General features: G+C 43.6%; 2 protein-coding genes across 5 annotated transcripts; one reads left to right on the top strand and one right to left on the bottom strand.

Annotated features, from left to right (window-relative positions):
• Positions 1–62716: 62716 nt before the first annotated feature.
• Positions 62717–198029, top strand: LOC138363882 (uncharacterized). 4 transcript variants are annotated; one of them, XM_069323351.1, is made up of 4 exons: positions 62717–64853; positions 65958–66067; positions 66526–66593; positions 196772–198029. In XM_069323351.1, exon 1 carries the CDS (start codon positions 62789–62791, stop codon positions 64442–64444), a length of 1656 nt encoding a protein of 551 aa, XP_069179452.1. In that variant the 5' UTR covers positions 62717–62788; the 3' UTR covers positions 64445–64853; positions 65958–66067; positions 66526–66593; positions 196772–198029. The 4 variants fall into 4 exon arrangements, with proteins under 4 accessions (XP_069179452.1, XP_069179453.1, XP_069179454.1 ...); XM_069323352.1 differs by having other exon boundaries at positions 65949–66067; XM_069323353.1 differs by lacking the exon at positions 196772–198029 and adding an exon at positions 176131–176236.
• LOC138363970 (tigger transposable element-derived protein 7-like) lies at positions 68057–120469 on the bottom strand. Its single transcript, XM_069323423.1, has 3 exons — positions 120333–120469; positions 76129–77626; positions 68057–68197 (listed from the first exon to the last, which is right to left on the bottom strand). Exons 1-3 carry the CDS (start codon positions 120467–120469, stop codon positions 68057–68059), a joined length of 1776 nt encoding a protein of 591 aa, XP_069179524.1.
• Positions 198030–229629: the final 31600 nt, after the last annotated feature.

Here is a 229629-nt window from a genome sequence, read left to right as displayed (position 1 = left end):
TCCCACCTCCTTCTCCTCGACCTCCTATTCCTTCCTTCTCGTCCTCCTCCTCCTCCTAGTCCTTCTTCTAGTCCTTCTAGAAGGACTAGTCCTCTATCCTTCTTCCTCGCCCTCTTCCTCCTTCCTCCTCCTCCTTCTTCCTCCTTGCTCTCCTCCTTCTCCTTCCTCCTCGCCCTCCTCCACTTCTTCCTCCTTGCTCCTCCCCTCCTTTCTCCTCCTTCCTCCTTGCCCTCCTTCTTCCTCCACCTCCTTGACCTATTATTCCTTCCTTCTCGCCCTCCTCCTCGCTCTCCTTCTTCCTCGCCCTCTTCCTCCTTCCTCCTCGACCTCACCCTCTTACCTGGAATTCTTCCTCCTTCCTCCTCGCTCTCTTTCTCCTCCTTCCTCCTTGCCCTCCTTCTTCTCCACCTCCTTCCTCTCTCCCTCCTCCTCCTCCTCTCCCTCCTCCTCCTTCCTCCTCGACCTATTATTCCTTCTTTCTCGCCCTCCTCCTTCTTCTTCCTTTCCTCGCTCTCCTTCTTCTCCTCGCCCTCCTCCTTCGTCCTCGCCCTCCTCCTTCCTCCTCGCCCTCCTTTTCCCCCTCCTTTCCTCGCCTTCCTCCTTCTTCCTCCTCGCTCTCCTCCTCCTTCCTACTCGCCCTCCTCCCTCCTCCTCTCCTCCTCCTCCTTCCTACTCACCCTCCTCCTCTTTCCTTCTTGCCCTTCTTTTACCTCCACTTTCTTCCTCCTTGCTCTCTTCCACCTCCTTCCTCTTCGCCCACCTCCTCCTTCCTCGTCGCCTTCCTCCTTCTTCCTCCTCGCCCTCCTCCTCCTCTTTCCTCCTCGGCCTCCTCCTTCCTACTCGCCCTCCTCCTCCTCCTTCCTCTCCTCCTCCTTCCTCCTCCCTCCTCCTCCTTCCTTCTCCGCCTACTCCTCCTTCCTCCTCGCCTACTCCTCCTTCCTCCTCGCTCTCCTCATCCTCAACGTCCTCTTTAACTTCCTCCGCTACCTCATCGTCCTTCCTCCTCTGCCTTGACCTCCTCCCCCTTCCTCCTCGATCTCCTCCTCCTTCCTACTCAACCTCATCCTCTTACCTGGAATTCTTCCTCTTCCTCGACCTCTTCCTAAAAAAATGAATGAAAATGATGAATTAACCTTTATTATGATCTTGTTTCTTTTTACTAAATGTAGAAATATACTTTTATATTTCTACATTATATAAATAGCAGCAATAAAAAACTACGTTTATGAAACATTTAAGGTTGCCACAAGGTTTCATTTTTTTTTTTAGCTAACGTTTAGTGCAATACGTTTTAGAAACTTATTTACATCCACACAAAATTAAGCATCTAATGCGTGAAAACAAACGTTGCCAATACTTCCAACACTTTCCAGATACGTTGTGGCAACCTAAAATTGTTTCCTGGGAGGTGTTCTTGGAAGTGGAATTTCAACAATGGCACTGCAAGAGTTTGGATCTGGCTTGTTACCGTCTAAGCTCACCTGGAACTCCAGAAACTTTAATTTTTGAGCTGCCAGAGTGCACTTCTGAACATTTAATTTAAAACCTGCTCGATCTAACAAAGAAAGTCTCAGTGGAGTCTCATAAGTGTTCACCAAACGTCCAGGCATATATTGCATCATCATCCAGGTATGTAGCGAGGGCCTTCCCAAGACTGGACTGAGTATGTAATTAATGGCCCTCTGAAATGAAGGGGGGTGTCTTTTGGTCAAAAGACATCCTACAAAATTGATAAGGTTGCCTGCCCTCAGGAAATGCTGTTCTTCCCTTTTTCTCAGCCACCGGTATTGCCCAATATGCAGACTTAGCATAAAGAGTGGAAAAGTATTTTGCTGCCCGGAATTGTTCTATTATATCCTGAATTAGAGATTAATTATAAATATCACCCTTAGTAATTTTGTTCACCTTCCAGTAGTTCACACAAAAATTGTAACTACCATCTGGTTTACGAACTAACACAATAAGAGACAACCATATCTTGATGATTTCGAGGCTTAGTGTTCCCGCGGCCCGGTCCTCGACCAGGCCTCCACCCCGAGGAAGCAGCCCGTAACAGTTGACTAACTCCCAGGTATCTATTTACTGCTAGGTGACAGGGACATCAGGGTGAAAGAAACTTTGCCCATTGTTTCTCGCCGGTGCCCGGGATCGAACCCGGGACCACAGGATCATGCGTCCAGTGTTCTGTCCTCTCAGCCACCGGCTCCCACCATAGTGACATACTAGGCTCTATCATGTCCTGTCTTAACATTTTCTGGCACTCATGCTGGATAACATTCTTTTCCTGTTCCGTGAGCCCATTGCCGGGTGAAAACAGGTGCATAGTCACCTGTTGGGATGGTGTGATCAGTTATATCAAGGAGACCAATCTGGTCATCCTCGGTTGCAAACAATTTTGGAAATTTCCATGAAATCCCTCTTAACACTTTTATCTGTCTGTGGAACATGCTGCAAATCTAGTGCTGATAATAATTTCTCTACATCTTGTATAATATTTTAACCTTTACTCGTTTATGTTCTTCAATGGTCTCTTACTCTCGGTAACATTTAATGCACTACATTGTGCTTTGATAGTTCGCATTTCAGATGACTCATGGTGCAAAATTTCTGAAGTGTTCACCAGAGATTCCAGAGATATTCTATTACCTGCTCTGAAGCAATAGGTTTTGTGAAAGATGTTGACTGGAATAAGTGCATCTTTATCAAGCACTACAATTAGATGGTGAGGATTTAATAACCTGTCACATCTCCCCCTCCCCATCCAGCCCGTTGACGCCATGAGGGGGCTTGGTGGCCGGCTGCTGGAGTGTGATGCTCCACGGGACGATCTTCTGTCCTTTGATAAGGCAGGAGCCTTATGCTCCTGCTGCTGTCTTCTCCAATTATACCGGATCGCTTTTCCTTTTCCTTATGTTTCGTTTTTCTCCCCCCCCCTCTTCTCCTATCTACTTGTCGTTTCCTGCCGATCTTTTCCTAGTTTTGATTATTCTTTTGGACTTCTTCTATTTTGACATCCAGGTGCTCTTGCGCCTGTAGAACTGTAGTACCTAACGTCGAGAGCGAGGGAATTTTCTTTTATTGTCAATCCTCCTTTCGTCACTGAACGCGATCTCGACGGACTGACGGTTCTTAAGGTGGCGTGTGTGGGGCGTATACTCACGACGCACCCCTAGGGGACCCAGACATGATCGGCGATAGCTTCTTGTTGGGTGTCCTGCCTCTAATTGTGGCTCCATGGTGGGTGTAGGGGCACATTCGTGAATGAATGTCTGACTCCAGTTTCATGTCAAATTCTGTTGTTCTTATCCCTTCTCAGGCTCGTGGGGTGGGTGACCAAGCCCCCGAGTCGGTCCATGTTGGAAGACTGGGCTCTGTAGCCCCCGCTGTGTTGGGCCCCGACTTTTCTCCTCCTCCCGACCCTCCTCCTCCTCCTCCCGACCCTCCTGACTACTCCCCTCGGCTCCTCTCCCCCCTCTGTTTGGATCGAGCCTCAAGCCCCCAGTGGTGACCACCTCGTCCCATGGCACAGCTCAGTCTCTAGTAGTGACTACTGCGCCTTTTAACTCCTCTCTCTGGGGGTTCTCAACGCCGTCCTCACCACGGGCCACGCTTGCTTGATTCCTTCCTGTACTGATGCGTTTCAAGCCTTGTTTGGTCCCGCTTTGGGGCCAAATACTTTGATCTCCTCCCACTTGATTCTACGCCTCCTGACGATTTCTCTTCATAGGCACCTTGTTGATTCAGTAGATGCCTCTGTATCCTTCAACCCCACCCGTTTTGGTACACTTGTCATTGCTGCTGCTCCTCAGGATGCAGCCTCCTGCTTGGCCGCCTTTTCCTGCATTGGCGAGACCCCCGTTCAGGTCTCCATGAACGCTCGGTTAAATGCCAGTGTTGGCACTGTTCTCCTCCCACACCATGTTGCAACCGGTGTTAGGAATCTAAAAGACTGCCACGAGGATATCAAGCATACCCTCGAGGCCCAAGGTCATTCTGTCCTTCAGGTGGATACGTTCACTCGTCCCCCTCGTGGTCGTCGCCGTCTGCCCCTTCGGGTTGTGAAGATTACCTTTAATGGTAGGACCCTTCTGCCCTCCTTCATTCTTGCTGGTGCCAGATGCTCCGTTCAGGGATATATTCAATCTCCTCGGCACTGCAATAAGTGCTGGAGGTTTGGGCATGGTGCCCTCAAATGCTCTAGTCCTGTCTCCCTCTCTCTGTCCCATGTGTGGGGGCGAGGGTCACTCTCAGTTGGAGTTCACTTCTCCCCAGGCTCGCTGCCTCAATTGCGGTGAGGCCCACCCTACCTTCTCCCGCACGTGTATACGTTACAAACTTGAGGCAGCCGTCCTCAACTTGAAGCACCGGGACAGTTTGTCTTTTCCTGAGGCTCGGTGCAAAGTTCATTGTCTCCCTCCTTTCGTTGGCGCGTCTTATGCTCGCTTGGTACACTCTTCCTCTCCTCGTCCTTCCCATCTTCCTCAATCTCACAACCGTCCACAAGCCTTAGACCCGGACACACCCAACACCACCTCCCCTGTTCCTTTCCATTCTGTCCCGGAGGGTCCCCCTCCTGGTTCTCTGTCTATGGTTCCCCTTCTTTCTACCCAGTCTGTCATGTCTTCTGTGTCTTCTTTCTCCTCTCCCTCTAGTCCTCCTTCCCATCATTCTCTTCCGTCTCTTGGGTAGCCACCCCACCTGACTGTGCGGGCCGATATCCATCGCTTTCCTGGTGATCGTGTTGTTCACTCTCGTTCTTCTTCTATTGAGACGCTAGAGTCTGTTGCCCAGTACATTGCTGCTGGGACACCTGTGTTTCTGAGTCACAAGCGGAAACCTGGCTCCTCTCATTCCTCCTCCCCGGCAGGTAAGAAGGCTTCGCTTTCTTATTCGCTCCCTACCTCTGATTCTATCGTTCCTTCCCCTCCTGCTTTGGTGGTAGAGCCCCATGTTCCTACTGTAGAGGTTTCTTTGGCCCCTGGTTCCGTCTTGGTTACTGCCCTTGCTGAGATGCGCTCCCCTCTTTCTGCCACTCCTCCTCCTGCTCTTCTTTCCCGCCCCTCTTGGTTGTCTCCTCCTCCAGACCCCTGCTCATCCACCCTCTGGCCAGTCCTCCTACTCCTTTCCCTCCTTCTTTACTCGGTTTACCCATCCCCCCCCCCTATCCCTGACTTCGCTGACCCTGTGCTTCTTTAACGTGCTGTGTTTCTTTTTCACCTTTATTTCTTCTTTGTTCTCTGTTTGCTGTCCTCTATTTTTTTGTCGATGTCTATTCTTCAGTGGAACATCCGTTAATACCACGCCAATTTTCATGACGTCCAACTCCAATTTTCAGTTTTTGCCCCTTTATGTCTGTCTCCAGGAGCCGATGCTTGGTGCTCATCCTGGTCACTTCCGTGGCTATTCTTTTCTCCCTCTTCCCCCCCCCCCCCCCGCTGTTGCTGGGGCCCATAAACTCTTCTGCTCTCTTGATTCGCTCCGATGTTCCCTTCGTCCCCTTACTTTTTTCAATGCCTCTCCACTGTTCTGCTGCCCGTGTCTTTGTGCGTAAATGGTACACGGTTTGTTCTATTTATCTCCCCCCCCCCCCCCACTGTCCCACAGTCTCTTCTCGATCTTAAACACCACCTGGACTCCTTGCCGGAGCCTGTGCTCCTGCTGGGTTATTTCAGTTGCCGACGTGCACTTTGGGGTGATGTGCTGACAAACACTCGGGGTCGCCTTCTTAAGCCGTTCATCCTCTCTTCTTCCCTGTCTCTTCTGAATTCTGGTGAGCCCACTCATTTGGACTCTGACTCGCTCCCTTTCCTGCCTCGATCTTTCTCTGTGCTTGTTATCATTTTACTTTGATTTCGCGTGGCGGGTCCTTGATGACCTCCATGGGAGTGATCATTTTCCCATCCTTGTTACCTTTTTCTCTTTTCACTCTCCTCTCTCCTTCCCTAGGTGGCGGTTTGCCGAGGCTGACTGGCACCTCTTTACCCTCCGTGCTACTATTTCCTACCTCTCTGTTCTGCCACTCCCTCGCGCCCTCTTTCTTTTTACATGGCACTTGTCGGAAAATCCGACACCATTAATATATCATACAGACAGATAATAATTGCCTGCTGTATTACCAACAAGTTACCCATAGAAAACGTAACTTGTAGTGGAATTACCGTCTAAAGAAAACGGGATATCATCACCACATACTATTATATTCACCACCTATTATGGTGGGAATTATTCTTAAATACATTAGTCTTTGGACTTTACCATCATAAAAACATCTCATATAAATTAACTTAATTATCAATATTAAAGTAGAGTAAATGTGACCCTTCTATCACTTATTGACATCTGGACAATGTAAGCTAGGCGTCAGGGTGAGGGAGGGCAGCCTTTGTTGTTGTTGTCACCTCCGAGACGCGTGGAGCAAATTCGGCTCCTATTATATCTGGACAATGTCGGCCAGTAGCGTCAATAGTATGGAGTGTTAGACATAGCCATTGTTTATACTAGACCAGAGGCACACGGGAGCAAATACGGCTCCTGTTAATTTTTCTTGGACGTAGTGTTATGGAAACCAAAGGTGTACCATCTTCAACACGCTGTCAACAAATCAAGTTAAGTGTTCTTTCCGAAACCCATTATCTATCATTAGTGGCCATTAATGTCATTGGGTAGGGTTATCCGGTTAGAGCACGAGATAGCCTCAAACTAAAGGTAATTAAGCCAGGTCTTCATTGTTCCATGTACAGTGTTTTCTCTGAAATGCTTGTCATATATAGGATTCTGGCTTTACAGCTAGCGCCCTTTTAACAGGTCAAGACGAGGAAGCAAGACTTTGTGCACCAGTTACTGGGTGATGGAAGCTACCTCAAAGAGAATAATTTGGTGTCTACACCCTAGTTATACCTGGTGGACTAACCTGCTGTACTATAAGATAAGGAACCTCTTCAACGTATGTAGTCTATTACTGTAGTTTGATTGGCTGCATATATATAAATTAATATAAACCCCCCCTAATGTGTAGAGGATCGATTTGTGAGATTATGAGATTATTGCAGAAATACAGTCCACTTATCATTATACAAATTGCTATCGAAGTATATAAATTAACGTAAATATAAATTCATATAAATTAAATAAATATAAATCTCACAGGTCGGTTCCCACATTATTTGGTCCTTCGAACCGGATGACGGATTATTTGATCCTTTGAACCCACATTTGGTCATCTTAGTACCTGATGAACCAGTTAACCAGTGGATTCATTAAATATACTAGTGCAGTGTGATTTAAACAAAGCCAGCAGTCAAGACGGCGGCGTTGACTCGTGCGAGTTCACGAGCCCCGCTCAGTTCAGATCAGCTTCGTCAGTGGTTTCATGCACACCCACAGATATTTGGTGGCGTGTTATTCTGTGAAATGACAGCGCTAATATAGTAGCCAGCCAAATTAGTGACTGTGTCGCGAGATTGTTCACGGATTTCGTGGTGTTAAATTTCGCGAGAGATTATCCACGAATTTTGTGGAGTTTATTTCGCGAGGTCACTAATAATATTTAATACTTCTAGATAATATTAGAAGTTTCATAGAGGCTAATTAAGAGGCTATTATCAATAATTGTGTATATTATCTCTCCAAAATAGAGAATTATTTAATATATATTGCTCTAGTGTTCACAATATAATATTTACTAATTGCCAACCCACAACAGGGTAGGATATTTACCATTGACTAGTTGAACTATTATCGTTCATCCTAGTCTCATTATTACCATAGTCAGTTGAACTATGTTGAACAACCTAACACCATTAATGAATGGTCCAGACCCTATTTTGGGTGTAATTTGTATCAACTCGAGTTGAGTTGTATATATAATAATTTACTTATGATCATTACACCTTTGAGTGATTAATTAGTGTCTCTACCATCCTAGGGTGATATAGAAGAGCTAACCCAAAGGTACTTCCAGTGACACTGGTTTATCACTCAAATCATTAGTGTGTATGATTGTATATATATAATGTGTATTAATTTTAAGTGCTAACCTCTAGTAGAGGTAGGATTATTGCCTAGTGAGTGCAGAATTTGACCCTAGGCTACCATCAGTGCTTGTTCAGTATTATGAGCAGCCCAAGTACAAGCCCCACAAGGCTTCACCAACGAGCCAGTATGGATAATGCAGGGAGAATGAAAAGAACCCTTGCAGGTCTTAAAGGCCACTTAACAAGACAGATCAAGAAATGTGAAGATTTGTCACAACAATCTCAAGTTCATTATGCTGACCTGGAAAGCTATTATCAAGCAGCTGCAGGTAAATTTGAGCAAATCAAATGCCAAATAGCTCTCCTTGTGGGGACAGATTACTACCATCAATTCATCGGTAGCCCTAGTAAATATCAGGGTATAACCATGTTAAACTCTGCAGGAGGTAAATTACTCTCAGGCCCAGTATCAAGCCTGAGGAGACCAATGCCTGCAGATAAACAATACCAATAGAAATCTAAATTTGTCAGCTGATTATATTTCTCCAGTAGCATTATACTAAGGAGATTACAGCTGACTATACCAACAGAGGTTGATGTTAGTATCATCATTTAAAGCTGAAGATGAGTTCATGAGGCCTCAGTGGCAAATCAGTGAACAGTAGCCTAAAACAGCTACAAGTCACTGCGACCAATGTCACTGAACCCACTGCAGTCTCAGAACCATACTTTACTTTAATGATGAGCTATTCAATCTTCTGAATCAATTAACTAAATTAAACCCCAATAAATCTGATGACTGATTTGATACATTTATTATTTAATCAAGATGTATTCCATGGGCCTCAGTGTTTATATATCAGTGACCAGTTACCTGAACAAACTTCAAGTTATATCTAATGTCACTGATCTCATTGCAGTCCCTGAATCATACTTGACTGTAGTACTTGATCACATTCAGTCTTCTGGGTTAAATAATATGTATTTAGGCTTGAATATTAGCCTTTCAAGAGTTGACAGGGAAATGAAATCGCATTAGACTTCTAACCCCTGCAACTCTAGTACGGGACATCCGTCCTGTACGAACAGACACACAAATGTGTGATTACTAACTACTAACATCAAATTAATCTAATAATTCGAAGGAGGAGTATCGGTGTTTGTCTGTTCTAATTAGGACTTCGACCCGTGAGCAGCCCCTGGGGAATTATGTCGGAAAATCCGACACCATTTAATATATCATACAGACAGATAATAATTGCTGCTGTATTACCAACAAGTAAAACATAGAAAATGTAACTTGTAGTGGAATTACCGTCTAAAGAAAACGGGATATCATCACCACATACTATTATATTCACCACCTATTATGGTGGGAATTATTCTTAAATACATTAGTCTTTGGACTTTACCATCATAAAAACATCTCATATAAATTAACTTAATTATCAATATTAAAGTAGAGTAAATGTGACCCTTCTATCACTTATTGACATCTGGACAATGTAAGCTAGGCGTCAGGGTGAGGGAGGGCAGCCTTTGTTGTTGTTGTCACCTCCGAGACGCGTGGAGCAAATTCGGCTCCTATTATATCTGGACAATGTCGGCCAGTAGCGTCAATAGTATGGAGTGTTAGACATAGCCATTGTTTATACTAGACCAGAGGCACACGGGAGCAAATACGGCTCCTGTTAATTTTTCTTGGACGTAGTGTTATGGAAACCAAAGGTGTACCATCTTCAACACGCTGTCAACAAATCAAGTTAAGTGTTCTTTCCGAAACCCATTATCTATCATTAGTGGCCATTAATGTCATTGGGTAGGGTTAGCCGGTTAGAGCACGAGATAGCCTCAAACTAAAGGTAATTAAGCCAGGTCTTCATTGTTCCATGTACAGTGTTTTCTCTGAAATACTTGTCATATATAGGATTCTGGCTTTACAGCTAGCGCCCTTTTAACAGGTCAAGACGAGGAAGCAAGACTTTGTGCACCAGTTACTGGGTGATGGAAGCTACCTCAAAGAGGATAATTTGGTGTCTACACCCTAGTTATACCTGGTGGACTAACCTGCTGTACTATAAGATAAGGAACCTCTTCAATGTATGTAGTCTATTACTGTAGTTTGATTGGCTGCATATATATAAATAATATAAACCCCCCCTAATGTGTAGAGGATCGATTTGTGAGATTATGAGATTATTGCAGAAATACAGTCCACTTATCATTATACAAATTGCTATCGAAGTATATAAATTAACGTAAATATAAATTCATATAAATTAAATAAATATAAATCTCACAGGTCGGTTCCCACAACACTGTCTTTGATGCTGCCCTCGGCTCTATTCCTCGCTCTTCGTCTCGGGGAACGAGGAAGTGCGTTCCCCCGCGTGGAATATGGACTGTGCTCGGGGTGTCCGCTGTAAACGTGCAGCCTGGAAGACACACCGCCACTGGCAGATGGTTGAGTCTTTTCCTTTGCTTCCGAAGGTGAGTGCGGTGGCCCGTAAGACCATCAGTATGGCTAAACGTGCAATGCTTTATGTCTTATTTCTTCACCGTTACGTCCGAAACTCGTCTGCGACTGGTATGGAAGCGTATCCTCATGATAGCGGGTAATTTCGTTCCTGATACCTCGCCGGTCCTTTACCTCCGTGGTGCTCTTGTGGCGGACCCGTTGCAGGTCGCGATCGAACTGGGTTTCCACTTTTCATCTGTTAGCTCTGGTTCTCATCTTGCCCAATCCTTCCTTCTTTCCTTCCTTCGTAAACCTATTCTTAAATCTCATCCTTTAGATTTCTGTACCCATCTTCGCCTTCCCTATAACGATCCCTTCTCTCTCTGAGCTTCAGTCTGCCCTAGCCCTCTGCGGTTCTACGGCGGCAGGTTCCGATGCCATTCATTATGAGATGCTTCGCCATCTGAGTCTGTACATTCGGATCTGGGAGTCGTCGTCAGTTCCTGAGGACTGGCTCGATGCTGTTGTCCTCCCTGTTCAGAAACCAGAGTTTCTTGGGTCATCCCCCAAGGACTTCCGCCCTGTTGCCCTCATGAGTTGTCTGCAAGCTCTTTGAACGTATGGTTAACGTTCGTTTGATGTGGTTCTTAGAGCACTATCACCATCTCTCCCCTTCTCAATTTGGTTTTCGCAAGTGTTGCAGCACAACGGATGTCCCAGTGAGCTTGGAGGTCTATATTCGTACTGGTTTTGCTGCAAAAACCTCCGTTGTTGCCGTCTTTTTGACCTGGAAAAGGCTTACGTCAGTACCTGGCGGTATCATATTCTGTCCCAACTTTATTCTTTTGGCCTTCGTGGGAATCTCCCTCAATTCCTCCAAAGTTTCCTCTCTCATCGTTCCTTTCGAGTGAGTCTTGGTACCCCACTCTGCCCCTTTTAGGCAGTATGAGGGTGTACCCCAGGGAAGTGTTCTGAGCACTCCTCTTTTCTAGTTGACCTCAATAGTCTTCTATCCTCTCTTCCTTCTGGCGTCTTCTCCGCTCTCTTTGTTGACGATCTTACCCTTTGCTGTCAGGGTGATGATTCGCCTCTCCTTCAACAGCGGCTTCAACTTGCGATTAAATGCCGTGTCATCTTGGGCCACCGATCATGGTTTCAAGTTCTCTGCGTCTAAGACTTGTGCTATGACTTTTACACGGAAGCATGTCGTTCTTCGTCCCTCTTTTTCGCTTTATGGTCATCCCCTTGTGTATAGGGACTCCGCTAAGTGTTTAGGGTTAATCTTTGACACTCGTTTGTCATGGTCGCCCCATATCTCTTTCCTCAGAGTTTGAAGCTCTAAGGCCCTTAACCTACTAAAGGTTTTGTCCCATACTTCTTGGAAAGCGGATAGGAGCACGCTCTTCTATTTGCACTCCTCTCGTCCTGTCTAAACTCGATTATGGTTGCACTGCATACTCTTCAGCTTCTCCTCCTCCTCATCGCCGTCTTGATGCTTTGCACCATATTGAGTTGCGTCTCGGCTCTGGTGCCTTTCGTTCGACTCCCGCCCTCAGCTTGTATGTTGACACTGGCTTCCTATCTCACCAGGACCGCCGTGATCGCTACTGTCTTCGCTATCTTGCGAGGTCCTTACAACATCCTTCCTCTCGCCTCTGTCGTGCTTTAACTTTTACCCCTTCTGTGGTTCCTGTTCCTCCTCATCGCCTCCCACTTTGTCCGACTATCTCGTCTACAGGATTCTCTTTCCGTTCGTATTTCTAATGTTTCTCCTCGTATTGTTCCTTCCTTGTCTCCCCTGTGGAGAGTCCCCTTTCCGAAGTTTTGTATGTCTTTGACCCATATCACTAAAGCTTTTACACTTCCTACGGTTCTGAAACGCCTTTTTCTTGAGCACTTTTCTTTGTACTCCCACTCTGTTTCCATCTTCACCGATGGGTCTAAGTCTGCGAACGGTGTGGGCTATTCTGCTGTTTTTCCTGACCGCACTTATGTGTCTCCTCCCTTTGGAGGCTAGCGTCTTCACAGCAGAATTTCATTCTATTCTCTATGCTCTCCGTTTCTTGCTTTCTCATTGTCAATCCTTCTTTGTGGTTGTAGTTGACTCTCGTAGTGGCCTCATGGCTCAAGGGGTCCTTTAATCCTGTCCATCCGGTGGTCATAGAGATTCAACATTGGCTGCTTCTTATCTCTAGTAAATTTAAATCTGTAGAGTTTTGCTGGGTTATCTTGAAGTTATCTTGAGATGATTTCGGGCTTTAGTGTCCCAGCGGCCAGGTCCTCGACCAGGCCTCCACCCCCCAGGAAGCAGCCCGTGACAGCTGACTAACACCCAGGTACCTATTTTACTGCTAGGTAATAGGGGCATAGGGTGAAAGAAACTCTGCCCATTGTTTCTCTCCGGCGCCCGGGATCGAACCCGGGACCACAGGATCACAAGTCCAGTGTGATGTCCACTCGGCCGACCGGGGTTCCCAGCCATACTGGTATTTCTTTAAATGAGTGCGGATGCTGCCTCTAGAGAAGCTATCCATTCTTGTCCCATCTCCTGTAAAGGTATTCCTTATTCCGACTTTTATCCAGTTATTCATTCCTCCATCTTTGCCCGTTGGCAGCGTTGTTGGTCTTCTGTAGTTGGTAACAAGCTGCGTACTCCCAAACATAGTGTATCCCCGTGGCCTGCCTTCCTGCCACTGTAACCGGTGGTGGGAAACGGCTCTAGCAAGGTTGCACATTGGCCATACTCGCTTAACTCACGGTCACTTAGTTTGCACAATTAGGAGCAGGGAGGGGCTCCATTGAGTTGTCCCTCTTGCAGTTGTGTATATCCTTGTTGAATATCCTGACTTCCAGGACGTGCGTGTGCCTTGCTTTCCGACAGTCCCTTGTGGTCACTTGTCCCTCGCTAGAATTCTTGGTGAATCGAATACTTTTGATTTCGATTACCTAATGCGTTTCTGTTCTCGTATTGGCATTCTTGGTGATATTTAGCGCCCTCAGATTATTTTGCACTTTGATGGTGCTACATAGCCTTCCCGGTTTGGTCCCTTCTTTTGATAATTACTTACTCTTCGCTGACCTCACTAACCTATACACTTGTTGACCGAATGGACAAGATGCGTGAACACCAAAGATTAAACACAGATGTGCACTATTGTAACGGGTACCGCCCTCAACCTTCAATTCTGGTGAACGCTGGCCGTTATTTAACCAATCTGTTGTTCATTGTTTTATTCTTACTGTAACCTCTAGCTCAATGATTCCTTGTAACCTTGGTGGTTGATCACAAAGGCGCCACAAAACGAGGACACTGTACCTTTCATCTGCAAGTAAACTCACTAGAGACTTTAATAGCTGCCACTGCCTTACTTCAAAACCCACTGAATGCAATTACCCCAACTGACTGCAAAGCAGGAAACAGCCAATTGGTATAGAGTCGCAGAAAGGACATCTGTAATATGTTGAAGGGGGATAGAGTTTGCTTTAAGTGCGGTTCAATTTAAACAGAAAGAGAATAAATATTAAATAGACTAAGGGGTATTTATAGAGCTCACAAGAGTTTTTACAACACTTACTCACAAGAGTTACTTACAACACAAGAAATATATAAAATAGGGAATATTTACTAAACAATTCAAATCACTTTATTATTTTGTACACAAAATAGTACCTGAACACCCCCTAAACTGAAGTATCTCTAGCTTGAGGCAATGGTTATTTACTGTGGTTTACTATAAAATGTATTTAATTCAACAGACATTACCTTAATTACAAGCCCAGACCAGATGTTAAGCCTTTGCGTCTGGAGGTGGTGTTGACCACCAGGATCGTGCCAGCTACATTGATATCAACCTCCTTGACCTCCAGCAAGCAAGCTGACTCATGGCTGGTTGCCAAAAAAAAATTCAACGATAATTATCTAAGCTAGACTCTCCTGCCCTGGGTCACTAAAGGTGACTGAATCCATTTTCCCAATTGAGGTTCAATTATCTCTGTAAATTACCAAGGGTACTATCAATTATCCTACTGAGTAATAACATGAACTTCCCAAATGTAAATGAACTGACAAACAAGTTGATCGGTAGTCATTTACCACCACTGAGGCTGCTACTGAGCCGCGAGTTTGTCATACGTCTACCAGAAACTAGTTCACTTATTCTAATGAGTCATCTGCACTTGTCCCAGAATCCTCGTCACTTTAGACAAAACTACTACATAGTTCCTTTCTTTGTGAATAGCTTGGATCAAGTCTCCAATATACAATACTCTCAAAATTAAGTAATACCCTTTCATATAGCAAATTAACTAAGATGGAGTCTCGGAGTAGAAAGGTTTTGAGGAGAGGGTGGGGGTGAGGCTGCGTCCCTGGTGACCTGGCTAAAGTCAGTGTTGCCGCCTCAAACGTCAAGCAGCTCTGCTGTGTACTAAATTCCCGGCTGAAAACCTACCTGACTATATACTACTTAACTCCTTCAACATACAATTAAGGAGTACACAATCTATTCTTTGAAAGGGCTACTTCAAGATGGAATTTTACATACGAAACTACACGTGACACATTTTTAATCTCTACCCTAGCACTGAGGTGTTATGTCCTGGCCAAGCTGGAAGTTCAGTCCTGCAGTAACAAACGTGCTGGCGTGTTTATACAATCCAGTTTATTAAGAATACATGATTATGAAGTTAGGTTGTTACAGTGGCTTGTCTGGCCTTGATCATGCTCTGTATTTCGGCTTTCCTAGCAGTGCAGTCCGGTGGAAGGGCAATATGGGCGTCTCCACATAGGTGACAGCATGGGAACTCAGCTTGACAATTCCTGTAGTGGGAAGCAGGCAGAGGAAGAGACTTCAGTGGTAGTCTCGACCACTGACAGACGCAACAATTAAGGTGTTTTCCATATTTCTGGTAGGTCTTCCGTCTCCAGTGACCTACTATACACTATGGAGAGTGGCAGAGTGCTGCTGCACACTTTCAATACCCATGGTGAGTTTTCGTCCGTGCCATCGGCCTTTCTCACGTCCAGATCCAACAGATGCCTCGACGTGAGAGGCATCAAAAATAAAAAAAAAGACAGGAACAAAATCAGTTCCTGTCTGATTTTGGCTCTGTTATCTGTAAAAATGATGCTACTACCTTTGCAGCTTCTCTGTGGTATGCTCGGGTAGAGCGATACCACATCTGTTAGTACTCAAATTGTATGACGGTTGGGATACAGCCAATCACAATCGAGTAGGTCTCTGACGTCCTTCCCTACAGAGCTGGAAGTGACCGCTCTGGAGGCAAGGTCAGTATTCTCACAAGCCCAAAGTAGGTAGGACCTCGGCAGTCTATAACTATACACTGTTACCTTACTCAAACTGTTGAAGTGATCTACTGTGTATTCTCTACAATCCAGCAAGAACCATACATCAAAAAGGTAACGAATCCATCCATGGAGAAAAGGTAGGCCCCTCTCAGGACGGGGCCTCTAATTTCTGCACTTTTGTTGAGGAAATCTGTCGTATCTTGGATTCTTTCCGGCAGTAGACGTAACAAGGGATTCAGGAGGGCTGTGCAGATCCAGTCTACCGGCCTTGTTGGGGCCTGGCAGCCGCTTAGAACCGGTCTCCATTGCCACGTTCCTGTTTCTTCTAGTGATTTATGGAACTTTGGTAAAAGGTAGAGGTGGGGAATGATAGATTCAAAAGCTAGGAAGAAATCTCTCGCCCCTGCCTGCATGAATCCTCCTTTCCCGTCCCTAGTTTTGTTTTCAAACAGCTTGAGGACTATCCTTTTACTCCTCGTTTGGGGGGTTTCAAAGCGCCGCATCCTGGTTGTGTATCAGTTTGTAGGCTGCAGTGTCTGTTAGGTGCCACTGCATCTCGTGCCTGTAGTTGTTCTTTCTCCAGACGACGACAGCACCTCCCTTGTCCATCGGCTTTATCACAATATCCGAACGTCCCTTCAGCGTTGATAGGGCGTCCCTCTCATCCCTTGCGAGATTGCAGTTGCGTTGGTGTTCCGCACCGCACTTGAGCTCCACCCTCACATGCTGGATTACCGGTTTAAGGCCTACTAGGTTGTAGTTTGGGCACTGGACTGGTTTGTTGTGGAGGAGGTACCTGAAAGAGAGGGAGAGTTTAATTCTTTTAATTGCTCCCTGTGACTTACCTTGCTCCGGCCAGAGGTTGCTCCAAATTTGGTTGATACTAGTTATCAAGTTGTTGCAAAGATCTTCTATCATATCTCTTCTTCTTATGCGCCGGAGGAAGTATCACGAACACGAGTCCCCTTTCCAACAGTTTCCTCTCCTGTTCAGTTAAGGGTATCTCAGAGACAACTGTCTGTTTCAGTTGTCCTCTTCTATGCTTTAATTTGTGTCGTTTCATGAGTTTCTCCGATCTACACCATTATACCCTCTGTCTCTGTCTCCTCCCTGTTAGTCTCGGTTCATGCTGTTCCAGCGCCTGAGGTCTGTTGTTGTTCTCCCAGATTGTTGCCTCTGCCCCTGTTTCTGAATTTTTTGTAGCCCCTATTATTATTATTACCTCCCTGTCTGTTGTGTTATTGTTGTTGTTCCAGGAGGAGTAGTCTATGATGTTATTGCCTCTGTTGTCGCCTGGGGTGATCCTGTTCTAGCATCTGTTGTCGCCTGTCCCGTTCCTGTTACCCTAACTTCGGTTTTCTCCAGATCTGTCTCTGTTGTTTCTCGCTTGGTTGCCACATGATTTCTCATGATGAATCTCTCCATCCGATTCGTGATCTGTCTGTTATTCCTACCTTGCCTGTTGTTGTTCGCCAAGGTGTCCCGTTGGAACACCTCGGCGGATGGCTCCATCTGTTCGGGTCTCTTCTGGGTGGGAAGGGAGGTTGTTGTAGGACAGGCCTGTTTAGAATAGGGGATAGAGGGATATTGTCGTCATTGTTCATCAGGAGCACTGAACGTAAGGGGTTTTTGGGCCACTTGTTTTTGTTGTGGCTGTGGCTGCACCTGTTCTAGGGCTTTGTCCACTGCTGTAGTCAGGCAAACAGTATACCTTTCTGAGGGTTTTAGAAAAAAACTTGTGTGACGTCTGTCCTGAGCGCATCATCAGACTTCCTTCATATGGTCTTTCGAGGGGTCCTTGGTTTCGGAGTTGTCTTTCGTCTGAAACCTTTTCATTAGGTTGTACCTATTCTTACCTGGTCCCAACCTCGTATTAGGAGGCGGGCTACGATGAGCTCGATTTTGGCCATTTCTCTTGTATGTGAGGCTTTGAGGAGGAGCGTGTATGTCGCCATAGACGCTCTGGGGCCGTATTCAGGAAGGTACTTACGAAGGTTTTTCTTCTTAGCTACGAATGTTTTCCTTCTTAGCACCTTCGTGGCGGCTACGGCGGTATTCAAGTAGCTACACTAAGTGGAAAAACCTTCGTAAGTTCATTCCGGGATCTAAGTGTGGTTTCGACCACTCGTAGCTTTACATAAACTGGATATAACTCAATTTTTCTCTACTACATAACACTGGGATCGATTTTAAGATTTTGGAACATAAACAAAAGATTATAAAAATTGAATCTAGTGAAGAGGAGTCCTTCGTGTTAGTTATATATGCATTATCTGCTTGAAACTTAAAGTAAATATATCTTTTACCCTACCCCACCCTACCCACCCTACCCATCAACATTGGTGTTCCCCAGGGCAGCATACTTGGCCCTCTCCTCTTTCTCATCTACATTAATGACCTTCCAAATGCCTCACAACACCTCAAACCAATTCTATTTGCTGACGCCACAACCTTCATTTACTCCAGTCCTGATCCCCTTGCTCTAAATGCCACAGTAAATACTGAGCTAAATAAAGTCCATCTGTGGCTAACTGCCAACAAACTCACCCTTAACATTGACAAAACCTTCTATATTCTGTTTGGCAATAAATCCTCTAATCAAATAAATCTCAAAATAAACAATACCCAAATTTGTAACAAATTAGATGGCAAATTTCTTGGCATTCTCATTGACCACAAGCTGAATTTCCAGGGACACATACTAAACATATCAAAAAAAGTTTCAAAAACTTTGGGCATTCTTTCTAAGATCAGATATTATGTACCACGCCCTGCCCTGGTGACTCACTATTACTCCCTTATCTATCCATATCTCAACTATGGTATTTGTGCTTGGGGCTCTACTACCCTAAATCACTTACGTCCTCTAATTACTCAACACAAAGCTGCTATTAGGACAATATCCAATTCTGGCCCCAGACATCACTCGGTACCCCTACTCAAATCTCTGAATATGTTAGACATTAAGTCACTGCACATTCTCTCATGTGTAGTATACATATATAAAACGCTAAACTATAATGCCAATCCTGATCTCAAAAGCTTCATAGAAGGTTGTAACAGAACCCATGAGCATCACACCAGAAATAAATACAGTTTTGATATTCCTAGAGTACGTCTTAATCAAACTAGAAATGCTCTACAAATCAAGGGGCCCAGAATGTGGAATGACCTTCCCAACCATGTTAAAGACTGTACCTCTCTCAACCAGTTTAAGTTAAAAGCGAAGCTATACCTAATAAATTCCCTGTAACCTACCTTACCCTTCTATTGTCAACCAATGTCTGTTTTTTTCTTTAAAGAGCGCTGTTTGTCGACATATTTGTATTTGTGCTGCTTTTTCATCTATGTTTTCATTTCTTGTTTTCATTCTACTCATTATGCTCAATTAGTATTAAGCTTGTCATTTAAGTTTATCATGCCCGAAACGCTTTGCGTAATAGTGGCTTTAGGAATTGTATGTACTAGCTCTACCTATAAGTCAACCAATCCTTGTAAAAATTTATTATATGTATGTACCTTACCTAAATAAAATTGTATTGTATTGTATTGTATTGTATTGTATTTTATGATAGTAGAATTAGTTTTATAATAGCAAGATATTATACCCATAGTTATTAAGTAAATAAACACTGCTGAACATGAAATATGAGAGAAGGTGATGATCCCTGCCTGATGGGATCATTTACTATCACCAAATGCCCCTGTTCACCTAGTAGTAAGGGTGTACCCTAGCTATACATACCCATTTCTAATTTATTTAGTTTGGTTTTATTTTGAAATTAAATCTGGGTGAGACATAAACTAAAAATATGCTGCACAAATGATGTTAGGTAAGGAGAAGGGTAAAATGTCAAAAACTTTATTCATTGAATACTTAAAGCTATAATTATGACTATATAGACTATTAAAAAAGAGAGAGGGAAGTAGGGGTCCAAGACCTCTTCCTGTTATACAATTTGGGTGTGGAACAAGTAATTAACAAAAGAAGACACCATGCCGGGAAGGCTATGTAGCAGTAAGGCAGTGAGGTGAGGCAGCTACTTATTTGAGAAATGCTTATTTTATTTACCTTATAAGCTGAGGCAACTTATTTTATTTGAGGAATACTCAGCTGATTCCTCTACATTTAGCATGGAACAAATTTGTGTCCAAGACCTCTTCCTGTTACACAATTTGGCTGTGTGTAACCAAACTAGAAGTGCTCTACAAATCAAGGGACCCAGAATGTGGAATGACCTCCCGAGTCATGTCAAAGGCTGTACCTCTCTCAACCAGTTTAAGAGTTAAACCAAGTACTGCCTAATTAACTCCATGTAACCTAACTTGCCTCCTAAATGTCAACCCATGTCTTGCTATTTTTTAAACAACGCTGTTCACCAACATGTGCAATTACTGATTTATGCTATGTTAACCCCCCTTTTTGTATTTTTTATTCCTTCTTTCAACACAATTTACACTTAATCCCGATTACTATTAAGTTTTAGTCTGTGTTTTTTCCCCACACCTTGCCCGAAATGCTATGAGTATTAGTGGCTTTAGGTATTGTATGTACTAGCTCTGTCTATAAATCCAACATCATGTTTGTAAATCAACTGTATGTACTTTTCCTGAATATAATGTTATTATTATTTTTTTTTTAATCAGTAAGTATTAAAAGAAGGCACCAAGCTGGGAAGGCTATGTAGCACCATTGTGTGTAACAATAAACCAAATTTTTTTTTAACAAATAATGCACCTGTGTGGTAAAACAAATCCTGTCAGCTGTAAAAATATTGATGCAGTTATTTAAATGAAAAATATAATGAAAGAAATATTACTGGTTTATTTTTAAATTATCTTTTTGTACTGTACAGTATATCCAAGGAAGTGAAAAATTGAGACATATTGCACAATTTAATGAATGATTAGCATGGATTAGCAGTTCAAAAGAAATATGACTATTACATATCAACATGAGATCTTAATGATCCATGGTCAACATGATTTAATAAGGAAAATACAGTACTGTATTTGTAATAATACAAACTATAATTTAAAATCTTTATTACTGATTTTTTTTATTAAGAAGATTAGGTATACACAGCAATGTGCTGCTACCCTATTCTATATAAAAAAAAATAAAATGTTTATTTAGGTAAGGTACATACATACAATAAATTTTTACAAAGATTGGTTGACTTATAGGTAGAGCTAGTACATACAATGCCTAAAGCCACTATTACGCAAAGCGTTTCGGGCATGATAAAATTAAATGACAAGCTTAATATTAATTGAGCATAATGAGTAGAATGAAAACATGAAATGAAAACATAGATGAAAAAGCAGCACAAATACAATTATGTCGACAAACAGCGCTCTTTAAAGAAAAACAGACATTGGTTGACAATAGAAGGGTAAGGTAGGTTACAGGGAATTTATTAGGTATAGCTTCGTTTTTAACTTAAACTGGTTGAGAGAGGTACAGTCTTTAACATGGTTGGGAAGGTCATTCCACATTCTGGGCCCCTTGATTTGAAGAGCATTTCTAGTTTGATTAAGTCGTACTCTAGGAATATCAAAACTGTATTTATTTCTGGTGTGGTGCTCATGGGTTCTGTTACAACCTTCTATGAAGCTTTTGAGATCAGGATTGGCATTATAGTTTAGCGTTTTATATATGTATAATACACATGAGAGAATGTGCAGTGACTTAATGTCTAACATATTCAGAGATTTGAGTAGAGGTACCGAGTGATGTCTGGGGCCAGAGTTGGATATTGTCCTAATAGCAGCTTTGTGTTGAGTAATTAGAGGACGTAAGTGATTTTGGGTAGTAGAGCCCCAAGCACAAATACCATAGTTGAGATATGGATAGATAAGGGAGTAATAGAGAGTCACCAGGGCAGGGCGTGGTACATAATATCTGATCTTAGAAAGAATGCCCACAGTTTTTGAAACTTTTTTTGATATATTTAGAATGTGTCCCTGGAAATTCAGCTTGTGGTCAATGAGAATGCCAAGGAATTTGCCATCTAATTTGTTACAACTTTGGGTATTGTTTATTTTGAGATTTATTTGATTAGAGGATTTATTGCCAAACAGAATGTAGAAAGTCTTGTCAATGTTAAGGGTGAGTTAGTTGGCAGTTAGCCAAAGATGGACTTTATTTAGCTCAGTATTTACTGTGGCATTTAGAGCAAGGGGATCAGGACTGGAGTAAATGAAGATTGTGTCGTCAGCAAATAGAATTGGTTTGAGGTGTTGGGAGGCATTTGGAAGGTCATTAATGTAGATGAGATGGGAATATTACTAATATGGAATATTACAGTGTAGATAAAAAACTAGCTATAAGTTTATCTAATACTCCCATCTCACAGGATGGTTAGACATACTGTACATGGAATCAATTTAGAAAATACCAGCCTCAATACAAAAAACAAATCAATCTATCCCTTTTTTAAACAAAGAAGATTCATCACTCGAAAAAGGCGGGCAGACCTCGCATCGACACCACCAAGACCTGCAACCAGGACAAGGTGGAAGATTTTGCTCACGTGCTCGAGGAAGCTCTCCCTGGACCAGCTGGGGTCACTGCCTGTAAAAGATGGGAGCACTTCAGAGACGCTGTGTTCAACGCTGCCATTTCCACCTTTGGCAAGAAGACCAGCAGGTCGGCAGACTGGTTCGAGGCTCACTCGGAAGAGATGACACCTGTAATCGAAGAGAAGAGAAACGCCTTGGCAGCCTACAAAGCCTGCCCAAGTCAGCGCAACTTACAGATCCTTCGGACCGTCCGCTGCAAAGTGCAGCAGAGCGCCAGGCGATGTGCCAACAACTATTGGCTCCAGCTCTGCTCCCAGATACAGACTGCAGCGGATACAGGCAATGTAAGGGGAATGTATGACGGCATCAAGCAGGCCCTCGGCCCAATCCAGAGGAAGACCGCTCCTCTGAAATCTGCCACTGGCGAGGTGATTCAGGACCAGACACTGCAGCTGAAGCGCTGGGTCGAGCACTACTCTGAGCTATACGCCAGGGACAATGTGGTCACCGAAGATGCTCTAAGCGCCATTGAGTGTCTGCCTGTGTTAGTGGAGCTCGACAGTGAACCGACCCTGGAAGAACTCAGCGATGCCCTAGACTCCCTTGCTTCTGGTAAAGCTCCTGGCAAAGATGGCATTCCTGCTGAGACCTTGAAGTGCTGCAGAGGTAGCCTGCTCATGGAGCTGCATGAAATTCTCTGCCTCTGCTGGGAAGGAGGAGAGTTGCCACAGGACATGAGGGATGCCAACATCGTCACACTGTATAAGAATAAAGGTGACAGGGGCGACAGGGGAGACATCTCCTGTCACACAGGGTGCAGTTGCACCTCCACAGATCTCCAGTATCAGCTCTCGATACTGGTAATGGTTCAAATCGGCCACCACTTACGGGCTATTCATGCCCGTGCCACCTTTCGGGTGGCTTAATCTTCATCAATCAATCAATCGGGCGACTGCAACAACTACCGTGGAATCTCCCTCCTCAGTATTGTCGGAAAGCTGTTTGCTCGAGTCGCATTGAAGAGGCTCCAAGTACTTGCAGAGAGAGTCTATCCAGAATCACAATGCGGATTCAGAGCTGGCAGGTCCACCATCGACATGGTCTTTTCCCTCAGACAACTGCAGGAGAAATGCAGGGAACAGAAGCAGCCACTCTTCGTAGCCTTCATAGATCCGACGAAGGCCTTCAACCTCGTCAGCAGGGATGGCCTGTTCAAGATCCTCCCCAAGATCGGATGCCCACCCAGGCTCCTCAGCATCATCAGATCTTTCCATGAGAACATGAGGGGCACCGTGGTCTTTGATGGCCTAACATCAAACGCCTTTGACATCCGAAGTGGAGTAAAGCAGGGCTGCGTACTGGCTCCAACCCTATTCGGGATTTTCTTCGCAGTTATGCTGCGGCACGCCTTCGGATCTGTCACGGAAGGCATTTACCTCCTGACCAGGTCGGATGGAAAGCTCTTTAACCTCGCCAGGCTGAGAGCCAAGACGAAGGTTCGGCTGAGGTGTCTGCGCGACTTCCTTTTTGCCGACGACGCAGCAGTCACTGCCCACTCAGCTGAAGACCTCCAACGGCTCATAATCCGCTTCAGCGAGGCCTCTCAGGCTTTTGGACTCACCATCAATCTGAAGAAAACGCAAGTCATGGGACAAGGAATGGACTCCCCACCTGACATCGACATCTCTGATTCCAAACTGGAAGTCGTTCACGACTTCATGTACCTGGGCTCCACAATCTCTGACTCCCTCTCTCTTGATACGGAGCTAAACAAACGCATCGGTAAGGCATCTACTACCATGTCCAGACTGACAAAGAGAGTGTGGGCCAACAATAGGCTAACTGAGCATACTAAGATTCAGGTTTACAGATCCTGTGTCCTGAGCACTCTCCTTTATGGCAGTGAGTCTTGGACACTCCGCGCCCGTCAGGAAAGACAGCTGAATGCCTACCACATGCGCTGCCTTAGACACATCTTGGACATCACCTGGCAGGACAGGGTGACAAACAACAACGTCTTGGGGAGAGCAAGAATCACCAGCATGTACACAATGCTGAAACAGAGACGAATGCGCTGGCTCGGGCACGTTGTGCGAATGGGCGACGGCAGGATCCCAAAGGATCTCCTGTACGGAGAGCTGAGGCAGGGAAAGCGTCCAATAGGCAAGCCCCAGCTACGGTACAAAGACGTATGCAAAAGGGACCTGAAAGCCATGGACGTCGATCTTGATATATGGGAGACACTGGCTGCAGACCGTTCAGCCTGGAGGCAGTCTGTTCAAAGAGGTCTCTCCAAGTTCGAGGAGTCACTTGCCAAGGAATCGGAGGCAAAGAGACAGAGAAGGAAAGCCGGTAGCCGGGAAGACAGACCAGAATCGGACTTCGTTTGTGCTCGGTGTGGGATGGACTGCCACTCTCGGATTGGCCTCATCAGTCACACCAGATGCTGCACCAGGATTGACAACTAGGGCGCAACTCCATAGTCTCCCAAGACTGAAGGATGCCTACTACTAGATAAAAAACTAGCTATAAGTTTATCTAATACTCCCATCTCACAGGATGGTTAGACATACTGTACATGGAATCAATTTAGAAAATACCAGCCTCAATACAAAAAACAAATCAACTCTGACTAAACAACTCTTCGCGATTTTCACAAGAGGTAAGCACTGAATCATGGAAACATTATATAATAATTACTTTTACCAGTTTCTACAAGACTCCTCTCAAACAATGTATTTTTAAACATGTTTAGGTATACACAGCAATGTGCTGCTTCCCTATTCTGTATAAAGGACCACACATTGTAGATCAAAAACCAGCTACAAGCTCATCCAACATCCTCACCTCACAGGATGGCCAGTCATACATGGAATTAGGAGAGAACAAAATACTTAATGCTGATCTATTAGCCTCCACTGGCAAAATCTGGGTGCAATACAAGAATATCTTCCAATATTCCTGAGTGTATGAAGTAATTACAGAGCTCAAAATACCTCATACCATTTGGTATGAAGTCACTGATAACAGGGCAGTCACAGATATAGTGTTGGAGAGTATGTTCTCTCAAGTAGGACTGAAAACAGATGTTTTTTTTCCCACCAAGAGGGCTATAAACCAATGGAACTGCCTACCCGCTGAAGCCGTGAATGCCAAATTCCAGCTAAAAAATAAATATCATTAAGACAATTGGCGGGCCCTTTAACAAGCCGCCGGCTTTCTGTCCTCTTCGAGGCCACTAGATAGTTAGTGGCCCTTGGGTAAATTCAGTAAATATATACAATAATTGTCAGCGCATCTTCCAAGCAACAAGGACAGCTACACAGTATCTCTTAGAATTACGTAGGTAAACAACAAATGTAACACATTTGTTTACTACAATGTCGGTGCTGGCTGTAGAAGTTGAAAAAACATTGTTTTACTTCGAAATATACTAATTTTATAAGAAAATTCGACGTAAATAGGAGGCAGTAGAGCTCCGATAAGCCAGTGCTAAATCTTCAATATGAAGAATGTTGCTGCTCTCTGATTGGCCAAACGAAACACAGTAGTGACCTCTAACGGCACGCAGGTGAACCAACAAATTTCTTCCTAAGTGGACGTTATTGAATTGCACCTAAGCATCTTCTTAGGGCACACTTAGAAACCTTCGTAGCAAACCCACTTACGAAGAAATACACAGAGCTTCCTGAATCTAGGTCCAGGCCTGTTCCATGTTCACTCTGTTTAGACAGCTGGCTAGACCTGGTAGAATTGGGAGACCTGCTGAATAAAAATGGGAAACAAACCTGTAGGGCAAGGTATTCGGAGACCGTGTTTAGCCTCACTGTCATTGGGCAAACGTCAACCTCTCTTTTAGATATTCTATAGTTGTAAAAATTGGTTTTACCAGGGCTATAATTTCTAAGTCCTCCTGTTGGAAAAAACTGTTAACCTCATAGAGGTCAGGTCTTTTCATAGTCTTGTGCACTTGGACTGCTATATCACTCTCCTGGAGGAGCTCCTCCGTATTTGGGGTGGTGGGTGGGGTGTTCAAGTGCCGTCGACCCTGGTCCCGTTACTCTCCTGTCTCTCAAGATTCCCTGGAGGGTGTCTTCAGGAAGTTAAGGTCTCTGTTTGTATTTGTGCCAAGATCTAAAGTATTCCATACTCCCACTCATGTTCGGAGGTGCTAGGGAGAGAATCCTTGAGAGCTTCCGTAATTGTTCCTGGTAGGGACTCGGAAATAGTTAACTCGGCCCCCACTGGCCTCCTCGCTTTCGATGTCGAGGGTTGGTTTAGTGAGGCTTCTCGTGTTCTCTTCGTTCATACTGCGTCAATCTCTATTCTGGCTCTACAATGCAACAAAACTTCCAACACTTTTAACACTCAAGAATGGAAAAAAAAAGTTATAGGTTTTTTCTTCTCTTTTTGGTCCGTGTATGTGAGAAAAAGTCTCGAAAAAAGCATAAACAGTATTTCTCTCTGTAATGGAGTCACTCTCCCTTGCCCCCTGGGGGAAGGGGAAGTCCTTCTACCAGAAAACTGAGGGGAAAAGCCTTTTGTGTCCTGGTATTTCATCTTTCGATGTCCCCCCCCTGGTTAAAGGAGAGGAAGTATCGTTAGGGCAAAATGCTACAACGGGTACAACAGACCGTTTCGTAGGACCTTAGTCGTTTTACTCTTTACTTTACTTTACTCTTCAGCCCGTAAAGTAGAATTGTTTTGTCTGAGCCATGTTGTTGTTTTTATATTTAGCTACTCAGAACGAAATGTCTCTGTAGCACGGGATATGATGAGCCCGTAACTGAGTTCGGGTATCTGCGATAACCTTGTTACTGTGATATTTGGGTCAAAGTTTTAAATGTAGGTGGGGTTTCCTCCTTTTTCCATGTTTGTTTCTTTCGCTTCTGTTTTAGTGCACTAGTTTTACCCTTGTTTTAATAACATCATCTTGGTGGCGGAAAGTAGTGTAAAAGGAGACACATGGGGAATAAAAATTTTCAGAAACGGTTGGGCACTTCCATGCCCCGGGGGCGGCGGATTCGACCTACAACTGATTTTAAGCGGTTAGGTTAGGGCATGGTCGGCGCGCACCTGGCTTGCTGGCGGGGTGGGGTGGTGGTCTGTTCCCCCCAGGGGTCCCCATGGCCCACTACCCAGGGTGTACCTGAGCAACTCGTGCCCTATCCTAATCTGTTTTTTCTCGATACGTCGCGTGCTTTTAAGATGAGTCTAAGGCATCAAGAAGGGGGTCCCTACTTATGAAAGGTACAGAGGATGAATGTTCAATAGATTCAAACCAAAAAATACACTGGTGAAAGGCATATAAACGTTTTTTGAGTATTTAATAGCATGAGCAAAATTCACGATTTGGCCCGGGGTGTAACCAGAGTACTACAGTATCAATTTGGGGGTCCCTACTTATGAATGGATCAGAGGGTGAATGTTCAATAGATTAAAACCAAAAAACACAGTTGAAAGCGAATATAGAAGTTTTTGGAGTACTTTAATGATGCTATGACTGAATAGCATAGGGAGCCCTTGGCACAGCTCCATTTTCTGTAATGGTCAGAGGTGAGCGGAGAGAACGTGGCGCGATTTTTTGACCAATCAAGGAGAAAAATTCTCTTTCCGTCCCGGGTCATGGGCCAATCAGGTGAAATTTTCCTTATTTGTCATGGGGTGTCACGTGACATGACGTCGGCAATAGGGACCCCCTACCAATGATTACCCCAGTGGGGACAAGCATACAAGGGGGGGATCAAGATTCCTTACAAAGACCAAGTTGGATATTTAGGTGTAGTAAACCTTATCTTGAATTTGCATGATACTGTGGGGTACATTGACATGAAGGGCGAATCATAGAACAGGATCTGCATGTGAGATGGGTCATATTAGGGTTTTAATGAAGTTAAGATAGCTTTAAAGAGTCCTGTGTGCTTGATGGTGGGTAAATGTTCAATCAATAATTTTCGTGTTTTTAATCTGAATGAGGGGTTCTAGTTTGCGTTCTAGTCGTAAGATGAGTTCCTTAGTATATTTGCTATGTAAGATGAGCTTTCAGTACTCTATATAATATGAAATGAGGTCAAGAAAGACATGTTTATGTGCGAGAAGAGTCAGGTTGGAAACTGTTTATTCCAGTCATCCCCCCTCGGCTTTGCTTCGTTTCCTGTAGCCAAAGTAAAGATTCCATTTTCTGTGAAATTCAGTTAAGAACTGGTGATTAAGGCATGCTTGCATTTGTATGGTTCTAACTTGTTTATAGATTTTATAGATAAATTTGTCAAGCCTCAAATTAAATTTTAATATGAAAAATAGCATCAAATGTATGTCTATCTTTTGTAATAAACGGTACAAACATTAAGATTATCTGTGATATTTAATAGAATACAAAAAGAATGATAAATAGTGGGGCCTCAGCCATATTGTGTTGGGTATGACGCCCCATTGGACATTATTAACACTTGTAACTATGAAGGAAAATAATTTAGTATTTTGAGTAATTTAATATAAACTAGGAATCTGTTCCCTGTTCATATTCCATATGAAATTGCATTTTTTTTAACACCTTAATAGCTCACAGCTATTGTGGTGGGGGCCCCAATAACTCATGTAATGCGACTACTGTTGCTATGCAATACTTTTTAATATCATGTGTAAAAATTTAAAAGTCGAATCCATCAGTTGCCTTTTTTGTCAGTGGTGGTATATCAAGCGCAAAGGTTTTCAGGAAATGTTAGACCTCCACCTTTTGAAAAGTGTGAAGATAAATTCATGCTAGTAAGAAGGGCTAGCAAGAGTTAGTAAGAAGACAGCTAGCATGAGTTAGTAAGCAGGGCTAGCATGAGTTAGTAAGCAGGGCTAGCATGAGTTAGTAAGCAGGGCTAGCATGAGTTAGTAAGCAGGGCTAGCATGAGTTAGTAAGCAGGGCTAGCAAGAGTTAGTAAGCAGGGCTGGCATGAGTTAGTAAGCAGGGCTGGCATGAGTTAGTAAGCAGGGCTAGCATGAGTTAGTAAGCAGGGCTGGCATGAGTTAGTAAGCAGGGCTAGCAAGAATTAGTAAGCAGGGCTAGCATGAGTTATTAAGCAGGGCTTGCATGAGTTAGTAAGCCGGGCTAGCATGAGTTAGTAAGCCGGGCTAGCATGAGTTAGTAAGCCGGGCTAGCATGAGTTAGTAAGCCGGGCTAGCATGAGTTAGTAAGCAGGGCTAGCATGAGTTAGTAAGCAGGGCTAGCATGAGTCAGTAAGAAGGGCTAGCATGAGTTAGTAAGAAGGGCTAGCATGAGTAAGTAAGAAGGGCTAGCATGAGTTAGTAAACCGGGCTAGTATGAGTTAGTAAGCCGGGCTAGCATGAGTTAGTAAGCCGAGCTAGTATGAGTTAGTAAGCAGGGCTTACTAACTTTCGCCAACTGTATCAACAATACATCAGAGAGAAATTGTTTCGCATTGGTATTATATTTACTTTATAAATTTCCTCTATAAAAATGAAATGCCATTGCGCATTATGATCGCTTTATATTGAATATTGCATAAATACTTATGAGATTTCATAAAAAAATATTTTAATGAGCCAGGTTTGGAAGGCTTTGTTTTTTAAATTATTATTCCCTTTTTTTTTAATAATAAAATTATTAACATTGACAAAGATTTCCTCTTGAAAAATATTGTCTTTTATGACTTTTATGTATTACAAAGTTTTTGAGGTTTTCAATACTTAGAGTACCAATCGTTGAAGTTTTTTTTTTCCATCACAAAGAAAATCTTTCTTTCTCCCACATGTTTCATCATTTGCACTGGATGCTGAGCAACCTTCGTGCAAGTCCTGGCTCAGTTCCCCAACATCCAAACTATTGGATATTGCAAATTTCACTAAATGATGCGGTATCTTAGTTGCCCCCCCTCTAATTAGAGAGCTTTTAATCTCTAAACATTTGAGTGGCAAGAACGACTCTCGTGCAGGCTCGCAGTTCAGTTCCCGACGTTCAAGCTTTTTAGCTATAGTAAATTTCTCTAAATGCCCTGACTAACTGTTTTTGCCCTGTTTTTTCGTATCTCGCCCTGACCAACTGTTTTTGGCTCAATTGTAACTCATCCAGCCGCAGTCTGCTGGATAGAAGGACAGTGGGCCTGATAAAAACATAAATTGTTAGATCAGCCTCTAAATGAAGCCGTATCTTGCCCTGACCAACTGTTTTTGGCTCAATTGTAACCCATCCAGCCGCAGTCCGCTGGATAGAGGGGCAGTGGGCCTGATAAAAAAAAAACATATAAATTGTTAGACTAGCTCTTTACATATGCTAGTTGTTTAATTTAGAAACTGCTACTAATGCGATGATGCAAGAGGAGATAGTACACATCTATGGATCAACCAATAAAAGCAGCAGACTTCTAGATGTTACTACTGCTCAGCTTAGGCCCCTCCACTGGATGGGCAGCGGTGCGCAGGAAAAACATAAATTATGACACTAGCTCTCCACATATCCCAGTCTTGGTTTTCATTTAGAAACTGCACTTGCGGTCTTTCTCGTGCCCCATTGTTGATGTGTGACAATGACCATTGGATTTTGCTAAACTAGCTCATTAAGATTGCGAAAACTTGCTTTAGCTAAATAAATTGTGTAGGTTCTGACTCTGAGGCCCATTATGCATCGCTGCAGCCCTTTCCGCTATTGCCCGCAAGATGGTAGTAGGGGCTGCATTAATAAATGAATTAAAACTAACATTCAATTATATATTCTCAAACTTATGGAAAAAAAAAAAAAAAACTTATCACATTTGCAAACTTGCACAAATTAATTGTGGCAATTTCGTTTACCCATTTTTTTGTTTTGTTTTCTTGCTTGAGCCAAAATGAATTGTTGGGCTCATTGCCAGAGTCCATTACCCGCCGTGGTAACCCTTCCCACTACCCGCCCCACAAGATGGGTATGGGATTCATAATATATGAACTAAACTAGCATTCAATTATATTCTCAACAAACTTATGCAAACCCCATACAATTACATTAGCAAGCTAACACAAATTCATCGAGCAAGTTTAACTATTCGCATACTTTGCGTCATTATATAATGGAATATGAAAAGAAAATTCGCAGAATTCAGAGATAACACCATCAATGGAGTCCAAGAAATACCCAAGTGCTTCATTCATAATGGTGCGCTGCCAGGAATCTTAGCAAAGTAACCAAAACATTTGCTTACTGTAGGTGAAGGATGCACATGACTCTCCGGTTAGGCGGTTGTGGGGTGAGACCTGCAACTGCAGACTGGCCATAGATGTAAAAGTGCCTTGCATAGAGACCGTTGCAAGCCTCTTGTTGAATCACTTAGGGTGCATATATGTGTGTGTGTGTATGTAGCAGTGACAATCGCGTAACGAGCTTTCAAGAGATTGTCACTTGCATAGCTAAACAATATGTAGGGTTCAGTTTCCAAACCAATTATGCGGCTCTCGAACCCTTTTTCCCCGCTATATGCAGGAGATCCCTTTTATACAACCTTACCTTGAGGTTACCTTGAGGTGCTTCCGGGGCTTTAAAACATCCCCAAGACCATTTCATAAGAGTTAGTGCTGCACCTCTCCAGGTAATTTCATCAAATTAAAGACAATTTCTCCCAATTTTACCTAAATTTTGTTGTGTATGGCACAACCAAAAGCCCAGTTTCCCAAAGCTTAAAAATAACAGCCCAAGCTAAATTTATTTAAATTTACTCCAGTTTAAAGACACGTCCACCAAAAAGTTATCTCCAATTATAAACAAAAAACTAAAACTGAATTTAAATGTAACTAATCAGGGGCTACACATAAGGGGCATAACTGGCAATTCCCTCACAGTATTCAAGAGAGAACTGGATAAGCACCTTCAAAGGATACCTGATCAACCAGGCTGTGACTCATACGTCAGGCTGCGAGCAGCCGCGTCCAACAGCGTGGTTGATCAGTCCGGCAACCAGGAGGCCTGGTCGACGAGCGGGTCGCGGGGACGCTAAGCCCCGGAATCACCTCATATGATTACCTTATATGATTACCTCAAGGTAATCATATAAGAACCAAAGGTAAATTTCACTGTCCCTCCTCCCCCCCCCCCCCAACCAAACCCCTACCCCACCCCAGGAATAGGCCTGATTTGTTCAAGCCAAAGGCCAATTCACCCGAGTTTTCTCTATCTCATCTAATAATAACGTTCATTTCCAGTGCCCAGTATCCAGCCACCACATATTCCCCATTCCCAAGACCATTTCATAGTGTTAGTACTGTGGCCATCTACCTAATTTCATCCCAATTAATGACAATTCCCTATTAAATATAGAGGAAAATATGTCAAATCATATCACAGCTAAAGCCCATTTCACCCAAGTTTCACCTATCCCATAGAAATTTAGTGTGCATTTTCAATATCCAATATCCAGTTGCCCCATGTCACGCCCTATTCCCAAGACTATTTCATAGTAATAGTGCATTGTCCTTCCAGCTATTTCCAAATATCCAGATGTGCTTATATATCATCACTCCTAGGAAACCAGTCCTATCCTAATGCAGCCAAGGCCAAATTTAACCAAATGTATCCAAATTTACGAGAATTTCCACCTAATTTATGACAATTTATCCCAATTTAATCCAATTTCCACCTATTTTTGCCCCATTTTATCCTAATTTAGTCCAATTTCCACTAAATTTACCAGAGTTTGTCCGTTTCATAGCGTAACCAAAGCCTAATTTGACCAAGTTTCACCTATCCCATATAAATTTAATGTGCCTTTTCAATATCTAATATCCAGGTGTCCTATGTCACGCCCTATTCCCAAGACCATTTTATAGTAATAGCACAGTGTCCATCCAGCTATTTCCAAATATCCAGATATGTTTATATATCTTCAATCCTACGAAACCAAACCTAACCTAACACACAGATAAATATAAAGATAAATTTATCCAAATAAAGATAAATTTAGATAAATTAAAGATAAATTTACCCAAATAAAGAGCAACATTAAACAAACTTGGAGAACAATTTCTCAAATATTGGGATCAAAGAAGTCTTTAAATAACAAACCGACTTTCCTGTCTAATAACGATGGTCAGCTTTCAGCCTCTGATTCTGCTATTGAGTTCAATAGGTTCTTCTCTTCCATTGGTTCATCCCTTGCAAATGATATTCCATCTTCCAGTACAGACATTAATGACTATCTTTCAGGTAACTATCCACAGTCTCTGTACCTAAAGCCTATTAATTCCACTGACGTCAATGAGATAATCCTTTCCCTTAAAACCAAGTCTGGTGCCCTTGAGGAGATACCAACTTTAATTTACAAAAAAGCCTCCAGATCTTTAGCCCCTGCTATTGCTTTGCTCTTCAACAAGTCACTTGAACTCCAAACCTTCCCAGATATTCTAAAAAAAGCGAGAGTAACGCCTGTCCACAAATGTGGTAATCTCACAGATGTTAACAACTACAGACCTATATCTATCCTGCCAAACTTGTCAAAAAATTTTGAAAAACTAATCTATAAGCAGCTTTACTCATATCTAGCCAAACTCAATATACTTAGCCCTTGCCAATATGGCTTCAGACCCAAAAAAAGCACTAACGATGCACTTATTAGTATGCTTAACTCGATTCATACAGCTCTTGATAAAAATGAGTTCCCTGTTGGGTTATTTGTGGACCTGCGTAAAGCTTTTGATACTGTCAACCACCATAACCTTCTTCTTAAATTACATCATTATGGAGTCAGAGGACACTCCCTACAATACCTCGAGTCCTACCTTACTGACAGGCTCCAATATGTTTCTGTGAATAATACAATTTCTCCCACCCTACCCATCAACATTGGTGTTCCTCAGGGCAGCATACTTGGCCCTCTCCTCTTTCTCATCTACATTAATGACCTTCCAAATGCCTCCCAACACCTCAAACCAATTCTATTTGCTGACAACACAACCTTCATTTACTCCAGTCCTGATCCCCTTGCTCTAAATGCCACAGTAAATACTGAGCTAAATAAAGTCCATCTGTGGCTAACTGCCAACAAACTCACCCTTAACATTGACAAAACCTTTTATATTCTGTTTGGCAATAAATCCTCTAATCAAATAAATCTCAAAATAAACAATACCCAAATTTGTAACAAATTAGATGGCAAATTCCTTGGCATTCTCATTGACCATAAGCTTAATTTCCAGGGACACATTCTAAACATATCAAAAAAAGTTTCAAAAACTGTGGGCATTCTTTCTAAGATCAGATATTATGTACCACGCCCTGCCCTGGTGACTCTCTATTACTCCCTTATCTATCCATATCTCAACTATGGTATTTGTGCTTGGGGCTCTACTACCCAAAATCACTTACGTCCTCTAATTACTCAACACAAAGCTGCTATTAGGACAATATCCAATTCTGGCCCCAGACATCACTCGGTACCCCTACTTAAATCTCTGAATATGTTAGACATTAAGTCACTGCACATTCTCTCATGTGTATTATACATATATAAAACGCTAAACTATAATGCCAATCCTGATCTCAAAGGCTTCATAGAAGGTTGTATCAGAACCCATGAGCATCACACCAGAAATAAATACAGTTTTGATATTCCTAGAGTACGACTTAATCAAACTAGAAATGCTCTACAAATCAAGGGGCCCAGAATGTGGAATGACCTTCCCAACCATGTTAAAGACTGTACCTCTCTCAACCAGTTTAAGTTAAAAGCGAAGCTATACCTAATAAATTCCCTGTAACCTACCTTACCCTTCTATTGTCAACCAATGTCTGTTTTTTTCTTTAAAGAGCGCTGTTTATTTGTGCTGCTTTTTCATCTATGTTTTCATTTCTTGTTTTCATTCTACTCATTATGCTCAATTAGTATTAAGCTTGTCATTCAAGTTTTCATGCCCGAAACGCTTTGCGCAATAGTGGCTTTAGGCATTGTATGTACTAGCTCTACCTATAAGTCAAACAATCCTTGTAAATATTTATTGTATGTATGTACCTTACCTAAATAAAATTGTATTGTTGTATTGTATTGTACACAGCTAAGGCCAAATTTATCCCAATTTACACCTAATTTGATCCAATTTATTCTAATTTAATCCAATTCCCACTAAATTTACCTGAGTTTACCATTTCATAGCACAACCAAAGCCCCAATTTGACCAAGTTTCACCTATCCCAATTAAATTTAATGCGCATCTTCAATATCTGGTCGCCGAAAGTGATGTTTTTGCATCAACCCAACCGCCCTTGCCCATACCTCTGATACCAAGATCTTGATTCCATATATGGTATCTTATTCTTGGGACACAGCCAACCCATCCCAACCTAATCTCTATTAACTATGGGTTTAATGGCCATTTTTCTCTACATCAGTTCAAACACAACCCAACCTCATATAAATTGATTTGAACTCCATTTGTACACATGTTCTTAGGAAACATGATAAGATTCGCCATATCTCTATCATTAAATAATCAAATTGTCCTTAACCTAGCCTATAACCCCCCCCCCCCCCCCACCCTGCCAATTGGGACAAATTTGTGTTAAATTTGGGTTATATTAAGCTAATGTGAAAATATATTCCTACTTTAATTCTTTAATATCCATAATTTAATAACGTTCTTGGCACTCAAATGTTTAGAGATTAAAATCTCTATAATTAGAGGGGGGGCAACTAAGATACCGCATCATTTAGTGAAATTTGCAATATCCAATAGTTTGGACGTTGGGGAACTGAGCCAGGACTTGCACGAAGGTAGCTCTGCATCCAGTGCAAATGATGAAACATGTGGGAGAAAGAAAGATTTTCTTTGTGATGGAAAAAGAAAACTTTAAAGATTGGTACTCTAAGTATTGAAAATCTCAACAACTTTATAGCACATAAAAGTCTTAAAAGACAATATTTTTCAGGAGTAAATTTTTGTCAATGTTAATAATTTTATTATTATTAAAAAAAAGTAAATAATTTAAAATCAAAGCCTTCCAAACCTGGCTCATTAAAATATTTTTTTTATGAAATCTCATAAGTATTTATGCAATATTCAATATAAAACGATCATAATGCGCAATGGCATTTCATTTTTATAGAGGAAACTTATAAAGTAAATATAATACCAATGAGAAACAATTTCTATTTGACGTATTATTTTAAATAAATACAGTTGGCGAAAGTTAGTAAGCCCTGCTTACTAACTCATGAGTTAGTAAGCCCTGCTTACTAACTCATGCTTGCCCGGCTTACTAACTCATGCTAGCCCTTCTTACTAACTCATACCAGCCCTCATGCTAGCCCTGCTTACTAACTCATGCTAGCCCTGCTTACTAACTCATGCTAGCCCTGCTTACTAACTCATGCTAGCCCTGCTTACTAACTCATGCTAGCCCTGCTTACTAACTCATGCTAGCCCTGCTTACTAATTCTTGCTAGCTCTGCTTACTAACTCATGCCAGCCCTCATGCTAGCCCTGCTTACTAACTCATGCTAGCCCTGCTTACTAACTCATGCCAGCCCTGCTTACTAACTCATGCTAGCCCTGCTTACTAACTCATGCTAGCCCTGCTTACTAACTCATGCCAGCCTTCATGCTAGCCCTGCTTACTAACTCATGCCAGCCCTGCTTACTAACTCATGCCAGCCCTGCTTACTAACTCATGCCAGCCCTGCTTACTAACTCATGCCAACCTTGCTTACTAACTCATGCCAGTCCTGCTTACTAACTCATGCTAGCCCTGCTTACTAACTCATGCTAGCCCTGCTTACTAACTCATGCTAGCCCTGCTTACTAACTCATGCTAGCCCTGCTTACTAACTCATGCTAGCCCGGCTTACTAACTCATGCTAGCCCGGCTTACTAACTCATGCTAGCCCGGCTTACTAACTCATGCTAGCCCGGCTTACTAACTCATGCTAGCCCGGCTTACTAACTCATGCTAGCCCTTGTTACTAACTAATGCCCCTGCTTACTAACTCTTGCTGGCCCTTCTTACTTGCATGAATTCATCTTCACACTTTTCAAAAGGTGGAGGTCTAACATTTTACGAAAACCTTTGCGCTTGATATACCACCACTGACAAAAAAGGCAACTGATGGATTCGACTTTTAAATTTTTACACATGATACCAAAAAGTATTGCATAGCAACAGTAGTCGCGTTACATGAGTTATTGGAGCCCCCCACCACAATAGCTGTGAGCTATTAAGGTGTTAAAAAATATTAATTTATTACAGAATATGAACAAATTCCTAGTTTATATTAAATTACTTAAAACACTAAACTATTTTCCTTCAGAGTTACACGTGTCATGTCACGTGACACCCCCGCGACAAATAAGGAAAATTTCACCTGATTAGCCCATGACCCGGGACGGAAAGAGAATTTTTCTACTCGGCTCCTGATTGGTCAAAAAATGGCGCCCCGTTCTCTCCGCTCACCTCTGACCATTACAGAAAATGGAGCTGTGCCAAGGGCTCCCTATACTATTCAGTCATAGCATCATTAAAGTACTCCAAAAACTTCTATATTCGCTTTCAACTGTGTTTTTTGGTTTTAATTTATTGAACATTCACCCTCTGATCCATTCATAAGTAGGGACCCCCAAATTGATACCGTAGTACTCTGGTTACACCCCAGGCCAAATCGTGAATTTTGCTCATGCTATTAAATACTCCAAAAACGTTTATATGCCTTTCACCAGTGTATTTTTTGGTTTGAATCTATTGAACATTTATCCTCTGTACCTTTCATAAGCAGGGACCCTCTTTTTAATGCCTTAGACTCATCTTAAAAGCACGCGACGTATCGAGAAAAAACAGGTTAGGATAGGGCACGAGTTGCTCAGGTACCCCCTGGGTGGTGGGCCCTGGGGACCCTTGGGGGGAACGGACCACCACCCCCCGCCAGCAAGCCAGGTGCGCGCCGACCGTGCCCTAACCTAACCGCTTAAAATCAGTTGTTGGTCGAATCCGCCCCCGGGACCCAAGTCGGCATGGAAGTGCCCAACCGTTTCTGAAAATTTTTATTCCCCATGTGTCTTCTTTTACACTGCTGCAGAAGTAGATGCAGAATGTTCACTAGTGAGTCCCATTCTTCAACGGCTTTTCTAATCATTGTAGTCGCTGTGGAATATGCATCTAATGCAGTTGCTGTCGTTGGATTAATGTTGGGTTTCATGCACAGTGCTTCAGTAGCTTTAATTTCCAGTAAGTAGTGCAATCGTGGCATCTCTGCTTCTGTTCCACAGATATGACACACTTTAACTATTGCGTTTATTACCTCCCAGCAGCACTTGTAACAAAGTCTGAGACTGTGTATGGCCACTGCAATGTCTCTGGATATCTTTTAGTCAGGCTTGAAAGAGTAGTACCCAGTGGCTTGTTTGTACCATATTGCAGTGGATCTTCTTTCTGCTACTTTGGCTCTGTGGTGACTTTTGGTAGTTGGCAACGTTTTCTTCTTGATTTACTCCTTAATCTGAGAAAAAACTTGGAGGTATTTGAGCCTGCACAATAGGTAGAGCAGTGGCAGTTTTTGCTAGTGAGGCTGCATTTTCATTACCATCTATGCCAATGTGACTTGCTACCCAATTTAGGGTGATTGACAACCCTACATTATAGGCTTCTTTGTTGACCAGACCACAACCTAAAAGGTGAAGGGACGACGACGTTTCGGTCCGTCCTGGACCATTCTCAAGTCGATTGTGAGAATGGTCCAGGACGGACCGAAACGTCGTCGTCCCTTCACCTTCTAATGTGTGGTCTGGTCAACATAATTTAGCCACGTTATTGTGACTCATCGCCTGCATAGGCTTCTTTTCCTATATGTTTGATTTCTGTGAGGAGTCTCTGTGATCTCTGTGCTGACTGGATAACAATGCCTGTAGTGAAGATTTAGTCGGTATGAATGATGATATCATGTAAATTATTCTCAATTGTATAGTATATGGCCTCCTTCAGGGCATATAAATCTGTTTGCAAATGTTGAGCACCCACTATTAATTATCCAGTAAGCTTCATGGTTGTTAGTGTAAACTGCTGCCCCTGCAGAACCTTTTTCTTGATCAACTGATCCATCTGTGAAGATGAGTCGTTGTAGGTCTTGAGATTGTTTCCATTTGTTGTTCTATGACTGCTTTGAGCCTCTGCAAGTCACATGCTAACTTTTTAACGGTAATCCTTCAATGATTTTCTTCAGATTCGATTCTACCCATGGTGAAGGCTGCCGAAAGTATTTATATGGTCTATCTATCTATCTATCTATGTTTTTAAAGGTTCATTTCAAGTCCACTTTCTCTAGAATCTTGACCAGATTATCTATCCATGCACTTGTTCTATATTGAAGGTTTCTCTGAAGCGATCTGTGTATGCTATCTTTGATTGACAGTCAGGCAGTGGTTTTAACAAGTTTTGCTCTTCTGGTGGCTATCCTTTGACCCTGCTTTCTAATGCTGGTAAGTTGGTTTTCATTCTTAGTCTCTCGACGCGTCCGTATAGGTGCTCCCAGCAATGTTCTGTGAGCATCATTTTGAGACACTTCCAGTTTCTCCCATTGATTATCATTGAGGGATGTAAGAGCAGGAGCAGCAATAACTGTTCTAATTAACAATAAATATCATCGTAAATAACTGCTTGAACGTAGTACATTTTGAGCACTGGTAGAGATGCACCATCTCTAAGACGTGTCAGGGAGCGCAAAGCTGGAGTTTCTGGTTTTACAACGTTGCCGAATATATTCAATTTCTTGAGTGAATTTCAACTGCCTGTCTATTATGACTCCTAGGTATTGAAAAGAGGTAATCCACTCAATTTCATGAACTTGTATTGTGATTCTGATATCTTGTTCTCATTTTAACGGCCATTGTTTTGGTTTTATTGCTCTTTATTTACACTGTTATGCGTTCCGCTTCCCTGCTGATATTATCTAGGCATTTTTGTGCAGGGTTCCTGGCGCCTTTGCCATTGATGATGAACACAAAGTCGTCTGCATAGTTAAGAAGTTTGGCTTTTGGTAACTTGAGCTTTATGAATTGTTCCACGAGACAGTTGAAGAGGAAAGCGCTTCAAATCAAATCAAATGTTTATTTAGGTAAGGTACATACATACAAGAGAGTATTCCTCCCTGCGGAGTTCAATTTTCCAGCCTCTTTGAGGTCGATTTTTTTGGGGGGGAATTTGTCTTTAGCTTCTCGGTTAAGCAGGCTTTCTTTGGCAAAGGCAAGAGCGTGTCCTTTAATTTCCTTTTCCACAAGGCAGCACAGTGTAGCTGGAGCCTTGGCTAACTTGAAGGCTTTTTCTAGGTTTAGAAATATAAGGATTCCAGGTTTGTCATTGATTTGATCCAGGAAGGAGGTAAGGATTTCTGTGGTTCCAACACCTTTTCTGTAAGCAAACATATTTTGTTGTAGTGGATTGGCTTTCCATTCAATTCGATTAAGAGCCTTCTTTCTGCGGTTTTGGCCAGACAGCTTGTTAATGAGATGGGTCTTGGATTTCCAAGGTCTTTAGGTTTTGGAATGGGAACTATAATTGCACTGTTCCAAGAGTGGTCGAGCTCATGTCACCCATACTTCGTTGGTGAGATTCAAGAAGGCTTCTTCACCCTTTTCTCTTAGCTTGGCCAGCATGTTGTGATTTTGTTCTCACCTGGATCTGTGTTTTTAGTTTTTTTGTAGCTCTCCTGAGTTCTTTCAGATTGAATGGTTGGTCTAGTTCGTCAGGTAAGGCTAAAGCATCATCTATTTTTTCCAATCTTGCTTCTTTGTCTTTGTTGGTGAGTCAGAGTTGCTTGAGGAAGTTTAGTTCCCTAAACTTGCTAAATATTAATTCCCTCTACACATTCTCTTGTGTCAACTACATTTACAAAACCCTGTTCTTAAATGCAAACCATGCTCTGAAACTCTCCCTGGACAGATGTAATAGGACCCATTATCACCACACCAGAAATAAATATCTCTTTGATATCCCCAGGGTCAAACTTAATCTGTGTAAACACTCTATGCAAATTAAGGGACCTAGTCTATGGAACTCACTCCCTAGTGAATTGAAAAACTGTAAAACTTTTGCCTTATTTAAAAGCAAAACCAAAAAGTACCTAACTTCATCTTCTTAGTTTCCTACACTGAGCTTTAAATTTGCTCTGTACCTAGTGTTACCCAATCTCCTAATTTTTATGTAACATCAAACAACCTTATCATTGTGTTCATTGCTGTCTTCTTTTATGTGCTAGCCATATGCTGTATTGTGACTACCAATTTTTGTCAACTACCATTCAAGCTGTCATTGCAATCAATCTTATATTGTTTCTGCTGTATTGTGCCTACCAATTTGTTGTCAACTACCATTTTAAGCTGTCATTGCAATCAATCTTAGTTACCTATGTGCTTTAATATACTGTACCTACAATTTTCTCTCATCTTTTTTTTTCATTTCATGTAATCTGTTATCATTTTTTTGTCTATAAATTTTGCAAGTATTTACCTCCTTAAAATTTTCTTAGATTAAGGACCTGCCCGAAACGCTGCGCGTGCTAGTGGCTTTACAAGACTGTAATTACCATATTTGTATCCTCACATTAATTATGTACATTCTTGTATATGCATAAATAAATAAATAAATAGTAGAACTAGCTCTTGAAGCAAATAGATTTGCTAACCTTTCTGCTTCTTGCTCTGGATGAACACGTGGCAGAGCAGGAGGCGATTTGCCTTTGGCAATGTTGATCTGTCTCCAAATGTCGCCCAAGGATGTATGCTGATTTAGTTTGGCATACCACTCGAGCCATTTTCTTTGATTTTGGCTGTTTCTTCGTGCACTTGATTTCGGACAGCTCTAACAAGTCCTAGATTAGCTTCGGTTCTATCTCTTCTGAAACTCTTTCGTGCACAATTTAGTCTGTTATGTAGATCTTTGATCCTATAATAGTAATACCAGTGGTCCTTATGTTGTTGGGGAATTGTTTTCCTCTTGTGGATGGCGTGATTTGCTGCTCTGTCTTGCATTTACCAAATCTTTTTCCTTTTCTTCAGTGTTGTCAGGAGGAGTGTAGTTTTGGTGCCAAGTTTCGAGAGCTTCCTGAAACTGTCCAATTTGCTTTGATAAAGTCCCATCCGGGCTCGGGAACTGGAGGTCTGGGAGGTAATACAATATTAATAACTGTTTTTGTAGCAACGGGGTCGCTAGTCAGAACATGGTCAACTGGCCAATGTCAACTCATAAATACTGGTGGAGACAAACGTGAGATCAAGCACCCCCCCCCCCCCCCCACTAATGTGGGTTGGTTCCGTCGAGTTTCAACCAACGGAAACGGTTGAAACCGTTCAATCATTTTCCTGGTTGAACACCAGAAAAACGATGTTTTCCTTTTCCTCCATGATGACGTCGATGTGAGCAACATCAGAGTTCGCCGTCAAGAGGGCCAGAATCTCGGCCTTGGTGTAGGTTCCTCGGAACTGAACCTTGATGCAGTGGAACATGATGCTGTTTGGCTAGCACCAGGAGCGAAGACAAAGCCCAAGTCGTTCAGCTGACTTCCCCTTCATCGGGTCGCAGTGCCGATGGAAGAAAGCTTTCTATCTGGATTGTGTTCTGATCGCTAATTCACATCACTGAAGAAGGCCTTCCGTCTCTTCCGGTATAAAACTCCAGACGGGAGTGGGGCTGACATTCTAAGAGTAAAGCGGTTTGAGAGAAATTATATATGACAGACCCCCACCCTATGTCATCGCCTCGCTTTACTGTGGTCAGGTGAAGATCGACGAATCACGAGCCTGCCTTCCACACTAAGTAGGTCGTTACAATTTGTAACTACAATATATAAATATGGGTCTAGTTTGTACAGGTCAGTGCTAACATTAAAAATATTGGGACATTAGTTAATTGGGCCGACTTGATCAAATTGCGTTCAACAAAATTCCTGCACTTAATATATGTATTGGCTCTCTCCAATTAATATAATGATTATATAAACTGGCATATAAATACAATGCATTAGATTGTTTGGCCCCATTCTATTCACACAATGTTGAGAAAAATACGAACTTAAATATTTACTAGTTTGTCTAAGGTTGACACACGAATCGTTACAAGGGATCGAACACACACACACACAAAGGGCATGGAGGAACTTCCGTAATAACAGAACACCAGAAAGTAGAGAGAGATACCAGAGAACCAGGAACGAGTATGTTAGTGTGAGAAGAGCAGCTGAGAAAAGGTATGAAAATGATATAGCTAATAAAGCCAAGACCGAACCAAAGCTACTACACAGTCACATCAGGAGGAAGACAACAGTGAAGGAACAGGTGATGAAACTTAGGGTGGGCAAGGACAGGTACACAGAGAATGACAAAGAGGTGTGTGAAGAACTCAACAAAAGGTTCCAGGAGGTCTTTACAATAGAACAGGGAGAAGTCACGGCGCTAGGAGAGGTGGCAGCAAACCAGGTGACCTTGGAAAGGTTCGAAATTACAAGAGATGAGGTCAAGAAGCACCTATTGGAGCTGTATGTGAGAAAAGCTGTTGGGCCGGATGGAATCTCACTATGGGTATTGAAAGAGTGTGCAAGAGCACTTTGCTTGCCACTCTCCATAGTGTATAGTAGGTCACTGGAAACGGAAGACCTACCAGAAGTATGGAAGACTGCTAATGTAGTACCAATATTTAAAAAGGGTGACAGACAAGAGGCACTGAGCTACAGGCCAGTGTCCTTAACTTGTATACCATGCAAGGTGATGGAGAAGATTGTGAGAAAAAACCTAGTAACACATCTGGAGAGAAGAGACTTCGTGACAACCCATCAACATGGGTTCAGGGAGGGTAAATCTTGCCTTACAGGCTTGATAGAATTCTATGATCAGGTGACAAAGATTAAGCAAGAAAGAGAAGGATGGGCGGACTGCATTTTTTTGGACTGTCGGAAAGTCTTTGACACAGTACCCCATAAAAGGTTGATGCATAAGCTGGAGAAACAGGCAGGAGTAACTGGTAGGGCGCTCCAGTGGATAAGGGAGTACCTAAGCAATAGGAAGCAGAGAGTTATAGTGAGGGGTGAGACCTCAGAATGGCGTGAAGTCACCAGTGGAGTCCCACAGGGCTCTGTGCTTGGACCTATCCTGTTTCTGATATACGTTAATGATCTCCCAGAGGGTATAGACTCATTCCTCTCAATGTTTGCTGACGACGCCAAAATTATGAGAAGGATTAAGACAGAGGAGGACAGCTTGAGGCTTCAAGAAGACCTGGACAAGCTGCAGGAATGGTCGAACAAATGGATGTTAGCGTTTAACCCAAGCAAATGTAATGTAATGAAGATAGGGGTAGGAAGCAGGAGACCAGATACAAGGTATTACTTGGGAGATGAAATACTTCAAGAGTCAGAGAGAGAGAAAGACCTGGGGGTTGATATCACGCCAGACCTGTCCCCTGAAGCTCATATCAAGAGGATAACATCAGCAGCATATGCCAGGTTGGCTAACATAAGAACGGCCTTTAGAAACTTGTGTAAGGAATCTTTCAGAACATTATATACCACATATATCAGACCAATCCTGTAGTATGCGGCTCCAGCATGGAGTCCATATCTAGTCAAGCATAAGACTAAACTGGAAAAGGTTCAAAGGTTTGCCACCAGACTAGTACCCGAGCTGAGAGGTATGAGCTACGAAGAGAGACTACGGGAATTGAACCTCACTTCGTTGGAAGACAGAAGAGTTAGGGGGGGAACATGATCACCACATTCAAGATTCTCAAGGGAATCGACAGGGTTGATAAAGACAGGCTATTTAACACAAGGGGCACACGCACTAGGGGACACAGGTGGAAACTGAGTGCCCAAATGAGCCACAGAGATATTAGAAAGAACTTTTTTAGTGTCAGAGTGGTTGACAAATGGAATGCATTAGGAAGCAATGTGGTGGAGGCTGACTCCATACACAGTTTCAAGTGTAGATATGATAGAGCCCAATAGGCTCAGGAACCTGTACACCTGTTGATTGACGGTTGAGAGGCGGGACCAAAGAGCCAGAGCTCAACCCCCGTAAGCACAACTAGGTGAGTACCTGCAACAGATCTTGAAACAACAACTGAATTTAATAGCTTCTTTTCATCGATTTGTGCTAACCTTGCCCGAAAAATCCCAGAGACTCAGACATATGTTACCACATATCTTTCAGGCAGCTATCCAAACTCTCTTCTCTCTCCGGTCAGCCCTACAGATGTTGTGTCCATCATTCACTCGCTAAAAACCAAAGCGGGGAACATTAGTGAAATACCATCGATGGTATACAGGAGTGCCCCCCCATGCCCTTGCACCACCCATAGCATTGCTGTTCAATAAATCCCTAGAGTGTCATACCTTCCCTGATATCCTTAAAAAAACAAGAGTAACGCCAGTTCATAAAGGAGGTAACACGGCAGACATAAATAATTACAGACCCATATCAAATCTACCTATATTATCAGAAATATTTTAATTTTTTTTTTCAAACAGCTCTACTCCCTTATAAAATTCAATATACTAAGTCCTTGTCAGTTTGGCTTCCGCTCCCAAAAGAGTACCAATGATGGTATTGTTAGTCTGCTTGACTTAATCTTCTCAGCCCTCGACAAAAGTGAGTTTCCAATTGGACTCTTCATTGACCTGAGAAAGGCTTTTGATACTGTTAACCATAACTACCTCTTACTTAAACTCCACCAATATGGAATCCGTGGCCTTGCCCTGAACTATATCCGATCCTATCTTAGTAACAGACACTAATATATAGCCATCAATGATATAACCTCTCCCACTCTACCAATAACTGTATGGGTGCCACAGGGCAGCATCCTAGGACCCTCCTGTTTCTTATATACATCAATGATCTCCCTAATGTCTCTAACATACTTAAACCTATATTGTTTGCTGATGATACTACTCATCTACTCTGACCCCAACCCACTCATGTTAAATAAGGTTATAAACAATTAATTAAAAAAAGTCTACTTGTGGATGTCAACCAACAAACTCACACTAAACATAGAAAAGACCTACTACATCTTATTTGGAAGCAAATCAACAAATGCAATTCAGCTTCAGATAGATAATGTAAACATTAGCAATAAAAATGATGGAAAGTTCCTTGGCCTGTACTTAGACAAGAGACTCAACTTCAGCACCCATATACAACACATAACTAAAAAGGTTTCTAAAACAATTGGTATACTCTCTAAGATACTCTCTAAGATCAGATATTATGTACCCTACGCTGCTCTCCTCTCACTCTATTATGCACTTATCTATCTCTATCTTACTTATGGTAGCTGTGCTTGGGGTTCAACCTCTGCAAACTACCTCAGGCCCATCATCATCCAGCAAAAATCTGCTATCAGGACAATAACTAACTCTACTTTCAGACAACACACAGCTCCTCTGTTTAAATCCCTAAACATGCTAAACATAAAGTCAGTTCACACATTCTCCTGTGTAAATTACGTTTATAAAACCCTTTTTCTAAGTGCAAACCCTGTTCTGAAACTCTTCCTGGACAGATGTAATAGAACACATGCCCACCACACCAGATATAAATATCTCTTTGATATCCTCAGAGTCAAACTTAATCTATGTAAACACTCTATGTAAATAAAGGTACCTAGTCTATGGAACTTACTCCCTAATGATTTGAAAAGCTGTCCAACTTTTGCCATATTCAAAAATAAAACCAAAAAGTACCTAATTTCATCTTCATAGTTTTCTACCATGGGCTTTATCTTCACACTGTATCTAGTGCTACTCAATCCCCCAATATTTGTACCTAAACCATATTACTTTAACATTGTAATCTTAGATATCATTTGATATCATGGTTGTTGTATTGAGTGCATTTTCTACTGCATTATTCCTTGAAACTTTTCCTCGAAATGATCCTCATATTGTGCTTCAGTGAACCAATGTATAACCCTGAAATGCTATTCTCATGTATCTAGTAATCCTTGTTTCTTTATTGTGTATTATTCTGGACCTAGATTCAGGAAGCTCTGTGTATTTCTTCGTAAGTGGGTTTGCTACGAAGGTTCCCAAGTGCGCACTAAGAAGATGCTTAAGTGCGATTCAATAAGGTATACTTAGGAAGAAAATTGTTGGTTCACCTGCGTGCCGATAGAGGTCACTACTGTGTTTCGTTTGGCCAATCAGAGAGCAGCAACATTATTCATATTGAAGATTTAGCGCTGGCTTATCGGAGCTCTACTGCCTCCTATTTACGTCGAATTTTCTTATAAAATTAGTATATTTCGAAGTAAAACAATGTTTTTTCAACTTCTACAGCCAGCACCGACATTGTAGTAAACAAATATGTTACATTTGTTGTTTACCTACGTAATTCTAAGAGATACTGTGTAGCTGTCCTTGTTGCTCGGAAGATGCGCTGACAATTATTGTATATATTTACTGAATTTACCCAAGGGCCACTAACTATCTAGTGACCTCGAAGAGGACAGAAAGCCGGCGGCTTGTTAAAGGGCCCGCCAATTGTCTTAATGATATTTTTTAGCTGGAATTTGGCATTTACGGCTTCAGCGGGTAGGCGGTTCCATGGGTTTATAGCCCTCTTGGTGGAAAAAAAAACAACTGTTTTCAGTCCTACTTGAGAGAACATACTCTCCAACACTATATCTGTGATTGTCCTGTTATCAGTGACTTCATACCAAATGGTATGAGGTATTTTGAGCTCTGTAATTACTTCATACACTCAGGAATATTGGAAGATATTCTTGTGCTGCACCCAGATTTTGCCAGTGGAGGCTAATAGATCAGCATTAAGTATTTTGTTCTCTCCTAATTCCATGTATGACTGGCCATCCTGTGAGGTGAGGATGTTGGGTGAGCTTGTACCTGGTTTTTGATCTACACTGTGTGGTCCTTTATACAGAATAGGGAAGCAGCACATTGCTGTGTATACCTAAACATGTTTAAAAATACATTGTTTGAGAGGAGTTTTGTAGAAACTGGTAAGAGTAATTATAATATAATGTTTCCATGATTCAGTTTCCATGACTCTTGTGAAAATTGCTTAGAGTTGTTTAGTCAGAGTTGATTTGTTTTTTGTATTGAGGCTGGTATTTTCTAAATTGATTTCATGTACAGTATGTCTAACCATCTTGTGAGATGGGAGTATTAGATAAACTTATAGCTAGTTTTTTATCTACACTGTGTAATATTCCATATAGAATAGGGTAGCAGCACATTGCTGTGTATACCTAATCTTCTTAATAAAAAAATCAGTAATAAAGATTTTAAAATATAGTTTGTATTATTACAAATACAGTACTGTATTATCCTTATTAAATCATGTTGACCATGGATCATTAAGATCTCATGTTGATATGTAATACAAGTCATATTTCTTTTTAACTGCTAATCCATGTTAATCATTCATTAAATTGTGCATTATGTCTCAATTTTTCACTTCCTTGGATATACTGTACAGTACAAAAAGATAGGATAAAAATAAACCAGTAATATTTCTTTCATTATATTTTTCATTTAAATAACTGCATCAATATTTTTACAGCTGACAGGATTTGTTTTCCCATACAGGTGCATTATTTGTTAAAAAAAATTGGTTTATTGTTACACACAATGGTGCTACATAGCCTTCCCAGCTTGGTGCCTTCTTTTAATACTTACTGATTAAAAAATAAATAATAAATACATTTTATTCAGGAAAAGTACATACAGTTGATTTACAAACATAATGTTGGATTTATAGGCAGAGCTAGTACATACAATACCTAAAGCCACTAATACTCATAGCATTTCGGGCAAGGTGTGGGGGGAAAAAAACATGGACTAAAACTTAATAGTAATCGGGATTAGGTATAAATTGTGTTGAAAAAAGGAATAAAAAATACAAAAAGGGGGTAAACATAGCATAAATCAGCAATTGCACATGTTGGTGAACAGCGAATATGAAAAGAAAGTTAGGATTGGCCTAGTTTCAAAGGAAGTAGCTAAAAGGTACTCATCAATGCTTACCAGTATCATAAGAAAGGCAAAACTTGCATATTATGTGAATAGATTCAATGAAGCAAAAGGCAACATGAAAAGCACTTGGAAAACTATCTCTAGTATCCTAGGAACTAAACAACACTCACATAACCAAATAAAACTCTACAAGGATGGGGGTATACCGTCAACTGACTTAGAAATGGCAAATGAATTTAATAGTTTCTTTTCATCGGTTGGTGCTAATCTTGCCAGTAAAATCCCACAGACTCAGACACATATTAACACATATCTCTCAGGCAGCTATCCAAACTCTCTTCTCCTTTCACCAATCAGCCCGGCAGATGTTGTGTCCATCATACATTCTCTAAAAACCAAGGCAGGGAACACCAGTGAAATTCCGTCCATTGTGTACAAGAGAGCCTCCCATGCCCTTGCCCCACCCATAGCACTACTGTTCAACAAATCTATAGAGTATCACACCTTCCCTGATATCCTCAAAAAAGCAAGAGTAACGCCAGTCCATAAAGGAGGCAATCCGGCGGACATAAACAATTATAGACCAATATCAAATCTACCCATTCTATCAAAAATATTTGAAAAAATTATTTACAAACGGCTCTATTCCTACCTCGTAAAATTCGACATACTCAGCCCCTGCCAGTTTGGCTTCCGGTCCCAAAAGAGCACCAATGATGCAATCATTAGTCTCCTTGACATTATCTACTCAGCCCTTGACAAAAATGAGTTTCCGATTGGATTCTTCATTGACCTAAGAAAAGCCTTTGATACTGTTAATCACAACTACCTCTTACTTAAACTCCAGCATTATGGAATCCGAGGCCTTGCCCTTGACTACATCCGATCCTATCTTAGTGACAGACACCAATATGTAACCATCAATGATACAACTTCTTCCACTCTACCAATTACCGTTGGAGTGCCACAGGGCAGCATCTTAGGACCTCTTCTATTTCTTATATATATAAACGATCTGCCTAATGTCTCTAATATTCTCAAACCTATATTGTTTGCTGACGATACTACCCTTATCTACTCAAACCTCAACCCACATACACTAAATAATGTTGTGAATAATGAATTAAAAAAAGTCCACTTATGGATGTCAACGAACAAACTAACATTAAACATCGAAAAGACTTACTACATCTTATTTGGAAGCAAATCATCAAATGCAATTCAGCTACAGATAGACAACATTAACATCAGTAATAAAAATGATGGCAAGTTTCTTGGCCTATTCCTAGACAAGAGACTCAACTTCAGCACCCACATTCAACACATAACTAAGAAAGTCTCTAAGACAGTTGGTATACTCTCCAAAATCAGATATTATGTTCCTAACTCTGCTCTCCTCTCACTATATTATGCACTAATCTACCCCTATCTTAATTATGGTATCTGTGCATGGGGGTCTACCACTGCAAACCACCTTAAGCCCATCATCACACAGCAAAAATCTGCTATCAGAATAATAACTAACTCTGCTTTCAGACAACACTCAGCTCCCTTGTTTAAATCCCTAAACTTGCTAAATATTAACTCCCTCCACACATTCTCTTGTGTCAACTACATTTACAAGACCCTGTTCTTAAATGCAAACCATGCTCTGAAACTCTCCCTGGACAGATGTAATAGGACCCATTATCACCACACCAGAAATAAATATCTCTTTGATATCCCCAGGGTCAAACTTAATCTGTGTAAACACTCTATGCAAATTAAGGGACCTAGTCTATGGAACTCACTCCCTAGTGAATTGAAAAACTGTAAAACTTTTGCCTTATTTAAAAGCAAAACCAAAAAGTACCTAACTTCATCTATTTAGTTTCCTACACTGAGCTTTAAATTTGCTCTGTACCTAGTGTTACCCAATCTCCTAATTTTTATGTAATATCAAACAAACTTATCATTGTGCTCATTGCTGTCTTCTTTTATGTGCTAGCCATATGCTGTATTGTGACTACCAATTTTTGTCAACTACCATTCAAGCTGTCATTGCAATCAATCTTATATTGTTTCTGCTGTATTGTGCCTACCAATTTGTTGTCAACTACCATTTTAAGCTGTCATTGCAATCAATCATAGCTACCTATGTGCTTTAATATACTGTACCTATAATTTTCTCTCATCTTCTTTTTTTTTCATTCCATGTAATCTGTTATCATTTTTTTTTGTCTATAAATTTTGCAAGTATTTACCTCCTTAAAATTTTCTTAGATTAAGGACCTGCCCGAAACGCTGCGCGTGCTAGTGGCTTTACAAGACTGTAATTACCATATTTGTATCCTCACATTCCTTATGTACATTCTTGTATATGCATAAATAAATAAATAAAGGTACATTGTAGCATGATTTGAGATTAAAGGATTTAAGACTAACACGTTTAGAAACAATAATAATAATAATAATAATAATTTTATTTAGGTAAGGTACATACATAAAGAGATTTTACAAAGTTTGTTGGCTTTATAGATAGAGCTAGTACATACAATGCCTAAAGCCACTATTACGCAAAGCGTTTCAGGCAGGAAAAACATTAATGACTAAAGCTTAAAACTAATGGGTAAAAAGAATAAGATGTGTTGAGTACAAATAAAAATAGAGGTAAAAGAGGGGGGAACATTGTTGAAAAAGCAGCACAAATACAATTACAAATTATTACAGAAAATTACATTCAAACAGCGTTGATTTGAAAAACAAAAAAACAAAAAACATACATGGGTTGACAACAGAGGGGTAAGGTGAGTTACAGGGAATTTATTAGGTATAGCTTCGTTTTTAACTTAAACTGGTTGAGAGAGGTACAGTCTTTAACATGGTTGGGAAGGTCATTCCACATTCTGGGCCCCTTGATTTGCAGAGCATTTCTGGTTTGATTAAGTCGTACTCTAGGAATATCAAAACTGTATTTATTTCTGGTGTGGTGCTCATGGGTTCTGTTACAACCTTCTATGAAGCTTTTGAGATCAGGATTGGCATTATAGTTTAGCGTTTTATATATGTATAATACACATGAGAGAATGTGCAGTGACTTAATGTCTAACATATTCAGAGATTTGAGTAGGGGTACCGAGTGATGTCTGGGGCCAGAATTGGATATTGTCCTAATAGCAGCTTTGTGTTGAGTAATTAGAGGACGTAAGTGATTTTGGGTAGTAGAGCCCCAAGCACAAATACCATAGTTGAGATATGGATAGATAAGGGAGTAATAGAGAGTCATCAGGGCAGGGCGTGGTACATAATATCTGATCTTAGAAAGACGCCCCCGCAGGAGGCTATTATTTGTTATGCACCCCATACTCAATCAGTAAGTAGTGGAGCAAAACATAGATTACATGGTCATAAAGTCTTAATCAGACCAATTCAATTCTATTTCTTTCTTTATTATGCACCCCATACCTATCCCGTGGGCGGTGGTGTAAAGGATTACAGAGGCACATAATCGGTTCAGGAACTGAACCCTCTAGTTCGTTTAGCTAAGCAAATAACAATTTGTGACGCTAGTTACAAAATTATTAATACTATATATACATGTACACACTCTCATACATACATGTACATATATATATACGTATACATATATACATACACATACATATCTACTAACCTACACAAATACACACATCAATAATCTTTGTGTCACAAGTGATCAACAAGAGGCTCACAACAGTCACTATACAAGGCACTTTACATCTATGGTGAGTCACACAGTTACTGTCTTGCTGCACACCCACTCAACTGGGCGGCAGCTTTACAGTCATGTGCTCCACACTCACCCAACTGGGCGGCAGCTTTACAGTCATATACTCCACACCCACTCAACTGGGCGGCAGCTTTACAGTCATGTGCAGCATTACCTACAGTAAGCAAATTTTGGATACTTCGCTAAGATTTCGAGCAGCACATCATTATGAATGAATTAGTACTTTCACATTTCTTGGACACTATTGATGGTGTTATCTCTAAATTCCGCGATTTTTTCACATTCCATTATATAATGACGCAAAGTAAGTGAATAGTTCTGCTGACAGAGTTTACATTTAGTCAAATCTACATCAGCAGTGGTCTAAGCCTAGCAGTGGTAACATCTAGAAGTCTGCTAACATTATTGGATGACCCATAGACGTGCGGTTCTTCCTGCATAATAGAATGATGATAGATGGAGTAACTGGTGTGAATTTCACTTTGCTTCAAGTCTCCGAAATTTAGTTGATGTTCCTGGGATATTGCTGCCCTCAGGCTGCTCAAAGGCAGTCCAAGTTTGTAATCAATTCCCTCTTTACGAGCAAAAGTCTTGGGAAACTCATCAGTTCTCAGTGGCTATTTTTACATTATCATTTACAACTAACTTAAGTTAAATAACAACCAGTAAACAGACTGCTGTTTTCTAATTCTAGTTCAGGCACTTCCTGGGATAAAACGCGAATATTCCTTGAGGAACTGTGAGGTGCTTATCTGTTTTTCCTCGTAACAGTCCCAAAGCTTCCACAAATGTTCCTGTTTCTCTTTATTGCCCTTGCGGCGACTGGACTTTAGCTTTTGATCAGAAACCAGTTGGTATTGCAAGGTTACCAGGGACGCCTCACGGAACAGTAAGGGGATTAAAATATATAAAGCCAAGTTGTCCCTCACTACCCTTTGATTCAGACGCTGGTGCCATCCTTCTACGTCATTGTTGGTCCTCACCAGTCGTCTAAATGCACACCAGTTCCCCAATTCCCACACACTGTTGCACAGCCACGTATTTTTTTATGTAATGAGTTAATTGTGTCGTTAAGGGTGGACTGCTAGCCGACTTTTCTAATTCAGCAAACGCCTTACAATTATGTAGAACATATACGTACCACATAAGTACGTGTGTGTTATACACGTACACACACACACACACACACACACCTTGTCAAAGACAAGACGAAGCGTGAAAAAGTTTAATGGTATGCCAATAGGCTAGTCCCAGGACTAAGAGGCATGAGTTACGAGGACAGGCTGCGAGAAATGCACCTCATGACACTGGAAGACAGAAGAGTAAAGGGAGACATGATCACTACCTACAAAATTCTCAGAGCAATTGATAGGGTACATAAAGATAAACTGTTTAACACGGGTGGTAGGCGAACAAGGGGACACAGGTAGAAACTTAATACCCAAATGAGCCACTGGGATGTTAGAAAGAACTTTTTCAGTGTCAGAGTAGTTAATAGATGGAATGCATTAGGCAGTGATGTGGTGGAGGCTGACTCCATACACAGTTTCAAATGCAGATATGATAGAGCCCAGTAGGCTCAGGAATCTGTACATCAGTTGATTGCCAGTTGAGAGGTGGGACCAAAGAGCCAGAGCTCAACCCCCGCAACCACAACTAGGTGAGTATACACACGCACACACACACGTACACACGCACACACACACACACACAGACACAAACATACACACACAAATGCCTCTATTCACCTTGCAGTAAATAGGAACCTGAAAGTCAGGAAGCTGCTAAAGGCTGCATCTTGGGGATGTGTGTGTGTGTTAGATAAAAATATATGTTGTTTAGATATGATGGAGGGAAAGGGGCCGAGAGTCGGTACATTAGACAACCGACGCTTAGAAAGGCGGGGTCCAAGAGCTAACAGCTAAATCTTGGAAATAATAAATTAAAATATTTAATACACACACATACATGTTTCACATGAATTTGGCTGAGGGCACACTGAGGGCTGATGGCCCCGTCGACGGGGCAGGAAGTCGGTGGTTGATCAAAGGCCTCCCACATCCTCCACATACCTGAGGATTATTCCGGCTTAATTTTAAACGGAAGTAATGTCTTGGTATTTACGGCTTCAGCGGGTGGGTGGGTCCGTGGGTTTATTACACTATGAGTGAAAACAATCGCCTATTCTCTATTTTATATTGCCGCTTGTAGAGCTAGAAGCTGTTGCCTCTTGTGTGCGTTGCACAAGGGGATTAATATCTGGATTAATATCTTTCAATATTTCCAGTATTTTTAAAGGTATCGCTTAAATACCGAAGATACTGTTATTGGACACCGCTTAATTGGCAATGTCTCAACAACGCAGGCTGAAGATGTGCGTGGCTCCTGCTATTGCAATGATCCTCATTTGCTTTTCAATGATGCGCCTTAGTTGTCCCCTCTCTAACTTACCGTTCTAAATACCCCTTCTCCATCTCTCGCAAACATTCCCCCTCATACATCTCCCCCCTTTCCTCCTGTCCCCCTGTCCCTCACTTTGTCCCCTTGCCCACATTTTCTGTCCTCTGTCCCCGATCCCTTTCCCCCTGTCCCCTTGTTCCCCCTTTCCATTTCTCTGTCCCCCTGTCCCTCTCTATCCCATTGTCCCTCTCTCTGTCCCCCCCGTCTCTCTCTGTCCCCCCGTCTCTCTCTGTCCCCTGTTCCTCTCTGTCCTCCTGTTCCTCTCTCTGTCCCCCTGTTCCTCCAGTCCCCCTATCCATCTCTGTCCCCTTGTCCCTATCTCTGCCCCCTGTCCCTATCTCTGTCCCCCTGTCCGCCCTTTCTGCCCCCCGGTTCCTGTCTTTCTCTGTCTGTCCCTGTCCCTCCCTCTGTCCCCCTGCCCACTCTATCCCCTGTCTCTCCTCTGTCCCCTCTCTCTTGGTCTCCTGCCCCCTCTCCTCCCTCTGTCCCCCGGTCCTCCTCTCTGACCCTGTCCCTCTGTCTTTGTCCCTCTGTTCCAGTCACTCTGTCTCTGTCCCTCTGTCTCTGTCCCTGTCCCCTTCTCTGTCCCTGTCTCCCTCTCTGTCCCACTGCCCCCCCCTCTGTTCCCCCGTCCCTCCTCTGGCCCTGTCCGTCTGTCCCTGTCCCTCTGCTCCTGTCCCTCTGTCTCTGCTTCTCCTCGTCTCTGACATTCTCTGTGTCAGCCTATCTCTCTGTCTCTTTCCTCGCTCTATCTCTGTCATTCTCTCACTGACTTTGCATATCCTTATCTATCCGTCTCTGTGTCTAACATTCTCTCCCTGACTCTGTCTATATCTATTTCTCTGTCTCGGTCTTCATCTCTTTCTCTCTCTTTCTCTCCTTACATACATACATACATACATACGTACATACATACATACATACATACATACATACATACATACATACATACATACATACATACATACATACATACATACATACGTACGTACGTACATACATACATACATACATACATACATACATACATACATACATACATACATACATACATACATTTATTTAACACATGTGGTACACGCACAAGGGGACACAGGTGGAAGCTGAGTACCCAAATGAACCAGAGAGATTATAGAAAGAACTTTTCAGTGTCAGAGTAGTTAATAAATGGAATGCATTAGGCAGTAATGTGGTGGAGGCTGACTCCATACACAGGTTCAAATGTAGATATGACAGAGCCCAGTAGGCTCAGGAATCTGTACATCAGTTGATTGACGGTTGAGAGGCGGGACCAAAGAGCCAAAGTTCAACCCCCGCAACCACAACTAGGTTAGTACATACATACATTCATAAGATATAAAACAGTGGAGGATTCCCAGGTAGAACAATCAACCACAATGCCCATTACCCCTTTACCCTGTTGTCCTTAACTACACAACTATACAAGAGTCATTAACACGTGTAATGGCTGATCCCCCATCACGATAGCATGAAGACCAATTGCCTGACCCGCAGTCCGTCTTGCTCCTCAAATAATTTTCGGGTTAACATGAAAACGTCTCTCGAGTTTATCTCTCTAATGTTGTTTTCCCATCTTTCATTTTATCAGTTTAGTTCCTTTATTATGCCCCAATTACTCATCCATTGAGCGGTAGTTAAACTGAACCCAAATTTAAAAAAAGTTCCTTTTGCTAAGCAAGCTACAGTCTTGATAAGTCAGATATATTGTTTGTTAACACATTTCTCAACAATGAACAGTCAGTTTTATCAAGCTAACATATCCTAACACAACGAGTGAGAGTATTAACTGGTCTAATTATTTTATTAGACCAGTATATATTATTAGATTATACTGGTATAATTATATATATATATATATATATATATATATATATATATATATATATATATATATATATATATATATATATATATATATATATATATATATATAGAGTGCCTGTTCATTACAACTATTTAACACTGGGAAGGGATCAGGATAAGGATTTGGGACGGGATGGGGAGGAATGGTGCCAAACCACTTGGACGGCGGTCGGGGATTGAACGCCTAGGACTGCTGCTCTGCATTTAAATTACTAACTTACCTGAGAGTCTATATCCCTACATGTCAATGTTTGTGTATACTGGTAATGTGAGGAACATACAGAAGATAAGGGTAGCTGAACACCACAAAATGCTGATGGACAACTTTTTTTAAAGTTGCATAATGAAATGTGTAAGTACTTCATTCATAATGATGTGCTGCCCGAAATCTTAGCGAAGTATCCAAAATTTGCTTACTGTAGGTATTGCATGCACATGACTGTAAAGCTGCCGCCCAGTTGGGTGGGTGTGCAGCAAGACTAGTAACTGTGTGACTCACTAACTATAGATGTAAAGTGCCTTTTATAGTGACTATTGTGAGCCTCTTGTTGATCACCTGTGACACAAAGATTATTGATGTGTGTATTTGTGTAGGTGATTAAATATGTATGTGTATGTATATATGTATATGTATATATATGTATATATATGTATATATATATATATATATATATATATATATATATATATATATATATATATATATATATATATATATATATATATATATGTACATGTATGTATGAGTGTGTGTACATGTGTATACAACATTAATAATTTTGTAACTAGCGTCAAACATTGTTATTTGAATTAGATAAACGAACTAGAGGGTTCAGTTCCTGAACCGATTATGTGCCTCTGTAATCCTTTACACCACCGCCCACGGGATGGGTATGGGGTGCATAATAAATTGAAATTGAAGAAATTGAAATTGCATAATACGGTTATTGACATTCAATAATAGTAAGATAAAGCAATGAGGACCAAATGGGAGACCAGTGATCAGATGAATATTACAGACTCCAGGGAAGCCTTCTCTTCTTGTATATAAATGAAAAAACAAATTCGTTTGTTTAATTCTAATGCTTGTAGGCGAGAACAGTTGTGAACGCCAGCTAGCGCACAAGTTCATGAGCGCCCAAAATACTTTTACACAAAAGACATGTACAGACAGGCGTGTGGCTTCTGACTTCTTTTTTATTGATTAATATTAATTATTAGGCGCTAACCTATAATAGTTATCATTTTATACATGTATAACTCTCACATAATAAATATAAAAGAAGTTTATCCAAAAACTGACAGAAGTGTTGTGTTTTGTGCGTTGTATCGTGTTTGTGGGCATTCGGGTGTGTTGTGTTTACGCTGGCGGGCGGCGTCCTTACCAACTCCGGATTATGTCTATTACATCACTAAACTTCATTTAATAACTATATGCCTGTTAAATAAAAGATTTTAATTGTTAATAGCATTATATTGTCGTTTTAATATGGAACACGTACACATATGCGAAACGTCGAAAGCTGGTGTCTCCGTGGTGCAGTGGTAAGACACTCGCCTGGCGTTCCGCGAGCGCTATGTCATGGGTTCGTATCCTGGCCGGGGAGGATTTACTGGGCGCAATTCCTTAACTGTAGCCTCTGTTTAACGCCTCTCTAATAGTTGGGCAGGGAAGGTCGGCCATCTTGGCGCGCGGATTGAACGCTCCTGGCTGGACTTTCTTTCCACACCTTACCTGGAACTCATCTTTAATTCAGCTGGCTTCTTTGGGCCAGTGTGTGCTCACTGCAGCTACCCAGGGGCTCACAGGACCGGGGGAGGCCGGAGCCTCCCAAATGGACGCCTCCCCGAGCGGGGGCGCCATGGATGTTGACAGCAAGTCCCAGAGAGGAAAACGTCTGCTAGAAGATGAGTCGGCTGATGCTGCCCCAGAGCGAGATGCTAAGAGGATATCCTCCCCTTCAGAAGACCTTAGTCTTGTGGTACCCCGTTCCTCGTTTGTGGTAGTCCTAATCCAGTCAGAATCAGGTCAGTGCGTCTTTGCAAATCCTCAGTACCTTAGGTGCAGCAATCGAGGCTTCCGTATTGTGGCCACATTGCCTGCCTGAGACCATACGTACCCTGGGTAGGGGTGCAGCACTCAAGCTACATATCAGAAAGGAGGCTCTATCACACATCTGTGTATCCGACATTAATAAGTTGGGGGACTGGCCTGTCAGGTGCCGACAGGTATTGTCGCAGGAGGAGGAGTCTCGGGCCCGGTATGGGAAGATTGGCCCAATTGACCAGAGTGTAGATGTGGATGACATCCAGGCCGCTCTGCAGGTATTAGGGGGTGCATCAGTGAGATTATTGGAAGTTACCAGGATTCGCGGAGCAGCAGGGCCGACATCCATGGTCCGTGTAAAGTTCGATGGGCACCTCCCTGACCGAGTGGCACTACACAGGACCTCGTATCAGGTTCAGCCCTACAATTTCCCTGTTTTACGATGTTACGCTTGTCATCTATTGGGCCACAGTCGCCTGACCTGCCGTAATACAGCACGGTGTGCAAACTGCGGCAAAACTGGCCATTCAGACAGAGATGACGGTGGGTGCTCTGCTGCACCCCGCTGCTTTTTATGCCATGGCCATCATAAGGTTACGTCTAAGAGTTGCCCTGTATATCTTGAGGCCCTCCAGTTGGACATCGATCACAAAACAGCGGGGACACCTCGACATGAGCTGTTCCAGAAGTTGCGTACCCTCAATCAGCCTATCGCTTCTTCTCGCCTCCAGGTTCCCCCTGGTCGGGCCTCTTCACAAGTAGGAACTAGCAGACGCTCTTGCCTGTCCCAGTCACATGCCACATACGCCCAGGTTGCTAATCGATTTTCCCTCCTGGGTAGCCTTGACACTGACGGAAACTCATCCACGGATACAGACATGGACGCTCAGTCTCGGCCGGAGCCTAGCACTCGTCACCCTCCTGCCTTTCCTCAAAGAAGCCAACACCGGCGTCGTCGACACACCCATCGATCAGGAGGTACTGCTCCAACAGACAGCCCTGATGATCCTCTGGTCCCCCAGGCACTTTCCGAAGGGATTGTGACACCGGGGGAACATGAGGCCCAGAGTGAGGCTCCCACCAGTCGCAGACGCCGTCAAGAGAGTTCGCGAGCCGACCACCGCTTTCGTCAGGCAGAGAGAAACATAGATCAACATCCTCTTGACTGGAAGTCATTGATACCACATATTTTACTTACTTTGTATGAAGGTTTTATGGCTTTTTCTAGTGGTTCCCCCTTTGGAGACGTCTGTGCACTGGTGGTCAAAAAGTTAGCTGTTGTATTTCAGGGATAATGGCGCCCCATCCTGAGAATACTGTGGTGTTTTGGAATGCCCGCTCCCTTTTTAAGAAGACGCAATTTTTACGCAATTTTATCGCCAGCGCACCACCGTTGATCGTGGGACTCTGTGAGACTTGGCTTACAGACGATCTTTCCTTCACAGTGCCGGGGTATTCTGTCTATAGACAAGATCGGCCAGTACGGGGTGGAGGGGGACTTGCCCTCTTGGTCAGGGCCTCAGTTCCCAGCTCCTTGCTCCGGATTCACTCCTTCCCGGGTGGACATTTAGAATTCTTGGCAGTGAAGGTCGCCCTCTCCCATGGGTGGGGCACCTTTGGAGTTCTGTATAACCCCTGTCTACCGGTAACGAAGAAGGAACTAGAACACTATTTTGGTCAGATCACAGACACCTGCCTCGTCATGGGTGACTTTAACGCTCGGCACTCATCATGGCAACCCATGCTATCGGGTCGCCACCACAACATGGCTGGCCGAGCCCTATTTCAGTTTCTCCTTGACTCCCCAGACCTCTCCTTACTGACTGCCGCCAGGTTTGGGAACTCGGATAGACCCGCTAAATGGCCATACTTCAACACTCGATCTTTGCATTGGAAGAGGCCCCTTCACGATGGCGCAGATATGGACCGGGCCGTACCTGGGTAGTGATCACCTGCCCATCGTCATCTCCTTCGGGGGCACTGTTCGTCCTGCTCTGACCTCCCGTAGATCCAAATGGATCTTCTCGGAAGAGGGGTGGCATGGCTATGAGGCGGATGACTGGTTGACCCTTCCCCCAGTTACTGCAGATCTCCATGGGTCAGCAGATGCTCTCTCAGAGTCCCTCTTCAGTGTAGGCTCTCGGCATTTCAGGAGGACTAGTGGCCAGACAACCAATCCTTCCCGCCGTGGGGCACCGTGGTGGACTCCTGAATGTCGGCAGGCAGTACTGGACCGGCGACGTGCGTGGAATTCGTGGCGGCGCCACCCTACTCCACTGCAGCGGCAGACCTTCCGCAGGGCGGACGCCAGGTGTAGACAAACAGTCCTCCTTGCCAAACGCAAGGCCTGGGCTAATTACTGTGCCTCTCTCCGATTCGACTCCTCCTCTGCGGGAGCCTGGGCCTTTGTTCGTAAGATGACAGGTAGATACTCCCGGCCTACCATCCCACTCAGAGACCCCAGTGGTAATGGGGGCCTAGGGGAAGTACAAATAGCCGAACTCTTGGCTGACCACTTTGAAGATGTTTACCGTTCCCCGCTCCTCTCTGTGAGTTCCATAGGTTGGGGCTCCCGACAGGGTATAGGACTAGCTCAGGACCTGGATCGCCCATTTACATCTGTTGAGCTGAAGGACGCTCTGTCACTCTCTAAGTCGGGCACTATGCCAGGGATAGACAACGTCTCATATGAATTTGTTCGGAGGGCACCCAAGAGCTTTCAGTCCCACCTCCTTTACTTCTACAACGCCTGCTGGTCCTCTGGTGTCTTCCCTGCCCCTTGGAAACACGCCATTCTTCTACCATTGGCCAAGTCAGGGAAGGATCCGTCTGTCCCGACTTCATATCGGCCCATAAGTTTGCTTCCATGTCTCGGGAAACTGATGGAACGTCTTGTTCACACCCGGCTACAATGGGTGGTGGAAACCTCAGGTCTCCTACCTGAGGGTATCAGTGGATTTCGGCCGGGAAGAAGCACGATGGACTGCCTCCTCTCCTTGGAACATCGAATAATGGACACTTATCGACGGAGAAGAGTGCTCCTTGCAGCATTCTTCGATATCAAGAGTGCATTTGACTCTGCTTCTCATTCTGCTGTCCTTCAGAGTCTGGCTCGACTAGGTCTCTCGGGTCCGGCGTTAAGGTGGTTCCAAAACTATCTACAGGGCCGCTCATTCAAAGTGGCGGTTGGTGGAGTCGTCTCTACGTCCCGCCCTGTCTCGCGTGGTGTCCCTCAGGGAGCGATTCTGAGCCCACTACTATTCTCTATTCTTCTGTCTGATCTCCCTGTATTCCGGGGGGTCCAGGTTTTAGCCTATGCCGATGACGTAACCCTCGTGGCGGATGGTGACACTCTCCTAGATGCACAAGGCTCCCTGCAAAATGCCGTGACTGTGTTCTCAGCAATTGTGCTGGGGAAGGGGCTCTCCATTAACCCTGTGAAAAGTTGCGTCATGAGCTTCACCTGGACCCGCCTACCAGACCAGCCAGTGGTGACCCTCGGGGGCTGTCGTCTCCCGATCGCTACCGAACACAGGTGGCTGGGGGTCGTTCTAGATGGCCCTCGGCTGACGTGGAGGCACCATGTCGACTACCTTCGGGCCTCATGCCTTCGTCGCGTGAACATCATGAAACGGGTCTCTGGTGCGGCTTGGGGGGCTTCACGGGAGTCGCTCCTAGCTCTCTACAAGGCCTTCATTCGTAGCAAGATCATGTATGCGAGTGAAGTCTATGGCTCAGCAGCAGCATCTGTCTTGGCAAGGCTGGATCCCATTCAAAATGGTGCCCTTCGCTCAGCGTTAGGAGCTATGCCCTCCTCGCCAGTTCTTTCCCTTCATGCCGAGTCGGGGCTATGGCCCCTGAGCTTTCAACGTCTTAATCTTGCCCACTGCCGCCAACTTCAACGGATAGTGCGTCTCCCTGCTACCCATCCACTTACTCGCCTCCAGCTCGAGGCCAACTGGTGGAATGTGCCGGCTGGACACTCCAGACGTCGTCAATTGCCTTTCGTCGTCCGGGCCTTGGATGCATATTCACAGTTTTCCCTTCCCGTCCCTGTACTCATCCCCGGCCCGATCATCTCACCGGTGCCTCCGTGGGCAGAAGAGATCATTCGAGTTTCTGTCGACTTTTCCAAGCCTCCTCGTCGGAAGAGAGATTTAGAGGGTTTGGCCCCTTTAATTTTTGCAGACCTACGAGCCTCCTTATACTCTGGATACTTAGAGGTTTACACGGATGGGTCCCGCAAAGATCAGCCACCATCTACATCTGCGGCAGCATACTTTGCTCCTTTTTCTTTCTGTCAGACGTGGAAACTCTCCCCTGCTCATTCGTGCCTGGCCGGGGAATTGTTTGCAATCTTACTAGCCTTACGACTCCTTCGACAAGTTTCAGGGCCCTCTGCAGTGGTTATCTACGTGGACTCAATCACAGCCCTACATCTGATATCATCTCGGCGTCCACGAGTCCATCGTCATACTGTGTCACAGATCCGTGGAGAACTGCTGTCATACTCTGTTACTCCAGGTTGGTCCATCTATCTCCAATGGGTTCCGTCACATGTCGGTATTAAAGGCAATGAGGTAGCCGACGCAGCAGCAGGGATGGCGCATGCTCTCCATGACACTACAAATGTGCCTCTAGACCTTTCCGAAATTCTCCCGCAACTCCGGGCGGCTTGCCTCGTGAGTTGGGAGGCAATGATGGAGCCAGCACTCAGGTCCTCCTCTTTGGCGGGTCTACGGGAGGATTCCTCCCTGCGTCCATGGACTCGTCATCATTCTCGACTCCTCGACACTGCCATCACTCGTCTCCGGATTGGGCACACTTGCCTGGCCGCACATCTCCATCGTCTACGGCTGGTAGATTCCCCATATTGCCAGTGGTGTCCGACCCAGGAGGATACAGTGGAGCACCTTCTACTTCACTGCCCTCGATTTCATAGCGCTCGCGTCAGACTACAGAGTTCCGTTCGTAGGCTGAATATTCCCCGCCTCACAGTTCCCGTTCTCCTTGACGGGGCAGGTGCGAGAGACGAAGACGTCCGTCATGACATCCTTCGCCATACCTTCCGCTTCATCCGTCATGTCCGCGGCCTGAAGAGACTGTAAAATTTGTCGCCTGAGGAGATTGTAGGGTCTATGGCCTGAAGAGACTATAGGGGCCCCATCCCTTCGCTATTTCCCGGTATCGGGCAGCCGGGGCGCATCCGATCCCACGATCGTCGTCGCCCCTAAATCAACACAACAACATACATCACTAAACTTCATTTAATAACTATATGCCTGTTAAATAGAAGATTTTAATTGTTAATAGCATTATATTGTCGTTTTAATATGGAACACGTACACATATGTGAAACGTCGAAAGCTGGTGTCCGAAGTGGTAAAAATATTAGTGTGCGATGTTGTCAATGTACGGAGTGTCTTGTATCCCCAGGAACATCAACAAAGCGGTCAGTTTGTGGTCCGTGCAGTCAGCAAGAAGACAAACACTTCATGCAGTCACGCAAATATTATCGTAAGTAAACACTTATATTTTATAATATTATTAGATTCTGGTGCTGGCTATAGTGCTGGTGTATTAAGAGGTGAGGAGCAGTGGTGGTGTATTGAGAGGTGAGGGGAAGTGGTGGTGTATTGAGAGGTGAGGGGCAGTGGTGGTGTATTGAGAGGTGAGGGGCAGTGGTGGTGTATTGAGAGGTGAGGGGCAGTGGTGGTGTATTGAGAGGTGAGGGGCAGTGGTGGTGTATTGAGAGGTGAGGGGCAGTGGTGGTGTATTGAGAGGTGAGGGGCAGTGGTGGTGTATTGAGAGGTGAGGGGCAGTGGTGGTGTATTGAGAGGCGAGGGGCAGTGGTGGTGCATTGAGAGGCGAGGGGCAGTGGTGGTGCATTGAGAGGCGAGGGGCAGTGGTGGTGCATTGAGAGGCGAGGGGCAGTGGTGGTGTATTGAGAGGCGAGGGGCAGTGGTGGTGTATTGAGAGGTGAGGGGCAGTGGTGGTGTATTGAGAGGTGAGGGGTAGTGGTGGTGTATTGAGAGGTGAGGGGCAGTGGTGGTGCATTGAGAGGCGAGGGGCAGTGGTGGTGTATTGAGAGGCGAGGGGCAGTGGTGGTGTATTAAGAGGTGAGGGGCAGTGGTGGTGTATTGAGAGGTGAGGGGCAGTGGTGGTGTATTGAGAGGTGAGGGGCAGTGTTGGTGTATTGAGAGGTGAGGGGCAGTGTTGGTGTATTGAGAGGTGAGGGGCAGTGCTGGTGTATTGAGAGGTGAGGGGCAGTGCTGGTGTATTGAGAGGTGAGGGCCAGTGGTGGTGTATTGAGAGGCGAAGGCCAGTGCTGGTGTATTGAGAGGCGAAGGCCAGTGCTGGTGTATTGAGAGGCGAAGGCCAGTGCTGCACATACAGTATATAAAAACAGCATAATATTTTAATCACAAGCAGGGTTTCCTAATGGCTCCTTGAGATTTATGTGCAAAGTACTTAACCCAGTTATAAGTTCCAAATCATGTGTGTTGTATTATTAAACATCTCTTTAGAAAGCTGATTTATGTTATTTCTTAGTGTTCACTACTACTAGGTAATGATAAATATGTATCTCACTGATATATTAATTATATTCAGTTATTACAGATGATTTTGATGCTGCCAACCAGAGATGCATAGCTGTGGAAAACATGTCTGAAGTGGAAACTTAAAACGAAGCTTCAGATATGAAGCAAAGAATGCCAAGAATAACAAATGTAAGCATTGAAAACCTAGTTCAGTAATGAAAAAAATTCACAAAATTGACATACTGTGCATTATTTCATCTCATTGTCAATCATATTTAATGATTTTTTGTTTATGGAGTAATCTTTGCTATGTTGATAGTGTTCGTTGTGTGTCTGCAGGTGCATTCATTGTGTGTGTATGATGCCAGGTGTTAAAGTATTATTTCTTACTCGTTCATGCACTCATTTAGATGTTTGGCCTCGATGAGGTTCAGTCTTGTGTGGCACGTTTCTGTTGAAATGTAGTCTTTTCGAGACTACATTTCAAATATTACCTAACATGCATGGCTACTCCCTCTCCTTGTCTAATATATCTATCTGTGTGAAATAGATTAAATCCATTTATTCGATATTCAGCTAATAGTTCTCTATTTTCTACATTCATCCATTTTTTGGTAAGTGCAATAATATGTATTGTTTCATTGCAGATAAGAGATTCCAGATTTCCGAAGTACTGAAACGCACACCATAAAGGCTTGGTGGATCTAGGTGCAAGGTAAAATAATTTATTTACTTGTATAGTATATATTTTTAGCTAATTATCAGTATATAAAACCACAGGACTTAATTTTATCAGTGTCAAAGACAATTACATCTTATTCATAAATACCATTATATACCTCACTTGTGGTAACATATACACACATTAAGTGTATTATGTAGTATTATCTGTAATACAACTAATTTTCAGAGCTGCTCTGAAAATAATACTCTTTAAAAAAGTGTTTCTTAACAATAGCATTTCGTTACAATATATCCATAATCAACTGTATCAAACCCTATTACAGGTAAAACCAGTAGGCTTTCTACTGTATTTTATCAAACCCTTATTAGAATAATAGATCTTGTAATGATTTTGCAAAAATAGTGCCATATACTATTTTTAAAATATTATTAAAAAATTTACCGATATGGTGCATTCGGATGACAAACCAAATTTTTCACTTTTGACAATTGAGCACCTGCTACATCCAGATTCCAGGGAGGAAAGGAAGGACGATCTTTGGAATCATTACCTAAGTAGACAGGAAAGCTCATTTATCAAAATTCATTAACATTATACATATTTGGATCAAAATAGAAAATATAAACGGAAACTCCGAAACTCGGAAAAATCCAGATGACATCTACAAACAAATCCCCTTTTCCTAGTTCTGCATCTCTCCTTTGGAATAAATTTTGTTGTGCCTTTATCATATATTTCACAAAACTTGACATACATCTCATTCACTTCATGTCCTAACAGCAAGTGTTTGTCAAATTCCTTAAGGAAATATCAGAGTTCTCCATAATGACCTCTCCACAAATCAGGTTTTTCAACTGCTTCAAGCTTATTTTCTAACAGATTATAATGCATTGCATACTTTATTCCCCAAAAGACATGGTCACTTTTACCCAAGGGAGGGAGGTACTGAATGACAAATATCTCTTCCGCTTTCCTTGTAAATATAACATCCAGAATGGAGGGAACATCCCCTTCCTTCATCCTCGTAGCTTGTTTAACATGTAGAAACATGAATGTTTACAGGATGAGGTTTACAAATCTACAAGTCCAAAAATCCTCTGTTCTAACTTAGCAAAGCTTAGCTTAGCCTACTATATTGAACTTTAACTTTATAACAAAACCAATCAAAAGGGTTTGCAATAATATTAGTTGAAAAATTCTACCATTTTTGTTTTTCAGTGTTAATAGTAAAAATGCTTATGTTTTTATTGTTAAATTTCAAAGTAATATCAGTTTGAAGATATTTAAGAATAAATATGGCTAGGTCCCTTTAGTGTATAATTGTATATTATCCACCAAAATATTCACACAAACAAAAATTGTTAATTGTAACATAAACTTTTTCTAGTATGTGTCCTGAAGTAAATTTCTATCAAACCTCACTGGAAAATTCATTGGGGTTGTATGTTTATTGTTAGTATGATATACAGTCTACTGATCAATTGAACTTGGTACTATTTATCATCCAAATGCACCAATATGTCTTCATTCTTCCCAGATGAAGGAACTAGGTAACGTTCATCATCTGAATGCACCATCTGCAATGCATCATCTGAATCTTTTCCCACACTCATGACACACGGGAGGTTTATCAGCTGTATGCACAATCCTGTGAGTTTTTATAAGTCGCAGACGATTGAATCCCTTGCCACACTCGGGACATTCATGAGGTTTATCATCCGTATGCACAGTCATGTGACTTATTGTACTGGAATGTTTCCCAAATCTTTTCCCTGCATTCAGCACACTTGAAATGTTTAGCACATGTTTGTAGTGTCCTATGCACATATATATATATATATATATAGATTCAGATTCAGATGTTTATTCAGGTAAGGTATATACATACAAGTGATGTTACATTAATGGATTGATATATAGATAGAGCTAGTACATACAATGCCTAAAGCCACTATTATGCAATGCGTTTCGGGCAAGAAAAACATTAATATCTAGAACTTAATACTAATTGAGCATAAAGAATAAAAAGTGTTGAGAACAAATACAAATAAAGATAAAAAAAAAAGGGGGGAACATGACTGAAAAAGCAGCACAAATACAATAGGTTGACAAACAGTGTTGATTAAAAAAAAAAAAAAAATAAGACATGGGTTGACAATAGAGGAGTGAGGTAGGTTACAGGGAATTTATTAGGTAGTGTTTAGTTTTTATCTTAAACTGGTTGAGAGAGGTACAGTCTTTAACATGGTTGGGAAGGTCATTCCACATTCTGGGCCCCTTGATTTGCAGAGCATTTCTAGTTTGATTAAGTCGTACTCTAGGAATATCAAAACTGTATTTATTTCTGGTGTGGTGCTCATGGGTTCTGTTACAACCTTCTATGAAGCTTTTGAGATCAGGATTGGCATTATAGTTTAGCGTTTTATATATGTATAATACACATGAGAGAATGTGCAGTGACTTAATAGTCTAACATATTCAGAGATTTGAGTAGGGGTACCGAGTGATGTCTGGGGCCAGAGTTGGATATTGTTCTAATAGCAGCTTTGTGTTGGGTAATTAGAGGACGTAAGTGATTTTGGGTAGTAGAACCCCAAGCACAAATACCATAGTTGAGATATGGATAGATAAGGGAGTAATAGAGAGTCACCAGGGCAGGGCGTGGTACATAATATCTGATCTTAGAAAGAATGCCCACAGTTTTTTTAACTTTTTTTGATATATTTAGAATGTGTCCCTGGAAATTCAGCTTGTGGTCAATGAGAATGCCAAGGAATTTGCCATCTAATTTGTTACAAATTTGGGTATTGTTTATTTTGAGATTTATTTGACTAGAGGATTTATTGCCAAACAGAATATAGAAAGTTTTGTCAATGTTAAGGGTGAGTTTGTTGGCAGTTAGCCAAAGATGGACTTTATTTAGCTCAGTATTTACTGTGGCATTTAGAGCAAGAGGGTCAGGACTGGAGTAAATGAAGGTTGTGTCGTCAGCAAATAGAATTGGTTTGAGGTGTTGGGAGGCATTTGGAAGGTCATTAATGTAGATGAGAAAGAGGAGAGGGCCAAGTATGCTGCCCTGAGGAACACCAATGTTAATGGGTAGGGTGGGAGAAATTGTATTATTCACAGAAACATATTGGAGCCTGTCAGTAAGGTAGGACTCGAGGTATTGTAGGGAGTGTCCTCTGACTCCATAATGATGTAATTTAAGAAGAAGGTTATGGTGGTTGACAGTATCAAAAGCTTTACGCAGGTCCACAAATAACCCAACAGGGAACTCATTTTTATCAAGAGCTGTATGAATCGAGTTAAACATACTAATACGTGCATCGTTAGTGCTTTTTTTGGGTCTGAAGCCATATTGGCAAGGGCTAAGTATATTGAGTTTGGCTAGATATGAGTAAAGCTGCTTATAGATTAGTTTTTCAAAAATTTTTGACAAGTTTGGCAGGATTGATATAGGTCTGTAGTTGTTAACATCTGTGGGATCACCACATTTGTGGACAGGCGTTACTCTCGCTTTTTTTAGAATATCTGGAAAGGTTTGGAGTTCAAGTGACTTGTTGAAGAGCAAAGCAATAGCAGGGGCTAAAGATCTGGAGGCTTTTTTGTAAATTAAAGTTGGTATCTCCTCAAGGGCACCAGACTTGGTTTTAAGGGAAAGGATTATCTCATTGATGTCAGTGGAGTTAATAGGCTTTAGGTACAGAGACTGTGGATAGTTACCTGTAAGATAGTCCTTAATGTCAGTACTGGAAGATGGAATATCATTTGCAAGGGATGAACCAATGGAAGAGAAGAACCTATTGAACTCAATAGCAGAATCAGAGGCTGAAAGCTGACCATCGTTATTAGACAGGAGAGTCGGTTTGTTATTTAAAGATTTCTTTGATCCCAATATTTGTGAAATTGTGCTCCAAGTTTGTTTAATGTTGCTCTTTGGGTAAATTTATCTTCGTAGTATTTAGTTTTGGCTCGTCTAATTATCTTAGATAGCAATAATGAGTAATTCTTTGAGAATTCTTTGGAGACAATTCCTAACCTATACTTCTTCTCAAGGTCGTGTTTTTTGTTAATGGATTTAAGTATTCCCTTTGTAAGCCAAGGATTGTTAAGCCTTTTGCTTGTGACTTGTTTTGTAAGCCTAGGACAGTGGGTGTTATAAAGGCTAAGAGTTGTTTGTAGAAAAGATTGCACTGCTAGGTTGATGTCCCCTCTGTTACCTAACTCAGACTCCCAGTTGACATTATCAGCAGCAGTTATAAAATTGTTTATAGCAGTTTCATTGTGCAGCCTAAAGCTTAACTCCCTTGTTTCTAGAGGTGGTTTGCTAATGTTAGTTAAGAGAAATGTGGGGTAATGGTCTGTAGTGCTATCGGTGATTATACCTGAAGTAAGCGGAGAGGTTATGTTGGTCCAGATGTGATCTAGAGTCGTGGCAGTGCTATCAGTGATTCTAGTAGGTCTAGTGATTAAGGGTATGAGGAAGCAGGAATTCATACAGTTGAGGAAGCTAACAGCAGTAGGGTGTTCTGGCTCGCAGAGGTCAATATTAAAGTCCCCTGCGATAATTAGGTGGTTTTTGTTCAGTCTGTTATCAAGTATTAGATTTCTAAGGTTTGAGTTGAATTCAGACACATCAGTGTTGGGAATTCTATAGACTGCACCCACAGACAGGACAGACTCGGCACCCTTGACTCTGAAGCTGGCGAAGATATACTCCCCATAGCAGTCTCTAGTTCTAATTTCTTTTAAGCATGTTAGTTCTTGGTGGTAGTAAAGAGCAGTGCCACCACCTCTCTGAAGTTGACGACAGTTGTGAATTGCTGAGTAGTTAGGCATGTTAAAGAGTTGAGTAGTATCCTCTTTCAACCATGTTTCAGTAAGTATAATAAAAGAGAATTTGTTGCCAATAGTTTCAATCAAGGCACTAACATCATCGAAGTGTTTACCTAGGGATCTAACGTTCAAATTGATTACAGAGATATTGTGATTATGAGTTAATACATTGTTTACATCATGTGCTGCAAAATATCTGCAATTTAGATCATTAAAGTGATTATTGTCATAGATAGTGGATAAGAGGTTAAGTTCTTGGTCTATACTTGTCTGCATAAAAAAAGCTGATTGCAGGAAAAACAAGGAAAGAAAGGCAAATTACAAGGTAGAAATAAGCTATAAAATAGGGAAAAATATATACACAATACTGTACAAAACAAACACAAAATGAAAAAAAAAGAAAAAAAAAAAAAAGTTAGCTTACAAGGGGCTTTGGGGGTACAATGGAGTAAGGGAGTATGGCTAGGCTAGGCAACCTAGGTAATAAAAGAGATTAAAGAAAAAACATATAAACATGGACTATACAAAACACAAGATATAGAAATACAAAACAAAAAAATATAAGCAAGACTAAGCAATACAAAAAACAAATTGAGCAAAAATGAAAAAAAATGAGGTAGATTGCTTACGAGTACTCTCAGGTACACTGTAAGTAACAATTTGCAATTTGAGATGCAGGCAAAGCCAGGGGTACAATGGAGTAAGGGAGCATGGCGAGGCTAGGCAACCTAGGTAATAAATGAAATCAAAAGAAAAGTTGAATAATAAACATAGGCAAATTTAAGCTAATGATTAATAACTATAGATAGTTCAGTTATGACTGTATAATTAAAAAGACCTGAATAACTACTTAATACACTCAATTAAATAATTTCCTTAAATGACTAGGTAAGAGTAAGTTAAAAATTAAGTCAGAAAATTAAACAAGGAGACTTAGGATACCTAGCCCCACTAGTTGACAGGGGGTTAATTAAGTTAATTCATTGGGAGTGATAAGGTGAGACAAACCACATAGGGAGAGGAAAGTGTTGAGGTTTTCTTCTTTAGTAATTGTAAACATTTTGCCCTCTGCGGTTTTTCTCACCTTTATCAGACCATCTCTAACGAAGCACTGATGAATCGCATCTGGGTTTTGTTGACGGATTTGACGCAGGCGGTAGAGGAGTTGCTGTCTGTTCCTGGTCAAGCACTCGTTGATGTATAATCCCTTCCGTTGGGATGCAGCTGTCTGGACTAGATGGGATTTCGTGAACTGGGAAGACAGCTTCAGGCAAATTTTCCGTTGGTTTTGACCTGATGGATTCTTTTTGCCTACTCTGTAGGCAGCAATAACGTCAGTTTTGTTTAGACTGAGCTGCAATTTGTTTCTTAAGAGATCCTGAGCTATTTCGACACAATTTTCACCTTCATGTTCCACAGGTATATCTTGGGACGACACGATAACAGAGTCTAGCAGCTTTTGCTGGTCTTGTTCCTCCTGGGAGACGGAACGTTGGTCTGAAAATGTACTGATACATGCTGTCATTTTGCTGAGAGCTTCCTCCTGTTTTTTTATGGCTTCATCAGTTTTCAGAAGGTTGTTTTCCTCACGGAGATCATTCAAATCATGCTGTAGTTGGTCTTGGCTAGCCTTGCAGTTTCTAATATCCTCGCGGAGGAGGGTTATTTCTTGTTGTTGTTGTTGGAGATTAGCGCGGTTCGCTAGATTCTCATTGAGAAGACTCAAGATGATAGTATTTTGTGACTCGAGGACTAGGCACAACTTTTTGAACCACTGATTCTCGGTCCAGTTAGTGAATTCCGGTGAGGGACCGGAAGCTCGCTTGAGTTGCTTATACTGGGATGCTAGCATGTTCATAGGAGAGGGTTGAGAGGACTCTGCTCCCTTGCTCAATGGGGTGGAGGGGAGGGCAGCCCCGCCACCCCGGACCCCAGAGCTTCCAGACGGAGAAACACGGATATTGTTAGAGTTGGCCGGGATGGATGCCTTGTTAAGGGGTTTGTTGCCCTTATTTCCCTGCACAGTCACATTTTTAGGAGACATGATTGGTTAGAATGGACTGGGGGGTATATGTTGTGAAGAAACTTGCGTCAGGCAGCGCGGTGGCGGCAGCATGCACTGGTACTCACAGCCGTAGAGGATTGTTTTGAAACTTATTTGAGATGGAATGAGTTGATTTTGGTCTGTTACTTTGGTTTTGCTATAACATGCTTGGACTCCATGTACTTAGCTGCCTGTGGGTGGCGGTCTACATCATCTGGCGTAAGTTTAAGGGCTGATATACAGCTTAGAGTGAGGAGCGTAGCGTGCACGTATACTACGTAGCGAGCGTAGAGTCCTATCTGATACCTATATATATATATTTATGATCAATGTTCCCTACGGGAATCTTAATTTTATGATGAATAGGAAAACCAGGGATATACTGAACATCTTGTATCAGAATCTTTACTTTAAAAAACATAACGTTTCGAATACTTCTCGTATTCATCATCAGATCTAAAAGAAAAAACAGAAATCACAATCAAATAGCTGGTAAACAAAGAACTCATACTGAATATAATTGCCTATCAAAGAAAGGAAAATGCTTAAAAAACAAAACACTTAAGCGCACTTAAGTGATCAATACAAATAAAACTTATTAACTGTCACATATATTAAAACTTATTTAAAATCCATTAACTACAAGATGAAATTTATAACTACTAAAACAAACAATTCTATTAAACTTACGTGAAGTGACCAGAAGTGAAACTTGATACCTAACACATGGATACTAAACACTATAACAAATATTTATATAATGACTACAAATCTACAAAAAATGTATGTAAAATACAAACAGAATAAACGACAATTATAAAGTACTAACCAAAATCTTATAAAAAACTCAAAAATTAAATAAAATTAAATACCAAAAAATGTATTATATATCCTAAATAAAAGATTATATTAATGTACAATGTTAAGACTTGAAATAAGTAAGAAAGGGCAAAGACATGGTAAACTAAACAAAATTAAACTACCAAAATAAACAAAAATCATATTACAGGGCCTACTGTGCACTATACAGTGTACAATTGAACAGCTGAAAGGTTGTTATTTAGCAGAGGCCGCAGCTCCTTTATATATAAGGATTCCATTACTCTCAAATCTGACTGGCCATTCATACAAGTGTCCAGAATTTTAAAATCAGATTCCAGCAGAGAATGATCAAACTCATAACAATGGTTTCTAATCTCCGAAAATGCTGGTTTAGACAATGGTAATCCAGTCCTAAAAGATAATCCCCGGTGCTCAAGTATCCTAATCTTAAAGTTCCGAATGGAACTCCCGACATATCCAGCATTACAGCTGGAACAATTATACATATATACGACATTTGAGCACAAGGGGGTAGGCACTTTATCTTTAAATTTAAAATAAGAGCCTATGGTATTTGTGTTGACAAAAATAAATCTAAAGTCTACTTGAGGATAACACTGCTGCAACAGTCTCCTCAAACGACTCCTTACAGAAAAGCTAATACTGCCATAAAATGGTAATTTAATATATTTAAGATCCCTTTCCACTGTAGTAATCCTACACGATGGGTGAAACTTGAGTTTTGAGTTTTTTATAAGATTTAGGTTAGTACTTTATAATTGTCGTTTATTCTGTTTGTATTTTACATACATTTTTTGTAGATTTGTAGTCATTATATAAATATTTGTTATAGTGTTTAGTATCTATGTGTTAGGTATCAAGTTTCACTTCTGATCACTTCACGTAAGTTTAATGGAATGGTTTGTTTTAGTAGTTATAAATTTCATCTTGTAGTTTAATGGATTTTAAATTAGTTTTATTATATGTGACAGTTAATAACTTTTATTTGTATTGATCACTTTAAGTGCACTTAAGTGTTTTGTTTTTTAAGCATTTTCCTTTCTTTGATAGGCAATTATATTCAGTATGAGTTCTTTGTTTACCATCTATTTGATTGTGATTTCTGTTTTTTCTTTTAGATCTGATGATGAATACGAGAAGTATTTGAAACGTTATGTTTTTTAAAGTAAAGATTCTGATACAAGATGTTCAGTATATCCCTGGTTTTCCTATTTATCTTAATATATATATATATATATATATATATATATATATATATATATATATATATATATATATATATATATATATATATATATACATACACACACACACACACACATACACACACACACACACACACACACACACACACACACACACACACACTCACTCACTCACTCTGTCTCCACTCGATCATCCGGACTATATGGGAAGGACCCGCAGCCGGATTAGCACGTTTTTAAGATAATGGTACTTTTTCACCTACGAGTCCAAAACTAACCATTTCCAACTATTTTTATACTACAAATAACATAATTTGAATAGACATGCCACATATAATTATTAAATATTCAACTAGAAACCTCAACTTACCTTTTTGTTGTTCGTCTTCTTGATTGATGACTCATCTTGAAGTTAAAAATTCTTGACAATTTACGTAACTTATAGTAACGCAACACTAAAATTAACACTTAAAATTACTGTACAGTTCATTAGGCAAAGTTAGTTCTCACTGTCTGCTGAGGATGCCTCACTTGTTGAAGGCGCTTGGGTTGCGCGTGCCGCCTCACTTGTTGAAGGCGCTTGGGTTGCGCGTGCCGCCTCACTTGTTGAAGGCGCTTGGTTTGATTTTCGTACCATATATGAATCAAGTGTTGCTTGCCTTCTGTGTTCACTGGCCAGTTGTATGATCAGCTCTTTTGTTCGCCTAAGGTACGGATACATGTTTCCAACCTCTGGATGAGCACAATTTGATGAAAAATTTATTAATCCGTCAACATACGTCATGAGTACACTGTATTTCGTGGTCATTGGTGTTGGTTCTTCACTGCCTTCATCCTCTTCGTCCACCTCACCAGTAACAGACTGTAGAATCTCGTCTTCACTCATCACACCATATCCTGGATCATTGGCATCTTGTTCAAGCCAATCAACCACATCCTGTCTTTCTAAGTTTTCGCCGGCATTTCTAAACATTCCATGGATTTCATCTGTAAATCCTTCAAAATCCATTTCTTCATCCTCCTCATTTCTGACCGTAGACGTGAGGAGTTTTTTCCAGGAATTTTTCAAAGTCGATTCCTTTAATTCACTCCATACCTTGGCCCAGTTATAGACGGCTTCCTTGATTGTATAGTTCTTCAAATTCTGAAGGTTTTTTTTAGCCCTGTTATCCACACCGAGTTCAATATCTTCCGGAAGAGGCAAAACCACCAAAACTTCGTTTAGCATTTTTTTGGTGTACAACCTCTTCGTAGCACAGATAACTCCCTGATCCATAGGCTGAATGAGAGAGGTTGTGTTAGGAGGAAGTGCCATACACATTATCTTGCCATCATGTGAGGTTAACGTGTCAATTCTGGGGTGGGCAGGCGCATTATCAAGCAACAGTAAAGCCCGAACTTCGCTTGGCCTTATTTTGAGTTTCTTAATTTGATAGGCACGAACTTCCCTGCAGAACACGTCATGAAACCAGGAAAGAAAGATCTCCTGTGTAAACCATGCATTTTTTGAGTTATAATATTTGACTTGCAGTCTGTCCATGCAATGTTGCAAGGCTCTTGGTTTCTTAGATTTGCCAACAATTGCACACGTGATTCTGTCTGTGCCGTCGGCATTCGCACACATCATGGCTGAGAGCCTGTCCTTGCAAACCTTACGTCCTGGCACACAACCCTCACTCCTCATTGCTAGAGTTTTTTCTGGTAAACTCCTCCAATACAACCCAGTTTCATCTGCATTATAAATTTGATACGAATAAATATTATTTGCCACAATATATTCTCGTAATTTACGTTTAAATGGTTCTACACTGCTTTCATCTGCACTCAGTTTTTCACCGACAATTTTCCTCTTCACAATATTGTGCCTACCCTTGAACCTTGCAACCCACCCTTCACTCGCTTCGAAATTCTTTATTCCAAGGCTTTCAGCAAATCTGCTTGCAGCATTTTGTATTTCTGGGCCGCGAATTGTCACGCCAGCTGTGCGGTGCTGAGCAAACCACTTGTACACTGCCTCATCCAACTGCACATGCGTCGAAGTTTTCATAGTTTTTCTATTACAACCTCTGCTAGTGCTTGCACCTTCACTTTCACAGGTTGAAATGAATTGCATAAGTTTCTCTTTTTGTTTCCTTATATCAGAAACAGTACTAGTGCCTATATTATATTCCTTGGCAACACTTGAGGTCGACCGGCCATGTTCACAAAGTTGTATAACACGTAGCTTGTCCTTAAGTGTTAGGACAACCTTCTTCCTCTTACCACCTCCAGAACGATTCATGCTGCTACCAGACATAGTCTTGGCCAAAAATGTTCAAAGTTACTATGAAAATAAAAAAGTTATTTAAAAAAATATTTCACTAATGGCGCGGCACTGTGGTGTAACACGAGGCTAGAGAGCACATGGCTTGACCAGGCCTGGATGGGTCCAGTCGGGGCAGGGAGGAGGCACGTTACGTAGGCCGCCAGGAGGAAAAAAAAATATATATTTTTGAAGGAAACTTCAGCCTGTGCAAATTGTTTTTAGGAAACTTGTATGGAATTTTTTATTACATAATTACTAGTATTTCTTTTGATTTTGGCTATGATGAATTGTTCTAAAATTTATAGTAATTACTGTACTGTAGTGTATAGGCCACTCCCCATCCCCCCCCTATTCCCCCCAGGTGGTCCCTCCCAACGCTCCCCTCTCTCCCGACACCACCCACCCACCCCACCCCCACCTACACCATGCGCCTCGAGTCTCGGGCAGACGGGATTAATACCGTATGGCCCGCCTCATGTTTTCATATACGGACAAAGGCACGATTATCCGGGCGACTGACTGGATAGTGTAATTTCTGCAGAAAATTAACCGGGCCCCAACATTTTATCCGACTAAACCTGCTTTAATCCGGTCCCTGTGGCTATTTTGGCCGGATATTGTGATAACTTTATCCGATCGCGATTTTGGCCGTATAAGGGCGTTTTCCGGATGTTTGAATCCCGGATAATCGCGGGGTTACAGTATATATATATACAGTATCCACTCAATTTAACGGCCTATATGGGGCTGTACCCTGGTCGTTATTTCCGGAGTTCTGGTATTTCCGAAGTTAAGATGTCGGTAATTTTTCAAGTAACATTCAGGTTGTTGTCTCCACTCGACTATCCTGACTATATGGGAAGGACACCCAGCCGGATTATCACATGTTCCGGATAATAGTACTTTTTCACCTATTGAGTCCAAAAGGGACCATTTCCGACAATTTTTATACCACACGCATGATTTGAATTGACACACTAATTAGTGTGTGGGGCTGGTGCATGGGTGGTTAGCTGCCTAGCTGGTAGGTGGGCAGGGAAAGTGGGTGGGCAGGGATAGTGGGTGGGCAGGCAGGTGGGTGGGTGGGCAGGCAAGTGGGTGAATAGGTGGGTGGGTGCATTGACAGGTGGGTAAGTGGGCATGCAGGCATGTGGGTAAACAGGTGGGTGGGCAGGGAAGTGGGTGAACAGGTGGGTTAAGCAGGCAGGTGGGTGTGCAGGTAGGTGGGTGGATGGATTGACAGGTGGGTAAGTGGGCGTGCAGGCAGGTGGGTGGGCAGGGAAGTGGGTAAATAGGTGGGTGGGTGAACAGGTGGGTAAATGGGTGTGCAGCCAAGTGGGTAAACAGGTGGGTGGGCAGGGAAGTGGGTGAACAGGTGGGTGGGCAGGGAAGTGGGTGAACAGGTGGGTGGGCAGGGAAGTGGGTGAACAGGTGGGTGGGCAGGGAAGTGGGTGAACAGGTGGGTGGGCAGGGAAGTGGGTGAACAGGTGGGTGGGCAGGTAAGTGGGTGAACAGGTGGGTAAACAGGTGAGTGGGCAGGGAAGTGGGTGAACAGGTGGGTGGGCAGGGAAGTGGGTGAACAGGTGGGTAAACAGGTGGGTGGGCAGGGAAGTGGGTGAACAGGTGGGTGAACAGGTGGGTAAGTGGCGAGACTGGACGACACGTGTGATCTCCTGCCTGGTCAACCCCCCCTCCCCCACCTCACGCCAGCCTTCCCATCTCCCCTCCACATGTGTCGACAGACACGTGGGTGTTGACACGCGCTGTACGATGCGCCGTAAGTTCTGTTAAATCCCATTTTATTTTATTGTAAATATTTAAATGAATAAATAGCAAACCAAATACAGTACTGTACTGTTCATCTATTATAGTGTTATTTAATTAATATTCGGAACTAGCTCTCCACAGCAATAAGAAAACAATATATTTCTTGCAACACCGCCAACGCCACCTTCGTTAGGCTTAAGCGAGTCCCATACACACCACAATAGTTTTTCCTCCTTCCGTGACCAACTCCCTCCCTTCCTGACCAACTCTCTCCCTTCCTGACCAACTCCCTTCCTCCCTTCCTGACCAACTCCCTCCCTCCCTTCCTGACCAACTCTCTTCCTTCCTGACCAACTCCCTTCCTCCCTTCCTGACCAACTCCCTTCCTCCCTTCCTGACCAACTCCCTCCCTCCCTTCCTGACCAACTCCCTTCCTCCCTTCCTGACCAACTCCCTTCCTCCCTTCCTGACCAACTCCCTTCCTCCCTTCCTGACCAACTCCCTTCCTCCCTTCCTGACCAACTCCCTTCCTCCCTTCCTGACCAACTCCCTCCCTCCCTTCCTGACGAACTCCCTTCCTCCCTTCCTAACCAACTCCCTCCCTTCCTGACCAACTCCCTCCCTCCCTTCCTGACCAACTCCCTCCCTCCCTTCCTGACCAACTCCCTCCCTCCCTTCCTGACCAACTCCCTCCCTTCCTGACCAACTCCCTCCCTCCCTTCCTGACCAACTCCCTCCCTCCCTTCCTGACCAACTCCCTCCCTCCCTCCCTGACCAACTCCCTCCCTCCCTAACCAACTCCCTTCCTGACCAACTCCCTTCCTCCCTTCCTGACCAACTCCCTTCCTCCCTGACCAACTCCTTCCCTCCCTTCCTGACCAACTCCCTCCCTCCCTCGCCAACGCCCTCCCTCCCTAACCAACTCCCTTCCTGACCAACTCCCTTCCTCCCTGACCAACTCCCTCCCTCCCTCCCTTCCTGACCAACTCCCTCCCTCCCTCCCTTCCTGACCAACTCCCTCCCTCCCTCCCTTCCTGACCAACTCCCTCCCTCCCTCCCTCCATCAATCACTGCCTCCCATCCCTCCCTCCCTCCCTCCATCAATCACTGCCTCCCATCCCTCCCTCAAGGCCTTGGAGGTCGGTGGCCTGTTGCCACGTGAGGGGCCGCCGATGCCAAAACAAACTCAATACCGACCTTCCATAATATCGACCGCCAGACTGGTATATGAGGGTCCAGATACCGATCTCCTAAACCGGTCGTTATTACCGGCAGATCGGTATAAAAGAGGCCGTTAAATTGAGTGGATACTGTGTATATATATATATATATATATATATATATATATATATATATATATATATATATATATATATATATATATATATATATATATATATATATATATATATATATATGTCGTACCTAGTAGCCAGAATGCACTTCTCGGCCTACTATGCAAGGCTCGATTTGCCTAATAAGCCAAGTTTTCATGAATAAATTGTTTTTCGACTACCTAACCTACCTTACCTAACCTAACCTAACTTTTTCGGCTACCTAACCTAACGTAAGCTTAAAAGATAGGTTAGGTTAGGTTAGGTAGGGTTGGTTAGGTTCGCTCATATATCTACGTTAATTTTAACTCCAATAAAATAAAATTGACCTCATACATAATGAAATGGGTAGCTTTATCATTTCATGATAAAAAAATTAGAGAAAATATATTAATTCAGGAAAACTTGGCTTATTAGGCAAATCAGGCCTTGTATAGTAGGCTGAGAAGTGCGTTCTGGCTACTAGGTACGACATATATATATATATATATATATATATATATATATATATATATATATATATATATATATATATATATATATATAACTTTAGAAACACTTTCCCACCAGGAGACTCGAACCCTAGCCAGCACAGAAGCCTTCCAGCAACTGGCATAACAGGTATGCCTTAACCCACTCCACCACCTGCTCAGACCCTTAAAAGAGATGGTAATTTCGGAGTATTTAACACTCCAAAGACCACCACCTCCCAAGAGCACTAGAGCAAGTGAGGGGCCATTTTTACGTTTTTTTCATCAAGTCCCTGTTAATATGGAAGAACACTGTGTCTATGCTTAAGGCACAACTCTCCTAAACACGAGAGTGAAGTATACAACTTTAGAAACACTTTCCCACCAGGAGACTCGAACCCTAGCCAGCACAGAAGCCTTCCAGCAACTGGCATAACAGGTACGCCTTAACCCACTCCACCACCTGCTCAGACCCTTAAAAGAGATGGTAATTTCAGAGTATTTAACACTCCAAAGACCACCACCTCCCAAGAGCACTAGAGCAAGTGAGGGGTCATTTTTACGTTTTTTTCATCAAGTCCCTGTTAATATGGGAGAACACTGTGTCTATGCTTAAGGCACAACTCTCCTAAACACGAGAGTGAAGTATACAACTTTAGAAACACTTTCCCACCAGGAGACTCGAACCCTAGCCAGCACAGAAGCCTTCCAGCAACTGGCATAACAGGTACGCCTTAACCCACTCCACCACCTGCTCAGACCCTTAAAAGAGATGGTAATTTCGGAGTATTTAACACTCCAAAGACCACCACCTCCCAAGAGCACTAGAGCAAGTGAGGGGTCATTTTTACGTTTTTTTCATCAAGTCCCTGTTAATATGGGAGAACACTGTGTCTATGCTTAAGGCACAACTCTCCTAAACACGAGAGTGAAGTATACAACTTTAGAAACACTTTCCCACCAGGAGACTCGAACCCTAGCCAGCACAGAAGCTGGCTAGAAGCTATATATATATATATATATATATATATATATATATATATATATATATATATATATATATATATATATATATATATATATATTATTAAATATGACCGAAAAAGTAAGATTAATAATTCTAACACGAATTTTCTCAATATTTCGTACATTACGCTTCACTGTTGGAGTGAAGTCTCCAAAGGAATTTGTGGACTTACTGCGGGGCACACGGGCCACAGGGATAAGAGCCTCGTTGGACGTAGAATCGCTGTTTACCAACGTACCTGTGGACGAGACAATCGGAATGATAGCCGACAGAATATATCGTGATCCAGCCTGTACTCCTCTTGACATGCCAGAAAGTATTCTGAGGAAACTACTCCAAGCTTGTACTAAAGAGGCACCCTTCTTGAGCCCGGATGGGCACATGTATAAGCAAGTAGATGGGGTCGCCATGGGTTCTCCCCTAGGTGTCCTGTTTGCAAACTTCTACATGGGTACCATCGAGCAAAAAGTCTTAGTCGACATGAACTTGAAACCGGCCATATACTGCAGGTATGTTGACGACATTTTTACACAGGTACCTGATGTCAGACATCTGCAGGAGCTGAAGGAGGCATTTGAGCAGAGTTCCGTGCTGCGTTTCACTTACGAGACGGAAAAGGATGGGAAGCTGCCTTTTCTAGATGTAACAGTCATGGAAAAGAGCGGAGGTTTCCACACTGCAGTCTACACTTAGGAAACAAACATAGGAATGTGCCTAAATGCCAACAGCGACTGCCCTGACAGGTACAAGAGGAGTGTTGTTAACGCATACGTCGACCGTGCTCTCAGCCACAGCTCAGAATGGAAGCAAGTCGACGAAGAACTTTGTAGGGTAAGGCAGGTTCTAGTCAATAACGGCTTCTCCAATGGTTTCATCGAAGACATCATAAGAAGGAAAGTGAAAAGCCATGCAACCTCTGAAGAGACAACTAACACAACACCTATACCCCCTATTAGACTATTTTACAGGAACTTCTTTTCCACAGCTCATAAAACGGAGGAAAGGGTCCTGAAAGATATTGTTAATAGAAACGTTATCCCTACAGACAAAAATCAGAGGATACAACTGACGATTTACTATAAAACCAGAAAAACGGCCAGCCTACTCATGAGAAACTCTCCAGACACAAAACAGAACGCTTTAAAAGAGACTAACGTCGTCTATGCCTTCAAATGCCCACTTGGGGACTGTAAGCTCCAAAAAACCCAGTATATAGGCAAGACAACAACATCTCTTTCCAGGCGTTTAACAATGCATAAGCAACAGGGCTCCATTAAGGAACATATAATCTCTTCCCATAACCAAACCATCGCCAGAGAAATCCTAGTAAACAACACAGAAATCATCGATAGATACAGCGATAGCAGGCGGCTTGACGTTTGTGAGGCGCTACACATCAAGAAGTCAACACCAGCAATCAACAGCCAATTATTGCACAACTATATTCTACCCACCTCAAGACTCCGCTCCAATATAGAAGCATCAAGAAATATGGACCAATAGGCTTTCTACAAACACTTCTATTCAATACCCATTGTTTCTGTTCTGTCTTGTGTTGATACTTTTAATACCCTATTAATATCCCCTCATGTTCTGTCTTGTGTTAATGCCACATCATCCCTCCCACCTCACTCAAATGTAGATATAATAGCAGAGATACGTAAGTTCTAATCAGTTGTGTATTTGTGAAGTCTTTGAAAATGTAATAAGTTTTACGAAACGCGCCCGTGTCGCGTCAGACTAGAAATAAAAATGAATTTTGGAGAAGTGATTTTTTATTTACCTCCAACAGTGAAGCGTAATGTACGAAAGATTGAGAAAATTTGTGTTAGAATTATTAATCTTACTTTTTCGGTCATATTTAATAATATATGTCTACAGGAAAGACTGCTACCAAAATATACTTATATATATATATATATATATATATATATATATATATATATATATATATATATATATATATATATATATATATATATATATATATATATATATATGTCGTACCTAGTAGCCAGAACGCACTTTTTGGCCTACTATTCAAGGCCCGATTTGCCTAATAAGCCAAGTTTTCCTGAAATAATATATTTTATCTAATTTTTTTCTTATGAAATGATAAACCTACCCATTTCATTATGTATGAGGTCAATTTTTTTTTTCTTAGAGCTAAAATTAACGTAGATATATGACCGAACCTAACCAACCCTACCTAACCTAACCTAATCTATCTTTATAGGTTAGGTTAGGTAGCGGAAAAAGTTAGGTTAGGTTAGGTTAGGTAGGTTAGGTTGCCGAAAAACAATTAATTCATGAAAACTTGGCTTATTAGGCAAATCGAGCCTTGAATAGTAGGCTGAGAAGTGCGTTCTGGCTACTAGGTACGACATATATATATATATATATATAAATATATATATATATATATATATATATATATATATATAAATATATATATATATATATATATAAATATATATATATATATATAAATATATATATATATATATATATATATATATATATAAATATATATATATATATATATATATATATATATATATAAATATATATATATATAAATATATATATATATATATATATATATATATATATATATATATATATATATATATATATATATATATATATATATATTGTGACGGTAACGCGTTGGTGTTCGGCTGTTTAAGGCTAGGGGTATGGCCTCGTCACATAGTTATAAAAAAAAATAGAAAAACTGGAACTTCGTCTGTGGTAAGGTAAGGAGAAGACACACAAAACACAAGTAAACTTTAACAATGAAATTTTAATTACGTTAAATAAATCAAAACATGAAAAAATGGACAAACAAATTCGTATAATAAAATCAATCAATCAAAATAATAAGAATACTTAAATGACACAATGAAAAGTTACGTTAAGGCAAAATAATAAGAAGTGCAATACAAAATTAAATGGGAGGTGCTGGAATATTGGCTTTAAGCCACCACTTCTCTCAGTACACGCTAGCGTCTAGCCGGGAGGAGTGGTAACAACGAGAGCACCGAATATTCTGAGGTCTGAGGTCGTGGCGACCCCAGACATCAAGTAGTATGGGGGGGGGGCGAGTGCAGGTGCAGCCAGACCGGCGACCAATCAGCGGAGCCGGTAGCGATCAACATGTAGTTTGGTGGTTTGAGTCCGAACAGGTGGCTGGCTGCAACGTTTTGCGCTCTGGCAAGCCTTGCTGGTGTTGTTGTCGTTGTTGGACATGTCTTCCATAGTCGTTTTATATAATTTCAACGACGTAATTATGGAGGGAAGAGCAGGCTCAATCTCTTGAAGGAGATTATCGTCACAACTCTCCCCCGAAGCCTGCGGTTCTGGAAGAAGTACGTCGTTATGTGGTGGAGTAATGGATGGAGTCGCTTCTACTTCATAAACTCTGGAGAGGGCATCGGCTAAGATGTTGTCAGACTCTTGGTATAGCGTGTCTCCAGGTTGAATTTCTGCAGGTAGCAAGCCCATAGTAGAAGACGTTGAGATGAGAAGTGGGCGTGCTGCAGGAGGTGTAGGGTGGTGTGGTCCGTATTGATGGTGGACCGAGCACTTTTCAGGTATGGAGTGAAGTGCTGAAGCTTCAGGATGAGGAAGAGTAGCTCCTTGCCAATTGTTCCGTAGATCCTTGTAGCAGTAGTCGCTGACAGGTGTATTCTTCTCGCCTCGTTGCTGCATCACGACACCACCAACGTCGGTACCATTGGCGTCGACATGGAGGATGAAGGGCTTTTCTGACGAGGTGAGAGTGGAATTAGAAGAGGGCAAAGGAGCACGATTATTATCCTGAAAGCATTTGGGAAGATCATTAAGGATTTCGGAATTAGAAAGCGCTGACTCCTTGTCAGTGCTTTCGGGAGGAGAAGCTGGGAAGGTCTCACTGTGGATGTAGGGTTCTGTGAAGGTAGAACAATTAGTCAAGACAGTGGGAGGAGTACCATTATATTGCTTCAGGAGGTTGACGTGGCACAGCTGGGTCTTCCGCCGCCTATCTGGAGTTTCTATTACGTAATTGTTATTATTCCTGCACTCTTTGACGCAGTAGGGTCCTGAAAACCTGTTTTATAAAGGTGAACCTGGGATAGGGAAATAGGCAAGGACGAAGTTTCCCGGCTTGAATTTTCTTACTTTGCTGGTCTGGTCGTAATGAGTCTTCATTCTCACCTGGGCTTTCAATAGATTATCATGGGCAAAGCGGTGGACTCTCTCTAGAATGTGTTGAAGGTTTTGAAGAAACTGGGGCACATTCTGATGCTCACTGAAGGTGGCATCTCTGAGAGAGTCTTTGAAAGCCTTAAGGGGAGTACGGCACTTACGGCCGTAGAGCATCTCATAAGGAGATACTCCTAGGGACTCATTGGGGAGACTTCTGAAAATACACATTATAAGGTCAATCTGCTTATCCCAATCCTTCGAGGTTTCACTACAAAACTTTTTCAAGAGTGCTTTGATGGTCTGATGACTACGTTCAAGAGAACCCTGTGAAGCAGGATGATAGGGGCTGGACAATACCTGTTTGATGTTGAACTCCTCCAGTGTCCTTTTGAAGAGATCACTGGTGAAGTTGGTGCCACAGTCACTTTGAATCTCCCTGGGAAATCCGTATTGAGTGAAGATCTTCAATAGATGTTTGATAACCGTAGCAGCCGTGATGTTCTTCACTGGAACTGTTATGGGAAATCTGGTGGTAGGACACAGGATGGTTAGGATGTAGGCGTTACCTGAACTGGTCCGAGGTAAAGGACCAACACAGTCTATTATGAGTCTGTGGAAAGGTTCCGCAGGCACCTGTATGGGAATCAGTGGTGCTCTGGGAATGGAGACGTTCGGTTTGCCTGCCATCTGACATGTATGACACTGTTTTACGTACTGTTTGACGTTATTTACCATACCTGGCCAGTAGTAGTCTTGACGAATCCCATGGTAAGTCTTGTTGAAGCCGTAGTGGGAGAATGCTCCGTGGGCATTCTTGATAATCTCTTGAAGGAGATTATCGTCACAATATATATATATATATATATATATATATATATATATATATATAAATATATATAAATATATATATATATATATATAAATATATATATATATATATATATATATATATATATATATATATATATATATATATATATATATATATATATAATATTTGTATATTTTGGTAGCAGTCTTTCCTGTAGACATATATTATTAAATATGACCGAAAAAGTAAGATTAATAATTCTAACACGAATTTTCTCAATCTTTCGTACATTACGCTTCACTGTTGGAGGTAAATCAAAAATCACTTCTCCAAAATTCATTTTTATTTCTAGTCTGACGCGACACGGGCGCGTTTCGTAAAACTTATTACATTTTCAAAGACTTCACAAATACACAACTGATTAGAACTTATGTATTCTCTGATTTTATATCTACATTTGAGTGAGGTGGGAAGGGTGATGTGGCATTAACACAAGACAGAACAAGGGGGGATATTAATAGGGTATTAAAAGTATCAACACAAGACAGAACAGAAACAATGGGTATTGAATAGAAGTGTTTGTAGAAAGCCTATTGGTCCATATTTCTTGATGCTTCTATATTGGAGCGGAGTCTTGAGGTGGGTAGAATATAGTTGTGCAATAATTGGCTGTTGATTGCTGGTGTTGACTTCTTGATGTGTAGTGCCTCGCAAATGTCAAGCCGCCTGCTATCGCTGTATCTATCGATGATTTCTGTGTTGTTTACTAGGATTTCTCTGGCGATGGTTTGGTTATGGGAAGAGATTATATGTTCCTTAATGGAGCTCTGTTGCTTATGCATCGTTAAACGCCTAGAAAGAGATGTTGTTGTCTTGCCTATATACTGGGTTTTTTGGAGCTTACAGTCCCCAAGTGGGCATTTGAAGGCATAGACGACGTTAGTCTCTTTTAAAGCGTTCTGTTTTGTGTCTGGAGAGTTTCTCATGAGTAGGCTGGCCGTTTTTCTGGTTTTATAGTAAATCGTCAGTTGTATCCTCTGATTTTTGTCTGTAGGGATAACGTTTCTATTAACAATATCTTTCAGGACCCTTTCCTCCGTTTTATGAGCTGTGGAAAAGAAGTTCCTGTAAAATAGTCTAATAGGGGGTATAGGTGTTGTGTTAGTTGTCTCTTCAGAGGTTGCATGGCTTTTCACTTTCCTTCTTATGATGTCTTCGATGAAACCATTGGAGAAGCCGTTATTGACTAGGACCTGCCTTACCCTACAGAGTTCTTCGTCGACTTGCTTCCATTCTGAGCTGTGGCTGAGAGCACGGTCGACGTATGCGTTAACAACACTCCTCTTGTACCTGTCAGGGCAGTCGCTGTTGGCATTTAGGCACATTCCTATGTTTGTTTCCTTAGTGTAGACTGCAGTGTGGAAACCTCCGCCATTTTCCATGACTGTTACATCTAGAAAAGGCAGCTTCCCATCCTTTTCCGTCTCGTAAGTGAAGCGCAGCACGGAACTCTGCTCAAATGCCTCCTTCAGCTCCTGCAGGTGTCTGACATCAGGTACCTGTGTAAAAATGTCGTCAACATACCTGCAGTATATGGCCGGTTTCAAGTTCATGTCGACTAAGACTTTTTGCTCGATGGTACCCATGTAGAAGTTTGCAAACAGGACACCTAGGGGAGAACCCATGGCGACCCCATCTACTTGCTTATACATGTGCCCATCCGGGCACAAGAAGGGTGCCTCTTTAGTACAAGCTTGGAGTAGTTTCCTCAGAATACTTTCTGGCATGTCAAGAGGAGTACAGGCTGGATCACGATACACTCTGTCGGCTATCATTCCGATTGTCTCGTCCACAGGTACGTTGGTGAACAGCGATTCTACGTCCAACAAGGCTCTTATCCCTGTGGCCCGTGTGCCCCGCAGTATGTCCACAAATTCCTTTGGAGACTTCAGGCTGAAGGCGCAAGGAACATAAGGAGTCAGCAGGCCGTTGAGTCGCTTCGCCAGTCTGTACGTGGGTGTGGGTATCTGGCTAATGATTGGCCGAAGTGGGTTTCAAGGCTTGTGCGTCTTGACATTTCCATACGCATATCCAGGTTTATATTCCCCAATGATCTTTGGCAGGTGGAGTCCGGATTTCTTGGCGTTCACAGTTTCGATCAGTTTGTTGACCTTTGCTTTTAATTCGGCTGTAGTGTCCTTCGTTACCCTTTGGAACTTAGTTTGGTCAGAGAGTATGATGTTCATTTTCGCCAGATATTCGTCTTTTTTAAGAATGACATATATTGACGACTTGTCACCTCTCCTGACAACTATCTCCTTGTTCTCACGAAGGCTTTTAGCTGCCGCTTTAAGCTCGGGGGACAGTATGGTGCTTCTGTAGTTGCCTCGATTCTTTCCTCCTTCTGCAATAAGTTCTGCTTGTAAGGTATCTTTGGTAGTGACCTTCTTTTGTGTCTCGAGGTCGAATATGTCGTCCAACAGAATTTCCAACTCTACTTTCCGGGCCATTTCACTCGGTCTGGACATAACATGACAGTTTATGCCCAGATTTAGGAGAGTGACTTGGTCCTCAGTGAGGTTTATTCCTGCAAGGTTCAGGAAGCCATCTCTTGGTCGTGGAATTGCCATAGGTCCTCCATATAATGTTGTTAGTTTCTTGATAATCCTTGTTTCAGTGCTGAGGTGATGTTGGTCTGTGAGGATGTCGAGGTGTTGTTCAATGCGGGTACGGATACTATGGTCGATGTTGCTATTTCTCCACTCGTTTGTAGCATGAAGTAGTTGCGTTTTGTTGTCTTTGATTTCATTCTCTGCCTTGTATATCTGATCACGAATCAGATCCTGGCGATATTTTATCGTGAAGGCTTGATTCCTTGCTGCTGGGTCGTGCACTTTAATATTAGTATATTTTGGTAATTTTGGAGAAGTGATTTTTGATTTACCTCCAACAGTGAAGCGTAATGTACGAAAGATTGAGAAAATTCGTGTTAGAATTATTAATCTTACTTTTTCGGTCATATTTAATAATATATGTCTACAGGAAAGACTGCTACCAAAATATACTAATATTAAAGTGCACGACCCAGCAGCAAGGAATCAAGCCTTCACGATAAAATATCGCCAGGATCTGATTCGTGATCAGATATACAAGGCAGAGAATGAAATCAAAGACAACAAAACGCAACTACTTCATGCTACAAACGAGTGGAGAAATAGCAACATCGACCATAGTATCCGTACCCGCATTGAACAACACCTCGACATCCTCACAGACCAACATCACCTCAGCACTGAAACAAGGATTATCAAGAAACTAACAACATTATATGGAGGACCTATGGCAATTCCACGACCAAGAGATGGCTTCCTGAACCTTGCAGGAATTAACCTCACTGAGGACCAAGTCACTCTCCTAAATCTGGGCATAAACTGTCATGTCATGTTATGTCCAGACCGAGTGAAATGGCCCGGAAAGTAGAGTTGGAAATTCTGTTGGACGACATATTCGACCTCGAGACACAAAAGAAGGTCACTACCAAAGATACCTTACAAGCAGAACTTATTGCAGAAGGAGGAAAGAATCGAGGCAACTACAGAAGCACCATACTGTTCCCCGAGCTTAAAGCGGCAGCTAAAAGCCTTCGTGAGAACAAGGAGATAGTTGTCAGGAGAGGTGACAAGTCGCCAATATATGTCATTCTTAAAAAAGACGAATATCTGGCGAAAATGAACATCATACTCTCTGACCAAACTAAGTTCCAAAGGGTAACGAAGGGTAACACACTACAGCCGAATTAAAAGCAAAGGTCAACAAACTGATCGAAACTGTGAACGCCAAGAAATCCGGACTCCACCTGCCAAAGATCATTGGGGAATATAAACCTGGATATGCGTATGGAAATGTCAAGACGCACAAGCCTGGAAACCCACTTCGGCCAATCATTAGCCAGATACCCACACCCACGTACAGACTGGCGAAGCGACTCAACGGCCTGCTGACTAATTATGTTCCTTGCGCCTTCAGCCTGAAGTCTCCAAAGGAATTTGTGGACATACTGCGGGGCACACGGGCCACAGGGATAAGAGCCTCGTTGGACGTAGAATCGCTGTTCACCAACGTACCTGTGGACGAGACAATCGGAATGATAGCCGACAGAGTGTATCGTGATCCAGCCTGTACTCCTCTTGACATGCCAGAAAGTATTCTGAGGAAACTACTCCAAGCTTGTACTAAAGAGGCACCCTTCTTGAGCCCGGATGGGCACATGTATAAGCAAGTAGATGGGGTCACCATGGGTTCTCCCCTAGGTGTCCTGTTTGCAAACTTCTACATGGGTACCATCGAGCAAAAAGTCTTAGTCGACATGAACTTGAAACCGGCCATATACTGCAGGTATGTTGACGACATTTTTACACAGGTACCTGATGTCAGACATCTGCAGGAGCTGAAGGAGGCATTTGAGCAGAGTTCCGTGCTGCGTTTCACTTACGAGACGGAAAAGGATGGGAAGCTGCCTTTTCTAGATGTAACAGTCATGGAAAAGGGCGGAGGTTTCCACACTGCAGTCTACACTAAGGAAACAAACATAGGAATGTGCCTAAATGCCAACAGCGACTGCCCTGACAGGTACAAGAGGAGTGTTGTTAACGCATACGTCGACCGTGCTCTCAGCCACAGCTCAGAATGGAAGCAAGTCGACGAAGAACTCTGTAGGGTAAGGCAGGTCCTAGTCAATAACGGCTTCTCCAATGGTTTCATCGAAGACATCATAAGAAGGAAAGTGAAAAGCCATGCAACCTCTGAAGAGACAACTAACACAACACCTATACCCCCTATTAGACTATTATACAGGAACTTCTTTTCCACAGCTCATAAAACGGAGGAAAGGGTCCTGAAAGATATTGTTAATAGAAACGTTATCCCTACAGACAAAAATCAGAGGATACAACTGACGATTTACTATAAAACCAGAAAAACGGCCAGCCTACTCATGAGAAACTCTCCAGACACAAAACAGAACGCTTTAAAAGAGACTAACGTCGTCTATGCCTTCAAATGCCCACTTGGGGACTGTAAGCTCCAAAAAACCCAGTATATAGGCAAGACAACAACATCTCTTTCTAGGCGTTTAACGATGCATAAGCAACAGGCTCCATTAAGGAACATATAATCTCTTCCCATAACCAAACCATCGCCAGAGAAATCCTAGTAAACAACACAGAAATCATCGATAGATACAGCGATAGCAGGCGGCTTGACGTTTGCGAGGCACTACACATCAAGAAGTCAACACCAGCAATCAACAGCCAATTATTGCACAACTATATTCTACCCACCTCAAGACTCCGCTCCAATATAGAAGCATCAAGAAATATGGACCAATAGGCTTTCTACAAACACTTCTATTCAATACCCATTGTTTCTGTTCTGTCTTGTGTTGATACTTTTAATACCCTATTAATATCCCCCCTTGTTCTGTCTTGTGTTAATGCCACATCACCCTTCCCACCTCACTCAAATGTAGATATAAAATCAGAGAATACGTAAGTTCTAATCAGTTGTGTATTTGTGAAGTCTTTGAAAATGTAATAAGTTTTACGAAACGCGCCCGTGTCGCGTCAGACTAGAAATAAAAATGAATTTTGGAGAAGTGATTTTTGATTTACCTCCAACAGTGAAGCGTAATGTACGAAAGATTGCGAAAATTCGTGTTAGAATTATTAATCTTACTTTTTCGGTCATATTTAATAATATATAATATTTATATATATATATATATATATTATTAAATATGACCGAAAAAGTAAGATTAATAATTCTAACACGAATTTTCTCAATCTTTCGTACATTTCTTTTCACTGTTGGAGGTAAATCAAAAATCAATTCTCCAAAATTCATTTTTATTTCTAGTCTGACGCGACACGAGCGCGTTTCGTAAAACTTATTACATTTTCAAAGACTTTAGTTTACAAATACACAACTGAATAGAACTTACGCATCTCCGATTTTATATCTACATTTGAGTGAGGTGGAAGGGGTGATGTGGCATTAATCAACACAAGACAGAACAAGAGGTGGCATTAATTGGGTATTAATTTCATCAACACAAGACAGAACAAGGGGTGGCATTAATAGGGTATTAATTTCATCAACACAAGACAGAACACGAAACAATGGGTATTGAATAGAAGTGTTTGTAGAAAGCCTATTGGTCCATATTTCTTGATGCTTCTATATTGGAGCGGAGTCTTGAGGTGGGTAGAATATAGTTGTGCAATAATTGGCTGTTGATTGCTGGTGTTGACTTCTTGATGTGTAGTGCCTCGCAAACGTCAAGCCGCCTGCTATCGCTGTATCTATCGATGATTTCTGTGTTGTTTACTAGGATTTCTCTGGCGATGGTTTGGTTGTGGGAAGAGATTATATGTTCCTTAATGGAGCCCTGTTGCTTATGCATCGTTAAACGCCTAGAAAGAGACTCTCCTTCTAGGCGTTTAACGATGCATAAGCAACAGGGCTCTATTAAGGAACATATAATCTCTTCCCACAACCAAACCATCGCCAGAGAAATCCTAGTAAACAACACAGAAATCATCGATAGATACAGCGATAGCAGGCGGCTTGACGTTTGCGAGGCACTACACATTAAGAAGTCAACACCAGCAATCAACAGCCAATTATTGCACAACTATATTCTACCCACCTCAAGACTCCGCTCCAATATAGAAGCATTAAGAAATATGGACCAATAGGCTTTCTACAAACACTTCTATTCAATACCCATTGTTTCGTGTTCTGTCTTGTGTTGATGAAATTAATACCCTATTAATGCCACCCCTTGTTCTGTCTTGTGTTGATAAAATTAATACCCTATTAATGTCACCTCTTGTTCTGTCTTGTGTTGATTAATGCCACATCACCCCTTCCCCCTCACTCAAATGTAGATATAAAATCGGAGATGCGTAAGTTCTATTCAGTTGTGTATTTGTAAACTAAAGTCTTTGAAAATGTAATAAGTTTTACGAAACGCGCTCGTGTCGCGTCAGACTAGAAATAAAAATGAATTTTGGAGAATTGATTTTTGATTTACCTCCAACAGTGAAAAGAAATGTACGAAAGATTGAGAAAATTCGTGTTAGAATTATTAATCTTACTTTTTCGGTCATATTTAATAATATATGTCTACAGGAAAGACTGCTACCAAAATATACTAATCTATATATATATATATATATATATATATATATATGTCGTACCTAGTAGCCAGAACGTACTTCTCAGCCTACTATGCAAGGCCCGATTTGCCTAATAAGCAAAGTTTTCCTAAATTAATATATTTTCTCTAATTTTTTTCTTGTGAAATGATAAAGCTACCCATTTCATTATGAATGATGTCAATTTTTTTTTATTGGAGTTAAAATTAACGTAGATATATGACCGAACCTAACCAACCCTACCTAACCTAACCTAACCTATCTTTATAGGTTAGGTTCGGTTAGGTAGCCGAAAAAGTTAGGTTAGGTTAGGTTAGGTAGGTTAGGTAGTCGAAAAAACATTAATTCATGAAAACTTGGCTTATTAGGCAAATCGGGCCTTGCATAGTAGGCTGAGAAGTGAGTTCTGGCTACTAGGTACGACATATATATATATATATATATATATATATATATATATATGTCGTACCTAGTAGCCAGAACTCACTTCTCAGCCTACTATTCAAGGCCCGATTTGCCTAATAAGCCAAGTTTTCCTGAATTAATATATTTACTATAATTTTTTTCTTATGACATGATAAAGCAACCCTTTTCTCTATGTATGAGGTCAATGTTTTTTTATTGGAGTTAAAATTAACGTAGATATATGACCGAACCTAACCAACCCTACCTAACCTAACCTAACCTATATTTATAGGTAAGGTTAGGTTAGGTAGCCAAAAAAGCTAGGTTAGGTTAGGTTAGGTAGGTTAGGTAGACGAAAAAACATTAATTCATGAAAACTTGGCTTATTAGGCAAATCGGGCCTTGAATAGTAGGCTGAGAAGTGCGTTCTGGCTATTAGGTACGACATATATATATATATATATATACACACACACACACACACACACACACACACACACACACACACACACACACACACACATATACATATACATATACATATACAGGCATACCTCAGTTTAAGAGTTTAATTGGTTCCTGGAGACGCCTCGTATTCCGAAAACTCGCATTCCGAAGCTAATTTCCCCATAAGAAATAAAGGGAATGAATTAATCCGTTCCTGACTACCCCAAAATACCCACATCAAACTAAATTTTTATACCTAATTCATCTAGATAAACCTACAAAACTATGTTCCAGTTTTTACTTACCTTGCTGTCGAGTGCTGTAGGCGTATGGAAGATGGTGAGGAGGGGGGAGGAGGAGAGGAGTTACTGTTTGGAAGGGGAGTCCCCTTCCATTATCACATCAGGCAGTGAGGACTTTTCTGGTGTGCTCTCCCTGGGACGTTTTATCTGAGTGCCACTAGGTCCTGGTTGAGGCTCGCTGCTCGATTTCCTCACCACAAATCTGTCCATGGAAGCTTGCTTTTCCCTTCTTCGCAAGCTCTCTCTGTAGTAAGGCATCACATTGTCATTGAAAAGATTAAGACAACGGCCTACTACAGCTTTCTCTGGGTGAGTCTTATCAAGAATTGTTTGAATCTCTTTCCACATCTGACACACCTTCTTAATTACTGCAGAAGGGACATTCGCTGCTGCTGCTGCCGCCACCTCCTCCACTGCAGAATCATCCGCTGCTGCGTTGGCTTGCTGTTCTTGTTGAAGGGCTAGGAGTTCTTCGGTGGTCAGTTCTTCGTTGTGTTCTTCCACCATCTCCTCCACATCATCACCATCCAATTCCAAGCCCATTTGCTGGCCTACACTAACAATTTCCTCAACAATAGGCGCATCATTTATAGGCTCAAACCCCTCAAAGTCTAGTTCTCTCACACATTCAGGCCACAATTTTCTCCAGCCAGAGATCAGGGTTCTTTGAGTCACTTCTTGCCAGGCTTTGTCAACGAGTTTTAAAGCACTACAAATGTTAAAATTCTGTTTCCAGAACTCTTTGAGGGTGAGGTTTGTGGCTTCAGTCACTTCAAAACATTTCCGGAAAAGTGCCCTTTTCATAAAGTTTCTTAAAATTCGCTATGATTTTCTGGTCCATAGGCTGAATTAGAGGAGTGGTGTTAGGAGGAAGGAATTTAACTGTGAGGAATTTATTGTATCTGGGCAACAAATCATCTTCCAAGCATGGAGGATGAGCAGGAGCATTGTCTAGGAGAAGCACGGCTTTGAGTGGCAAATGTTTCTCCTGCAGATATTTTTCTATGGCAGGGCACAGCACTTCATTCACCCACTCCGAAAAAATAAGCCTAGTCACCCATGCTTTTTTATTAGACTTCCACATCACACACAAATGGGTTTTCTGCACTTTATACTGTTTGAAAACCCTTGGATTTTCAGAATGATAAACTAGCAAGGGTTTAATTTTCAAATCGCCACTCACATTTGAACACAGCACAAGCGTAAACCTATCTTTCATAGGCTTGTGTCCAGGCAAGGATTTTTCCTCCTTGGTAATGTATGTCCTCTTAGGCATTCTTTTCCAAAACAGTCCTGTTTCGTCACAATTAAACACTTGTTGCAGTAGGTATCCCTCAGCCCCTGCAAACTCTTTAAATTCGTCAATAAATCGTCCAGCGGCTGGTTTGTCTGAGCTGGCTGCCTCCCCATGCCTTGTAACACTATGGATACCACTTCTCTTTCTAAATTTTTCAAACCAGCCCCTGCTTGCCTTAAACTCTTTCGTATCTGCATCACTCGTTGCAGGGGTATTCTTTAGAAGGTCTTCGTGCAACACCCTGGCTTTCTCACAAATAATGGCCTCCAAAACACTATCACCCCTTAACTCCTTGTCGTGTATCCAAATTAATAACAACTTTTCCACTTCTTCAAGTATTTGTGGTCTTTGTTTCGTTATTGTTCTTACTCCTTTTGCCACTTTAGCACCCATAATCTCATTTTTCTTCTTAAGTATAGTGCATATTGTTGATGTGGCTTTGTTGTACTGCTTACAAAGTTCAACAACACGTGTACCGTTCTCATGCTTCCGAATGATCTCTTGTTTCTCCTATACTGTCATCCTCGCATGAGCTTTCTGGCCTTTATCCTTACCACTGGCTTTCTTGGGACCCATGGTGAGATATATAATAACAAATTGTATAGAAAATCGCCAAAAATCCAACAAAACACTGAAAATCCGCGAGAAGAATTGATGTGGGGGTAGTCACTGAGCGCGAGACAATGGTAAACAGAGGGGCGGCGGGGCAGAGGGGTGACGATCGCCGAACCACCACGCGCTAGGTCGGCCTGTACGCGTATCGACAAACTCGCGTCCCGAGGTAACCCTTGCCTTCCGAGACATATTTTTGGAGGAAATCCTGCTCGTCTTCCGATAAACTCGCATACAGGTACACTCGCATTCCAAGGTACCACTGTGTATATATATATATTATATATATATATATATATATATATATATATATATGTATATATATATATATATATATATATATATATATATATATATATAACTGAAAACTCACACCCCAGAAGTGACTCGAACCCATACTCCCAGAAGCAACGCAACTGGTATGTACAAGACGCCTTAATCCACTTGACCATCACGACCGGACATAATGAGGTGATAGCCGAGGCTATTTGAACCACCCCACCGCCGGCACTCGGATAGTAATCTTGGGCATAGCATTTTACCAAATCACCTCATTCTTTGGGGCACACGTGAGGAACACAAATGCGAACATTTGTTCGCACTGTATATATATATATATATATATATATATATATATATATATATATATATATATATATGTCGTACCTAGTAGCCAGAACTCACTTCTCAGCCTACTATTCAAGGCCCGATTTGCCTAATAAGCCAAGTTTTCCTGAATTAATATATTTACTATAATTGTTTTCTTATGAAATGATAAAGCTACCCTTTTCTCTATGTATGAGGTCAATTTTTTTTTATTGGAGTTAAAATTAACGTAGATATATGACCGAACCTAACCAACCCTACCTAACCTAACCTAACCTATATTTATAGGTTAGGTTAGGTTAGGTAGCCAAAAAAAGCTAGGTTAGGTTAGGTTAGGTAGGTTAGGTAGATGAAAAAACATTAATTCATGAAAACTTGGCTTATTAGGCAAATCGGGCCTTGCATAGTAGGCTGAGAAGTGAGTTCTGGCTACTAGGTACGACATATATATATATATATATATATATATATATATATATACACTGTATATATATATATATTAAATATGACCGAAAAAGTAAGATTATTAATTCTAACACGAATTTTCTCTATCTTCTTATGTTTCTTTTCACTGTTGATGGTAATTCAAAGATCAATTCTCCAAAATTCATTTTTATTTCTAGTCTGACGCGACACTTGAGCGCGTTTCGTAAAACTTATTACATTTTCAAAGACTTTAGTTTACAAACACACAACTGAAACTGAATAGGGCTTTGCACATCTTCAAGTTTATATCTACATTTGGGTGAGGTGGATGAGGTGAAAACGAACTTTCAACAATGGGTATTAAATTCAAACACAAGACAGTACACGAAACAATGGGTATTAAATGGGTATTAAATTCAAACACAAGACAGAACACGAAAGAATGGGTATTGAATGGAAGTAAGTTGTAGAAAGCCTATTGGTCCATATATCTTGATGCTGCTATATTGGAGCGGAGTCTTGAAGTGGGTAGAATATAGTTGTGCATTAATTGGCTGTTGATTGCTGGTGTTGACTTCTTGATGTGTAGTGCCTCGCAGACGTCAAGCCGCCTGCTATCGCTGTATCTATCGATGATTTCTGTGTTGTTTGCTAAGATTTCTCTGGTGATGGTTTGTTTGTGGGAAGAGATTATATGTTCCTTAATGGAGCCCTGTTGCTTATGTATCGTTAAATGCCTGGAAAGAGATGTTGTTGTCTTGCCTATATACTGGGTTTTTTGAGGCTTACTGTCCCCAAGAGGGCATTGAAGGCATAGACGACGTTGGTCTCTTTTAAAGCGTTCTGCTTTGTGTCTGGAGAGTTTCTCATGAGTAGGCTGGCCATTTTTCTGGTTTTATAGTAAATCGTCAGTTGTATCTTCTGATTTTTGTCTGTAGGGATAACGTTTCTACTGACAATATCTTTCAGGACCCTTTCCTCCGTTTTATGGGCTGTGGAAAAGAAGTTCCTGTAAAATAGTCTAATAGGGTGGTATAGGTGTTGTGTTAGTTGTCTCTTCAGAGGTTGCATGGCGTTTCACTTTCCTTCTTATGATGTCTTCCACGAAACCATTGGCGAAGCCGTTGTTGACTAGGACCTGCCTTACCCTACAGAGTTCTTCGTCGACTTGCTTCCATTCTGAGCTGTGGCTGAGGGCACGGTCGACATAAGCGTTAACAACACTCCTCTTGTACCTGTTCGGGCAGTCACTGTTGGCATTCAGGCACATTCATATGTTTGTTTCCTTAGTGTAGACTGCAGTGTGGAAAACTCCGCTCCTTTCCATGACTGTTACATCTAGAAAGAGCAGCTTCCCATCCTTCTCCATCTCGTAAGTGTAACACAACACAGAATTCTGCTCAAATGCCTCCTTCAGCTCCTGCAGATGTCTGACATCAGGTACCTGTATAAAAATGTCGTCAACATACCTGCAGTATATGGCCGGTTTTAAGTTCATGTCGACTAAGACTTTTTGCTCGATGGTACCCATGTAGAAGTTTGCAAACAGGACACCTAGGGGAGAACCCATGGCGACCCCATCTACTTGCTTATGCATGTGTCCATCCGGGCTCAAGAAGGTTGCCTCTTTAGTACAAGCTTGGAGTAGTTTCCAAGTAGTTAGTAGTTAGGAGCGGAGTTTTCCACACTGCAGTCTACACTAAGATTTTGTGTTTGAATTTAATACCCATTTAATACCCATTGTTGAAAGTTGGTTTTCACCTCATCCACCTCACCCAAATGTAGATATAAACTCGAAGATGTGCAAAGCCCTATTCAGTTTCAGTTGTGTGTTTGTAAACTAAAGTCTTTGAAAATGTAATAAGTTTTACGAAACGCGCTCAAGTGTCGCGTCAGACTAGAAATAAAAATGAATTTTGGAGAATTGATCTTTGAATTACCATCAACAGTGAAAAGAAACATAAGAAAGATAGAGAAAATTCGTGTTAGAATTATTAATCTTACTTTTTCGGTCATATTTAATAATATATGTCTACAGGAAAGACTGCTACCAAAATATACTAATATATATATTATATATATATATGCCTGTATATATATATATATATATATATATATATATATATATATATATATATATATATATATATATATATATATATATATATATATATATATATATATATAAAGATGGTACATTAGGTTTATTTGAGTACATAGCATTGATGTTTTTAAATTATTGTAAAGCAATTAACACCCATAGGGCTTTGGGCAGGTCCTTAATGAACAGATAATTTTAAGTTGGCCTGGTTGGTCCGTGAGCCTGGTTTGTCCGGCACTTATAATATTAATATTTATTACACGTATAATATTTGACTGGCAGTCTGTCCATGCAATGTTGCAAGTCTCTTGGTTTCTTAGATTTGCCAACAATTACACATGTGATTGCCTGTTCCGTCAGCATTCGCACACATCATGGCCAAGAGCCTGTCCTTGTTGACCTTATGTCCTGGCACACAACCCTCACTCCTCATTGCTAGAGATTTTTTTGGTAAACTCTTCCAATTCAACCCAGTTTCATCAGCATTATAAATTTGATACGAATATAAATTGTTTGCCACAATGTATGCTCTTAATTTCTGTTTAAATGGTTCTACACTGCTTTCATCTGCACTCAATTTTTCACCAACAATTTTCCTCTTCACAATATTGTGCCTACCCTTGAACCTTGCAACCCACCCTTCACTCGCTTCGAAATTCTTTATTTCAAGGCTTGCAGCATTTTGTATTTCTGGCTGCGAATTGTCAGGCCAGCTGTGCAGTGCTGAGCAAACCACTTGTACACAGCCTCATCCAACTGTACATGCGTCGAAGTTTTCATAGTCTTTCTACCACAACCTCTGCTAGTGCTTGCACCTTCACTTTTACAGGTTGAAATGAATTTTATAAGTTTCTCTTTTTGTTTCCTTATATCAGAAACAGTACTAGTGCCTATATTAAATTCCTTGGCAACACTTGAGGTCGACCGGCCATTTTCACAAAGTTGTATAACACATAGCTTGTCCTTAATTGTTAGGACAACCTTCTTCCTCTTAACATCTCCAGAACGATTCATGCTGCTACCAGACATAGTCTTGGCCAAAAATGTTCAAAGTTACTATGAAAATAAAAAAAAGTTATTTAAAAAAATATTTCACTAATGGTGCAGCACTGTGGTGTAACATGAGGGTAGAGAGCACATGGCTTGACCAGGCCTGGACGGGTCCAGTCGGGGCAGGGAGGAGGCACGTTATGTAGGCCGCCAGCAGGAAAAAAAATATTTTTGAAGGAAACTTCAGCCTGTGCAAATTGTTTTTAGGAAACTTGCATGGTATTTTTTATTACATAATTACTAGTATTTCTTTTGACTTTGGCTATGATGAGTTGTTCTAAAATCGATGGTAATTCCTGTACTGCAGTGTATAGGCCGCTCCCCCATCCAACCCTTATCCCCCCAGGTGGTCCCTCCCAATGCTCCCCTCTCTCCCAACACCACCCACCCACCCCACCCCCTCCTACACCATGCGCCTTGAGCCACAGGCAGACGGGATTAATACGGTACGGCCTGCCTCATGGTTTTCATATACGGACAATTCCATGATTATCCGGCTGACTGTCCAGATAGTGTAACATCGGCAGCAAATTAACCAGCTCTGATATTTTATCCGGCTAAACCAAATACAAATACAAATATTTATTCAGGTAAAGTACATACATACATGGTAAGATACAAAAGTTGATGGATTTATAGATAGAGCTAGTACATACAATGCCTAAAGCCACTATTACGCAAAGCGTTTCGGGCAGGAAAAACACTAAGACTAAAACTTAATACTAATTAAGATTAAAGTATAAATTATGTTGAGAAAAAATAATGAAAAAAGGGGGGAGGGTAAACATGGAAGAAAAAAGCAAAAATACAATGTGAGGATGACAATAGAGGAGAAACAAGAGATCATTCGGAAGCATGAGAACGGTACACGTGTTGTTGAACTTTGTAGGCAGTACAACAAAGCCACATCAACAATATGCACTATACTTAAGAAGAAAAATGAGATTATGGGTGCTAAAGTGGCAATAGGAGTAAGAACATTAACGACACAAAGACCACAAATACTTGAAGAAGTGGAAAAGTTGTTATTAATTTGGATACACGACAAGGAGTTGAGGGGTGATAGTGTTTCGGAGGCCATTATTTGTGAGAAAGCCAGGGTGTTGCACGAAGACCTTCTAAAGAATATCCCTGCAACGAGTGATGCAGATACGAAAGAGTTTAAGGCAAGCAGGGGCTGGTTTGAAAAATTTAGAAAGAGAAGTGGTATCCATAGTGTTACAAGGCATGGGGAGGCAGCCAGCTCAGACAAACCAGCCGCTGGACGATTTATTGACGAATTTAAAGAGTTTGCAGAGGCTGAGGGATACCTACCGCAACAAGTGTTTAATTGTGACGAAACAGGACTGTTTTGGAAAAGAATGCCTAAGAGGACATACATTACCAAGGAGGAAAAATCCTTGCCTGGACACAAGCCTATGAAAGATAGGTTTACGCTTGTGCTGTGTTCAAATGCGAGTGGCGATTTGAAAATTAAACCCTTGCTAGTGTATCATTCTGAAAATCCAAGGGTTTTCAAACAGTATAAAGTGCAGAAAACCCATTTGTGTGTGATGTGGAAGTCTAATAAAAAAGCATGGGTGACTAGGCTTATTTTTTTGGAGTGGGTGAATGAAGTGCTGTGCCCTGCCATAGAAAAATATCTGCAGGAGAAACATTTGCCACTCAAAGCCGCGCTTCTCCTTGACAATGCTCCTGCTCATCCTCCTGGCTTGGAAGATGATTTGTTGCCTAGATACAATAAATTCCTCACAGTTAAATTTCTTCCTCCTAACACCACTCCTCTAATTCAGCCTATGGACCAGAAAATCATAGCGAATTTTAAGAAACTTTATGAAAGGGCACTTTTCCGGAAATGTTTTGAAGTGACTGAAGCCACAAACCTCACCCTCAAAGAGTTCTGGAAACAGCATTTTAACATTTGTAGTGCTTTAAAACTCGTTGACAAAGCCTGGCAAGAAGTGACTCAAAGAACCCTGATCTCTGGCTGGAGAAAATTGTGGTCTGAATGTGTGAGAGAACTAGACTTTGAGGGGTTTGAGCCTATAAATGATGCACCTATTGTTGAGGAAATTGTTAGTCTAGGCCAGCAAATGGGCTTGGAATTGGATGGTGATGATGTGGAGGAGTTGGTGGAAGAACACAACGAAGAACTGACTACCGAAGAACTCCTAGCCCTTCAACAGGAACAGCAAGCCAACGCAGCAGCGGATGATTCTGCAGTGGAGGAGGAGGTCGCAGCAGCACCAGCGAATGTCCCTTCTGCAGTAATTAAGAAGGTGTGTCAGATGTGGGAAGAGATTCAAACAACTGTTGAACAGACTCACCCAGAGAAAGCTGTAGTAGGCCGTTGTCTTAATCTTTTCAATGACAATGTGATGCCTTACTACAGAGAGAGCTTGCGAAGAAGGGAAAAGCAAGCTTCCATGGACAGATTTGTGGTGAGGAAATTGAGCAGTGAGCCTCAATCAGGACCTAGTGGCACTCAGATAAAACGTCCCAGGGAGAGCACACCAGAAAGGTCCTCACTGCCTGATGTGATTATGGAAGGGGACTCCCCTTCCAAACAGTAACTCCTCTCCTCCTCCCCCCTCCTCACCATCTTCCATACGCCTACAGCACTCGACAGCAAGGTAAGTAATAACTGGAATATAGTTTTGTAGGTTTATTTAGATGAATTAGGTAAATTAGGTATAAAAATTTAGTTTGATGTGGGGTTTTTGGGGTAGTCAGGAACGGATTAATTCATTCCCTTTATTTCTTATGGGGAAATTAGCTTCGGAATGCGAGTTTTCGGAATACGAGGCGTCTCCAGGAACCAATTAAACTCGTAAACTGAGGTATGCCTCTACTGTACTGTATATTAAATACACATGAGAGGATGCGCAGTGACTTAATATCTAACATATTCAGAGATTTGAGTAAAGGTCATTAATGTAGATGAGAAAGAGGAGAGGGCCAAGTATGCTGCCCTGGGGAACACCAATGTTGATGGGTAGGGTGGGAGAAATTGAATTATTCACAGAAACATACTGGAGTCTGTCAGCAAGGTAAGACTTAATGTACTGCAGGGAGTGACCTCTGACTCCATAATGTTGTAATTTAAGAAGAAGGTTTTGGTGCTTAACAGTGTCAAAAGCCTTACGCAGGTCTACAAATAACTCATTTTTATCAAGAGCTGTATGTATCAAGTTAATCATACTAATAAGTGCATCGTTAGTGCTTTTTTGGGGTCTGAAGTCATATTGACAAGAGCTAAGTACAGTGGTACCTCGGAATGCGAGTGTACCTGTATGCGAGTTTTTCGGAATACGAGCAGGATTTCCTCAGAAAATATGTCTCGGAACGCAAGGGTTACCTCGGGACGCGAGTTTGTTGATAGGCATACAGGCCGACCCAGCTCGTGGTGGTTCGGCGATCGTCACCCCTCCGCCCCTCCACCCCTCAGTTTACCATTGTTCGCGCCCAGTGACTACCCCACATCAATTCTTCTCACGGATTTTCAGTGTTTTGTTGGATTTTTGGTGATTTGACTATACAATTTGTTATTATATATCTCACCATGGGTCCCAAGAAAGCCAGTGGTAAGGATAAATGCCAGAAAGCCCATGTGAGGATGACAATAGAGGAGAAACAAGAGATCATTCGGAAGCATGAGAACGGTACACGTGTTGTTGAACTTTGTAGGCAGTACAACAAAGCCACATCAACAATATGCACTATACTTAAGAAGAAAAATGAGATTATGAGTGCTAAAGTGGCAAAAGGAATCAGAACAATAACGAAACAAAGACCACAAATACTTGGAGAAGTGGAAAAGTTATTAATTTGGATACACGACAAGGAGTTAAGGGTGATAGTGTTTCGGAGGCCATTATTTGTGAGAAAGCCAGGGTTTGGACAGATTTGTGGTGAGGAAATCGAGCAGTGAGCCTCAACCAGGACCTAGTGGCACTCAGATAAAACGTCCCAGGGAGAGCACACCAGAAAGGTCCTCACTGCCTGATGTGATAATGGAAAGGGACTCCCCTTCCAAACAGTAACTCCTCTCCTCCTCCCCATCTTCCATATGCCTACAGCATTCAACAGCAAGGTAAGTAATAACTTGAACATAGTTTTGTAGGTTTATTTAGATGAATTAGGTATAAAAATTTAGTTTGATGTGGGGTTTTTGGGGTAGTCAGGAACGGATTAATTCATTTCCCTTTATTTCTTATGAGGAAATTAGCTTCGGAATACGAGGCGTCTCCAGGAACCAATTAAACTCTTAAACTGAGGTATGCTTGTATATTGAGTTTGGCTAGATAAGAATAAAGCTGCATATAGATTAGTTTTTCAAATATTTTTTGACAAGTTTGGCAGAATTGATATAGGTCTGAAGTTGTTAACATCTGTGGGATCACCACATTTGTGGACAGGGGTTACTCTCGCTTTTTTTTAGAATATCTGGAAAGGTTTGGAGTTTAAGTGACTTGTTGAAGAGCATTGCAAATGCAGGAGCTAAAATTCTGGAGGCTTTTTTGTAAATAAGAGTTGGTATCTCCTCAAGGGCACTAGACTTGGTTTAATGGAAAGGATTATGTCAGTAACATCAGTGGAATTAGTAGGCATTAGGTACAGAGACTGTGGATAGTTATGTGTAAGATAGTCCTGAATATTAGTACTGGAAGATGGAATATCATTTGCAAGGGATGACACAATGGAAGAGAAGAACCTTTTGAATTAAAGAGCAGTGTCAGAGGCTGAAAGCAGACCATCATTATTTGACAGGAGTATTGGTTTGTTATTTAAAATCTTCTTTGATCCCAATATTTGAGAAATTGTGCTCCATGTTTTCTTAATATTGCCCTTTGTGTGGGTAAATTTATCTTCATAGTATTTAATTTTGGCTCTCCTAATTATTTTAGATAGCAATGATGAGTAATTCTTTGAAAATTCTTTGGAGACGATTCCTAACCTATACTTCTTTTCAAGGTCATGTTTTTTATTAATGGATTTAAGTATCCCCTTTGTAAGCCAAGGCGTGTTTAGCCTTTTAGTTGTGACTTGTTTCGTTAGCATTGGACAGTGGGTGTTATAAACGCTGAGAGTTTTTTGAAGAAATGATTGCACTGCTAGGTTGATGTCCCCTATGTTACCTAATTCGGATTCCCAGTTGATATTAGCAGCAGCAGCAGCAGCTATAAAATTGCCTATAGCAGTTTCATTGTGCAGCCTAAAGCTTATCTCCCTTGTCTCTAGAGGTGGTTTGTTAATGTTGGTTAGGAGAAATGTGGGATAATGGTCTGTAGTGTTATCAATGATTATCCCTGAAGTGGAGAGGTTATGTTGGGCCAGATGTGATCAAGAGCCGTGGCAGTACTGTCAGTGATTCTAGTAGGTCTAGTGATTAAGGATATGAGGAAGCAGGAATGCATACAGTTGAGGAAACTAGCAGCAGGAGGGTTATTAGGCTCGCAGAGGTCAACGTTAATGTCACTAGAAATAATTAAGTGCTTTTTGTTCAGTCTGTTCTCTACTATAAGATTTCTAAGGTTAGTGTTAAATTCAGTCACATTAGTGTTAGGAACCCTGTAGAATGCTCCCACAGTCAAGACAGCATCATTACCCTTGACTCTGAAACAAGCAAATATATACTCTCCATAAGGGTCTCTAGATTTAATTACTTTTAAGCAAGTCAGTGCATGGTGGTAGTAAAGAGAAGTATCACCACCTCTTTGTATAGGACGACAGTTGTGAATGGCTGAGTAGTTAGGTATGTTGTAGAGTTGATAAGTGTCCTCTTTTTAACCACATTTCAGTAAACACAATAAAAGAGAATTTGTTGTCTACTGTTTGAATCAGGGCATTAACATCATCAAAGTGTTTGCTAAGAGATCTTAAATTCAAGTTAATTACAGAAACATTGTGATTACACGCTAAAACATTGTTTACATCATGTGCTGTGTAATATCTGCAATTTTGATCATTAAGGTGCTGATTGTCATAGATACTAGATAAGAGGTTAAGGTCTGGATCTATAATAGTTTGCATAAGAAGGGCTGTTTTACAGAAAAGCCAAAAAGACAATGATAAAAGAACTTGCTATGAAAAATATATATATATAAAACTATATACAAAAATGAGGTAGGTTGCTTAAAAGTACTTTCAGGTACACTGTAGGTAATTATTTGCACTAATGATCAAAATTGCACAGGCAAAGCAAAGAGCACAATGGAGCAATTGTGGTTGGGTTAGGCAACCTGGGTTACAAAGAAAAAGTAGAATAAAAATTTTAAATTAATATAAACTTAATGGTAATTTAAGTAATAAAACTTAATGGGAACTTAGGAATGTAAAAAATGAACTAAAACAATTAATAATAATAGATGACCAAAAAAGTAAAAAAACAATTATGAAATCTATAAAATGAAAAGCTTGCTTACTTTACTATTATAAGTACACTATAGTTGAATACTAAATTTACACTAAAACAAAATGAGGTAGTTTAAATAGAGATACACTGAGGTACAGTGGATAATGAAGTTTATACTAGAGGGACACAGGCAAAGCCAGTGTACTATGGAACATGGGAGTAAAAAGAAAAAAAGACAATAATAAAGATAATTTTTTTTTCTGGGGGGAGCCCCGTCGGCTCCCCGGAGCTATCCAGGCTGAATGGATATGTATAACTTTCTGGCATCAGTCAAAGTGCTAGGAGTTCTTGCCTACCGGGGACCACGAGCCAGAACCTGGCCCCCTCAGAGAGGCACGAGGAGCAATGGCCTATAGAAACCCCCTTGTGATTGGGAGCATTCTATGTCTGCCATCGACCGGGACAAGCACCCAGAAAGGTAGGCGCCCCAAAACAAACCCCTATTCTTGTGAAATTATTGCTACCGAAAGCCGAATGAGTGGACAGAACTCCCCAAACAAAATTATCAAACTAGCATGACGTGATCACGTCGCAGCACCACTGTCTGCACAACCCCCCCCCCCCTCCCCAAGAGGGGGAAGGGGGAGCCCCAGACCCTCCACGCCGGCGATCCAACTGGCAGTTCTTGCCTGATGGTGTTACTGGCTGGTCGAGTGTCTCTGACTCCGGTTTTTGTTTCAGTTCTGTGCCTTGTGGTGTGGACTGTCTCTACCAGTGGGGTGTGAGTCAGGAGTAAGATTCCACAGTACTCGGGCTGCATGTGCCTAGGGCTATCTTCCCTAGGTGCCCTGTAAGTACTGCCTTTGGGGCTTAGTCACCTTGGGTTCTACCTCCGCTGTGTCCTTTACTGCTCGGTACTGGGCCGCCCTTGGAGTCGGCTGGGGTTTTGTTGCCCTGGTTTGTCTCTGGGTAGGTGGTAGTTTTCGTCACTGGTAGGGGCGCGGGGTACTGCACAGCTAGTTTTCACCATTAACAGCGGCCGGCTCTGTTCCACCTGGGTACGTTGTCCTCTTGCGGGCTTTTTCTTTTGTTTTTGCCTGGTGGGGTCTGCCTTTACTATGGTCCCCTTTCCTGTTGTAGGTGAATTTCTTTCGAATTCTTCTGTTGGTGGTACTCCCTGCTTGGCCCCTGTGAGTGGACATGTCCCGGGGGTTCAGCTTTAGCAGTTTGTTGATAGATTTGGGTGCCGGTTCGCGATACCCTGCCTGGGCTTCCCTTAGCGTGTATCAAAGGCTAAGGGCCCTGGGAAACCCCACGGGGGCTCCGTGGTCTTCTAGGTGTGTCCCCAGAGTCCCCCCTCGCAGTGTGCACTGCGAGTTGACGGTTGATCTGTCCCCTTGTCTCAGGGTGACACTCACTGGTTGTGCCTCCGCCATGCTGCCTGTTGGGTCCTTGTTCTTGTGACCCGGAGTCGTCCGATGATTGTTGTCGGTACGCGCTCTCCTTCACCCAGGCCACTAGTCTTGATAATCGGGTGCAGGCGGCTGCGGCATTGCTTGCTGGGTGTAGGGTGCTGCAACGCTCTTGGTTGTTTGCAGCCCCGGATGCCCCGAGGCTGCCCCGTTTTGGTGGTTGGGGTCTGGACTTGGGGGTGGGGGTCGCTTCGGCTCTGGCTCCTTCCGCTTCTTGTTCCTCCCCTTCTGTTCTACTCACTTCCTCCCTTGCTTCCTGCTCTGAACCTTAGGCGGGTTTCGGGGTTGGGGCGGGGTCTGGTTGGGTTGAGACTCTGGCGGTCTCGGGGGTTTTCCTCTTCCGGGGTGGCGGCGGAGGCATTCGAGTCGGTTTGTCAAGCCGTGCCGTATGGGTCTGACCAGTGGGCTCCCTTCATTAGTGTTTGCACAGCTGCCCCGGCTTTTCCTTGTTAAGCTGGGTCTTTGGGGGTGCAGCTCGGCCCTGGGCTATGCCGTAGAGGTTCCCGGGGTTAGGGAGGGGTTGCCTGGGGGGCCTCGGCCCTGTTTGCCCCTCTTGGGTCCTTGTACCTTTGGTGTGGGGCTGGCAGTTTCTCAGTGGGGTTGTTCCTTCCCTCTGTGTTCCTGTTGTTTTCGGGTATACCCCTCCCTGGGTTCGGTTCCGTGTTCCTTCGGGTTCGTCGGCCCCATCGTTCCTGGGGGTGTTTTTCACCCCCTTTTCCTTAACCTTTTTGCTCTTATGTCGCGATGCTGTTCAAAAAAAAAAAAAAAAAGTGTTCAGGTAAGGTACAGCCATACAAGGTGTGAAACAAACATTGATGGATTTCTATATTGACCTAGTACATAGTGCCTAAACCGCTTCGTATCGTTGTACCTGCATGTTCCTTGGTCAGGGGTGCTTGTCGTGGTTCTAAATACATAATACAAATAAATGAATGTTTATTTGGGTAAGGTATATACATAAGAGATTTTACACAGAATGATGGATTTATAGATAGGGCTAGTACATACAATGCCTGAGGCCACTACAGTATTACGCAAAGCGTTTCGGGCAAAGCGTCCTCGTTGGTTAGCAAGTCTCTTCGTACCTTCCAATATTATTGGAACGTCTGTTGATTTTCGATGTGGTTTCCATCGGGTCTTTTGTCGGCCTTGTTGGTTCCCTTCCATCATCTGTCTTCTTTTGCTTCGTTTTCGCCTTGTTTTGATTTCGCGTCGTCTCTACTTCCAGTTTCGGCGTTCTTTGTCTTCATTCTGCACGCCTTCCTGGTGTTTGTACGATGTCTGTACGTTGTGTGTACGATTTGTGTGTCCGCCTGGTGTACGAGCCACGCCTCCCGGTGGATGGGTGGTGCGTTTCATACCTCGAGTTCTGGGGCTGCGGTGTGCATTTTGTTTACGGGCGGTATGCTCGTGTGTTCGCGCCATTTCTCGTGGTTTTTATATGGCTTGCTCGTTTCTCCCTCCAGTCGTGGCCCTCTGGATGCTGAGGGTGTTTTGGATTTATATCTGGGGGTGTCATGTTGTTCTCCCTCTGTACTGCTTCGTCTTCTGCAGCGCACGCACCTTTGGCCGTATTTCTCCTTCGACCTCGCATTTTATTCAGGTAACGATACACACTATGCCTACTGCCTCACGTCTGCATGACTTTCGGGCACACCTTTAGCGCTGCTCCTGGTATGTTACTTGGCTCGCCTGTGTTGTGGCATGGTCGTGTGTCTGCTCTGCAGGTGAGGTTGTCTTGTCTGGCGCTTCTGTCGGCCTAGTTCTGGTTCTCACTTTTGGTGGGGTGCTTGCCTAGTAGTGCTTGCGAGGTTGAGCTCTCGCTCTTGGGCTCCGCTTCTCCTGTCAGTTGACGGTTGTGCAGTTTCCTGAGCCTTCTGGGCTCTGTCTTCACGTTTGCTCCTGTGGGTGGCGTCTCCCTCCTCCACATGGCTTTTTGGTGCTTTTCGCTTCCTCTCCCTCTGCCATTAATCAGGTTCTTTTTAGTGTCTGTGGCTCCTTTGGGTGCTTACTACCTCCTGTGTCCCCTTGTGCGTACCTGCATACGGACATAAATACAGTGGACCTGCGGAGGGCCTCTTAGCCCATGCGAGGCTGCTACTCTTTCTTACCATCCACTCCCACTCACATACATGTCCAACCCGCCCTTGCACCAATCGTGGGGCCCCACCTCCACGTTACGTGGTAATTGGTTCAGCTCATCGCCGGGCCTGTTACCGTGCCGGTCGTTCCGCCGGTCTTTCCCGATTCTGCACTTATCCCTTTTATGCCCATTGTTTCGTGCCCACAATGTGCCGCAAGGGTGGCGTGTGCCATTATCCCAGTTTCTATTGTTTCGTGGAGATTGGTCAATAACCACAAACCCTAAGGAACTGCTTATCTTTTGTTGTGTATACAGTAGTTGCGGGTGATAATTGGCGGGTAATGGTGCAGGTTGGGCGCACTGAGTGTCGGTACGGTGTCTCGCATGTCTGTTCTAGACCACACTTGCCGGTAGACTAGTTATTATTCGCTACTCTGCTGGTTATATGCTTGGGCGCCGCCTCAGTTCTCCACTGGATGGCAGGACTTTTCGTTGGACGTACGGAACGGTTTGAGTTCCATCGTTGGTACTTTGTAGAGCTTTGCTTCTCTAGTTAGGCTCATGCATTTGGAGCGAGTATCTTCTTGGGATACTCTACTCACTCCGCCACCCTTGTTCACTGTTCCATCCTTGTTTACTCTTCCCCGCTTGGCGGGATTGCGTCGATGGCTCCTGACTGGGGTGTTTGGTGTGGTATTTGGTCACCTTGCATGTGTCTTTAGTGCCTTTTGTCCATCTTTTGTTCTTTGTTGTCCTGTGGGGCTCTGCCCCGCATTTCGGTGCTTTTGTTTTCGTTGTAGACCCCTGGGTCTTTTCCCTGTCTGGACACTTCCTTGCCTATCTTCGGTGCCTGACTGCACCCTGCTGTCCGTGAGGTCCCTCAGGTATGTACGCGCTCCTCTACACATTTTGTGGTTGGTCGTGTGCGTTACTTCCCGGCCGCTCCTTGGGCCGTATTCGTGGTTTTCCTTACCTATTTTCGTTTTTCCTCCCCCATGCTACACTTTTTTGTGTATCTGGGTCAGTGCTACTTGATTATCCTGTTTGGTGCTCCGGTGGACCTCTGTCCATGTTCCACGTCCTGCTTTTGGACTTCTCCGGTGTTCCGTTTTGGTATAGAGTTCCTGCGATTTCTGTGTGGTTTTCTGCAGGCTTTGGGTTGCGCTGTCTGTGGGGGATGTGTGGACTTTTCAGTCTGCCGCTCCTGCCTTCCTGGTTCCTTTTCTTGGTACCGGGTTTGCTGGGTTCTGGTCCTGGTTTCGGTTTTTCTTTGTTCCTTTTCCGGACCTGGTGTGTTTGCTTTCCTGCGGTTCTCGTCCTCGGTAGTTCTTCTCTTGGATGCCTCGGGGATGCGTGTCTCATTCTTCCCTGCTGGAGCTGGTTCTCTTGCTCCTTTGGGTTGCGCTGTTTTTAGATTCGCGTTTTGCGCTTTTGATCGTGGTGTTCGTTTCTCCTCGTTTGTGTCGGCACAGGTGGGTTCGTTGTTGGTCTCCCACCTGCATCTTTCGTCTCGGGGGTGGTGTGTGGTTTTCCTATCACTGCGAAGGGTCCTTCGGTCTTTGATAGAGTTGGCTTGTCTTCCCTTTGGGGTTGTTCTGGGACCGTTATCTGGGATTGTCCTGCCACCTTATGTTGGGTGGTGCTGGCAGAGCCGCTCCTGCTTGCGTTCAGTGTTGTGGTTCCTTCTGCTCCATTCCACTTGCTGTCCTGGGCGTTGTTCCCCTCTGGCCTGCTCTTGAGTTTTGGGGCCGTCCTGGTCGTTGACCTGGGTGGTCTTTTTCTTCTCGTTTTGGTCTTTGATTTGTCTCTGGTTTTGATTGGTCAGTTAGGATGTGTGGTATCCGCCTCCCGGTTCCTTCCCAGTTTTATTTACCTTTTGGTAAAGTAGCTCCGGGGAGCCGACGGGGCTCCTCCCAGAAAACCAGCGCTGAATGTAATGAAATGCCATTTTCTGGGTGAGTCCCGGAGGTCCCCCAGCATCCCTCCCTCCTTCCGGTCGGCGGCGTTTTTCGCGTATTTTGACATCCAGCCTAAGAACTGCCAGTTGGATCGCCGGCGTGGAGGGTCTGGGGCTCCCCCTTCCCCCTCTCGGGGAGGGGGGGTTGCGCAGACAGTGACACGGCGACATGATGACGTCATGCTAGTTTGATAATTTTGTTTGGGGAGTTCTGTCCACTCGTTCTGCTTTCGGTAGCAATAATTTCACAAGAATTGGGGTTTGTTTTGGGGCGCCTACCTTTCTGGGTGCCTGTCCTAGTCGATGGCAGACATAGAATGCTCCCAATCACAAGGGGGTTTCTATAGGCCATTGCTCCTCGTGCCTCTCTGAGGGGGCCAGGTTCTGGCTCGTGGTCTCCGGTAGGCAAGAACTCCTAGCACTTTGACTGATGCCAGAAAGTTATACATATCCATTCAGCCTGGATAGCTCCGGGGAGCCTCCGGGACTCGCCCAGAAAATGGCGTTTCATTACATTCAACGCTGGTTTTTTTTTAATAAAGTTAAAACCTTTTGAAAGGAAAGGCAGAGCTAAAGTACACAATGGCAGTTAAATGAGATTATAATTTGAATTCTGGCTATACAGCAGCTCTCCCACAGTCACTCAGGAAAGAATTAAGGTGAGCTTTAGTGGTTATTGAATAGGTTTTTCCAGTGTCAGTCCTCCTACGTAACATAACAAAGATAAAGACAATGGGCCACAGATTAGGATTTTTTAAAATAGACAATTTAATACATGAAAATACGTAATAATCCAATACTATGGACTCACAAAGTTTATTACCAAATAATGCAAAACTCAGGAGCTGGGAAGCCAATGCCTTATAATACTTCAACTCAATATAAAAAATAAAAAATACTGGACTGTGACTGTGATGATATAAATTTACAATAATTTAGAACATAATAAATAACGACAATAAGCCACGGGGAAAAATGCGGATACTATGTAGAGTCGAACTGAAACGGTCAAAGTGCAAAGATAGGATTGGATAATAACTAGAGAGCAGGATTACAATTTATAAGCAATAAATAGTACATTGCAAATATAACGTGAAGGTTCCACTAAGAAGAGTGTAAAAGAGAGACATAAGAACATAAGAACAAAGGTAACTACAGAAGGCCGATTGGCCCATACGAGGCAGCTCCTATTTATAACCACCTAATCCCACTCATATACATGTCCAACCCATGCTTGAAACAATCGAGGGACCCCACCTTTACCACTTTACGTGGCAATTGGTTCCACAAATAACAACCCTGTTACTGAACCAGTATTTACCCAAGTCTCCTAAATCTAAACTTAGCCAATTTACACCCATTGTTTCGTGTTCTCTCTTGTGTTGATACCTTTAATACCCTATTAATATCATCTTTGTTATGTCCATTCATCCACTTGTAAACCTCTATCATGTCACCCCTAACTCTTCGCCTTTCCAGTGAATGCAACTTAAGCTTTGTTAATCTTTCTTCATATGAAAGATTTCTAATTTGGGGAATTAACTTAGTCATTCTACGCTTGACACGTTCAAGTGAATTTATATCCATTCTATAGTACGGCAACCAAAACTGAACTGCATAATCTATATAGGGCCTAACCAGAGCTAGATATAGCTGAAGAACCACACCAGGTGTCTTGTTACTAACGCTTCGATTAATAAGTCCCAGTGTCCTATTTGCTTTATTACGAACATTCATGCATTGGTCCTTTTGTTTTAAATTCTTACTAATCATAACTCCCAGATCCCTTTCGCAATCCGACTTCGCAATCTCAACACCATCTAGCTCGTATCTTGTAACTCTTATCATCATTACCGAGCCTCAAAGCTTTACATTTATGAGCATTAAACTGCATCTGCCAATTCTTTGACCATTTCAAAACCCTATTTACACCAACTTGAAGTGATAGTGAGTCGTCTTCCGTATTAATTTCCCTACCGATTTTTGTATCATCGGTAAATTTGCAAATGTTGCTACTCAATCCTGAATCTAAATCATTTATAATAATTATAAACAACAGAGGTCCCAGGACAGAGCCTTGAGGCACTCCACTTACAACATTTTCCCACTCTGACTTGATTCCATTTATACTAACTCTCTGTTTCCTTTGGCATAGCCATATCTTGAGGTTATCTTGAGATGATTTCGGGGCTTTAGTGTCCCCGCGGCCCGGTCCTCGACCAGGCCTCCACCCCCAGGAAGCAGCCCGTGACAGCTGACTAACTCCCAGGTACCTATTTACTGCTAGGTAACAGGGGCATTCAGGGTGAAAGAAACTTTGCCCATTTGTTTCTGCCTCGTGCGGGAATCGAACCCGCGCCACAGAATTACGAGTCCTGCGCGCTATCCACCAGGCTACGAGGCCCCTAAGCCATGCCCTAATCCATTTTAATATAGCACCTCCAATACCATGAACCTTTATCTTTTTAATCAGTCTTTCATGTGGCACTGTATCAAAAGCTTTGCTAAAGTCAAGGTACACATCATCACAATCCTTACCACTATCAACTGCCTCAACTATGCTAGAATAAAAAGGTAATAAATTTGTTAAACATGAACGGCCATTTATAAAACCGTGTTGCAACTCCATTATTAATTTATGTTTTTAAAGATGAAGACGAATTTTATTTGCAATTATCGATTCGAGTAACTTTCCCACAATAGACGTTAGGCTAATTGGGCGATAGTTTGACGCAAGCGATCTATCTCCTTTCTTAAAAACTGGTATCATATTAGCAACTTTCCATAACTCTGGCACTCTGCCTGACTTGATTTATTAAATATGGTAGACAGTGGGTCGCAAAGCTCCTCTTTGCATTCTTTAAGCACCCTGGCAAACACTTTATCCATCCCTGGGGATTTGTTTGGTTTGAGTTTTACTATTTGTTTAATTACATCCTCCCTGGTAACTGCTAAACTAGTCAACCTGTCCTCGTCACCACCCAGATAGACTTGTTTGGCTGAAGGCATATTGTTAAGTTCCTCTTTAGTAAATACAGATATAAAATATTTATTAAAAATACTACTCATCTCTTTATCACTATCTGTTATTTGACCTGTCTCAGTTTTTAATGTACCTATCCTTTCCTTAATCTTTGTCCGGTATAATTGGAAAACTCTTTAGGATTTGTCTTCGCTTGCTTTGCTATGCGAACTTCGTAGTTTCTTTTTACTTTTCTTATCTCTTTTTTAGTATTTCTAACCAGTTGTACAAATTCCTGTTCTAAACTGACTTCCCCATTCTTAATACTTTTGTACCACGCTCTCTTTTTACCTATTAAGGTTCTTCAGATTCTTTGTTATTCACTTTGGATGATTAGTATTCGATCTATTCAATTTATATGGTATACTACATTCCTGGGCTTTGCTTAGAATATTTTTAAATAGGTTATATTTGGAATCCACATCGAAAACCCCTTTTATGTCACCTATCGCTGGGTTCACGTCTAGCTCCATGAACGGCCCACACCCCATACCCAAGACTTTCCAATCTATTTGACCCCAAAAAATTCTTACGCTAATGACATCAGCTTTTCGAAAATCAGGCACTTTAACAGAATTTTCTCTTAAAGATCTATTCCATTCAATGCTAAATCTGATTTCTTTATGATCACTGTTCCCTAGCTCACTCCCTATTTTGATGTCCTTAATTTGTTTCCCTGTTAGTTAACACTAAATCTAAAATATTATTTTCCCGCGTTGGTTCCTTAATGTGTTGCGTAAGAAAGCAATCGTTAATTAATTCTAGAAAATCTGCTTCATTATTCCCTGTTTTGTTCAACCAGTTTATTCCACTAAAATTAAAATCACCCATGACATAAATACTGTTAGATCTAGATGCTCTAGATATTTCATCCCATAGATGCTTTGCTTCCATTCTGTCTAAATTTGGTGGCCTATATATAACTCCTATTATAATAATATTTGCTTTTTCGTTCAATTCTATCCAAATAGTTTCTGTATGTGGCTCAGTTTTGATTCCCTCTTTGAGACTACATTTCAAATTGTCCTTTATACTAGAAATAAGCACTAGAAGGATAAGGTTAAGTGCAAATACTCCTTCCAAAGTACTAGGTCGCAGGACCGTTAGCCCACTAACAGGGCGGGCCCATTCAGCTTAAGGCTCCACTGGGGTTCCAGCTAAGGGGTTAACGGACTGTCCCAGCTAAGGGGCCTAGGACAGGGCCGTCCGAGGGGCATGACTGATGTGCCCAGCTTAGGCCCGTGACTACGGATGCCTTTGACTAAGGAAAAGGCAGGACTGCAAAAAGTGCCTCACGAAAGGGGAGGCAAGTCGGTAAAGAAAGGGAAAGTAATAATATAGTTTGAGAACTAATGCCGCCAGCATAGCACTCATTACCATATAGGCCAAAGACCGTTATGCTAAATAAGCATAAACAATAACAGAGCCGTGATCCAGAGAAAACGATAATAACAAATAAAGCAGAGGGAGGGTAGAAGTAAGGCAATTAAAACCCGGACCGAATAATAAAGAACTTAATTAGTAGTAGTATGATACAATAATAACAACATTCATGGCGTTATGCGAGGCCGGAAGCCAAAAGGGGAATTGACATGAGATCAATAACACCAAAAAGTGACTATAACTAACATCAATAGCAAATAGTAACAAGTTCAAATTCAAAATTCAAATGTTTATTTAGGTAAAGTACATACATATAAGGGGTGATACAGATATTGATGAATTTATAGATAGAGCTAGTACATACAATGCCTAAAGCCACTATTACGCAAAGCGTTTCGGGCAGGAAAAACACTAAAGACTAAAACATTATACTAATTGAGATTAAAGTATAAAATATGTTGAGAAAATATAAAAATAAAAACGGGGGGAACATGGCAGGAAAACAGCAAAATATAATTTGGTCGACAAACAGCATTGTTTAAAAATAACAGACATGGGTTGACATTATAGGGGTAAGGTAGGTTACATGGAGTTAATTAGGTAGTGCTTAGTTTTTATCTTAAACTGGTTGAGAGAGGTACAGTCTTTAACCCTTAAGCTGCGCATCGCATCATATGATGCTTTGACCAACTTGCAGTAAATTGTTCATTGCTTCATATGGTGCTTTGGAGTACTACGCAAGATTTAAACGTCCCGCGAACACACGGGGTTCACCACACCTTCATCAGGGCTCCTGTAAACAGATGCCATTTTTTTTTTTTTAAATTGTGGGCCAAATTCCCGGGTGTTAGAGGCCTCAGTATTGAGTGAGCTACCAAGCCTGATGCACGCAGCATGAGCTCACAGCACTGCTGTTCAGCTTGTGACCACAGCATCGCCTAAAAATGCCATTATATACTTGTTCATGCTATTATGTAGCAATGATATTATTACAGAAGACCCCTGACTGTGATAAAACTGACCAGGGTTCTGATAATAGCAGGATTGTGGTGATATTTAGCGCTTTGCTCCATGGAGGGAGGAGTAATGCTGTGGGAGGGGAGGGTTCTGGCGTCGTCTTCTGACTGTGTGTGGCCACCTTTTATTGACTGCACTCACCATACCAGCCTAGTGGTTTGCTATGGTGAACACAAATGTAGATACTTATGTATAACGAGTGTATAGAGGTTATAAACAGCAATAGGAATAGGTTGGGAACCGCCATTTTGGTGAGGGAGGTGGCGTCGTCTGCACGATTTATCATGTTTACTGGTGACCACTATGGTCTTTGGGCACCATACCAGTTTACTTGTACAAGTATGGTGAATAAAACTGGTAGATACTTATATATAATGTGTGTATATAGCGTAATAACACCACAAACAGTATTGTTGGAGGAGAAATATTAGTGCATCTGGCCTTGAGGGCGGCCGCCATCAGCTAACTGTGTGAGTAGCTACGTCTTTGTGCCTTTACTCACCATACAAGCTTAGATGTACAGTTATGGTGAACAAAACATACTGTCTCCACTCGATCATCCGGACTATATGGGAAGGACCCCCAGCCGGATTAGCACGTTTTTCGGATAATGGTACTTTTTCACCTACGAGTCCAAAACTAACCATTTCCAACTATTTTTATACTACAAATAACATAATTTGAATAGACATGCCACATATAATTATTAAATATTCAACTAGAAACCTCAACTTACCTTTTTGTTGTTCGTCTTCTTGATTGATGACTCATCTTGAAGTTAAAAATTCTTGACAATTTATGTAACTTATAGTAACACAACACTAAAATTAACACTTAAAATTACTGTACAGTTCATTAGGCAAAGTTAGTTCTCACTGTCTGCTGAGGATGCCTCACTGGTTGAAGGCACTTAGGTTGCGCGTGCAGCCTCACTTGTTGAAGGCGCTTGGGTTGCGCGTGCAGCCTCACTTGTTGAAGGCGCTTGGGTTGCGCGTGCCGCCTCACTTGTTGAAAGCGCTTGGTTTGATTTTCGTACCATATATGAATCAAGTGTTGCTTGCCTTCTGTGTTCACTGGCCAGTTGTATGATCAGCTCTTTTGTTCGCCTAAGGTACGGATACATGTTTCCAACCTCTGGATGAGCACAATTTGATGAAAAATTTATTAATCCGTCAACATACGTCATGAGTGTACTGTATTTCGTGGTCATTGGTGTTGGTTCTTCACTGCCTTCTTCATCCTCTTTGTCCACCTCACCAGTAACAGACTGTAGAATCTCGTCTTCACTCATCACACCTATATCCTGGATCATTGGCATCTTGTTCAAGCCAATCAACCACATCCTGTCTTTCTAAGTTTTCGCCGGCATTTCTAAACATTCCATGGATTTCATCTGTAAATCCTTCAAAATCCATTTCTTCATCATTTTTGACCGTAGACGTGAGGAGTTTTTTCCAGGAATTTTTCAAAGTCGATTCCTTTAATTCACTCCATACCTTGGCCCAGTTATAGATGGCTTCCTTGATTGTATTGTTCTTCAAATTCATGAAGGTTTTTTTTAGCCCTGTTATCCACACCGAGTTCAATATCTTCCGGAAGAGGCAAAACCACCAAAACTTCGTTTAGCATTTTTTTGGTGTACAACCTCTTCGTAGCACAGATAACTCCCTGATCCATAGGCTGAATGAGAGAGGTTGTGTTAGGAGGAAGTGCCATACACGTTATCTTGCCATCATGTGAGGTTAACGTGTTAATTCTGGGGTGGGCAGGCGCATTATCAAGCAACAGTAAAGCCCGAACTTCGCTTGGCCTTATTTTGAGTTTCTTAATTTGACAGGCACGAACTTCACTGCAGAACACGTCATGAAACCAGGAAAGAAAGATCTCCTGTGTAACCCATGCATTTTTTGAGTCATAATATTTCACTGGCAGTCTGTCCATGCAATGTTGCAAGGCTCTTGGTTTCTTAGATTTGCCAACAATTGCACACGTGATTCTGTCTGTGCCGTCGGCATTCGCACACATCATGGCTGAGAGCCTGTCCTTGCAAACCTTACGTCCTGGCACACAACCCTCACTCCTCATTGCTAGAGTTTTTTCTGGTAAACTCCTCCAATACAACCCAGTTTCATCTGCATTATAAATTTGATACGAATAAATATTATTTGCCACAATATATTCTCGTAATTTACGTTTAAATGGTTCTACACTGCTTTCATCTGCACTCAGTTTTTCACCAACAATTTTCCTCTTCACAATATTGTGCCTACCCTTGAACCTTGCAACCCACCCTTCACTCGCTTCGAAATTCTTTATTCCAAGGCTTTCAGCAAATCTGCTTGCAGCATTTTGTATTTCTGGGCCGCGAATTGTCACGCCAGCTGTGCGGTGCTGAGCAAACCACTTGTACACAGCCTCATCCAACTGCACATGCGTCGAAGTTTTCATAGTTTTTCTACCACAACCTCTGCTAGTGCTTGCTTGCACCTTCACTTTTACAGGTTGAAATGAATTGCATAAGTTTCTCTTTTTGTTTCCTTATATCAGAAACAGTACTATTGCCTATATTATATTCCTTGGCAACACTTGAGGTCGACCGGCCATGTTCACAAAGTTGTATAACACGTAGCTTGTCCTTAAGTGTTAGGACAACCTTCTTCCTCTTTCCACCTCCAGAACGATTCATGCTGCTACCAGACATAGTCTTGGCCAAAAATGTTCAAAGTTACTATGAAAATAAAAAAGTTATTTAAAAAAATATTTCACTAATGGCGCAGGCACTGTGGTGTAACACGAGGCTAGAGAGCACATGGCTTGACCAGGCCTGGACGGGTCCAGTCGGGGCAGGGAGGAGGCACGTTACGTAGGCCGCCAGGAGGAAAAAAAATATATATTTTTGAAGGAAACTTCAGCTTGTGCAAATTGTTTTTAGGAAACTTGTATGGAATTATTTATTACATAATTACTAGTATTTCTTTTGATTTTGGCTATGATGAATTGTTCTAAAATTGATAGTAATTACTGTACTGTAGTGTATAGGCCACTCCCCATCCCCCCCCCTAATCCCCCCAGGTGGTCCCTCCCAACGCTCCCCTCTCTCCCGACACCACCCACCCACCCCACCCCCACCTACACCATGCGCCTCGAGTCTCGGGCAGACGGGATTAATACCATATGGCCCGCCTCATGTTTTCATATACGGACAAAAGCACGATTATCCGGTTCCTGTGGTTATTTTGGCCGGATATTGTGATAACTTTATCTGTTCACGATTTTGGCCATATAAGGGCGTTTTTCGGATGTTCGAATCCCGGATAATCGCGGGGTTACAGTATAAATACCTATATATAACGTGTGTATATAAAAGCAAAACAGTATGGTGAGAGGAGAATGGTGTCAAGTCAGGTGAGGGAGGGAGGGAGGGAGGGAGAGGCAGCCAGTGGCGGGCTGCCACTGATACTGCCACTGCCACTCAACATACCAACTTATTGGTTCGTTATGGTGAACACGAATGTAGATATTTATATATAGCGTCTGTTAATAGTGAATAAAAGCAAAAAAAGTATTGTGGGAGGAGAATGTGGGTGAGTCAGGTGACTTGAGGGAGTGAGGAAGTAGCAGCCAGTGGTGGGCTGCCACTGGCACTGCCACTCAGCATGCCAACTTAGTGGTTCGTTATGGTGAAGAAAACATGCAGATACTTATATATAACCTGTGTATATAATGTAATAACCGACAAAGTATTTGTTCACTGCTTGATGAACATAATAATTGAATCAACAATATGTGCACCATATTTTTGAGTACAGCGATGATTTACTCATTTTATTATATAAATATATCACACTACACACTATTGAATAATATTACAGCAAAAAAAACTACGAAAAATCAACCAGAGACATTGAAATAATTAGGTAATTATCTCTTTGTCGCAACTCCGGCTTGACAGCTGGGGAGCAACAGACCATCTGGGACGCACGCTGAGTCAACGCCTGTTTTTTTGCTGAACTTCCCCGCCCTATAGCAGGCAATATATGCCACTTACGATTTTATTATTATTTTTCCCATGATCAGTGAACACAAATTAACAGGTTAGGAAGAAAAAAGTTTTTTCTTTTTGTATGCGCCTGTGGGTGTCAAATGGTATATAGCCATGCGCCATTTAACCCTCAAACCGCGCATATCATATATAAATGATATCAGTGACAAAACCGAAACCACGCACATCATTTATATATGATTTCGTGTCTAGCGCTATAATTTAAACTCCCCGCCTGGGATAGGGGCAGCTATAGTACAGCCACGACCGATAGTTGCCAGATGCCACCTAGAAAAAAAATCCAGGCCAACATTCTTGGGTGTGAGAGCGTCAGTATTGAGCAAGCCACCAAGGCTGGCGCACGCAGCACGAGCTCACAGCACCGCTGTTCAGCTTGTGACCACAGCATCGCCTACAAATACCATAATATATATGATACTGCTATTATTTAGCAGTGAGAGTATTACTGAAGCCCCCTGACTGTGATAAAACTGACCAGGATTCTGATAATAGCAGGATTGTGCTGATATTTAGCGCTGTGCTCCATGGAGGGAGGCGTAAGGCTGTGGGAGGGAGGGTTGTGGCGTCGTCTTCTGACTGTGTGTGGCCACCATTTATTGACTGCACTCACCATACCAGCTTAGTGGTTCGATATGGTGAACACAAATGTAGATACTTATATATAATGTGTGTATATAGGGTATAAACAGCAAGAGGAAGAGGTTGGGAGCCGCCATTTTGGTGAGGGCGGTGGCGTCGTCTGCACGACTTATCATGTTGTTTACTGATGACCACAATAGTCTTTGGGCACCATACCAGCTTATTTGTTCAGGTATGGTGAATAAAACAGGTAGATACTTATATATAATGTGTATATAGCGTAATAACACCACAAACAGTATTGTTGGAGGACAAATATTAGTGCGTCTGGCCTTGAGGGCGGCCGCCGATCAGCTGACTGTGTGAGTAGCTACGTCTTTGTGGCCTTTACTCACCATACAAGCTTAGATGTATAGTTATGGTGAACAAAACATGTAAATACGTATATATAACGTCTGTGTATAGTGAATAAATACAGAAAGAGTATTGTGGGAGGTAAATGAGGGTGAGTGAGGTGGTGTTGAGGGAGTGAGTGGCTCGCTGGTGTTTGGCGGTCACTCCTCGTTGCTTTTTGACTCACAAGACCAACTTAGTAGTTCGTTATGGTGTACAAAACATGCAAATACTTATATATAACCTGTGTATATAGTGTAACAACAGCAAAACTATTTGTTTATTGTTTTATGAACATAATAATTGAATCACTAATATGCACACCATAATTTTGAGTACAGCGATGGTTCACACATTTTATAATATAAATATACCACAATTCACTGTATGGAATAATATTACTGCAAAAAAACTAAGAAAAAATCAATCAGAGACATTGAAATAATTAGGTAATAATATATTTGTGGCAACTGCCGTCTGACAGCTCGGGCGGAGTAGACCTCGTCTGGCGAAGGCTCTGCCAACGCCCTTTTTTTGCCACACTTCCCTACCCTATTGCGGCTAAAATATGCCACTTACGATTTTTTTGTTATTTTTTCCGTGATCAGGGAACAAAAGTGAACACTTCTATAAAATGAAAGAATTTTTTGGAATTTTTTTTTTTGTTGCGCCTGTGGGTGTGAATTCCATTTGGGCCCCTAGCGGTTTGAGGGTTAAGGGTTAACATGATTGGGAAGGCCATTCCACATTCTGGGTCCCATGATTTGTAGAGCATTTCTAGTTTGATTAAGTCGTACTCTTGGAATATCAAAAAGGTACAGAGTTGGATATTGTTCTAATATTGTCCTTCTCCTAAGTGGAGAATAACTCAGCCAAATCTGCCAGTGAAACCAAAGACCATCAGCAAAGTAGGCTTAAAACAATAATATAGTAGCAGAAAAAAAAAACAGAATAAACTCAATAATTACAAATACTAGCAGAGGGAGGGAGGGGATGGTGAAGTGAGGAAACCAAAAACCCGAAGTGAATAGAAAAGAACTTGAATAAATATATAACATAATGTAATAAATAATATATTGCCACCAGTCAACATGAAAAGCAGCTAGGAGTCGTCTGGGATTCGTCCTGAAGTCGTCCTGACGCCAACTGGAGATCATCTTGTAATCATCCTGGAACAGGAAGGCGCCAACAAGAAGGCATCGTGCAGGCATCAAGAAGTCGTCTTTTAGTCAACACTAAGTCACCTTGCTGGTGATCGCAGACATTCACTACTACAGGAAGACCTGGATAAACTGGAGGAAAGGTCTAGAAAAAAGGCTGCTAAAGTTCAACTCAGAAGACATTGATAAACTAAAAACATATTAACAAAGTTTTCGATTGGGCAGCAGAAAATAACATGATGTTTAACGGTGATAAATTCTGGGTACTCAGATACGGCAAAAATGAGGATCTTAAACATAATACAGGGTACAAAACACAATCGAATTTGCCCAAAGTAGGAAAACAGCATGTCATGGTTTTGGGAATAATCATGTCCGACGACCTAACGTTTAGGGAGCATAACCAAGCAAGTATTGCGTCAGCCAGAAAAATGATAGGATGGATTTCGAGAACCTTCAAGTCCAGAGATCCCATCACAATGGTTGTACTCTTCAAATCGCTTGTGTTGTCCCGTCTTGAATACTGCTCAGTACTCACTTTCCCCTTCAGAGCAGGCGAGATTGCTGAAATTGAGGGAATACAGAGAACATATACGGCACGCATAGACGAGATAAAGCACCTAAATTATTGGGATCGTCTCAAAGCTCTCCAAATGTACTCACTAGAAAGGAGACAAGAGAGATACCAAATAATATACACATGGAAAATACTGGAGTGACAGGTCCCAAATCTGCACAGTAAAATACTGTAACAACGTACTGGAGTGATCGACATGGAAGAAAATGCAGAATAGAACCAGTGAAGAGCAGAGGTGCCATGGGCACAATCAGAGAACACAGTGTGAACATCAGAGGTCCACGGTTGTTCAACGTCCTATCAGCGAGCATCAGAAATATTACGGGAACAACCGTGGACCTCTTCAAGAGGAAACTAGATTGTTTCCTTCAAGGAGTGCCGGACCAACCGGGCTGTGGTGGGTATGTGGGCCTGCGGGCCGCTCCAAGCAACAGCCTGGTGGGCCAAACTGTCACAAGTCAAGCCTGGCCTCGGGCCGGGCTTGAGGAGTAGAAGAACTCCCAGAACCCCATCAACCAGGAAAGTGTAAGGTAAAGAAAATAGGCGAAGGCTGCAAATTCACAAGGCAAGACAAGAAATATGAGTTAAAATTAAATATATGAATATAGTAAATAACATCAACGGTGCACTAGGAGAACCGCAGCAGAAGTAGTATGTCCAACTGTAAGCAATTGTGCTCAAAATAAGACTGGAATAAGCTGTCAATTAAGAATAGTCAAAATTAAACAAAAAATTATGTAATAAACCAATACTACAAAATTGCAAAGTTAGTACAGCACAAAGCTTAGGCTGGAAAGGCCAATGTCGCGGGATAATTGCGCTCATAATAAAGAAACTGGACATTAACCGTAATGATATGACAGTATTAACAATACCACGTAAAATTTAGCAGCACTGGAGACAGTCATTAAATGATAAATCCAAGATGTGAAACATTGAATTTGTTAAATAATAAATTTAAAACATCGCTGAACAGGTCCAAACGGGAAATGACAAGAGTAAGGTCAAGCACAACATAGAAATCACTGTATAAATATAAATAAGGAAACGTCCCACACTGGGGCCGGGAAACCTTAACCTTAACATTAAACCAACATTAACGTAGCATGTATAACACAAACACCAATGGCAAAAATCGGCAAAATAAGGGATTAATATAAACAACCGTTGCCAAATGTAAACTGCAAAATCCTGCCCCGGAACATCAGCAGCTGTACACCGCAGCTGGAACACCTGCAGCTGGACATTGGCAACTGGAGCATCAACATCTACTGAAGATAAATAAATAGCGGCAACAGGCTACCAGGGAAATCTTCAGTGGTAAGTAGAAGTCCAACTGCAAGAGTATTAGGGGCCATTAGAACCTGGGAGCTAGCGTTAAGGGAACGCCGGGAATGAACTGAAGCTAAAGCTGAAGCTTTCCCTTGCCAAAAGGGGCGAGAATATCAGCAGCTAGCACGTCAGCAGCTGGAATCACAACGCTGAAACAGCAACAGCTGTAACATCGATGGCTGGGACAGCGACAGCTAGAACGTCAGCAGCCGGCACCTCAGCAGCTGCTGAAGATACAAAATTAGCGGCAACAGGCCAACGAGGAAACTGCCGTAGTAAGGAAAGGCAACTGCAAAACAATTTATGCTCAAAATAAGGCTGGAATATAACTCGTTAGAGAACAGGATGAATACATGAAGCTGAAAATAAAATGCAATCAAATACAATAAACTGAAAAGGAGTGATAATAATAGGCACGACAGCAGGAACGCTTCAGCTGGAACCCCGCCCGCTGGAACTTCAGGGGCTGGAATGTCAGCAGCTGGAACAGGAGCAGGAACGTCCACGGTAGGAACCTCGATAGCTGGAACGCAGTAGCATGGACGTTAACAGTCGGTACCGCATCAACTGGAACATCAGGAACAACTTCAGCCGGAGCATGGCAGACGAAACGTCTGGATAAACCAGTAGCCTGGGAGGCCGCAGTTTCTTCCGGACACACAGGAAACTGGTGGCCCAGCCAAAGGCGTAGGAACCGAAGTTGGCCTAGGCAAGGGCATAGAACTGAAGGGGCCCCAGCCTGCTGGGGCATAATCGGCAGTGGCCCCGTCCTGGGGCATAACAACTGAAGTGGCCCTACACTGGGGCATAATATACAAAACTGGCCCCGTCCTGGGCATAGAACTGAAGTGGCCTCGACCTGGGCCACGTTAAACTGAAGTGGCCCCACCCTGGACCACAGTAAACTGAAGTGGCCTCAGCCTGGGGCATATAAACTGAAGTGGTCCCAGCCAGTGGCAGAACTGAAGCGTGGGGCATAAAATGGGAGTGGCCCTGCCCTGGGTCATAATAAACTGAAGTGGCCCCTACCTGGGGCATAAGAAACTGGAGTGGCCCCTACCTGGGGCATAAGAAACTGGAGTGTCCCTGTCCTGGGGCATAAGAAACTGAAGTGGCCCCAGCCTGGGGCATAGGAACCGAAGTGTCCCTAGCCTGGGCATAGAAACTGAAGTGGCCTCCACCCTGGGGCATAAGAACTGAAATGGCCCCAGCTTGGGGCATAGGAACTGAAATGGCCCCAGCCTGGGGCATAGGAACTAAAGGGGCCCCAGCCTGGGGCATAGGAACTGAAGGGGGCCCCAGCCTGGGGCATAAAAACTGAAGTGGCCCCAGCCTGGGGCATAAGAACTGAAGTGGCCGCAGCCTGGGCATAATAAACTGAAGTGGCCCCGTCCAAAGTAGCGCCAAGGGGGCCCCGAGGGGCACCTTGAAAGGAGTGCCAGCACCCTGAGGCTGCCGAGGGAGAGGCGGGCCAGGGCCCAAAGGGCCCACCCCATAAAACTTGAAAGTCACGAGGGCCCGGGCCACGTGTGTGGCACCACCAGACAGAGCGTTGCCAACCCGCCGGCGGGAGAAAGCCCCACACAGGCGTGCCACAGGGGCGCGCGCCAGGGTGCCACGGAGGGCAAGGAAGGACCTCACGGCTTGGCGCCCAAGTGAGAAGCAGCTAGGCCCTCCGGCCCGGCAAGGGAGGAAGCTAGCTAAAGCGGCACGACGCGTACCACAAGGGACACGGCACTAAGGACACGCCAGACACTGGGGCAGTGTTTGGCGTGTCCCTACTTGAGATGACATACTCTCCAACACTATATCTGCGATTGCCCTGTTATTAGTGACTTCATACCGGTCAATGGGAGCCGGTCGGCCGAGCGGACAGCACACTTGGCTTGTGATCCTGTGGTCCTGGGTTCGATCCTGGGCGCCGGCGAGAAACAATGGGCAGAGTTTCTTTCACCCTATGCCCCTGTTACCTAGCAGTAAAATAGGTACCTGGGTGTTAGCTGTCACGGGCTGCTTCCTGGGGGTGGAGGCCTGGTCGAGGACCGGGCCGCGGGGACACTAAAGCCCCGAAATCATCTCAAGATAACCTCAAGATCAAGATACCAAATGGTGTGAGGTACTTTGAGCTCTGTAATTACTACATCCACTCAGGAATATTAGAAGATATTCTTAATGCTGCACCCAGATTTTGCCAGTGGAGGCTAATAGATCAGCCTTAACACTTTTGCGCTCTCGGCGCTAAAAAAAAATCAATACCCCAGATGCTTTCGGCACTTCGCGCGCCTACGCGATAAGACCGAAAAAGTGTACACTCTTTTGACTGTCCTGACAATAATTGAAGGCGCACGTATTTAAATTTGGTATCACTGTGTTCGCAATAAAATTAGTCTATAAGAGCATACCTATAAAATGCCGCCCAAGCATAAGGAGTATCAACACCAAATAAAAAACTATGCAGATCACTCGCCGAGAGCGCCAAACAGCAACAAAATGTTTCCACTCTCTTAATGGTTGCGAAGCCTACAGTTGTCCTACATCGCTAATTTTGGTATCATTGGAATCGCAATAAAATTCTCTACACGGACATATGCATATGAATGTTTAATATAGGTAATTGCCCACCCGCAAGAGTGTGTGAAGTGGAGAGTAGTTAGCCGCGAGCGCACTGGCGAAAACACAGGGGGGAAATCATGCTTGGAAAGTTTATACATTTATACGTTTCCTGACCCTACTTTTCTATGTACGTATTTCTTTTTTATACCAATGTGTTCGCAATAAAATTTTCTATAAGATGAAATGTATAACATTTTTACAAAGCATGTGTAAGAGAAGCGCCAAATATAGAACCACGTCGCTCAGTATGCGTTCGCGGCAGAAACGAACGCATTGTTTTCGTTCGTTTGATGTTTGTCATGTTTATACTTGTTGAAACATTTTATAATTTGTATGACAGTGATCGCAGTAAAATTCCCTACACAGACATAAACATAACACATACAAATATTTCCCACGTGTTGGATATATCAACGGCTAAAGGGAACCCACTGCCACATGGCCGCCACACCCAGAGCCACACCCGCCACACCCCCAAACATACTTTTTTTTTTTTTTTTTACTCATAGAAGTTTATGTGATATAATATTCATTCTGGTACCAAAAAATTCGCAAATAAATTCTCTACAAAACGTATATAATATAACTTCTTATAGATGATAAAAAATTCCAAATAGGTGTACTTACCCTGTCTATGTTGATTGAAGATCAACAGTTGAGCATTTTTTCTTCACTCCACCATCTTCAGGCTTCTGATCCTGAAGTTGCTCATCTGATGTTTCTTAGGTGGAGTGAAGCTGTTGCCGGTGGTTATTTTTTCTCCACCCAAAATATCTTTCTTCTGTGGTACCTTGTGTAGCAAGGCCACATCACAAGTTTTACATCCATATATCTCGTCCCTCCTTTTGCCAGACTTGAAACAAACACGGCATCTTCTTTTTTTAGCCAAGTGCACGAGTTCATGCGTCAACTTGTAGTCGAGACGTTGTTCTGAATCTATAATTCTTGTATTTCTTGGATGCACTGGAGGAATATTGTCTTCTACAGGAACCACCAAACTTGTGGTAGAATCTTCTATGAAATCAGAAACATCAAGTGGTTCTATGTCCTCAATGTCCATTTCAGAATTTGTGGTTGATGAGTGGGCTTGAGGTGTTGAGGTGAACAGAGGACGCCTCGCACCAGATGGCCCGGGTGTTGAAACTGCCGTGTCAGCAGGAGGAGCTGCGCTGGCATCTATGTCGGGAACATGTGGTATGCTTGTTGTTGTTGGCCATTCCTCGCTGTTCCACGCCAATAAGGCTGAGTCATAAGGCTAAGGCCAATCTGAGAGTATCCCCATCCATTTCGGTTAAAAAATGGAATTTATAGAAATATTTTTTCGATGGACGAGAAAAGTAGGCTGTTATGCGGAATCGTAAGAAAAAAAGGCGACGAGTTATCTCTAATCTAAAGCGCGAAAGTGTTAAGTATTTTGTTCTCTCCTGATTCCATGTATGACTGGCCGTCCTGTGAGGTGGGGATGTTGGATGAGATTGTAGCTGGTTTTTTATCTATATTGTGTGGTCCTTCATACAAAATAGGGAAGCAGCACATTGCTGTATATACCTAAGCATGTTAAAAAAAATACATTGTTTGAGAGGAGTCTTGTAGAAACTGGCAAGAGTAGTTATAATATAATGTTCCCATGATTCAATGCTTACCTCTTGTGAAAATCATGAAATTGTTGTTTAGTTAGAGTTGATTTGTTTTCTGGGGGGAGCCCCGTCGGCTCCCCGGAGCTATACCAGGCTGATATGCTAATGTCAGACTTTGGCATTACCCATGTATGCCTATCCATCCTGTGAGATGGGAGTATTAGATGAACTTATAGCTAGTTTTTTATCTACACTGTAATCTTCCATATGAATAGGGGAGCAGCACATTGCTGTGTATACCTAAGCTTCGTAATAAAAAAATCAGTAATAAAGATTTTAAATTATAGTTTTTATTATTGCAAGTATTATCCTTATTAAATCATGTTAACCATGGATCATTAAGATCTCATGTTGATATGTAATAGTTATATTTCTTTTGAATCATTCATTAAATTGTGCATTATGTCTCAATTTTTCACTTCCTTGGGTATACTGTACAGTACAAAAAGATAGGATAAAAATAAACCAGTAACATTTCTTTCATTATATTTTTTATTTAAATAACTGCATCAATATTTTTACAGCTGACAGAATTTGTTTTACCATACAGGTGGATTAGTTATTAAAATAAAATTGGTTTATTGTTACACAAAATGGTGCTACATAGCCTTCCCAGCTTGGTACCTTCTTTTAATACTTACTTATTGATTAATAAATAAATAATAAATAAATTTTATTCAGGAAAAGTACACACACAGTTGATTTACAAACATGATGTTGGATTTATAGACAGAGCAAGTACATACAATATCTAAAGCCACTAATACTCATAGCATTTCGGGCAAGGTGTGGGGGAAAAAACACTTAAACTAAAACTTAATAGTAATTGGAATTAGGTATAAATTGTGTTGAAAGAAGGAATAAAAAAATAAAGAAAAGGGGGGGAACATAGTAGAAATCAGCAATTGTACACGTTGGTGAACAAACAGCATTGTTTAAAAAATAGCAAGACATGGGTTCACATTTAGGGGGTAAGGTAAGTTACATGGAGTTAATTAGGTAGTACTTGGTTTTACTCCTAAATTGGTTGAGAGAGGTACAGCCATTGACATGATTCGGGAGGTCATTCCACATTCTGGGTCCCTTGATTTGTAGAGCACTTCTAGTTTGGTTACACACAGCCAAATTGTGTAACAGGAAGAGGTCTTGGACACAAATTTGTTCCATGCTAAATGTAAAGGAATCAGCTGAGTATTCCTCAAATAAAATAAGCTGCCTCAGCTTATAAGGTAAATAAAATAAGCATTCCTCAAATAAGTAGCTGCCTCACCTCACTGCCTTACTGCTACATAGCCTTCCCGGCATGGTACCTTCTTTTGATAATTACTTGTTCCACACCCAAGTTGTGTAACAGGAAGAGGTCTTGGACCCCTACTTCCCTCTCTCTTTTTTAATAGTCCATATAGTCATAATTATAGCTTTAGGTTTCAATGAGAAAAGTTTTGAAGTTTTTACCTTTCTCCTTACCTAACATCATTTGTGCAGCATATTTTTATTTTGTCGCACCGATTTAATTTCCAAATAAAACCAAACAAAATAAATTAAAAATAGGGGGTGTACCTTAGCTATACATACCCATCTATACTTATTTCTAGGTTAACTTGGTGATAGTAAATGCTCCCATCAGGCAGGGTTCATCACCTTTTCTCATATTTCATGTTCATCAGTGTTTATTTAATTAATAACTACTGGTATAATATCTTTCTATTATAAAACTAATTCTATTATCATAATAGACATATTTACTATAAGTTTCAAGCAGAGAATGCATATATAACTAACATGAAGGACTCCACTTCACGAGATTCATCAACTAATAATCTTTTTGTTTACATTACAATCGATCCTCGTGTTGTGTAGTAGAGAAAAATTGACTTGTATCCAGTTTACGTAAAGTTACGAGTGGTCGACTTAGCTGACGGAGCAAACTTACGAAGGTTTTCCTTCTTAGTGTACCTGCCTGAATACCGACATAGCCGCCACGAAGGCGCTAAGAAGGAAAAACATATGTAAGTCCCTTTGTGAGTCTGGCCCCTGGATGGGTTCCCCATCTGACTTGTTGGTTCTCCGGGGGTCCTGGGCGAGTTCCTCCCGGAGGGGTCGTGCTAGGGCCCGTGGTTCTGCTCGTCGAGATGGGCCACAGGTGCCACTTTCAGAGCCGATGCTACCTTTGGTCCCGTCTGCGCCTGGTAGGCGCGGTGCTCACTCTTTGCGCAGGTCGGGTTCTCGTAAGGAGCGTCGGCCCTTTCATGGTTCGCCCCATTGAAGGGGCGATGGGGTGGGAGGCTTGCTCTGTTCACTCACGCCTGGTCTCTCAATTTGTGGGCTTTTTGGGTTGTTTCTTGCGGCCTTCAGTGGCATTGGGTGGCTCCTCGTCCTTTGGGGGGGGGGGAGGTACGGGGCTGGCAAGGCAGGCCTCTTCTGCGCTCTGTCAGACTGTTTCAGACAGACTATCCAGACAATTTCTTTATGCGGGGTATTCAAACCCCTGTAAATATAACTGATATCAACACGAGCGCACTAAATTTTGAAAGAGAAATTGAAAACATGCCCATGCACTCGGCCCCAGATCCAGACTCATGGAATTCAATATTTATAAAGAAATGCAAAGTGCCGGTAGCACAGGCACTCAGTATAGTGTGGAGGAAGAGCTTGGACACAGGGGAGATACCAGATGCACTTAAAGTAGCAGACATAGCCCCTCTACACAAGGGAGGGAGCAAAGCATTGGCAAAGAATTATAGACCAGTTGCACTAACATCGCACATAATAAAAGTATTTGAGAGAGTGATTAGGAGTCAGGTCACCAATTTCATGGAGACCAATGACCTTCACAACCCAGGCCAACATGGATTTCGAGCGGGAAGATCGTACCTTTTACACCTACTTGAGCACTACGACAAAGTCACTGAGGCATTAGAGGAAAAACAGAATGCTGATGTGATATACACGGACTTGGCAAAGGCTTTCGATAAATGTGACCATGGCGTGATAGCACACAAAATGAAGTCAATCGGAATAACCGGTAAAGTAGGATGCTGGATACTCAGTTTTCTGTCAAACAGGACTCAGCGAGTAACGGTCAACCATATAAAATCTAGTTCAAGTGCAGTTAAAAGCTCTGTACCTCAGGGTACAGTCCTTGCACCACTGCTTTTCCTTATTCTCATATCAGATATAGACAAAAATACAAGTCACAGCTTCGTATCATCCTTTGCAGATGACACAAAAATCAGTATGAAAATTACCTCGGCTGAAGACATTGAAAAACTTCAAGCTGATATTTATAAAGTTTTTGACTGGGCATCAGAAAATAACATGATGTTTAACAGTGATAAATTCCAGGTACTCAGGTACGGTAAAAATGAGGACCTTAAACATAATACAGGGTATAAAACACAATCAAATGTACTCATAGTAGGAAAACAACATGTAAAGGATTTGGGAATAATGATGTCTGACGACCTAATGTTTAGGGAGCATAACCAAGCAAATATTGCTACAGCCAGAAAAATGATAGGATGGATTACGAGAACTTTCAAATCCAGGGATCCCATCACAATGGTTGTACTCTTCAAGTCACTTGTGTTGTCCCATCTTGAGTACTGCTCAGTACTCACTTCCCCATTCAGAGCAGGAGAGATTGCGGAAGTTGAGGGAATACAGAGAACATATACGGCACGCATAGACGTGATAAAGCACCTAAATTATTGGGATCGTCTCAAAGCTCTCCAAATGTATTCACTAGAAAGGAGACGAGAGAGATATCAAATAATATACACCTGGAAGATATTGGAGGGCCAAGTACCAAATCTACACAGTAAAATAACAACGTACTGTAGTGAATGATATGGAAGAAAATGCAGAATAGAACCAGTGAGGAGCAGAGGTGCCATAGGCACAATCAGAGAACACTGTATAAACATCATAGGTCCACGATTATTCAACACCCTCCCAGCGACCATAAGAAATATTGCCGGAACAACCGTGGACATCTTCAGGAGGAAATTAGATTTATTCCTCCAAGGAGTGCCGGACCAACCGGGCTGTGGTGGGTATGTGGGCCTGCGTGCCGCTCCAAGCAACAGCCTGGTGGACCAAACTCTCACAAGTCAAGCCTGGCTTCGGGCCGGGCTTGGGGAGTAGAACTCCCAGAACCCCCATCAACCTAGTATCAACCAGGTAGCTGTGGACCAACGGTTCATTCTGGACTTGTCCTGTCTGAACCCCTGGATTTTTTGCCCCTCCTTTTGAATGACCACTCTGTCCCCAGGTCTGGCTTCTGTTGGAGCCAGGCGCTTGGTGTACCTGGACCTCAAGAACGCGTATTGGTATGCCCCGATTCATCTGGGGTTCAGGGACTGGCTCGGTTTTGTTTTGGGGCGTCAGGGTTACCACTTTCGTTGTCACCCTTTCGGGTTGAACCTGGCACCTCGCATGTTCACACGCCTTATCTGGGTTGTAGTGGCCTGTCTGTGTCTGTTTGGTGTTCAGGTGTTGATTTACCTCGACGACTGGCTGGTTTGGGCTCCCTTTCGGTCCGTGTGTCTGCGCGCCAGGGGTTTGGGTTCCCAGCTAGCCGAGTTCGGGTTTCTGGTGAACTGGCGAAAGTCCCATCTCATTCCCCTCCTAGGTTCGGACCTGGCTGGGTCTTGTGTGGGACTCTCGGGCCGCTTCCTTGTCTCTTCCTCCGGAGTCTCTCCTTTGGCTGCGGTCCCGCATGCTCTAGTTTCTGGGGGGGCTCCTGGGTTACCAGGTGGTTGCTCGACGGTCTATGCGGGAACCTAAACTTTGCAATGATGGTCTACCCGCCGGGTCGGGTCTGGCTTCGTCAGCTGTTCTGGTTCATTCGGGGACGTCCCTTCTGCCTCTCGCGATCGCTGGGTTTGACCCCCGGGGGGGGCCTTGCATCGGCTGCTTCGTCGCTGGCTTCCTCTTCGTTTTTTTCGGGGTTCGGTGCCTTGGCACCCACCTGAGCCCCTCGCTCGACGTGTTCACGGACGCATCGTCTCTCGGTTGGAAGATTAGGTGGTGGCCTGGTGAGCACTTTGTGACCAGTGCTCACCAGGCCACCCAGGGGTGGTGGGGTCCGTCCTTCTGTCGGGCCCACAGCATGGTGCGGGAGTTCGCTGCAGTGTAGTTTGTGCTTCAGAGGGTTCGGGTTGCCTGCGGAGCGACGATTCAGCTTCATTTGGACTGCTCCCCGGTGATCCTTTGTCTGAACCGAGGGGCTTCAATGCAGTCTTTGGCTCTTTGGGGTTGGTCACTTTGGGTGACTCATCTGCTGAGTTCTTGGGATTTGGCTCTCCTGGTGGTTCACGTCTGGGGGGTGTTCATCGTCCTGGCGGATGGCCTGTCCATGGAATGAATGGTTAATGCTGGCTCATTCAGTTGGCTCTGCCTGACGTTCAGGCACCTGGAGGTGGACCTCTTCGCGTCGGCGTGGTCGAGGCTTCTTCCGGTATATGTGGTGCCCTTCCCTGACTGTGAGGCTGTTGGAATCGACACCTTCCGGCAGGACTGGTTGAGGTGGGGGTTCCTGTACCTCTTCCCCCCCCCCCCCATCCCTGGTTCAGCTGTTACTCTAGGTCCTGGCTTGCTTGGAGACTTACCAAGGGTGGGTAGTCCTCTTGGCCCCGTGGTGGCTGCCCCAGCCGTGGTTTCAGGCGCTGCTTGCCCGGTGTTCGAACTCGGAGGTTTTCCGCGGCACCGCCTCTTTCAGAATATCGGCCCGGTTCGTTACGAGACTGGTTCACTCTTCTCTTTGAGTCTTCGCATTTGGAATTTTTGACTCGAGTTTATCACCATCTGTATGGTGATCAGGTAGCTTCATTGATGGTGTCCCACCTGCAGGCTGTGTCTCGGCGGCAGTATGAAGTTTCTTGTCGGTCCTTCCGTTTCCTTTTGACTCTTCGTCGTTTTACTTCGCTTTCGGTTCAGGTGGTGTTGTCCTTTCTCTCGTGGTTATTCCAGGACTATCATCTTATGCCAAATACTGTCGCCTCGTATCGTGTGGTGCTGGTGGAGCTGCTTCAGCTGGCTTTCGGTATAGATATTACTTCTGCACCGTTTTGTGCATTGTTTCACCTCCGGCCTGCTCATGCGCCGCCTGAGTCGTCCTAGTTTTTGGATCGAGTGCTCTCTTATCTCTTTTCTCCTCGGTTTGTTGTGGCTCTTTCGGTTCAGGATTGTTTTTCAAAGATTTTTGCTGTTGGCATTGGCCTCTGGGGGTAAGGTCGGAGAGCATCATGCTCTTCTCTGGCGCAGGGGTTTCTGCTCTTTCGGTCGTGGAAATAGGTTGTTCATCTGCACAACAGTCTCCTTCTTTTCTCCCAGAGCAGTCTCCTTCTTTTCTGGCAAAGAATGAGACTGCTGCTTTCTGGGGGATCCTTGGGTTGTTGATGCTTGGTTGGTCAGGCCGAGGCTGCATCATGTGTTGTGTCCGTTTGCGGGCCACTGCCGTTGTTTGTGCCCCATGGCTTCTGTGTCCGTGGACGCGCTTTGGGTTGATCCGGTTTCCCTTCTTTCCTGTTCGCAGATACAGGTCTCTTAGGTCGTCCGCAGGGTTATTAAGTCTAGCCAGCCTGCAGTCTATTTCCGTGCCCATGACGTTCGTAAGTTTGCTGCTCTTGCTGCCGTCTTTGGTAACATGTCCGGGGCTGACATTCGGGCACGGGTTTTTTGGCAGTCGAACAGGGTCCTGACGCTGGGTTCGGCCAACTTCCTATTTGGGTTTTTCAGGGTTCAGTGTCTTGCGGCCTACCAGAGCCCTGTCTCGATGTGTTCATGGATGCGTCATCTCTTTGCTCGGGTTTTGTGACCAGTGCTCACCAGCCCAGCCAGGGGCGGTGGGGTCTATACTTCCGTCGGGCCCACAGCACAGTGTGGGGGTTTGAAGCAGTGTGGATGCTGCTTCAGGGGGTTCGGGTCACTCATGGATCAACGATTTTGCTCTATTCGAACTGCTCCCTGGTGGTTCATTGCCTGAACCGAGCGGGTTCGATGCGGTTCTTGGCTCTTCGGTGCTGGTCTCTTCGGGTGACTTGTCTGCTGAATTCTTGGGGTTTGGCTCTCCTAGCCATTCACTTTCAGGGGGTGTCTAACGTCCTGGCAGATGGCCTGTCTCGGTTTATTCCCCAGTCCATGCCAACTCCTTCGATTGGTTCTGCCGGATGTACGGGCTCCTGGATGTGGACCTCTTTGCGTCGGCTTGGTCGAGGTGTTTCCCTTTGTATGTGGCGCCTTTCCCCCAGATAACGAGGTATCAGCCTGTGTTTTGTGGCAATAGAGAGATAGAACTCTGTCAACATCAGAGGTCAGAGACTGCTCAACACGCTTCTACTACACATAAGGGTGTAGTAGCTGGCTGACCCCTCACAGTGTTAAAGAGAGAACTTTACAAACACCTCCAAAGGATACCTGATCAACCAGGCTGTGACTCATATGTCAGGGTGCGAACAGCCGAGACAGACAGCTGTCTCTGTCTCTCTTGCGTATGGTTGACCCGTCCAACAACAAGGAGGCCTGGTCGACGACTGGGCTGCGGGGTCGCTAAGCTCCGAAATTACCTCAAGGTAACCCCCCTACTGCGAGGCCATCGGGGTCGATGCCTTCAGGCAGGACTGGTCAAAGTGGGGTTACCTGTACTTCTTCCCCCCAGTTCTGCTGTTGCTCTCAGTCCTTGCTCGCTTGGAGACTTACCAAGGAAGAGATGTCCTTTTGGCCCAATGGTGGCCAGCCCGGCCTTGGTTCAACCACCGTGCTGCGCCGACTTTATTGTGAAATTCCCCTGGTGCGCATGAAATCAAGTGTTCCCAAAAAATTATTTTTTCTTTTTAAAATAATAAATTCCCTTCCCTGAACACGTGTATATAAAAAATAATGTCAAATTCCACTTACTTTGGCTGTGAGGAGGTGGACAAGGTGCACTGTGACGTCATCATGGGCTGGTCGCTGGTGCGTGAGTCGCCCAGACACGGTCGCGCGGGTCATTCAAGACCCGCCAGTTGCCACAATTATATGTACAAATAATATTTCTATGTATTTTCAATGCTTTCTAATGTTTTTCTCATATCGTATCAGATGTATATGTGTGTCCTGACAATGTATATAAAGTATAACGTCCATAATGTTCCATGGAACTGTGATACATGTGTCACTAAAGTGTCCTCAATAAAGGTTTATTGTTGCAATATTTCTGGTTTTACTTTCACTAATAATACATATACAGTTTCACACACTATTTACACAGTAAGACGCACAATTACACTCTTAGTACTTAGCAAGTGAGTGATATTCAAAGAAGCAGTCCATGAGACACAGCGGGACTTTGCACTCGACACATATGGTACACACAGATTTTCGCTTCCTTGGTTTTCGTTCTGAATGCTTGCAAACAATGCACTCACGTATGCCTTTGACCTTAGGTCCTGTAGGTGGTAGGTAGGCAGGCTTGTGAATTGCAAAAGCCTCTTTACCAGCCAGTCGGTTGGAAACTAAATGCGCTCTGGTTGGGGCATGATAAACTGTTCTTGCGCTTTCTTCCTGGCCATACTTGGTGAGTAATTGCGACAGCAGAGCTTGACTAAACACTCGAATTGAAGGTTTTTGGCCCGTTTTCATCAAAAACATGTTTAAACAGTTGAGCACTGTTACGTCCACAAGATGAAAGAAAAATTTCCTGGTTCATTTTACAGTTCTGCGGACACACTCGACGGCACCAACCATCATGTCACATTTATCTACAAGTCTTATATTTATATTGTAGTCAATGATACAATCCGGCTTGAACAATGATCCATCACCTCGATACCTCACTTTGCCACTTTCAAGCATTTCACCAGTGTGAATAGTTGTCAACATATTGACTTCACATTTGTCTTTCCAACGCACTGCCAATATTTTGTCACATTTTCTAAGTTCACAATCACCTACACCAATATTATTTAAAAAAAACGGCATTTTTTCCTATTTGTCTTTACAGTGCCACACACTCCCGTGTTATGTTCAAGCAAGAACTTTGTTAGCAAGGGGGCTCGTATAATAATTCAGTGTACAGAGTGTGCCACTTGCTCAGCAATGGTTCCATTAGCGTCTTCACTACACTGCCAGAAAACCTGAGAGGATCATCTGAGGGTCTACATCTGTACCAGAATATGATATATTATCGATCACCATTCCGGTTTCACAGTCGCACAGTACAAAAAATTTGAGGCCAAAGTGTTGCCGTCTCGATGGGATGTACTGTTTGAAGAGAAGACGTCCCTTGAAAAGAACAAGGGATTCATCAATGACAACATTCTGTCCAGGTACAAAGTAATCATGAAATTTCCCTTTGAGATCATTGAACACTTTTCGCACTCTCCAAAGCCGATAATTTCTATCAAAATTTTCAAGGTTTTCAAAATGCAGGCACCATAGTAGTAGCAGGAACCTGTCTCGTGACATGTATTTGTTGAACACAGGTGATGGAACAGCAGCTTCTTTGTTCCAATAATCCTGAATAACTTGCTTCTCCGAATGTTTTTGGAGCATAGAGCAAAGAACACATACAGCTCAGCCACAGTAGTGTCCTTCCAACGTATCATACGTGAAGCCTGTAATATTCCAGCTTCAATAAGTTGCCCTGCATATCTGTTGGTTTCGGCAACAAGATGTTGCATGAACTGCTCATCAAAATATGCACAAAAATAGTCCATTTCCGTCATGTCTTCACCTGTGTACGGGAACATGGATGCAACCCCCACATCCCAATCATCAAATTGAGGTTTGTGTGGTACAAAAAATCACAATCCTCCCACACAAATTCAGCCGTTCTCCTTTTAGCACCTACATGAGCGACTCCTATGGGTGCGTTTTCTGGAACTAAATCTCCTTTGGGTAGGAGTTGCAGGTCTTCTACCTTGTCTACTAGTAGGGCGATCAGGGAAAGTAGATGTAGAGGCAACACTGTCGTCAGTGTCGTCGATAGGGGATACATGCTGAGACAGCAGATCTGCGCCTGGTAACACCGAGACGACGGGAGCTGCTAGCCCTTGCCTCATCTATGCTACTTGAATCAGAAGCAGTGTCACTAAACCCAGAAAATGACTCAATAGTATCACTTTCGTCAAAAATGGGAGATGGAGGTGGTGGTGGTGGGATTAATTCTGGCAAGGGCGATGACCTGTGATGCTTCACTGTGCGTGCCGCTCGCCCTGAACGATACGAGCTCACTGTATCATCTTCATCTGTATCTATTTCACTTCCACTAGACCCTTGAGTTATGTTTCTATCAATCCTTGGGTCATCAACATAATATTCCACTTCATCCTCAAACAATAAACTGTTTATCTCCCCTGAAGAAAGCAGTTTTGCAACAGCGCATCCCACGGGTGACTGGGAGCTGGAGGCACGTGCGTCAGCCATGGTAGCTCGATCAAAACTGAGGCTACCCTCGGGCCTGGGGCATTCTAGGATTTTTTTTCAAAATGGCTGCCCCTCACTAACGGCCTCAGGCATCCATCTCGTACACAACCAACCGCGCGCGCATTTCGAATGGGTACCAAAAAATCAAAACGAGTTTTCTCGGTTGGCGCAGTTTCCCGCTGACCGAGAAAACTCGGTTGGCGCAGTTAAGTGGTTAAGGCACTGCTTGCTCGGTGTTCGAACCCAAGGGTCGTGGTTCTCCCTCTTTCAGTCAATCGACCCGGTCCGTTACGTGGCTGGTTCGATCTCCTCGAGTCTTCGTGTCTGGTCCTAATGACACGACTCTATCACCACTTGTAAGGTGAGCAGGTGGTTTCATTGATGGTGTCCCAACTGCGTGCTTTATCACGGCGGCAGTATGAAGTTTCCTGGCGGTCCTGGAGTTTCTCATGAGTAGGCTGGCCGTTTTTCTGGTTTTATAGTAAATCGTCAGTTGTATCCTCTGATTTTTGTCTGTAGGGATAACGTTTCTATTAACAATATCTTTCAGGACCCTTTCCTCCGTTTTATGAGCTGTGGAAAAGAAGTTCCTGTAAAATAGTCTAATAGGGGGTATAGGTGTTGTGTTAGTTGTCTCTTCAGAGGTTGCATGGCGTTTCACTTTCCTTATGATGTCTTCGACGAAACCATTGGAGAAGCCGTTGTTGACTAGGACCTGCCTTACCCTACAGAGTTCTTCGTCGACTTGCTTCCATTCTGAGCTGTGGCTGAGAGCACGGTCGACATAAGCGTTAACAACACTCCTCTTGTACCTGTCTGGGCAGTCGCTGTTGGCATTTAGGCACATTTCTATGTTCGTTTCCTTAGTGTAGACTGCAGTGTGGAAACCTCCACTCTTTTCCATGACTGTTACATCTAGAAAGGGCAGCTTCCCATCCTTTTCCATCTCGTAAGTGAAACGCAGCACGGAACTCTGCTCAAATGCCTCCTTCAGCTCCTGCAGATGTCTGACATCAGGTACCTGTGTAAAAATGTCATCAACATACCTGCAGTATATGGCCGGTTTCAAGTTCATTTCGACTAAGACTTTTTGCTCAATGGTACCCATGTAGAAGTTTGCAAACAGGACACCTAGGGGAGGCCGGATGGGCACATGTATAAGCAAGTAGATGGGGTCGCCATGGGTTCTCCCCTAGGTGTCCTGTTTGCAAACTTCTACATGGGTACCATTGAGCAAAAAGTCTGAAAAATGAGGTCAATTTTTTTTTATTTTAGTTACAATTAACGTAAATATATGACCGAACCTAACCAACCCTACCTAACCTAACCTAACCTATCTTTATAGGTTAGGTTAGGTTAGGTAGCCGAAAAAGTTAGGTTAGGTAGTCGAAAAACAATTAATTCATGAAAACTTGGCTTATTAGGCAAATTGGGCCTTGCATAGTAGGATGAGAAGTGCGTTCTGGCTACTAGGTACGACATATATATATATATATATATATATATATATATATATATATATATATATATTATATATATATATATATATATATATATATATATATATATATTATATATATATTGTGCGGTGTAAGGGGTTAAACTTAAACACTATCACAATCTCACTGTAAATGCCAAAAGCCTTCCAAACCAGCACTGGGTGGTTAGTCATACATAGAATTAGGGGAGAAAAATATCTGCTTCAATAATGAGTTAGTAAGCAGGGCTAGCAAGAGTTAGTAAGCAGGGCCTAGCATGAGTTAGTAAGCAGGGCTGGCAAGAGGTAGTAAGAAGGGCTAGCAAAAGTTAGTAAGCGGGGCCAGCATGAGTTAGAAGGGCCAGCAAAAGTTAGTAAGAAAGCAAGCATGAGTTAGTAAGAAGGGCTAGCATGAGTTAGTAAGAAGGCCAGCATGAGTCGGTAAGCAGGGCTAGCATGAGATAGTAAGCAGGGATAGCATGAGGTAGTAAGCAGGGATAGCATGACTTAGTAAGAAGAGCTAGCAAGAGTTAGCAGGGCTGGCATGAGTTGGTAAGCAGGGCTGGCAAGAGTTGGTAAGCAGGGCTGGCAAGAGTTAGTAAGCAGGGCTAGCATGAGTTAGTAAGAAGGCCAGTATGAGTCAGTAAGCAGGGCTAGCAGAAGTTCGTAAGAAGGGTTAGCAAGAGTTAGTAGACAGGGCTAACCACTCTAACTAAACAACTAGCTTTAAGTTCATCTAATATTCCCATCGCACTGGGATCTTTGTAAAATATGGCTGGGAAAAATCATCAGGGATGAACTCGCGCCCCCAGAACTCTGATCACTCGCCTCTCGCATCCCTACCCCCAAACAAATCCCACAGTCTTCCAGAAGGACCCCCCATCCCCATTTACACATGCGTAAATTGACATTTTTTTTTCGCAAAACTGTATTTATCAGATAGAAAGAGTTTCGCAATGGCATTATATTTATCTCCTAACTCGGGATATATAATAATATTCCGAGTTAGGAGTGAGGAACTAATACAGAGATTCAGGACAGCCATTGAATTAGTTAGGAGCAAGGGAGGAATCCCGATCATATGTGGCATTCTTCCAAGAAAGGGAGTGGGAAATGAATGGATGTCGAGGGCACTTGGTGTCAATTGCCGGCTGGAAAGATATTGCAAATCAAATGCAATATCTTTCATAGACAACTTGGAACACTTCTATGGAAGAAATGAAATGTATGCTCATGATGGGGGGCATCTATCGAGTGCTGGGATTGTTGCTGTTGCGAACTCGTTGGAACCAGTGGTTAGAGGTGTTTGGGTTTAAACTGTTAGTAGATAGTGGTATGGGAATTGATTTGGAGGAAGGAGGTAATAAAAGTATGTGTTCGTGGGAGAAAAGAATTGGCAAAATGATCAGGGAAAGAAAAGGGCCTCATAAAAATAACAATTCACTTAGGGTATATTACACTAACAGTAGAAGTCTAAGAAATAAAATAAATGAATTAAATGCTCTTGTCTGCACAGAAAAAAGAGATATTATTGCACTTACCGAAACGTGGATGAATGTAGAAAATAGAGAACTATTAGCTGAATATCAAATAAATGGATTTAAACTATTTCACACGAGGAGGGGGAGTAGCCATATATGTTAGGGACAATTTGAAATGTAGTCTCAGAGAGGGAATCAAAACTGAGCAACACACAGAAACTATTTGGATAGAATTAAACGAAAAAGCAAATAATATTATAATAGGAGTTATATATAGGCCACGAAATTTAGACAGAATGGAAGCAAAGCATCTATGGGATGAAATATCTAGAGCATCTAGACCTAACAGTATTTATGTCATGGGTGACTTTAATTTTAGTGGAATAAACTGGGTGAACAAAACAGGGAATAGTGAAGCAGAAGATTTTCTAGAATTAATTGACGATTGCTTTCTTACGCAACACATTAAGGAACCAAAGCGGGAAAATAATATTTTAGATTTAGTGTTAACTAACAGGGAAACACAAATTAATGACATCGAAATAGGGAGTGAGCTAGGGAACAGTGATCACAAAGTAAGCAGATTTAGCATAGAATGGAATACTGTAGACCTGTAGGAGAAAATTCTGTTAACACTTTCGCGCTTTAGATTAGAGATAACTCGTCGCCGTTTTTTCTTACGATTCCGCATAACAGCCTACTTTTCTCGTCCATCGAAAAAATATTTCTATAAATTCCATTTTTTAACCGAAATGGATGGGGATACTCTCAGATTATATACGTTTTGTAGAGAATTTATTTGCGAATTTTTTGGTACCAGAATGAATATTATATCACATAAACTTCTATGAGTAAAAAAAAAAAAACACAAAGTATGTTTGGGGATGTGGCGGGCGTGTGGCAGTGCGTTCCCTTTAGCCGTTGATATATCCAACACGTGGGAAATATTTGTATGTGTTATGTATATGTCTGTGTAGGGAATTTTACTGCGATCACTGTCATACAAATTATAAAATGTTTCAACAAGTATAAACATGACAAACATCAAACGAACGAAAACAATGCGTTCGTTTCTGCCGCAAACGCATACTGAACGACGTGGTTCTATATTTGGCGCTTCTCTTACACATGCTTTGTACAAATGTTATACATTTCATCTTATAGAAAATTTTATTGCGAACACATTGGTATAAAAAAGAAATATGTACATAGAAAAGTAGGGTCAGGAAACGTATAAATGTATAAACTTTCCAAGCATGATTTCCCCCGTGTTTTCGCCAGTGCGCTCGCGGGTAACTACTCTCCACTTCACACACTCTTGCGGGTGGGCAATTACCTATATTAAACATTCATATGCATATGTCCGTGTAGACAATTTTATTGCGATTCCAATGATACCAAAATTAGCGATGTAGGACAACTGTAGGCTTCGCAACCATTAAGAGAATGGAAACATTTTGTTGCTGTTTGGCGCTCTCGGCGAGTGATCTGCATAGTTTTTTATTTGGTGTTGATACTCCTTATGCTTGGGTGGCATTTTATAGGTATGCTCTTATAGACAATTTCATTGCAAACACAGTGATACCAAATTTAAATACGTGCGCCTTCAATTATTGTCAGGACAGTCAAAAGAGTGTCCACTTTTTCGGTCTTACCGCGTAGGCGCGCGAAGTGCCGAAAGCATCTGGGGTATTGTTTTTTTTTTGAGCGCCGAGAGCGCGAAAGTGTTAATTAAAGTGCCAGATTTTCGAAAAGCTGATTTTAATAGCCTAAGAAATTTTTTGGGTCAAATAGATTGGAAAGTCTTGGGTATGGGGTGTGGGCTGGTCTTGGAGCAAGACATGAACCCAGCGATAGGTGACGTAAAAGGGGATTTCGATGTGGATTTAATATATATATATGTATAACTTATTTAAAAATATTCTAAACAAAGCACAGGAACGTAGTATACCATACAAATTGAATAGATCAAATACTAATGACCCAAAGTGGATAACAAAGAATTTGAAGAACCTTATAGGTAAAAAGAGAGCTTGGTACAAAAGGATTAAAAGTGGGGAAGTCAGTTTAGAACAGGAATTCATACAACTGGTTAGAAATGTTAAAAAAGAGATTAGGAAAGCAAAAAGAAACTATGAAGTTCGCATAGCAGAGCAAGCAAAGTCAAATCCTAAAGGGTTTTTTCAGTTATATCGAACTAAGACTAGGGAAAGGATAGGTCCATTAAAATCTGAGACAGGTGAAATAACGGATAATGACAAGGAGATGAGTAGTATTTTTAACAAATATTTTATATCTGTATTTACTAAAGAAGAACTTAACAATATGCCTTCAGCCGAACAAGTCTATGTGGGTGGGGATGAGGACAGGTTGACTAATTTAGCAGTTACCAGGGAGGATGTAATTAAACAATTAGAAAAACTAAAACTAAACAAATCCCCAGGGCCGGATGAAGTGTTTGCCAGGGTGCTTAAAGAATGCAAAGAGGAGCTTTCTGAGCCACTATCTACCATATTTAATAAATCAATAGAGTCAGGCAGAGTGCCAGTCATGGAAGGTAGCTAATATGGTACCAATTTTTAAGAAAGGAGATAGATCACTTGCGTCTAACTATCAGCCAATTAGCCTAACGTCTATTGTGGGGAAAGTTACTTGAATCAATAATTGCAAATACCATTCGTCTCCATCTTGAAAAACATAAATTTTATAAATGAGTCACAACATGGTTTTACAAATGGCCGTTCATGTTTAACAAATTTGCTAACTTTTTATTCCAGCATAGTTGAGGCAGTTGATAGTGGTAAGGATTGTGATGTTGTGTACCTTGACTTTAGCAAAGCTTTTGATACAGTGCCACACGAAAGACTAATTAAAAAAATAGAAGCTCATGGTATTGGGGGTGGTATATTAAGTTGGATTAGGGCATGGCTATTCCAAAGGAAACAGAGTATAAATGGGGTTAAGTCAGAGTGGGATAATGTTGTTAGTGGAGTACCTCAGGGCTCTGTCCTGGGACCTCTGTTGTTTATAATATATATAAATGATTTAGATTCAGGTTTGAGTAGCAACATTTGCAAATTTGCCGATGATACGAAAATCGGTAGGGAAATTAATTCGGAGGAGGACTCACTATCACTTTAAGTTGATCTAGATAGGGTTTTGAAATGGTCAAAGGATTGGCAGATGCAGTTTAATGCTTATAAATGTAAAGTTCTGAGGTTAGGTAATGATGATAGTTACAAGATACGAGGTAGATGGTGTTGAGATTGCGAAGTCGGATTGGAAAAGGGATCTGGGAGTTATGATTAGTAAGAATTTAAAACAAAGGGATCAATACATGAATGTTCGTAATAAGGCGAATAGGACACTGGGATTTATTAATCGAAGCGTTAGTAACAAGACAGCTGGTATGTTCTTAAGCTATATCTTGCTCTGGTTAGGCCCCATTTAGATTATGCAGTTCAGTTTTGGTCGCCATATTATAGAATGGATATAAATTCACTTGAACGTGTCCAATGTAGGATGACTAAGTTAATTCCCCAAATTAGAAATCTTTCATATGAAGAAAGGTTAACAAAGCTTAAGTTGCATTCACTGGAAAGGCGAAGAGTTAGGGGGACCTGATAGAGGTTTACAAGTGGATGAATGGACATAACAGGGGGGGATATTAATAGGGTATTAAAAATATCAAAACAAGACAGAACACGAAACAATGGGTATAAATTGGATAAATTTAGATTTAAGAAAGACTTGGGTGGATACTGGTTGGGTGGCGGGGTTGTTGATTTGTGGAGCCAATTGCCGTGTAACGTGGTGGAGGTGGGGTCCCTCGATTGTTTCGGGCATGGGTTGGACATGTATATGAGAGGGATTGGGTGGTTATAGATAGGAGCTGCCTCGTATGGCCAATAGGCCTTCTGCAGTTGCTTTTGTTCTTATGTTCTTATGTTCTTACTTGATAAATAATTTGTATGAAAATGAAGTGCCTTTATGTATTATGATAGTTTCATAATAAATATTGCATAAATATTTAGGAAATTTCATAAACAAAAATTATTTTAATGAGCCAGGTTTGGATGGCTTTGGCAATGAAATTACAACTAACTTTTTTATTAATATATATTAACATAGACAAGGATTTACTTCTAAATATATATTATTTTATAAGACTTTCAATTGCTATAAAGTTATTAAGATTTTCAATACTTAGAGCACCAATTGTTAAAGTTTTTTTTTCGTCACAAAGAGAGAAAAGCTGTCTCTCTTTCTCCCACATGTTTCCTCATTCAGATGGGATGTTGAGCAACCTTCATGCAGGCCCTCGTTCAGTTCCCCACATCCGAGCTATTGGACATAGCAAATTTCTCTGAATAATGCAGTATTTTAGTTGCTCCTCTAATTATAAAGATTTTATTCTTTTTGACCTTTGAGTACTAGTTCTCAAAAGTTTCTTTACCTCAGAAAGAGAAAGAGTCAGATTCTATTTATGTCCATATTCGTGCGGGATGTTGAGCAACCTTCATGCAGACCTCTTGTTCAGTTCCCAACGTCCAAGCTATTAGACATAGCAAATTTCACTAAATGAGGCAGTGTCTCACCCCCCCCCCCCCCCCCTACAAAACCCACTACTTTGGGCGGTAACTAAACAATTGCAATCAATCCAGCCGGCAAGTCGCCAGTGAGTGTGGGAAGAATATTATGTTCTTATGAGCATTATGACCGAGCTTATTTATACCAATTTATGGATATAAAAAAGAAAAAATAACTCAACATTTGTACAAGTTTTATTTACATAAATAAGTCTCATTGCCTTTTTGTCATCTTAGGAAATAACACACTAGCATGCACTATGTACAGGTTTTTGCACTATTATTGCACATTTAGAAATCTTGGGAGTGAGTGGTAGTCGTTGAAGCAGTCGATAGCACACAATGCAACTCTACACCCTTCACACCATGTTTACACAATTTTACGTTTCGGTTCTCTTCGTTTTGTTGTTTTACATACTAGGCATGCACGTTGGCTTATTGCACGCTTTCCACCTGGTGGCAAATTCTTTAGTCTGTGTTGCTGAAAGGCATGTATGTGAGCAAGCCTGGGTGTTGCAGCATGCTGCAACACTGGGTTCATGAGTGGTCTTCGTATGCCAGGGACTCCTTGACCAAACTTTGCTAATATCTGTGTTGCAAGTGTAAAAGCAAATGAACGGAAATTAGGTTTACGTCCAGTTTTCACCAGATACAAATTATAGCAGTTCAACATGCTCATGTCAACAAGATGGAAAAACACCTTTTTCATCCACGTCAGTGTTTTCCGCACACACTCGATAGTGCCAATCATCATGTCATCCTTAACAATCAAACGCATGTTGAGATTGTAGTCAAGAACACAATCTGGCTTATATACTGGTTCTCTCGTTACATGGTGTACCTTGTCACTGTTCAACATTGTACCCTCATGAATGGTCAGCAGGTTCACTTCTCTCTTGTCTTTCCACTGTACCGAGAATATTTGATCACATTTCCGTACCTGGCACTCACCAACTGCATGTCCACTGCCAAATACTGGCATTTCCCTTCTTCGTGCCTTTACTGTGCCAACCAACCCGGTTCTATTTTCAATCAAAAACCTAACTAGCTGTAATAACCCTGTACTCTCGTAATCGTTCTGAGCGCTATCCCTGTTGTAATTCACTTTCTCTCTTCACTCAATACCCCAGCTTAACACTGTTACAGTCCAGTATGACCCCTCACTAGACAGCCACGAATATAAGAGGAATATTAAGGGGGCATTAGGGTGGTGTTGGAAAAGTTGTTCAATGTCAACCAATATTATTTGACTAGTTGTATATGAAAAGTACTGAAATTGTCCCAAGTTTCTGTACTGCAGCGTAAATAGAAAGGGAGATTTTTTTTTTGTCAACGTTTTTTACACATTTTCAAGTCGACACTTCAGAACACACGTTTCAGATATAATTATTCTGTGACACTTTTCTGACACATTAGCATATAATAAAGGATTGTGTGTTTTAGAATTTCCAAAACATCTTTAGTTTTCCTAATACAAATGTTCAAAGTTCACCCCAAAAATTATGCAAATATGGCATGTTTATTGCTATTATAAAATCAATAAATGAACTTAGAGAAAAATGAAAACAAGCAAATGTAGAGACATGCCCTCCACATACAGTATACTGTGTAAGTTTCATGTAAATTGAATAAAAAATGAATCGGTTTTGTAAACGCTTGTGTCAATTGAAAAAAAAAAAAGAATAAAGTCTAAGGTTCTAAAATCTGTGGCTGAGGTTGACATCAACCAATTTTCTCCAAAATTGGCATCCTTACAGATAGGCATACGTACAGTCAGGTGTGTAAGTTTGATGCAAATTGCCCCCCCCAAAAAAAAAAAAAAAAAAAAATCTAATTAAACTAATTATAATATTTGTTTAATATATGCTATTGTGATAGCAAAGAGTCATAGCTATGATTTCAGTTGACACTTTTGATTGATAATCGATTTTGACCATTTTGGCATAATTTTCACAACTACTACAATATTTTTTTTCTCCCTTTTTATTTATGCTATGATGCTGAAACTTGAACCAGATGAAACACTTTTCATATAGAACTTGCCAAAAAAGTTTGATTGAAATTGAACGAGTTTTCATTTTTGTATTTTTTTGACGAAGATGCTCCCTTAAATGAGGAAGATACATCAAGAACAAGGGTTATTAATTTATAAAAAAAAAAAAATCTTATTAAACACTGCCACCACCTTCCCGTCCCACCATATCTGAATGTGTCTATCACCGATCCCTCCCTCCTCCTATCCTTTCCTTCTCCCCTCTCCCCTCCTTCCTTCTCCCTTTCTCCCCTTTTCTCCCCTCCCCTTGCCCATCATTCGTCTCCTCTTTCCCCCCCCCCTCCTGTCGCCCATTTGTCAGGGCCAAGAGGTTGACCTGAGGGTGGCCCTGATACCTTTGGCTTCCCCCACTCAACTCCTCCCCACTCAGATTTCCCTCTCCATCTCCCTCTCAATTCCCTCTCCCTGGTCCCTTCCCCATACCAGGCGAGTCAAATGTCCCTACTCTTTATCTTGGAGGAGACAGACTTGAACATAATTTATCAGTGTGGTAAACATTGTTCGCAGGTACACTGGTTTCCATAGAGGCGCCTTGTCCCCTTCTATAGCTGGAGAGAGCTGACTCAATCTTCAGGAATTCATGTAGCCTTCCACGGCAGATCATGGAAGGTGATTGGCGGTAGATAAGGGCCAAGTCCTTATTGGCCCTAGAGAGCCAGACCTCAGGCCTAAGTGTTAAATGGTTGGCCATTGCCAAAATAATGGGTGGAGCCCTGGGGCTGTATTAGATGGTGGGAGGAGCAATCCTTTCCAGCAATAAGCTGGTAAAACAAAATTTCGGTATGGTGTCTAGGGAGTGTGTGGAATAAGGGCCGCAAACCCGCATCCAAGGGGCTGAGGGCAGCCATCAACATCTTGGCCTCAGTGCGATTTTAAGGTATTGTGCACTTGATTCATGTCCTCAGTAGATATCCATTGTGCCTATATGGGAATAGAATAGGGTATATGTTCAAGCCTGTCTCCTCCAAGATAAAGAGTAGGGACATTTGACTCGCCTGGTATGGGGAAGGGACTGGGGAGAGGGAATTGTGAGGGAAATCTGAGTGGGGAGGAGTTGAGTGGGGGAAGCCAAAGGTATCAGGGCCACCCTCAGGTCAACCTCTTGGCCCCTGACAAATGGGCGACAGAGAGGGGGGGGGAAGAGGAGACGAATGATGAGCAAGGGGAGGGGAGAAAGGGAGAAGGAAGGAGGGGAAAGGGGAGAAGGGAGAACCAGATCATTACATAACAATGGACTTGTATAGTAATTATCTGTGTATAGGATGTGGCCCTTGCTTATCCATGGTGCCATTAGTGACTTCACCACACTACCAGAGAAACCTTGTCCGTCGTTACCGGGAATGTCTACATCGCTAGCTGAATACAGGAATCATGTGTAACACGTATCCAGTTTCACAGTCACACAGTACAAAGAATTTCAATCCAAATCTGTTTCGTTTGGAGGGAATATACTGTTAGAATGAAACACGTCCTTTGAAAAGTACTAGGGATTCGTCATTCACCCGCTTCTGTGCTGGTACGTAAAAATCTCTTGAATTTTCCAATCACTTCATTCATACAGTGCCTCACTCACCAAAGTCTATCATCCTCTGTTTGGTCCTCATTACTTGCAAAATCCAGACACCTGAGGAGTTTCTGAAATCTGTCTAGTGACATATTTCCCGACGAAAGGTGTTGGAATAGTCAGATCTTTGCTCCAGTAATCTGTGAGAGTGTGTTTGATACAGTGTTTCATCAACATACATATCGCTAGAAACACATTTCACCTACATTGGTGGTTTTCCAACGTTGCAATCGTGAAAATTCTGTTCTCTCCCTTCTAATGAGATGAGCCGCATAAAGGTTTGGTGTACAATATATTCCATGAGCGGCTCATCATAGAATGCTGTAAAATAATCACATTCACTCATATCCTCTCCATTATCAGGGAAAAGCTCTGTAATCCCAACGTCTTTATTATCAAAGGCAGGAATTCGGGGAATAAACCCAGCACCATCACTCCACACTAATACACCTGGTGTCCTGCAAGACGCAGGGGACGCAACAGGGGCACTACGGCGAGGAAGCGATGCACCCTGTGGACCAGGAGCTGAAGCCCGTCTACGCACAGTACGGCCGCTACATGCACATGAGGTAGAGGCACGTGAACATGAAGCTCTTGGTGCCTCATGTTGTTCCATGCGGTGGCGCTTGGCTGGGCGAGACGCTGCTGACGCGACAAAATCTCGCCCAGTATCACCACTGGTACTGGCACTGGCACCAGGCTCGGTAACACTATGTTCTGAATCCACTTCACTAAAACCAGAAAAAGTCACCTTCCTCTGACTCGTCACCGAACATATCCTCAGACTGTAAATAAGCACAGGAACTGTGTGGTCGAGGATGAATTGGGGTAGACACTGGGCGAGGTGGCATGGGTGAGCGTATAGGCGTCGCGGTGGGAGGAGGCTGTATCTCATTTTCACTGTCCGTGCTATCATCATCGGCCAATTGTGTGTAGTCTTTACAAATATCAGAGTCATCAAAGTCACTTTCCTCACCAACGGAAAATAATTCACTGGTTATTTGCTCTTGGGTGAGTGATTGTGTGGGGCGTGCCCGGGAAGCGTTCGGCCGTGTGCTCGACATGGTGGCTGCTGGGTAACTGAGGCCTCCCACGCGATAGTAGCGCGAGCTGGATTTTTTTCAAAATGGCGGCTGTTTACTATAGCCCCTGGGCAGCGTATGGGGACCCCCTATACCCCGCAGGCCTTTCAAATCGTGCATGGTACTCCAAAGCATCATATGATGCGATGCGCAATTTAAGGGTTAAGTAAGTTATGTTAGGCTAGTTAAGTTCAGTTTGGGCAAGTTAGGTTAGGTAGGTTCGGTTAAGTTATGATAGGTTAGGCTAGTTAAGTTAGGTTAGGTTATATTGGGTTAGGTTTGGGTAAGTTAGGATAGGTTAGGTTTAGTTAAGTTAGGTTAGGTTAGTTAAGTTAGGTTTGGGTAAGTTAGGTTAAGTTGGTTAAGCTAGCTTAGGTTAGGTTAGTTAAGTTTAGCATAGGTTAGGTTAGGTAAGTTTAGGTTAAGTTTGGGTAAGCTATGTTAGGTGGGGTTATGCAGGGATATTCAGAGAACAGTTTTCAGATAAAGTGACTTGGAAAATATATTTACCAGAAGTATAAGTTTTATATGAAAAGCTGAACTAGTTACGTTTGGGAGTGGTATTTAATGCTTGAAGATGTCTCAGAGAGCAATATTGATGTCTTAGAGAACAGCTTTGATGAAGGAAGGTGACTGAGAATAACTTTTGATGACTAAGAATAACTTTAATATCTTATAGAACAACTTTGATGACTGAGACTAACTTTTGATGACTCTGAGAATGACTTTTGAGGACATAAGTAGTATTTTGAGGTCTTTAAGATTAACTTTTGTTGGCTCTGAGAATAAACTTTCTATGAACGAAGGCAAGTTAAATAATAACTTTCATGAACGAAGATGTCTTAGAAAAACGACTTTGATGAACGAAGGTGACTTTGAGATTACCTTTAATGACTCTGAGAATAACCTTGATGACTCTGAGAGTAACTTTGATGACTGAGAATAACTTTTGATGTCACTGAGAACAATTTTTGAGGACGAGAGTTATATTTTGACGTCTTTGAGTGCATTATTGATGTCTTTGATTGTGTGTTTTGATGTATCAGAGTAACTTTGGTGTCCCGAAGAGTGTCTTTGATGTCTCGAAGAGTGTCTTTGACTATTTTTTTCTTACTTAATGACACAAAATTTTAGTTAAGAACAGTGTTGAAAGATTCCCTTTAACTATTTTTGTACTCTAAGAAGTATACTGGACGACTATTGTCGCTTATGAAATGGATGTGGACGCTTCTGGGCCTGCTGTCGAAACTGACGAAGAGGCCACAGACTTTGATGCGGCATCCCATGTCGAAACCGTGATGAACCCATCTCTGCCAATGTCTCGGGTCGCTGATATTTTGTGTAAGGTGTGCTTTAATACATTGAGTGTCATACTGCTGCCCTGCAGACATATGGTAATGTGTGGTATTTGTCTCGTATCTGTGAGAAAGTGCCCTATTTGCAGATGCGGCATTTCATATGTCCGTCAACCAATTATTTCCTAAGATGACAAAAAGGCATAGAGACTTATTTATTTATGTAAATAAAACTTGTACAAATGTCGAGTTATTTTTTCTTTCTATATCCATAAATTGGTATAAATAAGCCCATATTTTCTTGAACAGTATTTTTTTTTGGGGGGGGGGGCGAACAAATACTCAGAGGTCATAATGCTTGTAAGAACAAAACATTTTTCCAACAGTCACTGGCGAGTCGCTGGCTGGATGGATTGCAATTGCTTAGTTTCTGCCTAAAATAGTTGGTTAGGGGGGGGGGGGGGCGAGACACTGCCTCATTTAGTCAAATTTGCTATGTCCAATAGCTTGGATGTTGGGAACTGAATGAGGGGTCTGCAAGAAGGTTGCTCAACATCCCGTGCGAATATGGACAAAAATAGAATTTCTCCCTCTCTGAGGTAAAGAACCTTTTGAGAACTAGCACTCGAAGGTTAAAAATATTAAAATAATTTTTATAATTAGAGGGTCAACTAAGATACTGCACTATTTAGAGAAATTTGCTGTGTCCAATAGCTCGGACTTGGGGAACTGAACGAGGGTCTGCATGAAGGTTGCTCTGCACCAGAGTGAATAAGGAAAAATGTGGGATTGGATGGAGAGAGAGATAAATAAACATAGGGAAAGAATAGGATGGGGAAAACGAGAGAGAGAGAACTTTGAGAAAATGTACTAAAACTATTTTTCTCACCTTTGTATCTATACAACATGAGAGCACACAGATATTAAAAGTACACTCCCAGACCTAACTGCCGGACCTCAGTCATTTGTTTATTCCATCTATTCGTTTGAGATCCGACCAGTGACCACCTATGTAGTTCCGTGGCCGGCCACCAATGTAGCTAGTGGCGCCGCTGTTTGTGTTTGTTTACCCGCGGCCGACAAAACCCTACCTCTCACTCACTGTTATATATCATTGGATATTTTTTGCATCTTGCTACTATTGCGTTTGGAAATGCAGGAAATGTGTTGTTTAGGACTTCAACTAGCAGTGAAGACAAGAGAAAATATATTGTGATGATCGATTATCAGAGCATTCAGCTTATAAAGGAAGATGAATCTGGAATGTCTCCTGTGTGGTGGTGGTGAATGTGTGGTGTGATTGACGTGCAGAGGAATGTGTGTATAAATTTGGGTTTGTGATTCTCTCCCCCCTCCCCGCTCAGCTCGTTGTTGCCGTGTGGGGGCTTAGTGGGCGGCTGCCGGAGTGTGATGCTCCTTGGGACAGTCCTCTGTCCTTCTCTAGCCTTGTGCTCCTGCTGCCGTCCTCTCCAATTCTGCTGGGCACCTTTTCCTTTTCCTTCTGTTTCGTTTTTCTCCCCCCTCTTCTCCTATCTGCTTGCCGTTTCCTGCCGACCTTTTGCTTGTTCTGGTTCTTCCCTTGGACTTCTTCTATTCTGACGCCCGGGTGCTTGAGGAGGCATACTCTTGCACCCGTAGAACTCTAGTACCCGACGTCGAGAGCGAGGGGAACCTTTTATTGTCAATCCCCCTTTCGTCACTGAACCCGATCTCGACGGACTGTCGGTTTCTTAAGGTGGCGTTTGTGGGGCGTATACTCACGACGCACCCCTAGGAGACCCCGGCAAGATCGGCGATAGCTTCTTGTTGGGTGTCCTGCCTCTAATTGTGGCTCCATGGTGGGTGTGGGGGCACATTCGTGAATGAATTTTCTTTTTCGTCATGATGATGACCCCTGTTTCGGCTGTTTTTGGTTTACCCTCTCAGGCTCGTGGGGTGGGCGACCAAGCCCCCGAGTCGGTCCGTGTTGGAAGACTGGGCTCTGTAGCCTCCGCTGCATTGGGCCCCGACCTTGCTCCTCCTTTGGCCTCTCTGACTCCTTCCCCTGGCTCCCCTCCCTCCTCTGTGGTTGGGTCGAGCCCCAAGCCCCCAGTGGTGACTACCTCGTCCCCTGGTGCGGCTCCTTCTCTAGTTGTAACTACTGCGCCTTTTAACCCCTCTCTCTCTGGGGGTTCTCACCGCCGTCCTTGTCACGGCCGCCCTCGCTCGTTTCCTTCCAGTTCTGGTACCTATCAAGCCTTGTTTGGTCCCGCTTCGTGGGCCAAATATTTTGATCTCCTCCCTCTTGATTCTGCACCTCCTGATGATTTCTCCCTCCAGCGACATCTCGTTGATTCCGTGGATGCCTCCATTACTTTCAACCCCACTCGTCTTGGTACACGTGTCGTTGCTGCTCCTCAGGATGCTGCTTCCCGCTTGGCTGCCTTATCCTGCCTTGGCGAGACCCCTGTTCGGGTTTCGAAGAACGCTCAGTTGAATGCCAGTGTTGGCACTATTCTGCTCCCGCCCCATGTTGCGACCGGTGTTCGGGACCTGCGCAACTGCCACGACGATATTCGACATATCCTTGCTGCCCAGGGCCATTCTATTCTCCAGGTGGACACGTTTACTCGTCCCCCTCGTGGTAGTCGCCGTCAACCCCTCCGGGTTGTGAAGATTACCTTTGATGGTAGGACCCTTCCATCCTCTGTCATTCTTGCTGGTGCTAGGTGCTCTGTCCAGAAGTATATTCCTTCTCCTCGACTTTGTAACAAGTGCTGGAGGTTTGGGCATGGTGCCCTCTGCTGCTCTGCGACTGTCTGTCTCTGTCCTTTGTGTGGTGGCGAAGGTCACTCTTAAGTCGGAGTGCACTTCTGCCCAGGCTCGTTGCCTCAACTGCGGTGAGGCCCATCCTACCTTCTCCCGTGCATGTGTCCATTACCGCCATTACGGCTCCCGCCTCATGCTAATATCTCTTATGCTCGCATGTTGCGCTCTTCCTCTCCTCGTCCTTCCCGCCTTCCTCAGACTCACAACCGTTTCCGGGCCTTGGACCCTGATACGCCCACTGCCCCCTCCTCTGTTCCTTTGGGTTCTCTCCTGAAGGATCCACCTCCTGGTCCTCTGTCTGGGGGTCCCCTTTTTTCTACCCGGTCTGTCGTGTCTCCTGTGTCTTCTTCCTCGTCTCCCTCCGTTCCTCCTTCCCATCCATCTCTTGACTCTCCCCGCCGCCTGTCGGTGCGGGCTGATGTCCATCGCTCTCCAAACGGCCGTCATGTGTGCTCTCAGTCGGCTTCTCCTGCTGAGACGCTAGAATCCGTTGCCCAGTACGTGGTTGCTGGGACACCTGTCTCTTTAAGTCAGAAGCACAAGCCTGGCTCCTCTCCTTCCTCCTCCCCGGCAGGTAAGAAGGTTTCGCTTTCTTCCTCGGCCCCTACTTCTGCCTCTCTCGCTCCTTCCCCTCCCATTTCGGTGGTTGCGCCCCTGTTCCTGCTATGGAGGTTTCTTTAGCCCCCGCTTCCCTCTCGGTTGCTGCCCTTGCTGAGGTTCGCTCTCCTCTTTCTAACCCCCTTCTTCCTGCTGCTGTCCTTGACTGCTCCTCTCCGTTGTCTCCTCCTCCTCTTCCTCCTCCTCCTCTTCCTCCTCCTCCTCCGGACCCCGCCCGCCCACCTCTGATCTGTTCTCCCGTTTCCTTCCCTCCGTCTTTGCTCAGTTTACCCATGCCCCCTAACCCTGACTTTGCTGACCCTGATATTCTTTAACGTGTCTGTTGCTCTTTCGCCTTTGTTTCTTCCTTGTTCTCTGTTTTTGTCCTTTCTCTTCTCGTCGTTGTCCATTCTTCAATGGAACGTTCGAGGTTATTACGCCAATTTCCTTGAACTCCAACTTCTGATTTCGCGGTTTTCGCCCCTTTGTGTCTGTCTCCAGGAGCCGATGCTTGGTGCTCGTCCTGGTCGTTTTCGTGGCTATTCCTTTCTCTCCCCCCCCCCCCCCAGCCGTTCCTGGGGCTTCTAATTCTTCTGCTCTCTTGATTCGTGCTGATGTTCCCTTTGTTCCTTTACTTTTTCCTTCACCTCTCCATTGTTCTGCTGCTCATATCTTTGTGGGGAAATGGTACACAGTTTGTTCCATTTATCTCCCCCCGAGTGTCCCGCTTTCTCTTCCTGATTTGAAACACCTCCTTGACTCCTTGCCGGAGCCTGTACTCCTGCTGGGTGACTTCAATTGTCGTCATTCTCTTTGGGGTGACGTTCTGACGAATACCCGGGGTCGCCTTCTTGAGCCGTTTCTCCTCTCTTCTTCCCTGTCTCTTCTGAATTCTGGTGAGCCCACTCATTTGGACTCTCGGACTCGCACCCTTTCTTGTCTTGATCTTTCTCTCTGCTCTTCTTCTCTTTACTTAGATTTCACGTGGCAGGTTCTTGATGACCTCCATGGCAGTGTTCATTTCCCCATCCTTGTTTCCTTTTTCTCTTTTCGCCCTTCCCTCTCTTTCCCTAGGTGGCAGTTTGCTAAGGCGGACTGGACCCTATTTACCCTCAGTGCTACTCTCTCTGACCTCTCCCTTCTGCCTCTCTCTCGCGCTCTCCTCCTTTTTCATGACACTGTCTTCAACGCTGCCCTCCGCTCTATCCCTCGCTCTTCCTCTCGGGGTCGACGAAAGTGCGTTCCCTGGTGGAATGCGGACTGTGCTCGGGCTGTCCGCTGTAAGCGTGCAGCCTGGAAGAGGCACCGCCGTAGGCAGACAACCGATTCTTTTCTTTTCTTTCGGAGAGCGAGTGCGGTGGCCCGTAGGGCCATCCGTACAGCTAAACGTGAATGTTGGGCATCTTATGTCTCGACAATTACGTCCGAAACTCCTCTGGCCCAGATCTGGAAGCGTATCTGCAAGATAGCGGGTAAGTTCGTTCCTGATGTTTCACCGGTCCTTCACCTCCATGATACTCTTGTGGCGGACCCGTTGCAGGTCGCTTCCGAACTGGGTTCCCACTTTTCTTATGTTAGCTCTGGTCTTCATCTTCCCCATCTTTTCTTCTTCGTAAACCTGTCCTTGAGTCTCATCCTTTAGATTTCTGCACTCATCTTCAGCTTCCCTATAATGATCCCTTCTCTCTCTCTGAACTTCGTTCTGCCCTGGCCCTCTGCGGTTCTACGGCGGCGGGCTCCGATGGTATTCATTATGAGATGCTTCGCCATCTCCCTCCGTGCACGTCTCAGTATTTACTGAGTCTGTATAATCGAATCTGGGAGTCGTCGTCAGTCCCTGAGGACTGGCTCGATGCCGTTGTCCTCCCTGTTCGCAAACCGGGGTCTCTGGGTACTTCCCCTAAGGACTTTCGCCCTATTGCTCTCACAAGTTGTGTCTGCAAACTCTTTGAACGTATGGTTAACGTTCGTCTGATGTGGTTCCTGGAACACCATCACCTCCTCTCCCCTTTTCAATTTGGTTTCCGCAAGTGCCGCAGCACGACAGATGTCCTGGTGAACTTGGAGGTCTATATTCGTACTGCTTTTGCTGCGAAGACCTCCGTTGTTGCCGTCCTTTTTGACCTGGAAAAGGCTTACGACACCACTTGGCGATATCATATTCTATCTCAACTTCATTCTTTTGGCCTTCGTGGTCATCTCCCTCTCTTTCTCCGCAGCTTCCTCTCCCGTCGTTCCTTTTGGGTGCGCCTTGGTACCGCTCTCTCTGCCTCTTTTCAGCAATACGAAGGTGTGCCCCAGGGTAGTGTTCTGAGCACTACTCTTTTTCTGGTTGCCCTCAATGGTCTTCTTTCCTCTCTTCCTTCTGATGTCTTCTCCGTTCTCTATATCGATGATCTTACCCTTTGCTGTCAGGGTGATGATTCGCCTCTCCTTCAACGCCGGCTTCAACTTGCAATTGATGCCGTGTCATCTTGGGCCACCGATCATGGCTTCAAGTTCTCTACTTCTAAGACTTGTGCCATGACTTTTACGCGGAAACGGGTTGTTCTTCGTTCCTCTTTGTCACTTTATGGTCATCCCCTTGAATACAAAGATTCCGCGAAGCTTTTGGGGTTATTCCTTGACACTCGTTTGTCTTGGTCTTCCCATATCTCTTACCTCCGTGTTGAGTGCTCTAAAGCCCTTACCCTCCTTCGGGTCTTGTCCCATACTTCCTGGGGGTCAGATAGGTGCACTCTCCTTGCTTTACATTCCTCTCTTGTCCTGTCTAAGCTCGATTATGGTTGCCCTGCTTACTCGTCTGCTTCTCCTTCTACTCCTCACCGTCTTGATGCTTTGCATCATACTGGGTTGCGCCTTAGTTCTGGTGCCTTTCGTTCGACTCCCGTCCTTAGCTTGTATGTTGACACTGGCTTCCTGTCTCTCCAGGACCGCCGTGATCGCTACTGTCTTCGCTATCTTGCGAGGTCCTTACAACATCCTTCCTCTCGCCTCTGTCGTGTTTTAACTTTTACCCCTCCTGCGGTTCCTGTTCCTCTTCACCACCTCCCTCTATCTGTCCGGTTATCTCGCTTCCAGGATTCTCTTTCCGTTCGTATTTCTAATGTTTCTTCTCATGTTGTTCCTTCTTTGCCCCCATGGAGAGTCCCTCTTCCGCGGTTTTGTACTTCCTTGACCCGTATCACTAAAGCTTTTACCCTTCCTACGGTTCTAAAACGCCTTTTCCTTGAGCACTTTTCTTCTCACTCCCGCTCCGTTTCTGTCTTCATCGATGGGTCAAAGTCGGTGGACGGTGTTGGCTACTCTGTTGTTTTTCCTGATCGCACTTATATGTGTCGCTTACCTCCGGAGACTAGCATCTTTACAGCGGAACTTTATGCTATTCTCTATGCTCTTCGTCTCCTGCTTTCTCGTTGTCAGTCTTCCTTTCTAGTTGTTGTTGACTCTCGTAGTGCCCTCATGGCTCTCGGGTCCTTTAATCCGGTTCATCCAGTAGTTGTCGAGATCCAGCATTGGCTGTTTCTTGTTCACAGTAAATTTAAGTCGGTTGAGTTTTGTTGGGTTCCCAGCCATATTGGTGTGTCTTTAAATGAGCGTGTGGATGCTGCCGCCAAGGAAGCTGTCCGCTCTTGTCCCGTCTCTCGTAAAGGCATTCCGTATTCCGACTTTTACCCGGTTATCCATTCCTCAGTCCGTACCCGGTGGCAGGCTTCTTGGTTGTCTGTTACTGGTAACAAGCTCCGTACTCTTAAATGTTGTGTTTCCTCGTTGCCGTCCGCCTTCCACCGTAACCGGCGGTGGGAAACAGCTCTGGCGAGGTTGCGTAGTGGCCATACTCGCTTAACCCATAGTCACTTGATGGAGCGCCGCCTGCTCCGTATTATCCTAGTTGCATTGTCCCTCTTACGGTCGTGCATGTCCTTCTTGAATGTCCTGACTTCTAGGACGAGCGTGTGTCTTGCTTTCCGACCGCCACTCACGTTCACCTGTCCCTCAATAGGACAATAAGGACGTTCACCTTGGTGGCTCGGATACTTTTGATATCGTTCGCCTTATGCGTTTTTGTTCTCGTATTGGCATCCTTGGTGATATTTAGCGCCCTCTGATTATTTTGCGCATTTGATGGTGCTACATAGCCTTCCCGGTTTGGTACCTTCTTTTGATAATTACTTACTTACTTGTGATTCTCTCTCTTCTGACCAAATTTTTAATGCCGATGAAACAAGTTTGTACTGGTATATCTTACCCTAACCAAACCAAACCAAACCAAACATAACCCAGCCAAGCAGAACCAAACATAACCCAGCCAAGCCGAACCAAACATAACCCAGCCAAGCCGAACCAAACATAACCCAGTCAAGCCGAACCAAACATAACCCAGCCAAGCCGAACCAAACATAACCCAGCCAAGCCAAACCAAACATAACCCAGCCAAGCCAAACCAAACATAACCCAGCCATGCCAAACCAAACATAACCCTGCCAAGCCAAACCCAGCCAAGCCAAACCAAACATAACCCAGCCAAGCCAAACCAAACCCAGCCAAGCCAAACCAAACCCTAGCCAAGCCAGACCAAACCCAGCCAAACCAAACCTAGCCAAACCCAACCCAACCTTACCTAACCAAACTCAGCCAAACCAATGTTAACTAAACCTAACCAAACCAAAGCTAACCCAAGCAAGAATGACCTTACCTAACCAAAGCAAACCTAACCTAAGCAAACCTAACCAAAGAAAACCTAACCTAACCAAAGCAAACCTAACCAAAGCAAACCTAACCAAAGCAAACCAAACCTAACCTAACCCAAGCAACCCTAACCTAACAAAAGCAAACCTAACCTAACCAAAGCAAACCTAACCTAACCAAAGCAAACCTAACCAAAGCAAACCTAACCAAAGCAAACCAAAGCAAACCTAACCAAACCCAACCTAACCTAACCAAACCCAACTTAACCAAAGCAAACCTAACCAAACCTAATCTAACCAAACCTAACTTAACCAAACCTAACCTAACCAAACCTAACCTAACCTAACCAAAGCAAACCTAACCTAAACCAAAGCAAACCTAACCTAAACCAAAGCAAACCTAACCTAAACCAAAGCAAACCTAAACCAAAGCAAACCTAACCAAAGCAAAGCAAAGCAAAGCAAACCTAACCTAACCAAAGCTAACTAAACATAACCTAACCTAATCAAACAAAAACCCAACCCTCCCCTCAACATCTGTGCCTCAACCCCCAGTTAACACCACTACTGTATACTCATCAACACATCATTCCACAATCATAATTATTAATTGTTATAATATGTAGAGAAACATGTGGACACTTGGTGAGTACCCATATTCACTGATGCTGTATTACCAGTATTCTGTGGCATTTTGTTTGAAGTATCTAGTGAAACAACAATGTACTGTTACGTACTTTTTTACATAAGGATATTATTTTTCGTGCTTGGGGGAGAATTCGACTACTTATCCAGACACGACTACATATCCAATCATAGTTGGGCCTGAGGTGTCTGGATGATAGGATGTTGAGTGTATTACTTTATATGGTTATATTATATTTCTTATTTTTTAAAAGATAGATAATAGGAATGAGCACGCCAGCCAAACCTGATTGATTAAAATATAATATTATGAATGGGCTAAAGTATGTATGTAATGTTTATTATAAAATCATTATAATACATTCTTTTTCTTCTTTTTAAAGACGCACTTTATATAGAAAATATAATGACTATTAATTTTGTTCATAGTTTACTCATTATTTTTAAATATAGTTTTTTTTGCAAGATCATTGCTGATATGCGCCCAGGGATTTGGGTAGCGGCGTTCCCTTTGGATACATATATAGTTTTGCGAAATCATGTAGATTCATGCGTGAGTGGGGTGGCTTCAGGAAGACTGTAGGACATTTGCTGGGGAAGGGAAGGGGTGTGAGAGGTAGTTGTTCCCGAGTTCAGAGGTGTGAGTGTATTTAAGTTTAAAGGTGTTTTTATTTTTTATTAATTTTTCAGCCTTGTTCCGTAGGCAGGCAGTTCCGCACAAAACATGATTTTTTTTTTATTAATTTTCGTGACTGGCTGCTAATGCTAGTAGGTAGCTTCAACGAAGGCAGGAAGCCGGTGGCTTGTCCGAGGTGTCTCTATTTTGCCCTGATGATCCTTTCTGCTTTTTTTTCTAAAAGCTCAGCAGAGTTTATTTGGCTGATTTTTCGGCTTCTGCAGGTAGGTGGTTCCGTAAGTTATTATAACCTGCCATAGGACGGTTTTCTTTATGCTGTCCCTTATTCCAATGGCTTAAGAAATACTATTGTTGAGATAACTGTTATAATTGTACTTACAGAATCTTGGGTGTAGAATTTCAGAAATATATATGTAGCTTCGGTTATTATATCGATGAGAGAAATGGCAAATATATTGGGACCCTCGACAATAACATATGTGATCTGTTGTGATGCCAAAAAATATAGCTTAATACAGAACATATATATATTTTACAAGAAATTAAACTTTTATTAATTGAACACTAAAGAGTTAATTAATCTTTACAAGTGTTAAGATATTGAGGTTGGGACTCTGCCCCCGCACGAAATGGCTGATGCAACTAGGGAAATCGTGTATAATTCTAAAAATTGCTTAACTCTAACCCAATGTTTTCTAAATTTTTATTTCAAATGTTAACATTTGTTTTGTGGCATATTTCCATATTAAAAATAAATTCAAACCTCTGCAAATATAAATATAAAGCGCTTAGAACTATAGAAAATGCAGCATTGCTATGTTTTGTATTGCAAAAAAATTTAACTGACTGCATGTTCAAATAATGACAGTTTATCGCAGTTGACCCTTAAACATCCCGTTTGTTCATTAAATCCCCTATTGATGATTTTTTTATAATTATACATAAAGTGATGTAAGCTTTGCTATGGTGATGATGTGATTCTAGTTTGGGGAACGATTTCAATATGATAAACATTCTCTGGCTAAATGATTAATGGCTCACACAGACAATTATTAAATTTAAATTATTATTATTGCTTCCACAGAAAATGAAATCTTTACTTTGGCTACAGAAAATGGTGCAAGAGCTCGGGGATGACTTGGGTAAACAGTTTCAACCTAAAACACTAAACATATATACATGTCTTTCTTGACCTCATTTTTAATTTATATAGAGTACTGAAAGCTCATTTTCCATAGGAAATATACTAAGGAATTTATTTTATGGCTAGAATGTAAACTAGGACCCCCTCATTCAGATTAAAAGCACGACAATTATTGAACATTTACCCACCATCAAACACACACGACTCAGAAGCCATTTAAACCCCAAATATCCAACCCCCACATGCTATCCTGGTTCCTTGGATTGCCTACCACGACCAAGAACCCCACAGTTTCTTGCAAATTCAAGAAAAGGCTTACTACACAATAATATCCAACTTGTTCTTTGTAAGGAACCTTGACCCCTTCTGTATGCTTGACCCCACTGGGTCACTCGTAGGTAGGGGGGCCCCTATTGATGACGTCAGGTCACGTGATACCCCTGCGACGCTGGATGAATTTTTCTTCTGGAGACCCAATTTGGCCTCTGGCTACCAATGACCGGATGTTTTCGCTGGAACAAAATTGAAAGAAAATGGGACATATCTGGGGAAACTAGCACAAATATAACTCTAGTCTTTGTTCCCATTTATTTTTCCACCTGACTATTTTTACCTGATTATCCCTTAAACTGCGCAACGCGCCTGCAGGCTCACGTCTGGTTTGCACAACGCGCCTCCGGGTATTTGTATTTTTCACGTTCCATTCAAAACTCCCACGGCTACATGGGGTTCACATCAGCTTCCTCAGGGCTCTTGTAAACAGACACCATCTTTAAAAAAAATCGTGGTCCACATTCCCGGATATGGGAGCCTCAGTAGTGTGTGAGCAACCAAGGCTGGCGCTTGCAGCATGAGCGCACAGCACTGCTGTTCAGTGTGACCACAGCATCGCCTAATAATGTCAAAATATATATGTAACTTGTATTATTTAGCTATGATAGTGTTATAGAAGAGCCTGAGTGTGATAATGACTGGGTACAATGTTCAAATATCAGTGATTCAATGCTGTTCACGATATTCACAGCGCTAGCCACAGCACCACAGCATTATTTCGTCCATCTAGGAATCTTCAAATGATTTCTTAGGTTCCTTTTTAAACTAAACGTGTGATCAATTATTCATTTACAGGAATTAGTGACCAGGATTGTGATAATAGTAGGATTGTGGTTATAATTACCGTTGTGCGTAGTATTGTGGAAGGAGGAATTTTGGTGAGGGAGGGAGGGCGAGAATTCAGGTAGCCTCATTGTGTGTGTGTGGCTGCCACTCTTGTTTTGCTCACCATACTAGCTTAGTGGTTCGCTATGGGCAACACATATGTACATGGGTATATATAGTGTGTGTATATAGTGTAAGAACAGCAACAGGAGAATGTTGAGAGGAGCTATTTTGGTGAGGGAGGTGACGTAATCGTAGCATCGTTTGTGTGATTTTTCATGCAGTGTATGGTGGCCACTGTACTGTTTGGACACAATACCGGCTTACTTGCATAGTTCTGATAAATAAAACATGTAGATAGGTATATAGAACATGTGTAATAAGAACTATAACAGTATGGTGGGAGGAGCAATGTTGGCGAGTAAGATGTTGGAGTGAGGGAGACTGGCTGGGTGTGGCTGCTCTCACTCGAGGTGTTCTGAATGTGTTCATGGCCAAATGCTCCTATTGGCCCATACGAGGCAGCTGCTATTGGCCCATACGAGGCAGCTGCTATTGGCCCATACGAGGCAGCTGATATTGGCCCATACGAGGCAGCTGCTATTGGCCCATACGAGGCAGCTGCTATTGGCCCATACGAGGCAGCTGCTATTGGCCCATACGAGGCAGCTGCTATTGGCCCATACGCGGCAGCTGCTATTGGCCCATACGCGGCAGCTGCTATTGGCCCATACGAGGCAGCTGCTATTGGCCCATACGAGACAGCTGCTATTGGCCCATACGAGACAGCTGCTATTGGCCCATACGAGGCAGCTGCTATTGGCCCATACGAGGCAGCTGCTATTGGCATATACGAGGCAGCTGCTATTGGCCCATACGCGGCAGCTGCTATTGGCCCATACGAGGCAGCTGCTATTGGCCCATACGAGGCAGCTGCTATTGGCCCATACGAGGCAGCTGCTATTGGTCCATACGAGGCAGCTGTTATTGGCCCATACGAGGCAGCTGCTATTGGCCCATACGAGGCAGCTGCTATTGGCATATACGAGGCAGCTCCTATTGGTCCACACGAGGCAGCTCCTATTGGCCCATACGAGGCAGCTCCTATTGGCCCATACGAGGCAGCTCCTATTGGCCCATACGAGGCAGCTCCTATTGGCCCATACGAGGCAGCTCCTATTGGCCCATACGAGGCAGCTCCTATTGGCCCATACTATCGGCTCCTATTGGGTTTTTTCAGTTATATCGTACTAAGACAAGGGAAAGGATAGGTCCATTAAAAACTGAGACAGGTCAAATAACAGATAGTGATGAAGAGATGAGTAGTATTTTTAATAAATATTTTGTATCTGTATTTACTAAAGAGGAACTTAACAATATGCCTTCAGCTGAACAAGGTGCAGTCTTGGTGCAGTTAGGTGCAGTCACAGTGAGAGGTTGTGTTAGCTGGAGCTCCGATTCTAATAACATTATTATTGCAATAATGGAAGGATTAGTGTAGCGAGTAGATTATCCCAATAATATACTCGCTCCAAATGCTTTGTTAATATTCCTGTCAACCTTTGGAGATGAATGAGGTGAGGCGTTGCCCGGGCATATAAGCAGCAGGATAGCAAACATTAACCAGAGTCTACTTTCAAGTGTGGTCTAGAACAGACACTTGCGAGATACTGTACCGACGCTCAGTGCGCTCAACTCACACCAAAGTATCACCTGTGTACTTCTGTATATTCGACCAAATATATATATAGTATCTTAGTGTCTGTGTTTATTTGTCACCATACTTTACGTAACAATAGAACCGTTACATTAGTAAAAGATTTGGTGAGTCTGGTTGGAGCTCTGAGAGCAGAGATGGATTCCCTGCGGGAGGAGGTACGACGGGTACGACTTCGGGAGGAAACGAAGGAGGAGGCCAGTGTTGACGGGACCTCATTAAAAAGGACTGACGAAACCAGTATTAAGAAGTCCTAGATATAGTGCTCTGGCTCCGGTGTCGCTACTGCACTGTGCTTTGCGTGTGGTTTTAATTTTGTGGGTGCGAGAGCCAGGAGTTATCTTCAGTATTCGGGCTGCATGCGCCTAGGGCTGCCTTCCCTAGGTGCCCTGTAAGTACTGCCCTTGGGGCTTGGGGCCACCTTCCACAGGCTCCTCGGGGTCTGCCTCTGCTGGTCCGTTTTACCTTTCGGGTTTTCGGCCGCCTGTTGGGCTCTTGGGTGTTCTGTTCTCCCTTGTTACCGGCAGGTAAGAGGCAGTTTGCACTGGTAGGGGCGCAGGGTGCTGCTCAGCTTGTATTTCCCGACATCGCGGCCGGCTCTGTTCCTTGGGGTTCGCTGTCCTCTTGCGGGGTTTTGTTTCTGTTTTTGCCTGGTGGGGGGTTCTGTCATTTTATTCAGTTTGTTTTTTTGCCCTTCCACTGTTCTCCTCGGTGGCGCCCCCTGCTAGGTCCCCGTGAGTGTACACGTCCCTGGGGTTCAGCTTTAGAAGTTTGCTTGGTAGTTTTGGGCGCCGGTTTGCAGCACCCTGCCTGGGACTACCTGAGCGCGAGTCCTCTTAAAGTAAACGCTCAGGACCCTGGGAATCCCCTAGGGGGCGCGTGGGTCCGATGGATGTGACCCCGGAGTCCCCACTCGCTGTGTGCGAGTTTGAGGGTTGCTCGGTCCCCTTGTCTCAGGGTGACCCTCATTGTTTTTGCCTCTGCCACGCTGCCTGTTGGGTCGGTGATACTTTCGACCCTGAGTCCTGTGAGTGTTGCTGCTTGCTTGTGACTCAATTTACCCAATCCTCTGATGATTCTATTCGGGTACAGGCGGTACGTGCGTTGCAGTCTAGGTTTCGTCTGTTGCAACGCTCTCGGTTGGTTGCTTCTCCGGATGCCCCGGGGCTGCCCCGCTTTGCTTTTCGAGACCCGGACTTGGGGGTGGGGGTCGCTTCGATCCTGGTTCAGTCCGCACCTCCTCGTCCTTCCCCTTCTGTTCGTTCTGGTCCCCCGCCCCTGCTTCCGGCCCCGAAGCGTCTGAGGGTTTCGGGGTCGGAGCAGGGGTTACTTGATCTCGAGACTCGGGCAGCTTCAGGGGTTGCCCCTTCCGGGGGGGCGGCAGAGGCATTCGAGTCTTGTCTCCCGGCCGAAGCTTCAGGGTCTGACCAGTGGGCCCCCCTTCCTCCAGCTTTTCCGGCTGCTCCGTCCTTGTCTTGTGGGGTCGGGGCTTGGGGAGAGGACTCGGCCTCGGGTCCTGTGGTGACGGACCTCGAGGCTGCGGAGGGGCTGACTTGGGGGCCTTGGGCCCCGCTGGACCCCGCCTGGGTTTTTCTTCCCACTGAGCGGGGCTTATTGTTACAAGGAGTGGGGTTTTCTTTTCCCCCCTCTGCGTACGAGTTGGATTTGGTGTCGGCCCCTCCCCGGGTTCGGTTCCATGTTCCCCCGGGTACATCGGTTCCGTCCTTCCGGAGGTTTTCGGCTTATTGCATCCAACCTGGTGTGGTGGGAGCGGCCTTTGCAGCTTACCTCCTGCATGACCTGGATTATGCCTCGGAAATGGATCCGTCCACGTTCAGGTTTGGGACTTCGTTCCCTTTCTGGCTCCGTTACGAGGTTCCGGAGTCGTCCTGGCTAGCAGACTGCCCCTTGTTTAGTCTGGATTCCTGGCATTCCTTCTGTCATTCCCGCACGCTGGAGTGGCGGAAAGCTTCCACGGTGCTTCAGGTTTTCCTGGGGGGTGAACTTGAGTACCTGAATGAGTGCTTGTTTGCCCCTGCCCTTCCCCGCGATGTGGGCGTTATTCAGCTCCATGTGCAGGTTCCCTCCCTTTCGGCGGCGCTCGTGGCAGAGGACTTGCGCGCCCGGGGCCTTTTTTGTTCGGCCTTGCGGTTCTTTTCCCTCCTGGAGCTGTCTTCGGATTGGCTCATGGAGGATGTGGGGACGCTTGGGTCCGTCCCGGGGTCCGGCACCTTGTCCTCGGCTGCGCGTTCGTCGGCTGCCTTGTTGAAGCTGTTCACGCCGATTTTGCGGGATGTGGTTTCCCTGTTCTATGCTTCCCGTCTCGCGTGTCGGCAGGCGGTGCTGGGTTCCTCCGTGGAATCTGCTTGGGCTCTGGCTCTTAGGCGTTCTTCACCTTTTTGTCCTCTCCTCTTCTCCACGGGGAGTCGGCCGTGGCGAAGTTTATTCAGGCTGCGTCGGCGGCTTGTCGTCCGATGTCGGACTTGTTGGTTTTCTGGGGGTCCCGGGGTGGGTCTTCCCGGAAAGGTCGTGCCAGGGCTCGGGGTTCCTCTCATCGTAGTAGACCTCTGGTGTCAGGTTTGGGGTTGGCTCCTCCTGCGGACCCTCCCTCGTCTGGTCGGCGCGGTGTTCGCGCTGTGCGGGGTTCTGGGTCTCGTAAGGGTCGCCCGCCCTTTCGCGGTTTGCCCCCTTGACGGGGCGATGGGGGGGCGGCTTGCGCTGTTCGCCCGCGCCTGGTCCCACGATTCGTGGGCCTTTCGGGTCGTGTCTCGCGGCCTACGGTGGCGTTGGGTGGCCCCTCCCCCCTTTGGGGGGTCGGGGCTGGCAGGGCAGGTTTCTTCCCCTGCGCTCTGTCGAGTCGTCTAGGAGTGGGTACGCTTGGGCGTCGTCGAAACGACGACGTCCCTCAGATGGGTTTCCCGTCTGTTTCCGGTTCCGAAACGAGACTGCGCGGACCTGCGGTTCATTCTGGACTTGTCCCGTCTGAACCCCTGGGTTCATTGCCCCTCCTTTCGGATGACTACGCTGTCTCAGGTTCAGCTCCTCTTGGAGCCGGGAGCTTGGATTGTGTCCCTGGACCTCCGGGACGCTTATTGGCATGTCCCGATTCATCCGCGGTTCAGGGACTGGCTCGGTTTTGTTGTGGGGCGTCTGAGTTACCGCTTTCGTTGTCTCCCGTTCGGGTTGAACCTGGCACCTCGCGTGTTCACGCGCCTTACACGGGTTGTGGTGGCTCGTTTGCGTCTCCTAGGTGTTCGGGTGTTGGCCTACCTCGACGACTGGCTGGTTTGGGCTCCCAGCCAGTCAGCTTGCTTGCTAGCCAGAGATTTGGTTCTTTCCCAGCTCACCGAGTTCGGGTTCTTGGTGAACTGGAGGAAGTCCCATCTGGTTCCCTCTCAGGTTCGGACTTGGCTGGGTCTCGTGTGGGACTCTCAAACCGCCTCCTTGTCTCTCCCTCCGGAGTCTCTCCTGCGGCTGCGGTCCCGCCTTCGTCTGTTTCTGGAGGGCCCTCGGGTCACCCGGCGGTTGCTCGAGGGGCTGTGCGGGAGCCTGAACTTCGCGATGGTGGTCTACCCGCCGGGTCGGGTTTGGCTTCGACGGCTGTTCTGGTTCCTTCGGGGTTCCCCCTTCCGCCTCTCTCGCGATCGCAGAGTTCGACTCCCGGGGGCCTTGCGTCGGTTGCTGCGTCACCGGCTTCCTCTTCGGGTTTTTCGGGGTTCAGTGCCTTGGCGGCTGCCCGAGCCCTCGCTCGATGTGTACACGGATGCGTCGTCTCTCGGCTGGGGTTTTGTGACCAGTGCTCACCAGGCCGGCCAGGGGCGTTGGGATCCGTCCTTCCGTCGAGCTCACAGTACGGTGCGGGAGTTCGCGGCAGTGTGGTTTGCTCTGGGGAGGATTCGGGTGGCCCGCGGATCGACGATTCGGCTCCATTCGGACTGCTCTCCGGTGGTTCATTGCCTGAACCACGGGGGTTCGATGCGGTCCTTGTCTCTTTGGGGTTGGTCGCTTCGGGTGACTCGTCTGCTGAGTTCTCGGGGTTTGGCTCTCCTGGCGGTTCACGTACGGGGCGTGTCCAACGTCTTGGCCGACGCCCTGTCTCGCTTCGTTCCCCTCTCCACGGAGTGGACGGTCGACGACGAGTCCTTCCGTTGGCTTTGTCAGACGTTCGGGCGCCCCGAAGTGGACCTCTTCGCGTCGGCGTGGTCGCGGCGTCTTCCCGTTTATGCGGCGCCCTTCCCCAATTGCGAGGCCGTCGGGGTCGATGCCTTTCGGCTAGACTGGTCGAGGTGGGGGTTCCTGTACCTCTTTCCCCTGGTTCGGCTGTTGCTCCAGGTCCTGACTCGCTTAGAGACTTACCGGGGGAGAGTTGTCCTTCTGGCCCCTTGGTGGCCGGCCCAGCCTTGGTTTCAGGCGCTGGTTGCTCGGTGTCCGAACCCAAGGGTTTTCCCGCGGCTCCGCCTCTTTCAGCAGATCGGGCCGGTACGTCACGTAGCTGGTTCGATCTTCTCCTCGAGTCTTCGCGTATGGTTTTTTTGACTCGAGTCTATCATCATCTCTATGGTGATCAGGTGGCCTCCTTGTTGGTGTCCCACCTGAGGGCTTCTTCTCAGCGGCAGTATGAAGTTTCCTGGCGGTCCTTCCGTTTCTTTTTGCGTCTTCGTCGTGTTAGCTCCTTGTCTGTTCGGGTGGTCTTGTCCTTCCTCTCGTGGTTGTTTCAGGACCGTCATCTTATGCCTAACACTGTCGCTTCGTATCGTGCGGCGCTGGCGGAGCCGCTTCAGCTTGCTTTCGGTATCGATGTTACGTCTGCGCCGTTTCGCAAGCTGTCTCGTGCATTGTTTCACCTCCGGCCTGCTCATGCGTCGCCTGAGCCGTCCTGGTCTTTGGACAGAGTGCTTGCTTTCCTTTCGTCTCCTCGTTTCGTTGTGGCCCCTTCGGTCCAGGATTGTTTTTCCAAGGCACTTTTCTTGTTGGCTTTGGCCTCTGGGGGTCGGGTAGGGGAGCTTCATGCTCTCCTCCAGCGCAGGGGTTTCTGCTCTTTTGGTCGTGGTGATAGTTTTGTTCGTTTGCAGCCGTCTCCTTCTTTTCTGGCGAAGAATGAGACTGCTGCGTTCCGGAGGGGTCCATGGGTGGTTGATGCTTGGTTGGTCAGGCCGGGGGTGCATCATGTTTTGTGTCCGGTTGCGGCGCTTCGCCGTTATTTGCGCGCCACAGCTTCTGTGTCCGGGGACGCGCTGTGGGTTGATCCGGTTTCCCTTCTTCCCTGTTCGCGGGTTCGGGTCTCTCAGGTCGTCTGCAGGGTTATTAGGTCCAGCCAGCCTGCGGTCTATCCCCGTGCCCATGACGTTCGTAAGTTCGCGGCTCTTGCTGCCGTCTTTGGGAATATGTCTTGGTCTGATATTCGGGCGCGGGGATTTTGGCGGTCGAACAGGGTCCTGGCTGCTCGTTACCTTGTGAATGTCCCTGGGCCTCGTCGGGCCTGTGTTGCTTTGGGTCGGCGGTTGCAGCCAGTTGTCTCGGCTTCGAGTTGAGGGGTGAGCGACGACCGCCTCCCAGGTAAGTCCCTCTTTTTCTGTCTGTGGGTAGTTAGCTCCGGGGAGCCGACGGGGCTCCCCCCAGAAAACCAGCGTTGAATGTAATGAAACGCCATTTTCTGGGTGAGTCCCGGAGGCTCCCCGGCATCCCTCCCTCCCTCCGGTCGGCGGTTTTTCGCGTTTTTGACATCCAGCCTCAAGAACTGAGGTGTGGGTAGCCGGCGCTGGGGGTCTGGGGCTCCCCCTTCCCCATCCCGGGGAGGGGGGAGCTGCGCAGACAGCGGCGCGGCAGTGTGTGACGTCACACTAGTTTGCTTGTTTTCGGTTGGGGAGTTCTATCCACTAGTTCGGTTTTTGGTAGCAATTTTAACCAGAATAGGGGTTTGTTTTGGGGCGCTTACCTTTCTGGGTGCCTGTTCCGGTCGATGGCAGGCATAGAATGCTTCCAACTACACGGGGGCTTCTATAGGCCATTGCTCCCCCTTGCCTCTCTGAGGGGGCCCGGTTCTGGCCGTGGTCCCCGGTAGGCCTAAGAACTCCATACACATGACTGATGCCAAAGTCTGATATTAGCATATCAGCCTGGGATAGCTCCGGGGAGCCTCCGGGACTCACCCAGAAAATGGCGTTTCATCACATTCAACGCTGGTTTTTTTCTGTGCAGACAAGAGCATTTAATTCATTAATTTTATTTCTTAGACTAATGCTGTTAGTGTAATATATCCTAAGTGAATTGTTATTTTGAGGCCCTTTTCTTTCCCTGATCATTTTGCCAATTGTTTTCTCCCATGAACACATACTTTTATTACCTCCTTCCTCCAAATCAATTCCCATACCACTATCTATTAACAGTTTAAACCCAAACAAACACCTCTAACCACTGGTTCCAACGAGTTCGCAACAGCAACAACCCCAGCCCTTGATAGATGCACCCCATCCCGAGCATACATTTCATTTCTTCCATAGAAGTGTTCCCAGTTGTCTATGAAAGATATTGCATTTGATTTGCAATATCTTTCCACCGGCAATTGACACCAAGTTCCCTCGTATTGGCCCATATGAGGCAGCTCCTATTGGCCCATACGAAGCAGCTGCTATGCGATGTTCTGAATGTGTTGATGGTAAATGTATATAGTGTGTGACAGTGTATAGTGTGTACATATGTTGTAAATATACATAAATGAACATGAAACATTGGTGTGAATAACTGTATGATGGGAGGGGCAAGAATCCCATTACAAGAATGGGATTCTTGTAATGTTATTTGTCTATTTGTACTCACTGCATTTGTGCGCCCCTTGAGGGACTTGAAGTAGAGGGGGGTAGAAATAGCCTAAGCTACTCTATCCCTTTGAGATGTATTTATTGCTTATCTCAATAAACATACTTGAACTTGGGAGGGGCAAAGTTGGCGAATATAATGTTGGAGAAGTGAGGGAGGGCTGGCTGGGTGTGGCAGCTCTCACTCGCGGTGTTCTGAATGTGTTGATGGTGAATGTATATAGTGTGTGACAGTGTATAGTGTGTAAATAGATTGTATATACATAAATTAGCATGATACATAGTAAATATGTGCTGCATATGTGTACACAAGTGTCATGCACATAACACAGTGTCTTCGGACAGTACGGAAGTTTTACTGTCTTAATATAGTGTACGTGTTCACTATACATAGGATTAGCACATAAAAACAAATAAAATGTATTTGGAACTGTGCGAAAAAAATGAACGAAAATATATTCGCGGCAGCTCGCGCGCCCCGCCTGAGCACCCTACTGGCCCCGGGAGCGTACGTCACGGGCGAACAGGGAATGATGACGTCACGCCCCAACTTACGGACCCCATAGCAGCCAAAGTAAGTACAATTTCGATTTTTTTTTCAACATACCCATACTGAGGGAAGGGTTTCTGACACTTTAAAGAGAAAAAATAATTTTTTCCAGAGAATTTATTTCCTGCGCACTGCGGGGGTGTCATATTTGGAGGCAATACAGTTAAGGGGTTATTGAAACCTTACCAAATATAGGTTGAGAAACCCTTATTTCAGATACGCTTCCCAGCAGGAATTAGAAACAGATATATTGTATTTACATAAAAACACTCGCACACACATACTCACGCTATTAAAATTAATATACTCCAAAGAAAGGTTTATATTCCTTTCACCAGTTTTTTTTTTTTAATCTATTGATCATTCATCCTCTGTACCATTCATTAGTAGGGACCCCCCCTATTGACGCCTAGTACTCACGCCAGAGCCTTGGGACAAATTGTGAAAAAACGGTTGGGTTCGGGCACGAGTCGCTCACGCTCGCCCTGGGAGGTGAGTGGGGGGATCCCTGGGGGGAACGGACCACCACCCCACCCCACCATCTAGCCATGTGCACATCGAGCGTGCCATAACCCAACCGCTTAAATCCATTTTTGCACAAATCCGCCCCAGAAGTTGCAGCAACCTAAACCTAGCATGCAACGCCGCAGCTGCCTGTACCTGCATATCATGATTGGTGACTTTGGTGAACGGGAGCACTCACAGACAACACGCCTCGCATGACTCCGGGTCAAAAGAAACACCGACCCAACAGGCAGCATTGTGGAAGCACAACCGGTGAGTGTCACCCTGAGAAAAGGGGACAGAACAACATTCGAACTCGCAAGACGTGAGGACCACGTAGCCCCCCGTGGGGTTTTCCAGGGCCTTGAGCCATGGTTACATGCTAAGGGAAGCCCAGGCAGGGTACTGCAAACCGACGCCAAGTCTACCAAACAAACTTCTAAAAGCTGAACCCCCGGAACGTGTCCACTCACGGGGGCCAAGCAGGGAATATCATCAAACAGAAAATATATATATAAATACCCCGAGAACAGCAAAGGGGGATCACAAAGGTAGACTCTCCTACCAGGCAAAAACAAAAGCAAAAGAAAAACCCTGCAAGAGGACAACTTACCCAGGTGAAACATAACCCGCTGCTGTTATTGGTGAAAACTAGCTATGCAGTACCCCGTGCCCCTACCAGTGATGAAAACTACCTCCTACCCAGAGACAAACAAGGGCGACAAATCCCCAGCTGACTCCAAGGGCGGCCAAGTACCCAGCAGTAAAGGACACAGCAGAGGTAGATCCCATGGTGACTTGTGGAAGGTAGCCCCAAGCCCTAAGGGCAGTATTTACAGGGCACCTAGGGAAGAGAGTCCTAGGCGCATGCATCCCAAGTACTGTGGAATCTCTCTCCTGGCTCACACACAACCTATAGAGACAGCCCACACCACAAGGCACAGAACTGAAACAAAACTGGAGTCAGAGGCACCCGACCGGTCAGTAATCACATCAGCCAAGAACTGCTGGTCGGATCGCCGGTGTGGGAGGTCTGGGGTCCCCCTTCCCCCTCCCGGGAGTGGGGGGGGGTCCAATTGTTCGGCTTTCGGTAGCAATATTTTCACCAGAATAGGGGTTTGTTTTGGGGCGCCTTCCTTTCTGGGTGCCTATCCAGGTCAATGACAGACAGAATGCTCCCAACCACAGGGGGGTTTCTATAGGCCATTGCTCCTCGTGCCTCTCTGAGGGGGGGGGGGGATGCAGGTTCTGGCTCGTGGTCCCCGGAAGAAAGAACTCCAAGCACTTTGACTGATGTCAGAAAGTTATACATATCCATTCAGCCTGGATAGCTCCGGGGAGCCGATGGGGCTCCCACAAGAAAGAGGCGTTGACAGAGCAAGCATCCGAGGCGGTCTGCTTTGCCTCAGCTGTCAGGCGGGAGTTGCCACAAAGATATCGTTACCTAATTATCTTAATGTCTCTGATTGATTTTTTCTTAGTTTTTTGCAGTAATATTATTCAATCGTGTGTAGTGTGATATATTTATATAATAAAATGTGTGAATCAATGCTATACTGTATTCAAAATTATTGTGTTCATATTACTGATTCAATTATTTTGTTCATAAAACAATAAACAAATAGTTTTGCGGTTATTACATTATATACACAGGTTATATATAACCAGCATGATTTGTTCACCATAATGAACCACTAAGATGATATGGTGAGTCAAAAAGCAACGAGGAGTGGCCACCACATTCCAGCCAGCCAGCCGCTCTCCACCACCCCCTCCCTCAACAACACCTCACTCACCAACATGCTCCTCCCACCATACTGTTTTTGCTTTTATTCACTATATACAGACATTATATATAAGTATCTACATGTTTTGTTCACTATAACTGTTCAATTAAGCTGGTATAATGCCCAAAGAGCATAGTGGCCACTCTTACACATCATGACAAGTCTTGCAGATGATGCCACCTCACTCACTAAAATGGTTTCTCCCACCACTCAATTTGTTATTACACTATATATACACGTTATATATACTGTAAGTACAGTGGTACCTCGGAATACGAGTGTCCCTGTATATGAGTTTTTCGGAATACAAACAGGATTTGTTCGGAAAATTTGCCTTGGAAGACGAGGGTGTTGATACACGTACAGGCCGACTAGCACGTGGTGGCACGGCGATCGCGCCTCAGTTTACCGGTACCTTGCGCCCAGTGACTATGCCGCCTGAATTCTCCACAAGAATTTATTTTTTTTCTCGGATTTTTGGCCATTTGAGCATAAAAGTTGTTGTTATATATAAAATGTCACCAAAGCATGAGTTAGACCAGCATCAAATAAAGAGCTATGTTGATCACTAGCCATGAGTGCCAAACAGCGATGAAATGTTTCTACTCTTTTTCAGGGTTGTCAACTCCACACTTATCCTACAGCGTTAAATTTGGTATCACTGAGATCGCAATAAAATTCCCTACACGGACATATGCATATAAATGTAGAATCAATGTCGCAGCCCACCCGCAAGAGTGTGGGAAGTGGCCGAAGTGTTACCCGTGACGGCACATCGGCGAAACCCCTATTGAAAAGTGTATACAGTATTCTTTTCACTGTTTTGACATTAATTTTTAATGTCCGTATTTCATTTTTGTACCAATGTGTTCACAATAGAATGTTCTAGAAGAACATAAGTATAAAATGTCACACAAGGATGTGTTAGACCGGCACCAAATAAAAAACTACTTTGATTACTCTTGTCGTGTCAACAATACAATTGTCTTACCTCGATGGTGCAATGCTATGCTGTTCTCTCAAATAGGCTATGCGGCTATTAGAGAAAACGGAAATTTCATGGCAAACATTTTCAAACTATCCCAAAGTCGATCGCATGACAAATAGAGATTATAGAAATATTTTTTCTCGTGACTCGTGAGCGAGTCCGCTGTGCGACTTCAACACAAAAAGTGGTAATGCTCACGAGCACCATGATAACGCTAAAGTGTTAAGAAAATGTGTGAAGTATGAGAAGAATTGCAAAGTTGTGTTGAAAAAACTCGCCCAGATAAAGCTGTAGCAGGCTGTTGCACTGACCCTTTTAAATGACAATGTGATGTCTTACTACAGACAAGTGTTGAAATATAGGGAAAAACAAGTGTCTTTAGATAGATTCTTAGTAAGACAAGCAAGTCTTAGTGGTATGCAGGCAAAACGTGCCAGTGTGTGCACACCAGTGAAGTCCTCACTGCCTGATGTTATAATGGAAGGGGACTCCTCTTCCAAACAATAACACCTCTTCTCCTCCCTCCTCCTCACCATCTTCCATACGCCAACAGCAGTCATCAGCAAGGTAAGTAATAACTTGAACATAGTTTTGTAGGTTTATTTAGATGAATTAGGTATAAAATTTAGTTTGAAGTGAGGATTTTGGGTAGTCAGGAACGGATTAATTCATTTCCCATTATTTCTTATGGGGAAATTAGCTTCGGATTATGAGTTTTTGGAATACGGGCTGTCTCCAGGAATGGATTAAACTCTTAAACCAAGGTACCACTGTATCTACATTTGTGTTCACCATAGCGAATCACTAATCTTGTATGGTGACAGCAGACAGTAAAATGTTGCCACACATAACTGATGCTCCCTCCCCCTCCATCCCTCCCTCCCTCACTGGTTCAAGGCAAGACGCACTAACATTCCTTCTTCAAGTATATACTGTTTGTGGTGTTATTACACTATATACACACATTATATATAAGTCTCTACATTTTTGTTCATTATAACTGATCAACTAAGCTGGTATAGTGCCTAAAGAGCATAGTGTCCTCCCTTACACAGCATGACAAGTCATGCACATGATGCCACCTCCCTCACCAAAATGGCTTCTCCCAACATTCCTTCTGCTGTTATTATACTTTATATACATGTTACATATATAAATACAGTGTCCATTCAATTTAAAGACCTATATGGGGCTGTACCCAGATCGTTAAATGCAGGGCTCTGGTATTTATGAAGTTGGTGAAGTGTTGGTAATATTTCAAGTAACATTCTGGTAAGATATATTTTATGTAACTAAAATGAAATACAGTTCATTGTGTAATTGCGTTGCAAGTTAGTTCCTGTGTTAGTGCCCATTCTATCACAGGTTACAATTAATAATTCCTTCATATGACAAGTTGGATCACAAGTGGACCACACAACAAGTGAACCATAGTAACCAAACACCTCCCTCCCTCCCTCACCCCCCCACTCTTCCCTCACCCCCCACTCTTCTCTCACACCCCACTCTTCCCTCACCCCCCACTCTTCCCTCACCCCCCCACTCTTCCCTCACCCCCCCACTCTTCCCTCACCCCCTCACTCTTCCCTCACCCCCTCACTCTTCCCTCACCCCCTCACTCTTCCCTCACCCCCTCACTCTTCCCTCACCCCCTCACTCTTCCCTCACCTCCCCCACTCTTCCCTCACCCCCCCACTCTTCACTCAACCCCCCCACTCTTCCCTCACCCCCCCCCACTCTTCCCTCACCCCCCACTCTTCCCTCACCCCCCCCCACTCTTCCCTCACCCCCCCCCACTCTTCCCTCACTCTTCCCTCACCCCCCCCACTCTTCCCTCACCCCCCCCACTCTTCCCTCACCCCCCATTCTTCCCTCACCGCCCCATTCTTCCCTCACCCTCCATTCTTCCCTCACCCCCCACTCTTCCCTGACCCCCCCCCACTCTTCCCTCACCCCCCCCACTCTTCCCTCACCCCCCCCACTCTTCTCTCACACCCCACTCTTCCCTCACACCCCACTCTTCCCTCACACCCCACTCTTCCCTCACACCCCACTCTTTCCTCACCCCCCCACTCTTCCCTCACCCCCCCCACTCTTCCCTCACCCCCCACTCTTCCCTCACCCCCCCCACTCTTCCCTCACCGCCACCACCCTCCCTCCCTCACTGCTTCTATCCCTCCCTGCTTCTCCCCATCAATGCCTCCCTCCATCACTGCCTCCCATCCCTCCCTCAGTGCCTTCCATCCCTCTCTCAATGTCTTCCATCACTGCCTCTCTGCCTTCCTCATAACATGAGAACAGCAGGCTATGGAGGAGGTAGCTACTAACAGGGTCAAGGGAGTTACTAACGGGGTCGAGGCTAGATGTAGAGGCGTACATGTCTGTCAGCCCCTGCTCAAAAATGCCAACTGCGCATAATTCCTAAAACTATATATGTTTAATTAATAAACAGGGAACAATAAAACATGTTAATGATTAATAATGTATAGTAATACACAAAAATTAACATATTTTGGCATAAATATTTTACTGCTAAGATTAAAACTTTTAATACAGTACGAGTGAGAGGTTTAGCAACCGTCGCCTGGTCAGCAATCCTTCCCTCCGCCTCCCTCACCACCACCAACACCCTCACTACCACCACCACCACCAACACCCTCACCACCACCACCACTCTCCCTCCCTCACTGCTTCTATCCCTCCCTGCCTCTTCCCCTCAATGCCTCCTTCCATCAATCACTACCGCCCATCCCTCCCTCAATACCTTCAGGGTCGGTGGCCCATTGCCATGTGAGGGCCCGCCGATACCGAAACAAACCCAATATCGACCGCCAGACCGGTATATGAGGTTCCAGATACTGGGTCTCCCAAACCGGTCAATGGAACCGGCAGATTGGTAAATAAGAGACTGTTAAATAGAGTCGATACTGTATCTACATGTGTGTTTTACCATAACAAACCACTAAGTTGTTAAGCTGAGTCAAAAAGCAGCAAGGAGTGGCCGGCACACCAGCCAGCCACTGGCTGCCACTCACTCCTTCACCAAAATTCTCCTCCCACTATACTGTTTTTGCTTTTATTCACTATATACAGACGTTATATATAAGTATCTGCATGTTTTGTTCACCATAGTAAACCACTATGCTGATATAGTAAGTGCAGACAGCAACAGGTGGCCACACAGATTCGGCAGTCGATGCTTCAGACCTCCCACCCACAACTTTACTCATCTCACAGCACAGCACAAATTATCACACCAATCCTGCTATTGTCAGAATCCTGGTAATTTTTATCACAGTCAGGGGGTCTTCTGTAATACTATCATTGCTAAATAATACCAGTTACATATATTTTTGACATTTTTAGGTGAAACTGTGGTCACAAGCTGAACAACAGTGTTGTGAGCTCATGCTGCTTGTGCCAGCCTTGGTGGCTCACTCAGTACTGAGGCCCTCTCACCCGGGAATGTTGCCAACAATTTTTTTTTTAAATGGCGTCTGTTTACAAGAGCCCTGCGGAAGGTGATGTGAACCCCTTGTATCTGCGGCCGGCCGTTTAAATAGTATGCCATATTTTTATGGAGTTTTATTATTTTTATTTAAACTCCAGTTTAAATAGCGGGTAGTACTCCAAAACGTCATATTGCGCTCCCGCAAACATGTGGGTGCGCACGTTTGCGTCAGTTACTCAACATGTCATAACGTGTTGTGCAGTTTAAGGGTTAACCACCGCACTGCACAGAGTGCCTTGAGGCATTAGATTGGGGGTACACAGAGCATCAGATTGGGGGTTAGATCGGGGGATTCCTTCCTACAGAAGGATTCCTTCCTCCTTAGATTCCTTCCTACAGAAGGAATAGAAAAACTGACTTCGGAAGCGTATCAAGTCTGTCTGAAACATGTTCCTTTGAGGAAAGCCAGAAAGAGATCCAACGTAGAAAGAGAACGCAGACACTATAAACGCAGGAAAAAAATAACGGAACTGCTTATGCAGACAGGAATTTCCCGTCAAAGAACGAATAATTTAAATAGGGAGATTGAAGAAATCGAGCGGAAATTGAAACACTCATATGAGACTGAAGAAAGGCAGTTAGAACAGAAAGCAATTCAGGAAATAAAGAAAAATCCAAAATACTTCTTCCCATATGCGAAATCAAAAGCAAAAACCACTGCCAGTATTGGACCTATTCGTACAAGTGAAGGTTCATACACGGAGGATGACAAAGAAATTAGTGAAATCCTAAAAAAGCAGTATGAGGACATGTTTAGCACTCCAATAAACAACATGAAAGTGGAAGATCCAGACAATTTCTTTATGCGGGATATTCAAACCCCTGTAAATATAACTGATATCAACACGAGCGTACTAAATTTTGAAAGAGAAATTGAAAACATGCCCATGCACTCGGCCCCAGGTCCAGACTCATGGAATTCAATATTTATAAGGAAATGCAAAGTGCCGGTAGCACAGGCACTCAGTATAGTGTGGAGGAAGAGCTTGGACACGGGGAAGATACCAGATGCACTTAAAGTAGCAGACATAGCCTCTCTACACAAGAGAGGGAGCAAAGCATTGGCAAAGAATTATAGACCAGTTGCACTAACATCGCACATAATAAAAGTATTTGAGAGAGTGATTAGGATTCAGGTCACCATTTTCATGGAGATCAATGACCTTCACAACCCAGGCCAACATGGATTTCGAGCGGGAAGATCGTGCCTCTCACACCTACTTGAGCACTACGACAAAGTCACCGAGGCATTAGAGGAAAAACAGAATGCTGATGTGATATACACGGACTTGGCAAAGGCTTTCGATAAATGTGACCATGGCGTGATAGCACACAAAATGAAGTCAATGGGAATAACCGGTAAAATAGGATGCTGGATACTCAGTTTTCTGTCAAACAGGACTCAGCGAGTAACGGTCAACCATATAAAATCTAGTTCAAGTGCAGTTAAAAGCTCTGTACCTCAGGGTACAGTCCTTGCACCGCTGCTTTTCCTTATTCTTATATCAGATATAGACAAAAATACAAGTCACAGCTTCGTATCTTTCTTTGCAGATGACACAAAAATTAGTCTGAAATTACCTCGGCTGAAGACATTGAAAAACTTCAAGCCGATATTAATAAAGTTTTCGACTGGGCATCAGAAAATAACATTATGTTTAACAGTGATAAATTCCAGGTACTCAGGTATGGTAAAAATGAGGGCCTTAAACATATTATAGGGTACAAAACAATCAAATGTACCCATAGTAAGAAAACAGCATGTAAAGGATTTGGGAATAATGATGTCTGACGACCTAACATTTAGGGAGCATAACCAAGCAAATATTGCGACAGCCAGAAAAATGATAGGATGGATTATGAGAACTTTCAAATCCAGGGATCCCATCACAATGGTTGTACTCTTCAAGTCACTTGTGTTGTCCCGTCTTGAGTACTGCTCAGTACTCACTTCCCCCCTTCAGAGCAGGAGAGATTGCTGAAATAGAGGGAATACAGAGAACATATACGGCACGCATAGACGAGATAAAGCACCTAAATTATTGGGATCGTCTCAAAGCCCTCCAAATGTACTCACTAGAAAGAAGAGGAGAGAGATATCAAATAATATACACCTGGAAGATACTGGAGGGCCAAGTACCAAATCTACACAGTAAAATAACAACATACTGGAGTGAACGATATGGAAGAAAATGCAGAATAGAACCAGTGAAGAGCAGAGGTGCCATAGGCACAATCTGAGAACACTGTATAAACATCAGAGGTCCACGGTTGTTCAACACCCTCCCAGCAAGCATAAGAAATATTGCTGGAACAACCGTGGACATTTTCAAGAGGAAACTAGATTTATTCCTCCAAGGAGTGCCGGACCAACCGGGCTGTGGTGGGTATGTGGGCCTGCGGGCCGCTCCAAGCAACAGCTTAGTGGACCAAACTCTCTCAAGTCAAGCCTGGCCTCGGGCCGGGCTTTGGGAGTAGAAGAACTCCCAGAACTCCATCAACCAGGTATCAACCAGGGGGTGCGCAGAGTGGCGATCTTAGGTATGGGGAGCGATTCAATACTACTGCGGGTATACGAGGCTCACATCCTGTGTCTCAGGACTCCTTTAAACAGACCTCATTTTTAAAGAAAATCGTTGGCAACATTCTTAAAGTGTGAGAGCCTCAGTACTGAGTTATCAACCAAGGATGGCACACAGTTTGCCACCAGACTAGAACCCAAGCCAAGAGGTATGAGCTACGAGTAGAGGCTATGGGAATTAAACCTCACTTCGCTGGAAGACACAAGAGTTAGGGGGGACATGATCACCACATTCAAGATTCTCAAGGGAATTGATAGGGTAGATAAAGACAGGGTATTTAACACAAGGGGCACACGCACTAGGGGACACAGGTGGAAACTAAGTGCCCAAATGAGCCACAGAGATATTAGAACATTTTTAGTGTCAGAATGGTTGACAAATGGAATGCATTAGGAAGTGAGGTGGTGGAGGCTGACTCCATACACAGTTTCAAGTGTAGATATGATTGAGTCCAATAGGCTCAGGAACCTGTACACCTGTTGATTGACGGTTGAGAGGCGGGACCAAAGAGCCAGAGCTCGACCCCTGCAAGCACAATTAGGTGAGTACAGCATGAGCTAACAGCATCGCTGTTCAGCTTGTGACCACGGCATCGCCTAAAATTGTCAAAACATATATGTAACTGGTATTATTTAGCCATGATAGTATTAGAGAGGAGCCTGACTGTGATAAAGACTGTGTACAATTTCCAGATATCAGTGAACACAATGCTTTTGTGGGATAGGTTGGACATGTATATGAGTGGGAGGTTATAAATAGGAGCTGCCTCATATGGGCCAATAGGCCTTCTGCAATTACCGTTATTCTTATGTTCTCATGTTCTGTTCAAGATGTTCACAGCACTATGCAGGTAGCCACAGCATCCTACCATTGTTTGGTCCATCTTAGAATCTTGAAATGACTTCTCATGTTCCTTTACAGAATAAACTTGTGGAAAATTATTAATTTACAGGATTTAGTGACCAGGATTCTGATAATAGGATTGTGGTGATAATTAGCCCTGTTTGCAGTATGGTGGGAGGAGTAATCTTGGTGAGGGAGGGAGGTAGCATCGTCTGCTAATTCTGTGTGGCAACCTGTTATTGTCTGGACTCAGCATACCAGCTTAGTGGTTCGCTATGGTGAAAACAAATGTAGATTCTTATACTGTATATGATGTGTGTATATAGTGTAATAACAGCAAAAGGAGTATGTTGGGAGAAGGATTGTTGCCGAGTGAGGTGTTGGTGAAAGAGGGAGTGAGGTGGCGTCTGCTAGTGACCCTGAGGGCTTCATCGCTCAGCGCCCATAATTTGCTCAACTTCTCAGCTCCATCATGGCTATAGTATGTCACATACAATATTTAATTTTATTTTACCATAATCAGAGGCTACAATTTAACAATATAAGAGAAAATAATTTTTTGCACAGAATTTATTTTCGGCGCACCACAGAATTGTCATTTATTATGGCCGTACAGCATGGTGGTTAAGTCTAGCCAACCTGCTATCTGTCCGCACGCCCATGACATTAGGAAGTTTGCTGCTTTGGCTGCCGTGTTTGCCATTTCTTGGGTCAATATTCGGGCGCAGTGCTTTTGGAGGTCGAAAAGTTCTCAGTGATCCCTGGAGGCTCCCAGTCAAACTCCCTCCCTCCCTCCTGCCGCCTTTTTTTTCGCATTGTTTGGATGCTTAGCTTCCGAACTGGATTGCTAGGTAGCCGGCACAAGGGGTCCGGGGCTCCCCCATCACCCTCTCGGGGAGGGGATGGCTGTGCTTACGAGTAATGCGACGGCAAAGTGTGATGTTTGGTTGTTTCCCTTGTTAACTTGGGACTGGTGGGTGTTTTGCCTCTCCGGTTTTTGGTTGCAGTTTTCTTACCATGTGGGGTCTGTTTTGTTATGCCTACTTCTCTGGGTGCCTAACTCTATTGGATGGCAGATAAGGAAAACCCCCAACCGTGGGGTGTTTTCCAGGGCCATTCCTCCCTGTACCTCTCTGAGGGGGCCAGGTTCTGGTTTGTGGTCCCCGGTAGGCTGAACTCCATTGACTAATGCCCTGATCGAGCTCAAGTCATTAACAGTGCTGTGCTTTGTGGTGTGGTCCTGTCCTGTGGTGGTGTGTGAACCAGGAGTAATTTCACAAGTACTCGGGGCTGCATATGCCTAGGGTTCCTTTCCCTAGGTGCCCAGTAGGTATTGCCCTTGTGGCTTGGGGTTATCTTCCACAAGTCGCTTGGGGTCTGCCTCTGTGGAATCTTTTGCTTCTCGGTAATTGCCCGCCCTTGGTGTCAGCTGGGGTGTTTCTTGCACCACTTGTTTTGTCACTGGTAGGGGCACAAGGTACTGTGCAGCTAGTTTTCACCAGATTATAGCGATCGGCTATGTTCCACCTGGGTCGTTGTCCCTCATGCGGGAGTTTTCTTTTATTTTTGTTTCCTGCCTGGTGGGGGTCTGTCCCTTGGTGTTGGTACCCCTTCTATATAAATTGGTGGTCCTACTAGGTCCCTGTGAGTGTACACGTCCCGAGGGTTCAACTGTTAGTAGTTCGCTGGATAGTTTGGGGTGCCGGTTATCAGTATCTTGCCTGGGCTTCCCTTAGCAGAGCATCTAAGGGCCCTGGAAATCCCCTTTAGGGCTCTGTGGTCCGATGGATGCATCCTCTGGGTCCCATCTCACTTCGTGTGAGTTTGAGGGTTGCTCTGTCCCCTTGTCTCAGGGTGACAATCACCAGTTTGTGCCTCCCTCATGCTGCCTGTTGGGTCCGTAACACCTTTGACCCGGAGTCCTGCGAGTGGTGTTCCTTGCTTGTACTCCAGTTCATCCAATCCAGTGATCTTCATACTCGGGTGCAGGCAGCTTTGGCGTTGCATGCGTGTTTTAGGTTGCTGCAGTGCGCTGGGTTGGTTACTAACCCGGATGCCCTGAGCCTGCCCGGTTTTGCATATAGGGACTCGAACTTGGGGTTGTTATCGCCTCAACTTTGTTTCGTCCATGCCTCCCTTGTCCTTCCCCTGCTGTTCCTCGACCCTCTGCACCCAGTTCTGAAGTGTCTAAGGGTTTCAGAGTTGGGGCAGGGTTTAGTTGGTGGTGAGATTCGAGCAGTTTCAGGGGATGCTCCTTCTGGTGTGATGACGGAGGCATTCGAGCCTTTTTCTCCAGCCGGTGCTTCTGGGTGTGACCAATGGGCCCTGTTTGTTCCAACTTTTCCGGTGGACTCTGTCTTATTTCTTGAGGCATAGGGTTTGCAGGACGACTCGGCCCCGGGTCCTAATGTGGAGGTTCCCGAGGCAAGGGAGGGGTTGACATGGGGGGCATGGGCTCCATTTGACCCCGCTTGGGTGTTGGTACCCTATGAACAAGGTTTGTTGTTGCAGGGGGTGGGGTTTTCTTACCCCCTCCCTCCCTATACGATTTTGATATAGCATCAACCCCTTCCCGGGATCCCTCTGGTACTTCTGTCCCTCACTTCCAGAGGTTTTCGGCCTCCCGCATCGCGCCCCATTAGGTGCGGGAGGCCATTGCGGCTCGTGGCCATCTCCTGCATGACCTGGATTGTGCCTCAATAATGGATCCTGCCTCATTTGTGATTGGTTTTTCCTTTCCTTACTGGGTGCGTTACGAGGTTCTGGAGTCGTCCTCTTTGGCAGAATAGCCTATATTTTCAATGGCGGCATGGCATACGTTCTGTCGGTCCCACATGCTTGAGTGGCGAGAGGCCCTGATGGTTGTTCAGGTTTACCCGGGGGGCGAGATTGAACGCTTCACTGCTTGTTTGTTCGTCCCTGCCCTTCTTTGGGATGTCGGCCTGTGTAACTTTGCGTACAGGTTCCCTCCCTTTCGGCTGCCCTGGTTGCTGAGGACTTACTCATCCGTGACCATTAGGCTTCGGTCTTGCGTTTCTTTTCCCTTCTCAAGCTGTCTTCGGACTGGCTTAAGGAGGACATGGAGGCGTTGGTTGCTGATCCTAGTTCTGGTGCATTGGTCGCAGTTGTGATATTTTTTTTCTTTGACAGGTTATCAAAAGAATTAAGTCCTATTGATGTTACGTTAATCTTAACTGCCTCGCAAGAGAGGCAGACCTTAAACAGCAAGAGCTGCCAGTGGCAGATATTTAATCTTAAAGCCTAAGATCATAGGACCACGGGAGCAAACCGCCAGGCGAAACCACTCGGGTAACACCTGTCACTTAGGTCGCTGGCTCCTCCTAGTTGACAACTAATAAAGGGTAGCCGACGGATTCTCACTTCTTATTTATAGAAGTGTGGTGCTGTGCAATGGACTCGAGCTTTAGATACAGACTTGATATGAACATAAGCAGGCAAAGCGTTGCAGAACATGAAATGTGGGGCAGTAATATTGGAAGGTTTGACGTAAACGACCGTTTTCTATAACAAAACAATTTATTCACAAAACAAGAACTAAAACTACTACACAGTGACTTTATGTTACTTTACTGTCACTCCAGTGGCACATTAAAGAACAGCTAATCAACAGCCTGATGGACCCACGGTATCCTTATCCCGTCGTCGCTGACTGACTAATGACACTAACTGAACACAGTGGTGCCCACTGGTGACGCAAGCTTGCAATCAATATTGTCACGGCTTCACGGCGACCAATACTATAATCACAAAACTTGACTGGCGCTCGCTGCCCTCAACGAGGTACCAAGTAACAAGGCGGTTAATCCAAGAATGATAACCCCTTATAAAAATCTTACGTTAACACTTGTCTCTCAGGACAATCAACAACAAAAGTTACTCTAATTGAATTTAAACAATTACGTTAATACACACGTGTCTCAACGACACTTAAATGGCATCAATAACTCGTAAATCAATTAATTACATCAACATGAAGGTCAAGCATTCGGTGAGTAATTCCCAATTAATTACTGAATACAACAGCCTATTCAGACGAGTATTGATAAAGCCTACTGTCTCTCAACTGACAGTTCTCTTCCTGTCTTACGACAAGATTACCTTAACGAGGGTAGACTACTGTACCACACACAAGGTTACAACACTCCGTGTAAACAACAACATCAACACCTGGTGAATTCACTAAGTGGCGATTACTAATTATCTTTAATTAGCTACGAGTGCTTAATCACTCTGTCCGCAGACAGATCTGATCAGTCCAATGAATTACAGCAGCTTAATTACAGCGCAATTGACTCCGATCATAACAGACCGTCAACCCCTTACGTTAATCACTCAATTAACGACAGCTCGTTAAATCGTTAACACTACGTTAGTCTTCACTTGACAATTCCTCCACTGCGTGAACTTCACTGTGACTGTTGCCTTTACACGTCCCTACGTTAATCACAACAATGTTCAACGAACAAGTGACCTCGTTAAGTAAATCGTGACCCCCGGTGACGTTAACTGACGTTAATTCTCACGGAATCCTTCACAGTACACAACGCCTTCCACCAAGGTCAAACTTGTCTACGGTTTACACACGGTACAACACAGTACATCACAGTACAACACAGTACATCCTTGCCACTCACGACAAAACTTGTAAATGACTTCCCCCAGTAAATTATCCACCAATAATTCACACTTTACCACAACACAACAGTAAAATTTATAACCAAGGGAAATCTCCCTGTTACCACTTTTCACTGCTGAAAAAGGGAATCAAATTACAGGAATACATACACGGCACATAGAAAAAATAGAAGCAAATAACTCACTTTACTCTACCTCTGAATGTGTCACTAGGTGTCTTCACACACGTCATAAATCACAGTTGGGCCCAACCTCAACTTGATGGCAAACAGGGTAGACTCACACGTCTCCAATTCCCATACACCTTCCCAGGTGGTCACAGGGACAAAGGACAGACGGAACACTGGGGGCGAACCCAGCTTCAGAGTTTTATTACCCAAACGGAAACAGTGTACTTCTTCTTCTTCTTGAGAATAGGTGCAGTTTGCATGAAGGGTTAACCCTCCCGATGACTGCACCAGGACAGACGTAAGGAGACGCGTTGACGGTTAGGAGGAGAAGAAAGTCAAAAGCGGTAGATGTGATGGGCCGTAGAGAGAGGAGAGGCGACGAAAACAGAGGCGAACGTTAGAGGGAGGCACCCCGCACCGGGGGGCGGGGCGTCGTGGTCACGGTGGCAGCTGACCCACGCACGGCTTAGCAGTGTGCGCAAGACGGGAACTAATACTTCTCCGGAAACTTGTGTATCGGAAAGCGCAAGCAGTACGCTTCCCAAATCACCCGCAGGTCAGCAGGCAGCCGGCCACCAGGCGGCGCCCTCGGCTGAGACATCCTATCTGGCACCCTATACACAAACTCCTTCACCCGCGACACCCAGACAGTGGACGAGCACCACGGGATCGGAAGCACCCGGGCATCTCGATAAGGGCCCAACTCCGGACCCTCACAGGGCACGACCCCAGCAGACGGGACTAGGCAATCCCCAGACCGGAGCAAGGAAGGAGGGGATACAGCAGGGGAGGCAGGCGCGGCACCGACCCCACCACCGGGCACAGGAGCCGAGGCCCCCTGGCGCACATCTTTCCGCAACAGCACGACAAGGTCACGATCATCAGGCACAACCCCCCACTGCGGAGATCCAACAGCAGGAGACGCAGGAGGTGAGGCACAGGTAGCAACTTCGGTGCCCCTCACAGCACCATCATCCTCGGCGGGAGGCGCCAGATCACAATACTCCCCCACCTCCTCCCAAGGCACACCACGAAGGGGAGAGACACTCCGAGCCCGCCGTGAACGCTTCGAGACAGGCCGCACCACACCACGCCCAGCAGGCCCCGCCGCAGGCACGGCCACCATCTTCACATCCACACAGGCCACACCCGCACCGTCCGAAGAGTCCACAGAGGCCACATCACCCACACTGTCCACATCATCCAGGGAAACAGCCTCAGAACACCGACGCGCGCGCTTCTGCAAAGGGATGGAAAGAGCAGAACTACAGTCACCAACACACACAGGCACGGCAGGCACCTCCCCCTGCCGAAGCACCCCCTCTAAAACAGCAGAACCCGCGTTCCCGGGAGCCGGTATCACATGCACAGGCGGGGGCGGGACATGGACCTCCACCGGGACATCCTGCACTACTCGCAGCTCAGGCGACGGCCCGACACCCACACACACCGGCTCAACAACCCCAGTGGCCACAGCAGTCATCAGACGTGTCGCACAGGCCGTAGAATTCGCCTCAACAGGCGGAGCAGCAGACAGGCAATCAGGCGCCTCAGGCACAGCACCTACTCCGTCCTCAGAACCGTCCGAACGTAACAAGGCGGGAAATCCTCCGCACGAAAAACATGCACCCGACCAGTTGCTCCCACGTCGCACGCCGCAGCCAGATGACCCTCGTGACCACACCGATAACAGGTGCGCGGTTGACCCCGATACTGGCAGCGGAGCGTGTATCCCAACACGGACATTGACGACGGTACACTACACTTCAGCGACATTGTCAGGGTGCGAGAGCCGTCAAGCATACCAACACAGTGCCCGGCAACGACCTTGTTCCAACGAACACTTAACACTGTCCCAAATCGCTCAAAACAGGAGGTTAAAAAGTCGTCCTGAAATTCGAAGGGGGCACCATGCACCGCCACAGACGTCAAGGTGACACTAAGATTCACCACCTTAACTGAGCCAGCTGAATCAGGGAGAGGGTAAACACGCCCCTCACAACGCTCGAGAAACGCTTGAAAGGCAGCCTGGAGGCGGAACTTGACCACAGCACGGTGGCCCTGAAGCAGCTGGATGCCCACCAGGTCCGACAGCTGCACATGAAGCACGTCCACCAGGGCGACACCAACCAATGGATGGTCCACCGGCACCGTAAATGCCAGACCAGCCGACAATGTCCTCTGCACTGGAAGGCGAGACGACCCCATGGCTAAGGCAAACGTTACCCTGTCAGTGGCAAACCACCACCAGCAGGGCAAACCAGCAGGCACCCAACGTAAACACTAGCCAGTGCGGAGAGACCTCAGGAGCGTCCGACCTGGCCGGTGGTCACCACGCAACTCCACAGTGTACTTACATCACACATGCGGGCCCGCAACCTTCTCGCACTCACACATACACGTCAATCACACTCCCGTTGCTGCTGCTGGATGATGACGTAGGCGTCCTCACTTCCCACATGTGGTCAGGTGGAGCACAGGGTCCTAGACCACAGGGTTAGCTCCACACACAGAGACCAGAGTGGCGCAGACACACCGGCTTAGGCAGGCCAGGGTGAGCGCACAACAGCAAGGATGCGGTACCACGCCCTTCCACTTGAAACGGTACCCCAGGATACGACGGTACACGGTGTTACACGGTACACGAGACCCGAGACGGAATCCTTTACTGTTCCTCAAAATTAGAACTTTTAAGGTTTCTCTCATAACACTGAAACCTTTTCTAGCACGTCTCCCAGCAGTATCTTCAAGCACAGATACGATAGACGGCGGATGTCACTTTTGTAGCCCGATAATTAACGCCTCACTCAGTCCAGTTCCTCTAAGATGGCGTCCCACAATTACGCGGCTAGATGACAAGTTCACACGGTTCGGTACAAGCCCCTTTCCGATTACCGGATTCTTACGCACGGCACACGGAAAGATAGCAAGATGAATGGGGTGACTTGAGTAACGTTGCAGGCGGTATTTCCCGATGCTTGGCCTAGCACGGGAAATGCGTCCACCCCAAGCAGCGTCCTAGGTAAGAATGTCTTTTCCCGCCAACACTGTGCCTGGGGTACCATGAGGTACCCCTCAGCGTCTTGGCCAATCACGGTCCAGCATTTCTGAGGCCCAAGAGCCTTAGCCAATGGCACACCTGCCCCATGATGCTACCCCCTCTCACACGAGGTGGACACGTGATAGGGGGGGGGTGGTCTATGGCCGTTAACCCCCCATACCTCCCTCTCTACACTTGACTTGTACAAAATTTCCCTGAAATCAACTCCCTCCTGTAATTCCCTTCACAGACCTGATACAGCGATCAGAATGACATCAATGGCTAGCAAATGTCATGGGCTGTCCAACGACACCCAACACGACTGTGGAAAAGTTATATTCAGAAAGTTGAATCACGGTGCACATCACTGGTGCACTATGCAATTTCGTACTTAATTCAGTGCACGAGAGAGCAGGAAAAATATGTCCCCTGACAGCAGTGGTGCGGGCGTCGGCTGCCTTGTTGAAGCTGTTTGTGCCAATCCTAAGGGAGGCAGAGTCTGTTTTTTGCTTCTCGTTTTGGGTGCCATCAGGCGGTGCTTGCTCAATCCTTAGAATCCGCTTGAGCTCTGGCTCTTAGGTTTTCTCTGCCCATTTTGTCCTTTATTTTTGCACAGTATGCGATGGTGCAATTTCTGCAAACGGAGGTTTCTAGTTGTCGTCCCATGTCAGAATTTTTGGTTCTTAGGGGGGGGGGGCCCGTGAGGTATCTTCCTAAAAGGGTCATGCCCAGGGCTCGAGGTTGCTCTTATCGTGGTATGCCAGTGGTGTCAATTTCAGAGTCGGAACAGCCTTCCGGGCCAACGTCGTCTGGTTGGCGCGGTAATCGCTCTGCTCATCTATCAGCTTTTCATAAGGGGCTTCGGCCCTTTTGTTGGTCATCCTATTGACGAGGCAATTGGGAGGGAGAGGTTCGTGCAGTTTGCTCACGCCTGGTCCCACGATTTGTCGGCTTTTCAGGTCGCTTCATGCAGCTTGCGGTGGCATTGGGTGGCCCCTCCTTCTTCGGGGGGCTCGGATCTGGCAGGGCAGGCTTTCTCTTTGTTGGGTCACCTTGGAGTGGGTTTGCTTGGGTGTGGACAAAAGTCCTCATCCCTCAGGTCAGTTTCCCACCTGTTTCCGGTTCTGAAAAGAGACTGTGCAGACAATGCGGTACATTCTGGACTTGTTCAATCTGAACCCCTGGGTCTATTGCTCCTGCTTTCGGATGACTTCTTTGTCCCAGGTCCGGCTTCTCTTGGAATTGGGCGCTTGGATGGTGTCCCTGGAGCGAGTGGCAATCACCTCCCGGGAAAGTCCCTCTTGTTTTTATCTTTGGTTAAGTAGCTCCAGGGAGCCAAAGGGGCTCCCCCAGAAAACCAGCATTGAATGTAATGAAACGCCATTTTTTGGGGTTAGACCCGGAGTCTTCCCGGCAACCCTCCCTTCCTCTGGTCGGAGGTTTTTCGCAGTTTTTGACATCCAGCCTCTGAAGTTGGGGATGATAGCTGGTGTGGGAGGTCTGGAGCTCCCCATTCCCCCTTCTGCGGAAGGGGGAGCTGCACTGACAGCGGCACGGAGATGGTTGTGACATCATGCTCGTTTGTTAGTTTTTAGTTTGGAGAGTTCTTCTCAACAGTTTGGCTTTCAGTAGCAATTTTTTAACCAGATAGGTAGGTACCCCAAAACAAACCCTTTCTTGGGTGCCTGTCTCGGTCGATGGCAGACATAGAATGCTTCCAACCTCACGAGGCTTTCTATAGGCCATTGCTCCTCGTGCCTCTCTGAGGTGGGGCCTAGGTTCTGGTTTGTGGTCCCTGTTAGGCCTAAGAACTCCATTCACTTGGCTGATGCCACGGTCTAATACGCTCATATCAGCCCGGATAGCTCTAGGGAGCCTCTGGTCTCACCCAGATAATGGCATTTCATTACATCAATGCTGGTCTTTTAGGTTCAGATAGACAGTTGGCCAACCATCTCTTTCCTGTAGAATCTCTGTGATTCATAAAAACTAAGTAGATTTGTTACACAGTATCTTCCTGTTCGAAAACCATACCGTCTGTCCATTTTTATGTCATTATTGTACTCTCCAGGTGTTCTACCCATTGTTGTGTTAACAATGGATCAACCCATTTGGTGTTAGCTATTTTTTTCTAATGTTTTAACTACTGTACCATACTTGTTAATGATATGGGTCTATAATTTAGAGGGTCTTCTCGGATAACATTTTTGTAGATTGGAATTATGTTTGCCATTTTCCATATACTGTATCTGCTAAGATACCTGTGCGCAGGGATTGGTACCTGTTAGCAGTCTGCTGGCTGATATATTTTACCTATACTGTATATCTATGTATTATTTGGAGAAAGAACCATTATAGTATTGGAATTATTAAAAAAAAAAGCATATTTGGGAAATCTTTACTAGATTTCGAAGGTTCTGTATTTGGCATTTGTTGACTTTAAACGACTTGGTAATCTCTCAATCTTTTCTTTCACAGCTCCTACGGTCACCAGAAGAATAATACATGCAGTGCCAGAAACCAGTGGCATTGAATAATACCTGCAGTGCCAGGACCCAGTGGTGTTGAATAATACCTGCAGTGCCAGGACCCAGTGGTGTTGAATAATACCTGCAGTGTCAGCATCCACACTGTGTCAGATATACTGCATACATGTTGTCAGCAGCATTATGAAACACATTATGGTGTAAGAAATACTACATGTAAATGGGTAAAACTGTCTTCAGCACACTCATGTCAATGACTACATGTATTATCAATATGTCATGCATTATTAACATCTCATGTACTATAGTAACAAAGGAAATGTGTATTTAAATTAAATTTGGTGTATCATTAATATAAAAATCTCGGTATTTATTAGTTCATTGTGTATGTGGTACAGTATTGTTTTTAATACTATTGTTTGGCAAGAATACATTTTAAGATTTTCAAATTAATTATTTTTATTATCAGGTTCTAATATAAAAAAGTTTAATATATATTTTCAGTTTTAAAACATTTCATACTTTTTCTCCTATGTGAGCCATTGTAAATGTTGAGAAAGCATTAAAATAAATAATCTTTATACTGTATAGTAATTATGATCTTTTTCTTAGGTAATTTGCTCTTAAGCTCAAAAGGCTCTCCAAATAAGATAATATATCAGTGTTCTTAATGCTCAGAATTTATTTATTTATCCACATATTTACATGACTGTATTGGGGATTTAAAAATAACAATGTGCATGGTACATTGGATCAGTAAGTTCTTGTAAAAATCACATACGTATATTTTTGCAAATGACAAACCACATGAGGGTCCACTGTACCTGACTCTCTTGCTATGGTTATATTTATAATAAGACATCCATCAGTTCTGTGGTTATATTTATAATAAGACATCCATCAGTTCTGTGGTTATATTTATAATAAGACATCCATCAGTTCTGTGGTTATATTTATAAGAGAACATCCCTCAATTCTCTGATCATATTTATAATAAGACATTCCTCAGTTTTTTGGTTATATTTATTATAAGACATTCCTCAGTTCTGTGGTTATATTTATAATAAGACATTCCTCAGTTCTGTGGTTAAATTTATAATAAGACATCCCAAATTCTGTGGTCATATTTGTAATAAGGTTCTGTAGTGAAACATCTTAATACTGTGGCTGTATTTATAATAAACCATCCCTCTCTGCTGTTGCTATATGTACAGTATGATAAATCAGTATAATTATAAATAAATTTATAATATATTTAATTTTCCTATACACAGACATTTTGTTAAATCTTAAAAAAAAAATTGCCACAGGATTTGTTTGTAATGTTTACAAAGTTATACACGGACACTTAACTTTCCTGCTGGTGAACGCATGTGGAGACGTAGATTTGTATGTTTGCTTTTACACTTGCTGATTCACAGGAAATATTGTAGAGTATATTTTATGTGTAGCACATTTTATAATATAATAAGCACAATATTATCTTACTATTTATGAATAATACCAGTGGTTTACATATTGTAACTTTTTTCCATTCTCTTGTGTCTTTGACAAGTAATTAAATTACTTTATATTCCTACAAAAGTTAATTAGATTATTCCAATTGCTTATCTGATATTGAGTGCCATCTGTTGACAACAGAGTTAACACTAACCTGTGTGCTCTATTCTGGTTACTCTATACTGATTGCTATGTAGTTACTTGAATTATTTATGTATCCGACAGTCCAAGTGTTTTTGGCATCTCTTAACAATATTTGCTTTAGTAATAAATAAAAGCTCATGCATTTAAAATATATCAAATATATTACTAAGATTTATAAAGAACACAACAATTTATAAAGGAGACAAATACTAATAATAATTGTCTACAAGACTTAACTAATGAAATGTAGAATATTTCATTAGATAATACTTGCTTTTTGGATCAAATAGCTGTAAAGGTTTATACAATCAAGAAAACTGTACAAATATTTATTCAAAAGAAAAATGTCATCAGTGTTGAATGTTCAAAATTATATTATGAAAACATCTCGCATAATAGCATACAAAACATTTAGAGAAAAAAAGTAAATACATTGTCTAAGCTACTTTCAAAATATCAAAATTTATATAAGTGACAGTTCAGGAGAAAAGTCATATCACTGTAGAATGTGTCTGAAAGACTTTAAAAATAAATTATGGCTAATAACACACACACAAGGATTCATACAGGAGAGAAACCATATCACTGTTCAGTGTGTCAAAAAGATTTTTCATTTAAATCAAATCTAATAACACACATGAGGATTCATACAGGAGAGAAACCATATCACTGTTCAGTATGTCAAAAAGATTTTTCACTTAAATCAAATCTAAGAATACACATGAGGATTCATACAGGAGAGAAACCATATCACTGTTCAGAATGTCAAAAAGATTTTTCACTTAAATCAAATATAATAACACACATGAGGATTCATACAGGAGAGAAACCATATCACTGTTCAGAATGTCAAAAAGATTTTTCATTTAAATCAAATCTAATAACACACATGAGGATTCATACAGGAGAGAAACCATATCACGGTTCAGTATGTCAAAAAGACTTTTCACAAAAATTATCTCTAATAACACACATGAGGATTCATACAGGAGAGAATGGATATCACTGTTCAGAGTGTCAAAAAGACTTTTCACGAAAATCAAATCTAATAACACACATGAGTATTCATACAGGAGAGAAACCATATCACTGTTCAGTATGTCAAAAAAACTTTACACGAAAATCATCTCTAATAACACACATGAGGATTCATACAGGAGAGAAACCATATCACTGTTCAGTATGTCAAAAAGATTTTTCATTTAAATCAAATCTAATAACACACATGAGTATTCATGCAGGAGAAAAACCATATCACTGTTCAGAGTGTCAAAAAGACTTTTCACAAAAATCATGTCTAAGAAAACACATGAGGATTCATACAGGAGAGAAACCATATCACTGTTCAGAATGTCAAAAAGATTTTTCACTTAAATCAAATCTAATAACACACATGAGGATTCATACAGGAGAGAAACCATATCACTGTTCAGTATGTCAAAAAGACTTTTCACTTAAATCATCTCTAATAACACACATGAGGATTCATACAGGAGAGAAACCATATCACTGTTCAGAATGTCAAAAAGACTTTTCACACAAATTATCTCTAATAACACACATGAGGATTCATACAGGAGAGAAACCATATCACTGTTCAGAGTGTCAAAAAGACTTTTCACACAAATCAAATCTAATAAAGCACATTACGATTCATACAGCATAAGAGTCATTTGAATATTGTAAAAAAAAACAGAAATCACAATAGCGTGATGCATCAATGAACAAATCCACAAGGACCGTGACGAGGATTTGAACCTATGTCCGAGATCATCCCAGACGCTGCCTTATCGACTGAGCTACGACATGGTAAAAAGAGTTGAAACCAGAAGTTTTACTGAACTTACTTGAATCCTGCAGTCTCTCCGAGACACAAACCAGGGTTTTACACAGCTCCCTCATGCACTCTAGCTATGTCAATAGGCCGTTCTACCTCTTCTGACGTAGGTTCGAATCCTCGTCACGGTCCTTGTGGATTTGTTCATTGAAGCATCACGCTATTGTAATTTGTGTGTGTAATGAAGTGAGGGGAAGAGGTAAAACAACCAAAGAACTCCCTCCCAAAAGAAAACAATAAAACTTACGTGGTTATTACTTTCTCTTTTCCCCTCCAGCTTTTACTGCGCATAACTCTACTGCTCTCTTGATCTGTCTTGATATTCCCTTCATCCCCCGACTTTTTCAGTCACCCATTCAGTGTTTTGTGGTCCGTATCTTTGTGAGTAAATGGTATGCAGTCTGTTCCGTTTATCTCCCCTCAAATTTTACGCTTTCTCTTCATGATCCTAAACACTTGTTGGACTCTTTACCAGAGCCTATGCTCCTTTTGGATGATTTTAACTGTCAGCATACCCTCTGGGGAGATATTCTGACAAACACCCGGGGACACCCTCTTGAACCATTTGTGCTCACTTCTCTTCCTTTATAACTAGTGAATTCTGGTGAACCCACTCATGTTGATTCCCACCATTTCTTGTATTGATCTTTCTGCTTATCTTCTCTTTATATGGACTTCACGTGGTGGGTTCTTGATGACCTACATAACAGTGACCTTTTCCCCATCCTTCTCACTTTTCTTCTCACCCTCCCCTCTCCTTTCCTAGGTGGAAGTTTGACAAGGCTGTTTGGAACCTCTTTACCTTTGTGTTACTCTTTCCGACCTCTCTGATTTTCCTCTTTCCCGAGCCCCCCTCCTCCTTTCATGACACAGTTTTTGATGCTGCCCTCAGCTCTGTTCCTCGCTCTACCTCCTGGGGCGCACAGAAGTGTGTTCCCTGGTGGAATGCAGCCTGTGCTCAGGCTGTCCACTGTAAGCGTGCGGCCTGGAAGAAACACCGTTGTTGATGGACGCCTGATTCTTTGCTTTTGCGCCAGAAGTCAAGTGTGGTGGCCCGTAGGGCCATCTGTACGACTAAGAGTGAGAGTTGGAGATCTTTCATATCCACTATTATGTCTAACACCCCTCTGCCCCTGATCTGGGAGGAAATCTGCAAGTTAGTGGGTAAGTTTTTTCCAGATGTCTTGCCAGTTCTTCACCTCTGTGGTTCTATTGTGGCAGATCCGGTCTCGGTCAAAACCGAACTGGGTTCACACTTTTCAACTGTTAGCTCCGATTCTCATCTTCCGCCTTTCCTTACTCTTAAGCCTCTTCTTGAATCTTGTCACTTAAATTTTCAAACACCTCTTCATCTTCTCTATAACGCTCCTCTCTCTCTCTCAGAACTCCAGTCTGCCCTGGCCTTCTGTGGTTCTACAGCGGCGGGTTCAGATGATATTCATTATGTAATACTTTGACATCTCCCTCCATACATATTTCAGTATTTACTGAATGTTTATAACAGTGTCTGGGAGATGTCTTCAGTTCCCGAGGACTGACTTGAGGCGGTTATTCTTCCTATTTGAAAACCTAGTTCTCTGTGGTCATTCCCTAAAGACTTTCGCTCCATTGCTTTAACGAGTTGTGTCTGCAACCTCTTTAAATGTATGGTCAGTGTCTGTCTGATATGGTTCTTGGAACGCTATCACCCCTCTCTCTCCTTCTCAATTTGGCTTTCGCAAGTGTTGCTGCATGACTGATGTCCTCCTGAACTTAGAGGTCTATGTTTGTACTACCTTTGCTGTGAAGATCTTCATGGTTGCAGTCCTTTTTGACCTGGAAAAGGCGTATGACACCACCTGGAGATACCACATTCTGTTCCAACTCTGTTCTTTTGGCCTTGATGGCAATCTCCCTCTCTAACTCAAGATCTTCCTCTCTTGTCGTTCCCTTAGAATGAGATTCTAAGGGAACCTCTGCCTCTTTTCAGCAATATGAAGGTGTACCTCAAGGTTGTGTTCTGAGCAGTACTATTTTCCTGGTAACCCTCAATGGTCTTCTTTCCTCCCATCCCTCTGGCATTTTCTCTTATGTTGATGATCTTACCCTCTGCTGTCTAGGTGATGACTCGCCTTTTCTCCAATGGCGGCTTCAACTTGCAATTGATGCCATGTCGTCCTGGTCCACCAATCATGGCTTCAAGTTCTCTCCAACTAAGAGTTGTGCTATGACCTTTACTCGGAAGCAGGTCGTTCTTCGACCCCACTTTGCCCTCTTTATAGTAATCCTCTTTTATAAAGGATTCTGTTAAACTTTTTGGGTTAATCTTTGATATTTGCTTGTCTTAATCACCCCTTATCTCTTACCTTCGAGATGAATGCTTCAAAGCCCTTAACTTACTTAAGGTCTTGTCCCATACTTCCTGGGGAGCTGAAAGGCGCATGCTGCTCTCTTTACATTCCTTTCTCATGCTGTCTAAACGCAATTATGGCTGTCCTGCTTACTCTTCTGCCTCCCCCCCCCTCCCTGTTCAGCTCATTGATGCCATGAGGGGGGCTTAGTGGGCGGCTGCTGGAGTGTAATGCTCCTTGGGACAGTCCTCTGCCCTTTTGTAGCCTTGTGCTCCTGCTGCTATCCTCTCTAATTGTGCTGAACAACTTTTCCTTTCCCTTCTGTTTCGTTTTTCTCCCCCCCTCTTCTCCTATCTGCTTGTCGTTTCCTGCCGACCTTTCGCTTGTTTTGGTTATTCCTTTGGACTTCTTCTATTTTGACGCCTGGGTACTTGAGGAGGCATACTCTTGCACCTGTAGAACTGTAGTACCCAAAGTCGAGAGCGAGGGGAACCTTTTATTGTCAATCCTCCTTTCATCACTGAACACGATCTCGACAGACTGACGGTTCTTAAGGTGGCGTTTGTGGGGCGTATACTCACGACACAGCCCTAGGAGGCCCCGGCATGATCAGCAATAGCTTCTTGTTGGGTGTCCTGCCTCTAACTGTGCCTCCATGGTAGGTGTGGGGGCACATTTGTGAATGAATGTTTCTTTTTCGTCCTCATGTTAAATTTTGTTTCTCCTTTACCTTCTCAGGCTCGTGGGGTTGGCAACCAAGCCCCTGAGTCGGTCCATGTTGGAAGACCAGGCTCTGCAGCCTCCGCTGCATTAGGCCCCGACCTTGCTCCCTCCTTTGGCCAGAATGTTTTGGCATTTTGGCAGTAATGTGCATTTACAAAGGTGAAATGTAATTCTGATCAGCTTCCATATATACTTTATACACATTCATATACATACACACACACACACATATTGTGATGGCGTTTCCCCCCTGATATTTCTCCCACGCCTGCTGTAAGAGTCATATCCACTTTACCCGAGCGTTCTGTACATTACGGGCAGCAGTTTGATATATGTGGGGGAGTGTAATGTTCTCGCGTTGGCGAGAAATTCGTAAAAGAAGAGTATTTTGGCCTGTGGTATAGCTCCTTTAGGGAGCCAATATGGCGCTGGCCCCTCTGTTTTGTTGCCAAAACTGTGTGACGTCAGTGACACCAGATTGGTCACCGACAGCGACGTGGCACAGGGAGCCAATGAAAACCTCCCGTGGCAAATATGATGTCACGAAGGCAGGGGGGTCCGGTCATCGCGCCACTCTGGCGCCACCAGTCTGAGATAGCACACCAAGGAGGTCAGACGTGTGCTGGGGGGTCCTGTCAGTTGGATAGTTTACCCCATCTCTGGAGGAGTTACGCATCACCAGTGGTCTGCCAGCACCTGTGGGGTCTTCCTTCGTTCATGTGTTGGACCAGAGAGGGAATTGATGGAATATTGAGCAACAAGTTCTCCCGGGACAGGTGTTGTGCAGGTGAAGTCTAGGCAGTGACGTATGGGACGTCTGATAGCTTCACAGTGATGACGTAGTGGCTGGGCCGATCCTCCGTGAGGGAATCAGTCTGACACAAAACGTCAAGGTGTACGGATGTGTGAAGGTTGGTCCTGTCAGTTTGACAGTTGTACCCCGATCCCGTGGATCTTACGCGTCACCCGTAGTCTGCAAGTACGCCGAGAGGTCTTCCTTCATTCCATGTGTGGACCGAAGAGGGAATTGACGGAATATTGAGCATCAAGTGCTCCAGGGTCAGGTGCTGTGCAGGTGAAGTCTAGGCAGTGTCGTCTGGGACGTCTGATAGCTTCACAGTGACGACGTAGCGTCTGGGCCAATCCACGGTGAAGCAGTGAAAGAAGAAACTAATTGGGAATCCGGACAACTGCAGCCGAGAAGTAGGTTGTTAGCCGTAGCTGGGAGAAGTCGACGGCCGGGAGACCGACTCCAACCCTACAAGACGTGGAGGAGCACGGACCTGCAGAGGACAGAACACGGAGACGACACGTTTATTTTGGGACGTTGAGTGAGTTCCTGGAGGACACAACAGTGTGTGTGTTACCTTACCTTGAGGTTACCTTGAGGTGCTTCCGGGGCTTAGTGTCCCTGCGGCCCGGTCGTCGACCAGGCCTCCTGGTTGCTGGACTGATCAACCAGGCTGTTGGACGCGGCTGCTCGCAGCCTGATGTATGAGTCACAGCCTGGTTGATCAGGTATCCTTTGGAGGTGCTTATCCAGTTCTCTCTTGAACACAGTGAGGGGTCGGCCAGTTATGCCCCTTATGTGTAGTGGAAGCGTGTTGAACAGTCGCGGGCCTCTGATGTTGATAGAGTTCTCTCTCAGAGTACCTGTTGCACCTCTGCTTTTCAACGGGGGTATTCTGCACATCCTGCCATGCCTCCTGGTCTCATGTGATGTTATTTCTGTGTGCAGGTTTGGGACCAGCCCCTCAATTATTTTCCATGTGTAAATTATTATGTATCTCTCCCGCCTGCGCTCAAGGGAATACAGATTTAGGCTCTTTAGTCGGTCCCAGTAATTTAGATGTTTTACTGAGTGGATTCTAGCTGTAAAGGATCTCTGCACGCTCTCCAGGTCAGCAATTTCTCCAGCTTTGAAAGGGGCTGTCATTGTGCAGCAGTACTCCACTCTAGAGAGCACAAGCGTTTTGAAAAGTATCATCATCGGTATAGCATCTCTAGTGTGAAAAGTTCTTGTTATCCAACCTGTCATTTTTCTTGCAGTTGTGACGGCTACTTTATTGTGTTCTTTAAAGGTAAGGTCTTCCGACATGAGTACACCCAGATCCTTTACATTGCCTTTTCGTTCTATGTTATGATTTGCCTGAGTTTTGTACGTGGTTTCTGTTTTTATATTTTCAATTTTTCCGTAGCGCATGAGCTGGAACTTATCCTCGTTAAACACCATATTATTTTCTGTAGCCATAGAAAGACCTGATCTACATCTGATTGGAGGTTTGCCGTGTCCTCTATGTTGCCAACTCTCATGAAAATCCTAGTGTTATCACAAAGGATGATACAGTGCTATAGGTTGTGTTCTGGTCTATGTCCGATATGAGGATGAGTAAAAGTACTGGAGCAAGCACAGTACCCTGGGGGACTGAGCTCTTCACGGTTGATGGGCTGGATTTTATTTTGTTGACTATTACACATTGGGTTCTGTTAGTCAGGAAATTGTAGATCCATCTGCCTATTTTCCCGTTAATTCCTTTTGAACACATTTTATGTGCAATAACACCATGGTCACATTTATCAAAGGCTTTTGCGAAATCTGTGTAAATTACATCAGCATTTTGTTTGTCTTCCATAGCATCTAATGCCATATCATAGTGGTCCAGCAACTGCGACAGGCAAGAGCGCCCTGTTCTGAAACCATGTTGTCCGGGGTTATGGAGATGCTGTGATTCCATGTATTTTGTGATCTTACTTCTTAGCACTCAATCAAAAATTTTTATGATGTGCGATGTTAGTGCTATCAGTCTGTAATTTTTTGCCTCTGCCTAATTTCCTCCTTTATGGAGTGGTGCTATCTCTGCTGTTTTTAGTATGTCAGGGATAACGCCAGTATCTAGGCTTTGTCTCCACAGAATGTGAAGGGCCTGCAATAGTGGTTTTTTACAGTTCTTGATGCATATGGAGTTCCAAGAATCCGGGCCTGGTGCAGAGTGCATAGGCATACTGTTTATGGCTTCTTCAAAATCTAGTGGGGATTGGGCGACGTCTGATATATGATTTGATGTTGGTATCATATCCATGAAAAATTCATTTGGGTTATCAATCTTTAGTGCATATAATGGCTCGCTGAAAACAGAGTCGTACTGCTTCCTCAGTAATTTGCTCATTTCTTTGTTGTCATCGGTGAAAGTCCCATCTCACTTTCGCAAGGGCCCGATACTAGATGTGGTTTTTGATCTTGATTTTGCATAGGAGAAAAAATATTTCGGATTTCTCTCTATTTCACTGATGGCCTTTTGCTCTCTTTGCCTCTCCTGGGTTTTGTATGATTCTTGTAGCATGAGTTCAATTGTTTCTATTTCTCTACCTAACTTTCGTCGTTCTTGAGATAGGGTGCGACTCTCAAGTTGTTCCGCGATTCGTTTTCTTCGCCTATATAGGGAACGACGTTCCCGTTCCAATCTGCATCTCTTTCTCTTTTTTCTTAGGGGTATGCGGTTTGAACATATTTCTAGTGCTACTGAGCTTATTTTTTCCTGGCACTGGTTCAGGTTTGCATTTTCTAGCTGTTCTTCCCAGTTTATTTCTGTGAAGTCCTGGTTTATTTGCTCCCAGTTTATCTGTTTATTATTGAAGTTGAATTTGCTGAAATCTCCTCCACCAGGAATCTGGACTGGTTTTGAAGGTCCATTCCCCATGGTTGTCAGAACTTCAATTAAGTTGTGATCTGAGTAACAGGTGTTTGTAATCATTATGTTCCCGATCAACTCATCATTATTAGTGAAAATGAGGTCTAGCGTGTTCTCCTTCCTAGTTGGTTCTACTATTTGCTGGTTTAAGGCAAACCTATCGCACATCCGTAGCAGGTCATTTGCATGTGCCTGTTCATTTAGGCTACTTCCTGGTATTCTTTCTGATATTACTGTATTAGCCAGGTGCTTCCATTTCAGGTGCCGTAGGTTGAAGTCCCCAAGCAGGATGATGTTCGGAGCTGGATTTGCGAGGTTTTCCAAGCAGTGCTCTATTTTCATTAGTTGGTCTTTAAACTGCTGAGGGTTTGCCTCCGGCGACTTATATACAAGGACAACAACTACATTTAGGATCTCTATTTTGACTATCAGCACTTCCACCATATCATTTGAGGTGTTTAGCAGCTCAGTACAGATGAGTGTGATGTAGAGGCTGACCCCACCCTGAAGCCGGTGTTTCCTATCACATCTGAAGAGATTGTATTCTGAGATCCATATTTCACCATCAAGGTAGTCCTTTGTGAGAGTTTCCGTTAGGGCTGCATTTGCCTCATGAAGGAGACCATCTATAAAGTGAACTTTGTTGGATTTGCGTGTTTTTATACCCTAGATATTGGCAAATATAAATGATGTTATCGTGTTAGTGGAAGTGCTGGATGCTTTACTTGGTGTTAATATCTGAGGCTCTGGTAAGGAGGCCACTGTGTTTGCGTCCTCTCTAGCATTTGACCGAGTTGGTGGTAGAGTCTGGTCATTTTTAGCCATTCTTCTCCTCCTCCTCTTGCTAAAAAATTATCCCGGTCGATGGAGTAGTGGCTGTTTTCATAGTGGTAGTCTGTCGGTTTTATTCGCCTGGTACCTCTTATATGAAAAGCTGGACATTCAGCATTGAAGCACTCTTTCCTGTCCAAAGAGTTCTTGCAAATTTCTGGGTGAAAGAATTCACAACTTTTGGTTCATTTACCTGTATTGAGGAGGTTCCTGCACTTTCTAGGGTGATCGTATGTACATGTTCCATTTATTCTTCCCGAATCCCCATGCTTACAGGTAGCCCATTTGTAATACCAACAGATTTTGGGGCCTTTTGTTTGTGTGGGGGCATTCCCTACACGATGCGAGAGCCTGTACCAGGAGGTACAATTCAACTCTCACCGGAGGATAGGTGTGTTACAACTGATATGAGTGGGGCTTCTATGGGGTACTGGTACTATTAAGGGGTAAAGGTAGTTAGAAGACAAGAGTATCAAATATGGGAGAGCTAAAAGGCCCGGCCCCCAAAATAAACTATCCACAGTAGTAATAACTTGCTACAAGACCATATATGTTAGTCTAAGGGTTGATCACTGCGCTCCCACCTTGGAAGAAGAGATACTCTGTAATTCATGTACTTATTTATTAACCCCTTAACAACCCCCCATATACACTCACACCAATAACAATAATAATAATAACTTTACCACACTATCTTACGTTAAAAGCCTTGGTCCACATAGACAGGATACAAGGTTTACACTAATAACAAGCTAGGGTAAAGTACTACTGGATAAGCACTGAAGCTGGATGCAGCTTAGGGTAGTGAGACCATGTGGTACCCTAATACAAAACACAACACTTAGGGTAAACAAAACACTGGCAAATACTAACCCCAGGTCTCACCAATAGTTACTACCAGAGTCGGTACACTTACTGATGCCCCGTACTAAGCTTAAGGATACAGGAACTTCAGGTAAGGGAAATAAGTAAGAGGAGAAGGGAGAAGAGTAGGGATACAGCCACAGAGTAGGTCTTATCCGCACACACCAGCCAGAGAGAAGGGCGAGCTAGCCACCAGCTGCCTCCCTCATCGTGGTGCCGGGAGGAGCCTAATTGATCGTGCAGCTAAGCACATTAAAGATCTTCCCCTATGCAACGTATTGTTACTTTATGAATGATTAGAAAGTATTAGTAAGCAAAGTTGGTGCCTATGTTATTATTTAATAATCAACCCCCAGCTCAGTCTTTAAATGCTCTTTGAGAAACAATAATAGTCTTACGTCTGGCAGGGAAGATACAAACAATTGCTATTCTAGATGCCCAACTGTGCTACCAGGAAGTTTAATAGCTCAATTTTGACCTCTGGTTTCCACTGGAGAACCCAGGGTCGTAACACTCCTCCCCCCTTCAGAGAAAAAAAAAAAAATGTGACTACTAGAGTAGTAGTCATATTTTTTTTTGTAAGAGTATACAGAGAACAAAAAGAAAAACATATGACAAAAACAAAAAATCAATCAAAAGCAATTTCTCTGCAAAAAAAAAAAAATACAAAGGAGTTCTCTGAAAGAAAAAAAACATACACAACAAAAATAAAAGAACAGGGAAGTAAATAAATTGGACACGGAATATTTAATGTCACAGGAGAACCTAAAAAAAATTAACTAAAGCATGACGGTTGGTAAATGGCTTTCTGTGGCTCAGATGAATGTTATTCAGGCAACCGGGACAGAGCGTCGGCTATCACGTTGAGTCTGCCCGGTAGGTGGGTAATGGAAAGATTGAAGTTCTGTAGGTACAACGCCCACCTGAGGATGCGTTTATTCTTACCCTTCATCTGAGTCAGGAAGACTAGTGGGTTATGGTCCGTGTACACTTCCACTATATTACCTGTGAGGTAAACTTCGAACTTTTTACATGTTAACACTAGCGCCAACGCCTCTTTTTCTACCACTGAATAATTGCGTTGCGCCTTGTCGAATTTCACAGAGTAATAATATACTGGGTGTTCCACCTGATCATCCCCAGTTTGCAACAACACTGCACCAGCACCCGAGTCAGACGCGTCAACATGAATTTTAAACGGTCGGTCGAACCTTGGACTAGCAAGCACTGGGGCGGAAGCTAAGATCAATTTCAAATTTTTAAATGCCTCTGCACAGTCTGATGACCACTTAAATTTAACGGCTTTCCGCAACAAGTCTGTGAGAGGAGTGGCAACACTGGAAAAGTTCTGACAAAAACGTCGATAGTACGCACACATACCGATAAATCTTTGAACGTCCTTTTTAGACTTTAGTACTGGATACTCCAGAATGGCATTGATTTTATCTTGCCGAGGTAACACTTTTCCTTGGCCCACTTCATAACCGAGGTACGTCACTGTGCCTTGGCCAAAATGACACTTTTTAGCATTTAAGGTAAGATTTGCCCTTTTCAAGATGGCAAACAACTGGCGTAACCTAGCTATGTGGTCAGCCCAATTACTGTCAAACAGCACGATATCATCTAAATACGCCCGACAATTTGGCACCTTAGCGAGTAGAGAGTTCATGAGTCTCTGGAACGTGGCAGGGGCATTACGCAAGCCGAACGGTAATACTTGATACTCAAAAACACCCTCGGGTGTCACGAACGCGGTGAGCTGTTTAGCACGTTCAGTGAGTGGGATTTGATAATACCCCCTCGAGAGGTCGAATTTCGAAACGTACTTGGCATTTCCCAACTCGTCAATGCAGTCCTCGAGGAGGGGCAGCGGATAGGCATCCACAATGGTCACCTTGTTGAGCTGCCGATAGTCGGTGCATAATCGCCAGGCGCCGTCTGGTTTGGGGACCAAAAGGCAGGGCGAGCACCAAGAGCCCTGGCTCGGCCGGATGAGGCCGTGCTGGAGCAAGAAGTCGACCTCCTTCCGTACGATGGCCTTCTTTTCTGGACTCATCCGATAGGGTTGAAGGCGAATGGGAGTGTAGTCCGTCAACTCGACATCATGGCAAATGGCATCAGTCTGGGTCGGGACCTCCCCGAACAGACTGGAGAATTCATCAACCAACGACTGCACCTCTTCACGTTGGGCCATTTGCAAATGGGACAGTTCCTCCACAGCATTCACAGAACTAGAATTATTGAAAATGAGATTAGTTGGGTCCCCAGAACAATCATCCCCTCTCTCACTGGAAATGGAAACATTGGTTAGTGCAATGGGCCTGGGGCCCTGGAACTTCTTCAGTCGAATTACATGTATGAGCATTACCTGGTTACGTTTGTCAGAGTGCCTCACTTTGTACGTGAGGTCCCCAGTCTTTTCTGTCACTATGAAGGGGCCTTCGTACTTGTGGGACATAGTGTTCCCTAGTCGAGGCTTTAATACCAGGACAGGGTCGCCAGGCTGAAATACCCGTAACTTAGATTTAGCATCGTTACGTTCTTTCATCTTTTCTTGGGCCTTGCCAAGATACTTAAATGCAGCCGCTTTGCAGTCCTTGAGTCTCTGGTGGTGTTGCGCAAAGAAAGCCGAACCTTCGGTTAACGTTACGTTCCCTAACAGATTCTCCTGTAACATTTGCAAGGGTCCACGAACTTTATGGCCAAAGACTAACTCAAAAGGAGAACAGCCCAGTGAACTTTGTAATCCCTCTCTAGCCGCAAACAAAACATACGGTAAATTCTCATCCCAGAAGGTGTGGGAACTCTCGCACGATGTCTTCAACATCTGCTTCAGAGTTAGATGGAAACGTTCAATTACCCCCTGACTCTGTGGATGGTATGGGCTGGAAACCTTATGAGTTATTCCATGTTCCTTACAAAATTGCTCGAAAACATCAGACTTAAAATTAGTACCATTGTCAGTTTGCACGACCCGAGGCAGTCCAAAAGTGGAAAAAAATTGCAACATACGAGCAACAACAGTTTTTGCTCGGATGTTCCTTACAGCAAAAGCCTCTGGGTAACGAGTAGTGATACACATCATCGTGATTAGGTAAATATTACCAGACTTAGTTCTAGGTAATGGTCCAACACAGTCCATTACCACATGAGAAAATGGTTCCTCTGGCACGACAATAGGCCTTAGAGGAGCTTTAGGTGGAGTCTGGTTTGGTTTCCCAACCAGTTGACAAACAATACACGCATTACAAAATTTTGCCACATCGCTTTTCAGCTTGGGCCAGAAAAAATACTTTAAAATTTTGTGATACGTAATATTAATACCTTGATGTCCCCCCATAGGATCATCATGAGCAGCTGCCAAAACTCTTTCTCTATAGCAGGTCGGCAACATAACCTGGTGGACTACCTCCCACTCATTTGACAAGGGAGCACTCTGTGGTCTCCATTTTCTCATCAAAATCCGATCATTGTAGTAGTACCCAGTTGCTGCGTCTACAATTTCCTCCATAGAGATGGCTGTTTCATGACAATCTGCAAGAGTGGGGTCAGCTTTCTGTAACTCACTCAAGGAGGCATCTAGGCCTTGGTCAGATGCCATTGGCCGAGGCTCAACAGTGTTCTCCTCCACCTCCCCACTACTCTCTGTAGGTGGCGGTGGCAGGCTCTCCACAATGTCCTCGGCCACGTCATCGAGTCGGGCCATGAATGTGTCCGCAAGGTCCACTTGGTTTTCACCACTCGGAAAGCTCCTCGTGACCTCGGGATTTACCACCTTGGCAAGCACAGGGCTGCCCTTACATTTAAGTCCCATAGACCTGGTCACCGCGCACGCAGGGTACACAACATTATCCTCTGCGGCGGGTGGATCCAGGCAAACCTTAGGGGTAGGCAACATAATAGGCAGTCTGGAGTCCCCTACCTTATCCCCTGCTAAATCATTACCAACTATTACATCAACATTAGGGAAAGGTAGGTATGAAGTGACTCCGACTGTACAAACACCCTTGTGGAAATCAGATTCCAGGGTAACCTTATGGAGGGGTACTGCCCGAGTATCACTAGTGACACCCTCGACCAGTACCACCTCTCCAGTGTCGAGAGTGTTGGCACCTTGCAACGCACTCTCTAAAATTAAAGTCTGGATGGCACCGGTGTCTCGGAAGATCACCACGTCCTTCCAGGAAGAACCCTCAGACAAAAGTAGTCTCCCTTTCGATAAGAATGGGGTAAGCAAGTCCAACCACTGTGGGTTGGAGGTCTTACTCCCTAACCCTTCTGAAAGCCTCAAGCCCTGTGTCACAACTAGAGCATTGGGTCTTTTTTCAGGGTGCAGTTGCCAACAACGGCTAATAGTGTGGTTTGGACGATTACAGTGACCACAAAAACGTCGGGGAGAAGAGACATTACTAACCGAATTACCCTTCGGTTCACCTTTAGGTGCCGTTGGGCTAGACACTTTAACAGGGTTAGTTATGTCTGAAACAGAAGGTGCATTAGGTAAAGGGTTAGAATGAGCTGGTCTGGACTGGCTGTGGGTATAAGTTTTGCTACTCTGTGGGGTATAATTATTTTTATTGGGCCTTTTGCCCGCCAATTGGTAGTTTTCTGCCAACTTGGCCAAATCCCCTATTTTAGAATTTACCTCTACCCTTCCTCTAATGTAATTTGATACGTTCTCTGGCATAATATCTATGAAATGCTCCATTAAAATTAAGTTCCTGAGAGCCTCGTATGTTTCGGCTTTCGCCGAGCGAATCCATCTATCAAATAATCGAATTTGATCATTCACAAATTCAGTGAGCGGTTGGTTGTGAGTAGGCCTAAGGTTACGATAAACTTGGCGGTGAGCTTCAGGAGTAATTTCATATGCCCGCAAAATACATTCCCTGACTTTATCATATTCGAAACACTCGTCGTCAGGCATGTTTATAAAAATATCTTGTGCTTTACCCCTAAGTCTTCCCTGTAGGATTTTCACCCACTCTTCCTTTGGCCAGTTCATGGATGTGGCCACTCTCTGAAAATGGTTGAAAAACCTTTCAGGGTCAGACTCGGAAAATTCAGGCAAATTATGCTTTTTCTCATAATGCCTGGGGTTTGAATCCCCGGCTGGAGGTCCAGTGGCATTCGCTCTAATTCTAGCCTCCTCGGTTTTGAGTTTTTGCTCCTCTAATTTTATTTTTGCTAACTCTAAAGCTAATTCACTTTCCCTATGAGTTGCACTTTCTGCTTGGCTAGGCTGGCATAAAGGTGTATCACTTGCCAATAGTTGTTCATCAATACAATGTTGTAATATTTCATTCACCAAAGTCCACTTTTTATCTGCGACATTTAATTCTAGGCCAAATTCCTGGCCTAACAATACTAAATTAGACTTTTTAAGTTTCTTTATCTCTACCACTGAAGGCTCCCTTGCCAGTTCCTGCATTTCAAAAGACATCACTAATAATTTTAGCTCCCAGCCAAAGAAAAAATTAAAAAATAAAAATTGGAAAAAAAACAAAAATTTGCACGGCCCCTAACACAAGGCCACACTAACCTTAATCGTGAAGGGATCCAGCTGGGTGTCCAGTCAGTGCAAGAATGTCCTTTGCTAGATGAGCTGGACCCTAGGCTAGCACACAACCGTTCTGCAGAAATAAAAAAATTTAATTTTGGCACTCAAGAATCTAATTTTTTACACTTATAATGTTCATCCCGGACTGGCCAACCACTTGTTACAACTGATATGAGTGGGGCTTCTATGGGGTACTGGTACTATTAAGGGGTAAAGGTAGTTAGAAGACAAGAGTATCAAATATGGGAGAGCTAAAAGGCCCGGCCCCCAAAATAAACTATCCACAGTAGTAATAACTTGCTACAAGACCATATATGTTAGTCTAAGGGTTGATCACTGCGCTCCCACCTTGGAAGAAGAGATACTCTGTAATTCATGTACTTATTTATTAACCCCTTAACAACCCCCCATATACACTCACACCAATAACAATAATAATAATAACTTTACCACACTATCTTACGTTAAAAGCCTTGGTCCACATAGACAGGATACAAGGTTTACACTAATAACAAGCTAGGGTAAAGTACTACTGGATAAGCACTGAAGCTGGATGCAGCTTAGGGTAGTGAGACCATGTGGTACCCTAATACAAAACACAACACTTAGGGTAAACAAAACACTGGCAAATACTAACCCCAGGTCTCACCAATTTATTTATTTATTTATTTATTTATTTATTTATTTATTTATTTATGCATATACAAGAATGTACATAAGGAATGTGAGGATACAATTATGGTAATTACAGTCTTGTAAAGCCACTAGCACGCGCAGCGTTTCGGGCAGGTCCTTAATCTAAGAAAATTTTAAGGAGGTAAATACTTGCAAAATTTATAGACAAAAAAATGATAACAGATTACATGGAATGAAAAAAAAAAAGAGAGAAAATTATAGGTACAGTATATTAAAGCACATAGATAGCTATGATTGATTGCAATGACAGCTTAAAATGGTAGTTGACAACAAGTTGGTAGGCACAATACAGCCGAAACAATATAAGATTGATTGCAATGACAGCTTGAATGGTAGTTGACAAAAATTGGTAGTCACAATACAGCATATGGCTAGCACATAAAAGAAGACAGCAATGAACACAATGATAAGGTTGTTTGATATTACATAAAAATTAGGAGATTGGGTACCACTAGGTACAGAGCAAATTTAAAGCTCAGTGTAGGAAACTAAATAGATGAAGTTAGGTACTTTTTGGTTTTGCTTTTTAATAAGGCAAGAGTTTTACAGTTTTTCAATTCACTAGGGAGTGAGTTCCATAGACTAGGTCCCTTAATTTGCATAGAGTGTTTACACAGATTAAGTTTGACCCTGGGGATATCAAAGAGATATTTATTTCTGGTGTGGTGATAATGGGTCCTATTACATCTGTCCAGGGAGAGTTTCAGAGCATGGTTTGCATTTAAGAACAGGGTTTTGTAAATGTAGTTGACACAAGAGAATGTGTGGAGGGAGTTAATATTTAGCAAGTTTAGAGATTTAAACAAGGGAGCTGAGTGTTGTCTGAAAGCAGAGTTAGTTATTATTCTGATAGCAGATTTTTGCTGTGTGATGATGGGCTTAAGGTGGTTTGCAGTGGTAGACCCCCATGCACAGATACCATAATTAAGATAGGGGTAGATTAGTGCATAATATAGTGAGAGGAGAGCAGAGTTAGGAACATAATATCTGATTTTGGAGAGTATACCAACTGTCTTAGAGACTTTCTTAGTTATGTGTTGAATGTGGGTGCTGAAGTTGAGTCTCTTGTCTAGGAATAGGCCAAGAAACTTGCCATCATTTTTATTACTGATGTTAATGTTGTCTATCTGTAGCTGAATTGCATTTGATGATTTGCTTCCAAATAAGATGTAGTAAGTCTTTTCGATGTTTAATGTTAGTTTGTTCGTTGACATCCATAAGTGGACTTTTTTTAATTCATTATTCACAACATTATTTAGTGTATGTGGGTTGAGGTTTGAGTAGATAAGGGTAGTATCGTCAGCAAACAATATAGGTTACTACCAGAGTCGGTACACTTACTGATGCCCCGTACTAAGCTTTAGGATACAGTAACTTCAGGTTAGGGAAATAAGTAAGAGGAGAAGGGAGAAGAGTAGGGATACAGCCACAGAGTAGGTCTTATCCGCACACACCAGCCAGAGAGAAGGGCGAGCTAGCCACCAGCTGCCTCCCTCATCGTGGTGCCGGGAGGAGCCTAATTGATCGTGCAGCTAAGCACATTAAAGATCTTCCCCTATGCAACGTATTGTTACTTTATGAATGATTAGAAAGTATTAGTAAGCAAAGTTGGTGCCTATGTTATTATTTAATAATCAACCCCCAGCTCAGTCTTTAAATGCTCTTTGAGAAACAATAATAGTCTTACGTCTGGCAGGGAAGATACAAACAATTGCTATTCTAGATGCCCAACTGTGCTACCAGGAAGTTTAATAGCTCAATTTTGACCTCTGGTTTCCACTGGAGAACCCAGGGTCGTAACAAGGTGGAAGTAGGTGATTCTAGTTTCCCTCCAAATTCCCCTTTAGTCAGCTATATATATATATTTAGCCAGAGTATCTTTAATGTCGTGAGCAAGTCTCACCTAGGTCTATGTCACAGTAAGGCACAGTTGTGCAGAGTGAGGCTGTATAGAGCTCTCACGATATTTATATATATGTGGTGTGTGCAGGCACCTGGAATGATTGAAGAATTTACCGTGTCGATAATTTCTTTCATGTGACTTTAATATGATAATTTAGAGAGAGAATATATATATATAAGTGTACCAGTTATTGGTGTTAGGCTATGTGCCCAGTATTTATATTATTACTATTATTGATATCTATGATTTATCTATATATATTTATGCTTGTGTGTTGAATAATTTTTCATGTGTGCAGTGATCAATTGAATATTCGCCTACGAAAGGAATTACTGAGAACTCCAGTATTATATCTTGTTGCATTCGTTATCATTATATGAAGTACAGTGTGTTATGCCATGATAGTGAATTATTATGTTCATTAATATAGAAATGTTTGATTAAGCTCAAGATCAGTGCAGTGATTCATTTGCGTTCTATTGCCATTGTCGCAAATATTGTGTTATTTGAACATATAGTGATTCTTGAGAATTTAAAGAAATAGGCGCCTAACGCCAACAAACAAGTGCAGTAAGAGATCACGCAGTGAGGGGGGAGTCGCCCAGCTAATTTTGACGTTGACGTGAGGGGGAGCATTGCCATCTTGGTGTGTTCCTGATTATATGTGGAGAGCGAGCGACTTTTTCATGTACTAGCTGTTTGCTTGTTGATATAAGAATATGATATCTTGAGTTTTAAGTAAAATACAAAATACCTTCGCGTTTGTATCATCCACTCCATATTTCTTGTGGCTATATAATACTTGAAAGGAGATAGAGTGGTAGAAATAAATACCTGCCTGATATCAGATCCGTTGAGTGTGCTCTTGCCACTGTTTCCACAATTCCACAATACCACTGACGTGTTACTGGACACGGGAAACACCAGTTGGCGACCTTGTGGTTAGTAGTAGAGCCCTTGTCGGGGCGGGCACATGGTTGAGAGAGCAAACCGTGTTCTCACTCATCTCTGGCTAAAGAGGCCGGCTGGGGAGCGACTGGGATACTCTCCAGGCGTACAGTGGCGCCGCGAGGATTGAATGAAGACCCACAGGGCTACGGTGAGTAACAGTTATCGCTAATACTACTGGGCGGTGTTGTTACGGCCCTATTGGGTCGCAACTGGGTTCTTTCTCTGATGTTATTAGAATTTGGGTATCCGGCCCCAAGTTAGTAGTGGCTTTCAAGGGGTGTGTTCCGTAACGCAAGTAAATTAAAGGGGAAGGGATACAAATACACAAAATTAAATATATATTGCTACCACCACCATAAATAAATATTCACAGTCACACGCGGGGTTGCTATTACTTCACTTATTATTTACAATAACTCGTCTTCCTCCGAAGACACGGGATGCCCCACGGTGCTCACGATGAGTAGCCCTGGTCCTCTTCTCGTGGCCTCACGATGAATCCTTAGATTCTCTAGACGAGTCTACCCTGGCCACAGGCCAGCCAAATCACAGTCCTACTGGGTGCACCGTCGTGGAGGCCTTCAACCACAAATCCAGCCTGTAGCTGGCAGGTTCCAATCAGCTCTGCTGCGTAGGTCACTCCACGACCGATACTAGGGTTGCGAGCCCTAGGCAGGAGCCTCGTGTGATACCGCTGATCACTCTCCTCACCACAACACCCCAGTGGCTAGTCTTCTCCACCAGTCAGCCCCGGGTACGACAATTCCAGGTTCTGCCACGTCACAGGCAGGCTAACACAACAGTGTTCATCCGGGGGGTGACTCACAGCTTCTACAGCAAACACGTGAAGATACTATGACGATGAAATTTCATCACTATGGTGATGAAATTAGGCGAAGGGAGCAGGAGGCTGAACACAAGGTATCATCTGGGAGGGGAAATCCTGCAAGAGTCAAATAGAGAGAAGGATCTGGGGGTTGATATCACACCGAACCTGTCCCCAGAGGCCCACATCAAAAGAATATCATCAGCGGCATATGCTAGACTGGCCAACATAAGAACTGCCTTCAGAAACTTGTGTAAGGAATCTTTCAGAACCCTGTATACTACTTATGTAAGACCAATCCTGGAGTATGCAGCTCCAGCCTGGAGTCCATACCTAGTTAAACACAAGACAAAGTTAGAGAAGATTCAGCGGTATGCCACCAGGCTCGTCCCGGAACTGAGAGGATTGAGCTACGAGGAAAGGCTAAAGGAGCTGAACCTCACATCCCTGGAAAACAGAAGAGTAAGGGGAGACATGATAACCACCTACAAAATTCTCAGGGGAATTGACAGGGTGGACAAAGACGAACTCTTCAGCATGGGTGGGACACAAACAAGGGGACACCGGTGGAAACTTAGTACCCAGATGAGCCACAGAGATGTTAGAAAGAATTTTTTCAGTTTCAGAGTAGTTAATAAATGGAATGCACTAGGAAGTGATGTGGTGGAAGCTGACTCCATACACAGTTTCAAATGTAGATATGATAGAGCCCAGTAGGCTCAGGAATCTGTACACCAGTTGATTGACAGTTGAGAGGCGGGACCAAAGAGCCAAAGCTCAATCCCCGCAAGCACAATTAGGTGAGTACTATGGCTGCCTTGGGTAGACTGCCCATCGTCCAATCCAGCAGTCCTAGGTCGACTCTGCAATCAGACACGTCATCAGTACTAGTTACACTCTAGGGCACCTCACTTACAGGCTTAGACACAAACGCCCACCTATCCACTCCATAGATGGCGTTGCTGCCTAAGCGTCATCTCACCAGAGGTCAGCAGCGGCTATGTCATGAGCTGATTAGGACGGGAAACCAGCCCTTGTGGCTGGTATATCTCGTCCTCACTAGATGGCGTCGTCCATTTGGAGGGGGTTTCGGGAGCTGACCCACAGATGGCGTGGTCGTCACTGCTCCGTGCTCGGACGCTGGACTCGGGTCCATAACAGGTGTCCATGTAGAGAGAGAGACACCCCGACGTTCGCGACCGTGGACAGGATAAAGTACTGGGATATCTTGTATACTGTTACTCGCCCCTCGTCAAGCGGTTGAGGATACCCCCCCCCCCCCGGTAATATACATATATACATACATATATACACACACACATGCATTCACATACATTTGTCTCTTTTACTCTGACAGGGTGAGATAGCTGATAGAGAAACTAGTGTGCAATTAAGTGCTTAATCACTGAAGGTGATTAAGGTGCTTTTACAAGCTCAGGTTATATAGTTACATCACATACACACATTGTATAATTGATACATTACATGGTTAATCTTTGGTACAAGTCCAATATATCATCAAGTGTTCCAGTACTCATATAGTAATTACACAATTCAGCATACCTTAGCCCAGGAGGGCGAAAGTCAGTCAATCCACAATATAATGTTTAAGAGAGTGCATGTTTTCTCTTTCACAAAGTTGACACATTGTGTACTCGACATTTGGGTTTTGAGAAAGCTGCCAGATACGTCTATATCCCAGGCGTATTCTGGCCACTATAACATCACATTGCTAGGTTCTTGCTCTATAGTCCCATATGTGAATGTCTCCTCACGATATTCATCATAATATTTAATGCTACAACTTTCAGGTCTTTGTGAATTTGTTAGGTTGGTGAGATCTGCATTAGATATTTGTTTAAGTATTCTCTTTGTCACTGCTAATGAAACACCCATATCAATTTCTACCACTGGTTTTCTACAGGCTGTCTTTGCAAGCATATCAACAGTGTCATGCCTTGAGATGCCAACATGTGATGGTATCCATAGGAATTTAATTTCAAATCTGTTTTCTTTAGCAGCTAAAACATTCATTCGAATATCACTGACTATTTTCTGGGTGTCACTACTATGTGCGTTCAATGCCAGGAGTGCACTCTGCTAGTCACAGTATAAAAGTCCACTGCCTTTGTCTTTTAAAAATTCAGTGGCAAGGTATATGCCTGCAAGTTCGGTTTGAGTTGTACTTGCCCAGTCATTGACGTGCTTCATTGCTGTATGTGTTCATATATATTACATGCACATTCGGTACATCGTCCACATTCTTCTACAGAGCCGTCGGTATAGCACTGATGCACATCGTTACCCATACTCTGAGTACTTTCAGTGATGCTTTTCAGTGTTAACTGTTTTCATAATGTAGAGTGCACATTATCCTAATTGCATTGTCCCTCTTACGGTCGTTCACATCCTTGTTGAATGTCCTGACTTCCGGGACGAGCGTGTGTCTTGTTTTCCGACCGTCCCTCGCGGTTGTTTGTGTAACGGTTCTATTGTTACGTAAAGTATTGTGACAAATAAACACAGACACTAAGATACTATATATATATTTGGTCGAATATACAGAAGTACACAGGTGATACGTTGGTGTGAGTTGAGCGCACTGAGCGTTGGTGCAGTATCTCGCAAGTGTCTGCTCTAGACCACACTTGAAAGTAGACTCTGGTTAATGTTTGCTATTGCTGCTTATATGCCCGGGCAACGCCTCACCTCATTCATCTCCAAAGGTTGACAGGAATATTAACAAAGCATTTGGAGCGAGTATATTATTGGGATAATCTACTCGCTACAGAACTCCCCCTCCCAGGGGATGAAAGGAAAAATACTTGATCAAGGAACTTAGCTGGTCGGTGAATTGTACGCCCTGCTCGCGTTACATAACCATCAAAGTTAACTTCCTCCTCTTCGCTGATGTCATCTAACTGGGGTCGTAGGGTGGGAGGTCGCACAGGATCGTCCGTCGTCGTAGGATCAGGTTGTGGTGCGGCTGGTAATTGGGGTTGAAAAGTGAACTGCGTAGTCGGCGGATGTGTCTCTGGATTTAGCAGTGTCGCAGACGTTGAGACGAAGCCTGGAGCAGAGCAGAGAGCTGAGTGAGGCCGGAGTCGTGGAGCTCTATGTGGGAGAGCGTGGCGGCTCGATTGAGAATTGTGAGTGTCTAAACTCGGGGAGCGAGAGCGTGGCGGCTCGATTGAGAATTGTGAGTGTCTAAACTCGGGGAGCGAGAGCGTGGCGGCTCGATTGAGAATTGTGAGTGTCTAAACTCGGGGAGCGAGAGCGTGGCGGCTCGATGCGGTCGTAGTCTGCTGTCTGCTCTGTGTCGAAGCTGTAGCGTCTTGGGTTGATTAGGACTGTACACGCCGAGTACTACATTGTTGACTGGAAATTGTAGTCTGGTACCAAAAGATGTAGGCAGTGTGTGGACAAGCTCGGTGTAGCAGGAGAGAAGAATGTGCATAATTGTTGCGTCCTTGGGTCGCTGGTGGAGCATTTAGATCCGGGGCGGATGGGCTCGGGCACCAGGACATTAGGAGGTAATGTAGGCACGTAGTTAGGATAACGAGGTAATCACTGCTAGAGCTGAATTGTCCTGGAGGCGACGAAGAGTCGGAAACGCAAGCTGTAAGTCCTGTACTGCGCAAAGTGCTTGAGTCGGCAGAGTATCAGAATGCAGTGAACGTGTAGATGAATCTGACGAAAGAGCAGCTTTCGTGGGCGCCCCTGTAGAACAAGCAGTGCCCTGGCAGCGACGGAGAGTCGGCAGGACAGGCTGTAGATCACACATTATGTAGTTACTGATGAAGCTGCCGGATGAGTGAGTAGTGATCGTGGAGCAGCAAGCCGTAGTAGATGAAAATGCAGAGACGATCGCGATGAAAATCATAGCTGTGGCGAGGGTGTTGGCAGTATTCCATGACAGGTGGCTGCGGTCCACAGCAAGCAGCAGCAGTAGAGGTCCAGTGAGAGTCCATGTTGTAGTCCGTCGTGGCTGGGTATCGTCGAAACTCTCTGGGGTCACCAATGTAACGGTTCTATTGTTACGTAAAGTATGGTGACAAATAAACACAGACACTAAGATACTATATATATATTTGGTCGAATATACAGAAGTACACAGGTGATACGTTGGTGTGAGTTGAACGCACTGAGCGTTGGTGCAGTATCTCGCAAGTGTCTGCTCTAGACCACACTTGAAAGTAGACTCTGGTTAATGTTTGCTATTGTTGCTTATATGCCCGGGCAACGCCTCACCTCATTCATCTCCAAAGGTTGACAGGAATATTAACAAAGCATTTGGAGCGAGTATATTATTGGGATAATCTACTCGCTACATTTGTATCCCAATGGTATTCTTGGTGGCTCGGATACTTTTGATATCGTTCGCCTTATGCGTTTCTGTTCTCGTATTAGCGTCCTTGGTGATATTTAGCGCCCTCTGATTATCCCACACATTTGATAGTGCTACATAATCTTCCCGGTTTGGTCCCTTTTTGATAATTACTTACTTCTGCCTTTCCCTCAACTCTTCGTCGTCTTGATGCTCTTCACTGTACTAGGCTACGCCTCAGTTCTGGTGCCTTTCGTTTGATTCCTACCCAGAGCCTGTATGTTGTAACCGGCATCCTGTGTCCTGTGGATCAGTGTGATCATTACTGTCTTCACTACTTTGCGCGGTCCCTACAACACCCTCACTCTTGCTAATGTCGTACTTTGACCATTACCCCTCCTGTGGACCCTGTTCCCTTTCACCACCTTCCCCTTTCTGTGTGACTGTCTTGCTGGCAAGGTTCTCTCTCTCGGATCGTCTTGCCAATGTTTTTCCTTGTGTCATTCCATCTTTGCCCCTATAGTGGGTCCCTATTCCTAAGTTTTGACCCCACATGAGAAAAGCTTTTACCCCTCCTACAGTTCTGAAACGAATTTTCCTTGCTCACTTTTATTCACACTCCTGCTTTATCTCCATATTCACAGATGTATCCAAGTCTGCCGATAATGTAGGCTACTCTGTTGTATTTCCTGACTGCACCTGTATGTGTCGCTTGCCTCTGGAGGCATCTTCATGGCAGAACTCTATGTAATTTTGAATGCTCTTCGTCAACTGCTTTCTCGCTGTCAATCTTCCTTTGTTGTAGTAGACTCGCAGTGCCCTAATGGCTCTGGAGTCCTCTAATCCTGTCCATCCTGTAGTCGTCGAAATTCAATAATGACTGTTTCTTATCTCCTGTAGATTTCAAACAGTCGAGTTTTGCTGGGTTCCCAGTCATATAGGCATTTCCTTAAATGCGCGTGCTGATGCTGTTGTGAAGGAGGCTAGCCGCACTTGACCCATTTCCCGCAAAGGTGTTCCTTATTTCAACTTCTACCCAGTTATTCATTCCTCAATCCTTGCCCGGTGACAGGATCACTGATCTTCTGTTACTGGTAACAAGCTGCGTGCTCTTAAGGGTAGCATGTCACCACGGTCTTTCTCTTACCACCAAAACCGGCGGTGGGAAACGGCTCTCGCGAGATTATGTATTGGTCATACCCATTTAACCACTTAACTGCGCCAACCGAGTATTCTCGGTCGGCGGGAAACTGCGCCAACCAAGAAAACTCTTTGATTTTTCGGTACCAATTCTAAATGTGTACGAGGTTGGTTGTGTACGAAATTGACTTTTAGGACCTCCAGTGAGAGGCAGCCATCTTGGAAAAAATTCCCAGAATGCCCTAGGGCTGCTGGCTGGGTTAGTACTGAATAAGCAACCATGGGTGGCGCACGCTCCTCTGGCTTCCAAACACCTGTCTGAGGTGGTGTTGAAAGATCGTGCTCTGTCGGTGAAATTCAAACCTTATTGTTTTAAGAACATAAGGGTCATAATATTGGTGAAGCTATGCACAATAAGGACCTAACGCAAAGGTCGGATGCAAGTGATACAGCACCTATGAGGACGATAAAGCAAGCGTATCCAGTTGTAGCTCTGAGTGTCACCCTTGCAATCCTATGCTATCTACAATATATTTAGATGATACATAGACGAATCGTTTTCTGCCTTCAGTGATGATGTATCTGATACAAGTAGCATAGATGAACAGTGTTAGCGGCTTCCATGGTGGTGTTTTCCATAGATATTTTCAAGAATACCTGAATCTCTTCCTAACTGACGGACACTTTGAGGCTAGCTGAATCTCTTTCTGACTGACAGACACTCGTGAGGCAAACTGAATCTTTTTCCTGTGAGGGATCATACAAAGCGACCTTTTCAAGACTACCTTACGAATTGATCTTTTCCTATAACCTTTTCAATACTACCTTATGCTTTACAAGCTTGGCCCCCTCCCGGCTCAGCTCGTTGGTGCCGTGAGGGGGCTTTGTGGGCAGCTGCCGGAGTGTGATGCTCCTTGTGGCAGTCCTCTATCCTTTTGTAGCCTTGTGGTCCTGCTGCCGTCCTCTCCAATTGTGCTGAGCGACTTTTCCTTTCCCTTCTGTTTCGTTTTTCTCTCCCCTGTTCTCCTATCTGCTTGTCGTTTCCTGCCAACCTTTTGCTTGTTTTGGTTATTTATTTGGACTTCCTCTATTTTGACGCCCGGGTGCTTGAAGAGGCATACTCTTGCACCTGTAGAACTGTAGTACCCAACGTCGAGAGCGAGGGGAACCTTTTATTGTCAATCTCCCTTTCGTCACTGAACCCGATCTCGACGGACTGTCGGTTCTTAAGGGGGCGGTTTGTGGGGCGTATCTAGGGTCCATAGAATTACCCAAGTCGGCCCAAATCAGGCCAAAACTACCCAAATCGTCCTAGCATTACGTAAGTAATGAAGAAATATGGTATATTTACTTACTATAATGTTGGTGCTACACGTAGAACATGATCAAACCTATTTTTACTCTGAAATAATCTAATTTCATAACGAAATGAGACGTAAATATGTGAGAGGTGACGCCATACGAAGTCGACGGTCCATGCGACAATTGTGTGGAGCGACTTATCCAAGATATATGGTCGCCTGGAGAGTGTTTGCTGCCATAACAGCCTCCTGTGCACAGTGATCCAGTCGTCGTATTTCATGGCTCAAATTGTCGCAAATTTAATTGGTAATATTAACAAGTAGAATGTGTATTTATAATAATATTTTTCATAAACAGCCACAAAATATTTAATATTTATTAAAAAAAAGTGTCTGGAAGTTAAATCAATTCCACATGACAATAAATTTGTTATATAGATACTAGCGTTATTCGTTGGTATGCGTTCGCTATTTAAACTACTCCAGTCCTTTTCGTTCATAGAACACCGAACCCTACACGCTCTCTGATATATTGCTTAATTAACAAATATTCACAAATAAAGATTATATTTATATATGTTATCAGAAAGGCAGATATAAAATAGTTTGTGTTAATGCATCACAGAGATTATACCTTATTAGAGAGGAAAAATATTCATATTTTAAACAAGGCTTCTTGGCCGACGCTCTCCCTTTCGATGGGAACTATGACCTTTTGAAAATCAATGTTAATTGAATCTATATATTGTAAAAAACGAAGTTTTTTATGTCATCAGAAAGACATATAAGCTGCATGTTAATACTTTGGTATAAATATAACTGAAGTGAAAGTGAAGATATATGCCTTTTTATAGTTACTTGATGGCTCGCTCAGGGAGTGTGAAGGCCTGCACACAAGCCAATCAATTTTATAATTAATGTACATATATGCAAAGTAACGTCAAAGGTTTTTATTTCAGAATAAAGACAGATGTAGACGATAATGTAAATACATTTCAAGGAAAACATATCTTAAATGAAAGCAAAGATATGGTCAAATAAATAGGCAATACCACACCATCACCAGTGTCCGGACACATGAATATTCGCATTAGGTAGGTGAAAGGAAATGTACCCAACCATTTCCATTTACGCGACCAGTTTCCGTTCTTATGTTCTTACTTACATTTATTGAAATTTATCATCATCATCATTTACAGAAATAAATTAACATAAAAATGTAGTAATTTTAATACACAAAACAGAAGTAGTAGTGTATGTAAATTATGACGCAGGATAGGATCACTATTGCAGAACTATTCGCATACTTTGCGTCATTATATACAGTACTGGAATTTAAAAAAAAATCGCGGAATTCAGAGATAACACCATCATTGGTGTCCAAGAAAAGTGTAAGTACTTCATTTATAATGATGTGCTGCCCGAAATCTTAGCGAAGTATCTAAAATTTGCTTACTGTAAGTAATTCATGCAAATGATTGTAAAGCCGTCGCCCAGTTGGGTGGGTGTGGAGCACATGACTGTAAAGCTGCCGCCCAGTTGGGTGGGTGTGGAGCACATGACTTAAGCTGCCGCCCAGTTGGGTGGGTGTGGAGCACATGACTGTAAAGCTGCCGCCCATTTGGGTGGGTGTGGAGCACATGACTGTTAAGCTGCCGCCCAGTTGGGTGGGTGTGGAGCACATGACTGTTAAGCTACCGCCCAGTTGGGTGGGTGTGGAGCACATGACTGTTAAGCTGCCGCCCAGTTGGGTGGGTGTGGAGCACATGACTATAAAGCTGCCGCCCAGTTGGGTGGGTGTGGAGCACATGACTGTTAAGCTGCCGCCCAGTTGGGTGGGTGTGGAGCACATGACTGTTAAGCTGCCGCCCATTTGGGTGGGTGTGGAGCACATGACTGTTAAGCTACCGCCCAGTTGGGTGGGTGTGGAGCACATGACTGTTAAGCTGCCGCCTAGTTGGGTGGGTGTGGAGCACATGACTGTAAAGCTGCCGCCCAGTTGGGTGGGTGTGGAGCACATGACTGTTAAGCTGCCGCCCAGTTGGGTGGGTGTGGAGCACATGACTATAAAGCTGCCGCCCAGTTGGGTGGGTGTGGAGCACATGACTGTTAAGCTGCCGCCCAGTTGGGTGGGTGTGGAGCACATGACTGTTAAGCTACCGCCCAGTTGGGTGGGTGTGGAGCACATGACTGTTAAGCTGCCGCCCAGTTGGGTGGGTGTGGAGCACATGACTGTAAAGCTGCCGCCCAGTTGGGTGGGTGTGGAGCACATGACTGTATAAGCTGCCGCCCAGTTGGTTGGGTGTGGAGCACATGACTGTAAAGCTGCCGCCCAGTTGGGTGGGTGTGGAGCACATGACTGCCCGAAACGCCCGAAACGCTTTGCGTAATAGTGGCTTTAGGCATTGTATGTACTAGCTATACCTATAAGTTAAACAATCCTTGTAAATATTTATTGTATGTATGTACCTTACCTAAATAAAATTGTATTGTATTGTTGTATTGTATTGTATTGTACTGTAAAGCTGCCGCCCAGTTGGGTGGGTGTAGAGCAAGACTAGTAATTGGACGACTCACCATAGATGTAAAGTGCCTAGTATAGTGACTTGTGAGCCTCTTGTTGAATCACTTGTGATACAAAGATTATTGATGTGTGTATTTGTGTGGGTGATTGAATATGTATGTGAATGTATATGTATGTATATGTATATATGCAATTGACGATCACGAAACAATAATCATTTGTATGCGGAAAAATCCATATTTCATTTCTCTGGATTTACCGCATATGTATATATATGTACATGTATGTATGATTATGTGTACATGTATATATAACATTAATAAGAGGAAATGAAGATGAAGAAATGATAAAAAGAATGGCAATAGTGGATAGTAGTAACACACTTAAGAATTATTCAGTAATAAATACAAACTCGTCCTTCACCTATGATAAAGGAAAGTTAACTTGGAAGGATTCAATTTACATGAGATTAAGATTAGGATACTAATATATCTGGCAATACGGAGTTGATGTCAGTGAAAAAGATAAGGAGTGTAAATTATGTAGTATGCCGCACGCCCACACCTTAGAACATTATGTATTAGAGTGTCAACTTATTGATAACTATAGAAATAAGGAAATAAGTAATGTACCACATCAAATTGTTTGTATGTGTGACAATGGTATGATAGACAGTATACTTAGGAGCTACAAAAATTTTGCCCCAAGAGTGTAACAATTGTATGCTGTACTTACTATATTAACCTGCAATGTTAAATGGGATTCTTGTAATGTTAATTGTCTATTTGTACTTACTGAATTTGTGCGCCCCTTGAGGGACTTGAAGTAGAGGGGGTAGAAATAGCCTAAGTTACTCTATCCCTTTGAGATGTATTTTTTTCTTGTCTCAATAAACATACTTGAACTTGAACTGTAAATATTTGTGGCTTCCTGACCATAAAGTTACCGCCGCAGTCGAGGGTAAGAGACCGGATGTACCCAGTATACAAGCCGCACTAGCTATTAGTTCATAAAAGCTGACAACTTACCCAGATAAACATTACTTCCTAATTATATATATATGCAAATAATAAAATTAAAATGTTTAAAACGTGATTATATATATGTATCATGTGGACAGTTTTTAATGTAATTTTTTCTCCTGATATTCGGGTTCTTTATTATGCTTCATCTTGAGGCAAAGCCCAATACCTTACGCCATATTGATGCTCTGTCCACAGATCATTCTCTCTCTCTCTCTCTCTCAAATCATATACATTGATGGTTTCCTACACCGCCACACGGGTGCAGCTGCAAGTGCAGTTGCCTCTACCCATCAGACAGAACTATTTGCCTTGCTTGTTACACTAAAATGTGTACAAGTGTGTGTGTCTATGTATGTATTAACACGATGTACTGAACGGGGTGAGAATAGTTTGAGCTACCTCATCCATTTGTGTGTATTTTACCTCAATAAACTTATTTCAATTTCAATTTCAATTCAAGTCTCCAAACTTGATGCATTAATTGTAAGTGATTTTCTACCATCCTGCATTAATTGTAAGTGATTTCTATCATGCTTAATTGCGCGCAACTCTCTAAGACACAATTGTAACATGACCGTGTCTGAAGCTAGACAGAAAACACAACATTATTAGTGATGGTAACATAAGCCATTTCATGTGAATTCCATCTTCGTTGACCTCCGAAACTTGAGGAATGGTC

This window comes from Procambarus clarkii, chromosome 12 (genome assembly GCF_040958095.1).
Source record: "Procambarus clarkii isolate CNS0578487 chromosome 12, FALCON_Pclarkii_2.0, whole genome shotgun sequence".
NCBI classification, from domain to species: domain Eukaryota; kingdom Metazoa; phylum Arthropoda; class Malacostraca; order Decapoda; family Cambaridae; genus Procambarus; species Procambarus clarkii.
Note: the sequence above shows the minus strand (reverse complement) of the source record. Positions and strands in the feature narration are given on the sequence as shown.

Excerpts from the sequence above, each read along its gene's own strand:
- LOC138363970 (XM_069323423.1), bottom strand. The coding sequence starts at position 120,469 with ATGCCAATGATCCAGGATATAGGTGTGATGAGTGAAGACGAGATTCTA. Across the intron at positions 77,627-120,332 it reads AAATACAGTACACTCATGAC|GAAACAAAAAGAGAAACTTA; the intron begins GTATGTTGACGG and ends TTCTGATATAAG. Across the intron at positions 68,198-76,128 it reads CAACACTTGATTCATATATG|CTGATAAACCTCCCGTGTGT; the intron begins GTACGAAAATCA and ends TTGTGCATACAG.
- LOC138363882 (XM_069323351.1), top strand. The coding sequence starts at position 62,789 with ATGAGCTTCACCTGGACCCGCCTACCAGACCAGCCAGTGGTGACCCTC.